The sequence below is a fragment of the Pelophylax lessonae genome, assembly GCF_965119305.1.
Source record: "Pelophylax lessonae genome assembly, chromosome: 1".
Lineage (NCBI taxonomy): Eukaryota > Metazoa > Chordata > Amphibia > Anura > Ranidae > Pelophylax > Pelophylax lessonae.
This window is the reverse complement of record NC_138768.1, coordinates 467,555,369-467,799,161: the sequence shown is the minus strand read 5'-3', so window position 1 is coordinate 467,799,161 and position 243,793 is coordinate 467,555,369. Positions and strand designations below refer to the sequence as shown.

The window sequence follows — 243,793 nt, the reverse complement described above, 5'->3', positions numbered from 1 at the left end:
GTGGGGAAAAATAAAGTTCAACTGTATATTGACCCGCTTGTCTTCAATTCAGGTATAACATTTAATTTCACTCCAAAATATAATGGAAATAAACAATAGCTTTTACCCTGAACTTGCTCCATTGTGTTTTCTTTTTTATTGCTCTTTCCTTTATTTTTTTACCTGGTGATCATGCCAGTTTCAGCCTGCCTAGGCAAGCAATTCCTAAGCAGCAGCAATGTGTTACCCAATAAATGCATTCACACTGCAGGGTTTTTGTAAGATGCCATGATGCACATTGGCATGTTTTGCTTGCAATTACAGAGAAGGTATGATGTGTATACCATCCCATCGCCAGTATTTGAAAAGTGGCTTGCTCCCCTGATAGGGTGTATATATGTACTGCCATCACTTGCTAGTGGTATAAGGAAGCCTGTGCCAGCTGCTTACATCAAAGCCTCAAGACTGCACAAGTGGCAAATGAAGCAGAGTGCTTTGAATTTCATCATATAAAAAGGATATCGGGAGGGTTCCAACATTTTTTTTTTTTTGTTTTCCAGTTAACTCTTTTTTTTATAGTAAATTGAGATGCAATTGTTATAATACACTGTAGGTGGCCATTCTGTCTCACCATGTGCAGTTTAGTAATCTATGCATCAACCTCCTGCAGAATTAAATTTTTCTCAAACCTGTCCTTTGAGTAACCTTCATCTGGCCTCCTTTTTAGCAATGCTGCGCATAGAGGTGTGAGAGCTATACACTACAAAAGCAATAAAGATATCCCACCCATGTCCCTCTAAAGATATTAACCTGGTTAACCAGTCAAAACAACACACAATTTAGAAGTATCTGTTTATTGCACACACAAAGAAGCTGGAATCATTTGCTTAGTAAAGTGCAGCTTCTGCAGAGACACAAGACCCTGCACTTTCTGGCCCCCCTTGGCTCCGAAATACATTCATCAGTGACACTGCCAGCCACAGATGGAGCAGAGGGGGCAATATCTATTCTGAAGAATAGAAACTTTGTCTTCTTAGGTCTGGGGTACACCCCCCAATGGATTGGTAAAAACTGTATCATATTTATAATCCTGAAGGGGCAGTCCCATTTAAAACCCACAACATATAATAACTCATTTGCTTTTTTTTTTTTTTCACAAGAATGACATGCTTTTGAAAATAATGCATAATTTAGAGACAAAATGGAATGTTGTAGTACTTTTTTTTCTTCCAATGTTGACACCAACTGCCACAATGGTAATTGCTGTATTCCATCACAATTAAAGCCACAATCCAGAGGACATCAGGATGGGTACTTATTGCCTATAAAGCTTAATTCCTGTAGGAGAAATTAGTCTAGATGGGACTGCCCCTTTCTAGGCATTTCATCAAAGAAGCACTCCAGTGCTCTATGGGCTTGTTCCCCGTGCACAGTTTACCAGTGGTGTAGCTCCATTAAGAGCATTTAAAAACTGCAGGGTGAATAGGCTTTTTATGACCATGTTTCATAATCCACACTGCCATGCCTATTTAATACACCAGTTGGAACAATAAGGCTAGTTATGTTTATTTACCTAGCTATGGCCACACCACAGATAAATCAGCAGAGGGGAATAAACCCAAAATCAAAATGTGCTTTGCCGCAGCATTCCTCCATTGCTGTAAGTGAAAATTCCTGACTTGTGGCTTTTAAGAATCTGCATCTACCTTGGATAAACACTCAAAACCCCACTCCTGCTATACAGGATGTATAGTGTACAGATTATACAGGCTTATATATATATGTATATACATATATCAATATACAGCTGTGATATACACAATATGGCTTTCTAAAATACAATCCATGGAATGGACAACAGCAGTGAGTCACTGAAAAAAAAAAATACATGGTTCATAAATAAAACACACAGAGAGGTCCTTTGGTGCGAGAGATCAAGCAGATCCATGGCCACTGGAGTGCCCAGGAGAGCTGGAAGGCTACTTGGCACCACCGTTTAACCAGTAAGTGATTTGTAGCAGCTGCAATTACATGCTTGAAATTATTGGCTAGCAGTGCTTTTTTTTTTTGGCCATCTAAAATGTCTCTTGCAGTCTGATTACTTTTATTAAGTGTCAATGGTTGCAGCCACATTTATTGTACCAGTTAACCCTTTGAACAGTTAACCATTGGCATTCAACTCTTGAAAGTGGCTGCATTATTGCTGTAAGGATACACTTATTTTCTCAACAGCCACTTGCAGTGTTACTGCTGTCAGTACCATTAACGGTATGCATTTTATCACTGGGACTTGCAGTGCCTAATCCTAATTGCTATATTCAGTTAGTTATTTGCACACTGAAAGGAAAAGGGGCACGCATGGTGATATCACACAAAAATGTGCCTCCTAAATAAAATATGATTACAAACTAAACTAAATGTATGCATGGTTATATAAATATAGGTGCTTATCATGACATCCACAGGTGACACTGTCACTGGGTCGTTGAAGTCCTGGAAAAGACCAGTAGCTGGGACAAACTGCCTGCAGTTTGCATAAGGAAATTGGCTTAATATGTTGGGCATAAGTAACAATCTTGTAGCTTTTTCAATTTGTCATTTCAGAGTGAGGATCTCTACCAGCTAAGAATTTTTGATATGTTTACATATCATTTAAATAACTCAGTAAATAACAGCAGTCTCTTTCTTGCTGACAACAGACCAGCTGCCTTAGACCAACACAAGATTTGCACTTCATTTTAATGCAGAGCTCTAGATTGACCTCTAGCAATGAACAATACCACATTTTCCTATGCTCGTAAACAATGGAGGAGTCATGTGGCAGAGTGCTTTCTGAAGTGATATTTACTGATCTAACTACTAGTTTCTTGCAACTTCCACATATTAATACCTCCACTCCCAAACATAGTTCGGGCTACGGTTCTTAAAACAAGTAGAGTTCTTATTAAAGTGGCACAGGGATGGCTAGGAGGGCACATTAAATTTTCTCTCTTATTAGCAACTGTGCACCATCCATTACCTACCCATTTGGGTGAGGGCATGTGTACACCCATCAGTCACAAATTTGCAGACAACCGTCCCCTGACAGGATCAGGATCTGGGGCACTAACAACAGAATCCTTCCTGCCTCCTAATGATGTTGCAGAGTCTGAGACACCACCAACTGTACCAGAAGAGGACAACTGATGGGAGAGGGCAAGTCTGGCAGGTACTCTTGGACCAGCCTGTGGTCCCAAACCTCCTTTGGCCACCGGAGAGGTTAAGCTGCCAGTCGTAGCAGGAGGAGCTGGTGGACTGCGGAGCTGTGATGCCCCTTGAGGCAGTGAGGGCTGTGAGGCGGAAAGGGGACGAGACTCACGCGTAAGCGTACCAGAGTGCAAAGAATGAGTGCTCTTGTGAACAGACAGCCGCTGTGGGGAACCAGAACCCCCAGATTGGGTAAGAGAAAGTTGTGAGCCTGCCTGATGCCTGGTCGGGTAGGCAAAGTTCTGAGACACTCGTGGTGATTGGTTAGGGGGACTAGGCACAGCAGTCGATGGCCGACGTGGGCCCTGCTGGGGGGGTGGGTGATGCTGCAAGAGCTGTAGGGATGGCTGGAAAAGAGCTGGGGGCATAGAAAAAGCTCCAGGCCCTCCCTGGGCATATTGGAGTCGCCTCATAATACGTGGGGAACCCACTAATGGGCTGGCCATCGGGGGACAAAAGCTCATGGCCACAGCTTGCTGTAAAGTTGCTATGGCAGATGTAACTTGTGGTTGAGGTGAGGGAGGATTGCATGTCGCATACATCCCACCGCTTAGTTGGTGTTGATGAAGCTCAGCTTGCTGCACCATCTCCCGATCATACTTGACAATCTCTTGTATTATTTCATTCTCCTGGTTGTTGAAGACACCTGAGTTCAAGTCATGCTGAACCTTGTGCATGAGGATAGAATTCTTCTTCCCTGCAAGATAAAGTTAACAAAGTAATGTTACAGGAGGAGCATTGTTAAAAGGTCAACTTAAGGATATTAAAGTCTTTGTTCCAAAAATATGTACAGCTATTGGAATTAGTTATGAATATAGTATTAGAATTCTAGAACTAAGGGTTTTCTTTAAAATGTATGTGATAATGCAATCATTAAAAGTAGAACTATAGGCAATTTTTTTTTTTTTTCATTTTGGATAGAATAAAAGGGAAGGTTATAATCCCTGTCAGATTCGTTTTTTTTTTTTGCCATTGGTGTCCTACTGGGGAGATTTACCTTCACCTTCTGTCCCATAGCCAAAACAGGAGGCGAGGAAATCCCTGCACAATATAGGAATTCTTTGGGACCCCCAGGTCACCACAATTAGTGCCATTGGAAGATGTCCTCTCAATTGCTGTTCTGAGGACAACCCAAAATTTGAGATTTTCTTTTACTTTCACTGATGATGTGCACAGGACAAATAGAGAGGGCAAACAGACAGCAAAAAAAAAACCTAATAGGTGCTCTAATCCATCTCCACGGTGTCCAAAATGAAAAAAGTTTTGGCTTAACTTATACTTTAACCACTTGCCGTCTGCTTACGCCAATAGTACTGCGGCAAAGTGGCTCGCTCCCGCTGTATTCAGTCACAGCGGGAGTCGGGCCAGGGGAGGAGCAGCGGCGATCGCCGCTGCTCTTCCCTGATCGTTGGGGATCTTGTGTGGAGATCCTCCTGCTTGTGTAAACACAAGCGGGCGGATCTCCTAAGTGACAGGCAGGGTCAGATTGCAAGGTTCAGCATAGCTGAACCCTGGATCTGTCCTTGTGTCACACAGTCACCTCCCCCCACACATGTCAGTAAGCACCAGGCATACATTAACCCCTCCCTCGCCAATAAAATTAACCCCTTCCCTGCCAGTTTCATTTTTACAGTAACCGTGCATATATATATATAGCACTGATTACTGCAGTAATGTCACTGGTAACCCCAAAAGTGTCAAAAATGTCAGTCAAAGGTCCGATCTGTCCGCCGCAATGTTGCAGTCCCGCAAAAAAAAAAAAAAAAATCGCAGATCGCCGCCATTACTCGTTAAATAAAAAACCACCAAAAATGACAAATCTTTCCCTTAGTTAGTAAACGCAATAACTTTTGCGCAAACCAATCAAAATACGCTTATTGTGAATTTTTTTACCAAACATAGGTAGCAGAAAACAAATTGGTCAAAAATGTAAAAAAATTTTGATTTTTACATTTTTTTGGGGGGAATTTCATATAAAAAATGTGAAAAATATTGTTGCTTTTTCAAAATTTACGCTTTTTTTGTTTATAGCGCAAAAAGTAAAAATCGCACAGGTGATCAAATACCACCAAAAGAAAGCTCTGTTTGTGGGAAAAAAGGACGTAAATTTCGTTTACGACCGCGCAATTGTCAGTTAAAGTCGCACAGCGCCGAATCGCAAAAAGTGGCCCAGACGTAAGACAGCAAAATCCTCTAGTGGTAAAGTGGTTAATTTACACAAATCCTTTGAGGAGGGAGCAGAGACACAGCCCGGCTCGGGAATGAGCCTGACCGGGCACCCCCATAACAAGTAGCTTGTATGGTAACAAACACACAGAAGAGAAGGAGCTTAGAGCACCAGTGAGAGACCCCAGAAGAGGATGCTTGGGTCTGCTTTGTGCAATACCATTGCACAGAGCAGGTAAGTATACCATGTTTTTTATTTTTGGGAAAAATAACCTCTACAACCACATTAATCAGGTGTAATACAAGTTACAGAAAAAACAATGTTTCTACGAAACACAGTCTGGCAGACTTTAAATAGGACCAGAGGATCAGCAAGGCACAATTAGGAAGCAAAGCCTGCATACAGTCAGGTTTCTGTGATGTAAAAAAATGAGACAAAGATAACCAATTTCAGCACTTTTTCCACCTTGAATGTGACCTATAAACTGTACAACTCCGCTGAACAACAAAATTAAATCTTTTAGGTGGCGGGAAGTAAAAAAAAAAAAAAATATATATATATATATATATATATATATATATATATATATAGCTGAATAAGTGTGCACCCCCCTAAACTAATACTTTGTTGAAGCACCTTTTGATTTTATTACAGCACTGTCTTTTTGGGTATGAGTCTATCAGAATGTCACCCCACAGATTTTCAATTGATTAAAGTTTTGAAATGGCCCAGACCTGAATCCATCTTCTGGTGAAGCCATTCCTTTGTTGAATTGGATGTATGTTTGGGTTGTTGTCATGCTGAAAAGTGAATTCACTTTTCATGTTCAGCTTTCTAGCAGAAGCCTGAAGGTTTTGTGCCAATATTGACTGGTATATGGAACTGTTCATTATTTCCTCTACCTTGACTAAAGATATGGATACACACTATACAATTTTCTTTAGATTTTTTCCTTTAGACTTACCAAAACCATATAAAATGAGGTCAGACCTAAACACCTAAATTTGTATGCAATCAGTCAGGCCCCTGCACTACATAGTTGAAGGTGATGCCTCGTACACACGCAACGATGATCGGCCGTCTTTTGTCCAGTGTTGTTTGTTGGTTGATATGTGCTCTAGACTGCACATGAATTTTCTCGGCCAACAACAACCAACTTCAGAAGTGATGTCATGTGCTGGTTTACTTTCCGTGTGTTTTTTCTTCTCTGAGCATGCCCAGTCTTGCTCATCTGATTTTTGTCTGCCGAAATCTGTACTGACTGACGGAAAATCGGCCGTTCTGTTGACGGCCAACAAAAATTTTATAGCCTGCACACCAGATTTTGTTCAGCCGAAAAGTCGCAGTCAGTTGTCGGAATCATCATACTAACAAGCCGATAATCGGCCAATCGGACGTTGGCCAAAAATTCACGGCCAACAATCGTTGCGTGTGTACGAGGCATAAATCTAAAGGAAATCTACCAACAAAAGTTGTATAGTGTGTATCCAGCTTTAAGCTGGATACACACTATCCAACTTTTGTGGTTAGATTTCCTTCAGATTTACCTTTTCTATGTAAGAGGCAAGGGCCTGCCAGATTGCATACAAATTGAAAGTGTTTAGGTTTGACCTCATTATATGGTTTTGGCAAGTCTAAAGGAAAAAGTCTTTAGAAAATCTTATAGTGTGTATGGCCCATTAGGCTCCTGTTCCAGCTGAAGAAAAACAGGCCCAGAGCATGATGCTGCCACCACCATGCTTCTCTGTGGGTATGGTGTTCTTCTGGTGATGTGCAGTGTTGTTTTTGCACCAAACATATCTTTTGGAATTATGGCCTAAAAAGTTCAACTTTGGTTTCATCAGACCATAACACATATTCCCACATGCTTTTGGGAGACATCAGATGTGTTTTTGCAAAATTTAGCCGGGCTTGGATGTTTTTCTTCATAAGAAAAGGCTTCCGTCTTGCCACTCCACCCCATAAGCCCAGACATGAAGAATACGGGAGATTGTTGTCACACGTACCACACAGTCAGTACTTCCCAATATTCCTGCAGCTCCTTTAATGTTGCTGTAGGCCTCTTGGCAGCCTTCCTGACCAGTTTACTTCTCGTCTTTTCATAAATTTTGGAGGGATGTTCAGTTCTTGGTAAATGTCACTGTTCTGCCATATTTCTCTATCGTTCATCGCCAGACGCAGCTCCATATCTTCTTAGACCATTGGGTTATGCTCCTCCAATCAGGAATAGGCACTAGACAGGAAAACGCTTTACCATACCTATGGGGGCTGTCCCTGCAGGCATAACCCCACACGCTCTGCTACAGCAGCCAGTTTTGTTTACGCCTAGTTTAGGAATAGGACCTAGTTTCCTGCTGGGACTTCGGTCTTAGCTATAATAGGGAAATTTATTATTTTGTGATTTTTTATTTTCACTAGTTAAGAGTTCCTAGAGAACTACAAGCAACAGCTGGCTGTGGTTTCGGACTGGATATTCTAGATCCTTATGGTCTCCCATTGCGGCCGCTTTTTTCTCTGAGGGTGGCCTTGTCCTGGTGGGGTTCCTTTCTAGGACCCCTCTGATGACTTTTGTCTGGGAGCCCTTCGGGGGGTATGGGAGACCGCATGGCATGCCGTGGGGGCAGCCATTTTGCGGTAGATTCATGCTTTTTTAGTCTCCCATTGAATTGTATGGGCAGCCATTTTTTGTTAGTTCCCCATAGAAATGCGTGGGGCGGCCATTTTCTTGTAGTCCACAATGCTGGACAGGCAAACGGCATGCAACTTGGACAGGCTGGCTTGTCATTTCCTGTGAAGGAACACTTTACTTTCACAAGATCGTGCTGGCAGTCTCCTGAGCAGTCTGGTAACGTTTTCTAGGGGCCCCTGTAGGTTTTACTCACCCACTCTGCTATCGGCTTGTATTGGATTGGGTTCAGGTATACCGCTATTTTAGCGGTGGGATCGCGATTTAGCAACTTTTAAAGTAACAATGCATTTCTGCATTTTTTTTTATATCAGTGTAATATGAAGTCCCAGGGTACTATTTACCTACAGACCCCCTAGGAGTGGCTGCGGAACCTTCAGGGTCGCAGCCCATGTTCACGCTTACGGCAGTCTTGGAAAGCCTTGTGCCAAAGGAAGATTTTGTATGTAAAAGCGTTGCTAGCTGCAAACGCTCTTTGCCTTCGCCTCCCTCAGTACTTTCCTCAGATTCTGAGGCAGACTTAGCCACCACAGACGCACCCCACCCTGAGGGGTCAGTGTCGTCACATTCTGATGGTGAAGAGGACCTGTCCTCGTCCGCCGCTGCATGGGAACGCGCATTAGTGGAAGTACTTATAGTTTCAGTGCGGGAAACTTTAAAATTGGCTGATGAATCTAAAGCGTTGGGTTCGCAGTTGTCTTTTGGCTCCTGCAAATCCCGAAAATCAGGCAAGGTGTTCCCAACGTTTTAACGATATTGTCAATGAACAATGGTGGAGCATCAAGCATGTTAATGGTGCCTAAGCGCTTTAAACGCCGTTCTCCTTTTGCAGATGCAGTTTCCACTAGGTGGACCGTGCTACCCAAGGTGGATCACCCAGTTTCCAGGCTGAATAAGTCTACTGTGGTTCCGGTGGAAGGATCCCTGGCCTTTGCGGACCCTGTGGATATGCGAGTGGAGTCTCTATCCCGCCATCTGCACGTGCTTGCGGGTTCCATTTTAAAACCAATATTTGTGAATGTCATGATGTCACAGACGGTTACTGAATGGGTGAAGTTATTGAGAGGTAACTTGGAAGCTGAAAGGCTCCCCCCAGCAGTGCTGGAACTAATGGACCAGATGGTTCAAGCCCTTGTGTTTATGTGTGATGCGTCTCTGGATGCGGCTCCCCTAATGGCCAGATTGTCGGCAGTGGGGATTGCAATTAGACGCATGGTGTGGTTGAAAAGCTGGCCTGCGAATCAGGCTTCCAAAAAAGGCTTTGACAGATTTTCCCTATTTGGTGGAGAGGTTGTTTGGATCCTCTCTGGGTGAGTTGATAAAAGGCCTTACGGGGGGGAAGAGTACTCTTCTTCCTCCGTCCTCTAAGGGCAAGGCGCCACGTCATAGACGGGGGCCTTCCTTCACTGCTCATAAGCGGCTTTTTCGTACCTCCGGGTCTCAAGAAAAAGGGAAGCCGTTTAGGTCTTTTGGAAATACCAAGAAGCCATGGTCAGGTAAATCAAAGACCGGCCAGTCCGGATCCGCGGACAAATCCTTGTCTGCATTAAAGGGCGCCCTCACGCGCTTCTGGGGTGGGGGGACAGCTTCGCTTCTTTCCAGAACCTTGGACTTCCTTGATTCAGGAAAAATGGGTTCACAAACGGATCCGATCAGGGTACAAGATCTAATTTTGGTCTCGTCCGTCGGACAGATTCTTCCCGTCCAACCTGCGCCTCTCTCCAGACCGGTTAAAGGATCTATGGGAGGCAGTACAAGATCTGCTGTCGCAAGGGGTGATTGTACTAGTTCCCTGTGAGGAACGCTTTCAAGGGTTTTATTCAAACCTGTTTACTGTGCCCAGAAAGGAGGGCAAAGTGCGTCCAATTCTGGATCTCAAGGCTCTGAACCGACGAAGGTACAGAGGTTTCGCATGGAATCTATTCCAATGGTAGTGGCATAACTACACCAGGGAGACTTTTTGGCCTCCATAGAGATCAAGGACGCATATCTACACATCCCTATCTGCATTGGTCACCAGCGGTTTCTACGCTTTGCCGTAGCAGAACAACATTATCAATTTGTGGTATTACCCTTTGGTCTCGCCTCCGCTCACAGGGCGTTTACCAAAGTACTGGCCCCGGTTTTGGCATTGTTGCGTCAACAGGGAATTGTGGTACTGGGGTATCTGGACGATCTTCTATTGAAAGCAGACTCTCATTTAGCCATGATGGGTGACCTGATGATTACTGTCAGCTCCCTGCAGGAGTTTGGGTGGACCATCAATCTCAAGAAATCCACCTTGAGACACCTTCCTCGAGACTAGGTTATCTGGGCCTGACTCTGGATTCAGCCTTGGCGAGGGTCTTTCTTCCCCCGTACAAGCTGCAAAAGTTGCAGGGGGCGATCTGGTTGTTGTTGGCAAACAATCTGTCCTCTCTGCAAACTTGCATGCGGGCCTTGGGTCTGATGGTATCAACCTTCGAGGTGCTTCTGTTTGCTCAGTTCCATACCAGACCTTCACAAAGAGAGATTCTGGTCACATGGAACAAAGATCCAAAGTCTTTAGACAATTTGATTTGGTTGAGCCACAACACCAGATCTGCTCTGTTATGGTGGCTTCACTTTCCAGCACTATGCCAGGGCAAGTCTTTCCTCCCGTTGTTTAGGACGGTGGCAAGTAACCACGGACGCCAACCTGTCGGGCTGGGGCGGGGTGCAGGGAACCTAGACAGCCGAGGAGTCCAAACTACCGATAAATGTTTTGGCGCTCAGAGCAATAAAGCTTTCTCTGAGCAACTGGACGACTCGTCTGCAAGATTGTCCAGTTCCGATTCAATCGAAATTTTTGCCTGGGCGAAACAGTTTGTCCCAGCTCTCTCTGCTGTGCTCCCCGGTGTGGAGAACTGGCAAGCAGATTATCGGAGTCGTCAGGTGTTGGATCAAGGGGAGTGGTCCCTACACCTGGAGTTGTTTCATCTCGTGTGTGTCAGGTGGGGGACGCCCAAGGTCGATCTGTTTGCTTCTTGTCTCAATAAGAAGGTGCAGAGGTTCGTAGCCAGTTCTCGAGATTTCTAGCCGATGCCACAGACGCACTGGTGGCTCCTTGGGGTTGGTATCGGCTGATTTATGCCTTTCCTCCGCTGGAACTTCTGCAGAGGCTTCTACGCAGAATAGAGGTGGAAGGGATTCTGGTGGCTTCAGACTGGCCTCATCTTGGTACGCAGACCTAGTAAGGTTAGTTGCCGATGCTCCGTGCAGGGTTCCTCTCAGGGAAACTCTGATGTCTCAAGGTCCAATCTTCCATCCTGCTTTACATTCGCTGGCTTTAATGGCATGGTTGTTGAAAGCTAGGTGTTGAGGACTTTCTGACTCAGTGATTCCTAAGCTTTTGAAGGCTAGGAAGTCGACTTCCAGGAAGATATATCATCATACGTGAAAATCGTACATTTCATGGTGCGAATCACTGAAGGTGCACCCTCGCTTGTTTACAGTTGCTAGGGTTTTGGCATTTCTGCAGAAAGGGGTTGAACAGTGTTTGGCTTTGGGCACTATCAAAGGTCAAGTGTCGGCCTTGGCAATATATTTTCAACGCCCATTAGCTACGCCTGCCTTGATTCGTACCTTCATTCAGGGAGTGCGCCATATGGCTCCTCCAAGACGGTCCCTGCTACCTCTGTGGGATCTGAATCTGGCATTATCTGTTCTTCAAAAGCCTCCTTTTGAGAACATTCGGGAGATTCCTCTGCTTTCATTGTCTCAGAAGGTTGCCTTTTTGGTGGCCATCACTTCTGCCAACAGAGTATCTAAATTGGCGGCATGGTCTTGCCGCTCGCCTTTTTTGGTGGTCCACAGAGATAAAGTGGTACTCCGACCAAAATCAGTCTTTTTTTCCTAAGGTGGTTTCTGATTTCCATTTGAATGAAGACATTGTGCTGCCTTCACTCTGTCCCAAGCAACCTAAGGAAATTGCCTTGCATTCTTTGCATGTGGTTTGAGCAATCAGGGTTTACCTGGCGGTTACTGAGTCTTTCAGAAAGTCAGATGCTCTTTTTGTCCTTACTGAGGGACCTTGTAAGGGATCTTACAGGCGTCTGCTGCGACCATTTCCAGGTGGATCAGGCATATTCGCTGAAGGCTCTGGTTCCTCCTTTCCCAGTGAAGGCGCATTCTACTAGAGTGCTGAGTACTCGCCTCTTGGGCTTTTCGCCATAAGGTGTCAGTGATTCAAGTTTGCAAGGTGGCAACTTCGGATGCCTCTTTTGGCCGCAAGCTTTTGCAGGCTGCTGTTTAACCACATAATGATCGCCCACCGCAGTTTTACTGCGGCAGGCAGCCGCTCCTGGGCAAAGCGACATAATACTACGTCGCTCACTCGGGAGACGCTAGGGGTCGCGCCCAAGCTCGTTAGCTGGGGAGCCAGTGCGTATGACCGGCGGCTCGCGATCTCCCACAGCTGAGAGAGGAGGACAGACGGCTGATCTTAATACAGCCGTCTGTCATTCTCCCTGAAGTGATCACAGAGGCTATATGCTATATATATATAGGATCGCATGTCTCTGATTACTTCACAAGTCACGCCCCCTGACAGTTCGAATCACGCCCCTAGGGACACATTTAACCCCTTGATCACACATACTGTTAACCACTTGCTGACCGCCGGAAGTACATATACTGCGGCGGTCAGCCCCCTGGGCAAAGTGACGTATGGCTACGTCACTAGCCCGCAAACCAATAAGGCGCGCTCCCGCTCGTTCACTGTCATCCCAGCGCGAGTCACCGGCGGCTCTGATGTCCGCCAGTCACCCGCGATCTCCCGCTGTAGAGGGAGAAAGGCAGGCGGCTAATGTAAACAAAGCCACCTGTCATTCTCCCCGATCTTACTGCAGAGATCATACGATCCTGCTATGTAGGATGGTATCTCTCTGTGGTTACATCAAAAGCCACGCCCCTTTACAGTTAGAAGCACGCCCCTAGGGACACACTTAACCCCTGGATGTCTAAAAGTTAACCCCTTCCCCCGCCAGTGTCATTTTTACAGTAACAGTGCATAGGTCTAGCACTGATTACTGTAGTAATGTCACTGGTACCCCCAAAAGTGTCAAAAATGTCAGTCAAGGGTCTGATCTGTCCGCCGCAATGTCGCAGTACCGCAAAAAAAAAAAAATCGCAGATCGCCGCCATTACGCTTTAAAAAAAAAAAAAAATGACAAAAATCTTTCCCTTTGTTAGTAAACGCGATAACTTTTGCGCAAACCAATCAAAATACGCTTTTTGCGATTTTTTTTTTTACCAAACATATGTAGCATAAAACAAATTGGCCGAAAATGTTAAAAAAAAATCGGATTTTTACATTTTTTTGGGGAATTTCATATAAAAAAATGTGAAAAATATTGTTATTTTTGCAAAATTGACGTTCTTTTTTTTTGTTTATAGCGCATGATCAAAAAATCGCACAGGTGATCAAATACCACCAAAAGAAAGCTCTGTTTGTGGGAAAAAAAGGACGTCAAATTAGTTTAGGTACAGCGTCGCACGACCGCGCAATTGTCCGTTAAAGTCACGCAGTGCCGAATTGCAAAATACCCCCTGGTCAGGAAGGGGGTAAAATCTTCCGGGGCTTAAGTGGTTAAAGAGAATCTTTTTTGTTCTCTTTGAGGGTGTATGTTTTTGCTAGGTGAGCTCCAGTTGATCCTGATTGAGCTCCATATTATCTGGTTGGCTAAGTTTAGCCTTTGAGGAGTTACATTCTTCTTTGCATTGTCTTCCCACCCCTCATACAAATACTGCTTTGGGACATCCCAATGGTCTAAGAAGATATGGAGCTGCGTCTGTCGATGAACGATAGAGAAAACTGGATTTTTGTTACTTACCGTAAAATCCTTTTCTCTGAAGTTCATTGACAGATGCAGCACCCGCCCCTGTGCTTCTGAGTGAATGGGGTTTTTTGCCTTCTAAACACTGCTTGCAACAAAACTGGCTGCTGTAGCAGAGTGTGTGGGGTTAGGCTTGCAGGGACAGCCCCCATAGGCATAGTAAAGCTTTTTCCTGCCTAGTACCTTATTGGAGGAGCATAACCCAATGGTCTAAGAAGATATGGAGCTGCGTCCTCCATTTTTGACACTTTTGGGGGTACTAGTGACATTACTACATTAATCAGTGCTATAAATATGCACTGTTACTGTAATAATGACACTAGCAGGGAAGGGGTTAACACTGTTGGTGATATAGGGGTTAAATGTATGCCTCATGCTTACTGACGTGTGTGGGGGGAGGGGGTTGTGTGACACAGACACAGGTTCAGCTATGCTGAATCTTGTAATCTGTCACTGTCTGTCACATAGGAGATCTGCCCGCTTTGTTTACGTAAGGGGGTGGATTTCCTCGGTCTGTCACCTCCCCTGGCCCGACTCCCGCTGTGTCCGAATATAGCGGGAGCGAGCCTCCGGCGACGAGGGGGCGGGATCCAGCGACGGGAGTCTACGTCGCTGGACCCAAGAGAGCCACTTTGCAGCAGTACACTCCATGTGAGCGGTCAGCAAGTGGTTAAATGATGGCAGGTATGTACGGACTCGTATTTAACATGAGTTTGAATGTGATTGCTTAATTCTTAGCACAGCTAAAGGGGTGTGCACACTTATGCAACCACATTATCTTAGTTTAATTTTACTTCCCCGCCTAAAAGATTTAAATTCTTTTCCAAACTGAGTTGTACAGTTTATATACATTAAAAGGTGGAAAAAGTTCAGAAATTATTTATCTTTGTCTCGTTTTTTTTACACCGCAGAAACCTGACATTTTAACAGGGGTGTGTCGACTTTTTATATCCACAGCAAGGCACGATTAGGAAGCAAAGCCTGCATAAGTAATAAGCAAATACTGCGCTCCTACATATAAATAGAAGTGCAACTATATTGCTGGTCTCTATGCTAGATGACACAGAGAGATTACAGCTCTCAACCACACTCCCTAAGGCCCCATTTACACTTGTGCGACTTCAAAGGCGCACGATTTTACAGCGATTTTCAAATCATGCCAAAAGTAGTGCAGGGACTACTTTGAAGCCGGTGCGACTTCAAGTCGCACAAGTGTGAAAAGGGCCTTAGAGGTGTTGCATTGCTACCGCCTTCACATCAACCAGTTCATCACTTCTTGGGTAAAAGAGGTTTAAGCACCTGGGTGTGTCTCATGTCCTGCATGGCAGGAAAAGACCATTGCTGAAGCACCCTGTGCCTCCCTGGACTGTCTGCTGCAGGTACTCCATACATGGAGTAGAGTACATACAGATGCCTTCGTGGGACCTGATCTCTTGGAGTTATGTCTTTATATGGCTGACCTGCAGCCTCCTGAAGTTTTTCTACATTCTGCTCAGAGTATGCAACATTTAAGGCAGGGCTCTGGTAATATATCACAGTTGCCATTGTGCTTAGTCAGCTTGAAATTGATCTCGAAAGCCCTAAAATTGCTGGTGTCATAGCTGGTCATGTGTGCCGCACCATTGCAACTGCAGATCTACACTGAAGCTAAGAAGGCACCATCTTCAATGAATAGGCTGATTTAGTTAAACTTTAATCTCTCAGTAATTGAATTGCTGATATAGCACCAGGCTAAACTGACTGCTTAATATAGGTAACAGCCTAGCCCTAACAAGTGGAATATCCATTTAAACCATGCCCAGAAATATTGGAAAGAAGTGGTCTTTTAAACTATTCAGCTATGACATACTAGAGGAGTGCCTATGTGCAGGAGCAAAATTCTGCACTTGGCTTCTGGCAGCTACAGAATGGGGGAAATGTTAATAAAAATCTCATCACAAAATAAGGTTTAGTTTTTTTTCTGAAGTTAATATACAAATATTGTAAGGGAATTTTACAAAAAAACACAGACATACATTGGATATAGAGAGAAGGGGGGAGTTTGGGACTTTAAATGAGACCCTAGGTGGGATATGCCGTGCGTCTCTATCCCTGTTCAATAGAATAAAAGAGAAAGATCGGGATTTTAAATGAAAGACATGACTAGGCTATCAGGGTCAAAACGGGAGCTGAGGGCAGAGACAAAGACACCACGCACCGAAGAGTGTGGGCTGAACTGAATGGAGTAAGAATAGTGCATATAAGCAGCAAAAGGAAATGTCCATAAATAATGTAAAAATGTGTGAATAGGGTGGGGATATATTATATTGCTGCTTGCTACATGCAGATATACGAAAGAGGGTGGTAGTATCAATGGAGGGGTGAGACCAAAAGAGGATATGAACCAGACATCTACTCCTGATGAAGTGGTGCAATCGGTCCACGAAACGCGTCAAGTTTATTGATGTTATGATGATAATATACTATTCTACTATTTTTGCAACTTTGAGTCCATTACTGTTGTGATTTTATCCAACTATTTACTACTCTTGCCTAATACCCATTGGCTTTATGAATACTGGATCTGAGGACCATTTACCAGTTTCTGCAAGACCTTGAAGCTAATTTGTTTTATTACTCTGTATATTTTTTTGTGACAATGTTTATTATCTGTTGTCCTCATTAAATGTATTTTTTTTACCCTGATAGCCTGGTCATGTCTTTCATTTAAAGTACCGACCTTCCTCTTTTATACATTAAAAATTGGCAACAGTAAGCAACAATTGTTTTTAAATTTCAGAAATAGGCAGTTTAACCACTTAAGCCCCGGAGGATTTGGCTGCTCAAAGACCAGGCCCTATTTTGCGATTCGGCACTGTGTGACTGTAACTGACAATTGTGAGGTCGCGCGACGCTATACCCAAATGAAATTGATGTCCTTTTTTTGCCACAAATAGAGCTTTCTTTTGGTGGTATTTAATCACCTGTGCGATTTTTACTTTTTGCGCTATAAACAAAGAGCGACAATTTTGAAAAAATAATATTTTTCACATTTTTTTATATGAAATTCTCAAAAAAAATGTAAAATCAAATTTTTTTAACATTTTAGGCCAATTTGTCTTCTGCTACATATTTTTGGTAAAAAAAAAAAAAAAAAATCGCAATAAACGTATTTTGATTGGTTTGCGCAAAAGTTATTGCGTTTACTAACTACGGGAAAGATTTATGTCATTTTTATTGTTTTTTTTTTTTTTAACTAGTAATGGCAGTGATCTGCGACTTTTTTTGTGGGACTGCAATGTTGTGGCGGACAGATGGGACCCCTGACTGACATTTTTGACACTTTTGGGGGTACCAGTGACATTACTACAGTAATCAGTGCTATAAATATGCACTGTTACTGTAAAAATGACACTGGCAGGGAAGGGGTTAACTTTATTGGTGATTGGTGATCAAGGGGTTAAATGTGTCCCTAGGGGCGTGATTCTAACTGTCAAGGGGCATGGCTTGTTAGATCATAACAGAGACATATGATCCTACATAGCAGGATTGCATAGCCTCTGTCATGATCTAAGGGAGAATGACAGACGGCTGTGTTTACATCAGCCGTCTGCCTTTCTCCCTCTCCTGAGCGAGATTGCGAGTGGCCGGCGGACATCAGAGCCGCCAGTCACACACGAAGGGATGTTCGTGAACGAGCGCCCCCTACAGGCTCCTAGGCGAGTGACATACCGGTACGTCACTTTGCCCAGGAGGGGCTGACTGCCGCAGTATATAGTCGTGCGGCGGTCGGCAAGTGGTTAATATTAAACCACAATTGCCTTCAGAATAATTCCGTCAAAGTTCCTTAACCTCCTGCCATCCGCGCTATAGCCGATAGACGGCTACAGCGCGGACTCACATTTCCGGGAGGCCGTCTTTATACGGCCTCCCAGAGACAGTCTCCCCGCGCGCTCCCGCGAGCGCGCATCGGGGAAAATCTGTGTTGGCCGTGTGTTGTCACAGATCGTGGTAAATGGCCAATCACAGCGGCCATTTACCACGTGATCGGCCCATGAAATGAGAGATGATCTCATATGTAAACATATGAGATCATCTCTCATCGCCAGCGCTCCTTCCTCACACGGAGACTGCAGTGTGAGAAAGGAGGAGAACCGATCAGCCTTCGGGGACACAGAGGAATGTAATCAGGCACCGATCACCAGTGCCCTGATTACTAAAGAGGTAAAAAAAAAAACAATGTGCCCACCATCAGTGCACCCCAATCAGTGCCTACAATCAGTGCCCATAGTGCTGCCAGTCAGTGCCTGCTCATCTAGGCACTGATGAGCACTGACTGGCAGCTCTATGGGCACTGAGTGTGGGCACTGATGGTGTTGCCCATCAGTGCTCATCAGTGCCACCCGTCAGTGTCCATCAGTGCCGCCCGTCAGTGTCCATCAGTGCCGCCCGCCAGTGCCCATCAGTGCCACCCGCCAGTGCCCATCAGTGCCGCCTGTCAGTGCCACCGTCAGTGCCTCTGTGCCCAGCAGTGCCACCTCTCAGTGCCCATCAGTGCCGCCTATCAGTGCGGCATATTAGTACCTCCTCATCAGTGCCCATAAGTGCCACCTCATCAGTGCCCATAAGTGCCACCTCATCAGTGCAGCCTATCAGTGCCCATCAGTACCGCCTCATCAGCGCACATCAGTGAAGGAGAAAAATGTATTTATTTTCAAAACTTACTCGCAGAAAATAAGAAAAACTTTTTTTTTTTTCAAAATTTTCTTTTTTCTTTTTTTTGTAAAAAATAAAAAACCCAGAGGTGATTAAATACCACCAAAAGAAATCTCTATTTGTGTGAAAAAAAATGATAAAAATTTCATATGGGTACAGTGTAGCATGACCGCGCAATTGTCATTCAAAGTGTGAGAGCACTGAAAGCTTAAAATTGGCCTGGATGGGAAGGGGGTGAAAGTGCCCGGTAGGCAAGTGGTTAATAAATTAGGAAATACATCAGATGTGAGTTGCTGTATTTATTGGATTCAAACACACTACATTTTAACTGGGTGTAAAGAATTTGCATAGCTACATTTGGTAACACCAATGTATGTACAAAGGATTGGAGTATCCATCTTGCACTGTAAATAGCTGTCGCTAAAGTCTGCATTAATACTTTGGTACTTACTTGAATAATGCTGACAGCTTGGCAGCTTTTATACTGAGATTTACAAGTGTAAATCCAATAGCTCTACCAACTGTCCCATAATACGAGTGTAGCTTTAATGCAAGCTTTTGAGAAACAAAGCCAACACTTTTGACACCTTTGCCTCTTTCCTGGTTCCATGCTGAACATGTGGTTAATTGAAATTTCGTGTGGATCCAATCGTTAAAGGGTAGCCCCAAAACAGCAAAATCCAACCATTGCCATAATACAGCTACAGTGATCACTGAACCACAACAGCAAAAAGTCCTGTCTGCCTTCAATGTCTAGAACACACAATGATATGGAGTGTGGTGTAACTGATATTAAAAAAAACAATACCTACTACAAGATGAAAAATCAAAAACACATCTATTGGTTAGTCGTATAAAGAGTACTGTGTGTATGCCTCAAAGAGACAGCCACTATAACATGCATATTAATATAAACATCTCAAGGTAATGTACTCGCAAAAGCATTCGATTGCATTTGTTTGCACCTCTGGCAGTGTCAGGAAACGCATCAGCTCAGCATTCAAGACAGACGGCTGCTCCCCTTCAGTGGCTCTGATATCAGCCAAGGTACTGGCAGGGGCCAGGGAAGCCTCACACAATCTGCAGACACGGTCAATGTATATTGTGTCAGGCTTTGTGGACCTTAATAGGCATGGTGTTATGACAGTGTCTTTTTACCAAACGTCTCTGTTGGTAATTGGCTTCTTACCTATTCTATCAAGTCTGTCTATGGCAACAGTCTCAAATGCACGCCGCATCATTGGGTATTCCTCCAACACCTCATTGAAATTATCCACAGAAAGGGAGTAGAGACGACAGTATGTGTCAGAGCGGACACTGGCAGTCCGTCGTCCCCGTGTCAGCAGGCAGATCTCTGTATGAAAAAAAAAAATAATAATTTAGGTTACTATAAGTGGTTGGTGAATATATAATCATTTATTCCACAAACAGGACACATCTTAATTCTATCTTACGGTGCCTTTCAATAATATAACGGTAACCAAAGTGTTTCTGCTCTGGAACATTTTAAATTCAAAGTATGCTTATGCTTTAACCAGGAGACTGGACAAATTCTATAGGTTTCATGAACATCCAGGAGAAGGCAATGTGCCTTCAGTACCTAAAGGGGTGATTTACTAAAAGGCAAATAGGCTATGCGCTTTGCAAAGAGCAGTTTCATTCTGCAAGTGCAGCTGCTTAAAAGCTTAGTACATGAGGTAAACTTTACTTTGCAAATATTACCCAATTATGTGCAAGGAAAATTAAAAAAAAGGCATTTTTGCTTGCATATGGTTGGATGATGCAAGTCATCAGAGCTTCTGCTCATTTACCAAGCTGTGGAGCAACTGTAATTTGCAAAGTGTATTTGCCATTAGTAAATCAACCCCTAAATCTCCATTAGTACAAAGAGTTGTGATTGGACTGAATGGGCAGGGGGAGCCTTTACACAAAAAGGAGTATTCTGCTGGGCATGGTCCCGGATTGGGAACATGCAGTAGGAACAGAAAGTATAGCCACATAGCATAGGTGGGTGATCCATATGATAAACTGCAAAATAAAGTAGAGCTTCAACTACAAAAGTTAGGTTATGAGAACATTGAAAAATGTAATTTTAAAATCAGCATAGAATTACAATTTGGCTAAACTACATTCGAGTGAGAATACGCCCAGCTATTCCTTGAGCTAACCCATTTAGCGCTCTTGGCTGCTTCATTTACTTCATTACACATTACCTCTCCAAGGGATGACAAATATGCACTGTAAACTGTATAGCACTAAAAATATGCAGCCTTTCTACAGTGATCCACATTCTAGCTGGGTTCCTATATTTCTACAGTTAGTTACTGAGGCACACACTAAAGTGTAGATCACTTCCAGGAATTACATTTTGGAATACATACCGTGAACATGAATGTGATCAACTTCATTTTAGCATGGACACCTATTTTTTCAAACCCTTGCTTCTGCTTATAGCCGTTATTTATGTACATTGAAAAGCTTTATTTTTTTCATTCATTGAAGGACACAGGAATTCAGATACGGTCAGGTTATACAGCCACCTGAAGGAGGATTGGACACTAGCGAACAAGAAAATTGTAGACCATCCCAAGATAACCTCTCCTCCATCCATCCATCATGCCCCAATTTTTTTTTTTTTTTCTTGCTCAGATCCTAGAAGGATGGATGGTTCTCTCCAGTTCTGCTGAGAACAGTATAACCAATGTTTGCCTTTTTTCCTCAATTTTATGTTTAAAATCTACCCTGCAGAGTCAATCATCTCTGATCTGCCCAAAGCCTTAAAACAGGCCAGGCCATAGATCACAGTGGCCATCTTCGACCCAGAGTCTGCACAGTCTATTCTCTGAGACTGTTTATGCGGTACCACAATTTCTAGCAGTCACCTCAGAATTACAAAAGGCTAAATTGACCCTTGTTGATTTCAGAGCTCCTACAGTTGTATAGCACTTCCACTACACCCACTATTTGAAGTATTTTTCTATACCAGGGGACTGGAAGCCCTCTGAAGTGTCCTGGCCCCACCAGATTCTTCCTCAATGCTCCATCCACACTTGTGTGACTAGTCATGCAACTTTGGACATCAGCGTTGCACGACATGTCGTTCCCAGTGTTTTCCAATGATACCCGTTCATATATGAGCAACCTAAAGTTGCAGCAACTTCAAAGTGGTTCATGAACTACTTTGGTCTGACTTTCATGCAACTTGAGGGCCATAGACTTCAATGTTAACCCTCAAAAGTTGCAGGAATGTCATACCTGAATGTACAATGCAACTTGTGTGCAACAGATGTACATTAAAACTGGTCAAAGCCAAAGTTGTATCCAAGTTCCACCCATCCAAAGATGGTGCGGTGGTCTGCCTGGAGTGGTGTCCGCCGGGTCCAAAAGGTAAGATGAGTAGTGTCCATCCTCCCTGCTGGTGGTTTTTCTGGATGGACGTGGGCCCCTCCCTGGGATTGTCAAACAGCGACTGCCCTTCCTTCACCCACTATTGGGGTCCCTCTGCAGACCACCCTCCATTTACCCACTCCTAGCTTTTCCCCGGGGCAACCATGCCTGTTCTGTTTTTTTTTTTTTTTGTTTTGGGGTCCCGAGCGGGTGCTGAGGGGGCGCAAAGCGTGTTTTTTTGCAGGGGGGGGTGGTCCTGGTGGGGGTCCCTAGACTTACTGTCCAAGTGTACCTGGGGGTCCTGGGAGCCTTGTGGGCGCTGCGTGTAGCCGCCATTTTGCGGTGGATGACTGCTGAATAATCGGTAGCCAGGTTTGTGTAGTCCATTTTCTTGTGGTTTCCCATTGCTATTACACGGCGGTCGTGTTTTTTAAGCCTATGGAGCAGTGAATCGGCGATGGGCCTCTAGTGGCAGTTCCTGATTTTCCTCTCTTTGATAGCCGCACCAGGCTCTCTGGCTCTGCATCTGAGGTAGTGAGTCCTTGTTGGTGCTAAATGGCTCCCCCTTTCTACTATAGCGGTAAGGCTGGGACTTGTGGTGAAGCTGGTGCAGCGGGGGGGGGGGGACTTTTAACAGCAATTTTTACACTTCTTGCTGGCACTCCGCAGGTTAACCCATGGAGTCCCTGGAGCACGTGTCACCACCTGATCCCCTCTCAAAGGCTGTGGGGACGACGGGGTCCCAGTCCGCCTTGTCTGCTATGACGGCAGTGCTGCAGTCACTGGTGTCCAAAGTAGATATGGCCCTCCAAAATAGGACGAGCAAAGAGTGTGCTCCGCATTCACCTGCATCCTCTGTCTGAATCTGAGGTTGATTTGGCCGCATCGGATGACAGTTTTCCTACTGGGTCTGCATCCACGCACCAAGTGCTCCGATTCCTCTTCCACTACAGCCGCGCATGAAAAAGCACTGATTGTATCAGTGTGGGAAACTTTGAAATTCGAGGACGCAGCTACCGCTGCGTCGGCTGCGCAGGTGCAATTTGGTATCCACAGAGCTTTCAAAGTGGCAAAGGTGTTTCCCTTTTACGCCTATTTTGACAACATTGTCGTGAGTCAGTGGAGTTCCCCAAATGCACTGTTGGGGTCCCCAAGTGCTTCGCTAGAAGGTATCATTTTGAAGAGTCCCTGTTAAAAAACCTGACAGTACCACCTGTGGTGGACTCGCAGGTTTCCAGGTTGAACAAAGCCACCCTTCTCTGGGTGGAGGACTCTCCGTTCTTTAAGAACCCTTTTGACAAGAGAGTTAAATCTCTGCTCTGATACATTTTTACCATGGCTGGTTCCATTCTGTGGCCGGTTTTTGCCAAACCCTTGGTTTCCCAGACCTCAACAGAATGGGCCAAGCTCCTGCGCCAGGATTTGGAAGGGAGATTGTCCCCTCCTGAGCTGGTGGATCAGTTGGGCCAGGGGTTGCAGTATATCGGTGATGCCTCTCTGGATGCGGCCCCCTTAGCCTCCAGGGTGTCCGTGACAGCAGTGACTCTTCACCACAAGATATGGCTAAAATACTGGTCTGCGGATCAGGCTTCCAAGAAAGTATTGACTGATCTCCCTTTTGTAGGAGACTGCTTGTTTGGAGCTTCCATGGAAGAGATCATTAAGAGTCTTACTGAAGGTAGGAATACTCTGCTTCCACAGACTACCAGGAGTAAAGAGTCTCGTCACAAAGGTGGCCCTTTATTCTCAGCCCATAAGCTGTCCCTCAGGATCTAATGACCAGGGATCAAAATCTGCCCGTAACCCCGCAGGGGGTTCCAAGAGGCCCTGGCCTGGTAAGTCAAGATCGGATTCTTCCGGGACTGCAAAAAAGCCCACTTCTGTCTGAAGGGGTACCCTCACCCGTATCTGGGGAGGGGGGGAGGGAACGTCTTTGCTTCTTTCCGGATCCGTGGACCTCATTGATTCCAGACAAATGGGTCCACGAGTTAATTCGGTCTGATTACAAGATCGAGTTCTGGCCCTTGCCTCCGGCAACCTTCTTCCCTTCCAACCTGCGTTTGGCCCCAGATCGCCTAAGAGATCTTCTTGGGGCGGTACAGGATCTGCGTTCCAGAATCTGAACGCTTTCAGGGGTTTTATTCAAACCTATTTACTGTTCCCAGGAAGGAAGGCAAGGTTCGTCCTATTCTGGACCTCAAGGCCTTGAATCGCTTTGTGTGGGTTAAGACATTTCGAATGGAGTCCATTCACATGGTAGTGGCATTCCTTCATCAATGGGGGTTTCCTGGCCTCTATTGATATCAAGGACGCTTACCTTCATATGCCAACATACGTCGGGCATCAGCGTTTCCTTCGCTTTGCCGTGGGCAAGGAGCACAATCAATTAGTGGCGTTACCTATTGGTCTCGTCTCAGCTCCTCGGTGTTCACTAAAGTTTTGGCCCCGGTGTTAGCATTGCTAAGGCAGAAGGGGATTGTGGCACTGGGACAACCTCCTTCTACGAGCAGTCTCTGAATGCCTTAAAAGACCGTCTGTACATTTCAGTGCGAACTCTGCAAGAGTTTAGCTGGAAACTGAATTTCCAAAAATCGGTTCTGGTCCCGTCCACCAAGCTGGACTATCTGGGCCTAACCCTGGACACAGCCTTAGCCCGAGTGTTTCTTTCGGAGGTGAAACTCCAGAAGTTGCAGGATACGATACGGCTCCTGTTGTCCAGCCAGCGGTCATCTCTCAGAACTTGTATGCAAGTGCTGGGCTTAATGGTTTCCACCTTCGAGGCAGTTCAGTTTGCTCAATTCCATACCAGATCTCCACAAAGGGAGATTCTTGCCAAATGGAACAAGAATCCACAGTCTCTAGACAATCTGCTCCTGTTGAGCCAGGGAACGAGGGGATCATTGATCTGGTGGCTCCGCTCTCCGGTGCTTCGACAAGGAAAATCCTTTCTTCCCCTGTACTGGACGGTGGTCGTCACAGATGCAGTCTTGGGCACGGATTGTGCTCAGGGGGTTTGGACTCTTTAGAAGTCCATCCTGCTGATCAATATCGTGAAAATTTGGGCAATCAGGCCCAATGGAAGGTTCGTCTGTGGGGGCGCCCAATAGATATTCAATTAGACAATGCCATGGCCGTGGCATATTTCAATCAAGGGGGCACCAAAGGTGTCCTAGCAGCCTGAGAAGTAGCCGGGATTCTAAGGTGGGCAAAACGGTTTGTTCCAGCCATCTCTGCAGGGCATATTCCAGGGGTAGAAGATTGACAGGTGGACTACCTCAGTCGGCAGACGTTGGATCAAGGAGAAATGGTCTCTCCACCTGGAGGCGTTTCATCGACTGGGTCTCCAGTGGGGAACTCCCGATTGTCTCTCCTCTCAACAGGAAGGTGCAGAGGTTCGTAGCAAGGTCTCGGGATCCTCTGGTCGATGCCACAGACGCTCTGATGGCTCCTTGGCGTAGTATTGTCTGATGTACGCATTCCCCTGATAACTCTTCTGCCAAGACTCCTGCGAAGAATCGAGGCAGAAGAGATTCCGGTCATCTGGTGTGTCTGAATTGGTGATTCCTATGCTGTTAAAAGCCAGAAAATGTACTTCTAGGAACATTTCTTTGAGTCTGGAGGGCGTACAATGCTTGGTGTGAGTCTCGGGGGGGGGGGGGGGGGTGTGGGGGTTCCCGAGTGTCTCGTGTTTTGGACTTTCTCCAAAGAGGTGTAGATCAGGGTTTGGCCTTGGGTACCTTCAAAGGCCAGATTTCGGCCCTGTCGGTTCCTCAGTAACCACCTTTTGAAAATATTTGTGCGGTTTCTCTGCTTACTCTGTCACAGATGGTAGCCTTCTTGGTGGCTATTACTTCTGCGTACAGGGTGTCGGAGTTGGCTGTATTGTCGTTCACCCTATCTGGTGGTTCACAGAGACAAGGTGGTGCTTCATCCCTGCCAGTCCTTCCTTCCTAAAGCCGTCTCTGATTTCCATTTATATGAAAACATTGTGTTGCCTTCCTTGTGTCCTAAGCCTAAGCATCCTAAAGAAATTGCCTTACATTCTTTGGATGTTGTTTGGGCAATCAGGACGTATCTGGCAGCGACTCAGTCGTTCCGAAAATCAGATTTTTTATCTATCCTTCCAGATGGACCCCGTAAGGGCTGGCTATGTCTGCTGCAACCATTTCTGGATGGATGAGGCAGACAGTGTTGCAGGCCCTTTTCCATTAACCACTTAAGCCCCGGAGGATTTGGCTGCTCAAAGACCAGGGCCTATTTTGTGATTCGGCACTGCGTGATTTTAACGGACAAGTGCGACGCTGTACCCAATATTAATTGACGTCCTTTTTTTCCCACAAACAGAGCTTTCTTTTGGTGGTATTTGATCACCTGTGCGATTTTTACTTTTTGCGTTATAAACAAAAAAAGAGCGTCAATTTTGAAAAAATAACAATATTTTTCACATTTTTTTTATATGAAATTCCCCCCCCAAAAAAAATGTAAAAATCAAAATCTTTTAACATTCTAGGCCAATTTGTTTTCTGCTACATATTTTTGGTAAAAAAAAAAAAAATCGCAATGGGCATATTTTGATTGGTTTGCGCAAAAGTTATTGAGTTTACTAACTAAGGGAAAGATTTGTAATTTTTATTGTTTTTTTTTTAAAACTAGTAATGGCGGCGATCTGCGATTTTTTTTGCGGGACTGCGACATTGCGGCGCACAGATCGGACCCCTGACTAACATTTTTGACACTTTTGGGAGTACCAGTGACATTACTACAGTAATCAGTGCTATACATATGCACGGTTACTGTAAAAATGACACTGGCAGGGAAGGGGTTAACTTTATTAGAGATCAAGGGGTTAAGTGTGTCCCTAGGGGTGTGCTTCTAACTGTAGAGGGGCGTGGCTTTTGATGTAACCACAGAGACATACGATCCTACATAGCAGGATTGTGTGATCTCTGCTGTTACACCAGGGAGAATGACAGGCGGCTTTGTTTACATTAGCCGCCTGCCTTTCAACCTCTCCGGTGGGAGATCGCGAGTGACCGGCGGGAGATCGCGCGGGGACCTCAGTGAACGAGTGGGGGCGGAAACGCGCCTCCGGTAGCGCGTGCTCACCCCCTACAGGCCCCTGGGCGAGCGACGTAGTACTACGTCACTTTGCCCAGGAGGGGCTGACCGCCACAGTAAATGTACTTGCGGCGGTCGGCAAGTGGTTAAGGGTCAGGAACCTCCTTTCCCTGTTAAGGCGCATTCTACGAGGGCACTCTGCCTCTTGGGCCTACCATCATCAGGCGTCGGTAGTGCAAGTTTGCAAAGCGGGCACTTGGTCGTCCGTGCACATTTTCACAACATTTTATAAGGTGGATGTGTTAGCATCTGCGGATGCTTCTTTTGGGCCCAAGGTTTTGCAGGCCCGCTTTCGGAGAGGATTAGTTCTCTTTGAGGGTGTTTTTTTGTTTTTGTCAGGTGAGCTCCACTTGTTCCTGGTTGAGCTTATATTTTACTTTGTTGGCTATGTTTAGCCTTTGGGAAGTGTGTTTCTTGCGGTGTTCTTCCCACCCCTCATATTGACACTGCTTTGGGACGTCCCAAGGGTCAAGAAAATCTGGAGCTGTGTCCGTCAATGAACAAAAGAGAAAACTGGATTTTTGTCTTACCGTAAAATCCTTTTCTCTGATGTTCATTGACAGACAGACACAGCACACGCCACCTATTGAGTTGGGTTTTATGTTCTTCTGACACTGCTTGTTACAAAACTGAAGACCTATAGCAGGAAGTGGGAGAGTATACCCCCTGGGACTTCCCTAAAGGCGTAGTCAAACTATTTTCTGCCTAGTGTCCTACTCCTGTAGGGGGCAGCATAAACCCACGAGTTAAGAAGATCTGGATCTGTGTCCGTCAATGAACATCAGAGAAAAGGATTTTACGGTAAGACAAAAATCCAGTTTTTTTTAACTCGCCATAAAATCTTTTTTTTTTTCTCATTATACATTGCCATTAAGCTGCACATCTAAGATTGTGTCTAGGTTTTCCTACAGTGCAAGCCTATGGCCATCCTGCTTATCAGTTTCAACAAGAATGTGCCAATTACCAAAACTATTTCAAGTTCAGAGCATACATACTCTATATGAAAAAAAAGAAAGAAAAAAAACAATACAGTGTGAGTGTATAGGCTGGATGGCTTATTTAGGAGAACTTAAGAGTAGGAAGGAGGGGGTGGAGGTTTCACTTAAAGGTCAACATCACTAAAAGTGACATTGTCCTTTAAGTGTATTTATTTTTAGTTTAGTTTTTATTTTTGTAAACCTGTTTTATTCATATGAACTAAAAGTTTACCACAACATGTATGAAATGTGGGGTATAACGCAGATGCTTAAACACATGAATGAACATCATAAAAATATAGAAGTGTTTTGCAGAAGATTTAACTGACAATAGACTATCGACCCACAGAAAAAGGGGATTGGCAGCCTAAAACATTCATCTTCAACATTTTTTCGACTTCGGGGGCGACCTGTGAAGTCGCATGCACCGCGACTTCGGCGCGACTTGCACTGACTTCACATAACTGAAGTCAATGCAAGTTGCTCCGATGTTGCCCCGAAGTAGTACAGGAACATTCAATACCTAGCATTTTAGAATATATTTATGCTCTATATACTTCAATTTGAAGGTTCAGGTTAATTAAACTGATCAGAACTTGTGTATGTACAATGATGACTATACTTTGATTAGTTTATTAATTAAAAAAAAAAAAACTAAATCACCTGCGCTTATTGACAAATAGACACATACTAATTTCACAAATAATTGTCAAAAGCTGCTAGCACAATTCTCCTGGTCAAGAACATAGAAAATAATAACACATAAATGCATTGCTTAAGACAAAGTCCAAACTGTATTGAGAAACATCTTTAAGGGAAGGAAGTCCAAAAAAGTGCCCCTTTCTCTACATCACTTCTTTACCTATACCCCACGCTACTAGAGCGCTACTCGCTCAGGTGCTACACAGGCGGCTGTTGTAAAAGATGTCCTTAGCAGGCCAGGGGCAGAGGGTGAGAGACTATGATTTGTGAACTCTGGGAGTAAATACATCTTTGCTCTGTCACTACTGTTATGGCATATGCTGTGAGCGTCTATATATGGTGGATCGTGTTGGCATATTAGAGACCATTTACGTCATATGAGTAGAGAGCTGGAGAGTGACATTTCTAAGTTTAACTGACTACTTATGACCGAGTAGTCCATCCCTTGGGGTAAGGGTCAGTGTGAACTTTTCCTTCGGTGGTGGATCCTTCCCAACACTTTTCAAATGTCTATCATGTTGGTCATTCTCCAGAACATTATGATGGAGTAATTTTAATATGTATTTGTGTGTGTCTGTGTATTCATATTTCCTTTCATATTTTTAACCAACTGAATAAAACTTTTTGAATTTTGTTTATTTGTAAACATTAAGTTATTGGCACCCTAAAAATCCCAGCTCCTGATGTGAGCAATTTTCTTGTGTCCTAAAAAGCAGGGAAAGAGAGAGAGAGAGAGAACAAAAAGGGAAGGAAGGGTACCCACTCCCCTCCTCACTCCTCATATGCATCCCAGTAAGGGACGTGACATGCTAAAATGGTCCCAGATCAATGGCTTTGCATTGTATGGCAGTTAAAATACTGTCTTGACAATAAAACGCTAAAATTAAGGATCAAATCTCTTGTTTGTAGTTTGATGGGCAAGAGTTTAGTTTAAGTGAATCTGTTAGGATACAAATATAGCTGCTGGATCCTTTTCTGGAAACAGATTAGTCAGATCATAAGGAATCGGTCACTGATTTCCAACACTCTCCATCTGAAACTGGACAGCAAGATAAATTACAGGCTACCTAAATCACTTCTACAATGATCCAATAGTCTTCTTTAGAAAACGTAAAAATATGAAAAGGTTTTCTGAGCCCCAGGATTGCATGTAATATATTTCCTTGACATTCAAATACATGCTGGCATCCTAGGCCCGATCTCCATCTAAAAAACCACGGTTATAGTGATTTTTTATTAACACTAAAATTAAGTTGGGATATGGAAAGGGCAATTTCTTGACATTACTGCCAGTTGTGAGAAGATAGTGAGTGTAAATGTACTCCTCTTAGTGTGACTCCAGCCAAAACACTTTTTTTTTTAAATTTTGTGTAGAGTGGGGAAGAGGAATGGAAATCTCCACAAAATGAGGAAATATCCCAATTCTGACAGCTGTCACAGAAACAACTGTCCACTCTCCAATATCTCCTACTTCTGTTCCAGTGACAGCTGTGACATTTGTATTCCTAATTTTTCTCCTAGTGACAGTAATGTATAAGACAAATAGTGAGGTAAGATGTTCTTAACAGGTACACTGATGGCAATATTTCTTAACCTATTCTCACTCTCCCTTAACCCCCTGGAGCCTATGCCTTTTTCTGACATAGTTAAAAAAATCTGTATTTTTTTGATAGAAAATGACTTGGAAACCCTATATATATTTCTCCTTCGTTCACTGACGGACACAGCTCCTGATTCTTCTTAACCACTTTACCACCGGAGGATTTTCCTGCTAAAAGACCAGGGGGTTTTTTGCGATTTTTTTACTGCGTGACTTTAACGGACAATTGCGCGGTCGTGCGACGCTGTACCTAAACGAATATCACGTCCTTTTTTTCCCACAAACAGAGCTTTCTTTTGGTGGTATTTGATCACCTGTGCGATTTTTTGATCACGCGCTATAAACAAAAAAAGAGCGTAATTTTTGCAAAAACAAAAATATTTTTCACTTTTTTTTTATATGAAATTCCCCCCAAAAAAAATGTAAAAATCAAAATTTTTTAACATTTTCGGCCAATTTGTTTTACGCTACCTATGTTTGGTAAAAAAAAAAAATCGCAAAAAGCGTATTTTGATTGGTTTGCGCAAAAGTTATCGCGTTTACTAACAAAGGGAAAGATTTTTGTCATTTTTGGTGTTTTTTTTTTTTTAACGAGTAATGGCGGCGATCTGCGATTTTTTTTGCGGTACTGCGACATTGCGGCGGACAGATCGGACCCTTGACTGACATTTTTTACACTTTTGGGGGTACCAGTGACATTACTGCAGTAATCAGTGCTATATATATGCACTGTTACTGCAAAAATGACACTGGCAGGGAAGGGGTTAACAGTATTGGACAGGGAGGGGTTAAGTGTGTCCTAGGGGTGTGATTCTAACTGTGCAGGGACAGGTCTACTAGTGTAAAAACAAAGATCAACAGTTCTACATAGTAGAACTGTCTGATCTTCACTTTTACACAGGGAGAACTGACAGGCGGCTTGTTTACATAAGCCACTGTCTTTCTCCCGCTGTACCGGCGATCGTAGTGTGACCGGCGGACATCGGGTCCGCTAGTCACACTCCCGCACTCCTCCGTGAACGAGCCGAGGCGGGCGCGTGCCTCAGCGGGCGCGCGCCCGCCCGCTATTGGCTCTAGAAGGAGTGACAGGCGAGCGACGTAGACCTACGTCACTCTGCCTGGCCGGGGCCGACTGCCGCAGTAAATATACTGTGCGCAGTCGGCAACCGGTTAACCACTGAGTAATACTGCCCCCTACAGGAGTAGGACACTAGGCAGGAAAAAGCTTGACTACGCCTATGGGGGTATACACCCACTCTCAGCTATAGGCGCTCAGTTTTTTTCTGTCTAGCCAGGAGTAGGGACCTAGTTCCTTGCTGGGATCTCTGGTCCTAGTAATTTTTAAATTTTTAATCGATTTTTTTCCCCTTTTTATTATTTTGTCCATGTGAGAACTACAAATCAAGTGCCAGACTGGGTGACAAACTGGATAATATAGATCCTTAGGGTCCCCCAGTCCATCCAGCGAGCTTGCGCAGTCCGCAGCTCCATGTTAGGTCAGCTGCGACATAGCCCCACTGGACGGGGGCTGGCCTGCTAGATAAACATCTCGCAAGGATGCATACGAACTGGCTTTGGCCTTAGTCGCAGCGTTTCCTCCTGGCCGACATCACCCACATTAAGATGGAGCAGTGCCCACCCTGTTCCTGATTTGGTAGGTAGCTGTCCCCCCACTACTCCTGGAGGGTTTTGGGATGGTCGGACCCCTGGGTTCTCCTCCCTTCCCCCAGCCCCTCTAAAATTTCGGTCACTGTGGGTCTTTCGGCCATCATCCCCCCCGGGTGAGGTGATGGATGAGCTGGCTTTGCCACATGCTTTTAAGTTGTAGTTGCTGCTGACTGTTTTTTCCCAGGTGCCCCGGGGGGGTTGAGCAGGGTTCCCTGCCACCTGGGGGTCGGTGACTAGGTCAGGGATGTTATCTGGGCTCCCTGCGGCGGTTGTTGGGCTCTGGGAGCAGATGTTGCTATCACCCACAGGTAGGTGCCTCACGCAACTGGATCAGGCCAAAAGTGTAGGCCGTGGCTTTGCGGCCTACTCATCAGAACCTATGTGAGGTGGCCCCTGTGAGGATGCCTGCAGCCACTGCCTCCCGTTGGGCATCCGCCTTCCCCTCCGCTGCCCCTTGATGGTCGGCTCTGCTGGGGCTCGCATCCTGGTAGCCAGGCACCCTCAAAAATTCAGGCTGCGGCTTGCATTCTGCGGCCTACTAGGCCATGGGTCGGCCCCAGTGCGTGTAGCTGAAGCCCCAACACTTCCTTTGGGCATCTGCCGGGCTGAGGATCCGTGCAATTACGGCTGGGCCTCCACAAAAATTTAGGCCGTGACTTGCGGCCTGCTGAACCATATGGTCAGTTTTGCACCTCCATTGCACCAGATGGTATTCATTTTTAATGATAGTCTTGCCGTCATTATTGTGTGGGGCACCTGCCTTGTTTTAGGGAGGGTACCCTGCCTGCGCATCCGCGTCACGGCGGGCGGCCACCCTTTAGGGGGGCTATGTCCTATTATTTCTTTATGGAGGCCTCAGAGGGCAACCCCCTTGTTTTTCGAGGGGGTGGGGGTTTTGATCTTAAAAATGGTGTGAAGGTAAGTTTTGCCTCCGTCCCTATGTCTGAAAAAGCAAGGGGGTTTTTTGGTGTCTCACGCCAAGTTGCCCATTGGCGTGAGACACCAAAAAACCCCCTTACCCCCTTGTTTTTTGCGGCATCTAATAGGTGGTACATTTGTGGACCCTTGGACAGCGTCCCCTTTGCGGCACTACTTTGCGACACTACTGGGTCTGCGTCCATGCACCCTGAGTGCTCAGATAGTGAGAATGATTCCTATGCTCCTCTAGCCAGGCCTAAATAGGCACTGGTGGATGAACTGTGGTTGGTAGGTTTTTTTTTTTGTTTTTTTTTTTGCGTGCAGTATCCTTATGAGGATTTACTGCATAAAAGGTGGACGGTCCCACCTGTAGTTGACTCGCCGGTTTCCAGGTCAAATTGAGTTACCTTCATCCTGGTTGAGGAGTCCCCCAACCTTTACAGGTCCAGCTAATAAGAGGGCGGATGCTCTGGCCCGCCATATGTGCGCTGTGGCTGGTTCGGCAATTAGTCCGGTATTTACTATTGCCCTGGAGTCGCAAACTCTGACCGAGTGGGCTAAGCTTTTACGCTGGGACCTGGAGGGAGAATAGCTTCATCCTGTCTTTGCAGAGCTGGCGGACCGTTTGGTCCAGGGGCTACAGTTTGTCTGTGATGCCTCTTTGGATGCGGCTCCTTTGATTTCTAATCTGTCTGTATCAGCAGTGGTCCTTCAGCGTATTGTCTGGCTGAAATGCCTGAAATTGTCTGGTGTTTAGACTTCTAAGGCCTTATCTGATCTCCCTTTTGTAAGGAATCATCTTTTTGGGGCTTCCTTAGAAGACATTGTTAAGGGTCTCACGGGGGGGGGGGTCTCTCAAGGAGCCCTGTTGTAGACGTGGGCCATTCTCTTTGGCTCCTAAGCGGCCTCTTCGTCTCTCAGGATTCTCAAGACAAGGGATCAAAAAGTCAGGGCCTCCACCAGAGGTTCCAAGAGGACCTGGTCTGGCAAGCCTTGAGTGGGTTCTTCCAGACCTGCGGACAAGGCTGCCTCGGCATGAAGGGGCACCCTTACCTGTATCTGGGGTGGGGGGGGGCGTCTTTTCTGGTTTCCGGATCCATGGACCTAACTGGTACAGGACAAGTGGGTCCACAAAGTTATTCGGTCAGGCTACAAGATCGCGTTTGGTCTTGTCCTCCGGAAAAAAAATTTCCCTTCCAGCCTGCACTTGTCCCCAGATCACTTACGCAAGACTTGTTATTTCGAGGGGTGATTATTCTGGTTCCAATATCGGAACATTTTCAAGGTTTTTTTTTAACTCAAACCTCTTTACAGTTCCTAGGAAGGAAGGCAAGCTGATGATATATTTTCATTATATCTTCACATGTTCAATTCTGGACCTCGAGGCGCTAAGCTGCTTTGTGCGAGTACAGAAGTTCCGCATGGTAGTGGCGTCCCTACATCAGGGGGATTTCTTCTCGCATCTATCAACATCAAGGACGCATACCTGCAAATTCTAATATGTGCAGGTCGCCAGCGCTTCCTCCATTTTGCCATGGACGAGGAGCATTATCAGTTTTTGGCACTGACCTTGGTCTCACCTCTGCACCTTGGGACTTCACAGTGTTGGCCCTGGTGCTTGCTTTGTTTGAGTCAGTATCCAGGTACTGGGGTACCTGGATGATCTTCTGCAAGCAGAGTCTCCAACTGCTAAGAAGGACTACTGGAGATTGCTCTGCGAACTCTGAGGGAGTTCAGTGGGATCCTGAATATTCAGGAGTCTGCTTTTGTTCTGTTCACAAAAAATGGCCTATCTGGTTCCCATTCTGGACACGGCCTCAGACAGAGTGTTTCTTCCTCTGGAAAAACTCCAGACATTGCAGGGGGCAATTCAGCGTCTATTGTTCAGCAGACGGTCATCCATCTGAGCTTGCATGAGTGTGCTGGGCCTGCTGGTGTCCACCCTTGCTGGTGTCCACCCTTGTTTGCACAGTTCCATACCAGATCTCTGCTAAAAAGATTCTGGTGAAATGGGTCAAGGAGCCACAATCTCTAGAGGTGGCTTCGCTCTCTGGCACTTTGACAAGGAGAATCCTTCTCTTCCTGTATTGGACGGTTGTCTCCGGGGATGCCAGCCTGTCCGGGTAGGGAGGCATCCTCAGGGGATCTGGACTCTGGCAGAGTCCAGACTGCCGATTAATGTACTGGAACTCCGAGCGATCAGACTTTGTCTGGCTCATTGGACAACCCTTTTCAGGGGTGCCTGGTACAAATGAATTCGAACAATGCCACAGCTGTGGTCTTATGTCAATCACCAAGGGGTCACATGAAGTGTCCTGGCGGCTCGATAAGTAGCCGGCGTTCTAAAGTGGGCTGGCTGATTCGTTCCAGCCCTCTTAAACTTCTGCCACGACTCCTGTGCAGGATTCTGGTCATTCTAGTGGCTCCAGACTGGCCTCGTCAGTCTTGGTATGCCGATCTGGTACGGCTGGTCGCCGAGGCTCCTTGGGGACTTCCTTTCAGGGAGGATCTGCTGTCCCAAGGACCAATCTTCCATTGTTTTTTACAGTCGCTTGCTTTAACGGCTTGGCTGTTTAACGCCAGGTACTGAAGGTTGAAGGTTTGTTGAATCAGTGATTCTTGCGCTGTTAAAAGCTAGGAAATCTGCCTCTAGGAAGATCTACCATTGTACGTGGAAGACGTACATTCCGTGGTGTGAGTCTCTTGGGGTTCATCCTCGCTCCTTCTTGGTGGACCGGATCGGAACCTTCCTTCAATGGGAGGTTGAATAAAATTGGCCTTGAGTACCATCATGGGCCAGGTATCTGGTTTTGGCAGTCTTTTTCCAAGGACTTTTGGTCACACACTGCCTGGTGTGTACTTTTTCTTCAGGGTGTCCAACATTTGGTTCCGTTATTGCTGGCTCCGTTGCCATCCTGGAATCTTAATGTGGTGCTTTCAGCGCTACTGAATCTTCTCTGTGAAATTATTCAGGAGGTTTCCCTGCTTATGCTGCCCCAGAAGGTGGCCTTCTTTGGTGGCTATCCCCTCTGCATGCAGGGTGTCGGAACTGACGCCGTTATCCTGTCATTCACTTTATGGTACTTCACAAGGATAAGGTGGTGCTTTGCCTCTTTCCGTCATTCCTTCCTAAGGTGGTCTATGACAGTCATTTGAATGAAGACATTGTGTTGCCTTCCCTGTGTCCCAGGCCTAAACATCTGAAGGAAATTGCCTTGCATGTCTTGGATGTGGCCCGGAATCTTTTAGGAAGTCAGATTTTCTATTTGCGCTCACGGAAGGCCCTTACATAGGGTTGTCCGCTTCTTCTGCGACCATTTCCAGGTGGATCAGACGGTGGGGTGGTTCCAGCCTATTGCATCAGGGGTCAGAGACCCCCCACACAGAGCCCCCTTTACATCAGAGACCCCCCACACAAAGCCCCCCTTTCCCTGTTTAGGTGCACTCTACTAGGGCCCTTAGTGGTTGTGTTGGCCTCTGCGGATGCTTCTTCTGGCCGCAAGGTTTTGCTGGCTGCTGTTTAGTGGACCTGGTCCTCTCTGAGGGTGTATTGTTTTTCAGGTGAGCTCCAGTTGTTTATGGTTGAGCTCTATGTTACCTGGTTGGCTGTGATTAGCCTTGCAAATTTTTCTTCTGATGTTTTCCCATCCCTCATGTTTAACACTGCTTTGGGACGTTCCAATGGTTAAGAATCAGGAGCTGTGTCCGTCAATGAACGAAAGAGAAAAATTGGATTTTTGACTTACCATAAAATCCTTTTCTCTGAAGTCCATTGATGGACACAGCACCCACCCCCCTGTGGAGTTGTCTTTCTTCTGACACTGTTTGTAACAAAACTCAGTGCCTATAGCTGAGATTGGGTGTATACCCCCTGGGACTGCCCATAGGCGTTGTCAAGTTTTTCCCTGCCTAATGTTCTACTCCTGTAGGGGGCAGTATAACCTAATGGTTAAGAAGAATCAGGAGCTGTGTCCGTCAATGAACATCAGAGAATTGGATTTAACAGTAAGTCAAAAATCCCATTTTTTTTTTTAGCAGAGACCCTAGAGAATAAAATGCCGATCGTTGCAATATTTTATTTCACACGGGATTTGGGCAGCGATCTTTCAAATGTAATTTTTTGGAAAGATATACACCTTCAAAAATGAAAAAAAAAAAAAACAGTAAAGTTAGTCCAATTTTTTTGTATAATGTAAAAGGTGATATTGCGCCAAGTAAATAGATACCCAACATGTCATGCTTTAAAATTGCACATACTCCTGGAATGGCAACAAACTACAGTACTTAAAAATCTCCACAGGCGATGCTTTAAAAAAAAAAAAATTGGACTTTTGTCTTACTGTAAAATCCTTTTCTCTGAAGTTCATTGACGGATGCAGTCTCTGTTCTTATCAGTAGGGTTATACTGTCCCCTACAGAAGTAGGACACTAGGCAGAAAAAAAGTTCGGGCTACACCTATGGGCAGTCCCAGGAAGTATACTCACTCTCTGCTATAGGATGTCAGTTTTGTAACAAAGCAGTGTCATAAAAAGCAATACCAACCCAACTCAAATTAGATGGATGGGTACTGCGTCTGTCAATGAACTTCAGAGAAAAGGATTTTATGGCAAGACAAAAATCCAATTTTCTCTATCGTTCATTGACGGACGCAGTCTTTGTTCTTCCTAACAGAAGGGACGCCACAAAGCAGTGCCATAAAACTTGAGGGGTGGGAACAGCAGAAAACAATTCAACAAGGCTGAACCATAGCCAACCAGGCAACATAGAGCTCATCAGAACAACAAGATGAGACCAACCTGAAAAACATTAAACACCCTCAAGGGAGACTAAAAATACAGTTAAACAGCAGCCTGCAAAACTTAACGCCAAAGGAGGCATCTGCAGACGACCAGGTAGCTGCCTGACAAACCTGAACCACAGATGCCTGATGGCGAAAGGCCCAGGAAGCACTAAGCGCCTGAGTAGAATGCGCCTTAACAGGGAAAAATTGAACCTGACCCTTAATTGAATAAGCCTGCACAACTGTCTGTCTGATCCATCTGGAAATAGTCGCAGCAAATGCAGGCAGCCCTTTCTTTGATCCTTTTGGGAGTACAAAGAGCGAATTTGATCTCCGAAAAGACTCAGTAGTCGCCAAGGTCACCCTGATTGCCCAAACAACATCCAAAGTACGCAGTGCAAATTCCTTAGGATATGTAGGCTTAGGACACAAGGAGGGTAGTACAACGTCTTCAATTAAGTGGAAACTGGAAACCACCTTTGGAAGGAAGGATGGATCTGGACAAAGCACCACATTATCCCTGTTACATAGTTACATAGTAGGTGAGGTTGAATAAAGACAATAGTCCATCCAGTTCAACCTGTGTAGGTGTGTGTGGCTGTAATCATCTCACATACCCCTGAATGTTCTGATCCTTGAGATGTAAGTCTAAGAGTCTTTTGAAAGCCACCATACTACCCGCAGAAACCACCTCTTGTGGTAGAGAATTCCACAATCTTGTAGCCCTAACAGTAAAGAACCCCCCACGTTGCCTGAGGTTAAAACGCTTCTCCTCTAATCGCATTGTATGCCCTCGAGTCCTCATGCAATCCCTTCGAATGAACAGCTTTTTTTCTAAGCTGGGATCCCCATTAAGATATTTATAAATTGCTATCATGTCCCCCCTCAGACGTCTCTTCTCCAGGGAGAATAAATCGAGCGATTGTAGACGCTCTTCATAGTCAAGGTCCTCCAATCCCCTAATTAGTTTAGTTGCCCTTCTCTGGACTCTCTCCAGCTCCAACACATCCCTCCTGAGGACTGGCGACCAGAACTGGACAGAGTACTCCAGATGCGGTCGGACCAGAGTTTTATAAAGTGGAAGGATTATAGTCTTATCTCTGGAATACATCCCTTTCTTTATGCATGCTAATATTCTGCTGGCTTTGGCAGCTGCCGCTTGTTGCCTAATCTATCATCAACCAAGACTCCCAGATCCTTCTCCATTTTTGATTCCCCCAGGGGTTCCCCTCCTAAAGTGTATTGTGCTTTTATGTTTTTAGTCCCCAAGTGCAAAACCTTACACTTCTCCACGTTAAACCTCATTTGCCATGTCGTTGCCCACTCTGTAATTTTGTCCAGGTCATTCTGTAGGATATCTGCTTCATGCTGTGCAGTTATTGTCCTGGCCAATTTTGTGTCATCTGCAAAAACTGATAACGCACTACTGATCCTGTCCTCAATGCGGTTTATGAATAAATTGAACAAGGTTGGTCCCAGGACTGAGCCCTGGGGCACCCCACTTACAACCTCAGACCAGTCTGAGTATGCGCTGTTTATTACCACCCTTTGGACACGCCCTTTAAGCCAATTCCGTATCCAAGAGCAAACTCTGCGGTCGATGCCTGCAGACCTTATTTTATAAATTAAGCGCTTGTGGGGAACTGTATCAAACGCCTTAGCGAAATCCAAGTACACCACATCCACTGGTCTCCCCCTATCTAGCTCACAGCTTACCTCCTCGTAGAATGCTAAGAGATTGGTTTGACAAGAACGCCCATTTGTAAACCCGTGCTGATTACTGCTGATGATGTTGTTGTCTTTAGCAAACTCTACGATATAGTCCCTTATCATCCCCTCCAGAAGTTTACATACTATTGATGTCAAACTGACAGGCCTATAATTTCCCGGGATATGCCTCTGGCCCTTTTTGAATATCGGAATCACGTTAGCTTTCTTCCAATCCCCTGGTACATCTCCTGTCCTAATACTGTCAGCAAAGATCAGGAACAGTGGTCTGGATATAACCTTACTGAGTTCCTTGAGTACTCTCGGATGTACGCCATCCGGGCCTGGTGATTTGTTTGTGTTAAGTTTATCCAGCCTTTCCCTGATTTCACCCTCTGTTAGCCATAGTGGCAAGTCCTGTGTATTACTACTAACCATACAGTCATGGTCAGTGTACCCCTCAGTTTCCTGTGTAAAGACTGACGAGAAAAAAGCATTCAGCACGGTTGCTTTTTCAGTGTCCTCTGTAACCATCCCCCCATCATCGCTAATTATGTGTGCAATATGCTCTGCCCTAGTTTTTTTGCTGTTGATATATTTAAAGAATTTCTTTGGGTTTTTTTACTATCCTCCGCTATTTGTCTCTCAAAGTTGATTTTAGCCATCTTGATTTCGTGTTTACTTTTCTTATTTGCCTCCTTGTATTGCTCGAAAGCTGATACTGTGCCCTCTGATTTATATTTCCTGAAGGCCAATTTTTTTCCCCTAATAAGTTTTTTAACGCTACGGTTTAGCCAGCCAGGTTTGGCTTTGTCTCTTCTAAATTTATTTCCCATAGGAATGCACTGCAAGATGCATTTGCCTAATATGTTCCTAAAGCATTCCCATTTTTCCTCTGTGGTCAGTGATCCCAGGGTTTGGTCCCAGTTTACCCTTTCCATCAAGGAGTATAATTTTGGAAAGTTAGCCCTTCTGAAGTTTAGGGTTCTTATGTTCCCCACTTGCCTTGTTATATTGTTATTTACACTAAATGTGATCATCCTGTGATCGCTAGAGCCCAGGTTGTCCTGGACTACTACCTCCGAGATTAGGTCTGGGTCATTAGTGATCAATAGATCCAGGACTGCATTTTCTCTAGTCGGAGAGTCCACCAACTGTGACATGTAATTATCCAGTAAGGTTTCTGTGAATAGGCGGGCCTTCTGTGAGTGTGTAGTTCCCTCATCCCAGTCAATGTCGGGATAATTGAAGTCCCCTAATATGATGACTGATCCCAATTTTGCCACTTTACTCATTAGTGCTAAGAATTCCAGCTCTACCTCCTCCCCTTGGTTAGGTGGCCTATAGCAAACCCCCACAATTACTTTCCCCTTTTCTCCTTCCCTATGGAGTTCAACCCACACAGATTCTAACTCCATACTCATCCCTTCCGTAATGTCACTCCTTTCTATCACCTTTATATTGTTCTTGACATAGAGACATACCCCTCCCCCTCTTTTTCCTACCCTGTCCTTCCGGTACACCGAATACCCTTGGATATTGGCCAGCCAGTCATGTGAGGGGTCGAACCAAGTCTCTGTTATTCCCACAAGGTCTATGTCCTCCTCATGTACTAATATTTCCAACTCATCCATTTTATTAGCTAGGCTTCTGGCATTAGTATATACCCCTCTTAGTTTCACGGAAGTTGAGCGCAATTGGTGGTTATATTTATTCCTGTTTGGTCTGAGGTTTTCCCGCACAGACCTACCGATTGATGTTGTGGACCCCAAAAGAGCTGTACCGTCCCCATTAAGGTGCAGCCCATCCTTACTAAAGAGCCGGTAGCCGACTGAGAAGTCAGCCCAGTTCTCCAGGAACCCAAACCCCTCCTTCCTACACCAATTCCTCAGCCACTTGTTAAGTTCCCTAATCTCCTTCTGCCTCTCCTGTGTGGCTCGAGGTACAGGCAGTATTTCAGAGAAAACCACCTTGGAGGTCCTTTTCCTCAATCTATTACCTAAGTCCCTGAAATCGTTCTTAAGGATCCTCCACCTACCTTTTACTTTGTCATTAGTGCCCACATGCACCATGACCGCTGGGCATCCCCAGCCCCACACAACAATCTGTCTGCCAGATCTGCGATATGCCGAACGCGGGCGCCCGGTAAACAACATACTGTTCGGTTCACGAGATCTTTTTTACAGATTGCCCTCTCTGTCCTCTTGATAATTGAGTCCCCAACTACCACAACCTTTCTAACCTTTCCTGAGTTACGGCCCCCCTTCTTCCTGGAGCCGTCCCTCCCCTGGCAGCTGGGGGAGGGTGCATGCTCCAGCTCTGCCACCCCTAAGCTGATATCCCCCTCAACCTGCAACTCGGCAAATTTGTTAGGGTGTACCAACTCAGGATTGGCCTCCCTGGCACTCATCCCTCTACCCTTCCTAACAGTCACCCAGCTGCGTACCTCTGCTGCTTGCGTCCCCTCTATTCCTCCCTCCTCTATGCTGGCCCCTGCCAGCGCCTGATAGGTAATGTCCAAGCTCCTTTCCAGGTTGTTAATGCCACGCAGTGTTGCCACTGTGTTCTGTAGGTCCAGGATCTGGTCTACCAGAGCAACAAGTCGCTCACATCTTGCACAGCAGTATTCGCCCTCGATTGGTTCATCAAGGAACGCATACATGCAGCAAGAAGTGCACTGAGTGGCATCCGCAATCCTGTCGGACATTATTACCCACTACTATATGGGGATAATATTAACGACCTGCTCTTCCTTACCTACACTACCTCTGTCTCCCCTGGTACTAAACCTGGGGTACTCACCAGTTGCAAAGATCCAACAGACGCTAAGATACTCACCAGTCGCAAAGATCCAACAGACGCAAAGATACTCACCAGTCGCAAGGATACTCACCAGTCGCAAGGATACTCACCAGTCGCAAGGATACTCACCAGTCGCAAGGATACTCACCAGTCGCAAGGATACTCACCAGTCGCAAGGATACTCACCAGTCGCAAGGATACTCACCAGTCGCAAAGATACTCACCAGTCGCAAAGATACTCACCAGTCGCAAAGATACTCACCAGTCGCAAAGATACTCACCAGTCGCAAAGATTCTCACCAGTCGCAAAGATTCTCACCAGTCGCAAAGATTCTCACCAGTCGCAAAGATTCTCACCAGTAGCAAAGATACTTACCAGTCGCAAAGATGCTCACCAGTCGCAAAGATACTTACCAGTCGCAAAGATGCTCACCAGTCGCAAAGATACTTACCAGTCGCAAAGATGCTCACCAGTCGCAAAGATGCTCACCCACCAGTCGCAAGATACTTACCAGTCACAAAGATCCACACCAGTCGCAAGATACTCACCAGTCGCAAGTCGCAGAGCACCTCTCAGTCTATAGTAACCCCTTAGTAACCTGTATTGCTTGTAGTGTTTGTACTTGTATGTAGTTTGTACTTGTAGTCCCCCCCACCAGCCCACCCCCCTACCAGGAGATCAGATCAGATTGTTTCCAACTTACGTCCCTCGGTCTCAGTCTGGTCCCGGTCCTCGTCTCCCCCGCACTGGTTCCCTGGTCCGAGGCTCCAAGCTCCTGTCTCCTGCTTCCTAGTGCGGCTTCCCCCGCTCTCCTCCGCACGTGCGGCTCCTGCCCCCGGCTGTCCCCCGCACTGCTTCTGCTTCCTAGTGCGGCTTCCCCCGCACTGGTTCCCTGGTCCGAGGCTCCGAGCTCCTGCCCCCGGCTTCCTAGTGCGGCTTCCCCCGCTCTCCTCCGCACGTGCGGCTCCTCCTCCTCCTCTACACACACACAGCTCTCAGCTCTCCTCGTTTCCGGTTTGCAGTTTCCGGTTTGCCTGTGAACTACCAGATAGGGAGAACGACAGGACAACGCCGCCAATTCGGACACCCTGCACACATAAGTAATAGCCACAAAAAAGGCCATCTTCTGGGATAAGGTAAGCAGGGGAATCTGCCGGATATTTTCAAAGGGAAGTTTCTGGAGAACCGACAGCACCAAGTTAAGGTCCCAAGGTGGCAACAGAGGTGCCAAGTATCGCACCCCCTGGATAAAGTTACGCACCAGGGTAATTTAAACATCCCTTGTGACAGTAGTAATAGGCAGTGACAGGTACTCTTTATGGAGGGATCTGGGGTCTAAAAGACCCCAAACCCCTCCTCTACACTTAAAAGCATTTAAAAACACCAAAGTTGGCTGTTTTGAATACTGTCATTTTTTTTTTTTTTAATCTGGCACCTTTAAGGCTCAAATACCCCTACCTGATGTCATAACATTGCTTCTGGGGTTTTACATCGGAGACCCGATCTGAGCCGACTCTGGCTTTGTTTGGGTCTTCGGCCAGCCAGCAGATGTGCCGGTGGGATGGGAGACCAGGGCGAGCCGCAAAAGGCAGGGAACGTCCCCTCCTACTCCTTGTAAAGAGAATACAGCGGCTGCTCAGCCACATCAGTTGTCATTACAAGAAAGCCGACCCTCTGCTCTAAACAGCGGTATTAGGGTGGGGTGATGCCTCTAGCTATAGGCATCACTCCGGTACAACCCCCTGAAGCTGAGGCCGCGTATTTGAGTTCTGTCGGCGTGAAGGGGTCAGACTAGAAGATTCGTTTTGGCTGGAGCTATACTCTTAGCATAGCAGTTTTGTGTGAATTACTATGCAGTAATAAAATAAAAACTATGAACATGTTTGTGTCATATATATATATATATATATATATATACATACATACACACACACATACATACATACAATACATACACACACACACACACACACACACACAGGGTTAGGTCCATATATATTTGGACATAGGGGCACAATTTTAGTTTTTCAGGTGTTTACCAAAACATATTCAAGCTATAGTTATATAATGGATGTGGGCTGAGGGTGTGCACTCTCAGGTTTCATTTGAGGTTATATACATCCAAATCCATGGATGGGTTCAGGAATTATAGTTAAGAATAGCAATCCCCCCTTTTTCAAGGGACCAAAAGTAATTGGACAATTGAATCAAAAGTTGTTTCATCGCCAGGTGTGGGCTACTCCTTCATTTTTTTTCTTAATTAGGCAGGTAAAAGGTCTGGAGTTGATTCTAATGCCGGATACACACTATACAATTATCATTCGATTTTTTTCCTTACAATTTACCAAAACCATATAATATGAGATCAAACCTAAACACTTTCAATTTATATGCAATCAGGCAGGCCCTTGCATTACATAGTTGATGGTAAATCAAAAGGAAATCAAACAACCAAAGTTGTATAGTGTGCATCCAGCCTTAGTGTGGTATTTGCATTTGGAAACTACTGCTATGAATCTACATCGTGCGTTTAAAGGAGCTGTCCATACAAGTAAAATTGGCGATTGTAAGGCTTCAAAATCAAAACGAGAGCAAATATAGAGGATTCACCACAAGGTGCAAACCATTCATAAGCCTGAAGAATAGAAAAGCCAGATTAGACTTTTCCAAAAAAACATCTAAAAATGCCAGACCAGTTCTGGAAAGGCATTGTTTGGATGGATGAAACTAAGATTATTCTCTGCCAGAATGACAGGAAGAGGAGGCTTGGAATAGCTTATGATCCAAAGCACACAGCGCCATTTGTAAAACATGGTGGAGGCAGTGTGATGGCATTGACATGCATGGCTTCCAGTGGCACTGGGTGTTTATTGATGATGTGACAGAAGCAGCCGGATGAATTCTGCAGTGTTTAGGGATATAATGTACGCCCAGATTCAGCCAAATGCAGTTGATTGGACGACGCTTCACAGTACTCCAAATATTCCAAGACAATATTCCAAAACACTGCAAAAGCAACCCAGGATCTTTTGGAAGAAAAAAAGTGAAATATTCTGCCATGGCCGAGTCAATCACCTGATCTCAACCCAATGAAGCATGCATTTCTCTTGCGGAAGGCAAAACTAAAGGCGGAAAGACCCACAGACAAAGAACAACTGAAGACAGCTGCAGTTAGAGCCTAGCAAAGCATCATTGCCAGTAAAGGATTATCAACAAAATATTAAAAATAAACATTTTATTTAGGACTATATTCATTTGTCCAATTACATTGGAGCCCCTGAAAACGGGCTGACTGTGTTTTTTAAAATGGTTGCAGTTCCTAAAATTTGTACTTGATACTTCTGTTCAACCCCTTGAATTAAAGCTGAAAGTCTGCACTTTAAAATTAAAATGAAACAATCCAAATTAATTTGTTCTGGTAGCATGCAGAGCCAAAAGTATGAACATTGTGCCTGTGTCCAAATATATATGGATCTAACTGTATATAACTGTATATATTATTATTATTTTTTATTATACAGGATTTATATAGCGCACACAGTTTATGCAGCGCTTTACAACAAAAAGGGGGACAGCACAATTTACAATACCATTCAATACAAAAGGAATAGGAGGGCCCTGGAGCTTACAATCTAAAGGGAGGGGAAGGTGGTACAAAAAGTAGCACACATAAATAAGCTTCCAGTTGTAAAGCAGGATTTAAGCGATTACATTTGTAAGCATTTTGCTCACTGCTGAGCGTAGAGAATGAATTTCAGAGTAGTATAATGAAAAGCCTTAAGGTACAAAAAAAAAAACATAAAATGAAAAAGTTTAACTTACACTATGTTAATAAGCTACTAATGTGGCTCAAAATACGGAATAGTAAAGTTCTCATAGGTGTAAAAAAAAATAAGACTGTAATAAACATACAGTTTTTTGCTAGCTGTCATCCTTGACAAAAGGTTAAATGAAAGTTGGCAGTGTACTACTATGAGATGCCTGGATAGGAGGCCATATGTGTGCTTGAAAATACTGCTTACCACTATACCACCTTAATTTTCCATATCTTCTGTTCTCATAATCTTCTAAGACTATTAGATATTAATGCCTTTAATGTAATACTCCTACTTAAACCAACTTATGAAGAAGACGTCATTAACATTTAGTTACCTTTCAAGCCAAAGGCAGTAGTTTTAGCAGATACACTAATCAGAATTCTTTTCCTAGTGCTGTCATGGAGTTTTACTACATATGCTTACTAATAGATAGAACACCACCACAGCACTACTATGGTTAAAAAAATACTGTAAACTAACCTCCAAAGTAAGAGCCATCTGAGAGTTTCACCTCCTTGTTGCCCTTGGTAAGTACGCTAACCACACCATGCTGGATAAAGTACATCTTCTTGCCGATGGTTCCCTCCCGAATGATATAATCCGTAGGCTGGAACACCTCAAATTTTAGTTTGGTCAGCATTGCCGTAACGAAGCAGGGATCAGCATTGGCAAAGAGTGGCATTGATGCTACCAGCTTGCGGCAGTTGAAGTTCACTATTTCCTAAGCACAAACATGGGTATAACACAGGGAAAAGTAAAACAAATCCTTTGTATTGAGATCAATTTATATAAAATTTAACTGAAAAGGACATTACAGTTGACATAATGAATTTCCTTGACACAATGGGGAATATTCATAACGGGTATTGTAGACATCCCTTAGATATCAGTTACGTCACTGCACCAACTTTGTTGGTGCCTATGTCTGATGCATGCATCTGTCAGAGGTACATGAGTCTGTCAGAGCCTGGCACTGAGGTCTAAGCGTCCATACTGAGCACTCCTTTCTCAGTGCACTCCCTGCCCTCCCACTACATCCATCACACTGACAGGCGCAAAGCTGAGGAGTTTTGAAGTGTGGTTGCCAAAGCCTGATAGGGAACAGACAGACTAGATACTCATCAGGTCTGCCTTGTTGTTGATTGAGAGTGCATGGCAGTGGATGGATCCACAGCTGCTATTTAGTCCAAAAGTGGATTTTTTTAAATTAATTAATTCAGAAAAGTAGCTTGTATTTCCCTTTAGTTTTCTGAGAACTACCCGAAATTGTTGTCTTTAAGGAATGTTACCGAAAAGGATGCAAATGTTTGCTGGAATTAGGTGCAGGTAATTCTAAAAGGGACCTAAAACCAGAAAACTGTCATTAAGCCTTTCTTAAATTCCCCAGAATCTGTGGAAATGGGCAAAGTGACAGTAAAGGTTGGCGTAGAGTGTAGTTTAAAGCCAAGAGTGTATGGAGTCGGAGTTAGAATTCTTCTCCCGTTTTTACTGTTTTTTCCTGTCCTGCTGGTGTGGAAGAGAAAGTCTACAACAAAGAAATGGACAGAAAAAAAAAAAAATCTAACAGGTTCTATCTTTCTCCTACTCTACTAAAGAAAATATTATATTTCTTTTCGTACATCACGAGACACAGAGCCGTAATCATAACATATGGTTTATATAGGCTACTTACAGGTGAAGGACACTGGCAACCAATCAGAATTGATGACCCCCTATATAGCCCCTACCACACAGGAAGTACCTCAGTTTTTTCGCCAGTGTCTAAAGGGTGAAGGTCGCTGTGGAGAGGAGCTCCACATGTTTGTTATGTTTCAAAGAAGAAAGAAAGAAGATTATGCTATAATACCCCAATCAAAGATCACTGAATCTAAGGGGTTAGCTATCGGATCCATAGAATAACAGTCAATGGACTAAAAAGATGGTACCCGAGCCTCGGGAAGCAGATACGAGGTTTTGCCTGTAATGCTGTCCTTTTTAGGCGCTGGACCCTGGGATCCGGAGCCTTGGAACACCAACCCCAAAGGCGCTCTGTGCAGGGTGCTCTACAGGTCCAAGGTTGTGGCCCCTAAAATATAGGGGACCCTGTTTTTGAAGGTCTTTAAGGCTGTGCTCACCGTGAGTAGTGAAGATTAGAAACTTGTTTTAACAGTTTCCTGCAGCGAGGACTGGTGAGTCCATTTTAAATATTTACACAGCAAACAAAGAACCAATAATGGTTAAAGATTGCAAAAATGTAAATATTTTATGCACTGTTACCCTTATTAAGATTACAGAGACTTAGCAGATTTATGCAGAAGCTGTTTAAGTATGTTAAACCATATTATTACTCTATGTGTTGCTTTGTGCTGATCATCTGAAAAACTGCTAGACATTGTAGCAGATTTTTACAGGGTAGGCTTGAAACTATGTTTAAAGCATAGTGTTACTCTATGTTCTTACCCTGTGCTTTCAGCTGTGGCAAACTGAATCAGCCTAAACGGCTCTCTTTCCCCATTCATTTGGGTCAGTCCTGGCGTATATGCGTTCGCATGGTAGCCTCAGCTGTATTGCATGCCGCGTGTCCATGGCGTTAGCGCGCAAAAAACCCGCATTTAAATATAAACATTTGCCACGTGATAGGCGTGGTCTGATTGCGGTTTGGCGTGCACGCGAACGCCACGCATGCATAAAAGTGCATGTTTTGCAAAGAACGGTTTCCAACACATTAGCCTTATGCAGGCTACCTCCAGAGGCCCCATGACACTTTTTGTGTCCCCCTGATTGACATAAGCCATGGCGGTGGCATTGTCAGATTGAATGCACACTGGAGATCCCTGAAGATGATCCGTCCAATGGTCCAGACACAGTCTGATTGCTCAGAGTTCCAAGACATTGATCCAGTAGTCTGGACTCCTCCAGTGTCCAGTGCCCCTGAGCAAAATTTTTGCTGAGGACGCCTCCCTATCCGCACAGGCTTGCATCCGTGCTGACCACTGTCCAATACAAGGGGAGGAAGAATTTTCCCAGCTGAAGTGTCAGAGAACAAAGCCACCATATCAGGGTCTCCTTCGTTCTCTGGCTCAGCCGGATCTGATTTTCCAGAGACTGCAGAGTCTTGTCCCATTTGGCCAGAATCCCCTTTGCAGGGACCTCATATGAAACTGTGCAAACGGAACCACCTTGAAGGTAGACACCATCAGGCCCAGCACCCGCAGGCAAGTCAGGGGGGATGACAATTGGCTGGACAGCAGGAGACAAATTGCAGCCTGCAATTTCTGGAGTTTGATCAGAGGAAGGAGCACTCTGGCTAAGGCCGAGTTCAGAGTCAGACCCAGATAGTCCAGCTTTGTGGATGGAAACAGAGCAGACTTCTGAAGATACAGACTCCTGGGAAACTCCCTCAGAGTTAGTATGGTGATTTCCAGGTTTTCCACTAGAGCAGTAGGAGACTCTGCTCGCAGAAGGTCATCCAAGTAGCCCAGTGCTGCGATCCCCCGTTGGCGCAACAATGCTAGCACCAGAGCTAACACTTTTGTGAAGACCCAAGGAGCAGAGGCGAGACCAGAGGGTAACACCACAAACTGATAATGCTCCTCTCCCATGGCAAAGCAAAGGAAGCGCTGGTGACCGGCACATATTGGAATACGAAGGTAAGCATCCTTGATGTTGATAGAGGCAAGAAAATCCCCCTGATGCAGGGATGCCACCACCGTGGGAATGGACTCCATTCTGAACTTCTGCACCCACACAAAGCAGTTCAGTGCCTTGAAGTCCAGGATTGGATACACCTTGCCTTCCTTCCTGGGAACTGTAAACCGGTTTGAGTAAAAACCCTGAAAATTTTCCTAAGTTGGAACCGGGACAATCACCCCTTGAAGTAACAGGTCTTGTACTGTCCCAAACAGACTCGGGGGCAGGCACAAGTTGGAAGGAAAGAATCTTACCGGGGGACAAGAGCGAAACTCGATCTTGTAGCCATACCAAATGACTTTCTCGACCCACTTGTCTTGTACCAGGGAAGTCCATGGATCCAGAAACCAGCAAAGATGTCCCCCCACCCCCGATACAGGTGAGGGCGCACCTTCATGCTGAAGGAGCCTTGTCCACGGGTCTGGAGAAGACCGCTCTCGGCTTACCAGACCATGTTCGTTTGGATCCTCCAGAGGAGGCCCTGAAAGGCTTTGAGACCTTGTCAGTCGACCCCGAGGGAAAAAAAACTTCTTATGAGCTGAGAAGGAGGGCCCTGGTCTATGACGAGGGTCCTTGCCCTTAGTAGCCTGCGGAAGAAAAGTACTCTTTTCCCCTCAGACCTTTAATGATGTCATCCAGGATAGCTCCAAATAGGCGATCTCCTTGAAAGGGGAGATCAGTCAAGGCCTTTTTAGAAGTCCGGTCCGCAGACCAGCATTTGAGCCAAAAGACACACCGAAGGACCACTGCTGAAACAGAGAGCCGAGCAACTAGGAAAGCCGCATCCAAAGAGGCATCACAGATAGAGGCATCACAGATAAACGCCAGAGTGTACGGCCTTTGGATCCGGCTGACATACGATATGTACACTCTGGCTGGTTCGGTACTGAAGCCCGTATTCACCTTCACCTGCTCAGCAAAGACAGGGGTGAGATGTTCTCCCTCCAGGTCAGGGCATAAAAGCTTAGCCCACGCAGTCAGTCTGTGGCACCAGGCATTGGTGAATACGGGCCTCAGTGCCGAACCAGCCAGAGTGTACATATCGTATGTCAGCCGGATCCAAAGGCCGGGGACTCTTCACCTGCAATCATGGTTGCCTTGTTCGATCTGGAAACCGGAGGGTCCACTAACGGTGGAAAAGTCCACTTCTTTAAAGGGACTCTTCATAGGGGTATCGCCTAGCAAATCGCTTAGGAACCCCAAGGGGACCCTTTGATCGTTCCCACTATTTAGCGACAATTCTGTCAAAATAGGCGGGGAAAGGAAATATCTTTGCCATTCTGGATGGCTTGTGAGCCTGCCCCTCCATCGCAGCTGCATCCTCCATCTTTAAGGTCTCACGCACATATACAATCAGTGCTTCCACCAGCGCCTTTTTGTGCACAGTTGCAGATGTGGAGGAATCATCCTCACTATCTGAGGATTGCAGTCGTGCGGTCTCAGACCCAGCAGGGAGACCCACGTCCAAGGCAGCCAAATCAGATTTAGGATCTGATGAGGCAGGGGAAGGCAGGGGGCGCTTTTTGCTAGCCCGTCATCTGAAAGCCACCTCCACCAGGGACACAAAGGACTACAGGACCGCCGTCAGTGCATCGATGAATGGTTGGGACCCGGAGGGCCCCTCAGCCTCAGAGAGGGGATCAGGTGGAGAGATGTGCTCCAAAGATTTCATGAGAAATCATTAGGGACCCATAATTCAGAGAGACCTTTGTGTGGGAAAAGAACCTCCAAATCCTACTTACAGTCCTGATTTTTTTTTCCCCGTCTGCATCAGAGCCCAAGAGGAGGAAACAGCCAACAGAGTGAGCTTTGTGGCTAAAACACAGCTGCTAAACTGCGGAGAGAAGGCTCGTCCTGCAGATCTGGCCAGTCACCCTATAGAACAGTCTCTAAGAGTGAGTGTACTTCAAAGGTCATAGCAGGTTTGGGTCGTTGTAGGGAGACCTTGAAGGTGAACAACTCTGGCTGCTCTAACTCTAAGCAGGAGCGTGCAGCATTGATAAGTGTAGCAATTGTGTTCTTAAAGTTGAATAAACCTCCATAAAGATTTTTGGCAATTGGGCCCCAGGAAATGTTACCCATAATGTGCAGGTCTCCTACAGTTCTGCGCTGTCAGCCCTCCCATCAATTTTAATGCACACAAACCCAATATAATACCTAGTTTTTTTTGTAAAATATAATGGATAATGTAAAGCAGAGTAAATAGATATACACAGCTGCTTGGATCATTTCTAATGACTGAAGGTGCTTGCTTGTGGCCCCTGCGGTCTATGGCCTCAATAAGACCTGAAATTCAGTCAATGACATCAGACATGTGGCAAAAAATTCCTTTCTAGATAAATATGAGAAAGGTAGTGCAACTAAAGGGCCAGCAGAAGTGTCAAACTGGTGGAAACTATCCAAAACAGAGAGTACTAGGCCCCTATAGAGTTAGATTATCACACCTCATGCAATCATGTGTTTAGTCTGAACCAGTGAGGCTATCTGACCCCTTTTTCCCTTGTAATCTGCCATGTGCCATGTGCAGTGCACAAGGTGTCCGCAGAGGTGTAATCACAATCTCTGCTGCTGTGGAGAGGGACAGGAAGACTTCTGTGCCAGGCACTGTTGGCTACTTGGAACCCAGGTGGGCAAAGTACATTTTCCAAGAATGTGGGGAGATCTGTCAGATGCCCGCTCTCCACTATGGGAGATCAGATGAAAACGGGCCGCCTGACAGGATCGGATAGGATAGCAGCGGGTGTCAGCGGACATGTCACCGCTGACATCCGCTGCTCCATAGGGGTGCATGGAGTGTCTGATCAAGTCCGACTGAAAAACTGACAGGCAGACCTGATCGGAAAGCCTGTGTGAAAGGAAGTAATGTGATATTTACCAAAAAAAAAAAAGTTAAACAGTTGAGTGATAAAAGGACCAAGCCTATCAAGACAAATAGCAGCTATCAGAATTTCACAAATCATAAAAGATTTATATGGTTTGTGTTCATTAATGGTTAAAGAATGCATCCATATACATTGGATGACCCTTCTAAAACAAATGATTAACTTATACAATTTCCCATACGTTCTACATGAAGTTCATGATACCCAAAACTAGCAGGATTATGCACACAGGGCAGTGCTACCCTAAACTTCATTTTATACCCCTCCTGGACTCCAGCGCCATACCTCTCGCAAAGGCTCATTTAGTTCTTCCAGAATACTGTCTTCATCAAACATCTTCCCCTGGTAGCGATGCTCATAATAGTCATGAATCCTTTGACGAAAATCAGCAGGCAGCTTGTGGAAGGACATGTACTGCTCAACTTGCTTGTACTGTAAAAAAGACAATCGTCAAATACACGTAGGAAACATATGCAGCATTAAATCTCATCATGACATTGTAATCAGTTATTGATCATTAAAATAGGATGCTATATTTTATACCAATTGTAGTATCAAAGTTTCTTTTGTGTTCCAGGCAAACAAAGTTTGGGATTGTGTCAGTAACAGCAGCAGCAGATAAATAATCATTAAATCTGGTAGGTAGAGTTATCCTAGTAGTGCATTTTTATCAATCCTCTTGCATATCAAATTATAAAGCACTTCCCCTCACTCAGTTGGTATCAAAAGCTTGGATGATTTCCTGTCAGATCTGCCACAGGCAATCATCTGCTGTGACGCTTGTAAGAAAAATAAGAGGCAGTCAGCTGTTTCCTATTTCAGAGAAATTAGTGGTAGGCACAGCAGCCAATAATGTGTCAAGGGAAGTAAAACATGAAAAATTGTACTTGGTTTACATAAAAGATGGATTGAACACCTAATGCAAAACTTGTACTTGTAATGCAATACAATACCCCCAAGGTTACTCATAATAGGTGCATTGGACATGAGGTCATTGATAAAAGCAAACTCACCTTTTCTTGGTACTGTCTGCGGGATGAATCCAGTGACTGGATGAGAGCTGTTGCATGTCCAATGAACATGGCGTAGCATGTAGCTCCCACTATCATGCTCAGCATTGTAAGCCAAATATCAGTCATGCTTTCTGGAGCCTGGCGCCCATAACCAATGCACAGCATGTGGCTCATGGCCTTGAACAGGGCGAAGGAGTACAGCTCACTCCATGAGTCATTCTGTGTGGCGGCAAAAAAAACAGTAAATTTTATTTTCTTGTCACTTCAGCATCACCCATCTAACTAGGAAAATTGGCATTTGTACAAGAGTTCACCTAATCGCCATAGGAAAAGTGCATATTTCAAGTTCTCCGTGCCCGTGCTGACATGTGGCATGGATGAAGCATGCCACAGATGTGTACATGTATGTAGTGTAAAAGAACATGGGTCTTATGTATTCAAGTATTCATGTAAAGAGGCATGCTGCAACCTTGTAGGAGCGAGCATCAAAGTGCACCCAAACACATGTGCAAACACTGTGTCCCATATACATGCATTACTGACTTGCGTCTCTCAGCTGTGTCCCCCATATAATCCTCTATATACATACAAAGCAAGAAAACAAGCTACAGAAACTGCCGCGGGCACACATTACCCCAAGTAGCCGAACGGAGGGACATCATTGGGGCTGAAAGAAGAGAAAGAGCAAGAGAAAGCAGGGAGAATGATGCAAACAGACTCTGCAAGAGGGGAATCAAATGGACTTGACAAGACAATGGTTCCACCCATGTAGATAGAAATAACGAGCAAGACAGAGGGAGCAACTCAACACTGATGGAGGAAACACTGAGAAATTACTGGACTTGTAGATCAAGAAATGACTACAAAAGGCACAGTGAAAACAAAGGGTTAGTATGGGCATGAAGAAAAAGTTCCAAACAGAAGCATGTAAAGACATCAGAAGGTGCAACAAAGAGATGAAGCGAAGAGAGGTAGAGAAGAAGAGAGAAAAATCTATTATTATTCCTGTGCTGAGCCATGCGATTTCAGCTGAGACACACACACACTAAGTCACTGATCCCTCTATTCTACCCCTCCGTGGGTTCTCATGTGCCAGTTTGCGGCTGACTGGCACCGGACTTCTGTGCCAGGCTTAGTTACAATGGCAGCTTCAAGGTCTTAACCCCTACAATACACACCACCTTTTAAAATATCACCAAGGTATACAGCTTTGTTAACATACCCAGCAGAACCCAGCTAACCAGGGATCATTTATTAAATGGAAATGGCATCAGTTAGGTAAACTGCAAAAACGAGAACTAGAAAAATAAACTCATGAATAGGAAGTTCTCATGTGAGAGTATATGTACACAAATGTTTTCATACCAATATTACCATGCAGGAATAAAGCCCGGAATGATCAATTTCATCTTTTAACCCATCTTTAAAGAGACACTGTGTCCATCTCTAAAAAAAAAGCATCCCTGTATACTTACCTGTGCTTTCTTACATCTCTTTGTTCCTCTGCATGCGGCATCAAGATCAGCAACTCAGGGAAGAAGTAATGTTACCTCCCTGGTCATGTAACATTGCTAAAGGCTAGCAATGGGCTTTTAAAAATGCGCAGTATCATATGGAGGCAGGTCACATCCTCCATATTCAAGTCCCATGTTGTGTTGCTGACTGCAGGGGACCAAGGAGCTGCAAAGAAACACGGGAAAGGTAAATATATGGGGCTTAGGGGGATAACCTTTCTAGAGACCGTGTCACTTTTTTCTGTATGGTTAACCACTTGCTGACCGCCGCCCGACTATATACGGCAGCGGTCAGCCCCTCCCAGGCACAGTGACGTACCGGTACGTCACTAGCCTGGGAGCCAATAGGGGGCGAGCGCGCGCCACCGGAGGCGCGCTCCCGCCCCCGCTTGTACCCGAAGAAGCCGGCCGGTCACTCGCGATCGTCGGGTGGAGAGGGAGAAAGGCAGGCGGCTAATGTAAACAAAGCCGCCTGTCACACTCCCCTGTGTAAAAGCACTGATCACTCGGTCCTGCTATGTAGGACCGTTGATCTGTGCTGTTACACACAAAGCCACATCCAATCCCAGTAAGAAACACGCCCCTAGGGACACACTTAACCCCTCTCTCTCCAATAAAGTTAACCCTTTCCATCCCAGTGTAATTTTTACAGTAACAGTGCATATGTATAGCACTGATTACTGTAGTAATGTCACTGGTACCCCCAAAAGTGTCAAAAATGTCAGTCAAGGGTCCGATCTGTCCGCCGCAATGTCGCAGTACCGCAAAAAAAAAAAAAATCGCAGATCGCCGCCATTACTCGTTAAAAAAAAAAAAACAATAAAAATGATAAAAATCTTTCCCTTAGTTAGTAAACGCAATAACTTTTGCGCAAACCAATCAAAATACGCTTTTTTTTCTACCAAACATATGTAGCAGAAAACAAATTGGCCTAAAATTTTAAAAAATTTGGATTTTTACATTTTTTGGGGGGGGGGAATTTCATATAAAAAATTGTGAAAAATATTGTTATTTTTGCAAAATTGTCGCTCTTTTTTTGTTTATAGCGCATGATCAAAAAAAAAAAAAAAAAAAAATCGCACAGGTGATCAAATACCACCAAAAGAAAGCTACGTTTGTGGGAAAATAAAGACGTCAATTTAATTTGGGTACAGCGTCGCACGACCGCTCAATTGTCCGTTAAAGTCACGCAGTGCCAAATCGCAAAATAGGCCCTGGTCAGGAAGGGGGTAAAATCTTCCAGGGCTTAAGTGGTTAAGGTGAGCGTCTCTTTAGTACTTCTTTTAAATAGTGCTGGTGACTCCATTCAGTTTTCAATCCTTTTTACCCTCTTTTTTTTTTTTTTTTTTTTTAATGGTCACTATGCAAAACAAAGACAACTTCGAAACCAAATGAAGACTTAACAATAATGCAATAAATTTAGCCCATACACTTTGTATGTTTTCCATATACAAAAATCTAAAAAAGATGGCCCAAACAGATGAAATGGAAACACGTATTTTGACAGTGGTAGGTAAAACATGATGGAAATAAAATGCTATAAAAGCACTAAAAGTGAAACTCTAGTTTTGGTTAGAATGGGGAAGGGGTTTTACTGTGGTTTGTATCTCCTCAATCACATGGACAGCAAGCATGAGGGAATTTTCCCAATAGATTCAAAAATAGTAATAAAGGAAAAAAAACAACAAAAAACAGACATTGTAATACTTCTTACCTTTGCCAAACATGTTTTAGTCCTTTTTGTGTTGCTGTGGCAGAACATAACCTCACTTGTTCTAGAACAGTGATGGTGAACCTTGGCCCCCCAGATGTTTTGGAACTACATTTCCCATTATGTTCATGCACTCTGCAGTGTAGCTGAGCATCATATGAAATGTAGTTCCAAAACATCTGGGGTGCCAATGTTCCCCATCACTGTTCTAGTGGGTTAAAAGGCACAAACAGCAATAGAAACCTGACACTAAAAACCCCTTCCCTCATCTTACAAAATGTAAAGTTTTGGCTGGTGTTTCACTCTAAAATGGACCAAAGACTAATGTAACAAAGGCAAGTTGCATAAATATATGTTCTAATCAGAAAGCAGAATATTTTCTGTAAGACTGTTCACATTGGTTTGTGCATTTCCCACATCACGTTAAAAATGCATTGCAGTTGCGATCTGCAGCAGGTGTCAATGTTAAGCTAATGACACATCAAATACAGGTCATAAAGCAGTGCGTTTGACTGCATCAGATAAGTCATGCATCATCATGCACAAAAGTACCATGCAATCCGATTGCAGTGCGTTTCCAAATGCAGTGGGATTTGAGCCCATTCAAAATGAATGGGCTCGCATCGGGCCACACTGAATCACATGTAAATTGCACAGTAATGAGCAGCATGTTCCTGTGCGATTCATAGTGTGAACTGGGGCTAACAGTCATCTTTCTTTGCTCAGTCTTTGTTCCTGCTTTTAAACAATGCATTTAGCTTTATGCAGTCTTCATTCTGCCTTTAATCCTTTAATCTCCAGTTGCTCTCACCGGTAATTCTACAAAGCCAAAAATAATGTACTGAAATCAGATTGAATCAAAAGTGACCCTGTCTTTTTTACCTGCTTCCCCTTGATTGCAGTTTAACAAAGTATAAACCAGGATAATACAAATAGTGAACTGTATTTTTAAAACAGGAGAAAAAAAAATAAAATAAAGCTCATGTTTATGAGGCCAAAAATGCAAATAAGGACCTGCATTTTGCTGCAGATACTTTATGCTTATAGAAAGATTATAGGGATCACAGACATAAATGTGCACACATGTAAGGCTGCACACAGATATGCACGGCTCTCATAGAAGTTTCTGTGAGCAACACAAAAAACTTCCAAAGTCTGCAGGTGCTTGTTACTGATTTCTATACTACCCACTTACTACATATAATGTCACCAATCCAAACAACCCCTTCAGGTTCCGGTGGACCCAACAGGGCCATAAAATTAGAGATCTATCACCATGACACCTTAAAGTGAATCTGTCCAATGCCAAGGGCTCATTTACACATTCTATGTGTGGCTCTGCATGAGCGTTTACATGCCTTTGTAACAGTGCTTATGTGAACTTTGTTTTAATTTTTTTTTTTTTACCAAGTTGCATTTACAATGCATTTTGGTGTGAAAAAAAATGCAGCATACTGCACTTTAATTTAAATGCAAATGAAAGTACTGCAATGGTGTAAATTTGCATTTGCACTGCATTTTAAAAACGCGTTACTTTGTCTAACTTGTTGTTTTCATCAGTACTTAGTGCGTTGAAAAACATATGCCTCGACCGTTTTCAACTTTAACCTATTTTACATAGGAAATTAAGTGAAATACTGGTCTGATAAAAGTTGCCATTGGATCACCTACACTCACTCACTAGTTCCATGGCAAGCAATTATTTTACAAGGAAAATGAAAAGAAATTTCAATGCCCTGGAACTAGCATATATCCAGTGAGTTGATCTATGGCAGCCTCCTTCAGAAAGGTATTTAGCTTGACGACTAATTACTTTTTTCATTATACCACAGATAACCACTTGACAGGCACGCTATAGCCAAATGACAGCAACAGCACAGCTGGCCAGTTCTGGGAGGCTGTCATATGACGTCCTCCCGTGATCTCCCCCTCCCCCCGTGCTGCAGCTGACATTGGTCCGTTTCCTCAGTCTGTGATCAGCAATCAGCAGCTCCTTACCACATGATCAGCTGTGCCCAATTACATGGCAACATTTTGAAGAATGACTACATAGTATGTATTTGCACTCTTGGGGAAGCAGTGCCTAAATCAATATATAGTATAACCATTAACACTGCTATGTGCAGTCAAGAGCAGACAAACTGGTTCAAAACTGTGATGACTACGTACCACCATCTTGTTGATTGAGACCCAACAATTACTTGGGAAATCTTGGAGCATTGGAACCAGGAACTGAAGGCATCCATCCCAGTGACAAAGCAATAGCATCATAGCAATCAGGTTAATAATTCTCATCACTGCACTGGCCAGGTCGTAGGTCATATGGAATATCTGCAGAAAGAAAACAGAACACAAAATAAAAATAAAAAAATGAATAAAAGAAAAAAACTAGTGAGAAACTGCCAATAAATGTTGAACATATGGATTTATGAACTTTTCAAAATTTGTAAGGCCCCTTTCACACATAAGGACCATTCATTTCATCAGTTCAGTCACGTTCTTTTGTCCATCAGTTTTTTTCAGTCAACATCCTTTGTCATCCATTTTTCGTCCGATCCGTTTTTTTTTTTAAACGGATGAAAACAAGGGCATTCATCTATTAAAAAAATAAAAAATAAATGGATGTTGAAGGAAGCGGATCAAAACTGATGTAAATGAATGATCATCCGTTTTTCCATAGGAATGCATTGATGGCTGTTTTTCATCCGTCAACGGATGGATGAAAAATGGACAAAACGGTCCGTATGTGTGAAAGGGGCCTAAGACTAGTAAAAAGCCAAAAAAATGTCCACTTTTTCCCCAAATTGCGCCTCTAAGATCTGGTGCGGATATAATTATCAGGATGACTGGGACAACTGTGAAAATGTAGACATTAGTGTAATGTATGGTCACTGTAAAACAATATAACTGCTGTCACTGGTCTACAAAAGCAAGCAAATCACGTAATGCCCTGTAGTTTTGCTTACAGGTGAGAAAATAACTGGATTTTTGTCTTACCGTAAAATCCTTTTCGCTGATGTTCATTAACGGACACAGCTTCATATCTTCATTGACAGTTGGGTTATGCTGCTCTTTATAGGAGTAGGACACTAACGGAAAAGAGTTAACAAAGCTCGGCTACGCCCCTAGGGAGTCCCAGGGGGTATACTCTCACTTCCTGCTATAGAATCTGAGCTTAGTAACAAGTAGTGTAAGAAGAATACATAACCCAACTCCACAGAGGGGTGGATGCTGTGTCCGTCAATGAACTCTAGAGAAAAGGATTTTACGGTAAGACAAAAATCCAGTTTTCTTTTTCGTTCATTCACGAACACAGCTTCATATCTTCATTGACAGTTGTGACGTCCCAAAGCAGTGTCATCATGAGGTGGTGGGGAAACAGCAAAAAAACCGAAATCTCCGAAAGAGCAAAACATAGCCAACCAGGTAACCTTAGAGCCCAACCTGGAAACAACTGGGACTCACCTACCAGGAAAAAAAATACACCCTCAAAAGGCCGCAACAGCGGCCTACAAAGGTTTGCGATCAAAAGCAGCATCCGCAGATGCCAGGACATTCACCTTGTAAAACTTGGTGAATGTATGTAAAGATGACCAGGTGGCCACCATGCAAACTTGGACCACAGGCGCCTGATGACAGAAGGTCCAGGAGGCACTAGGCGCCCTCGTAGAATGCGCCTTAACAGGGAAAGGAGGAACCTGACCCTTAATGGAATAGGCCTGCACCACCGTCTGCCTGATCCATCTGGAAATGGTCGCAGCAGATGCGGCGTGCCCCTTACGAGAACCATCCGTAAAAGGACAAATAAGGAATCTTTTTTTCGAATCGACTCAGTCGCCACCAGGTACACCCTGATGGCTCGAACCACATCCAGGGAATGTAAGGCAATCTCTTTTGTATGTTTTGGCTTAGGACAAAGCGAAGGCAACACAATGTCCTCATTCAAATGGAAGCCCGAGATGACCTTAGGAAGGAACGACTGACAGGGACGGAGAACCACCTTGTCCCTGTGAACCACCAGGTAAGGAGACCGACAGGACAACGCAGTCAGTTCCAAAACCTTGTGTGCAGAAGTAATAGCCACCAAGAAGGCTATCTTCTGTGACAGAGTCAGTAGAGGAATCTCATGAATATTTTCAAATGGCAGTTTTTGAAGAAACAACAGCACCAGATTAAGATGCCACACAGGCACCAGGGACCTTACTGGAGGAGCCAAATGGTGAACCCCCTGTATGAAGGTGTGCACCAAAGAATTTGTGGCCAACGGGCGTAGGAAAAAATTTGCCAAGGCAGAAATCTGGCCTTTGATGGTGCCCAGGGCCAAACGCTTATCTACGCTACCTTGTAGAAACTCCAGCAGACGTGATACCGAAAAGGAACAGGGGGAAACCCTCTGAGACTCACACCAAGTAATGTAGGCCTTCCAAACCCAATGAAATCTTCCGGGAAATAGATTTCCTAGCTCCTAACAGAGTAGGAATCACCAAATCCGTCAGGTCGTTAAAGCCAGTGACAAAAGATCTTCTATGAGAGGGAGCCGCCAAAGAGCATTTTGCCAAACCCACGTATCAGGACCGACAAGGCCAGTCTGGGGGCCACCAGAATGACTGGAACCCCTTCTGCCTCGATTCTGCTTAGATGTCTCGGCAGAAGCTGTAACAGAGGAAAGGCATATATTAGATGATACTGGCCCCAAGGATCCGCCAGAGTGTCTGACAAAGGATCTGGAGACCTTGCCACAAACCTCTGAACCTTCTGGTTGAGGCGAGAAGCAAGTAGGTCCACATCAGGAGTCCCCCACCAGAGACACAGTTGTTGAAACACCTCCGGGTGAAGAGACCAATCGTCCGGGCTTAGGGCCTGCCGACTGAGGTAGTCTGCCTGCCAATTTTCCAACCCTGCAATGTGCACAGCAGAGAGGGCTGGAACATATCGTTCTGCCTACCTTAGAATGCCAGCCACTTCTTTGGCCACAAGAGCCCTCTCTGTTCCCCCTTGATGGTTGACATATGCCACAGCAGTGGCGTTGTCTGATTGAATCCTTAACAGACACCTGTGTTGACGATCCGTCCACTGCAAAACAGGCAAAGCCTGATCGCCCAAATTTCCAGGATGTTGATCGGCAGACTGGACTCCTCCCGAGTCCAAACACCCTGGGTCAATGTCATGCCCAAGGTACCTCCCCACCCAGACAAGCTTGTGTCCATGGAGATCACCGTCCAGTACAGGGGAAGACCGCCAAAATTGCCGCCCACAGGGCTCCACTGTCATGGCCGCCACTATTTTCAGAAAAAAACTGAGTACCTATTGCAGAGAGAGGGAGTATACCCCCCTGGGACTGCCAATAGGCATCAACAGATTATTTTTCTGCCTAGTGTCTTACTCCTGTAGGAGGGCAGTATAACTCAAAGGTTATGAAGATCAGGAGCAGTGTCCGTCAATGAACGAAAGAGAAAAATCATTTTCAACAGAAGGGGTCTTTTACCTAACACACTAGCAAAAAACTGGAGCCTCACAGAGTGGGGTTATATGGATACACTGAGGGGCATTCCCAGCGCAGCTTTTGCCAGTATCCAATCACCTGAAGGTAGCAGCATATATAACCCATGGTCTAAGAATCAATTCTTGTGTCCTGAACAATTAAGATAACCCACTTCATGATTATTCAGGCATCCAAAAGCAATTCCACGAGGGGTGAGCAAAACCAAACAATGGCTAACAAGCCCCTAACAACAAAGCCTCTTAACAAAGAGAAGAGAACCAACTTAGAAGGCCACATGAGGGCACCTTGAGGACTTATTTACCTAGGAGAGAGTCTGCCGAAGCCTAAACTTCTAGCTGGCAAAACTGATCCACCTACCAAGTGTGGAGCAGGAGGCAGCCTGGGACATGGCTAAAGGGCATTCTAGGAGCCTTTAGGCAACACAAACAGCATTAGATTGTTGAATTGAGGAAACAAGTGGAGGGTAATCTCCTTAGGATGTTTTGGAGCTGCCCAAATAGCAAGACAACACCATGTCCTGGTTCAAATAGAACTCTGAGACCACCTTAGAAAGGAAGGAATTTGAAGGCCCCAGCAGAACCTTGCTTAATCTTTGCCATAACCATGTCAGGCTACCCTACAGGGTCTTCCAAGTCTTGGTTCTACTAAAACAGCAGACCATTTCTCTGGACCTGTAGAACACCCCCCCCCCCCCGTTGCAACTGCCTGCCAAGGTGAACACTGCAAAAAGGATCATATGCCAATGCACCTTAAAGACCGCCCTTGTCCTTCATCTTGGGGTCCGAGGACTGTCCCTTCTGAATATAATCAACCAGGGACCAATCCTGGAAAAACTGCCATTGCCATAGAGCACCAAGGCTCAACAAAATATGGCAGTTCAGAAGTATTTAGTGTGGATCAGGAAACCCCACTAGACAGGGAGAACAGGTCCACCACCTACAGATACTAGTTAAAAAAAAAATTGAGGCATTGCTGGGAGTGGGCAAGGTTATGCATGGCTAAGACAAAGATTTGCTATTTCGCCAGTGTCCAAAGAAGTGAAGATGGGAGATAACTGAGTAGTCTGAGAAATAACCCACCTTAACTCACCACTTACAACAAAAATGTTGTAAGTTGGTATGTATTGGCGTCATAGTAAAACACATACAGTCTGTCACCATTGCAAAAAAAATGTGCTTGCAAGAGACCCTGACTTCTGGTCATATTATACCAACAATGGTGTTTGTGGGTATGAAAAACACCACATCCCCAAAAACATCTAGAAAGCCAAACAATAGAAACAGTATGTGACTTTAAATGTGCTTAAACTTACAGGAAGGGGAAAGACAATTTTATGTAGATAAAATCACATTGGTTTATTGTACATTACTTGCTAAAAGCACTCAAGAACCAAGTGCGTAAAATAGCCACATGAAGCATTAATTAATAGCCTCATCCACCCTATGTGTGCTTATCACATTATAACAAAGATGATCAGCAACAGAACATACGATACTGTGATTGAAAAATATATATTCTCAAAATATTTCATAGCATGTTATATTGACGAAGAGTGGAGGCATGTCTAAACATGTTTCGCGGAAAAGGCTTTTTAGAGAGGCACCAAGGTGGCAATGACCATGAAAAAAAGTATATTTAGATGGTGTAAAGCAGTGTTTCTCAAACTGTGTGCAGCGGGAGAATTACAGGTGTGCCGTGTGAATTCAGTGGCATCAGAAGGAGGGGGGGGGGCTGGCCCGGGCTATGGCCCCGAGTGGGCCCCCAAAAAGCCCCAGGGTCTCGTAGTTCTAGTCTTACAGTATTAGTCCGAGTCCAGGGCTGAAGCCTGATCCTCCACTGGCTTCTAGTGCGACGGCTGCACTGGTTGGTAGGATCGCCTGGCATTTACCTACCAGTGACGTCACGACATTTCAATGAGAGAGCTAGGTGAGGCCCCAGCATTCCGAGCAGAGGAGGATTTAAATTCCTCCTCCACCGCTCTGCGCCTAGTTGCTCAATTTTAGCTACAGCTCCAACCACCTCCCTGCATCTTCTCCAGCACTGCACGGCTCAGAGCCTGAAGCAATGGAGCACAAGCACTGCACGTCAGAGAGGAGCCTGTCCAGTGTTCCCCTGCACCTGCCTGAGCCTAAGATGAGTCGGCCTCGCTGGGCTGTGTGCTGCTGGGGAGGGAGGAGTTAACAACGCTTGTCTCAATTCTGCCCCTGCTGCCTACTACTATGGGGGGGGGGGGGTCAAGTCCAGTCTTTGGGATAGGCTGCACAATCTATAGATGTGTGAGATAAGATTTCAGAAAGTGCTAAAGGAATAGAATGAAATATATTTTTAGGATATAACTGGCTGTGATTTGATTTTCAGATTATCTGTATGTATATAAACTGATCCAGGTGTCAGGGGCATTCTATGGAAGAAGAGGGGGAGGGGCCAAGGTGTGAGCATACCCCATCAGTAAACATTAAGTAAAAATAAATCAGTTCTTCACCAAAAAAAAACTGTTAAATCTTTTCAGGTATTCCGCGAAAAGCTTTGGATCTTTTTGGTGCGCCGCAAGACAAAAAAAAAGTTTTTGAGAAAACTGGTGTAAAGTAATCTGGCCATGTCTGAAGTATAATATTAGACAAAAAAAAACATAAAAACAAGATATTACTCACAAATAAAATTTTAAGACTATCACGTTGGATTCAAAATTGCATTGTACAGCACATAATCAGGTGCACAGTGATGACGGAACCTGGTGTATGGAGACATTGTGAGGGGGGAACCTGGTGTACAGTATACAGCCACTGTGAGAGGGACACCTAATGCAGGCTGGTTGGGGCCCCATTGCATTACTTTGCCCAGGATTCCATGATGCTTTAAAGAGGGCAGTGATATACAGCACTGGCTGTATTACAGAAAACATTTCCTAAATCATTCTCATATTATGTGCAGGACACAAGAGACTTGTTAATTATTGAAGACATATAAAACCATTGTGAACTGTGGTTGGTGACTCTTGATATAGAAACCCTTCACAGCTAAATTCTGCGTCATCGCGTTATTGTGGCGATTGGGGAATTTCTAAAAGAGGAGAAGCAATCTGTATGGCCCTATAACCAGTTTATTTTAGAATTGCTAGAGCACAGAATGTGTCTATTTTTGACTACTCTTCCTCCAGATGCAGTGGATGGCGACGGGGACATGATGTGCCCCATGGTATGCCAACCTGTAGCTTGGGGGGGGGGGTGGTAGAGACAGCTGTTTTATGAACAGAATTTGTCGCTGTACATGGCACAGGTACATCAATGATATGTTTATGATCTGCACAGGCTCCTGTTTGGAACTTGATGAATTTATGTCGTGGAATGGGTGCAATGATTTCAATCCCAATTCTCCATGACCTGTGACCAAATTAAGGTGCAAGAAGATGGTTATTTGATTTCAGATTTATATAAAACAAACCTAATTGGCCAATATGATTTTACACATCCCAGGTCTCTTAGTAATAGCATTCCCTATGGACAATATCAGAGGTTGAAGATCAACTGCACAAGGGAGGAGGACTTTTTAGTTCAATGAAGACAGCTACGAAACCGATTAGTGAAAAGAGGCTATAACAACAAATGCCTTAAAGGATAAGTATAGCCAAAGCTTTTCTGGCTATACTTCAATAGATCACAGGAGGGCAGTTCGTTCTCCACTCCTGTGACCGGCTAAAGCCTGCTTTCGGCTGATGTCAGTCAGCCAGTCCAGGCTCGGTATAGATCCCATGCCGCTAAGAGCCTGAGCAAGGCCCTCTCCCACCCCATCCACAGTGAGCGCTGGAAGGGCAGAGCCGGGAGCCAGCGAGAGAGTCACCGTACTCTGCTCATAGCAGAGGGGGAGAACTGAGCGATCAGCGGTGATTGACCGTTCAGTTCTCAGGGCAGAGCTGTGTCGTGACAACTGCAGCTAGGATCAGAGCTGCAATCATCTAGGCGAGTATAATTTTTTTATTTTTCTGTATTCCTGAACTTCTTCTTGAAAAAAACAAAAATTAGGACTAGGGAATCTGATTCTTAAACAGAAAGGTAAACCAGTCTCCACTAAAACACTGAATATTACCCATTTCTCAACAACATCCCCAGATTTACAATATTCTCAACAGACACTGGCATCTACTTACGGAGAATCCATTGGTGGCCAAATATATAGTTAGTAATCACTTTCAGACTCACTAAATCCTTACCCCAACTATCTGACTCGTAGCCATCTTACAAGCATACCTGCACAAGTGTCTCAATGTGACAGTAGGCGGGGAAACTTCAGATACCGGACATGCAACTTTTGTGACTGGATCCTTGAAGGTGGATGGGTTACACTATCTAATAGGGACCACTGGAAGCCACATTTCAACAATTGCCTGACAGTTGGGGTAGTGTATGTTATGCAGTGTTTCTGCAATGGCTTTTATGTAGGCAAGATGAAAAGACATTTCTGGAAAATAATATGTCATCATAGATATCTTATTCAGGACAGAAAGATGCATCTGTCATTTACATGTCCGCCTGTATTACAGATTTGACGCCACAGTGATAAAGCTTTTTTTGCATTAGAACATGTCATAAGCTCGTGAAGGAATATTGACAAACATCTTCGTCAGTTCAAAACCAAATGGATTTTTAAGTTAGAAGCCACCAAGGGTTCAGGTGAAAATATCAGTTTCAAACTGTTTCTGTAAGAACACCAATTAGTCATACTACCATTCATTGATTCTTATTGGTGCCTTCAATTTGTTGCACAAGAGCTCACCAACAACACTACATTGGGTTTGTGTATTTGTTTACTATAATCCTGGTTGCTTACCATACATTTTTAAGATGTGATGGTGTTGCCTGGGGAAGATGAATTTGGGAGGTCTGTCCCCAGATGGTTACAGCGTGGTTCGGTGTGTAGTCCTATTAATGCTTGGCTTTCTTTTTTGTTTGTTTTTTGCGTTGCTTTGTGCTGTCTTTTGTCCTTTGTGTTATTGTGGTCTTGTTGTGATACAATTTGGTGTGTGTATTTTGTATTGTGTCTTGGATGGTGTATTGTACATGTTGGTCATTGTCAGGTTTTTCGTGTTGGTATTGGGTCTTGCTCTATTTTGTTTTGTTTTTTCTTTTCAAATGTTTTTTTTGGTCATTTGTGTTGTATTTATGGTATCCCTGTTTATTAGGGATTCCTTTCTATGTGTGGGCCATGGCCTCATCCTCTTTCTCCTTCCCATTGTTCAGCATTCTGGTCACTAGGGTGATGGACGAGGCGGCACCCACGCATAGCTACGCATTGGGTTACCCCGTTGGTTTCCTGGACCTGTGAGTGGCGGGTGGGGCTATTGTGTGGTGAACTGGTGCTTCTGATCTCCCTGGGTATGTGAGGCACAAGCTTTGCATCATTCAAGCCCACAGATATACCTACTCATGCCTGGGATCGCTGATGAGTTTCCAGCGGTGGGTGTGGAGGAGCCACACACATATATAGAGTTAGCGTGGAACCCAAGTTGTTGGTTCTATTCTACATGGGGGACGCATGCTCACTCTTGTTTGAGAGCAATTAAACACTTTTGTGATCACTTGATGTTAGAGCTCCTTTATTATTATTTTTTCTTTGATATATGTAAAAAAAGTCCTGTTGAATCTTGGATCCTATCCTTTAATATAGAGCTCTTGCTTCATTATATGAACATATGGGATCTTCCGATTAGTGGTATGCTTTAAAATACTGCACCTGTGTGTGTGTGTATTTTAATTTGCTTTTGGCTCCAGTGACTCATTGTTTTATATTGGTTATATACACAAAACATGAAGATTTGGTATCACTTTGACCTACCTCCTCTGCGCCCACCTGCCTCCTTTGGGAAGGTGCCATCCAGGTGCCCTCCTTTCTTAGTCTGATTATGTACTGTACAACTTCATTTTACATCTGATTTTATTGTTTCAGTTGTTAACAACTTGGCGTCTCCTGAAGAAGCCTTTTCTGGGAAACACACTGATCCCCCAAGCCCTGTTAATACAACATGCTATGAAATATTCTGAGAATATATCTTTTCCACCATAAGTAAAATTTGAATATCATGTTGCTGATCATCTTAGTTATAATGTGATAAGCATACATAGGGAGAGTGAGGCTATATACAGGGTGTTTTGTTACATATTACATGCTATTGATGCTTCATGTGGCTATTGCAGACTATACACAGTGTTGACAGGGGAATTCCTCCTGCCGAACCATTGTATTCTCCCAGCAGTAGGGGAAGGGGTGCCGGGGAAGCCACATCCTCTGGGACAAGCTATACCAGCCGCTAGCAATAATCGCATGCAAAATACAGCAGGCTGGTTGTACCCAAGTTTAATCGAACAACTTGGTACATTTAGCCTGCCCATACATGGTTTGAATCCCGTCCAGTTCCTGCTGAAATGGCAGAGATTCAAACCATCTATGGCCGGCCAATGTTATGCACTTGATTTTTGATTGCTTTTAACAAATAATGTAGATAAAATCACATTGGTTTATTGTACAAGTTTAAGCACCTTTAAAGCTCAATAATTTATTTGGATTTCGACACTTCTTGTCAGAACGCTCTCTTCTGCAGATGTTGGGTTGACCTCAGAACAGGAATAGGAACAGGAAAAGGGGAGGGAAAATATTCCAATCCGCAGAGAGCTTCCAAAGCATCAGAGGGATCTCATTGGTAAAAGGTATCAGTCAGGAGAAGGGCACAAAGGGCTTTCCAAGGCATTAGATATACAATGGAACACAGTGAAGACAGTCATCATTAAGTGGAGAAAATTTGGAACAACAGTGACATTATCAAGAACTGGACGTCACCCCAAAATTGATGAAAAGACAAGAAAACTGGTCAGGGAGGCTGCCAAGAGGCCTACAGCAATAATAAAGAAGCTGCAGTAATATCTGGCAAGTACTGGCTGTGCAGTACATGTGAAAACAATCTCCCGTATTCTTCATATGTCTGGGCTATGGGGTAGAGTGGCAAGACGGAAGACTTTTCTTCCCAGTAAAAACATCCAAGCCCAGAAAAGTTTTTGCAAAAACAGATCTGAAGTCTCCCAAAAGCATGTGGGAATATGTGTTATGGTCTGATGAACCCAAACTTTTTAGCCATAATTCCAAAAGGTAGGTTTGGCACAAAAACAACACTGCACATCACCAAAAGAACACCATACCCACAGTGAAGCATGGTGGGGGTGGCAGAAACCTGACATTTTAACAGGGGCGTGTAGACTATTTATATCCACGCTACACACACACACACACACACACACACACACACACACACACACATATATATATATATATATATATATATATATATATATATATATATATATATATATATATGAAGCCGAGTAAAAAAAAATTATGTTACCTATATTTTTTAAATAAAGCCTCTGAACTCTGTTCAAAATTCAAATTTTTACCCAGCTGTGAAACAGGTCAAAGTGACAGCCAGGATTTCCAGGCATTAGCAGCCAGGAGTGTTGGCATCGGGAGAGGAACAGAGCATAGGAACAGAGCATATGACCAAAGTAATTGGCTTTTGTTTTTTATAACACGTGCCAACTGCCCAAAGTGGCATTTGGCACTGACAGAGCATCTTTCAAGTCTTACAGGAGGTTATGGAACAAAACCCAAATAAGATGTGCAGGCATCTCTAGGTATATGCATTTAACTCCTGCTGTCAGTTTGCTCTGCTTAATTTATTAAAGTTCACCTTAGGCTCCATGTACACGGGACGCTGGAAATGGCCGTTTAGGAGCAGTTGGGCGTTTTTTTCAGAAGCCCCTGAACCCATCTACATTTTATCTTATCTGTCCATGTACACCAGGTCGTTTACAGTCATTTGCAGGCAGTTGCGTTCAGGGACTGTTTTTAGAACGCAATTATTTGCGTTCGAACGTGTGTTTCCCGGCGTTTCAAACGCACAAACGCGTCCGAACGCGTCTAAACGCGTCCGAACGCGTCTGAACGCGATGACCCGCGTTTAGCGTTCGCGTTTTTCCATTTTAAAGGGGAATAATTTTTTTGACCTCTAGGAACGCTTCTAAACGCAAACGCTGCTAAACGCCCGCTAAACGCCGGTACAAACGCGACTGAACGGACGTTTCAAACGTCCTAAAAATTCCAGCATTCAAAGGGACTTTTAACAACGTCCCGTGTACATGGAGCCTAAATCGTCAAATACAATAATTTGGTCTCTGCTGCACCCCAGGTGGCACTGCCTAAAACCAGACCTACTTACCCTAAGGTAGGAATGGCCTGAAGCTACTGTGCAGCAAATAGGTCTCGGGAGAAACGCCGTTATATAGCTGTGTATGGAAACCCCTTAGAAGCCAGCTTAGCAGTAATTATGTCAGTTGAACAAGACCTGCCTTTAGGCTTTTGGGGAAACACCATAAATGTAACACCTGGTGGCTGTGAGGCCTCTTTATATACTAATGTCTGAAACATTCTGGGAAGCCTGTGAGAGTGGTATTATAGAGAAGTATGTTTGCTGGAAAACTACAAGGCGTGTTACCAATTTTAGACATTACTTTCCAGACAATTCCAAGTACTAAAAGTTATTGTATACAATTTCCTTGGAAATGTTTGAACTATCTTTAGGACTTAAGCTTTGACGATGGAGACTTTCAAAATGCAAGGAACCCTGCTAGTATGTTGCATTTTGGATCATCAAAGTACTGTGAATAAAAAAAAAAAAAAAACTAAATCTCAGCAACAATAATATCCATTTGAAAATTAAATCTACCTATACACGTTACATTTCTAAAATATTTTAAATTAAAGGTCATTTTAAGGTTTAGGATGTTTTTGTAAAAAGGTGAACTTACACTTTTAAGCAAAACCCCAGATTTTTATTTACAGATTATTTACAGGCACCAAATTACAGATGAGACATTCTTATATTATGTCAAAAAAGTTAGATTTTATTTCCATCATTGACACTTTTAAAATTACAGAAAACAAAAAAAAAAAAAATGGTGTCTGCAAAAGTTTGGGCACCCTGCAGAATTTATAGAATGCACTGCCCCCTTTGCAAGGCTGAGACCTGCCAGTGTCATGGATTGTTCTCAATCATCATCTGGGAAGACCAGATGATGTCAATCTCAAAGGTTTTAAATGCCCAGACTCATCTGACCTTGCCCCAACAATCAGCACCATGGGATCTTCTAAGCAGTTGTCTAGAAAACTGAAAGTGAAAATAGTTGAAGCTCACAAAGCTGGAGAAGGCTATAAGAAGATAGCAAAGCGTTTTCAGATGTCAATATCCTCTGTTCAGAATGTAATTAAAGAATGGCAGTAATCAGGAACAGTGGAAGTTAAAGCAAGATCTGGAAGACCAAGAAAAATATCAGACAGAACAGCTCGCAGGATTGTGAGAAAAACAATTCAAAACCCACGTTTGACTGCACGATCCCTCCAGAAAGATCTGACAGACACTGGAGTTGTGGTACACTATTCCACTATAAAGAGATACTTGTACAAATATGGTCTTCATGGAAGAGTCATCAGAAGAAAACCTCTTCTACATCCTCACCACAAAAATCAGCGTTTGAACTTTGCAAATGAACATATAGACAAGCCTGATGCATTTTGGAAACAAGTTCTGTGGACCGATGAGGTTAAAATTTAACTTTTTGTCCGGAATGAGCAAAGGTACGTTTGGAGAAGAAGGGGCACAGAATTTAATGAAAAGAACCTCTGTCCAACTGTAAAGCATGGGGGTGGATCAATCATGCTTTGGGGTTGTATTGCAGCCAGTGGCACGGGGAACATCTCATGAGCAGAAGGAAAAATTTATTAAATAAAATTTCAGCAAATTTTGGATGGTAACTTGATGCCATCTGTGAAAAAGCTGAAGTTAAAGAGAGGATGGCTTCTACAAATGGATAATGATCCTAAACACACCTCGAAATCCACGGCGGATTACATCAAGATGCGGTGGATTACATCAAGATGCGTAAACTGAAGGTTTTGCCATGGCCTTCACAATCTCCTGACCTCAACATAATTGAAAATCTATGGATAGACCTTAAAAGAGCAGTGCGTGACAGACAGCCTAGAAATCTCAAAGAACTGGAAGACTTTTGTAAGGAAGAATGGGCAAAGATACCTCAAACAAGAATTGAAAGACTCTTGGCTGGCTACAAAAAGCGTTTACAAGCTGTGATACTTGCCAAAGGGAGCAGTACAAGATATTAACTCAGCAGGGTGCCCAAACTTTTGCAGACGCCATTTTTTGTTTTCTGTTATTTTGAAAGTGTAAATGATGGAAATAAAATCTAACTTTTGTTGGAAATAAAATCCAACTTTTTTCGACATATTATAAGAATGTCTAATCTGTAATTTGATGCCCTTTGGAGATTTTTCCATCTTTCCTTGGCTTCTTTATGCACGTTAATACAAATTTTTACCTGGGGTGCCCAAACTTTCGATCCCAACTGTATATATATATATATATATATATATATATATATATATATATATATATATATGTGTGTGTGTGTGTGTGTGTGTGTGTGTGTGTGTGTGTGTGATTTTGCATGTCCCGCCCTCCTGGCTACGGCACATGACGATCACCAGTTTACTTTGCATATGTAAATAACAATAGGCTCTCTGACAGTGTCGATGTGCCGGGTTTGGTTTCCCTGCAAAGCAAAGAATAAAAACTGGCACATCCCTTAGTAAAAGCACCTCACAGTAAACACTTTAAACATAGTTGAGCACACATTTAACCCTTTGACTGCAACAGATGTTAACCCCTTCCCAGCAAGTGTCATTAGTACAGTGTCAGTGTATATTATTAGCACTGACCACTGTACTAGTGTCCGCGGCAGTTAGTTCTCCCCAGCATCAGTTAAAGTGTTACTAAACCCACAACAGTAAAATCTGTCTGTAGATGCAGAATAGCATGCTTGTTATACTCTCTGTGTAACCTAAGTGATTAATCCTCTGCATTGCGTAAAAAAGGCTCTTTGATCCTGTATGCACAGATCCTCCCCCTCCTGCAATGTCACTCTGGACAAGTCCAGATAAGACACAGTGAGTGTAGTCTGGCTGCCCATGCTCAGTTTGGTCTCTTGCTGGAGAGAACATTTCCTGTTTAAGCTGAGCTAGTCAGGTCACATGGTATTGACATCACACATGTGGGGGGCGTATACAGATCCCAAATGACAGCCCAATCCCTCCCTCCTCCTCCATGCCCAATAACTAAAAGGAACACAGTGGGTGGGATTTCACATCTTGATTCATGGATGATCTGCCTCTCATAAAAGCATGAGGACACAGGCTGTACTGGATTTCAGGAGGCAGCCATTCCACAAACAGGATAACACCACTGTACATGTTTTTGCAGTGTTATTTTTAGACATCTCAAAGGCATCAGTAACAGCCTGCAGACGTGCATTTTAAGGTAATAGATATTTCTAAACTTTAAAAAAAAATTATTTCCCAATTTCTAAATTCATAAATAATACAGATCATGCCAAAAATGTGTTGTTTTCTTTTTTCATACTTGTGATCCTTCTTTCTTTCTGTGCATTTCCTCTTTTTCACTCTCTCCCCCTGTCATCCTCATTCCACCAGGCACCCCACTGCCACCTTGCTAATACACTACCCCGTTATCCTCTTCCCACCTGGCACCCACTGCAACCTCCCTAACACTACCCCCCTGTCATCCTCATCTTCATCACACTTGGCACCCCACTGCCACCTTGCTAACACACACCCCATCATCCTCATCCCCCTCCCAACTGGCTTCTCACTGCAACCTTCCAAACACACTACTCCCCGTCATGTTCATCCTACCTGAAACCCAACTGCTACCTTGCTACCACACTACCCCCTGTCAACCTCATTCTCCCCCCACCTGGCACCCCACTGCAACCTTACTAACACACTATCTCCTGTCACTATCTTCATCACACCCGGCACCCCACTGCTGCCTTGCTAACACACTACCCCCTCTCATCCTCATCCCACCTGGCACCCCACTGCCACCTTGCTAACACACTACCCCGTCATCTTCATCCTCCTCAAACCTGGCACCCCACTGCAACCTTGTTAACACCCCATCCCTGACATCATCTTCATCGTACCTGGCACCCCATTGAAACCTTGCTAACACCTTACCCCCGGTCATCCTCATCCTCATGTTCATCACACCTGGAACCCCACTGCAACCTTGCTAACAAGAGATTAAGAGGGGATATGATCAACATGTATAAATATATAAGGTGAAGTGAGCTTGGTGTTGGGTTATTCACTTTAAGGTCATCACAGAGAACAAGGGGCACTCTTTACATCTAGAGGGACCACCATAAGAGCTGTAAAAATGTGGAATAGGCTACCTCCAGAGGTGGTTTTGGCCAGCTCAGTAGATTGCTTTAAAAAAAGGCATGGATTCTTTCCTAGGATTACATAATATAACTATGTACTTAAAATGTATAGGTAAATTTGATCCAGGGAATATCCGATTGTCTCTCGGGGATCAGGAAGGAATTTTTTACCCTGATGTAGCAAATTGGATCATGCTTTCCTGGGGTTTTTTGCCTTCCATTGGTTCAACTCTGGGTATAGGACTGTGTATATGGGATTGTATGGTTGTGTTTACTTTTTTGTTTTTTTATTCATTGAGCTAGATGGACTTGTGTCTTTTTATTTAACCCGACTATGTAACTATGATATGTTTTATAGCAAAAAGTAAAAAAATATTGGGGGTTTTTCAAAATTTTCTGCAAAATATAAACGAAAAGTTTATATTTCACAAAAAAAATAAAAAAACCCAGTGGTGATCAAATACCACCAAAAGAAAACTCTATTTGTGTGGAAAAAAAGGATAACAAATTAGTTTGGGTACAGCGTTGCATGAACGCCCAACCACCAGTTAAATTAGGGGAGTGCCGATTGGCAAAAAATGCCCTTGCCATAAATGGGGTAAAATCTTCCGGAGCTGAAGTGGTTAAAGCTCTACAGAGACTGATGACTGGTAACTGCACGGCTACCATGTGGCTCAGAAGTCAGTCATTAATAGTAACACAAGTAGACATAGCAACAGTGATCCCCTTCACATCCACCTCTGAAGGCGTCTGATACAATCAACTGACTTTTAGCTGCATTTCAGAACACTGCTATCAAGTCCATTTAGTGGACACCAGACCCTCTAAACCCTATAAACCCAATACATTTTTCAGTCTAACTTTTAACAGCCACCATAAAAGCATAACACGTTTTAATTTTGTCATGCTTGGAGCCTCAGGGTGGAACTTTACCCATATCAACCTAAATAAAAACTTAATATTCTTTAGCAAGGAACATACATGTCAGATTAAGTTATGCTACCAAAAGCAGTGTGAGCTGTTTGTCTCCAGCATTGCTCCCGTTTCTTCTTGCTGAAAGCTTCCATTTTCCTAAAGCCTTAACAGCAGTCTACGTCAGGAGATCGGTTTCTACAAATTTGGCATAGTGCCTAAAAAAGAGAGAGCAACTGAGCATGTGCAGAACAGGGTGAGCGTGTATTACTGAATTTTTAACACTACAGACAGTTATTTTTAATGTTTTACCTGCAAAAGGGGCCAGCCTAAAGAGATCTAACAGGACAGGGTTTACAGGACAGCGGTTTAACAGGACAGGTTCCACTAAGAACAGACCTCGCCATGGTCGACCAAAGAAGTTGAGTGCGTGTTCTCAGCGTCATATTCAGAGGTTGTTTTTGGGAAATAGACGTATGAGTGCTGCCAGCATTGCTGCAGAGGTTGAAGGGGTGGGGTTCAGCCTGTCACTGCTCAGACCACACGCCGCACACTGCATCAAATTGCTCTGCATGGCTGTCGTCCCAGAAGGAAGCCTCTTCTAAAGATGATGCACAAGAAAGCCCGCAAACAGTTTACTGAAGACCAACAGACTAAGGACATAGATTACTGGAACCATGTCCTTTGGACTGAGACCAAGATAAACTTATTTGGTTCAGATGGTCAAGCATGTGTGGCGGCAACCAGGTGAGGCATAAAAAGACAAGTGTGTCTTGCCTACAGTCAAGCATGGTGGTGGAAGGGTCATCGTCTGGGATTGCATGAGTGCTGCCAGCACTGGGGAGCTACAGTTCATTGAGGGAACTAGGAATGCCAACATGTACTGTGACATATTGAAGCAGAGCATGATCACCTCCCTTTGGAGACTGGGCCGCAGGGCAGTATTCCAACATGATAACCCCAAACACACCTCCAAGAAGACCACTGCCTTGCTAAAAAAGATGAGAGTAAAGGTAATTGACTGGCCAAGCATGTCTCCAGACCTAAACCCTATTGAGCATCTGTGGGGTATCCTCAAAACGGAAGGTGGAGGAGTGCAAGCTCCCTAACATCCACCAGCTCTGTGATGTCATCATGGAGGAGTGGAAGAGGACTCCAGTGCCAACCTGTGAAGCTCTGGTGAACTCCTTGCCCAAGAGGCTTAAGGCAGTGCTGGAAAATAATGGTGGCCACACAAAATATTGACACTTTGGGCCCAATTTGGACATTGTCACTTAGGGGTGTACTCACTTTTGTTGCCAGCAGTTTAGACATATATGGCTGTGTGATGAGTAAATGAGGGGACAGCAAATTTACATGGTTATACAAACTGTACACTTTTTACTTTACACTCTTTACTTTACAATGTAGCAAAGTGTCATTTCTTCAGTGTTGTCACATGAAAAGATATAATAAAATATTTACAAAAATGTGACGGGTGTACTCACTTTTGTGAGATACTGTAACTAAGTTATATACAGAAGGTGAGATAGCTGTCTCCCACCTCCTGGTTGACAGATCTATCCGAGAGATATCATGTTCGTATCTCTTGAATAGAAATTCCATGCTGGACAATAATATACCAATTCCAAAAATTCAAGGTGTACATATTCGAAAATATTCATATCTGTATAAAACTGTATTTTAGGGAGTGACCATAGGATGGTCATAAACTTGTGACATCCCATTGAACACTTCCTAGCCTCCTAATCGGCCAGATAATTTCCGGCAACACCCTCCCTCAAGGAACAGTAAAGGAGGGCTGTTTTAGCAGTCTGCAGGTCTTGTTTAACATCAAACCAAGGAACATCTGCAAATACTCAAGAGCCGCATCCATTCTGTTCATTGATTGGACTTTGCTGAACCAGAGCTTGATAAGTACTTATTCTCCAACCATTTTGTTTTCGGTTGCATTATCTTCTCTTTGTTTCCTTGTAATAACCTTTTTCCATAAATACTTTACCTCCACCATTTTACCTTTTTCCCTTTTTAAACAATCTTTTAAAAAGTGTTAAAATTGTTTCTTATGCGCTAACGCAGAACTTAAATAATCCCTGTCCTTTGAAGTGTGCTACTATGGTGTAACTCTCTGGATATACCGGTCTATGGTAAGAGTGTGTGTTACAGATGTTTATTCTAAAGTCATAATTGCTATTGCTAATATTTTGAATGCTTGATATTTTATGATAGGAAATATCTGGTAGCAGCGTAAAGAATGAATTACTAAGTTAACCAAGCCCAGTGACAATCGCTCTCAGTCTGTTGGCACTTTGTTGTCCTGCAAGCTAAAAAATCTTTCTGCAGCGTAAGGCGAGGTGTGTCATTGCGTATCAGTGACAGCACGGCGTGAGTTTGAATAGCCATTTGTCACAAGCTGGGGAAGAGGGTAGTGGTCGGATGCCGTGTTTGTCACAGAGACCTAAAAAAAAAAAAAAAAATGAACCCCTAGACATTTATTGACCCTCCGCCATTTTACTAACCCCTAGAATTGTTTGGTGGACCTTTTGGGAAACCCAGCAGTCCAAGGTTTGAAACAGATGAACAAAGCCAAAATTGCACAAGGGAGGCCCCTGTCTGTTCTCCTCTTGGAGAGACTGGCAGTAAAGATAAAGCCAATGTTGCCTCTTTAGTAAACACATGGTACTCTGGGAATCCTTTGTCCTGCATTAAATCTTTATTTACAAAATCAAAGACATAGCTATAAAACAGTTTACGAATAGAACACATAACTAAAAAAAAAAAAAATCACAGAGCATTGTTTGAAGCTCCACTGAGGTGACCTAGTGATTTCAACCCTACAATGAAGCTGATGAGCAGGTGAAGTATGCTAGCAGCTAGCATGGAGTGGCTTGGGAAGAGGCAAAGCGGAATCCTGTCACATATGAAACTTTCTAGGGTGTGTTTCCATCTTTCCTTTCTTCATAGTTAGAAAAAAGAAGATAAAACTGACCCAAAGCGATTATAGGTCCTTTCAACTGCATTTATTTGCAATGAGCAAACAACATGCAGTCCAGGACCTGACAAACTAAAAAGTGTTGGGTTCCCCCCACCCCCCAAAGATCCAATATAATCATCATGACCAAGAGCCCAATTTACACACACAAGGAAACTTCTGTTGGGTCATTGAAGTTTAGCACTTTTATCTGTTTCTTAATTGATTAGCTACAACATGCTGTGCAAGTAGCCCCACACAGCAGCCAAGATGCATGTTAAAAGCAAATGGACGTTGTAAAAATAAATGTTTTTCGCAAAAAAAAAAACAGTGTTCTCTAAAATATGTACAAAATAATGTAGCCCCTCTTAGATGCATAATACTTGTGTTTTTCTTCTTCTAGATTTACATGGCAAATGTTAGGAATGCTGTAAGAACTTGCCACTATTTATATTGTGAGATAGCAGCTGTATCACTAGGTGGCACTGTTTGTTAATAAACTTTACAGCATCCAGCAAGGTGCGAAATGTCCGATCTCTACAAATACGTACAGCATTGTATTAGCAGTATAAAGTCATCTTTACAGGTTTTGGGCTTAGAACTTTAAGAAATATATCGAAAAAAAGAATGATTGAAATAGGGAAATCAGAATAGCCAGTGAAAACAAAAGATGAATAAACTGTAGCTGTTAAGAGATCACAACTTTTAGGCCCCTTTCACACAAGGAGTCCATCTGAGTCAATTTTTCTCAGCAGGGGATTGATCCGCCGATCCCCCGCTGAACAGGCGGATGGCAGCTGTGTCTCTGCGCTGTGTGCGGAGACAGAGCTGTCAGGTCCCGCTGTTCTCTATAGGGGAATCGGATGGGAACGGACCGTCTGTCCGTTCTCATCCGATCCGCTGAACGGATGGAAACTAGGGTTTCCATCCGTGCAGATATGATGGATCTGATAGAGATACATGGAGCATCCGTTCGGTCCGCCTGTGTGAAAGGGGCCTAAATATGACAAAGAGAATTTAGAAATTAAATAAATTGTCAGCTAACTACAAAATGTACATTAAAAGCATTCAAGAGGATAACCCAACAATACAGAATAACTGATGGATAAAAATCAAAAAGCATACAGTGCTATCTCCTTGTTATAGACAAGCCAGCTAGAGTAAGCAAACACACAGTTATACATCACTGAATGCCATGTACTCCAAATTAGAGGAGACCAATACATACCAAAATGCTTCTAAAGATCAGTAAGGCTACACGGAGTGAATTTCTTTCCTACAACCAAGGGTAATAAAAAAGAAAACAGACAGTGTTGATGCGGGAATCCCTCATGCCAGGCCATTTTATTCTCCCAGTGGGGGGGGGGCAGGAGTAGGCGGTGGAGGCCATTACCGCTGGAAGAGGACAGTGATTATCGCTAACAGCTATCGCAAGCAAATCTGGCAGACAGGCTGGCTGTACACAAGTTGATAGGTCAACTTGGTACATCCAGCCTGCCCACTAATGGTTCGAATCTCGGCCGGTTCCTGCTGAGGTGTTATATATACACACACTGAAAAAAAATGACAACTACATTTGAGACACAAATACTGTACACTCTATACCCCACCACCAAACACTACTGCGCTCAAGTGTTTCCAGAGATTCAGCATAGCCTTCTTCATGCTGACATTTAGCAAAAAAGAAAAATTGGGGGGGGGGGGGGTATACCTTACCTGTAAAGAAGTGTTCCCAAAGTCCTGTAGAAATCCTCACTTCACTGATGCCAGTTCTCTCTTTACAGTGGTGAAATTCAGTCGGTGCATGAGCTTGGCTGCCTGTGTGTGAAGATCCTGTCCAGACTCTGCAGCTTTACCCTCCTCGTCTGTCCCCTCTCCTCCACTAACAGAATTTCTTGCATTCTTTTCAAAGAATGCAAACCTTTATGTGAGTGGAAGAGGAGGTTTCTGCCTCTCCTCCTCTCACAGAATGGTTGAGCTTACAAAATACAGCTGTTTAATGTTTCTTAGCCCTCAAGTCAAGATATGGCTTTACTGGCTCTATAGTGTAGGGCTTATGAATCCAGGGGAAGCGTTTCTAGTAAAGTGTACAGGTAATACTACAAAGCTTTCAAAGATATTATATAGTCTATTGTGTGCTTCCAGCCTTGGGACAGCTGATCCAGAATTTTGGGTTGTCTACAGAAAAGGAATGGTGGGGATATTATCCAACTGGGTCACTAGTTCGGGTGATCCTGCTGACATCAGGGACTCCCTCACTTTCAAGGGATTTTCTCTAACTTCCTGTTTTGGCTATGGGACAGGAAGTGAAGGAAAATCTGGCTAATGGCACACAGATGGCAAAAATAAAGCTTGCAAAGGTTATAAACCCCCCTTACATTATCTAAAATGAAAAAAAAATGCCTTTAGTTCTACTTTAATTGGAACACTGATTGCAGGTCAGGTCTTCTTTGACCAACATCAGTACCTGGCTTCACAATGTTCTTTTGGCTGAATAGGCAAAAATTCCTATAGACACATTCCAAAATCTTGTGGAAAGCCTTCCCGGAAGACCTGCAAATAGGGGGGGGGGCAATCCATTTTAATGCTCAAAGTTTGGGAAATAAGACACCATACAAAAAAACTGGAAATTGAGGGGTTTAAGAGAGGTGAATGGAAACCGGCCAGTCCTCAGTCTGATGTACTCACCCACCAGTCTGCCAACCAACCAAGTAGACCTGTCTCACGATGTAGGTAAAAAACAGGGGTTTCGTTGACACGCATTTGCAAACGCATGTGTAAGGTACAAGGCCCCTTCACGGCACCCTGTGTTACTTGCAGTCCTAACACTAACAAATTGGAGTGTCTCCACAATGGAAGTACATGGTTGCTAATGGATGGATGGAAGACAGGTAGGATGGAGGTGGCCCAATGCTCCCCCAACCTGCTCCCATCAATGACTGGTCAAAATATATCATAGCTCTAATTAGCTGTGTTGTAGCAATGGTACAAACTGAAATGGACTAGCTGAGAAGCATACACCTCCATCCCTTTGGTAGATACGACACAGCTAATTAGAGCTATGATATATTTAGATCAGTCATTGATGGGAGCACGTTGGGGGGGGTGGGGGGATTGGGCCACCTCCATCCCACCTGTCTCCCATCCATCCATTATTATTCATTTAAAGTCCCAAACAGCTTTTATTGTTCAAGTAATTAGGGATGGAGGCGCTTTGCCTTACAGGCTGCTGCCTCATTTAAAGTCCCACCGTGCGATTTTCTTGCATTTATGGTGGATGCCGTTTATTTTAACCTCAGTTTTTTCATATACAGGGATGGAGACCAAAAGCATGACCTGCTTGTGTCTCATTTAAAGTCCTGAGATGATTTAACTAGGCATTGATTGTGACCTTGACATAAGTAGATCTAATAGAACATGTAGAGTTGTATCCACAAGATGTTTATTATAAAAATACATTTTTGCTGGGTGAACTATACAAGCTGCCAATGTTGACCTCCTTTAAAATTCCTAGCTGGCTTGTCATTTCTGACTTTAATTCAGTTTAAACCACTGACCTGGAAAAAATACAGAACAAATGAATTCAAAACTTGTTACTTGTATACTTGGCTCAGGTCAGGGGCTTATCATGATAGCTGGACAAATAGCATTCTCAGAGGAAAAGGTCAGCACTGGCAGCCTATAGTTTTCACTTATGGGTAATATTCCGGACTTAGACTTGACTTGTCTAGATTTGAAATTTCACCAGTGACACTATCTGCAAAAAGTAGGTATGTATGACTGTTCAAAATAAAAGCAACACGTATTTTAATATTCTAATAAATAGAAAATGTACAAAAAGTAAGCTATTGTACAGCCCTCTGGACATGTGAAGCCCCTTTTATTTAGGCCGGCCATAAACTGTTCGAATCTTGGCCGGTTCAGGGAACAGGGAAATTGACCCTCATAATTCAACAATCCTTCACTGACAAAGGGGAAGTCCAGAACCGATCCAAGCTTAAATCTGCTCCCACACCCTTTCTAAATCCAGTTTAACTTGGTGGGCCCATTATTAGATAAAATGATTACGCCTAATGCATTGCACATTTACAGGCATGAATTAATGTACCACAATAGCCTAAGTCAAGTAAAAATTCACACTGCAAAGTGAATTTGTCAAGAGTACTAAAGTCACAATCTTTCCATTAAGTATTAATAGAAAGCATTAATCATGGACTTAAAATGCTGTATTAGTATTGTTAAAATATTTTTTTTACTTGTATGAATGTCCTCAGTCCATGTCTCTAGCTGCAGCTACTGTTTTATTAGTATTTCCGGCTCTTCATAAAAGCCAACGGGGCGACTGATACATTGGCTTACTGCTGACTGCAAAACTATATCTCCCACAGTTCCAAGCAGTGCCCCATTACTGCACTGCTGCTCCACCTGAGCCTGTGAGTGAAAGAACACATCCCTGGACACCCTTTATTAGTGTGGATGAGAATTAGGATAAAAAATAAATAAAAAATTAGAAATAAAACTTGGCATACATATTTTTTTTTTTTTAACTTTAGCCCCACTGCTGCCAAAGTACACTAAAACAACCCCTTTACCTCTTATAACCCCATATAGTTGTATTTTCTGCAGATTACCGTATTTTCCAGCGTATAAGACGACCCTACTACTTTTCAAGTTAAAACATAGGTTTTGGGCTATACTCGCTGTATAAGACTACCACCCTTCTGAAGCAAAGCAAGGCAACATCATATACCATATACGCAGAATATAAAAATCCCAAAGGTAATTAAGTGTAATCTATGAAAGTGCTAAACCAATCACGGTGAGCGATGTATTCTATTATTGAAGGCAAAGCCTGCTCGGATTGGCGGAGTCAGAGAGGCGGGATGATGTTACTCTCTCTGACTCCGTCAATCCGAGCAGGCTTTGCCTTCAATAATAGAATACAATCGCTCACTGTGATTGGCTCAGCGCGGTATACTAAGTAACCGAAGCTACGGTACAGTATACCGGTAAAGGATCCCCGCACAGCCAGCGCCTTGAGATATTATACATCTACCGGTAATACTTACTTACAATACCTTGGAGATTTATAGGAGAATACATTTACAGTACCTTGCTGATGAATAGGACACAGACAGCCAGGGCTTTAATTACCTTTGGGATTTTTATACTCGGCATATAAATCGACCCCCCCCCCCCCCATTGTTGGGGGATTTTTTGAGGTTCAAAGTCATCTTATATGCCGGAAAGTACAGTACATCATTCTCCCTTCCCGGTTACACTATATACACATGCTTTATTTTAATTTTTATACTCCACTCCACTATATATTCTGTAGTTCTAGAAATAACCTGGCTCCACTGTACAGCCTTCGCTGGCCATTATGTAATTCACTTTGCTTCATTAAATGTGCTATACATTATATAATCAGCACTGCCCTTATACGGTTATATACACATTATTATGTGCTTTGGGCTCCACGCACACTGGGCTTCAAAAAACATCTGTTCCATTGCCAGATAAAAAAAAGCTCATAAAGACAGTTTCTGTACACAGTTTAGACGAGTTTAGGAGAGTTTTGCATTATTTCTGCTGGAAAGTTTAATCAAAAACGCAAACAAGAGAGAGTTTTTTTTTTCCTGCCTCTAAGCCCCGGTTCACACTTATGCGATGCGGGAAGGCTGCGAATCCGCAGCCTGTTCCCGCATCGCAAACGCACCCCCGGCAGTTCACACTGCGATATGCGATACGCTGGGGGTGTCAATGTTATCTTAACGACACCCCCAGTTTGATCGCATATCGCAGTGCGATCTTGCAGTTTGCACAGGATCGGATCGCACAAGTGTGAACCGTTGTGCGATCCGATCCTGATGCGGCTGCCAAAAAGGGTCCTGTGCGTCTTTGCTGCGGGTGCAGTGCGAATTTAGCCATACAAAGTGTATGGCTAAACTCGCACCGCACAGCCGATCACATGTAATGAAGGAGCAGTGCACTCCGACATTACATGCGAACGCCGCAGCCGCACAAATGTGAACCGGCTCTAAACGTTGAGCTTAAAATGCCTGTAATCATCCTAATGTGCATGGACACATAGGATAACATTGAGCTACTTCTACAGGCAAAACAGAAAACTCCTGTAGAAGCAGCGATTTTTAAAGCGACTGTAAAGTCTCGATTTCTTTTTTTTCAATAAAAATAACAAACATGTTATACTTACCTGCTCTGTTGCAGTGGATTATCACAGAGCAACCCAGATCATCCTCTTCTTAGGTCCCTCTCCTGGCCCCCTCCCTCCTGTTGAGCGCCCCCACAGCAAGCAGCTTTACAGCTCCCTGTGTCCATTCAGACACAGCTGCAGCCCTGCATTCTCTCACCTGATTGGCTGACTGACTTTGATTGACAGCAGCGGAAGCAAATGTCTCAATCAGGAGGCAGAGTCTCCAACAGCCGAGACACTAGTGGACATCTCTGGATAGAGATGGGGCTCAGGAAAGTATTTGGGGGGCTGCTGCACACAGAAGGCTTTTTATTTTAATGCATAGAATGTATTAAAATAGAAAAAACTTCTGACTTTACAACTCCTTTAAGCCAGTGTGCATGTAGCCTTAAAGGATTCCACCATGCTCTGACCTAGTAAGAGTCGATTCACACTAGCGCGATTTGTCAGGCGACTTGTCAGCCTGACAAGTCGCGCTCCCTCGCGGTCCATTGACTGCTACAGGACCCGTTCTAATAGGAGCGACACAAGTCGCTCCGACTTAGAAAACGGGTCCTGTACTACTTCGGGGCGACCTCGGAGCGATTTGCATAGACTTCCATTATGTGAAGTCCATGCAAGTCGCTCCGAAGTCGTGGTGCATGGGAATACACAAGTCGCTCCCGAAGTAGTACAGAGTCGTGCCGCCCCAGTGTGAACCGAGTCTAATGCTCTAGGATTGTAAAGATAATGTAGCAATAAACAAAGCCTCTTCTGCCTCGTCTCCATCTTTTTTGAAAAAAAGCAAATACATTTACCATCTGGGGGCCACTTAATTCAGGATTCCTCTATAAAAAAAAAGTGAACAGGGAGGCTTGTATATCTCTACTAAAAGCAGAACATAATGCATGTTTATCCTAATTCAAAGATAATCCCACAACTGCATTTAGAAACAAACAGACTGATCTCCAACATAATCTTAACTTAGGCTTTGTTGACAGAGCTATAAAACAGGTCAGGCAGCCAAACAAATACTACATAAGTGTACCATGCCTAAACAAATTCAGGGAAATTTAGGCATTTTACATATTGAAAAAAATATATATTAATGCATCCCAGAAGACAATAAATTGCTTTGCTACATATACTCACAACATGCTACTTAAAGTAACCCTTGAAACATCTGCCTGCTCAGTTAAAGCAGAAGGACAGCAAAATACCCTAAATTCTCCCCTGCGATCATAAATGTAAACTAAGCCTTATGTGTCAAAATGAAAAAAATCCCAGTTTTTCTACCTTTTTTTTGCAGTTTTTAGTGCTGTCACATGACTTAAATTCCTCTTCCTGCTGAGTCCAAGAGCAGCAAGTGGGTGTGGTTACTGAAAACTAGTGACATCACTTCCAGGGAGGGATACTGTTCATGTGTAGCCAGTGGGTGTATACAGAATGGGAGGAGCTGATCATAGGTTCCCGTCCCCACCCCCCATTGTTTTGCACCAAAAAAAAGGATGCATAATACATCCTAATTCATGAGAAAATAAAGAAACAGCCAACCAGACAGGACGGGGGGATGGGGGGGGGGTCAGCGCATAGACAGTATAGCTGTGCTGGGATTTGAATAAAGACTATCATAAAAGAAGAAAGTTGGACACAGGGAGAGGGGGGGGGGGATAACTGTCAGTGTAGCTTGAAGTGCTCGGGGGTCTCAGCTCACAGTCTACAATGATCACAGTACAGGCAACCACATTAAGTCTACATTTCCACTAATATGTGACTAATCAATGCCACCCCTTCCCATCTATGCAACTCTGAAAATTAGCAACTTTTAAAAGTTAACGGCACTACTTTGATGACACTTTGATCCAGAGTGTGTAAAGTTGGATCAAAGTCACATCAAAGTCGCACTCTAAATCGCACACTAAATCACAATAGTGAAAATGTAGACTAAAGCTCCGTTTCCAGTAGTGTAACTTGTCATGCGACTTTGGACACAGTCACATGACAAGTCACAGCCCAATGATTTCAATGGCAACCATTCCCATCTATGCGACTTTGAAAAGGTACCTCCACTACTTTGATGCAACGTTTGGTGCGACTTTGATCCAGAGAGTGTAAAGTTGGATCAAAGCTGCACTCAGTCACACTCCAGGCTCGCACTCTAGCCTAGTGGCTACGTTCTCACTAGTGCAACTCTTAAGTTGTGCAATTTAGAGTGCAACTTTAAGTGCAGCTTTGATCCAACTTTACACACTCTGGATCAAAGTCACATCAACGAAGTGCAGGCACATTTCCAAAGTCGCTCAATGGGCTGAGTTGTCATGCGACTTTATGTGTCCAAAATCGCGTGACAAGTCGCACTAGTGGAAACAGAGCCTAAAACTCATTGCACACAGGGTTCATACACATTTTCACCAATAAAATTCCATAACTTCACGTAAATATTCATGACCCAATGTTTCATGAAATGTCTATGTATACATGTTAAATAAGAAGAAAATCTATGTCACACCCAGCATATTTTTACTAAAATAAATGAATCTTTGTAGTGTACAGTACCTCTGCAGTTAGGGTTTTGTTTCTGGATACAGCGTGACTCAAAATGGTCCCTTGTTTTACAGTGGATGAGATGGAAGCACCGCTGCCGCAGCTGGGAGCCGGTGTCACTTCAGGCGCATGGGTGAAAAAGCCAGCGATCGGATTGGAAGCTGTCAAGCACGCAGCTGCAGACTGGTGCTTTGCACCTTTAGTGTGGCTAGACAGCGCTGCCTCTCCCATGTTCGAAATGTCAAACGTTTTACGACACACACACTACATTTAGCGGACATGATACAGGAGAAGGTCAGAGGCTGCGGACATGATAGAGGAGGTGGTCAGAGACTGCAGACATGATAGAGGAGGTGGTCAGAGACTGCAGACATGATACAGGAGGTGGTCAGAGGCTGCGGACATGATACAGGAGGTGGTCAGAGGCTGCGGACATCACAGGTAGGTGTCCTTCCGGGTCCGCAGTTTTCCCTACAGTCACAGTCACTGGCCAGCAGCAGCCGAGGAGATGATCGTGAACCAATCACTGGCAGCGGGGAGAGCCGGCCGCGGTTTGCCTGGAGACAGTGTGACTGGCCAGCAGCAGCAATAACAGCTGGGAGATAACAAACCAATCACAGGCAGCGGAAGCGTCACTGGAGGAAGGGCCGGCCGCATGAAACAGTTACCGCCCCCTTCCGCGTCATCATCACCTTCATGCGGCCGGCCCACCCTCCAGTGACGCTTCCGCTGCCTGTGATTGGTTTGTTATCTCCCGGCTGTTATTGCTGCTGCTGGCCAGTCACAGTGTCTCCAGGCAAACTGCGGCCGGCCCTCCCCGCTGCCATTGATTGGTTCACGATCATCTCCTCGTCTGCTGCTGGCCAGTGACAGCACACGGGCATACCGTGGACCCGGAAGGCAAAGTAAATAGTATGTGGCACTGGCAATAAAACATAACGGAATAAAATAATAAATTAAACTAATTAAGCATCCGCTCCCCGCTCCTCCCCAGTATATATTTCCATGACTTTTCCAAAACCTTAGTGGAATCCTAAGTTTCCATGACCTTTCCAGGCCTGGAAAGTGTCATCTTCAAATTCCAAAACTTTTCCAGGTTTTCAAGGACCGTACGAACCCTGTCACATGTAATGAGCAATAAAAAAATTTGTTTGTATCCTTCTAAACTTTCAAAAACGTTTTGTACCTTATATTTTTCCATTTACTGCACTGGTGTTCTGACGAAAACTCCAACAACGTTACTTTCGATGACAGTGTGCAGCAGGAATAATTGGAGATTTCGACCACTTGGACACCAGCAGCCTTTACACTCCGATATATGTGAAGTGCAGAAAAAGGTTGTAAACGGCGCTACCTTGTGCAAATAAATAATTAAATAGTAATAAAGTGCAATCTCTTATAATCAATAATAAATGAGAGGGTGTGTCCCATAAAACCAAAAGGGTTAAGAAATTTTTTATATATACTGTGTATCAAGTGGGTACAAGTAAAAAGGTAAAATATCCTGGTGTGTGATAGATAAAACCCAGAAAGTGCTGAAGTGCAATAAATAAATAAATAACATAGACAGTGTTTTTATTGTGATATACAAGTAATTAAATCAATCCACTGTGGAAATAAAATAATCAAATATTGGTGAATATTACTGGCACTGTTACTATCACTATCAAAATTGCAACATGCCAGTAGAAACCATATAAGTGAAGTAGAGTGAAATCAGGGAATAATCCCGTGTAAATGAATAGACCAAAATAAAATGAGAAATCAGCTGCAATCACCTGTGTGACCACTAGGTGTCGCGCTGTATATACAACCTGCCCTAAACGAAAGTTAGGCAAGATGGATCTTCAAAGGTCCCCCTCCACAATCAACCAAGCACCGATTGGCGAGTTTCCATATGGGGAGAAAGAAAGGGGGAACCTCGTGAAGTATCAATCATAAACTGAAGAAAAAGAACGTAGCATCCACTCACTATGAGAAGCCGTGGTAGCTGCCTCGCATCAGTTGCAATCGACGGGAAGCTTCCGCGTTCCACGGCGGTGGAGTCTCAAACCGGAAGTGACGCTGTGACGCAATGGACCAATAAGGGGCAGGTTCATTGCGTCACAGCTGTTAGTCCTTCACGCCTCACCGCACACTCCATAGCGCTGGTCAAATTCTGCTTTTACATTTACACTCCGATGCATGCTATAATAAGTGGGGATTGTTAGTCCGCCCGCTAGTTGACACCGCCTTGGAGGATGGCATGCATTTGGTTACTAGCGGGTGGACAATCTCCACTCATTACAGCCTGTACAGGAGTGTATACACTACCCACTGTTCTGTGAAAACACCAAGTTGTCAAAATCTACAATTATTCATGATGTGCAGTCACCCAAAGTGACGTGATTTGAGTACTCAGCATGTTGAAGTTTTTGGCAGAACACCAGTCACGTGACCCCCCCACCTCTCTCTCTCAGGAGCCGCTACTAGCCTAAATGAAGCTATGAAGATAGGATAGGATCATGTTGTGTGAAGGACAGGAGGGATGGGGGTGGGGCTGGGCAGGTCTAGGCATGCCTGTCTAAGAAAGGCCGACAACCTTTTCAGGAAGTGAAAGACAGCTTAGCAAATTCAGATAAGGGAGATAGGGTTGTCGGTGAAGAACAGAAATAAGCGGTTTGTCTAGTTTAGATAAGACTTTCTACGCTACACAAGCAGCTAGTCAGAAAATGAATAATATCAAAAGATAAAGCTATTTAACATACTATTAATAGGAAAATTTTCATTTTTGTCTGAAGTTTCCCTTTAATTCTCTAAGCATCTTTCCCATCCCACAGAAAACCTATGATTACAAATGATGGAGATGTGAAAGGTGTTGCTTTTGTTTACTTTCTTAGGGCTCAATCATGGAGATGTATTAAAATGCAGCATTCAGAAAAGTATTTTGTGTGCATCTATAGGCACCCTATGACCCCAGACTAAAGGCTAGTACACACTATAAGTAAAATCGACAGCCGAATTTTCAAACGAAAATGCTCAAATGGACAAACTCTAAAATGTTTCTTGGATGGGAAAAAACAAACGATTTTCGTATAATGTGTACCATTTTCATACAAGAAAAATCAGAAAAGACTGTGCATGATCAGAAACCAAAAAAAAAAAAAAAGTCTTTGGCATAAGAGAATTTTCATACGAATTTTCGTTCATTGGTTTCGATTTACTGTGAAACCACGAGGAAAATCAGACGATCGTTCACCCGATTTTCTTATAGTGTGTACCCCACTTAAGACTATGGGCCCATGCAGACAGCAGTGTAATGTACACTCTACCGTACAGCAATGTAGAAAAAAAAAAAAACTGAGATACAGCAAATTTTGGGCTGCATTTTATGGTGTACACATGTAACTTGTTTGTGCTGTTTACATGAATACAGAGCAACTGTACTCTATTGGCTACTGCTGCCCAAGGCCCATATTTTAATTTTAACTCTTCTTATACATGTTGACCCTCAATAGATCATTTGTGCAGTGGCCACATGCAAATAATGACCTTGGCCAGTCATTCATGAATGATCGAAGGCCATTCATTCATGAATGATCGAAGGCCAGTCATTCATGAATGATCGAAGGCCAGTCATTCATGAATGATCGAAGGCCAGTCATTCATGAATGATCGAAGGCCAGTCATTCTGCGCCACCACATGAATTACTAATTTAAGGAAAACATGTAAATATTAATAGTCTGTAATCAATCAGTGATGTCACACTGTTGCTATGGACCCAGAACAGCAGCCAATAGGGTACATTTTCACTGAACACAGATGTAAACATTGCACAAATGTTACATGCATACAGTGTACAGACAAGATTTAATTTAGCATCTACTGTAGCTGCCAGCAAGATCCTGAGCAAATACATACGTCTGTGTGAACGAGCCATTAGGCAACTTCCGCTTCTATCATGGTAAGACTTCCCAAGTATTTTTAAAGCTGAACTCCAGGATATAATAAAAAAAATTGCTTCAGATTGAAGTGCGGCCCAATAAGAACATTAGAAAGAACAGTAAATCCAGTAAACCTGCCCCATTTAGTAGAAATGTACCTTTAGGGCTCCATTTACACCCGAGCGCAGGGCTTGACAAATTTTCCTGAAATCTAGGAGCCAGCTAAAAAAGTTAGGAGACAGTTTTTTTTTTTTTTTAAACAAACAACCAAGCTTTATTTCCAAAAAAATAACATTAAATTTACACATAAAGACGACTAGAACCCCACTCTCCTCTATAGCACAGTCGGATGGAAACAGACTGTCTGTCTCTTTCCATCCGCTGCCATCTGATCCGATCCACGGGATGGATAGAAAATAGAACCACCATCCGTCTGTTTTTTGCAGACAGGATCAGATGGCGGCAGATTACTGCTCCATAGAGGAGACTGAAGGGTCAGATGAAGTCTGCCTGAAAAACTGACAGGCGGACCTGATCAGACAGCCCGTGTGAAAGGGGCCTTCGGCTGTGGCATGGCAATGAGGAAAAAAAAAAATTATATATTATTATAATATAATTTTTTTTAATAATAATTGAAAAAAAAAATAGAAAAATAAAATTTTAATAATTAAAAAAATATATATATTTTTTTAATAATTTAAAAAATAAATTAATAATAATTATTATTATGATTATTATTATTATTAACAGCCACACTCCCTGTCCACTTACCTTTTAAGCAAAGGTAAGTGGACAGGGAGATGAAGCCTGCAAAAACTTCCCTCTCCTCTCCTCTTGGGGAAGGAGATGGACAGGCAGGGGAAACAGCCATTAGTTACTGCTTGTCAAGCTCCCGGCCACCACAAGAGGGTACCAGTTCCCCGTTCTCTCACTGAAGAAGGCCAAAAAGCCGCGGCCTCAATTTTCGGACGTCGCGGTAGTCCGTGCACTTGGTGAGTGGTTGGGGGGGCACAAAAGGGACAGGACACCTCTTGCAGTGCACCCCAGGCGCCAGGTCGCTAGTGCGACCTGGCGCCCGGGGGTTTGTCGAGCCCTGCCCGATCGTATTGATTTACTGGCATTTTTCAGGGGTTTATTTACAGCTTTTTAAAAGCATTTTAGAAGTGTATTACAAGCGTTTTACAGCTCCAGGGCATTTTTGTTAAGCCAATAGAAAGCACTAGGGGGAAGAGAGGGAGAGGAAATTATTGGTGGAGAGCTCCTATTTGAGCATTTTACAAGCGCTCTTCTGCTCAAATCCGGCATTTCAATTGAAGCCTATAGGGCCAAAAACGCTTCTAATCTGCCAAAAAGAAGCTCATGTACTTTTTTGAGCTTCAGGCGACAGAACGCTCATAAGTGAACAGGGGCCGTTGAAATGAAAGCAACTTTGCTTGTTGGGTGTTTTGCAGCTTCAGAGCTGAGCATTTTGCAAGTTGAAAATTGCTCAAGTGTGTACAGGGCGTAAAAACTCTGCATCATCACTCCTAAAGGAGCTCTTGCTGGATACCCAGAGGAGGTAACAAAGCCGAGACATCACATTCGCTCTATGGCTTCGCTCACGCCTGAACGTATCGTTTTCAGGCTTTTTTTGGGCATTCTTTGCAGGTATTGACATCTAACAAAAACACTGTGATCTGCCAAAAAAGAAGCTCATGTACTTTTTTGAGCTTCAGGTGACAAAACGCTCATATGTGAACAGGGGCCATTGAAATTAATGGGGTTTTGCTTGTTGGGCGTTTTGAGACTTCAGAGATGTACGTTTTTGGAGCTGAAAAATGCTCAGGTATGAACAGGGCCTCAGTGCAGCACCACTATTACAAGCTACCATTCTTACCCATTCAAAGCTGTAATTACTTTGCAAGGTAAGATGTGGGTGGGAATGGAGGAGAGGTATGTTCCGATAAAAACATTAAATGGGAGTGGGCAGGGCAGACAGAGTATTGGACAGCCAGGTTCGCCCACTACAGAGAGATATAATTATGTTGCTGCTCACTGAAGGAGAAAGGAAAAAAAAAAGGGGAGACATTAACAGAGCATAAGGGCACAGCAGGGATAAAGGTAATAAAGGTAATTTGTATGTATCTTCTGTTTTGTTTGTTTTCGGATACCATACTTTGAACTTTTTAGACACACCTCGTACATCCAATGTGTAATGTGCCTTTTTCTAATTAAATGGACTTTCCTGTTTGGCCATCATATGTATCATTTTCGTTCTTTTTCTTCTATATCAAATATTAGTTCAAAAACATGGTGTCACTGGTGGCACTGAAATTAGTTCTTTTCTGTCCTGGTTCTCTCTACAACTGCCTATGCTTGTCTGTTTTCTTCAACATGATAGGCATTTAAGCCTGTAACCATAGCAACAGTCTGCAACTGACAGCTCCTTTTATCTGACCATACATATACTACATGAATTGAAGTACAAGGACGTGAAATTATTATACTTGTATACACAGATTGGGTTTATAATGCATGATATGTAATGCCATTTTTCCCTACAGCATCTAAATTTGATACCCAATAGTAGAAATGAAGGACAGTAAAGTTCGTAAGAATCACTTATTAGTTCTATTTCAGTTTTAGTGTGCAGGCTTTTGCACACGTCTGCAGTAGCTACAGCTCCCTGCAGTTTTCCAGATTAGCAAATAAAATGCTTCTATAGAAACAATAATCCACTGCCACCTGTATAACTAAAGATCATTGTAGATAGAGAAAACAGAACATTCCCCAGGGGGATTTTTCTACCTGTAAAACTTTAGTAAATAGCGTATTTATCAGCTTATAACACACACTTTTTTTCCCTGAAAAAATAGTGCAAACAATGGGTGGGTGTTATACACTGATATTTTTTTTTACCAATGTGGGGGGGGGGGGCAGAGATCGGTGGTCCTGGGGAGGGGTGTAAGGCTGACCGCCCCGCCTCTTCTGGGACAGAAGTAAAAATCACAGCTAGATCCTTCCTACATTAATCCTGCCCGTCTCAGTGCAAATTAATATCAGCTGGTTCAGCCTCAACTGATAGCTTATAAAAAGGTGTCTCATTACCAAGGTGTCACACAAGAAACATCTCATGATGGGTAAAAGCATAGAGCTCTCTCAAGACCTTCGCAACCTTTTTGTTGCAAAATATACTGATGGCATTGGTTACAGAAGGATTTCCAAACTTCTGAATGTTCCAGTGAACACTGTTGGGGCCATAATCCGGAAGTGGAAAGATCATCATTTCACCATAAACGGGCCACGACCAGGTGTTCCTCGCAAGATTTCTGACAGAGGAGTGAAAAGAATTATCAGAAGAGTTGTCCAAGACCCAAGGACCACTTGTGGAGAACTTCAGAAAGACCTAGAATTATAGCAGGTACAATTGTTTCAAAGAAAACAATAAGTAATGCACTCAATCACCATGGCCTGTATGCACCCTCACCACGCATGACTCCATTGCTAAAGAAAAAGCATGTTGAAGCTTGTGAAAAGTTCGTTGCACAACATTTAGACAAACCTGTGAAATACTGGGAGAATATAGTCTGGTCAGATGAGACAGAAATTTAACTCTTTGGATGCCATAATACAAACCATATTTGGAGGTCAAATGGCACTGCACATCACCTCAAAAACACCATGCCAACAGTGATGTTTGGAGGTGGGAACACGTGGGGGTGTTTTTAGCATACGGTACTGGTAAACTTTAGGTCATTGAAGGAAGGCTGAATGGAAAAATGTACCAAGACATTCTTGATAAAAAACTGCTGCCATCTACCAGGTTGAAGATGAAACGAGGGTGGACATTTCGGCAAGACAATGATCCCACAAAGTCAAGGAAACTCTTAATTGGTTTCAAAGAAAGAAACGAAAGCGGCTAGAATGGTTGAGCCAATCACCTTATTACAAAGGATTTTGTAATAAGTTTTCACTGTGTCGTTCCGTTTTATTACACATAACCTAATTTTTTAACTTGTTTTGGCTTCTTTGTATGTATGGATTGCATGGGTTGTTGCCGACACGTGGTGAAAATTTCATGTCAACAGCACCTTTTTACAATTAGATTTACCTAGAAAATGGTGACGTGTAACGTGTTCAATTATTATTTTAACCACTGTGGGTGCTGCTAAAAACTGGTAACATAAATAAGGCGCGATTGTGAAAAGTGGGACATTTTTCATTGGGAAGATAACACTTATAAAAGTCCAGTAAAGAGACACTGTCAAAATTTTTCTTTGGCTAGGTGTTCCCTAAGCATAAACACATCATTTTTACAAAAAATTCCACCCCCACCAAAAGAAAAAAAAAAAAAAAAATCTAAATTTTTTTAAGTTTACGATCTCATGTTGGGCTGCAGGTTGGACACCCCTGTTGTACACGAAAGTATTTTGCATAACAATGCAAGACTGTCTCACAAAAAAAAAAAAAAAAACAGTGGTTGTAAAGGTCAGAAGATTTTTTTATTTATATGCACTCTATGCATTAAGGTAAAAAACCTTCTATGTGCAGCAGCCCCCCTCAGCCTCCTTAATAATACTTACCTGAGCCCCCTCTGATCCAGTGATGTTGCAGGAGAGACTCTCCCTCCTGATTGGCCAAGACAGCAGCGTGATGCCATTGGCTCCTGCTGCTGTCAAAGTCAGTAAGCCAATGAGGAGAGAGAGTGGGAGAAGCTGAACCACAGCTCCATGTCTGAATGGACACACAGAGCAGCGACTCAGCTGCCCTCATAGCAAGCTGCTTGCTGGTGGGGCACTCAGCAGGAGGGAGGGGCCAGGCGTTCCAGTGAGGGATCCGAGAAGTGGAGGATCTGGGCTGATCTGTGCATTAATTTTGTAAGCACACATTTTAGTAAGTCCCGGTTCACATTTGTGCGATGCGGGAACGCTGCGAATATACAGCATGTTCCCGCATCGCATCCGCACCCCTGGCTGTTCACACTGCCATATGTGATACGCAGGGGGTGTCAATTAAATGTTAACGACACCCCCAGTTGAGATCGCATATCGCAGTGTGATCTGCAAGTTCGCACAGAATCGGATCGCACTAGTGTGAACCACAATGCGATCCGATTCTGCTGCGGATAAAAAAAAAGGGTCATGTGCATGTTTAGTGCGATTGCGGTGCGAATTCAGCCATAAAAAAACTGTATGGCTGAAATTTGCACCGCACAGAGATCGCATGTAATTTAGGAGCAGTGCGCTCCGAATTACATGCGATCTCTGTGATCGCACTAATGTGAACCGGACCTTAGGCCTTTATTCAAACTGTGTACTAAATGTGTCCCTAAACATTAATGTAATATTGAATAAAGACCCCCTCAAGTTCCATAAACTAGTAATATCAATGGACAATGAGGGGTAGATAAATTAAAACTGGAGTGCTCAGAATTTGGCGCAGCTGTGCATGGTAGCCACTCGGCTACTAACTTCAGCTTGTTCAAATGAACTTTGACAATAAGACCTGGAAGCAGATTGGTTTCTATGCAAAGCTGTACCAAATTGTGCACTCTCCAGTTTTAGTAAATAACCCCCTTAGGCCCCTTTCACATTATCCGTCCGTCGGACGGATTCCGTTTTTTTTCAGCGGGGGATCGAGCCGCGGATCCCCCGCTGAGCAGAAGGATGACAGCTGTTCTCCGCGCTGTGTGCGGAGACACAGCTGTCAGTTCCACATGCATCTCTATGGGGAAAATCAGATGGGAACGGACCGTCGGTCCATTCTCATCCGATCCGCTGGACGGATGGAAAATAGGGTTTCCATCCGTCCAGATTTGATGGATCGGATGTCGGCGGACATGTCTCCGCTGACATCCGATGCCCCATAGAGATGCATGGGGGGACCGTTCAGATCCGCCAAAAAAATGGACAGGCAGATCTGAACGGTCCACCTGTGTGAAAGGGGTCTAATTGTTATTTTCTAAATTATCTTGGCTATTGCTGCAGGTGTGTCAGAGGCATTTTTACCTCAACAAAGGGGTCCCTCAAGGTTCAAGCAACAAGGCTAAATAATTCACTATCTGGAAGGCAGTCATTCCTGAATGATGCACGTTCATTTAACTTTGCCTTGACTGCCCTTTATTGTGCTCCCTTCACAAGGATATAGTTATAGTCCCCATTACAGGCCTCAGATCAGACGACCAGTCTGTTTCAGGCTTGTAAGCAGGGTTCTCTATTATACACCATAGACAAAAAAAAAAAAAAAAAATCCGTGCACAAGCATTACTGCATGGCAAGGCTCCAGGGAAAGTGAAATGCCAGCTGGGGCCATGGTGTAACTCACAGCTTTGGGAACAGCATGATTGTTTGATCTAAGCCCTGTAACGGGAAATATCCTTGTAATGGGAGGATGACAAAACGCAGTCAAATAAATGTCATCGGAATGTATGGTTTCTCATGAAGGAAACAGAACATAAGGCCACATTAATTAAAATCTAAACTGGTTTGGAAAAGTTAGGAGCCCATTATTATGGTGTATGGGCTGTGGTTGTTGGAACATGTTAGAACATGCTGGAACAAAACAAAATCAGCAGGTGACCAGCTTGCTGGCATGCTACAAGATCTGACATTTTTTGTGAATACTCAAAAGGAATACTCAGCGCTAGGGAGAAAGAGAATATTTATGCAGCTAGCAAGTAAGGCAAGTAAACAAACCCCCAAATAAAATGTGAAAACCAAAGTGCACTGCCTAAGTGATCAAGAATGAATAAAATAATCTTATAATAAATTAAAAAAAAAAAGCAAAGTGCAAATGATATACTTATGACAAAAATAACCAACAAAAACAGGACTTTAAAAAGTGTATAAGGCTCGGTTCACACTACGTCGCTCTGACTTAGGGGGCGACCTGTGAAGTCGCGTGCAGCGCGACCTGTGAAGTCGCGTGCAGCGCGACTTTGGCGCGACTTTCACGGACGTCATAAAATGAATGTCTATGCAAGTCGCCTCCAGGTCGCCCCGAAGTAGTACAGGACCCTTTTTCTAAGTCAGAGCGACTTGTGTCACTCCTATTAGAACGGGTCCTGGAGCAGTCAATGGACCGCGACTTGTCAGGCTGACAAGTCGCGGCAGTGTGAATGGAGCCTAAAAAGTGTATAAAAGTCCCACAAACATGTCACACTTCTTAGTGGTAAATAATAGCTCCAATAGTGGTTTGTGTGTAATATTCACCCAAAAGCCCAAATATATCACCAGTGTTGCTCCAAACCACCAACATTGCACACCCACCAGTTATTAAGCTGCATCAGAAAGGCAGTAGACTGAGTTTTTAGCACAGACAGGGCATCACCGTATGGGAATCCATCTGCATTGTAATTCCTCCACTCACACAGGGGGCTGCCAGCACCACCGATATATCAAGCCTGGGAAGATAGCTCACCACACCGGTGCCACAGGGAAAGGTATATAATGTAGTAATTAATGTACTCCTAAAATCAACTTTCAACTTAAATCTATGCACCCAAATTTACATGTATAGTGGAGTATAAATCTACCATGTGAGGAAAAGAGTGAAAGACGTCAGCACGTAGCGCCTCCTAACACATTTCCTGCGCATGCACATCTTATCTAGTATTACCTGAACATATACACTGCTCAAAACAATTAAGGGTACACTTTGAAAATACATCAGATCTCAATGGGGAAAAATATCATGCCGGATAAAATGCCCAGAAGCTGTGCAGGGATGACGCGCCTGCACCGGAAGTGACGAGCAGGGCCGGTGCAAGGCATTCTGGGGCTCCAACCTTACAGAAGAGGACGCTCTGGCTTCAGCTGCCCACACCTGAGATGGCAGCGCTGGACAAGACATTTTCAAGGTAAGTATTTCTTCTAAAAGGTAAGTAAAACAGGGGACAGTTCAGAGGCTATCATTGCTGAAATGCACTAGCCTTGACTGTCCCGGGGGTATTTTTATCGAAAAAAAATTTTTGAGGCTAGAACTCCGCTTTAAATTTTTTTGAGCAATGTATTTGGACTGTTGGATGAATATTACACACGGACAACTGTTGGAGGTATTATATACAACTAAGGCCTCATGCACACTGGACGTTATAAAAACATCAGGAGCATTAGCTGTAGAATGATTTTTGTTGCGTTTTTTAGCTTTTATTTTTTTTTTTTTTTTAGCAAGTCTATACTCCCACAAAAGCCCATGGCTCAGAAATCCCCATAAATGCCGAATAGCTGCGTAATTGGAGCATTTTTCAAAACTCCTCTCAAAACCCACTAGTTCTGGGGTTTTTTTCCAGCCAGAAAACTCCCTACCAAAAACTGTTGATAACAGCCTATGTGTGTATGGACACATAGGATAACATGCTGGGGAGTTTACTGGCTGCAGAAAAAAACACCTGAAGCCAAAAACAGCAGCTGTAAAAATGTCTATTGTGCATGAGCCCTAAGTGTCACGTTTGTGGGATTTTTTATGTACTTTTAGACTCGATTCACACTAGCACGACTTGTCAGGCGACTTGTCAGCCTGACAAGTTGCGCTCCCTCGCGGTCCATTGACTGCTACAGGACCCGTTCTAATAGGAGCGACACAAGTCGCTCCGACTTAGAAAAAGGGTCCTGTACTACTTCGGGGCAACCTCTTGCATAGACTTCCATTATGTGAAGTCCATGCAAGTCGCTCCGAAGTCATGGTGCATGGGAATGCACAAGTCACCCCCGATGTAGTAAGGAGTCGTGTCGCCTCAGTGTGAACCGACTCTGAGGCCCCGTTCACACTGGGGCAATCCGACTTCCAGGGGCAACCTCCGAGGTCGCGGTGCGAGCAGCGCGCCACGACCTCGGAACAGCCGGCACGGACTTCATAACATTGAAGTCTATGACGGTCGCTCCGGGTCGCCCCAAAGAAGCTCCGGACCCTTTTTCTAAGTCGAAGCGACTTGTGTCGCTCCTATTAGAATGGGTCCGCAGCTTCCCTATGGAAGGCGACCTACGGCGACCTGTGAGGCGACCAGGTCGCCTCACAGGTCGCCCCAGTGTGAACGGGAACTTTAAAGTGACGTTTTTGTTGGGTATTTTTGTCATAAATATATTATACACTTTTGTTTTTGATTATATGATTGTTCTATTCAGTCTTGAGGCGCAGTACTTTTATTTTCACATTTTTTGTGAATACACTTCGATAGCTGTATAAATAACTGTAGTACTGTATGGGCTCAGTGCCCAGATTTATTGAGCCCTAATTAAAATCCTCTGGGTTTAGTCAATGCATTTTAGGGAAGAATTGGATTACATGTCGGCTGACTTTAACCAGAAAGGTAGAAGGCCATTCAGGATCAGGCTATTTTCTACCTTGCAGCAGGTCATATAAGAGGGTCATTTCAACTGAAGTTGCTATTAATAGTTTACACAGAATAGCCTGCCTTTCAATAATTCATTAGTTACACTGTCTAATGTAGGGTAGTTAGTATGTAGATTAATTAATTTGGCTGCTGCGGGCTTCTGACTTCTCAAACTAGAAAAATTTCACATTAAATTGTGATAACTACAGGCTTGTTGATAGCCATTTCATTTTCATTCATTGCTTTAAGGACTTCTAAAAGTGTGCTTGTTCTAGAACCATGCCAGAGGGTATCAGAGTGGACAGTAAGTGCAGGAGAGGAGTGTGAAGGGTATAAACAGCAGGCAGTGTATCCTCCAGACTGCCTCATTCCTTTAAGTAATGACAGTCCATCGGGGCAGCAAAACTGTGCCACGAAATGACCCAGGGTAGCATTGAAGCAGCCAGACCCACAGAATGATGTCGAACTATATGCTCAGCAGCTCTGATCAGCTAGCTGGAGCCAGAATCATTGCACATCATCTTCTATTCTTTTGGTCCTGATAACTACCACAGCTCTGCTCTTTTGGTCTGCAGCTGTCATTTCTCCTTGCAGTTGGAAGCCACCAGCAGACAAGAGGAAGATGGCAAAATAGTAAGAAAGATGACAGGTTGGACAAAAGTGGCCACAGGTTACAGATATGGAGTAGCTGAGAGGACTGTATGCTATAGAAGAGTAGACAGTTAAAGTGGTTGTAAAGACTGAAGGTTTTAAAAAAAACCTGTGTGCTGCTCCCTCACAGCCCCCCCTCACACTCACCCGAGCCCTCTCTCAATCCAGAAATGAGCACAGGAGCCAAAGCTGTCCCGGGTCTCTCTCTCCTCATTGGCTGAGACAGAAGTGAGAGACATAGGCTCTCACTGCTGTCAATCACAGAGAGAGAGCAAGGGGCGGGGCCGAGCCGAGGCACTATGCGTCTCACGGACACATAGAGCAGGGCTTGGGAGTAAGCATGCACCAGTGCCCCATAGCAAGCGGCTTGCTGTTGGGGCACTGGTCAAGGGGGAGGAGCCAGGAGCAACAGCGGGGGAAGAGAAGAGGGTCAGGGCTAATCTGTGCAAAACCATTACACAGAGTAAATAAGTATAACAGGTTTGTCTACATATATATATATACAGTAAAACCTTGGTTTGAGAGTAACTTGGTTTGAGAGCGCTTTGCAAGACAAGCACATTTTAAAAAAAAATTTTGACTTGATATACAAGCGATGTCTTGATATACAAGTAGCGTTATGTCACAACTGGGTATAAAAGAGATGAGAGGAGCCTCGAAGTGTAGCAATATGGTTACATTTAATGAAGGTTCAATATTTAGCAGCTCACATGGTTGAGGATTAAAACAGGCACATCTAAGTATGCAGGCATCCGGGGTAAAGCTGTCCATATAGACCATCCTCTGCACTGCCATCTCCATCACACCCTTCCAGGCTGCGCTCCTAAGTCTCACTTTCAGATCACTCTACTGCAGGGTAGTCTTCCCAATCACGATTGCAGACTGACATGTATGAGAGCCAGTGGTTCAGAAGATGGTCTATGTGGACAGCTTAACCCCGGATGCCGGCATACTTAGATGTGCCTGTTTAATCATCATTCATCAACCATGTGAGTTGCTAAATGTTGTACCTTCATTAAATGTCCCCATATTGGTACACTCAGAGATGTATAGTAACGAAGTAGAACTACTTAAGTACTGTACTTAAGTACCGAAATGCGGTATCTGTACTTTCCTAGAGTAGAATTTTTTTCTCCTACTTCTACTTTTACTTCACTACATTTTTTCGATGATTTTGATACTTCTACTCAAGTATTTTTTTTTTGTGCTGCATAGTTACTCGTTACTTTTAAAAAAATTACCACTGCCAGAACAGTAGATGGCAGGTTGCATAAAGCTCAAAAAAATGTGTATAATGTCATTTGTAAATCAGCGCATACGAAAATAAAGGCTGTGTATAATAAAAGCTGCTATACAAAATCTTTCCAATAAAAAGAAAATATGAAACAAACAAATAAATGGTGCTACAGCGCTTAAAGTGCATCAAGAAACTACTAACAAACACAGGTTAATCATTTGAATAAATCATTTGAAATAATAAAAACAATATGATGTTCATACTTTTGACTTCTTTCTTTAATAACTACATAACACAGTACTTGTACTTCTACTTTCAGTACTTGAGTAGAAATTTTTTTTCAAAACTACTGGTACTTTTTACTTTTAGTACTTAAGTAGCAAATTTTTTGAAAAAACTACTTGCAATACTTAAGTAAAAAAAATGTTGAATACTTTAGTACTTCTACTTAAGTAACTTTTTCTGCGAGCACTTCCACTTCTACTCAAGTAATTTTTTGATCGAGCACTTGTACTTTTACTCAAGTAGAAATTTCGAGTACTTTATACAAGTCTGGGTACACTTAGAGGCTCTCTTCTCTTTTATACTCTGTACCTCCTGCTGGATTTTGCTTCTAATCCCCTTGTGGAGGCGCCATTTGTGGATGGACATTTTATGATGACACAACCAATCACATTGCTAGAATCTTTGTTTATAGACTATAAACTGAAGGACTTATGAATAAATGGTTGTGGAACGAATCATCTGAGTTTCCATTATTTCTTATGGGAAAATTCGCTTTGATATAAGAGTGCTTTGGATTACAAGCATGTTTCCGGAACGAATTATGCTCGCAATCCAAGGTTTTACTGTATATATAATACACACACACAGTGTTTTCAAAGCAAGCAACTTGTTATGGATGCACATGAAGAGGAGGAGCAGCCAAGATCGCCGGCCGAGGACCCGAGAAGAGGAAGATCAGGGCCACTCTGTACAATGCTATGGTACAGAGTAGGTGAGTAAAACATTTTTTTTTTTTAAATTTAAATAAACAACTACTCTTTAGTAACACTTTACTAAGACAATATATGGTTACACCAGCCTTTCTCAACCTTTTCAACACAGAGGAACCCTTGAAATAAAATTTCTGGTCTCGGGAAACCCCTGATAAAAATTAAAAATCTACAACTCATGACACATCATTGGGAAGAATTACCCCCTTACAGATAGCTAAAAGGAACAATGGTGTCATTGGGAACTTATCTGAGAGGCAGAAATTGCCAATTTCTCAAGGAACGCCTAGCAACCTCACGAGGAACCCTGGTTGAGGAACCCTGGTCTACATAGTGTCAAAAGAAGAAAGTCACAACTTTAGAAACAACCATAACTGCTGTAATACTGTAATCAATATTGCTACGCTCAAGCTGGAAAGGAAGGGGCAGCACTTGGAAGCCATTATTGTCTAGCACTGTGGAAATGTGCTGAAAAGGACCATAATGATGGGAGAAAATTAACTGAGGACATAAGGGGGAATTTATCAAAACTGGAGTAGACCGAATCTTCAGCAGTTGTGCATGGCAGAAAACCAGCTGCTATATTCAGTTTCTTTGGGTAAAGTGATTGTAAAGTCTTTTTTTTTTTTTTTAAATAAACTTGTTACCTGCCCTGTGCAGTTGGTTTTGTAGAGTGGCCTGGATCCTCCTCTTCTCGGGTCCCTCTTCGCTGCTCCTAGCCCCTCTCTCCTGTCGAGTGCCCCCACAGCAAGTATCTTGCTATGGGGGGTAACCGAGCCGAGCTGCAGCTCCATGTGTCCATTCAGACACGGAGTTGCCATTCAGTCCCACCTTTTCTCTTTCCTGATTGCCTAACATATTTTGATTGACAGCCGCGGGAGCCAACGGCGCCGCTGCTGTGTATCAGCCAATCAGGAGGGAGATTCTCGGACGGCCAAGGGACTGGTGCACATCGCTGGAGAACGATCCTGCTCAGGAAAAAATTAGGGGGTACTTGTGCAGCTGCTACACAAAGAAGGCTTTTTATCCTAATGCATAGAATGCATTAAGATAAAAAAACCTTCTGACTTAATAAAGGTTGAAATAACGATACCAAGCCAGCATGGACAGATGGCAGCGGGGCCAATGTCTGCTTAGTTTGGTAGATTGGATGGAAAGGACCACTGGAGTGTGGTAGCCAGGTGCTGTATTAAGCCAAGGGTGTTTGGGAGCCGGAACCCGTCGGCGCTCCTACGTGACGTCACCGTGACTCTGGAACAGAAGTTCCAAAACTGGAACGGGAAGCCGATCCAATCAGCCTGGAAAGCAAGGGGGAGCGTTGCCGTGACAATGTGTTTCGCGCGCATGCGCTTTTCTCTTTAAAATGGGGTGCTGCAGGAAAGAAGAGAGATGTGCTTTTCACATGGTTTAGCACAATGCTAAAGGATGCAAGTACGCATATTTCACTGTGCATACAGTACTTAAGTAGAGACATTTTCATCACATGCATACAGGCTCCAAGTGCATTTGGGAGACTAAATATCCCCATAAACCTCACCTTCCCATCCAAAGCTAGTTCACCGGCTAAGAAAATGACAGCTGTGAATTAAAAAAAAAAACGAATTTTTGCATAGCAGGAGGGGCAGTCAAAATGTAGCCACTGCTGTGTAAAATAGCACTTGCAGATACCCAGAGACATCAGGTAATATATATATTTTTTAAAATAAAATGTATACCTATTTTAAACCTTTTTGACCTCTAGCCAACAATAATCACCCCTAATTAAACCCGTCTTTCACTTCTCCCGTAAGCTATTTCTACTGCTACTTTTTTCATTTTCATTTTTTTTTTTACAGTTACTACACATTTTTTCTGTTTCTAAATAAATTGTGTTTTCTTTTTTTAAGTGTCCCATTAGAGCTGCACGATTAATCTTTTGAGAATCGCAATCTCGATTCACACCCCCCCCCCCCCCATGCGATCTCAAACCTGAATTTTCGCGATTCTGAGTGGCGGTAGGGGAAGCCGTCGGCCGCAGCGGAGCCAGTCTGGAACGCAAATGGCGCCGCTGCCGACACAGGAACTGACGTCAGCAGTGAGAGACAACGTGATGCCGCCGCATCCACTGATGGGCGGTACCGCGTATCTTCAGAGGCCCCAGGGACACTGCACTCCATCCCTCTCTTCATTCATCATGCCATGCAACATGTGAGCTATCTTTCCATCGCCTGAGGGGGCAATCTATGATAGTGGAGCGGAGGAGGAGGGGGGTAATCCTTGAATATATACACATACATACATCATTATATATATATTAATAAATATATAGATCCTTTAGGCAGTGTTGGCAGGTGGCAAGTCCTGATGGAAAATGAAATCAGCATTTCCAAACAGCTGGTTAGCAGAAATATATATATTATAATTTTTTTTTTTAAGTTTACATTTTCTGACTGCACATAACACTACCTTTTTCATTACATTTCTTTTTATTTGTTTGAAGCAAAGAGTGTAATGGCTTATTTTATTGACATCTTGATTGATAACCTAATGTTCAGAGGCTGTAAATCTTTAAAATAAAAAAGATTGAGAATCGTGATCATTCTAAACCAAAAAATTGTGATTCTCATTTTTGCCAGAATCGTGCAGCTCTATGTTCCATGAAAAGAAAATGCTTTGTATCAGGAACATTTTAGTGTCATTTTAAAAAGGGACATATGCTATAAATGTACTTTTTATGTACAGTAAAACTATTTTTTTTTAAAACAAAAAGGCTCGTACACACTTGACAAAAATCAGACGAAATATCCTCCGATTTTTCTCTCTCTTGCTCAACGTTCATAACCGTTTTTAGTTGACAATGCATAATGTTCACGAAATTTCTCATCTGATTTTTTATTTTTTTTTGGGACGTTTGTACCTAGACTTCCGGGTCGTCAGCAACTTCAGATCATGCGCGGGCTTTCTTATACGATTTTTCGCGGACATCCTGCATACACATTAAAAGAAAATTGGTCGTGCTGGGGACGGACGATAAAAATTTTGGGGTTTGTCCTTCCGTTTTTTTTTTTTTTTTTTTTTTTTAAATGTCGGCATCGGCTCCTGAAAGTTGTGCACACACCAGCCGAAAATCATACGATTTTACCTCGGGCGAGACGTTTCGGCAGATTTTCTATTAGTGTGTACCCCACTTAAAACTGGTCGAATAGATTGCATACAAAAAAACGCCAAACAACACTGCCAAAAGAGAGCCAAGATCAGGGGTGTTAAATCTGCAGCCCAAATCAAAATAATAAAAATTACCTTTCCTTTTCAATCTGCAGCCGCTGTAATTTTCTAAAAATGCATTATGGCCACCTGGAGCTTTTCTGTACACAGAATGTATACTGACCACACCCCAGAAACATATTGTCCTGCTTGTGTGATTGGCTCACCAATTTTCCCAGAAGTCTGCCTAAGATCAAAGTCAGATTTCTGGCATCCCCTGCAACAAAAATAAAATTTTTAATGAGATACTCCCAATAGAAACACGTCTAAAGGGATTCAGGCCCAGCAGCTTTCCTCATTAGAGCCCTGCAGCTGCCACAGCTGACAGATAATTATGAAACCACTCCCATTTGACCCACTCAGCACAGAGGAACAAACAATGACTTCTTCAGAACGACAAAAAAGGTAGGAATCTGAAACAAAGTTTGTTAAAAATCCCTGCAATGTACATAGATCACCCAGAGGGGAATGTTTTTTTTCTCTACAAAAGTGGAGTTATGCTTTAAACCATGTAAAAACTGTGTATATCACATGTATGAGAACCACTGTGGACAGCACATGGTGTGTCCAGGTCTGAGACTTAACAAAAGGGGCCCCAAACTGCAAAAGCATGCCCATTTCCATCACATGACATAATCACAGCCATCTTATGTGCCTACAACACTGTCCACAGTGGTTCTCATCCATGTAATATACAGGTGCATCTCATAAAATTAGAATATCATAAAAAAAAAAAAAAGGTAATTTCAGTAATTCAATTCAAAAAGTGAAACACTAGATTTTATATAAATGCAATAAACACATTCAAGCATTTTATGCTTTTAATTTTGACAATTATGGCTTACAGCTAGTGAAAACCCAAAATGCAGTATCTTTTGGTCAACTATAGAAAATTAGAATATCACATAAGACAAATAAAAAAGGACTTTTAAGGCCCCTTTCATACAGGGAGTCCGTTCAGATCCGCCTGTCAGTTTTTTTGATGGATTTGAACGGACGCTCTATGCATCTCTATGGGGCATCGGATGTCAGCGGAGACATGTCCGCTGACATTCGATCCGTCAAAACCGGACAGATGGAAACCCTATTTTCCATCCGTCTGGCGGACCAGATGAGAACGGACAGACAGTCTGTTCCCATCCGATTCCCCCATAGAGAAGAATGGGGACCTGACAGCTGTGTCTCCGCACGCAGCGCGGAGACACAGCTATCATCCGCCTGCTCAGCGGGGGAATCGGCAGATCGATCCCCCGCTGAGAAAAACAGAGTCTGCCTGACGGACTCCATGTGTGAAAGGGGTCTTGTACAGAAATGTTGGCTTACTGAAAAATATGTGCAGGTACAGTATAGTATGCACTCAATACTTGGTCGGGACTCCTTTTGCATGAATTACTGCATCATGTGGCGTGGGAAGGAGGCAATCAGCCTGTAGCACTGCTGAGGTGTTATGGAAGGACAGGTTTCTTTGGTAGCGGCCTTCAGCTCGTCTGCATTGTTGGGTCTGGTGTCTCTCATCTTCCTCTTGACAATAAGTCACAGATTCTCTATGGGGTTTAGTTCAGTCGAGTTTGCTGGCCAATCAAGCACAGTGATACCATGATCATTAAACCAGGTATTGGTACTTTTGGCAGGGTGGGCAGATGCAAAGTCCTGCTGGAAAATTAAATCAGCATCTTCATAAAGCTGGTCAGCTGCTTCCCTGCATGAAGTGCTCCAGAATTTCCTGGTAGAGGGCTGCACTGGCTTTGGACTTGATAAAAACACAGTGGACCAACACTATCAGATGACACGGCTCACCAAATCACCACTGACTGTCCAACTGGACCTCATGCAACTTGGATTCTGTGCCTCTCCACTATTCCCTTAGACTCTGGGACCTTTATTTCCCAATACAATGCAACATTTTCTACAGTCCATGAAGATTTGGGGAGCTATGTCATCTGCTGGTGTTGGTCCACTGTAGAGCTGCACGATTTTAGCAAAATGAGAATCACTATTTTTTGGTTTAGAATGAAGATCACTATTCTCTCACAACTCTCAAAATCTTTATTTTAAAGATTTACAACCTCTGAACATTAGGTTATCAAACAAGATGGCAATAAAATAAGCCATAACACTCTTTGCTTCAAACAAATGTAAAGAAATGTAATGAATAAGGTAGTGTTATGTGCAGTCAGAAAATGTAAACTTAAAAAAAAAAAAAAAAATTAGATTTAATATATATATATATATATATATATATATATATATATATATATATATATATATATATATATATTTTTTTTTTTTTTTTTTCCAAGGATTACCTACCTTTACCAAGGAATGGAGTGCAGTTTCCCTGGGGTCGCTGAAGCTACGCTGTACCGCCCATCAGTGGATGCAGTGGCATCCCGTTGTCTCTCACTGCTGACATCAGCTCCTGTATCCTCCTGTATCTGAGGAAGAGGAGAGAAACCAGACCAACAATGCAGACGAGCTGAAGGCCACCATCAAAGAAACCTGTGCTTCCATAACACCTCAAGCAGTGCCGCCACAGGCTGATCGCCTCCATGCCACGCCGCATTGATGCAGTAATTCATGCAAAGGGAGCCCCAGTCAAGTATTGAGTCCATACTATACTGTACATGGACATACTTTTCAGTAAGCCAACATTTCTGTATTAAAAATCTTTTTTTTTTTTTTATTGGTCTTATGTAATTTTCTGAGATACTGAATTTTGGGTTTTCACTAGCTGTAAGCCATAATCAGCAACATTAAAGGAAAAAAAATGCTTGAAATACAGGTCCCTCGCAAAAAATTAGCATATTGTGATAAAGTTAATTATTTTCTGTAATGTACTGATAAACATTAGACTTTCATATATTTTAGATTCATTACACACAACTGAAGTAGTGCAAGCCTTTTATTGTTTTAATATTGATGATTTTGGCATACAGCTCATGAAAACCCAAAATTCCTATCTCAAAAAATTAGCATATTTCATCCGATCAATAAAAGAAAAGTGTTTTTAATACAAAAAAAAGTCAACCTTCAAATAATTATGTTCAGTTATGCACTCAATACTTGGTCAGTAATCCTTTTGCAGAAATGACTGCTTCAATGCGGCGTGGCATGGAGGCAATCAGCCTGTGGCACTGCTGAGGTGTTATGGAGGCCCAGGATGCTTCGATAGCGGCCTTGAGCTCATCCAGAGTGTTGGGTCTTGCGTCTCTCAACTTTCTCTTCACAACATCCCACAGATTCTCTATGGGGTTCAGGTCAGGAGAGTTGGCAGGCCAATTGAGCACAGTAATACCATGGTCAGTAAACCATTTACCAGTGGTTTTGGCACTGTGAGCAGGTGCCAAGTCGTGCTGAAAAATGAAATCTTCATCTCCATAAAGCTTTTCAGCAGATGGAAGCATGAAGTGCTCCAAAATCTCCCGATAGCTAGCTGCATTGACCCTGCCCTTGATAAAACACAGTGGACCAACACCAGCAGCTGACATGGCACCCCAGACCATCACTGACTGTGGGTACTTGACACTGGACTTCAGGCATTTTGGCATTTCCCTCTCCCCAGTCTTCCTCAGGGTCCGGTCACCTCTTCTCGTTGTGCAGCGTTTTCTGCCACACTTTTTCCTTCCCACACAGACTTCCCACTGAGGTGCCTTGATACAGCACTCTGGGAACAGCCTATTCGTTCAGAAATTACTTTCTGTGTCTTACCCTCTTGCTTGAGGGTGTCAATGATGGCCTTCTGGACAGCAGTCAGGTCGGCAGTCTTACCCATGAGTAATGAACCAGGCTGGGAGTTTTTAAAAGCCTCAGGAATCTTTTGCAGGTGTTTAGAGTTAATTAGTTGATTCAGATGATTAGGTTAACAGCTCGTTTAGAGAACCTTTTCATGATATGCTAATTTTTTGAGATAGGAATTTGGGGTTTTCATGAGCTGTATGCCAAAATCATCAATATTAAAACAATAAAAGGCTTGCACTACTTCACTTGTGTGTAATGAATCTAAAATATATGAAAGTCTAATGTTTATCAGTACATTACAGAAAATAATGAACTTTATCACAATATGCTAATTTTTTGAGAGGGGCCTGTATATCACTCAGTGTGTAATTAATCTATATAAAACATGAGTTTAACTTTTGAATTACTGAAATTAAATAACTTTTTGATTATATTCTAATTTTATTAGATGCGCCTGTACAGACAGTCTGATGCTCCTGCTGGCTCTTCCTGGTGTTTCCCAGGTTTACTTCCTGGTTCCAAGAACCTTACTTCACATTCACTTTGGAGGTGCTTGCGCACCATTGACCACCTGAAAGGTTGCCACCTGCTGTAGACTTAGCGATATGCTTTTTAATACCTTGCTCTCGCTCTATTGTTCTCTCCATTTTACATGGTTTGCTGGTGGGAGCCTCCCCAGATCCTGCTTGGAACAGAGTCTGCTGGGTGCTGCCATAGCGTGAATTTCATGCCACAGTGTTTTTATATGGACTTTTTTCAGGGCTCGTTCACACCATACGTGCATAAAAACGGAGATGGGAAAACAGTGCAGATTTCACATGCAGAGAAATCAGTTTCACATCAGTTTTTATGTGCATCAGTTAATTTTCCCAATTCACACCAATGTTGATTTTTGATTGAACAGTTTTTTCCAGTGCAGAAAACTGAATACACCTTGCAGATTCCTGCGCAGAAAAAAATCAGCACGGTGTGGTATTAACAGGACACGCAGAAAACAACTGTTTTTTTTTTATGCCCTTGCAGAACACGTGCAGAAAACCTGACGTCTCTGCACCATGGTGTGAACGAGGCCTCAAGGAATAAAAGACTCTTTTTCTATTGTTTATCATTCCATGCCCATTGTAAATTTTGGCAGTTGCATTAGTGCCCCCTTTCTTGAACCTGGGTACGTTTAGAAGTTTTAATGCCCTTTATAAATCCTTTTTAGTAAACTTACTAAATAATATAGATTTTTTGGAATTTTTTATAACAATGCGTTTACAGTTAGTGAACACATGCGGCCAAAGAAACATTTGACAGTGTCTCTGGACATTTATCAGTTTTATCTTTCCAAAGAAAAAAAATCCACTATTCACAATCACGCCTTACTCATGTCATCAGCTTTCAGCAGCACCTATTTGTGAGCAACTATTTTCAAGGATGAAGCAAAGGGCAAAATTAGAAACAAAATATCTGATGACTACCTTGGGAATTCATTAGGAGTTGCTACTACATCCATTGGACCAGATATTGATTCCTTCATCAAAAACGGTGTCAAATATTGCACTAGTTTTAAGTTGCGCTCTTATTTTCATAATAAAAAACATTTTACATAAAAAATTAAGTTTTATTACTTAGATAGGTACAATATCTATATCAGTGATCGTTAACTTTTGATCTGCCAGACTTTTTTTGCTCATCAGCTATCCATATTGTTAATGTATTTTATGCGTGGCCCAAGACAATTCCTCTTCTTCCAATGTGGCTCAGGAAGGTCAAAGGTTGGTCACCCCTGGCCTAGATGTTTCTCTCCCCCCAAAAAAATTTAAATTTTCTTCTTCTTAACCTCTTCACACCGGCGCCTACAGGGTCTTTAAGAGGTTTAGGATGCTGGGAGGCAAGAAGGGGTTTAAGTTCACGTGACCACTGTTATTGGCTGTCACTAGATCCGAAAACTCATGATCGCAAGCAGAGAATGGGAGCTTTCAGGTTGGGGTACGGCACACTCTCGGCACAGCGGTATTGACTGCAATTCATACAAATAAACGGCTTCTCGGGACCAAGGCCCAGGTGCTGAGAGGCTGCATATTTGCATATGGCCCGCGCCAAGGGGTTAGAGTAGCTGTAAAGCTTATGCCAACAAACAAGTCCTTATCAGCTAATACTTTTTCTATGCAGGCTGCACTTATTAAAATAATAGAATTCACTTTAATTTACCTTTTTTTCCTTTTTTACATAGTCATGTGCCCACAATTCCCTTGCAGATAGAAATACTGGCCACTGGTGGGTGTGTAAAAAAGCTGCCATTCCATCACAGCCAGAAGTGATGTTGCTCACTTCCAAGGCAACTGAACCTTACAGTTCTGACAATACGGGGGGTATCAGCCATTTGCAAAGCAGCCTAAGAACCTTGTCCAAACATCGTTAGAAAGAAGGTTATATGCACGAAAACTGCAGGATCTCCAGGTACTTTCCTTATATAACTTAAGGCTATGAAAAATGACCATCCTGTCCAATGTTTATAAATAATGGGAACCTTGCAAAGGACAGTTCACCTCTTTTTGCCCGGAGTGATACTTAAGGCTCTGGTCACATCTACGCATCTCCAATTTCTGCCCGAGATCCCGAATTGCGCTTGCTATCCCCTTTACTTCCAATGGCGACCCGATCGCGGCGCAACTTTGCCACGATTGCTGCCCGCCGAATCGGGGTAAAATCACACAAACAGAATTGCGGGATGCCTTTTGTCCAACAAAAGTTCTAGAACTTCTTTTGTGCGAAAGGCGTCCAGTGATTCTGTTTGCGCAATTTTGTCGTGATTTGTCGGACGACAATCGCAGCAAAATCGCTCTGCGATCAGGATGCCGTTGGAAGTAAAGGGGATCGCAAATGTGTCCTGAGATTTGCGGCGATTCGGAATCACGGGCAATATTGTGCTGATTCCTCCTGCGATCCAAGACGCCTAGATGTGAATGGAGCCTAAATGTAAAAGTTGCTGTGGTCAAATGGAATACACTTATGAGGACAAATACGAGAGCCGAAGTGGTAAGATTTTTTTGTTAGTGTTTCCATGAAACAACAAAAAGGGGTTCCCGCCTTCCAGTGCTGCCCCATACAGCTAGGCACCCCATTGTCAGAGTAAAAGCAGCAGATACTGATGTAGGCAAATTGTAACTGCATCTCCCAGGTGTCCACAAACAGAAGGGATTTTCAGCTGTCTTAAAAATCTTTGAGAAGGTTCATGTAAATACCAAAAATCATCAATTCTTATTGGCTCCTGTTTTGTTTGTTAAATGAGAAGTATAGCCCAAGCTTTTTTGGCTGCACTTCTATGGATCCCAGAAGTGCTGTTGGTTTTTAGCGGACAATGTGCTAAAGCCAATTGTCGGGCGATGTCACAGAGCCAGTCCAGGCTCTTAAAAGATACTGACCATATGGTCAGGATCCATCCAGATACCTGGGCCAGCATCTGGCTCAGCCTCTCAGCAAGCTGCTGAGAGCCTAAGCCAGCCGCTCCCACCCCCTCCACAGCCCGCTGCTCCAGTTAACCGCTGACAGTTACCAGCTTTCTGCAGCCAGAAGACCAACAGCTAAACGATGAGTGGTGCTTGGTCGCTCAGTTCACTCCCTTTTTTTTTTTTTTTTTTTTTTACTGAAACCTGAATTTCTCTTTTATATATACCATTGAAAGTGTTTTCTCCTATCTGCATCTCTGATATCTCCAGTGAAACAAATCTTTTGAACCTATGCCGAGTTATCAGTCAGCACTGTTCCCATTTCCCACTGTTGTCTACAGTTCACCTCTCCCGTTATGAAGAGGAGGAGAAGGGTAGCAAGAAAACAAATTCAGCCACCACAATATAAACATAAAAGAGTGACAGCAGAAAAAGACCATGTATCTATCAAATATGCCCCATTTTTTGTTGTTTTTGAGTATAGACCTATGTTTGTCCCAAGCATGTTTAAATGGCTGGTTGCCGCAATATATGACATTCTTTTTAAGGAGATTAAAAATACTTTAAAGGCAACCCTACACTAAAACTGGCTAATGGAATCTGCGATTTACCTCTCTTGTAAAAGATCTTAGCGATATCTAGTGAACCATACTAACCTCTTCCCATTGATGAATGTACCGAATAAGTCTGGAAAGTCGAAGTAACCTCAGAAGGCTGAGGATCTTGGTGAACCTCACAATTCTTAAAGCACGGGCCGTCTTGTAGACTTCAGAGTCAATGCCTTTTTCTACAATAAGAAATATATAATCCACAGGGATGGAGGATACAAAGTCCACCACAAACCATGTGCGCAGATATTTGCGCTTGATTTTTTGAGGATCCAAGATAATCTCAGTGTTGTCCTCAATAACAATACCAGTTCGGAAGTTCAGAACCAAATCCATGAGAAAGAAGGTGTCTGAGACCACATTAAATATGATCCATGGAGTGGTAGTTTCATCCTTGAAGAAAGTGATTCCCACAGGAATGATAATTAGGTTCCCCACCATAAAGAGCAGCATTGTGAAGTCCCAGTAAAACCTATGGAAGAAAAAAAAAAAAAAGAAAAAAACAGTGAGCAAATGGAAAAGGCCCCTTTATTTCTGGTTTACATGTATTAACTTGCAAGATCAATAAATTCAAAACACAGAATGGCAATATTGGTATTACACCAAGAATCAGCATACAGACAGGGTTGCATACAACTTTTTAATACAGAAGAAGCAGCATAGGATAGTGAAAATAGTAGCAGACTTTTTTCCTGCCACCTATTCCATAGAAACTGTCTTCTCCCTGAGCATATGCAGCTGCTTAAAGGAAATCTGTACTGAATTAGGCCTCATGCACATGGGCATACAAAAAGCTTCTTTTAAAAAGCAGGTTGAAGCGGTAGGCGCTTTAATGTGTGTTAAAGTTGAAGCCAGTGTAAATAAGCCCTTACAGGTGTACAGCATATTTTTTAAAGGCGAACTATAGGCAAAGCTGCATTTGGAGAGCAGCGTTTGAGCATAATTTACATGCATATAAATGAAAATGTATTACAGTTGCCAGAACAGATTAATATTTTCGCTAGTATAATGAGTTTACGCTCAACTTATACGCCTGTAAAAGCATGCATAAACGACTGTAATTAGGCACCAAAACAAGCTAATTTTTTTCCTTGATTTTTCTGCTATTTCCTGGCAGAAAGATCCATCATTGATAGGAGAATTTTAATACACCCATGTGCATAAGGCATTAAATTGTACATCAGGGTAAAATAAAACAAATATGCACAAATCCACACATTTTCCCATGTTTTATCCCTTGAAATACCCTACAATTTCTTCTATGGACTGACAGCTAACAGCAATTTTGTGGACTCGGCCCTGTGTTTTTTTAACTACCTGACTGAATTCCTCCTCCCCTTCTTATCTCTATTACACATGGACTAATTTGCTTCTGTAGTCCAAAAGAAGGGCTAGGAGGGCTAATTCGATGGAAAATGTGCACAGGACCTGTTTGAATTTCTGGTATGTTTTTGCAGTTCTTGAACAGATATAACAAAGCACTTTATTGGTTATTTTATTGGTTAATTTAGCAAACAAAAAAAGTTTATAATTTTTTATAATAATGTTCATATTTGCATAGAGGAGCACTTATTCTATCCGTCCGGTAAGGAGGAATTCACACTGGTGGAGGGAATCACTGTTACCTTTGATTTGTCACCATCTGTGTACATCAGTCACTGAATATCCATTTGGATTATCAACAAGAAAACTTTGGGACTTTGATTTCATTATATGTGCCATATATGTTTGTATATTGATTTGCACATTCATTTTCATGCACAGTTAATGCATTCACATTTATTGATATAGTGCACCACCCATTTTTGACATTTCACATTATTTTTCTGGTAGCAGCTTATCACAGACCTAGCGCACTTTCTTTTTTCACAAAAAAAGTTTATTGTTCGGGTTTACATATGCTTTAAATATGGAAGATACCACTATATAGCACATGGGTGTCCAACCTCTTGGCTTCTCTGGGCCACATTGAGTGTAGAGAAATTTTCTCGGGCCACATATAAAATATATACTATAGTTAGGGTATATACAGTAAGTAATAAAATGCTGCCGCACCCTTCAGGCACCGCCGCACCCCCCGTACTAATTTAACACAACTAGAGGATGATCAAATTAAATGGAATCAGTATACAGAGGTTTACTTCTTCTGAGAGATATTAAAGGAACACTCTAACCACCATGACCACTTCAGTGATTTGATGTGGTCATGGTGGTAGGAGTCAGAAACACTGCACATGCTCGCCTCCCCCCCCCCCCCCCCTCCCCTTCGAGGCAGCCTCTGCCTACCATTAGTTGGAAGCCGCTGTGGCCATGCCCCCGACCCGACTACCTTCCTCCCTAGCAAAAAAAAAATTGTCAGGGGGGAGTGGGCCGCATTGCCTGGGGTTCCGGGCCGCACGTGGCCCCCGGGCTGCAGGTTGGACATGCGCGATATAGCATCTTCGCAATCTGAATAATTGAACCCAGAAAGTCAGAATTCTTAGTACGCATATTTATTCCAAGGTCAGTCACTCAAAGTGTTGAACGGCATGACAACTAGGCAAAATTGGATTTCTGACTTAAAGTAAAATCCATTTCTCTGATGTTTGACGGACACAGCTCCTGATCTTCTTAACAATTGGGTTATACTGCCTCTCTCTGCTTATAGGTACTCAGTTTTGTTACAAGCAGTGTCAGAGAAAATACAACTTCAGAGGGGTGGGTGCTATGTCCATAAATAAACTTCAGAGAAATGGATTTTACGGTAAGTCAAAAATCCCATTTTCTCTTTCGTTCTTTGACGGACACAGCTCTTGATAGCTCTTGATAGCTTCGAGTTTGCCCAATCCCGCCAGGAAGCCGACACTGCACTCCGCTAATCACAGGCAGTGAGACATTTCCCGATCAGCAGCTGCAAAGATCGGGAAATGTCCCACTGTCTGTGATTAGCGGATTGCAGTGTCAGCTTCCTGGCGGGATCGGGCAATCTCGAACATGTCTGAGCCCATCTCTATTCTTAACCATTGGAAAGTCCCAAAGCCGTGTTAAACATGAGGGGTGGGAACAGCAAAAAATTCCCAAGGCTAGAACAGTAGCCAACCAGGCAACAGGGGCTCAACCAAAACAACTGGAGCCCACCTGAAAAAAAAAAAAAAAAAAATACACCCTCAAAGAGGACCAAGTCCTCTAAACCGCAACAGCAAAACCTTGTGTCCAAAAGAGGCATCCGCAAATGCCAACACATCCACTTTATAGAACTTTGTGAAAGTGTGCACCAACAACCAAGTGGCCGCCTTGCAAACCTGCGTCACTGACACCTGATGACAGAAAGCCCACGAGGCCCTGAGCGCCCAAGTGGAGTGCACCTTGATAGGGAAAGAAGGAACCTGACCCCTGATGAAATAGGCCTGAATCACCATCTGTCTGATCCATCTGAGAATGGTCGCAGAGGAAGTGGACAACTCTGTCTGAGACCCATCCATAAGCACAAATAGTGAGTCTGACTTCCTAAAAGACACCATAGCTGCCAGGTACACCCCTAATTACCCAAACCACATCCAAGGCATGCAAGGCAATTTCCTTAGGATGTTTTTGCCTGGACACAGGGAAGGCAACACAATGTCTTCATTCAAATGGAAATCAGAGACAACCTTTGGAAGGAATGACGAACAGAAGGGAAGAACCACCTTATCTCTGTGAACCAAAAAGTAAGGAGAAGAACAGGATAACGGCGCCAGTCAACACAATGTCTTCATTCCCAACCTTCTGAGACAAACAAGGGAATGTCCCAAAGATTCTCAAAGCTAAAACGTCTGGAGGACTGAAAACACCAAATTGAGGTACCAAGGCGGCAACAGAGAAAATGCACTGGAGGAACCAAATGGTGAACACACTGAAAAAAGGTACTTACCAGGGAGTGTGTGTTCAACGGTCCTTTAAAGAAAACCGCCAAAGTCAACACCTGGCCTTTGCCGGTACTCAAGGCCAGTTTCTGTTCAAACCCCCGTGAAGGAAGTTCAAGATCCGAGCCAATGAAAAAAAGAGCAAGAATAAACCCAAAGAAACACACCCCCGCAATGTACGTCTTCTACGTACGATGGTAGATCTTCCTAGAAGTACATTTCCCAGCCTTTAAGAGCGTTGGAATCACCAATTCAGACCAACCCCTATCCTTCAGTACCTGGCTTTTAACAGCCAAGCCATCAAAGCCAGCCACTGTAAAGCAGGGTGGAAGATTGGCCCTTGGGATAGCAGATCCTTCCTGAGAGGAAGTTTCCAAGGAGTGTCAGCGACCAGCCGCACCAGATCAGCGTACCAAGCCCAGCGAGGCCAGTCCAGGCCAATAAGATGACCGGAATCCCTTCTGCCTCGATCCTGCATAGCAGTCTTGGCAGAAGCTTGAGTGGAGGGAAGGCATAAGTCAAACAATACTGGCCCCATGGGGCCACCAGAGCCTCTGTGGCATCCACCAGAGGATCACGTGACTGAGCCACAAACCTCTGCACCTTTTCTGTTGAGCCGAAACGCCAACAGATCCACTTCAGGAATACCCCACCGAAAACAAAGCTGACGAAACACCTCCGGATGAAGGGACTACTTGCCTTGGTCCAACGTCCCTATCTGCAAGTTTTCCACCCCGGGAATGTGTATGGCAGAGATGGCTGGAACTAACCATTCTGCCCACCTTAGAATGCCGGCTACCTCCAGAGCCACCAGAACACTTTTTACGCCCCCCTGGTGATATAAGCCACGGCCGTAACATTGTCCGAATAAATGCGCACTGGACATCCCTGAAGACGATCTGTCCAATGTTCCAGGCACAGTCTGTTCGCTCGGCGTACCAAAACATTGATCGGTAGTCTGGACTCTTCAAGTGTCCAGACCCCCTGAGCAGAATGCTTGCTGAGGACGTCTCCCCAGCCGGACAGGTCGGCATCCGTGGTGACCACTGTCCAATACAAGGGGGAGGAAGGATTTGCCCAGCTGAAGCGCCAAACAACGAAGCCACCATATCAGGGACTCTTTCGTTCCTGGGCTCAGCCAGATCCGATTGTTCAGAGACTGCGGATTCTTGTCCCACTTGGCAAGAATCTCCCTTGCCGGGACCTCATATGGAATTGTGCAAACAGAACTGCCTCGTAGGTATACATCATCAGGCCCAGCACCTGCATGCAAGTCCTGAGGGATTACCATCTGCTGAACAGCAGGAGACGAAATTACAGCCTGCAATTTCTGGAGTTTGTCCAGAGGAACGAGCACTCTGGCTAAGGCTGAGTCCAGAGTAAGACCCAGATAGTTCAGCTTTGTGGATGGAACCAGAGCAGACTTCTGAAATCTAACCAAACACCCTCAAGCTCGTATGGTGATTTCCAGATTTTCCTCCAGAACAGTAGGAGACTCCGCTCGCAGAAGGAGGTCATCCAAGTAGCCCAGTACCGCAATCCCCCATTGGCGTAACAATGCTAGCACTGGGGCCAACACTTTCATGAAGACCCGAGGAGCAGAGGCAGGACCAAAGGGTAACGCCACAAACTGATAATGCTCCTCTCCCACGGCAAAGCGGAGGAATCGCTGCAGACCGACACATATTGGAATGTAAAGGTAAGCATCCTTGATGTCGATGGAGGCAATAAAATTCCCCCTGATGCAGGGAAGCCACCACCGTTCGAACGGACTCCATTCTTACATAGTAGGTGAGGTTGAATAAAGACAATAGTCCATCCAGTTCAACCTGTGTAGGTGTGTGTGGCCGTAATCATATCACATACCCCTGAATCTTCTGATTCTTGAGATGTACGTCTAAGAGTCTTTTGCAAGCCACCATACTTCCCGCAGAAACCACCTCTTGTGGTAGAGAATTCCACAATCTTGTAGCTCTAACAGTAAAGAACCCCCCCTCGTTGCCTGAGGTTAAAACGCTTCTCCTCCAGACGCATTGTATGCCTTCTAGTCCTAATGCAATCCTTCCGACTGAATAGCTTTTTTTCTATGCTGAGATCACCATTGAGATATTTATAAATTGCTATCATGTCCCCTCTCAGGCGTCTTCTCCAGGGAGAATAAATCAAGCGACTGCAGACGCTCTTCATAATTTAGGTCCTCCAATCCGCTAATTAGTTTAGTTGCCCTCCTCTGGACCTTCTCCAGCTCCAACACATCCCTCCTGAGGACCAGCGACCAGAACTGGACAGAATACTCCAGATGTGGTTTGACCAGAGTTTTATAAAGTGGTAGGATTATAGTTTTATCTCTGGAATACATCACTTTCTTTATGCATGCTAATATTCTGCTGGCTTTGGCAGCTGCCTCTTGACATTGCATGCTATTGCTTAGTCTATCCTCTACCAGGACTCCAAGATCCTTCTCCATTTTTGATTCCCCCAAAGTTTCCCCCCCTAAAGTGTATTGTGCTTTTATGCTTTTAGTCCCCAAGTGCAAAACCTTACACTTCCCCACATTAAACCCCATTTGCCATGTCGTTGCCCACTCCGTTATTTTGTCCGGGTCATTCTGTAGGATATCTGCTTCATGCTGTGCAGTTATTGCCCTGCCCAATTTTGTGTCGTCTGCAAAAACGGATATCGAGCTACTGATCCCGTCTTCAATGCTATTTATGAATAAATTGAACAGGGTTGGTCCCAGGACTGAGCCTTGGGGGACCCCACTTACGACCTCAGACCAGTCTGAGTATGGGCGATTACCACCCTTTGGACACGCCCTTTTAGCCAGTTCCGTATCCCAAGAGCAAACCTTGCAGTCGATGCCTGTAGATCTTATTAATTAAGCGCTTGTGGGGAACTGTATCAAACGCCTTAGCGAAATCCAGGTACACCACATCCACTGGTCTGCCCCTATCTAGCTCACAGCTCACCTCCTCGTAGAATGTTAAGAGATTGGTTTGACAAGAACGCCCATTTGTAAACCCGTGCTGGTTACTGCTGATGATGTTGTTGTCTTTAGCAAACTCTACGATATAGTCCCTTATCATCCCCTCCAGAAGTTTACATACTATCGATGTCAAACTGACAGGTCTATAATTTCCCGGGACACGCCTCTGCCCTTTTTTGAATATCGGTATCACGTTAGCTTTCCTCCAATCCCCTGGTACATTTCCTGTCATAACACTGTCAGCAAAGATCAGTAACAGTGGTCTAGATCTAGTCTTACTAAGTTCTTTGAGTACTCTCGGATGTACGCCATCCGGGCCTGGTGATTTATTTGTGTTAATTTTATCCAGCCTTTCCCTAATTTCACATTCTGTTAGCCATAGCGGCAAGTCCTGTGTATTACTTCTAACCATACAGTCATGGTCAGTGTACCCCTCCTTTTCCGGAGTAAAAACTGACGAGAAAAAGGCGCTCAGCACGGTTGCCTTTTCAGTGTCCTCTGTAACCATCCTCCCATCATCGTTAATTATGTGTGCAATATGCCCTAGTTTTTTTGCTATTGATATATTTAAAGAATTTCTTTGGGTTCTTTTTACTATCCTCCGCTATTTGTCTCTCAAAGCTGATTTTAGCTATTTTGATTTCGTATTTACATTTCTTATTTGCCTCCTTGTATTGCTTGAAAGCCGATACTGTGCCCTTTGATTTATAATTCTTGAAGGCCAATTTTTTTCCCTTAATACGTTTTTTAACATTACGGTTTAGCCAGCCAGGTTTTGCTTTGTCTCTTCTAAATGTATTTCTCATAGGAATGCACTGCGAGATGCATTTGTTTAATATATTCCTAAAGCAATCCCATTTTTCCTCCGTGGTCAGTGTTCCTAGGGTTTGGTCCCAGTTTACCCTTTTCATCATGCAGCACAATTTGGGAAAGTTTGCCCTTCTGAAGTTTAGGGTTCTTAAGTTCCCCACTTGCCTTGTTATATTGTTATTTACACTAAATGTGATCATCCTGTGATCGCTAGAGCCCAGGTTGTCCGTGACTCCAACCTCCGAGATTAGGTCTGGGTCATTAGTGATCAATAGATCCAGGACTGCATTTTCTCTAGTAGGAGAATCCACCAACAGACATGTAAGTTATCCTGTAAGGTTTCCATGAATAGACTGGCCTTCTGTGAGTGTGTAGTCCCTTCTTCCCAGTCAATGTCGGGATAATTGAAGTCCCCCAATATGATTACTGATCCCAGTTTTGCCACTTTTCCCAATAGTGATATAAATTCCAGCTCTACATCCTCCCTTTGGTTAGGTGGCCTATAGCGAACCCCCACAATTACTTTTCTCTTTTCTTCTTCCCTGTGGAGTTCTACCCATACGGATTCTAACTCCATACTCATCCCTTCCGTAATATCACTCCTCTCTATCACCCTTACATTGTTCTTGACATAGAGACATATCCCTCCCCCTCTTTTTCCTGCCCTGTCCTTCTGGTACACCGAATACCCTTGGATATTGGCCAGCCAGTCATGTGAGGGGTCGAACCAAGTTTCCGTTATTCCCACAAGGTCTATACCCTCATGTACTAAAATTTCCAACTCATCCATTTTATTAGCTAGGCTCCTTGCATTAGCATATACCCCTCTCAGTTTTGCGTAAGTTGATAGTGAACGGTGATTATTTTTATTCCTGTTCGGTCTGAGGCTTTCCTGCAGAGACCCCCCCATTGACGTTATGGAACTACTGTCGCTGTTGACTCCAATACTGCCTGCTGTCCTTTGCTCCCTCTTGACTGACTACTTCTGAGCCCTCCCCCCCCCCGTCTCCTAATTTAAAAGCCCCTCCAACTGGTGGCCATCTTTCTCCCCAAAAGAGCTGTACCATCCCCATTAAGGTGCAGCCCATCCTTACTTAAGAGCCGGCCCAGTTCTCCATGAACCCAAACCCCTCCTTCCTACACCAATTCCTCAGCCACTTGTTAAGTTCCCTAATCTCCTTCTGCCTCTCCTGTGTGGCTCGAGGTACCGGCAGTATTTCAGAGAAAACCACCTTGGAGGTCCTATTCCTCAATCTATTCCCTAAGTCCCTGAAATCGTTCTTTAGGATCCTCCACTTTCCTCTTACTTGGTCATTAGTGCCCACATGCACCATGACCGCTGGGTCATCCCCAGCCCCACCCAATAATCTGTCTACCCGATCCGCGATGTGCCGAACTCGAGCGCCCGGTAAACAACATACTGTCCGGCTACCGTGATCGTTTCGACAGATTGCCCTTTCTGTCCTCTTGATGATCGAGTCCCCCACTACCACAACCTGTCTGACCTTTCGTGAATCTCGGCCCCCCTTCTTCCTGGAGCTGCCACTCCCCTGGCAGCTGGGGGAGGGTGCCTGCTTCAGCACTGCCACCCCTGAGCTGATATCCCCCTCAACCTGAAACTTGGCAAATTTGTTAGGGTGCACCAACTCAGGACTGGCCTCCCTGGCACTCATCCCTTTACCCTTCCTAAAAGTCTCCCAACTGCCTACCTCTGATGCCTGCGTCTCCTCTACTCCTCCCTCCTCTATGCCAGCGCCTGATGGGTAATGTCCAACCTCATTTCCAGGTCGTCGATGCTACGCAGTGTTGCCACTATGTTTTCTAGATCCAGGATCTGGGTTTCCAGAGAAACAAGTCGCACACATCTTGCACAGCAGTATTTGCCCTTGATTGGTTCATCAAGGAACGCATACATGCAGCAAGAAGTGCACTGAGTGGCATCGCCAATCCTGTTGGACATTATTACCCTCTACTCTATGGGGATAATTAGGAACAACCTACAATTCCTTACCTACTCTACTCCTATCTGGTACTAAACCTGGGGTACTCACCAGTCACTAAGATGCTCACCAGTCGCTAAGATCCTCACCAGTCCTCCTGGGTTCTCAGTCGCAGAGCACAGTCAGTCAGTCGCAGAGCACAGTCAGTCGCAGAGCACAGTCAGTCGCAGAGCACAGTCAGTCGCAGAGCACAGTCAGTCGCAGAGCACAGTCAGTCGCAGAGCACAGTCAGTCGCAGAGCAGTTTTAGAGTGAGCAGAGCAGATAGATCAGCTCAGTGCAGATCGATCCACAGCTACCCCTCTTAAGTCTATAGTAGCCCCTTAGTAACCTGTATTGCTTGTAGTTTTGTACTTGTAGTCCCCCACCAGCCCTCCCCCTACCAGCTGATCAGCTGTTTCCTACTTACATCCCCTGTCTCGGTCAGGTCCTGTCAGGTCCTTGTCTCCACCGCCACTGCTTTGTCCCCGCTCTGTCTCCCCGGTCACTCCCCGGTCACCCTCCGAGGCTCCTGCACCCGGCCCCCAGCTTCCTAGTGCGGCTCGCGGCTCCTCCTCTGCTCCTCCTCCACACACATACACACAGCTCCCCTCGCTGTGCTGTGCTCGGATCACTCGCAGCTTCCGGCACTCGCAGCTTCCGGTCAGGAGCCGCTGATCCAGTGGCTTCTGAACATCTGCACCCGTACAAATCAGTTTAGCACCTTGGAGGTCAAGAATTGGACGCACCTTGCCTTCCTTCTTGGGGACTGTAAAGAGCTTTGAGTAAAAACCCCTAAAAATGTTCCTTAGTTGGAACCGGGACCATCACCCTTTAAAGTAAAAGATTTTGCACCGCCCCAAAAAGAGACTGTAAGCGGACCGAGGGCAGTCGCACATTCGAAGGAAGGACCTTACCGGAGGGTAAGAACAAAACTTGATCTTGTAGCCAGATCGAATGACCTCGTGGACCTACCTGACTTGTACCAGGGGAGTCCACGGGTCCGGGAACCAATGAAGACGTTCCCCCCCCCCACCACATACGGGTGAGGGTGCACCTTCATGCTGAAGGGGCCTTGTCCGTGGGTCTGGAGAAGCCTGCTCTTGACTTGCTAGACCAAGTTTGCTTGGATCCTCCAGAGGAGGCACCGAAGGGCTCCGATCCCTTGTCAGTCGACCCTGAGGGACAAAAAGAAAATGAGCCCAGAAGGAGGACTAATGTCTACGACAAGGGTCCTTTGCCCTTTGTAGCCTGCAGAAGAAAAGTAATATATCCCCCTGTGAGACCTTTATTGATGTCATCCAGGGTAGCGCCAAACAGGCGATCTCCTTGAAAGGGAAGATCAGTCAAGGCCTTTTTAGAAGTCTGGTCCACAGACCAGCATTTGAGCCAAAAGACACGCTGAAGGACCACTGCCGAAAAAGAGAGCCGAGCCACTAGGGGAGCCGCATCCAAAGAGACATCACAGATAAACTGCAGCCCCTGGACCAGCTGGTCCGCCAGCTCAACAAAGGCAGGGGGGAGCTACTCCCCCCTCCAGGTCATGGCGCAAAAGCCTAGCCCATTCGGTCAGAGTCTGTGACACCAGGGCAATGGTAAAGATCGGCCTCAGTGCCGAACCAGCCGACATGTAGTGGGCTGCAGCCTCTGCCTTCCTGTCAGTCAGGTCCTTAAAGGCCGGGGACTCTTCAACCGGAATCATGGTTGTCTTGTTTAATCTGGAAACTGGAGCGTCCACCGCCGGTGGAACAGTCCACTTCTTAAGATGGGACTCCTCATAGGGGTATCGCCTAACAAAATCGCTTGCGGGACCCAAAGGGGACGCTTTGGTCGTTCCCATTATTTAGTGACAATTCTGTCAAAATAGGAGGGGAAAGGGAACACCTTTTCCGCTCTGGATGGCTTGTGAGGATTCTGGGCGCGTGGTCACAGACCCAGCATGGTGACCCACGTCTACGGCAGCCGAATCAGATTCAGGATCTGATGAGACAGATGAGGCAGGGGAAGGCGGGGGGGGTGCCTTTTGTGAGAGGGGATCAGATGGGGAGATGTGCTCCAAAGACTCCATGAGTCACCAGGGGGAACCAACAAAAAAGTGTAAATCACTGTAAAAAGGTACAACCTCCACTGCTCTGGCAACCCACCTGGTTGCCAGCCACAGAACACCAATCGATCCTCAGTAGAGGGAGAGGACCCCACCAGACTCACTACCCTACAGAAACCAGGCACCGCAGCTACCAGGAAAATCTGCACTGCACGAACGGCGGTCAGGAAAAGAAAAGATCTAGAAGTCAGCACCAGGGGATGGGGTCGGGCTCCCACCGCCGAAATCGCCGCCTAGAGGGCTCCACTGTCATGGCTGCTGCTACTTTCAATGAAAAACCCCCAGAAAAATGTCCACCAGACTACACAAACATGGCTGTCGTGCATTAAGCACACAGGCTACAAGAAAATGGTGGCACCATGAGGCTCCCAGGGACCCAGGAGGGTACCCTAGGCCTCAGAAAATGGGATAGGCAGGAACGGGGCCCTGGCAGGAGCCCCCACAAGGAACAGCCCCCCCCCCACAGCCGATCACTTGGTCGCCAGCATGCACCTCCCTGCCCCCATAGCCAGCACAGCACCCTGCCCCCACCCTAGGCGGTGGACCATGCCATCCCACAGCCCAAGCATCAGTGAAGGAGAGGGGGTAGATGGTGTGCGAGATGGTGCACAGGGACCACCAGACCCATGAGGGGGGTGCCTAACGGGAAGGAGGGGAACCCAGGGGTCCAACCCTCCCATGGAGAGGCCCACGTCCACCCCAAAAAGGCTCCTGGCCAGACTGGGGCGACCACTGGATCTAAATTATCAAGCCCGTCGCCCAATCCAGCAGTTGATTGTACATCACAGAGGCAAAAAAAAAAAAAAAACCAGGAGAATAAAAAAATCTTAAAAGAAAAAATTGCCAGGACCAGAGATCCCAGCAAGTACCTAGGTCCTTATTCCTGACTCGACAGCAAAAAATCGAGTACCCATAGCAGAGAGAGGGGGTATAGCCCCCTGGGACAGTCCATAGGTCTAGCCAGACTTTTTCTGCCTAGTGTCCTACTCCTGTAGGGAGTAGTATAACCCCCTACAGGACTAAGAAGATTAAGAAGATCAGAAACTGTGTCCGTCAATGAACGAAAGAGAAATAGCATTTTAGGAGGCGAGTCTGCAAGAGTAGCTTCAATATTTTTCTCAGCATAAGTTTTTTTGAAAGAGACTGACATGCTATGCTGCCTTATCTTCCCAACAATTGCATTGCTATTCTGGGGCCATTGCCAAATAACTGCTACTTCCAGATCTAGGGAGCAAGTTACTTGCTCTCATGATGCAGTGCTCTTAAACACTCATGTGAGCAAAAGTACATTTTGTCAACCCTGTGAAAGCTCTGAACCATATGACATGAAGCTTAAACAAGGATTTAGGGCACCTTGCTTTAGGAAAGATAGTATGGTATAATCTAAAAAACATATTGAACTTTTCTTTGCAACCTTCGCTATGAAAAAACAAAGCAGTTCAAAAAGTGTAGCCACCATAAACTAACATGGAAAAAAATGTAAGCAATAGTAAAAAGGAAAATTCATGTGTTTAAAAAAATTAACATTTCATACTTACCTGCTCTGTGCAATGGTTTTGCACAGAGCAGTCCTGATCCTCCTCTTCTGGGGTTTCCACTGGCACTCAAGGCCCCTTCCCCGCTTCCAAGTGGCCTAATGTGGTGACATCATCTAGTTATGACTGCATGCTAGATCCTGTCCGGGATTGTTTTTTCTGAAAGGCACTATTGATTCTTTTAACATTTGAGTGTAATGAGATTAAGAATTAGTATTCATGATTTTACACTATTGCAAGTCTATTTTGACTTTTATGTGCCCTACTGGAGCAGGAGTGTTTTGTTGTCAGGGCTTGGATTTGAACCCGGAGCCTCTGTCAGGCAATGTCTCTTCTTGCTAAGCCACCTGGAATGCTCCCATGTTCCCTGAACAATACACCTAAAATGTTCCTGTGTTCCGTGAAAAAACCATACCCATAAAAATTCCATACCCTCGTCACTTCCTGTCAGGGTACGTCATTCAACAGCTGAGACACTTCCAGCCGCTTCCCAGTGCGCATGCGGCTGCATAAACTTATCTCGGACACTGCCTGCGGGTCCAGGGAACTGTTAAAGCGGCGATCAAGGTACAACAATAAATCCATGCGGCGATCTCGAAGCGGCGGGTCCAACAATAAATCCATTCACAATGCCTATAAATCCCTTTATCTCCATGCGGCGATCTCGAAGCGGCGGGTCCAACAATAAATCCATTTACAATTACTATAAATCCCTTTATCTACATGTATTAATTAAAAGAAAATAATGCAAGCGCAATGCCATGATTAATATCGCTGCTTTAATCCCTGGAGCCGAGATAGGGCATGCGCAGTGAGACGTGTGGGACGTGCTCCACCAGCTGATGAATGACGAGGGCACAGCTGTGAGCATGCGCAGTTGGAAGCGGCTCAGCTGTTCCATGACAGGAAGTGACGTGGGTATGGAATTTTAACGAGGTATGGTTTTCTAACGTTACAGGCCTGAACCCTTTGCTCCTCCCATGAAAGCCATGTCCTTGCACTTCCTGTTTGCCAGATTATTGTGCTTTCTTCAGCCAGTGTCTCTCTTTGGTCTTGCCGGCTGCCGTCTGGATCTATTCTACCACTCGTTACTGATCCATGGCTTGTTCCTCGACTACACTTCAACTTGATCCTTACCCATTTTATCCGCTACTGGACTCCTGCTTGCGCACCTCCTGGTGGGGTGATCCTTAGGACCATGACCTGGTGATAACATGCAGCTAAACCCATCTCCACTATCAGGAGCTCTTATGAACACTGGTTAGTACTTAGACTCCGCACCTCAGATGGGCCTGCATTATTTGCCAGGGTGACCTGCTTGTATACCAACCCTGCTGGTCGGTGGGAGACCCTCTACTGTTATAGCTACTGGTCTCCGTGCCTGACCCCTGACATTCGTACTTAGAACCACGAATTAACAACAGTGAAGTTTTTAAGTGTATTTACAGGATGAACATGACCATTGTTATTGGGGGGCGGGAGGTAATGGCATTTTGGTGAGCTCCTAATCTTACGTGAACACAGTGAAGAGCCGATGGCTTTCCCGAGTGTGCATGAGGGGGTTCCTGCCAACATTGCACATTTTCTATATATTATTGGGCATGTTATGGACTTTTGTTTGCACTTAAAGCGGCGTTCCACCCATTTTTTGAAGGTCCAATCACTCTCATGCCCACCCTGAATGCTGTAATAAACGGCAATTATTTTTTTATTTTACATACCTTTTAAACCTTTTCTTCTGCAGCACTTCCTGGTGCCGCTGCCTAAGCGATTACATCACTAGGCGATTTGCAGTGGCTCTTGGGATAGCGGCATCATGTATCCCATAAGTCCTTGCAAATCGCCTAGTGATGAAATCTCGTGTTATTTCAGGACCGGAAATGACACAAACGGGAGGATCGGGATGTTGTGATTGACAGGTTGCTATAGCAATGGGGAGGGAACTTCTGCCAATGCCGCCATTGTTCTGGCAACCTGTCAGGAAGACAGAGCCACTCAGTGCGCAGGTGCGAGGATCAGGAGGTGCATGCTGGGTAGCCAGCTGCACCGAATCCTGGAAATCAAGAAAAGAGGGCTTCAGATGCCCACAGATGACATGGAACCTGCCTGCTTCCGAGATCTGGTTAGTCTTCAAATATTTTAACACAAAGTACAGGGATTATGTTGCTAGATATGTATAAAAAAAGTACAGGGGGACTAACTCTGCTTTAATATTTATATTATTGAATCATTATAAGAGTGAATTTAAAGAAACATGCACTTTATATATTTTAAGAAAGGGAGTTTTGCACCATCGCTGCAGAATATTGGTTTTGTACGATTTATGTTTCGATTTTGAGCTACATGTATTTGTGTTATATTGAAACTCCTACATAAGCACTTAAACAGCAAATAGCATGCATTTATTTATTACACATTAAATGAAAGTCATACAGTACCAATTACAGCAACTGTTCTAAGTGAATCTGTTATTACTTACACATACAAAAACCAAAACAAAAACATACTTATCCATGCATATTTCCCATATTTATATACAAAAAGTAAGTATTTTGTTCTGGCAAATGGATTTGATTTCCAAGAACCAGTAAGCATAGTTATTTGCGCAGTCATTCACATCTAGTGAATGGTGCACACCACTGAGTATGAGACAATGGTCCCATTCATGCAATAAGACTTATCGCATAACATGACTTATGTATACACAAAGCTCCCAGCGTTTTCAACTAGCAAACTCAAAACGCCTACGTCTACTGACAATGTGATGGCCTATAATAAGCTACATTTTGGGGGGAGTATTTTAAACTACCTATAGGACTCTATTTCTATTGACTGGTTAATAAGAGTGTAAATGTGTGGAAATGAGACACAATGTTACAGATTTGGAGCAAGTAAACTGGAGACTGTGTGCAGTGTTGCTGCTTCAAGTCTGAGGTGTGTAGTTATGTTGACAATTTGGTTGAGTAGGCTGACAGCGGATTTTTTTCTTTATTTTTACAACTTCCAATGGGTACACATGTGCCTTGTCTACTTAAAAGTGCGCCTGCTGCTTCCTGAACTGGACTGACAGGCCATGAAAAGCTACATTGCAGTCTATCTATTCATAGTTACATAGTTTGTGAGGTTGAAAAAAGACATCAGTGCATCCAGTTCAACCTATGATGTGTGTGTGTGTTTGCTGTTAACCGTACATTGTATACCCCTGTATGTTGTGGTCTCTAAGGTGGCCCATCTAGCAGTTTTTTGAAACTATCAATGCTCCCTGCTGATATGACTATAGTTACATAGTTTGTGAGGTTGAAAAAAAGACATCAGTCCATCCAGTTAAACCTATGACCAAGCTATACACATGAGGGCTTCAGAATATTTATTCGGGAAGAATCAAATCTTAAAAAAACTGCTTTAGCCTTTCCTATACCTGTCTCAAAACTAGCAACTCAAACAATAGGATTTTTAAAAATGCATAAGCAAAGCTATCCTTCAATAAAAGCTATATGTTATAGCAAATAATAAAGTCAGAGCTAGAAAAAGCAGGACAAACTAATGCTGACCTTTTCTTTTAAAATTTAACCTTGCCCCCGATTTTTTTTTGCGGTACTGCGACATTGCGGCGGACAGATCGGGACCCTTGACTGACATTTTTGCCACTTTTGGGGTTACCAGTGACATTTCTACAGTAATCAGTGCTATACATATGCACTGTTACTGTAAAAATACACTGGCAGTGAAGGGGTTAACTTTTTTTTAAAGGGAGGGGCTATGTGTGTCCCTAGGGGCGTGCTTTCTACTGTGATTGGCTGTGGCTTCAGATGTATGAAGAGTGATCAACGGTTCTACATAGTAGAACCGTATGATCATCCTTCATTCATTCACAGGGGAGAATGACAGGCAGCTTGTTTACACAAGCCGCCTGACTTTCTCCCTCTCCCCCGCCGATCGCAGAGTGACCGGCGGACATCGGGTCCGCCGGTCACGCGCGGGGGGGGGTCCGTGACCACGCGGGAGCGCGCCTCCGGCGGCGCGCGCTCGCTCCCTAGACCCTCACAAGCTAGTGACGTAGCCCTACGTCACTTTGCCTGTGAGGGGCTGACCGCCGACGTAGATAGTCGTGCGGCGGTCGGCAAGTGGTTAAGGGGTGCCTTGGCAAAATGCCTAAAAAAAGTCCCAAAATTGTATACAAAACCAATGGGTGGATGAAACCTGCCTTTTATTTACACAAAGCCACAGATTTTCATTGTATACCATTACAACCTTCTAGCTGCCAACCTCCAAACGACCAATGACATCAGTTTATAAGGAGGATGTCAGTTACCTGAATAACATCCTGGTCTGACCCTCCCTTGCCTCTGTCCCTTAGCTTCATTAGCTAAGTGATGGAGAAAAACTGAGGGGGGAGAGAAACATTGGAATACTAGTCAGTACCAGTTTGCAAAGGTGTATTTGCTGTGGCAGAATAAATCCCCTCTAATGTTGGGTGTCCTACGTGTATTGATGTTCCTGCATTATGTAAAACTGTGCGTAATTTTGGAGGGTGCCTCGAGGTTGTCTATAATTTTAAAGGGTGCCTTAACTGAAAGAAAAGGTTGAGAAACACTGTTCTATTGGATAAAGAAAAAAAAAAAAAAAAGTACTGGCTGTAGCACCCTCCTAGATAGGTGCTAGGAAGGAGAATAGTTTGCTTAGCAGGGGAGCAGCAGTTAAATCATAGTCTGCTCCATCTGTTTATCAGGGGAGCCTGATCAGTAGTTCTGCCTGTTGCATGTGTCCATGTGTGCTTCACCTGGTCTGAGGGAGTGTCCCCCCTGTATCCAATAGGGGAGCCTGTTGGACAGTGGAGGAAACCCAGCCAGTGATACACAGGCTTTGTAACTATCCCAGCGGGTTGGCACAAACAGTGGTGCATCCTGGGATATGTTATAAAAGCCAAGGGCACACGTGACAGGGTGTCTTTGGGTGGGAAACCACATCCCAGGAGGAGGGTGACAGCTGTCTCTCCTCCTCTCCTGTCTGTTGTGGAAGGTGGTCACAGGCGGTTGGCCTAGTGAGCCAAGGGTGTGGTGCTGAGCCAGGAGGTCCAGGAAGCTGACAAGTGGAATTGGAGGCAGAGCAACCTTGGGAAAAAACAGTGCCCGTGAGTACCAGGAAGCTTGCCAGGGGTCTGCCCAGGAAAGGGGACCGCTCCAGTGGACAGGTGTCAGTGCACACAGTAAGTGAGAAAGGGGGTGCCAAGTTAGAACCCTGAAGAATAACTCAAAAAGGATCACATTATCTATCTTCACTTCTGTGGCAAGGTGAAACAGCGGCCTTACCGCACACTACAGCTAGTTGTCCTCAAGATTGTGCATAGCTCATAGTTGGAGTATCCCACTCATCCCTTCTCCTATCCCAGTTCTAAAAAACACAAAAACCAACATCCCCTGGATTATCGACTGAGCCAAGGACTTCTAGTGCTATTTGTCTGCTATCAGTTGCTAAGGGTAACACAGGGGAATCCAGAAAGTGCAATTCTCAGGAGTCCTCTAGGGGGCAGTGCTACATGTGCAAAACGAATGCACTTTAGATGGTTCCCAGAAGTATTTGCCTTAGATGGCTATTTTACACTTCTGTATCATTAGTTTGTCATTGGAAAAGAGTTTGTTTCAAATCATTTTTTTTTTTGCAAAAAAGTGGAGCAATACAACCTTATTTTTTAATATCCTCAAAGAGAAACTAACATTAAAAAGCACAAGTATTTTGTAGGCATATAGCCTAGTGCTTCATTATGCAAACATAGGCATCAATGACATAATGTGTAGGTTGATTCAATGTCAATAATGCATTGACAGGCTGACCCCCCACCCCTTAACCTCTGCAGCATTGCTGGCAGGACTCATATGTCTATTTCCCAAAGACAACCTCTGGATAGGACGCTGGGCACATGCACTCAACTCCTTTGGTCGACCATGGCAAGACCTGTTCTGAGTGGAACCTGTCCTGTTAAACCACTGTATGGTGTTGGCCAACATGCTGCAGCTCAGTTTCAGGGTCTTGGCAATCTTCTTATAGTTTCTAGGCCATCTTTATGTAGAGCAACAATTCTTTTTTTCAGATCCTCAGAGAGTTCTTTGCCATGAGGTGCCATGTTTAACTTCCAGTAACTAGTATGAGTGAGTGAGAGCGATAACACCAAATTTACCACACCTGCTCCCCCATTCACACCTGAGACCTTGTAATACTAAACGAGTCACATGACACCGGGGAGGGAAAATGGCTAATTGGGTCAAATTTGGACATTTTCACTTAGGGGTGTACTCACTTTTGTTGCCAGCGGTTTAGACATTAATGGCTGTGTATTGAGTTATTTTGAGGGGACAGCAAATTTAGGCATCTTTCACACGGATCGCACCGTATTGCGATCCGCTCTGGCACTTTTTTTTTTTTTTTTTACGGACACGGATGACACTTGTATCATCGCATCCATTTGCGGATGATATACGGACATAATGTATGTCTATGGGATTGCAGATGTCAGCGGATGACATGGCTGACATCCGATTTTGCGTCCTTTCCGTTTTTTTAAACGGAAGAAAAATAGGGTTCTGTTCCGTTCCAAAAAATGGAACAGAACTGAAAGGACAAAAATCGGATGGTCATCCGCTGACATCCGCAATCCCATTGACATGCATTATGTCCGTATATCACCGGGCAAACAGATGGGGTGATATACGGACATACGGAACGCCTGTGTGAAAGAGGCCTTACACTGTTATACAAGCTGTACACGCACTATTTTACATTGTAGCAAAGTGTAATTTCTTCAGTGTTGTCACATTAAAAAGATAATAAAATATTTACAAAAAATGTGGGGTGTACTCATTTTTGTGAGATAATGTAGTTATATGTCAAATGGAGGTCTATTAATTACCAATCAGTACCTAATCAAAAAGGTCCACTCCAGTTCTAATATTACAAGCATGAAGGCCTCTAAACGGAGCCCTTTAAAGAGGAAGTAAACCCTCCTCTGACACTTGTACCTATAGGTAAGCCTATGATGAGGCTTACCTATAGGTACTGTAAATATCTCCTAAACATGTACAGTTTAGGAGATATTTACCTTACATGCAGCCAGTGACGTCACTTGCGCATGCGCTCTGAAGGAACGGCCGCTCGTGTCGTTCCTTCAGAGCTCCATGCCGTGACCGTCGGCGTGCGCGGGAGTGACGTCACAGCGGCTCCGGCCAATCAGATGGCCGGATGCCGCGATCCCGGAAGACGGGCGACTGGACATGTCGCCCGTCATGCAGGTAAGCGGACTGCACGGCGGGGGCTCGTTCTAAGGTAAGTATTGCATAATGAGCTAGTATGCGATGTGTTTCTCTAGCAGGTTGCAAAAAGAAAAAAACATTTTTTGGGGGATTTACAACCTCTTTAAGCATCCTTTACCCATAGAGAGTTTTGAATATTTATACATAAAGGAAAAAGAAATACACACTGCATAAGGAGGATATCAATTTTCATGGACATTATTTTCCTCTAACTGGATTTTACAATCATTTGCTTGGATTAGCCTCCTATTAATTAGATATCGGAGTTAATTGGAAACATCTCCCCATGAGATTCAGAAGGAATGTAAGAAAAGATGCCGAATTTCAGAGAAAAACACAGTCATAATAAAATATTGCTGATGTTATATTGCAATGGCATATAATGTCACCGTAACTCACCCCTGATATATTTATGAATTATACACCTACATCTCACATTCTTGCCTAAACCTGTTGCACGGCTTTGTACTCAGAACCATGGTTCTAGTAAGCTGCAAAAGCCCCGTTAAGTTGCACAAGCCTAATTCGGTGTATTTAGGAGCCATGTAAAAACTCTCTAATCCTGTACTCACGTATTATACTTGACCCACTGCCCTACAATCTTATAGCTGTAGCAAGGTATCAAGCATGACCAATACAATGATAATCTGCTTTGCATGCACACAGTACACATGACCTTACTGCTTTGTATTCATACTCCAACTCATTCACTATTCTGCATTGGGACATGACAACTGGTGCACGCATGGTACTGCATTCAGACACCAAGCACTGCCCATTGTTCTAAATTCAAATGTACTCATTTTTATTGAACAGCAGAGTGCAAGTCAAATAAATTGGCACAACCTGCAGTAACCAAACAGTACCTTTTGCAGTTTTTTTTTTTTAAACAGCACAAGGTCTATTCCTTACATTTAGGCTACATTCACATTTGGCGTTGTAGGATCTCTGGCAAAAAAAACAGCGATTTTGTCCACAATCTCAAATCGCACTGCAACTACGAAACACATGGAGCAAATCATTTTCAATGGCACCTAAACACTGCCGTTTTGCCACAATGACCACATAAATTGCACACAATCACAACAAATCACAATGCACAAAGCTTGTCACCCAAAAAGTTCCAGCTTCTTTTTGGACGGCAAGCTTCCAGCGATAATCTGCATCAAAGAAACATGCAGTGTTTTCTAATGGCTCTAGCTTATACTAAGGCAGTGCATTCAAGTGCAGTCAACAAAAGTGGAACATACTGCATCCATATCCCTGTATATTGTGTTTGATAAGATGCTTGCTTATGTAAAAGTTTTTCTCTTTTTTTTTTAATTATCCACACTAATTTTGGAAGGGAGTTTCACATCCTAACAGTAAAAAAAAAAAAAAAAAAAAAGTTTATGGTTAAAATGCTGCTTGTCCAACTTCATTGAATGGCTTTGTGTCTTCTTAAATGACCCAATACTGAATAGTTTTTCCCTAAGTTAGCATCACCATCCTGTCCCATCTTAAGCAACTCTTTCTCCAGTGAAAATAAGTTTAAAAGATTTCAGACGTTCCTCATAATTGAGATTCTCCAGTCCCTTATTAGTTTTGTTGCCCTTCTCTGGACTCTCTCCAGTTCCAGCATATCCTTTCTGAGGGCTGGTGACCAGAACAGGACAGCATACCCAAGATGTGGATAAACTACAGTTTTGTAAAGTGGTAGAGTTATACCCTTTTTAATGCATGCGAACAGTCCACTGGCCTTGTTTGCTGCAGCTTGACATTGCATGATCTTGCTGAGCCTGTCATGTACTAGGAACCCCAAGTCCTTTTCCATTCTCGATATCGCCAAAGGTTCCTCCCCTAGTGCAGTGATGGTGAACCTGGACTGGAGTGCCAAGATTCGCCATCACTGCCCTAGTGTGTAACTTGTATTTATGTTTTTAGCTCCTAAATGCATTACTTTACACGTTTTCACATTGAACCTCATTTGCATATACAGTGGTAATCAAAAGTTTGGGCACCCCAGGTAAAATTTTGTATTAATGTGCATAAAGAAGCCAAGGAAAGATTGAAAAAATCTCCAAAAGGCATCAAATTACAGGATTAGACATTCATATATGTCAACAAAAGTTAGATTTTTTTTTCCATCATTGACACTTTCAAAATTACAGAAAACAAAAAAATGGCGCCTGCAAAAGTTTGGGCACCCTGCAGAATTTATAGCATGCACTGCCCCCTTTGCAAGGCTGAGACCTGCCAGTGTCATGGATTGTTCTCAATCATCGTCTGGGAAGACCAGGTGATGTCACTCTCAAAGGTTTTAAATGCCCAGACTCATCTGACCTTGCCCCAACAATCAGCACCATGGGATCTTCTAAGCAGTTGTCTAGAAAACTGAAACTGAAAATAGTTGATGCTCACAAAGCTGGAGAAGGCTATAAGAAGATAGCAAAGCATTTTCAGATGTCAAGATCCTCTGTTCGGAATGTAATTAAGAATCAGCAGTCATCAGGAACAGTGGAAGTTAAAGCAAGATCTGGAAGACCAAGAAAAATATCAGACAGAACAGCTCGCAGGATTGTGAGAAAAACAATTCAAAACCCACGTTTGACTGCACGATCCCTCCAGAAAGATCTGGCAGACACTGGAGTTGTGGTACACTATTACACTATAAAGAGATACTTGTACAAATATGGTCTTCATGGAAGAGTCATCAGAAGAAAACCTCTTCTACGTCCTCACCACAAAAATCAGCGTTTGAACTTTGCAAATGAACATATAGACAAGCCTGATGCATTTTGGAAACAAGTTCTGTGGACCGATGAGGTTAAAATTGAACTTTTTGGCCGGAATGAGCAAAGGTACGTTTGGAGAAGAAGGGGCACAGAATTTAATGAAAAGAACCTCTGTCCAACTGTTAAGCATGGGGGTGGATCAATCATGCTTTGGGGTTGTATTGCAGCCAGTGGCACAGCGAACATCTCACGAGTAGAAGGGAAAATGGATTCAATAAAATTTCAGCAAATTTTGGATGGTAACTTGATGCCATCTGTGAAAAAGCTGAAGTTAAAGAGAGGATGACTTCTACAAATGGATAATGATCCTAAACACACCTCGAAATCCACGGGGGAATTACATCCAGAGGCGCAAACTGAAGGTTATGCCATGGCCTTCACAATCTCCTGACCTCAACATAATTGAAAATCTATGGATAGACCTTAAAAGAGCAGTGCGTGACAGACAGCCCAGAAATCTCAAAGAACTGGAAGACTTTTGTAAGGAAGAATGGGCAAAGATACCTCAACAAGAATTGAAAGACTCTTGGCTGGCTACAAAAAGCGTTTACAAGCGGTGATACTTGCCAATAGGGCAGTACAAGATATTAACTCTGCAGGGTGCCCAAACTTTTGCAGACGCCATTTCTTTGTTTTCTGTAATTTTTAAAGTGTCAATGATGGAAATAAAATCTAACTTTTGTTGACATATTATAAGAATGTCTAATCTGTAATTTGATGCCTTGTGGAGATTTTTTCATCTTTCCTTGGCTACTTTATGCACATTAAAACAAACTTTTACCTGGGGTGCCCAAACATTCGATCACCACTGTAGTTGCTCACCTCTCGAACACATCCTAAATGCAGAAATTGTGCTGTGAACCGATCCTCAATGTGAATTGTCCTGTGTGCTGGCTGTCATAGTGGAAATGTTCTTTGCCTCCTCCCATACCATGCAAATCTTTTGATGATGCGGGGATAAATACCAGCCTTGTACCTGTAACTGCCACTCATTAAGGGTGCCCACTAAGCCCCTTCTACCCCCTCCCCACTCGATTCATAGAAGCGGTACTATACATTCCATTAAAGGAGTATGGGTTTGTTCTTTTATTCATACTTATCTAGCATCTGTCCCCCGCCAGTTCTCAGGGCTCCCTGAGCAGAGAGCTGGTGGCTGTCACGTCAACAGCTCTCTGCTCTGCCCCCCGAGCTCACTGGAGCGCTGGGCTGTGGAGGGGGCTAGAGCAGCCGGCTGATCCTTTCTGAGCCTGGACTGGCTCTGTGACTTTAGCCTGCTGTCTGCTGAAAACAGGGCACAGGAGTGCAAAACGAACTGCACTCCTGTGATCCACAGGAGAGGTGCAGCCAAATGAGCTCTGACTGTACTTCTCCTTTAACGAAAAACAAACTGTCAATGGAGCAGGTGGACCTTGCATTCATCTGCCTGTCCTCCAGTCCAGTGGTCCTCAACTCCAGTCCTCAGGGTCCACCAACAGGCCAGATTTTAAGTATTACCTTGGGGAGATGCAGACTAGAGTACTGCAATCACTGAGCAGCAAATTATATCACCTGGGATGTATTTCAGTTTTCTTGCAAACCTGGCCTGTTAGTAGGCCCTGAGGACCAGGGTTGAGGACCACTGCTCCAGTTCATAGAGCAGTTTTCATTCTTGGAAACTATAGTACAGCTTCTATGAATGAAGGAGGGAGGCGAAAAAGGGCAGCACTCCTAATAAGTGCCTGGCACGGGTCCAATACTGCTATTAACCCCAGCATTACCAGAAGATTGCAGGGTATGAGAGGGGCGCAGAAAACTGAAGATTCCCACTATAATAACCAGCACCTGCACAAGGGACACTTTGCATTAAAGGGTCACTAAACCCAGAACATAAAAAAAAGAAAATCAATAAATGGTGTATTACATGCTGTTCATACGCAGTCAGTCACTGTGGGATTCGTTTTCTGCTGTTGCTCTCCATCTCCACCTTCTGTTCATGTCCCCAGTTCAGCTAGGGATTGTGCAGCTGTGGTGGCAACTCTGCACATGCTCAGTTTTCAGGGAGTTTCTATGCTGAGCATTTCCTCCCTATTACATCTGAGCAACCCATGTGCCTATAGAGTCCCACATGTGGGAGTATACACAGTGGTAAATGACAGCCCACTCCCTCCCCCCCCCGCCATGCCCACTAGATAGCTAAATACAATGAGGGTGGGATATTACATGTAGATTATTGGAGGTTTCATTTCCCTCTTATTCTAAGACTCAAGCTGGAGGCGCGTGATACAGCCTGCCACTGGCTGAAATCCAGCCACACCATGTTATTGCCAAAAATAATAATGATTTGATTTCAAATATATATTTGTATGACAATTTACAACAGTTTATTGATATTAATTATTTTTACCAGAAGCTCCTCCTGTTTATATTTCCCTGCACACAGACTGAGAAAGATCAGTCACAGAAATAGAAGGGACAATGTAAATTAAACAGTGTGTTTTTAGCATTACTTTAAAATGTAAGTAACGTCCCTTGTTACTTTTTTTGGGGGGTTTTTTTTTCACTAAACCTAGACTTTAACCTATTTAAAAAAAGGAACTAAACTCTCTCAATCAACATTAACTATTTCAAGCTTTATGCTGCTAGAATTCGTAAATAGATAGGATGGTAAATTATGCTTACTTGTCTTTAACCTTTCTTCAGTTGTTTCTTGATTCCTGCCCTAGACCAAAATGTCATACATCCCATGAGTCCTCATGGGCATTTTTTTTCCTTTTTATCTGGGAGGAGGAACAGAGGACCTTTGTCTGCTAAGCACCCCCTGTTGCCTGCATGCCTGAGATGTCAAATGGATTCCAGGAAGTAAATGCTGGATGAATAATATGCCTTTACTCAAGATGGCCGCAGCTAGAAAAAAGGTAGGTGGGTGTTTTTCAAAGTGATCAACAAAAAGCATGGGCACATGGATGAATATTAAAGAATTAAAGTGGAAAAATCTAATGCACAAGGCTGTATATTAACAAAGGATATGAAAGGCACCTTCATCCAAATTGAATTCAAAATATTCCACGAACATATGGTGAGGCAGACATGAGAGGGCCAATGGGTCAAGGGTGAAAGACGCCAAAATAACACCCCGGCCAGTTAGGCCATCATGAATGCATCACCAGATTACATGGAGAGAAAAGGAAGAGGGGGCAAAGGATTTTAATGGTGCCATAAAAATGAAATTACAGCAAAGACATATGACAATTGATTAAAATATAATACATTTTATTCAATATAATATAAAATATATTAAAATGAATGATTAAAATGTATTATATTTTAATCTATTGTCATATGTATTTGCTTTTGTTTAATTTTTATGGCACCATTAAAATCCGCCCCCTCTTCCTTGTCTCTCCATGTAATCTGATGATGTATTCATGATGGCCTAACTGGTCGGGGTGTTATTTTGGCATCTTTCACCCTTGACCCATTGGCCCGCTCATGTCTGCCCCACCATATGTTCATGGAATATTTTAAAAGAATTAAAGTGGTATTAAACTCCAATTTTAAACCTTGCCCTCTAGAAAGCTTATAACAAGTCTTACCTGTAGGTACCATGGAAAAAGCCAAAACGTGTGGCATTTATTAGGTATTCATATCTCCAGCAGGTACATGCACAGTAAGCTCTACAGTTAGGGAACACTGAAGTGTGCCTGGATAGCAGAGAGTAAAGTACTGTGATGGGGACTCCTGTGTGCATGCAGAATAATGATGTCATCGTGGCTCAGCGAGCGTGAACCCTGAAGGAAAACCAATTGGGAGCAGTGATAGCTCAGTGCTGGAGGGCTCCCATTTCAAAAGGTAGGTGTATCATAATGTGCTAAGATGCAGTACATACTAACATTATTTTAGAGTACAAACCTGCAGAGAACCTGTTTATGAAAAAATATAGCATTTAATACCACTTTAAAAAGTATTTTTAGTTTGTGGTGCTTAGTTACAGTTAAAGCGGAGCTCCACCCAAATGGGGAAGTTCTGCTTTAAGGACTTGTTCCCCGCTCCTCTTGAACAATTGGCACTTTTGAGGAGCGGGGGGGAGCAGGTACCCAATTTTGACCAGTACCCGCTTCCCACTTCTATTCCGAGCGCAGAAACTGAAGTTCTTCTCCCTCCCACTCCTATGGGCCATGTTCTTCTCCCTCCCACTCCTATGGGCCATGTTCTTCTCCCTCCCACTCCTATGGGCCATGTTCTTCTCCCTCCCACTCCTATGGGCCATGTTCTTCTCCCTCCCACTCCTATGGGCCATGTTCTTCTCCCTCCCACTCCTATGGGCCATGTTCTTCTCCCTCCCGATCCTATGGGCCATGTTCTTCTCCCTCCCGATCCTATGGGCCATGTTCTTCTCCCTCCCGATCCTATGGGGCATGTTCTTCTCCCTCCCGATCCTATGGGGCATGTTCTTCTCCCTCCCGATCCTATGGGGCATGTTCTTCTCCCTCCCGATCCTATGGGGCATGTTCTTCTCCCTCCCGATCCTATGGGGCATGTTCTTCTCCCTCCCGATCCTATGGGGCATGTTCTTCTCCCTCCCGATCCTATGGGGCATGTTCTTCTCCCTCCCGATCCTATGGGGCATGTTCTTCTCCCTCCCGATCCTATGGGGCATGTTCTTCTCCCTCCCGATCCTATGGGGCATGTTCTTCTCCCTCCCGATCCTATGGGGCATGTTCTTCTCCCTCCCGATCCTATGGGGCATGTTCTTCTCCCTCCCGATCCTATGGGGCATGTTCTTCTCCCTCCCGATCCTATGGGGCATGTTCTTCTCCCTCCCGATCCTATGGGGCATGTTCTTCTCCCTCCCGATCCTATGGGGCATGTTCTTCTCCCTCCCGATCCTATGGGGCATGTTCTTCTCCCTCCCGATCCTATGGGGCATGTTCTTCTCCCTCCCGATCCTATGGGGCATGTTCTTCTCCCTCCCGATCCTATGGGGCATGTTCTTCTCCCTCCCGATCCTATGGGGCATGTTCTTCTCCCTCCCGATCCTATGGGGCATGTTCTTCTCCCTCCCGATCCTATGGGGCATGTTCTTCTCCCTCCCGATCCTATGGGGCATGTTCTTCTCCCTCCCAATCCTATGGGGCATGTTCTTCTCCCTCCCAATCCTATGGGGCATGTTCTTCTCCCTCCCAATCCTATGGGGCATGTTCTTCTCCCTCCCAATCCTATGGGGCATGTTCTTCTCCCTCCCAATCCTATGGGGCATGTTCTTCTCCCTCCCAATCCTATGGGGCATGTTCTTCTCCCTCCCAATCCTATGGGGCATGTTCTTCTCCCTCCCAATCCTATGGGGCATGTTCTTCTCCCTCCCAATCCTATGGGGCATGTTCTTCTCCCTCCCAATCCTATGGGGCATGTTCTTCTCCCTCCCAATCCTATGGGGCATGTTCTTCTCCCTCCCAATCCTATGGGGCATGTTCTTCTCCCTCCCAATCCTATGGGGCATGTTCTTCTCCCTCCCAATCCTATGGGGCATGTTCTTCTCCCTCCCAATCCTATGGGGCATGTTCTTCTCCCTCCCAATCCTATGGGGCATGTTCTTCTCCCTCCCAATCCTATGGGGCATGTTCTTCTCCCTCCCAATCCTATGGGGCATGTTCTTCTCCCTCCCAATCCTATGGGGCATGTTCTTCTCCCTCCCAATCCTATGGGGCATGTTCTTCTCCCTCCCAATCCTATGGGGCATGTTCTTCTCCCTCCCAATCCTATGGGGCATGTTCTTCTCCCTCCCAATCCTATGGGGCATGTTCTTCTCCCTCCCAATCCTATGGGGCATGTTCTTCTCCCTCCCAATCCTATGGGGCATGTTCTTCTCCCTCCCAATCCTATGGGGCATGTTCTTCTCCCTCCCAATCCTATGGGGCATGTTCTTCTCCCTCCCAATCCTATGGGGCATGTTCTTCTCCCTCCCAATCCTATGGGGCATGTTCTTCTCCCTCCCAATCCTATGGGGCATGTTCTTCTCCCTCCCAATCCTATGGGGCATGTTCTTCTCCCTCCCAATCCTATGGGGCATGTTCTTCTCCCTCCCAATCCTATGGGGCATGTTCTTCTCCCTCCCAATCCTATGGGGCATGTTCTTCTCCCTCCCAATCCTATGGGGCATGTTCTTCTCCCTCCCAATCCTATGGGGCATGTTCTTCTCCCTCCCAATCCTATGGGGCATGTTCTTCTCCCTCCCAATCCTATGGGGCATGTTCTTCTCCCTCCCAATCCTATGGGGCATGTTCTTCTCCCTCCCAATCCTATGGGGCATGTTCTTCTCCCTCCCAATCCTATGGGGCATGTTCTTCTCCCTCCCAATCCTATGGGGCATGTTCTTCTCCCTCCCAATCCTATGGGGCATGTTCTTCTCCCTCCCAATCCTATGGGGCATGTTCTTCACCCTCCCAATCCTATGGGGCATGTTCTTCTCCCTCCCAATCCTATGGGGCATGTTCTTCACCCTCCCAATCCTATGGGGCATGTTCTTCTCCCTCCCAATCCTATGGGGCATGTTCTTCTCCCTCCCAATCCTATGGGGCATGTTCTTCTCCCTCCCAATCCTATGGGGCATGTTCTTCTCCCTCCCAATCCTATGGGGCATGTTCTTCTCCCTCCCAATCCTATGGGGCATGTTCTTCTCCCTCCCAATCCTATGGGCATGTTCTTCTCCCTCCCAATCCTATGGGCCAGGATCTCTGAACGTTTTCTTGATCCATGCCTACTCATGGACCTGGAACCAGAATGCAGTCAGTAAGGTCAGTAAAGTCTGCATTCTTGCTCAATGACAATGACTCCCTCAGTAGTGAAACCAAAGTTAGCCTTGGAGCCTGCACCTTTGAAAACTAACACAGCCACTGCAGCTCCCATATATGTTAGCTTCATTATTTCTATTTGTTAAACACTTGGCCTGTAGTAAGTTATACAATGCATAGTTCTAAAGGGAAAAAAAAAAACACACACACACACACACACACACACACACACACACAAAAAACAAGCCCTGTCCTTTGAGAAGTAGTCATGATAGCACATGTACAGGAACATAAATGTCACATCTTCTGCATGCATACAAACTAAAAAGGACTTGTGAAAAGGAAACACAAAACAACTAAGTCAATACAGCTGAGCCTATAACCCGACAGGCAAAACTAGCAGAGATTTTAGACAGACAAGACAGGCAGACGATGACGCTCCCAACAAAGAAAACTGTGACAGATATATAATGACACAGAATAATCATGATCGCAAAAGCAGATGGCTGGATACAGCTATAAACCATTACACACACACACAGGACAAAAATAGTAAGAATCACATACCACGACGTAAGCAAACTGCTAATTGGATGAACACACCCACACACGTAGATGGAAAATATTCTTTACACACTATCATAGAGCCAACTATACCAAATTTCTTACAAAAAGCGAGAACAGTAGCATTCAGCACACCCTCCCAACTCATGCTTTTCATAGGGATTGTACATAGTAGCTACATACATGAGCTACACATAAATATTAGGCCTATTAAAAACAATTACATCCGGGATCACATCCACAATTATTCTACCATGTATCTGAAAAAACAATGAAATGTCAACTACATTGCAATACACACTAACACATTCTTCTACTTTCCAATATTTTACAAATAATGCTATAGTAATATAAACCTTTATTGCTTTGGCTAAGAGCAACAACTGCCTTCAGTAGACTTTCAAAGCTGCATTCAGTGAAGGCAAAAGAAAAAAAAAAGTACAGAACACACAATCCTTTCTACTGGGGGAAACATACCTTTTTAGTATCTCCATTTTTCTGTTGGTAAATATAGTTACATTTGAATTAAAATTTCTTTCCTACATTATCCCAATCTCAACTGCATAATCAAATAGTGTGTTATGTTAGAACTTGTCTGATCATTATAAGAGCACAAATGTTCACCTAGAGTGGACCTAAACCTAAAAACGCAAATCACAGTAAAATCACACGTGCAAAAACACAAAAGGCATTGCAAACTGCATACATGTAAACGAGCCTAAGGCAATTTGATGTTTTTGAGAGGAGATTTAAAGTGGTTGTAAAGGGAAAAGTTTTTTTTATCCTGATGCATCCTAGTTAGGATAAAAAGTCTTCTGTGTGAAGAAGAGCCCCTAATATTCACCTGAGCCCCCTCTTGATCCAGCGATGTCCAAGAATGCCTTGGTCATCCAGAACTCTCCCTCCTGATTGGCTGAGACACAGCAGTGGCGCCATTGGCTCCTGCTGCTGTCAAATAGCCAATGAGAGAGAGGGGGTGGGGCCGAATTGCGGCTCTATATCTGAATGGATACACAGAGCTACGGCTCGGGTGCCCACATAGTAAGCTGCTAGCTGTGGAGGCACTCATCAGGAGGGAAGGGCTGGTAGCTCCAGCCAGGGACATGAGAAGAGGAAGATTTGGGCTGCTCTGTGCAAAACCATTACACAGAGCAGGCAAGTATGACATGTTTGTTATTTTAATAGAAAATTAAAAAAAAAAAACGATCCTTTACAATCACTTTAAAGTGAGATTTTGTGATGTCATTACTGAGCTGCTCAGCGTTCTCCTTGCTTGAAGCTCTGGCATGAGGAAGCATTGCCCTGCCTCTACCAAGATGTCCGTCTCCACCCAGAGACGCAGCACAGAACAAGGTCAGTCAGAAAAAGTTCAGCTGCAGGGAGACCAATGGCAATACTGGTGACTAGTCCTTTGCCTACCTTTTGGACACAGCTTTCAAAATTTTGTAGTAATATAATTAAAAAAACAAAACAAAAAACAACTATGCCATAATGTGCTAGTGTGCCCTGCGTACTGGGTTGGAGAAGTAAAAACTGGACATTACAACCAGGTGACGTTGCCAGGTGGCCCCGCCCCTTACCAATTTAAGAAATGTAACATGGCAGAGCAGCCAAACAGCGATACCCTTCGCCAAGTACCCCATACTCATTCCCATAGAGGGGGGATATGGGGGCCCCTTTGTTAAAGGGGGCTTCCAGATTCTGATAAGCCCCCTGCCTGCAGACCCCCAAAACCACTGCCCAGGGTTGTGGGAAGAGGCCCTTTTCCCCATGAACATGGAGACAAAGGTGCTTTGGGGTTGGGGGGCAGAGTCCCCTATCGTCCCTCCCCTTTCGTGCCCTGCCAGGCTGCATGCTTTGATAAGGGTCTGGTATGGATTGGGAGGGAGGGGAACCCCACGCCATTTTTTTTTTTCACATTTTTGTATTGCCTGCCTTTTTTTTTTTTTACATTCAGTTTTTAACAGGGAAGCCCACTGACAGCTGATGACTCATCCGTTGTTAAGGATGCGGCAGTCCTCCATTACACCTGTACCAGTGCACAAAACATCTGCAATAGAGCACCATTGTGACAGTGTCCGCTGGTAGCCGATCAAGATCTGTCAGTGTACCAGTGTCCCACCAATATATAAATAAAAACATTTAAAGTGCCCCTATGCTCGCGTGTAAAGGCGAATGCACACATTGGTCCCGTACACATACGTCAACAGCAATAGCACCACACGTGAGGTATTGCCGCGAACGGTAAAGTGAGAGCAATATTTCTAGCACCAGACCACCTGTGAAACTCTAAACTGGTAACCAATAAAGACTTATAAACCTTTGCCTATGGAGATTTTCAAATACAAAAGTTTGGCGCCATTTCACAAGCGTGTGCAATTTTAAAGCGTAATATGTTTGGTATCTATTTACCCAGCGCAACACCATATTTAATATTTTACTGCAAATGTGGGTATTATATTGTCTCTGTGTTCATTAAAAAGTATTAAAATGTATTTATGCATTAGTGTGTAACATTGCTGCGCAAATACCGTGTGAAATAAAAATTTACAAAACCCACCATTTTATTCTCCAGAGCCTCTGCTACAAAAATATAATGTTTAGGGGATTCAAAGTCATTTTCTAGCAAAAATACAGATTTTTACTTGTAAACAAAAAGGGTCAGAAGAAGGCCTGGTCTTAAACTGGAGGTGCTATTTGGATGTTGCTGATCTATGTGGCCAGGCTGTGAAAAAGTCTCACACATGTGGTATTGCCATATGCAGGAGGAGCAGCAGAATGTGTTTTGGGGTGTAGTTGCAAGTATGGCAATTCCGTGTGTGAGAAAACTTGTTGATATGACATTTTTGTGAGAAAAAATAAATAAATTTCTTAATTTTCCAAAGAATTGTGGGGAAAAAATTACAATTTCAAAAAACTGGCCATGCCACTTACTATATACCCTGGATGGTCTACTTTCAAAAAAGGGTAATTTAGGGGTATCTGTACTGTCTTGACATGTTAGGGCTTCACGACATAAGATAGGCCGTCAGTACATCAGGTGTGATCAATTTTCAGTAATTGGTACCATGTAGCAGTATAAATTGCGGTCAAAATTTACGAAAAAAAGGTACCCATTTGCAAAGTTCTATGAAGCAAAGAAAACACTTTTTTTCAAAATTTTTAGTCTTTTTTTAATATGTAGTGCAAAAAATAAAAACCCCAGTGGTGAATAAATACCATCAAATAAAAAGCTCTATTATAAAAAAATGATAAAAAGTTAATTTGGGTATAGTGTTGCATGACCGCATAATTGTCATTCAAATTGTAAGAGCGCTGAAAGCTGAAAATTAGCCTGGGAATGAAGGGGGTCAAAGTGCCCAGTATTGAGGTGGTTAACCAGCTATTCACTGGTTAAGGGCACCAACAGCCATGGTCCTTAACGCTGCAGTTACTAAACGTAGCTTACACACTAGGCTAAACACTGCTAAATGCCACGAAAAAAAATGCTTAAACAGTGTTTTTTGTCTGGCGTTATAGCAGTTTTTAGCTTTCTAGTGTGCATGAGGGCTTATGGGGGGGGGGGGGGTTCTTCATGCCCTTTTACAGCAGTTTTTAGCTTTCTAGTGTGCATGAGGGCTTATGGGGGGGGTACTTCATGCCCTTTTACAGCAGTTTTTAGCTTTCTAGTGTGCATGAGGGCTTATGGGGGGGTTCTTCATGCCCTTTTAGAATCCATTTATACCACAATGTGTGTACACATAAACGCATTGACTTTGCATGCTGTACTGCAATACTTTTTTTTTTTTTAATTTTCTAAACTTCAACCGTTTGTGTGTGTTGTGGTGCATTTTAATATATATATATATATATATATATATATATATATATAAATAATTTTATTATAATTTATATTATTTGAAAAAAAAAAAAAAGGGGGGGGGTTTCGTACTTCAGTACAGGGCAGAAAACATCATTGCAATGCTTTGGTGTGAACTGGACCCTTTACAATGTTTATGCACTGGCATATGTTAATCAATGCATGCCATGAACGGCCCCTAAATTTTAATAATGTACTGTGCAGAGTGACTATTTTATTGAAGATTACCTAAAAGCCTGGGTCGTATTTAAAAGGAAGGGTATCCTTATAAATAGTGACAAGAACAGAGTTGCTCTAGGTTTAAAGAATTTATTAAGTGTTGTCTCAATTAAGCTGTCACTTCAGCACCACGGATAGCTCTAATTGGAGACAACACAGCACTATCAGCTGTTTACATGTTGAGTATTACTTCTGTCAGCACCACAGACAGCTCCCTTACCTGTATATTTGTTTAGGTTATCACTACTGCAATTGAAAGACTAACCTGTAGCACATGGAGTTCTATCTTCCAAATACCAATGATTCCCAACAATGAAAACTGGTATAGTGGTATAATGGCCCAAAAATTGATTTTTAATAACCATAATAAAAATATGAATTATTAGGAGGACTGCTTTAATGGACTATCCTAGAGCCAAGCCACATAACATGAAAAGCATTTAGATATTTTTGGTCTTCAAATATTTGTTCTGTTTTTCCACACCTGAACCAATACACCTCACATTCATACAAAAAAATAATAATTTCCTTCCTACTCAAAGGACTGTTGATATTTTAACAAAAGGATATCTACATCATCTATGCAAAAGGATCTCTGCATGTCAAGCTTAAAATACAATATGCCAAGTGTAGAAAAACTAGCAGAGGACACAGAAGTGTAAACCTGTCAGGATGCTAACCCGTTTACTGCACATATACTCTTTAACTTTATCCGGTGAAACAGTGCAGGATACCGGATGGTTTTAATAAGGATTACAGATAATTAGCCCACAAAAAGTCCATCCACTTACAGAGCATGATGCGTCTGGCTGATTATCTGCAAACATACCTTGAGAAGGATTTGTGAATTAAAGACTCTGCTAATCTCAACTGTAATGTCACTTTTGTGCACTGCAAAGCCGAGGGGGTACATATTTAATAACAATACATGGATCCTGAATAGACCAAGTCAGAAACCCAGGTGATACATGGCTGAAGCCTATACTAACATCAAGAACATTGCAACCTTGAACAGCAGCAGGAGAGGGGAGGAGAGAACTGCTAACCCGTTCCATGCTGGAGGAGGCCTTATCTGCAGTAGAGGACCTAGTAAAAGGCACACACCTCCAAATGTGCTCTTTTGTTGTGACTCATACGGCTAAAACTGTACGCCAAACTCAAGGATCTGCTTTCACCTCTGACGCTTGCATCTCATTTGGATGCTGCTGGGAATGACTTTGCTGGAAGATGTCAAGGTGTACCCTGCATGGCTCAAGCAGTGTCTGACCGCTGATGGTGTAACCGCACAAGGACAGCAGTGACAATGAAGTTGTATGTAATGTCACGCACCATTCTCAGAGATGAGGTCTCTTTTGGGGCTCATTTACATTTGAGACTGCCTGTGGATCACTTTTCCAACAGTGGTTGACGGGAAATATGTTGCCTGTTGTCACCCTGAATTGCATGCGGTTGACAGATGGTGAGGAGGTGATATGACCCCTCCACGCTGCTGGTTTTAACCCTGTAAATACTGCACCAACTAGCCACAACTGCTTGTGGCTGGGGGGCATATGTGACATGGCAACTTTTGCTTGAGTTGGCAATGAACGCAACAGAGGGTATACTTTCTGCATGGGTACAACCCCCTCTGGCCGCTGCACTAGGCTAAAACTGCCCCTAAACTCATTTTACTGTGAAGAAATGTCATCAGCACACCTTGAATGCGTCCAAAGCCACTGCTTGTGGCTGGGGGGCATTTGTGACATGGCAATGTTCGCTTGGGTTAGCAGTGAACGCAACAGAGGGTATACTTTCTGCATGGGTACAACCCCCTCCGGCCGCTGCACTAGGCTAAAACTTCTCCTCAACTAATTTTACTGTGAAGAAATGTCATCAGCACACCTTGAATGCGTCCAGAGCCATTGCTTGTGACTGGGGGGCATTTGTGACATAACGTTTGCTTGAGTTGGCAGCGAACGCAACAGAGGGTATACTTTCTGCATGGGTACAACCCCCTCCTGGCCGCTGCACTAGGCTAAAACTGCACCTCAACTAATTTTACTGTGAAGAAATGTCCTCAGCACACCTTGAATGCATCCAAAACTTTATTTTCGTGATCACATGGTAAACATACAGCAACGTTTCATAGCCATGCAGGGCTCCTCCATCGGGCAAGTGAGGCTGCCTGATGAAGGGGCCCGGCGTGGCTCCAAAACTTTGCCATTAGAGATGAGGCCCAGCTCCTGTGATTAGTGGTGTCGTGATCGGGCAGGTGGGTTGGCACCAGGATCCCAAACACATCTGAGATCATCTCTAGTTGCCGTATGTTTACCACAAAAATAAAGTTTTGGACTTCGAGGAATACTTGTTGTGATGACGACATTTCTTCACTTTGATCATCCACAGTTTCCAGCCTATGGCATTACAGCACCCAGCATTACTGAATGTGGAATATTTAACTCAACTAACTTTACCACTCCCCCGACTATAATAGCGAACGACTTCTTAGGCCTCATTGGAACCAGCGTGCCCCCCACACACACACAGCATGATTTCGCCCATTGGCTTGAACTGGTTGACCTACACCCTGGAGGCGGTGAGCTTTGCACGTTTCCTATGCCATTAATTAGTAGCGTGGCGTGTTTGGCGTGAATGTGGCCTTAAAGTGCACCGTGGCTCGTTACGGAGGGGACCACCATACAGATGCCCAGCCCAATGACCTTCTAGTGTCCCTTAAAAAGCAAGCTAGCAGCAGAAGGCATGGGCAGCACATCCATGCTCAGGTAGTCAGATTCAGGAAGATGGGATGGTGGTCACCTGAAGAGGAGCTGTCATGATGTGTGACGATCGAGGTGACCTCTATGTCTCTCTCATACGCACTGCACCTATCCCTCCTCCTCCGTACTACACAATGCAACAAGCAGAGGGGATCTCCGAGTATGCTAGTAACAAGTCATGTTGGTATGTGTGCCCCCAGTGCCCACACCTTACCTGAAGTCACTGTACGGGTGTATGATCCAGGCCCCCGCGGATTTCACCCTCTCCTGTTCTCTCTCCACCGCTTTCTGGCTGCCAAACATCCGGAGGGAGAACTTGTTGACCCCGGGCTGAAGCATGGCAGACAGCTGGCGCTGCATGAAGCCAGACCGGAGCTCCCCTTCCCCAGCCTCGCCATCCTCCGTGTCTTTCCCCGGGGAGGACCCCCGCGGAGGTTCGGTGGAGAAGGACACCTTGTGCTCCCGGGGCGGCGCCTCACAAAGCTCCCGCCTGCACTCTCCGTTCGGGCTACCTTTGCCGGTGCCCGGAGTTCCCGCTGAGCTGCATGGGCTGCGGGTGCCCCTCCTCCCCGCCGCCCGGGGCTGCTGTTGCTGCTCCTCGGGCGTCGCGGCTGCCTCCACTCCTCTCATCCCCGCAGCGATGGAGCCGCCGCTGCCGCCTCCCCGCCCGTCCATGGCAGCGGGGACCTGCGGAGTGAGCAGTGGGAGCGACCGCGGGGCGGGGGCACTCCAGCGGGAGGGTGCTAGAGACACAGAGGTCCAATGGTGGACGCGGTGGGCGGAGGATGGTGTGCGCGTCCAATCGAGGCAAGGAGGAGGCGTTCAAGGAGAAGAGCATTGGCAAGATGCTCCCTCCGACTGAAGGCTGGGCGCAGAGACATGAGGGTGGGGCAAAGCACAAAGAAGCCAATCAAGGAGAATTTAGCACGACTGTCATATTACACAGATGTTATGTGAGGCGGAGTAACAATGCTGCGAGCGAATGAAGAGCGCCGTAAGGGAGTCCTGCTGTTCGGAATTGGAAGAAAGCAAAATGGGCGTAACGCTGATGGAAAGGAATACAAGAGGCGGGGAAGAGGAGGGGCTCGACAGCGAGAATTACACAGGCGGAACCAGAGATTATTGGGCGTGGTGGAAGTGAGGGCGGGGCCTTAAAGGGGCGGTCTGGAAAGCTAGCGGTCACAGTGCAATCTGGATACGGAGGGCCGAGATGGGGGCGATCAGTGGCAGCAGTGATTTCTGCCTGGCCTAGATTTTATGTTGAGACTAATCCCCAGGCCGTGGGTGCATCAGTAATGTTATTTCCTAGGCCTGATCACACCTGAGCGATTTTCAGCTCATGTCTCAAAACGGCCAACAAGAAACATTCTATTAATTTCAATGGCCCCTGTTCACATATGAGCGCTTTGTCGCCTGAAGCTCAAAAAAGTACATGAGCTTATTTTTTGGCAGATTACAGGCATTTTTCTTAGATGTCAATGCCTGCCTCCAAACACCTGCAAAAAAATGCATGTAAAACGCCTGCAAAACTATACGCTCAGGTGTGATTGGAGCCTTTTTGGCACATATTAAGAACTTCTCTAATAGATTCCAGTCTGTGAAATCTTACATCTACATCACTTACTAAAGTTAGGCAACTTTAAACATTTCTCACAATTATTTACAGGATTATGGCTGGTCGCACGCATTACAATCTGATTGTACAATCTCTTTTATGGTGGCCACACACGTCAATAAATATGATAAAAAAGTAGGGTAAATTGGCGCTGCCAAAGATAATTTATCAATCAATAGGTTGGATGTGTTACTATCAATTAGAAACCACATAAATATGGGTAATTGCACTGGACCGATAAATAAGTAATACAATATAAAACCACACAATAATATAAATATCAATAAATATATACTAAAAATCAAAAAGTTACAAGTGATATGGTGCAGTTCAAAGTGACTGTGTGCTAATTAGAAATAGATTTAAATATAGATTGGAGAAGAAATGGTGCATAAATAAGATAAGTTGATAAAATACCCTAAATTATCAGGTGAAATAAATAATAAAAATAAGTTAATAGATATGTCCAATGTGATGCTCAAAAATTATTATTTAGGACACATCTATTAACTTATTTTTATTATTATTATTTGATTGATACATTATCTTTGGCAGCGCCAATTTACCCTACTTTTTTATCATAATTCTTGAATATAGCTTATACACTATATTTTGGGGTAGGCTGCAGCCAACTTTTTATTTATTCTTATCCATTAGCGCGGATTTTTTACATAACATGTCAATAAATGATCAATTTCTTTTCCAATGATAGGAATATTAGTTTTAAAAAATGCACTTACATTTATTAGGTAAAAAACAAGCATATAGTAAAATCAAGCTTCTCACGTGATCCAGTGAAAACTCCCGCTGCCAGGCTCAACCTCTACGCGTTACGCCAACAACGCACGGGGCTTCATCTGGAGGGAAGCCGAGTGGCAGTGGTGGGGTATATTTACATGAAAACGCAATAGTAATGGCTGTGTATCCACTTCCAATTCACGCATGCGCATTGTACGCAGAAATTCGTGATTGCGCTCAGAAATTTGCGAACGTGCATTGCGCGCAACAATTCTCGCATGTGCAATATAAAAACAGAGGCAACCTATAAAACAATGTGCTGCAATAAAAATGTACTGCAATACAAATGGTGCTCAAGTACTGTGCACACGCAATGCGCTCCTGAGTTGGCACATGTGGGATTGTTAAAAAAAATAGATTTTTTAATAAAGACTTACCTGTAAAATCCATTTCTTGAAGTACATCACGGGACACAAAGCCATAAATCATAACATATGGGTTATATAGCCACCTTTAGGTGAAGGACACTGGCAACCAATCAGAAAGGATGCCCCCTATATAACCCCCTCCCACACAGGAAGTACCTCAGTTTTGTAGCAAGCAATAAAGACCGCATAGAAGAGGGGAGGGACCTCTGTGTCCCGTGATGTACTTCAAGAAATGGATTTTACAGGTATGTATTCAAAAATAAATTTTTCTTTTCGTACATCCTGGGACACAGAGCCATAAATCATAACATATGGGATGTCCCAAAGCAATGCATCTGAGGAAAGGGGGACACCAAAAAATACCGCCATCCGACCAGGAAAAGGATTACACCGCTGCCTGCAGAACACTGCAGCCAAATGCAGATTCCTCCTGGGTCCCAACATCCACTCGATAGAAACAAGTGAACATATGCACCGAAGACCAGGTTGCACCCTTGCGAATCTGAGCCATAGAGGCTTAAAGGTGATGTGTCCAAGAGGCACCTACTCCTCTGGTAAAATGTGCCTTTACAGGAAAAGGTGGAACCTTCCATGGGCGTCCGCAGAACTTTTTTTCGGGGGGGGGGCAAAATTTTAAGGTCACCCATGCTCCGCCCCTTTTCAACAATGTCAGGGGCTTAGTCATTATACTTATTTTGAGTATATTCCCTTAAAGCATGTTATACAGCACAGTGCTTTGCTGTGTAATTTGGCCCCTTCTATCACCTAAAATACCTGGCTGATCCTGCCTGGCTATGTCCTCCCCTCCGTAAACTGACCACGGTATACCATGGCTGCTGTGCCCGGACACCGTGGTCAGGTTATGTGCCTCCATCATCCGCAGCCCTCCTGTCCTCCTCTGTCCTCACTCCCCCCCCCCTCCCTCCCTCCCTGCCTGTCTGCTCCTGTGTCAGTGCCCACCCCCCCTCCTCTCCTGTTGCTGTAATTTCATTTAAAGATTCATATCCTGTCTACAGTTTGTTTAATAATCCTGTGTGCCCCTGTGTCTGTTTTTTATAAAAATAAGCCATTCTTTACAAGTATAGAGTGCCACTCGCCGCTCACGTGACCAGCCACCTCTCTCCTCCTCTCCTCTTCCCCTCCTCCTCCCCTCCCAACTGACATCAGTGAGGAATCCTTGGCCCGCCTGCTGCAGGCACCTGTCAGCTGGAGAGAGGAAAGAGCCGACGGGTCACGTGAGCGGCGCTCGGCCCTCTGAAAACTGGTAAAGAACAGCTTATTTTTTTAAAACACAGACACACAGGCACACATGATTATTAAACAGAACAGACAGGATGGTATAAAGTGGCTTAACAACCACTTAAAAGGGGAAGTTGAGATTCCAAGGGGGGGCATTTGCCCCCCCCCTGCCCCTACCTGGGGATGCCCATGCTCCAAATCTGTCCAGGGCCAGAGCAAAAATTAAAAAGGACTGCATCTTTTTCTGTTTTTCCAGACCTAAATGTGAAGGATACAATACAGGTGTGCTATCTGCAAAAAAAAATTTAAAAAAATTGACATTCATCCCATTCTGCTCTGATTCAGCAGGAGATCTGTTCACTGTTCTGCTGAATTGAGCAGAGCTCGCCTCAAGGTGGCCAACAACCCACCCATCCTGTTGGAAGGTGCTACCCGGGAGAAGATACAGATAGATGACCAGGTAGTGGAGCTAGTAGGTGTCATGGTAACTCACAGCTCGGTGCACTCAGCAGTATCTATTGTCCTGGGCATAAATGTCTTGAAAGACTAAAACTGAGTTCACACTGCTGTACGGAGCGGCTCCCATCAGGGGTCCGTTGCGTCCCTGTTCTCCGTTTCAGGGATGAATCAGGCCCGAATTTTTGGCTGAATTCAGACCTGAAACAGACCAGAATACACACAGGACTCTTCTGCAAAATGCTCCGCAGCCGTCCCAGAGCTGTGTGAACCGACTCTATTGAGAGCCGAGCACACTCTCCTGACATACGAATTAGATGCGGGGATACACCCCCTCAAACAAGATTGGAACCCCCTCCAAGAGATAGTTTGGTCTCTGCCCTTCAGTAATGGTGGAGCCCCGCAAAGACCTAACAACATTGAGGGAGTGGCTGGTTGCCCGCACCTTATCCAAGGAAAGGTGTTGGTTCAGCTTATCAATCTGGGGACCTGCTCCCTAAATGTAGCCAACCCCTATGTGGTGCTCGCCACTGCATTTTGGAGGCCCATCTTGGAAGCCGTCTGCGCCCTATTACAGTAAAGTTCATATTCCCATCGCCCTATTACAGACAGCCATGACCTCCTTGAACGAGTCGCAATACAAATCAAGGCTGGAACAGCTGGCCATTCCTTTCCAGGATGTTCCTCTACCCCAAGAGCAGCTACTTTATCAACTACTGGAGAAGCACTACTAGTATATGCCATTAACCCTGAGAACTACAGCTGCACAGAGGCCATTGACCACCCTATTCATATAGGGAATACTCCACCCATCTAGGAGCGCTATCGTTATATTCCCTCATCCCTGTGCCAGGAGGTCAAGGACTTAATCAGCAACATGCTACTGGGGAGGGGGGTAATTCAAGAGAGCCATAGTCTGTGGGCCTCTCCCATTGTCCTGGTGAAAAAAAAAAGATGGGTGTTTGTGATTCTGTATGGATTACCACCAGCGAAATACCGGCACCCACTGGGATGCTTAGCCATTGTCCAGGATGGAGGAGTCGCTTATGGCGCTGGGCCAAGCCAAGTTTTTCTCTACCCTCAATCTGAAAAGCGGTTACTGGAAAGTCCCAGTGAGGGACCAAGCCCCTGAAAGGACTGCCTTTATCACACCCCTGGGACTATACAAATCTAATTGCATGCCCTTCAGACTGAGCAATGACTCCAGTACATTCCAGAGCTTGATCGAGAGGTGCTTGGGAGATTTCGGACTGTGCTAGTCCACCTTAGCAATATCATAATTTTCTCAAAAACATTTGAGGACCATGTCCAAAACCTGGACCAGGTAAAACTCAAGCCCAGTAGATGCTGCTTAGTGCGTCAGAAAATCAAGTATCAAGAGCATATAGTGGAAGCAGGGGGGGTGGTCCCCACAGACCAGGCCAAAGGCCAAGCAGTGCGAGACTGGCACCCCCAAAGACTATTAATGAGCTGCACTTTTTCCTGTGGGATACTATTGGCGATTCACTCCAAAGTTTGCGCAAATCACTTCTCCTCTCGACCAGTTTCTTAGCAGCCATTCAACCTCAATCTAGTTTCAATTGCAAGAACCTCAGCAGCAAACCTTTAAGGCTCTCAAACAAAAGCTGATATTGGCACCCCTACTGCTGTGTGCGGATTACTTGAAACCCTTCTGAGTGTATACGAATGGACGCTTACAGAGTCTGTCCTGGCCCAAGAGCATGATGATGTGAAGGCACGATCACCTACGTGAGCTGAAGTCTGCGGCCCACAGAGAGGAATCCACATAACTATGGTTCCTTCAAACTGGAGTAGCTGGCCCTGAAGTACGCCATCACTAAGAAGTTTGCAAAGTACCGCAAAGTACCCCCCCTTGCCTACCTCGAGACAGCCAGACTTGGGGATTTGGCAGCAGAGGTGGGTCATCCAACTGGCGCAGTTCAGCTACAAGATCCGCTACAAGCCAGGGAAACTTAACAGACTTGCAGATACTCTTTCCTGCTATCCTGTAGAATGTTCAGAAGAGGATATAGATATTAAACAACACAACATGAAGGTAAGCCCCGTCTTACCTCCATCAGCCTCCTCCTGTTCCCTTAAAGAGCAGACAGCAGTAGTTTTCCTAAATAGAAAGACCCTGATCTCATACGGGTGCAACGCTTCCTGTTGCATCGGCACTAGCCGTCTTTTTGTAATTGCCAGAGACTGTCCAACACAGCGAGGGGGATCCTGAGACAATGGGATTGGCTCAAGATGCAGAGCAATGTGCTTTATCATCAGGCACACATTCCTACCGAACAGCGAGGCATACTGTAAATTGTGGTCCCCCAGTCGCACATTCTTCAGATCTGTCAAGTACTGCAGGCCGTAAGTGGACACTTCGGACTCAACCACACTGAGGCCCTGGTCAGGAAGTACTACTTTTGTCCACAAGAAAGGGCTTGCCGGCAATGTTCTTCGTGTTCCTTGCATAAAGCCCCTCCCGAGAAGGCTACAATGGACTTCCTGACGGTCTCCAGCTCCCTTTCAGGGTATAAATATGCCCTGGTCTTTGTTGACCACTTTACCAAGTTCACTGTGGTAGTCCCCACCAAGGACCAGATGGCCCAGACCATGGCTAAATTGTTTTGGTAAGACATGATCCAACCTTATGGCTGTATCAAACATATATTCTCAGACCAAGGCCCAAACTTTGAGTTGCTAATCATATCTGAGCTGTGCCCCCTCAATGATATCCGGAAATCACATTCCACTCCTTACCAAGCACAGGGCAATGGAGCTTCTGAACGATTCAATCGTACCCTGTGGAGCATGTTATGGACTCTTGAGCAAGGTCATTGAAATCATTGGCACCAGCACATGGGGGCTGTGGTGTGGATCTGCAATAACACGGTACACCAAGCCACCGGCCAGATTCTATTCTTTCTGATGTGTGGATGCTACAGCCACCTACTGGTAGACTTACTGGACTCTCCAGAGCATTCTCCATCCTGCACACCTAGCACTTGGGTGTAGGAACACGGGGACCAGCTACAGAGAACCAAGCAGGTGGTACTGAACAGACATAGGGACTTGGCTGAGGATTCCACCCCAGTGGAGCTGCTGTTACGACCAGGGGAACAGGTGGTGGTGAAGAACATCACAAGCGAAAGAGGCAGTAGGTTAGATCTCAAGTAGGAGCGCACCCCCCATCGGGTAAAGCAGCAGCCCTTTCCTACAACTCCAATATACAGTGTCTCAGAGGGACCCAAACCCATTAAGAGATGACTCCACCGCAACCTGCTGTGACCTGTGTGCTAAGTTTCCAAGCCCATTAAAGATAGAAAAAGAACAAGACACTATGGATACTTCCCCAGTTCATTAAGCCCCCGCTTAATGGTACCTACCTTCTGCAGGTCTCGTAAAAGAAGGCCCAGTACAGTGCAGGTGGACCTGATAACTTTCCTCTTCTGAATCAGCCGAAAGCCCTGGTGAAGGGCATCTGTGGGGCCTGGCTGATCCCCAACTACCCGGGGCTCCGGAATCATAAACAGAAGAGGACCACTTAAAACGCGACCCCCGCAGAAGACCATGAGGTTTGCCATCCAATGCAGTTTAACCGTGGACAACTGCTTGGAAAGTACTCTGGTTATGTTGTTTGAGTTGTTGTTACACATGTCTTAAGTTTGTTTATTGTAGTTTTTCATGTTCTTTACTGTGTTTTGATGATGAGGACAGCATCTGTCAAAGGGGGGGGGTATAGGCAGGTGCTCTCTATTTTCTCCAATGTAAGTGGCACTCATCCGCAGGAGCAGAGCAGATGGGGAGGAAGTTGAAAAAAACTCAGGGGAACTCTATAGTTTCCTCAGTCACAGGGAGACACCTATCCTATTAGATGCTGGCACCCCATGTGCCTTTGGCAGCCATCTTGGGTCAGGCAGAGTCTATTTAAGCTTTTAGCTCCTGGGTATGGCGCATTTTTGGTGAGTGGTCAGAGTAGAGACAGGTCACCCGCCTGTCAGGGACAGTATTCAGCATCAAGGAAATGTTCCAGAAGAGTAGGAAAAGTGCGGGTACACGCCATCCTTCCTGGAAGCCTCCCTTATTTGGGTACAGACTGGCCAGGATACATTCCACTTTGCATGTGTTACTTTCGGTTAGGGAGTCTTCAAACAAGACTGTGACGAGCGCCCATTTGCTGGGACGTTCGTCATGGGTTACTGGAGGAGTGTGGAGGCCAGCCTCCTGCATACGGACTACGTCCCTGGCTTGTAGGGGAGCGCGGCTCTGTTTGGGGGTGTATGCTGGGGGACCCTTGGAGTACTGTTACTTTGAATTCAAGTCCCTGTCCCCCCAAGCGACACAGACTTTGGGCCTAAGCTGCATATTACAACAAAGGACTTCACACCATGAGAGACTAAACAGATGCTAATGACATAAGACTCAGCTATGGTATAGTGGGGGGATGTGAATTGACACTTAAGTTATAATAAGGTGTGTTGAAAATGGAGACGGGCAGACAGAGCCTATGTCTTCTGCTTTCATCTGTTTAGAGGTGGAGTGTGTTCACACTTCTAGGAATGCGTATTCGGCTATGTTTTGGGCTTGTTGTTTGTGAGTTAATTATGATAATGTTGCAGTCTCATTCACCTATTGTCTCTTTCCAGATGACCAAGGTATGTTGACTATGTTCTGTACGCAATTGCATTTGCATATGATAATGAAATCAAACACATGAGACTGTATATATTGGAAGTGAGTTGTTGAATAAAGTGTCTTTTGTTTTACCCTTCATCGAGCTTAGGCTTGTGTTTGGGGGGGAATTGAGGGGCCAGGTCACTGCATCACGTGAGATTCTGGAGACCTAAGACAGAAATACTTGGTCCAAGTACTGGTGATCTGTTACAAAGACCTTTAAGATGAGACAGTGAATCAAAATCGATGAAAGAAAAGGTGCATTCATTTACTGCAGTGGAAGGATACAGTTTTACAGAAGCTCAGTTTGTGGGAACTGGGCAAAAGCAGAATTATATCATCTAGATAACAAGCATTAGGCTAACTAATTTATAGTAATGAATATGCATAAGGCGTGTTATAGGTTGTAATCTAGGTGTGATCGTATAATCAATCCACTCAGTGTCCATATCTTCTGAATAGCAAGCTAATAGTTAAAAGGGCGTTAACATCATGTGACTGACACAAAAAGGGAACTAGCAGCAGTCCGCCATGACAGTTGTTGGTTCAAACTGATTCTTACCACAAATGGCTATTCTTTGATCAAACAGGAAGGTAGGTGGTAGGTTTTCATCAGGCGGTGAGTGTCATCACAGGCTCAAACTTTGTTTCCTACAGTTAACAGAAAAGTGTACATTAGCTCTTAAAATAAAATAACAGTGAAAAAGCAGAAGTAACAGTATATATATATATATGCATATATAGAGAACACATTTATCAGACGCCCATGTATTTACTCAATTCCCTCCTCTTGACCCCTATAGTAGGGTCACTACCTTTTTTTCACTACCTAATACAACACCAAGGGTCCACAGTACTACTTCACTGCTAAGTGGAGTAAAGTTCTTCTTAGGGTGTATGTGGATAGTTACTAGACTTTACTAATTTGCATCACCCATCTTGTTATCATAAGTATCTGCTAGATTGACTATCTGGTAACATTCTATCTCTTCCTTGGGGTTCTATTCCTCAGTCCTAACTGCCATGGTAGTATTTTTTTGTATTCCACATTTAGCACACCTGAAAAACAAATAAGCAAGCAATCCTATGACAATAATTGCTACAAGGACAAAAATCATTTTTGAATCCATGAGCCCATCCACCCACCAATGTTCCAACCAGCAAATGGATTCCAATTATTATCCTCTTCAGGGGTGGTGAGATCAATGGCCTGTTTCCACAGTTTTACCATCTTCTGGAGATGGACTTCTATTATGTCTTGTGTCTCAGGGCTTTCAAACCAGGTGCAGCAGGCAGTATCATTTGCAAGCACACATAGCCCTCCCTCTTTGGCTAATAGGTAGTCTAAGGTCAATTTATTTCCATGGTATGCTTGTGTAGTAATCTTAGGTCTGCAGCTATTTCCTTGATTGCACTATCAGTTTCATTAAACATCTGGTCGACCAATGAACTATAATTATAAAGAGCTTTTTCCATTTTATCTACTATATGCCTCCCCCTAATACCAGTAATAAATACAGTAATAAAGTAATAAAGTACAGTAATAAATACAGCTCTGCTCTTTCGTAAGGGTTGATGGCGGTCCTCTAGATGACTCATTGGTACCTTATATACCCTGATGTCATTTTCCTCAACCACAAAGTGGGATGGCACTAATGTCCCAACATAGCAGGAACCATAACTATGGGGAGGTATCCACTTATAAACCTTTTGACCACAGATAAGGTAGTAAGGATCTATTAGTACATATGGTGTAAAAAGTCTGTGACCAGGGCAACGTGTATACTCCCTGGTCTGATGATTGTAACATCTGGCTGCAGAAACGTTTCCCATCCTGGGATATTGACACATTCCAGCATTAGAGAATTAGAGAATACAGATTCTGATCAACCAGTGGGAAATTATCCACTTCAGCTTGAGTATAGCCCCCATGAGGGCAAAATAGGATTTATAGATAAATGGATAATCTTGGCCGCATAGTTTCTGGGTATATGTGTTCTTGTGCAGTCCTTGGGGGCTAGAAACCATTCTGCTGACTTAATGTATTTACCACCTCTATACAAATAGTAATCTGGGTTTGACATATTTTCAATTTTAATACCACTTTGTATACCTTTTGTCTGTGCCAAGCAAAGGGATGTTCCCAAACGTCTTTTGTTATATTTAGCATAAGGTGTATGTTCAAAACAGAAAAACATTTGTGGCATTTCTAGACACACTGGTATTTGGGTAGCCTTATATTCTTAAAATCAGAGTGAAGGTAAATTGGTTTAACATCTGGGGCCCTATCAAGGCCAATTTTTGGTCTGGACTATAGAGATACAGTTTTCCAGATGGTTAAATTAATGGGAATGAGTATCAGGTGTGTATAACTTTTGAACTGTCTGGTTTACGTGAACATATCCAGCAATTGCTCAAGTTACCCCTTATGCCCGCCAACATGTGCAATTTGTACAGGTGGTTTTCTTCTATAGCCTTGACTGCTAAGATCAAGCAAAGACATAACAGCAATTTACTCATCTTTTTAAGGGTGGCTGTACTTTCTTGCAATGGCTGAGATGTATCCACGTCTGTTTTCCTTCCAACTTTACAGTTGTGGCAGTTGTCAGGAGCACTTGGCAGGGCACCTTAAATTTTGCTCCCAAGGGTACTTTCACGGGTTCTTTCACTAGGACTCAATCACCTGGATGTACTGTAAGTCATGTGTTCCAGTTACTTGATTTGGATCTGGAATAGAATCAAAAACACGCTTGTGCATCGTAGTTAGTTGCTTGTGCAAGGCAATTACATAAGCAGCCAGATCATTATACATTACAGCAGTCTGATGTGGAAAATACAATCCTGTCTTAGGTGGGCCCCCAAACAAAATCTCATAAGGGCTCAAATTCTCTGTATATAGGTAGGGGTAGTCCTGATGCTGTAAAGAACCAGAGGCAATAGTTCTGGCCACTGTTTCTTCACTGACCCTTACTCTCTTTCCTGCATTAGTTTAGGTAGCCTGTTCCTAATAATCCCATTGTATTTTTCTACTTTTCCTGAACTCTGAGGATGATAAGGGGTATGAAAGGCCTGCTCAATTCCCAAGTCTTTGCATATATTTTGCATGATCTGTTCAGTGAAATGTGTTCCACGTTCGCTCTCTGTGGTTTCAGGGACTTCAAAATGGCATATTACTTCAGAAAGGAGCTTCTTTGCTGTCGTCTTGGCATTTGCTTTAGTTACTGGCCAGGCTTCCACCCATCCTGAAAACATGTCCACATACACCAAAACATATTGGTATTGGCCTGATTTAGGTAATTAGATGTAGTCAATCTGAAGTCTTTGATAAGGGAATAGTTGCTTGACCAAATGTCTTTGTGTCACTCTAGTTGGCTTTCCTGGGTTATTTTTAGCACAAATTATGCATCCCAAACAAAACAAAGTCTTGACATGCATTCCTAGAGTATTGAATAAACTATCCAGCCTTCTTAGTATTTCTCTCCATGGCTTTAGGGCCTACATGACCTGGGCCATAGGCTAATTGCATGATCATTTTCTCCGTTTGGGGTGGGACACATATTACCATTTTCCTTGCACAAGAGTTGATCTTAGTCTTTCCTTGCTCCATCCCTTTCCATGATTTCATACCAGTTATCGGGTGCAGATTGTTGCAATTTCCTGATCAGTCCTTTTGCCTTCTGTATTCGTTCTCTACTTTCCTTCAATCTGTTACGAGCTTCTTATTCTTCTTTTGAATAATCAGTGACTAGGGTAATAATTTTCTCCATTTGTGTTTCAGCGGTCTACCTGGCAGTTTAATCAACCAACTGGTTTCCTTTTTCTTCCATGGTTTGACCCTCAGGATAGCAACTTCCTTTGGGAAGATGACTGCTTCAAAAAGCTCTTGAACATATTTCCAGTTTTGAATTGGTTCTCCTCCAGCAGTTGTGAATCCTCTGTTTTTCCATATGGGTCCATAGTCGATAACTACACCTAGAGCATACCTGCATATAGATGTTAGATGATTCATCCTTTGCAGTCTCACAATCAATCAATTACTAATGCCTGCAGACTAGGTTTACACAAATGGGTACATTTAACTTATCTCACCTATTAGTCAAAAACAAAACCCCATATCTTATAAGTATATATATATATATATATATATATATATATATATATATATATATACACACATATCTATTTAAAGTTGCTAATGGAGATTATACATAAACTCCTCATAAGGCAACAGACGTTCCCTTGTGGCCTGCAAAGCAAGGGCCAAACCTAAAATAATGGTTTATGTGTAATTAATTTCTGGAAAAAAAAACATTTGGGAAAACCCCTTTACATTCTCCATCTCTACAGACCACATTTCTGGATCCCAGCATCGGCAGTTCATAACTTGTTCTGGATGTAATAACTCCGTTAAAATAATAAGAGACAAAACGACCAAAAAAAAAATGGGGAATTTAATGGTCAAAAGTCCAATAATAACAGTACAAAAGTCTATAATGCAAATCTGGTCATGTTGCTCTTGCTTCTGGGACAAACTTCCATGGGGATTCCAACTGGATACAGCATATTCCGCAACAGACTTTGGACCAGCTTCCCTGGCTTTCTCTGATTATAATTTATTATTGTGGACAAAGGTAGGGGAAGAAAAACGTATACTTCTAAGCAGTGTTGGAAGTAACTGCGTTTAAGTAAACGGCGTTACTTAACGCAGTTACTTTTCAGGGTAACGAGTAATCTATCAGATTGCTCGTCCTGTCCCTGTAACGCCGTTGCCGTTACTTTCGGCTGCGTTACTGCAATTACATCTACCGCCACTAGATGGCAGTAGATGTAATTGTATTTCCTGTCTCCTCTATGACCTCTTGAGAGAGAAGAGGAGGAGACTGTTGAGTGAGTCACACGTCTCGGACAGCAAGCAACAGCACAGTGCGCCATAGGGCAGGCCATAGAGTCCGGTGGATCGGCGACCCGACCCAGGCAAGCGGCTATTGCATTGCCAGCAATAACTTTTGCCAGCCTGGGCTGTATTATATATAATTTAACAACATAGTCCAGGACCAGGACTCCACCCACCCACAGGGCAGCAAGAAGTCCACCACCACCGACTCCACCAAGAGGAGAGGAGAGAGGCACAGACAGGCAGGCCTGAGGCCTGGAGGAGGATGGAGCCAGAGGGACCCGGACCACAGTGTGCCAGTGCCTGCCAGGCCACACCACCACCAGCAAGCACAGAAGGTACCAAAAAAAAAAAAAAAAACCTCACAGACCCAGTCAGTCACAGACAGTCAGGACCCCCACCAGCCACCACCCATCACCAGTGTGCCACGTCACCACCATTGTGCCACGTCACCACCATTGTGCCACGCCACCACCAGTGTGCCACATCACCACCAGTGTGCCAAGCGCCCACACCACCACCAGTGTGCCACATCACCACCATTGTGCCACGTCACCACCATTGTGCCACATCACCACCATTGTGCCACGCCACCACCAGTGTGCCACATCACCACCAGTGTGCCAAGCGCCCACACCACCACCAGTGTGCCACGTCACCACCATTGTGCCACGCCACCACCAGTGTGCCACGCCACCACCAGTGTGCCACATCACCACCAGTGTGCCAAGCGCCCACACCACCACCAGTGTGCCACGCCACCACCATCCAGGCAGCCACCCACCACCAGCAGCAGCCAGCCAGTCCAGGCAGCAGCAGGTACCAAAAAACAAAAAAGGTTACTTAAGTCAGGAGGACTCAGACCCCCACCACCAGTGTGCCACATCACCACCAGTGTGCCAAGCGCCCACACCACCACCAGTGTGCCAAACATAATTGCATTATAGAATATTAAAAAAAAGTCACAGTTACTTTGCTGAGTAACTAATTACTTTTTCTATGTGGTAACTGAGTCAGTAACTCAATTACTTTTAGGGAGAAGAAATTTGTAACTGTAACTAATTACTTTTTTAAACTAAGATGAGCAACACTGCTTCTAAGACATATGCATTAAAGTGAATGCTTATCTTGTAATTCTGAGTAGTAGGAACCTTCGTTTAGCATTGCTATAGATTTACTGCAACATAATATTGAGACCCTCTCCCATTGAAACGTTTAATAATTTGATCGGCTACCCCCTTCAGCTAGGTGCTTCCAGATTTTCATCACCCCTCTTTATTCATCCATTGTCATATGCCTGCAGATAACTCTGCCCTGCCTTATGCTGGTTACCACTGTGTTGTGTGTGACCCTTCAAGTCTCCAGGGGGGATTTTATTGTCATCCCAACTCACCACTGACTCCTTTTACTGAAACTGTGTTCAGTTATTCAAATCCTGATGGGATAAAACCTTGGCTGGTGCCACACATTTGTGCACGTAGTTTCGTCTTTTTCTACCGTGTGTAGCTACTGTAGAAGTCATGCCTTTAGCAGGCTGAGAAAGAGGTCATACTTTTAGTAGGCCCAGAACAGAGTGGGCAGTGTCAACCAAGCAGACAAATAACTTGATTTCAGAATGTGGATAAGTGTGATGTCATCAGTTACTTGTGGCTTCAGGAGTAACCAAACTAAATTACTCTTAAGTACAATTGTACTATACCATGCCTGCTATTTGCCAATCACTATGAGTCTCACAAGTCCCAGTATATCTATATGATATTCAAGCAATGTTTTTTGTACCTAATCTTGGCACAACAAAATTGACCAATGACCACATCAGATGACTGCCACATATCTGGACCATAGAGAGGACTATATGTAACATGTACAAGAAAAAAAAAAAGTGGTGTTACTGTTACTATTGTCCTAGTTGGTAATAGCTAAATGACATAAAGGAGCTTCAATAAATGTATATAAAAACAATTATTCAATGTTGGAAGGGACACGAAAACTGTTGGAAATTGGCCCAAACACAAAATGCTCTATGGAAGCTTTAATATTTTATACCAACATTTTAAATGTTCTCAATATAATGTTCCCCATACTCCCCTCTTTTTTTTCATAGCAAAACCAAACTTGAGAAACACCCCCAAAATTAAGGTGATAAAGGAAAGAAAGATTACTAGTAAAAAAAAAAAAAATTAAAAAGTGAAAAAAAAAAACAAGTACAGATTCAATACTGCCTTAATATGACATTTGCCCTACGTCTTTCTCTTTACATTGTTAAAGAGCATTGAAGCTGTATTTAGTTTAAAAATACGCAATTCAAACTGCTTCCAAACCTTGCAGCTATACAAAAGACAGTCCCTCTATGGCAGGGATTAACATATTAATTGGTTCTCTTTTAACACGAATGTGTAAGTCAGGCAGGCAACAAAAAAATTAATGTACAGAGAAAGTAATATAAACTCTTGTTAATGAAAGAGACAAAAAAATATTGTATTTAAGAATTTAGATAGGCCTGACTGCAATTACTCCATTCAGAGGCTTCTCCTTAAAGTAAACATAAATAAAAACTATGCTTTAAGGTCCTCTGTGTTTTTTTTTTCCTAACGTATATTGCCAAGTCTGGATCATATCTGCCTTATACACTGATGTTTGTTTGTGTATTGTTCCTAAAATCCAAAACTAAGAAATCAATAATAACACCTCACTCTACCTCTCTGAGAGGTTCCTAATGTACTAAAATAGTAGTGGATGCTTGGAACAGACTTCCAGCAGAGGTAACGAGTCAGTCAACAGTAAGTTTATTTAAAAATGTAAAGACACACCCACATACCTATACTCTGGAAAAAAAAAGTTATAGAAAAACTTGGTGGGTTTCTAAGTACTTGGAGTCTGGAACATTCACGTGTAAACATATAAATTTCACACCCATTAAAAGAACATGAGGCAATTTGGAAGGAAAATAAAAACAAAACACAAAACATACTGAATCCATACGGTGCAAGATAATGTATTATGTGCTTCCTGAGTGTCAGAGTAAATGAAAACTTTACTCTGAGCCCCAGGGAAAGAAAAAAAAAAGATTTATACAGTTTCTGCGCGTTATAATGATTAAGATCTCATATCTGTGCACAGGTTATTGAAACAAGGTACCAGTACTGAGCTCATTACTGTCATGTACCTGGGTGTCCTTGAACCGGAAGGTTCCTTGTTTCGTAGCTTGCAACCTTACCTGTTCCTTGTTTCGTAGCTTGCAGCCTTACCTGTTGTGCCACAGAGAAGCTCTGGAGTTTTAGCAGTGATTTTTCCAGCCTGATGTTTGCCTTGGACTCACTAGCCTCCTCTGCTGCGAACAATGTACAATTTAACCAGCTGTGAACAATGTACAATTTACCCAGTCTTTAAATAGCAGCACTTCCCGTTACTGAGTGCCCGTTTGTTTTGGAATATATTCCTGGGTGTGCTGCTTGCTCTTTGATAGACTTTCGTGTATGAACTTTTGCCTGTATTCGTGACCCCTCTTCAGCCTGCCGAGTCTGTACTTCCCCGCCTGCTTGTGTATGACTTCTGCCTGCCTGACCATTCTTTGGATTTCGCTTGGATACCGCTTTTCCTGATCTATTGCCAGCCTGATCTCTCTGACTTTGTTTTCGCCTGAATCCTCAGCACTCAAGCTCCACTTCGGACTTTACCTCACATGTACCTAACAATTACAAACGGAATTATAAGTAAAGGTATGCGTGTTATCGTGATCACAATTCTTATTGATGCCGTTAACCAATGGTATGTTCACACCCCTGGAAAAAAAGTGTTTGTTTATCCATAGACAGTTTATACATATCCATTACATTACACAGACACACCCATTCATTGAGATTGAATCAATTTTGTTATGAATTGGGAAAGCTTATGTAATTATTAACGGATTACTATGGGTTTCCTGCAAATAGGAGACTAAGAAAGTAGAGAAAAGAACAATACATTTTACCAGATTCAACTTTTCTGAAAGAAAGAGAAACAAAAACAAAACAGTCCATAAAACATACAATGAAAGCAAACCATACAACATTCTAGACCACTGAAATACACCTTATATCTTGTATTTCATCCTCTGTTTCCCTATTCCTGTTTGGGAGCTTCCGTTCCCACTGGGCAAGTTCATCCCTCCTTATCTTTCCAATTTAAGGATTCAATAAAAGTTCTTATAAACGTTTGGAATTCTTTGACAAATTCATCTCGTTCCACTTTTAGTTGGTGAATTTTAAGTCATAAAGACTCATTCTCGGCTTTAATAGTTGATGAAGGGATGCCCGATCTAGTCTTTTCATATTTAGTACTCCTAGGCCAGGTTCCCCAGAATGGTAAGTACACTTCAACGTCACGCCTCTTGGTTCTAAATTGATTTTTTTCACTATCTTTTCACCAGAAGACAAACAACATTGGGTAATGTGGCCAAATAATCCACTTGTGTAACATTTTATCTTTTGTAAAGTATTAAAGCGTCTCTTAACCACTGTTGTGGTTGAAGACTGTGAATATTCAATGTCTAAAACCGGATTAGCAACTCTTTCTGGCAGTGTACCAGATAGTGGGGCACTTTCACAAGAGCCCCCCCCCTTTTAATGAGTTGCTCAAACTAGCACATACTCCAGATGATGATAATTTCATGTTGCCTCTAGGAATACCCAACCCAGTTGCATTGCAATCCATGGTATGTGGAAATTGTACCAGCTGCTCCTGACTGGAAGGTGCAGACAACCATTTACATTTATTCTCTGCCTCTGTCTGACTATTTGCCAGCTGGTCAACCTCTCCTGGGCCTTTTTTGTTGTCTATTGTTGTTTGCTGGTGGCTATCATTAGAATTTGTTATAGCAACTTTTAAACCATTAATGGTATTTTTGGCTAATTCCAGATCCTCCTTTAGGGACGTATTTTGCAATATTAAATGTGTGTAATTCTTAGCCAACCAGCAGGCAGCAGAAATTAATGCAGTCTTAAGGGCCATACACATTATACAATTGTCTTTAGACTTTTTCCTTTAGATTTACCAAAACCATATAATATGAGGTCAAATCTAAACACTTTCAATTTTTATGCAATCAGGCAGGCCATTGCACTACATAGTCGAAGGTAAATCTAAAGGAAATCTAACAACAAAAGTTGTATTGTGTGTATCCAGCTTTACCCTCACGTTTGCTGTATTTTTTCTCTGTTAGCTTTACATGTACATACTCTTGTGCCTGGTGCCATGGGCTTTTAGATTCCTCCATTACTCTTATGATTGCCTCACTATCTTTAGTTTTAGCAATCTTGGCCATCAATTTCTCCATGACGCACAAATAGTTCAGTAACACCACAGAAGTTTAACACTAGAATATGTAATGGAGCGGAGACACAAAAATTAAGATAACAATAATATCTTCTCTGATTAGTCTGAGTCTACTCCCAAAACACAATAGACCAAGGAGACAATACAAACAATAGTGCTGAGAAAGAGTGTGCACAGTAAGTACATCATGAACAATAGGGTGGATAACCCTCTAGGTAGACAATAGAAGGGTAAACAATGTGGTGTTTAGACCAATACTGACTACACCCAATTTAGTTTATACCAAAAAAAACTACAACAAATTTGGCTTCTAAACTTAGCAGTATGTATAGCCTTATAAAAAATAGTCTAAACCTAATAAGAAGTAGAGTATACTCAGTGTGGCTGATTTAGAAAATATTAACTCAATTATAAAGTTCAAATAATCTTTATCTGATTCACTAACCAGACCTCCACAGTTACATACCTTAGAACATTTGATCCTTTAACTGAAAGAACAGAACCTATCTTCTTGCAAGTTACTGCTATAAATTGTCGCTTTGCCCAAAAAGGGAATATTACAACTTGTACATTCCTTGAAACTCTCTGTGACTCTTAGTTTCACGTTCCTACACAAATATAATGCCTTTAGTGGACACAGAATCTAACTACCAACCAAAACTTGTTGAACCTTTTCAACATAAAAAAAAAAAAAACACAAGAGAAAACAAGCATATCAAGTTTTTTTGTGTCTTTAAAAACAAAAGAGAAAAAAACAGTGTAAGATTTTTCAACCCAACAACAAAGACCACACTCTTTCAGTTTCTTTCACATAAAACACATATGTACTCACCCTAAAGCAACCTAAAGAAATTAAGCTTGGTAAGCACAACAGAAACAAACGAAGCAAAACGAAAAACTTTCTTGCTCAGTATATCCTCTTAAATACATTGACCGGTTTGTAGTGGTTCATCTATTATACTTTTCAACTATAGTAACGGGGTATATAAAAAAAACAAAATCTGTGGTGTATCCTAGCTCTCCTTTTTTTAGAGTTCTTCTAATACCCACCAATAAAACAAAATGTACCTATTTTTTCCTAGATAGAATTGCTGTGACCTCCAAACTACTGGTAAACTGAAGCAATTTAAACCCAACCCATTAACCTTAATTTGTATTTCACAAGAATCTTGGTATTGCTGTATTAAATACTCTCAGTCCTGGTCTAACAATTCATGGTTGCCAATTATGTTACCCGTAAGCTATATTTTACCACCCAATATAGATCCTGAGTTTCTTTTAATTTGTTAATTTCCTGCATAAAGACAGCTTTGTGTTTTGGGGGATGTGGGATATCCTTTGTAGGTGCGTGCATTCCCCCTGGGGAAAAGGGCTGGTAACTGGTACTTGTTGTAACCATCGGTTGACTATCATCTAGTCCTTGCCTTGTATTGGTAATTACACGAACAGGATATGCATTATATCTTAAGCCAAGTACAGCTTCATTTTCTTCCTTGGCAGCTATACTCTCTAAGTCTCGTATGGCTTTCCTGTATGGAGGCTCTTGTCTCACAACATTAGGCTCAGAGTGTGCCTGATAACTTGGAGGAGGAGGATGTGGACCTGGGTGAAAGGGTGCTGTAGGAGACATGGATACTGAGGAGTGGACTTGGGATGACCTTTTAGATGAAAGAGGGGTCTTTATTTCATTTTGGCTATCATCACTATCCTCATCCTCGCTAGCCCCATTCTCTGCTTTGACTGTCTCATTCTCTGCTTTTTTCTTTTTCTTTTTGCTCCTTTTACTCTGCCTATAACTTACATTGTTCCAGGATAATTGTACCTTATCAACCATCTCTGACAGGTTTTGTTCACATATCTTTCCATTTCTTAAACATTTAGATAACACTTGCATTGCCTTGTCTAAATCTTTCTTACTGGGCCCATCAGTAATACGTATGTGTTAGAAAACTCTTAGCAGTTTCATAACTAGTCAAAATTCCATCACGTTGCATAGTTTCAAAAATCCAAAATTCTACACATTTAATTCCCTTGTCCAATGCTGTCAGTCTGCCATGATAATTAACATACACAGAGATCCAAGTTGCTACATCATAAACTCCTTCTTTTAGGATTGGATCTGGTCTGTTTTTAGTCAAACCTATAATAGTCTTGGTGTCATTCCTTAACCACGGTCCGTATCTATCTGTCATTTCTACCAAAGGACTCAATTTACTCGTGACATTTTTACCTCTCTCTGCATTGAGAGGCCCATGGGTTTGCCACTGTCCCATTTCTAGAGTCCTCCCTGAGTCTCTACTACAATTTGGGTCGTCACCTAAATTGTTTCTCCAGGCCACACACAGTAGCCGTCAAATGGCACTTTATCACACTTGCCACACAGGCTCTTTATACCACTACAGTTCACTGGTCAAACCTTTTCACAAGTATCATAAATCCTTTGACTCCCCAAGCATAAAAACAGAACAATAACAATGCGCTGAAAATATTAATATTAGGTTCTATTATTTCTGTAACAAGTAAAGTAGAGGAGTTATTTGGGGCCGACTGCGTAACATTACCAATATTCTGGCTTACATTCATTATATCTCACCATCTCATCAACAGCATAGGACTCCTCCAGCCAGCAGAGCTCAGACACCAACTGCTACTTGCCACGGAGGGCAGAATAAGTAAGAACAAAAGGTCTTACTGTGGCCACTTGTCTGCCCCGTGTGGATTTCACGTCTCTCCGGTCGGGGGTCCACTTGACTGGATCTGAGTCACATGGCACCAGCTGTTACTTCCGGTTAGGAAGTCTTCAAAAAAGTGATGAAAAGTCATGCTCCAGTCCCAGTAGACGACCCCTTGTGTGGAAACGCGTCAGCAGGAGCTGGTCGCGCTGTCATTTTGTCACGATACCGTTCTGCAGACGGCCGTGACGTTCTTCAGCTTGTTGCATCTTTTTAACTTGGATTGCTGTGAGTGTATTTGCCTTTATTAAATTTGGTTTTAAAGGATAATGCACTATTAGCCCCTTTCTTTCTTTTGGGAATGCATCTTTGGGCCATTTCATCTTGAGCCGCACCAAGTTTTTTTCTGGATGCTGTGGGTGGATGTGATCTGGAGGATCCTCAAGGAGAGTGCTCCACCTCTTCAGTCCTTCTAACACGGGATCATCTACCTACTTTGCTTGAAGTTTTTACCTCCATTATCTCTGGTAAGAGTCCATCTTTATCACTGGGCATTATTTTATTATTTTATTATCACATTGTCAAGTTTATTTGGAGGCTGTAACGCTCCTGCGTTTTACGTATGATGTGGATTTTCAGCTGCAGAAATATTCCACTTCAGTAGTCATGTAGAGAAACGCTGAGACACCAATCCCAACTCTCAATGACTCATCATGTGTGGATGATCTCAATTCAGCAAGTAAATACACACACTCAATAAGATGTTTCCTAGAGTGACTTATGTATATAGTAACACAGTGATGATAGGCTGAAGAGACAGGTTGGGTAGAGATGGTAGATGACAGACACTTGAAAGGAAATGTTCTTGAAAGTAAGATAGTAGCAGATGGGATGCAGATAGGTTTAGCAATCATGTATGGTAGTAGATGATAGAGTAGCAGGTGGACATACAAGAGAGATCAACCCAGTGCAAGAACAGGTGGTAGTAGGCTCAAGAGCTAGCAATCTTAGATAATGCAGATGTAGTAATAGTCCTTAGTATGCAGAGCTAGATAGTGTAAGCTTTAGTATAAAGGTTATAGAGGTTTCCCCTGTGGGGTACTTATCACTAATAGCAATGTAGCAGAGGAGAGGTTCAGCAAGAGCGGATGATCCGGTAGCGGGATACAGGGATCAGCGCAGCGTGGTTCCGACAGCGAGGTATGCTTGCAAGCATGAGAGCTTCAAGACAGGTTAGCATCAAGGCACAAAGCAGTTTGAACGAACACATGTGAGTGAGAGACGGCGATCTAAATAGCCATCCAGTCCGGTGCTCAGTGATGACAGCATCAGTCTTAAAGGTGTATGCACACCTTACCAAAAGAGAATGGTGGGGCGCATACACTTATGAAAGAGTAATTAGGGTACCCAAAGGTACTGGAACATTACAGTACCCCCCCTTAAGGCCGGCTCCTGAAGGCCTCTGGAGCTGGTTTGTCTGGGTACTTCGCATGAAAATTGCGAATTAATCTAGAGGCATGTATGTCAGAGGTGTTTAGCCAGGTGTCGTCTTGGGGCCCATAGTTCTTCCATCGAACCAAGTACTGAAGTCTTCCTCTGTGGATACGAGAATCCAGAATCTCTTTTATCTCATATTCTTCTCCACCTTCAACTTGTACAGGAGGAGGAGGTGGGATAGTAGGCCTTATTCCTTGGTCAGGAACATGGGGCTTCAGTAGTGACACATGGCAAATGGGATGTATTTTGAGGTCTATTGGCAATGTAAGCTGTACTGCAGCTTTTCCAATAAGTTTCTTGATTGGGAAAGGTCCCAAGAACAGAGGTCCAAGCTTTTTGCTAGGGATTTTCAGTCTTAAATTTTTTGTTGAGAGCCAAACGAGGTCCCCGATAGCGTACTGAGGAGAAGGTCTTCTGCGAAGATCATAGTACTTCTTTTGTTGACTATGAGCATGTGCAATGGTAGTATTAAGCAAACCCAGAGAGTCCTTTATTTGGGTAAGATAGTCTGAAGCTACTGGGTTATTTGAAGGAAGGATGCGTGGTGGAAGAATAGAGGGATGAAACCCATAGTTCAAGTAGAACGGACTCTGCTTGGTCGTACTGTGGGTTGCGTTGTTGTAGGCAAATTCTGCCAGAGGGAGAAGATCCACCCAATCATCCTGTTGGTAAGAAGTGTAACAACGTAAATATTGCTCGATGCATTGGTTGACTCTTTCAGTCTGTCCGTTGGTCTGCGGATGGTAAGGAGAAGTGAGCTTCCGCTCGATCCGTAGTATGTGACATAGTTCTTGCCAGAACTTGGAAATAAATTGTGATCCACGGTCAGACAGAAGAGTTTTTGGGATACCATGTAACTTAAAGACATGTTTCATCAGGAGTTCTGCCGTTTGTTTAGACGAAGGTAGTCTGCGAATAGCAATGAAATGTGCCATTTTTGTCAGATGGTCCACTGACACTAAGATGGTATTAAATCCTTTGAAAGGAGGCAATTCCACTATAAAGTCCAAGGACACAACTTCCCATGGAGTTTGGGGTATTGGTAGACTGCATAGTAGACCGGATGGTCTCGTAGTGTCAATTTTGGACCTGGCACAGACATTGCATGAAGAGACGAATTTTTGTATAGATGTTTTCATGTCAGGCCACCAGAATTGCCTGGTAATCAGATTAAGAGTCTTTGTCATACCCATATGTCCTGCCATAGGCACATCATGCGATAATTCCAAGATCTTGGTGCGTATGGTAGGTGGTATGTAAAGTTTGTCGTTGTTGTAGAGGAAGCCTTCTGCATCAGTATTTAGTTGTGGTGGGGGTGAATCCAAACTTATACCATGCAAAACCTCTTCCTTCAAGGAACGGACAACTCCAATAATGCGTTTGTGAGGTATTATAGGAACGGAAGGGATTTCGAAGTAGTTTTCTTCAGTTAGTCGTGATAGTGCATCCGCCTTTTTGTTCTTATCTGCAGGTGTGTAGGTCACTAGGAAGTTAAACCTTAGAAAGAATAGTGACCATCGTATCTGTCGGTGTGAGAGAGTTTTGTTAGTCTGAAGATATTGGAGATTTTTATGGTCCGTGTATATAAGTATTGGTAATTGGGTGCCTTCGAGTAGATGTCGCCAATTCTCCAGAGCCAATTTTATAGCAAGCAGTTCCTTTTCACCCACGGGGTAATTTATCTCTGGACTGCTTAGGGATTTAGAAAAAAAGGCGACTGGATGAAGTGGTGAAGTGTGAGTTGGTCGTTGGGAGAGTATTGCTCCTACTGCCATGTTTGACGCATCTACTTCCAGAATGTATTGGAGGGATGGGTCTGGATGGCGTAGTATGGGAGCAGAAGTAAACCTTGTCTTTAACAGGTGAAAAGCTTTATTTGCTTCATCTGACCATTTGAATGGTTTTTTAATGCTAGTGAGCTGTGTGAAGGGTCTCACAATGGCAGAGAAGTTTCTAATGAACTTCCTGTAGAAATTCGAAAATCCAAGGAATCGCTGTAGCGCCTTGCGTGTGGTTGGTGTAGGCCAATCCTGAATGCAGGATATCTTACTCATGTCCATCTCGATTCCTGTTTTGGATATGATGTAGCCTAGAAACAGTACCTCTTCTTTATGAAACAAGCATTTTTTCAGTTTCACATAAAGGTTGTGTGCAAGCAATCTCGATAATACTAGTCTTACATGTCTTATGTGTTCAGACAGGGATCGTGAATATATAAGTATATCGTCCAGATATACCACAACACAGACATCTAGTAAGTCTCTGAAAATATCGTTTATAAATCGTTGAAAAACTGCAGGGGCGTTGCATAGCCCGAATGGCATTACAAGATATTCAAACAATCCGTATCTGGTTCTGAATGCAGTCTTCCACTCGTGTCCATCACGGATTCGAATGAGATTGTATGCTCCTTTCAGGTCCAATTTTGAAAAATAGGTAGCTCCACGCACCTGCTCAATGAGCTCAGGGATAAGCGGTAGAGGATAGCGATCTTTTATTGTAATAGCATTCAATTGCCTATAGTCGATGATAGGCCTGAGACTTGAGTCCTTATTGCGGACAAAAAAGAGTCCTGCTGCTGTGGAAGAAGTGGAAGGTCTAATAAAACCTTTTTCCAAATTCTCATCCAAATAGTCTTTGAGATGGGAAAGTTCATCCTGTGAAAGAGGATAAACATGACCGAATGGCAATTTGCTATTTGGGAGTAGATCAATGCTACAATCATAGTCTCGATGGGGAGGTAGTGCTTGAGCATTTTTCTCAAGAAAAACCTCAGAGAGATCCTGATAACATAGTGGTGCAATCTCATCTGTCACCACAGACAGGATCTTCCCGAAAGACGGGAGGTTACACGTACCCTCGCAATAGCAAGAGAGGAAGGTCAGGGTCCGTTCCTTCCAATCTATGGTTGGTTGATGTGTGTGCAACCAGGGAAGTCCCAAAACAATGGGAAAGTGGGGTGAAGGTATTAGATCGAAGGTAGTGGTCTCCATATGAGACCCGTTAGTAGTGACTAGGAGTGCCTGTGTCTGATCAGTGATCGGACCAGAGGATAAAGGAACACCGTTAATAAGACTCACTGAGACAGGTTTAAGTTTAGAAATAATAGGAACTTTATTTAAAGCAGCAAAACGTATGTCAATATAATTTCCACAAGATCCTGTGTCAATCATGGCCTTAGTAGTAATCCTGTTCTGGTCCCACTGTAATGTTAAGCAAACAGAAAGATAAGGGTTAGTGATTGAAGTTGTCAATCCCCCTAGGAGGACATGTGAACACTCACCCTTCTTTTTGTAGACTAGGGGACAGACGTTTATCTTGTGATCCGGGGATGCACAGTACAAGCAGAGATTACCAGATCGTCTTCTGGCTCTTTCCATAATTGATAGAGGTGGGCGTATGGTTCCTACCTCCATAGGAACGGGGTCAACGGCCGAAATCCGAGAAGAACTGGATAATGGCATTCCCATTTTCTCAGCCTTTCTTTCTTGTAGTCTTCTATCTATGGTGATACTGAGTTGTATCAATGCATCCAGGGTTTTTGGCAGATCCGCTCGGGCGAGCTCGTCTTTAACGGCCTCTGATAGGCCAAGCCTAAATTGGGTTTTCAGAGATGCATCATTCCATTCTGAATCAAGGGTCCATCTCTTGAATTCTGCGACAAAGTCTTCTACAGGTCTCCCACCTTGTTTCAAGGATCTTAATTGAAGATCGGCAGTACTCTGCCTATTGGGATCATCATATAGGCTAGTGAGTTCTGCTAGGAACAAGGCATAGGAGGTGAGAAGCTGATCGCTTTTCTCAAAAAGAGAGTCTGCCCAGGCCCGAGGATCGCCTGTTAGGTAAGAAATAATAGTACAAACCTTAATGTGATCAGTAAGGTAGGTACGGGGTTTTAGCAAGAAAAGTAACTCACATGCGTTTTTAAATTCGCGAAATTTTTTGCGATCGCCTGTAAATACCAAAGGAGGATTTATTTTGGGTTCAGGGGACTGAGCAGTGGTAAGTTGTGTCAGTCTAATTACCTGCAGCGACAGAGCCTGATTGTCTTCTTTTAATTCAGCAAGTGCGTGTATTAACGCAGTTACTTGCTGTTTTAATTGTGTCATCTGAGTAGTTATTTCTGCTGAATCCATTTGTGGTTCGTTCAATCTGTAACGCTCCTGCGTTTTACGTATGATGTGGATTTTCAGCTGCAGAAATATTCCACTTCAGTAGTCATGTAGAGAAACGCTGAGACACCAATCCCAACTCTCAATGACTCATCATGTGTGGATGATCTCAATTCAGCAAGTAAATACACACACTCAATAAGATGTTTCCTAGAGTGACTTATGTATATAGTAACACAGTGATGATAGGCTGAAGAGACAGGTTGGGTAGAGACGGTAGATGACAGACACTTGAAAGGAAATGTTCTTGAAAGTAAGATAGTAGCAGATGGAATGCAGATAGGTTTAGCAATCATGTATGGTAGTAGATGATAGAGTAGCAGGTGGACATACAAGAGAGATCAACCCAGTGCAAGAACAGGTGGTAGTAGGCTCAAGAGCTAGCAATCTTAGATAATGCAGATGTAGTAATAGTCCTTAGTATGCAGAGCTAGATAGTGTAAGCTTTAGTATAAAGGTTATAGAGGTTTCCCCTGTGGGGTACTTATCACTAATAGCAATGTAGCAGAGGAGAGGTTCGGCAAGAGCGGATGATCCGGTAGCGGGATACAGGGATCAGCGCAGCGTGGTTCCGACAGCGAGGTATGCTTGCAAGCATGAGAGCTTCAAGACAGGTTAGCATCAAGGCACAAAGCAGTTTGAACGAACACATGTGAGTGAGAGCCGGCGATCTAAATAGCCATCCAGTCCGGCGCTCAGTGATGACAGCATCAGTCTTAAAGGTGTATGCGCACCTTACCAAAAGAGAATGGTGGGGCGCATACACTTATGAAAGAGTAATTAGGGTACCCAAAGGTACCGGAACATTACAGAGGCTCTCTTTTGTCTAAAGGGCCGTACACACTTGACGAAAATCGGACGAAATATCCTCAGATTTTCTTCTCAGCGTTCATTACCGTTTTTAGACGACAGTGCATAAATGTTCACAAAATTTCTCGTCCGATTTTTCTTTTTTTTTTGGCACATTTGTTCCTAGACTTCCGGGTTGTCAGCAACTTCAGATCATGCGCGGTCTTTGGTATCCGATTTTTCACGGACGTACTGCATACACATTAAACGAAAATCGGTCGTCTTGGGACGGACGAAAAAAATTTTGGTGTTTGTCCCTCCGTTTTTTTTTTGTTGAAAATGTCAGCATCGGCTGCTGAAAGTTGTGTACACACTAGGCGAAAATCGGACGATTTCACATCGGGCGGGAATTTTCGGCAGATTTTCTACTAGTGTTTGCCCTGCTTTACACATGGTAAGAGGCCATTCACTACGTTGGAATTTGAACACAGTCACCATTTAAATGTGGACTCACCACTGAACATTATTTTCACATTTTTGATTATTGACTTTAATTGATGAACTGTATTTTGTTTACACATGATTTTGAAGTCCTCCAATTTTGTGCACTATTTTTGCACCTACAAGATTTGATTGTTTTACACCTTAATATTGTTGATTTACTATTGAAGCGCATTACTATCCACTTTCACTTAGTCTTCAAACAAGACCTTTAAGATGAGATATTGAGTCCAAATTGATGAAAGAAAAGGTGCATTTATTCACTGCAGTGGGAGGATACAGCTTTACAGAAGCTCAGTTTGTGTGAACTGGGCAAAAGCAGAAGTATATTGTCTAGCTAAGAAGCATTAGGCTAACTAATTTATAGTAATAAATATGCATAAGGCATAGGTGTGTTCTATAATGCAAAAAGTGGTCACCGCCTCCACCTATAACTGGTCTTAGTGGTAAGGAGCACTGAAAGGGCGGACGCAGATCAAAAAAACAAAGAGATTTCCAGTCACAACTTACCAACCAGCCAGCGACCAACCGAATTGACTTGTCTAACAGTATGCGTTAAAAACAGGGGTTTGGTTGCACACATTTGCAAACACATGCGTAAGCTGCAGGCACCCTGTGATCTGCAGTCCCTAACTCTACAATTTAAAGAGTCTCTACAATGAGAGCACATGCATTTAATGGGATAGATGGAGGACAGGTGACTAGAGGGAGCCCACCCCCTCCTTAAAGGCACAGGGTCGCTGGCTGGTTGGTAAGTTGTGACTGAAAATCTCTTCGTTTTTTTGATAGGTGTATTCTAGATTGTACTAGATCTAGGTGTGATTGTATAATCAATCCAATCAGTGTCCATATCTTCTGAATAGCAAGATAATAGTTAAATGGGTGTTAACATCATGTGACTGATACAAAAAGGGAACTAGCAGCAGTCCGCCATGACAGTTGTTGGTTCAAACTGGTTCTGACCGCAAATGTCTATTTAAACAGGAAGGTAGGTGGTAGGTGTTCATCAGGCAGTGAGTGTCATCACAGGCTCAAACTTTGTCTCCTACAGTTAACAGAAAAGTGTACATTAGTTCTTAAAATAAAAAAAACTGTGAAAAAGCAGAAGTAACAGTATATATATATCTATCTATATATATATCTATATATATATATATATATATATATATATATATATATATATATATATATATATATATATATAGATAGATAGATAGATATATACTGTTGGGATACCGAATGTCCCTTTTCCAACAAATGTCTTGCTAATGGCAGTTGTACTAATTTGTCCCTAATTGAGTATTTATGGCGAGCAATACGATCTTTAACTTTTTGAGTTGTTTCCCCAACATAATACAAGCCACATGGGCACTTGATAATATACACAACATATGAAGATTGGCATGTATAATGATTATTAATTTTTATATCGTATCCCCTATGTGGATGTGAAAAATTCTTTCCTTTGATCATTGAGTTGCATTGAATGCAACTCAAACATGGGTATGAACCTGTATTTCTTGTTCCTAAAAATGTCACAATAGGGCTGGGTTCAACATACTGTTCAGTCTTAACTAACCTATCATGTAGGGTTCTATCTTTTCTATATGATGGTAGTGGGGGTGCACGGAATTCGGGAATATTGGGATAATTTTCTCCCAATATAGGCCAGTGTTTCTTAACTATTTTTTGTATATTAGCCGAAAATGGGTGAAACTGTGACACAAATGGGATCCTTTTCTGTGTATTACATAAATCTCTAGCTATCATCATTTGTTTCTGTTCTTTATTTAGTACTTCTAGAGCAGTGGTGTCCAAACTTTTTTCAAAGAGGGCCAGACTTGATGAAGTGAACATGCGTGAGGGCCGACCATTTTGCCTGACATTTAAAATTAAATACAATCATCAGCGCAGTGCCCACGAATGCAGCCTCACCAGCGCAGTGTCCTTAAATGCAGGCTCCCCAGCGCAGTGCCCATATATGCAGCCTCACCAGAGCAGTGCCCATATATGCAGCCTCGCCAGCACAGTGCCCATACATGCAGCCTTGACTGCGCAGTGCCCATACATGCAGCCTTGACAGCGCAGTGCCCATACATGCAGCCTCGCCAGCGCAGTGCCCATAATTGCAGCCTCGCCAGCGCAGTGTCCATACATGCAGCCTCGCCAGTGCAGTGCCCATAATTGCAGCCTCACCAGCGCAGTGCCCATAACTGCAGCCTTACCAGCGCAGTGCCCATAATTGCAGCCTCGCCAGCGCCATTGATATTATCCGAATCATTTTTAAAAAAGTCCAGGAAGCAGCGCCGAGAGGTAGAAGGGGGCGGGCGGGGTAGAGGAGAAGGAAGGACGCGCTGTCATCGGAAAGTCCCGGCGCCTATGATAGACGTCGGCATAGGAGGTGGGACTTCCGATGACAGCACGTCCTTCCTTCTCGACGCCGCCCGCCCCCTTCTACCTCTCGCAGCTGCTTCCTGGGCTTTTTTTACATCGGCATATAACACGCACTGTTGCTTTTTCCTCCATTTTTAGGAGGAAAAAGTATGTGTTATACGCCGATAAATATGGTATATATATATATATATATATATGCACTCCCCCGATTCTGTGCGAACTTGCAGATCGCACTGCGATATGCGATCGCAACTAGGGGTGTCATTAACTTTTAATTGACACCCCCTGTGTATCGCATACGACAGTGTGAGCTGCCAGAGGTGTGGATGCGATGCGGGATCACGCTGCATATTCGCAGCGTTCCCGCATAGCAGAAGTGTGAACCGGCACTTACAGTGCTTCATAAACTGTATGTTATTATAAATAAAAGATGTTTCCACTGTATCCATAAATATGTTTGCGCAACAATGATAACAGTAATTAAAATATGATTAGCGCTTGTGCTTTGGTAGCTAATGAGTGTATATCGTGGCTACCATCATGATAAATGTTTTCTTTTTGTCAATAGGATGAAATAGACTGGAAATTACTAGTTGGTTTGGGGAAAATATTCAACACTTGTAACCTTATCTCAGTCTTCTTAGTGACTGATAGGAGACACCTATTTGAATGAATTAATGATTGATGACTTGGTGGATTCCTGATTGATGTTAAGAATATATAAGTCTTTGTATGTGTTAGATGCTTTAGATGTGTTTCTGTCTGAGGAAGGGTGTTATCCTACTAGCCCAATACTGTTAGGATGAAATGCACTGCAATTGTATTAGTATGCACTTTTTGGATGTTTTTCCAATAAAAGAAAATTCTTTTATTGGAAAAAGCAATTACTTTCTTCTATATACTGTATATATATATATATATATATATATATATATATATGTATACATATATATATAACCGGTGGGATGGCTCGAATGCTTTGCACATGAACCAATGGAACCAATGGTGTACTGCTGCTCACCGCATTTGTGATATATATATATATATACGTATATAGAGAACACATTTATCAGACCACCATATATTTACTCACAAGACAGACACTGTCAGCACCTATGAATCTCCACTCTGTAGTCCACTCTCCCAGTCTGGTTGCCTTCCTGCCTGGTCTGCTTTGTATTGCTGGACATGTCTGTTACAATATAATCTTGTTGCTGCACTTGGACTCCATGTGTTTTTTACCCCCCGCATCACACTGCACCTGCCCACATGCATGCAAACTGGGGCGGATGCAGACGCTAAAACAAACATTAGCCTGCATGTAGAACGGGTGCAGACGTCCATCTAAGCGAAGCTTTACTGACAGAAATCCACACCCTGTGCAGCTGCTTTTGCAATGATATCACTGACAGAACTCTGCAGATACTGTCAGACAGGAGATCACTTCAGCTGGCAGTGCTAGCACAGATCTGGGGCTCTGGGGCATGTCTTGAATTAGCAAAACTCTGAGTGTTAGTTCAAAGCCAGGGCTGTCCCACAGGATCGGTGACCATTGGAGTGGGAGGGGTCTAAGGAGGGTATCTAAGAGCAAAATGAGTTATAGGCAATTTGGAAGCAATATGTAATAATAATATTTAAGCAATATTGCAAAAAGCGCCTAGTGGGTTTTAAAGCACAGTGGCATCACCAGTTCAATTAAAGCCGCCTTTGCTCACTTCTTTTTAAAAGATTCAAGCTCCATGGGTGTCACCCTGAACATACTGTAGCCTACTACTTAGTGAGTCATTGACCTTGAACAAGCATGCAGGACAGAAATATACACTTCACTGATGTGGTGTAGTGACAAATATTTTTTCAGATCAGTTTATAAGAAATTCATGGAGCAAGTGTTTAGCTGCCTGCAGAGAGACATTATTAGCAGTAAGCAAAAATATTATATTAGGCTTCTGTAGTGACTCCTAAATTTCGATAATACATTGTACTGACAAACTGATGAGTTTCTGTAATAAGTACCATAAAACAGGACTAGGGGATTACAAATGGATCATGAAAGGTCATGCCAACATGATTTGACCGTAGAAACTCAGGGGCCTGCGGTGAAACCTGCTGTCTGCAACAGGTTCCTGCTGATGATTGGACTGGAATGATGCTGAGGCTGAAATTTCTGTGACTTCTGTGTTCTGTAGTGACGTGGGGATCAGTTGCAGAAATCACTGAGCACTATGGGGGACAAAGGAGATTAACGCTTCCCCATGTGTCGGTTTCCCAGAAGATGGGACAATTCCTCTTCAATAAAGCGGCGTTTGGTAGAGCAGGCAGCAGGATAGGTAAATATGACATTCTTTTCAGGTGATAGGTTTATTTGGCATTGTAGATTGTTGACTGGGCCGCTTTAAATTGCCACCTGCTTGGAACACAGGGATCATGGTGACAGCTCTTTAAAGTTTGAACCTTATACAAACAAGAAAGCAAAGGAAGCACCAATATCTCTATCCCCAGGTTTCCTTTTTAATGCACAACACTGGCTGTGGTCAGTTAGTGGTGATGGCTGACAGAAAGAATAAAAAGTGACAACTCTTGAAAGCCTCAGGTTTGAGGCAGTGAAAAGCATAGAATAACGTTGCCTATGCCTTCCATGTGTGACAAGTATGACTCCCTCGGAAGATACAGTGGACTAAGCATAGCCACCCAAACAGGAATCATGTTATTTTATTAGAAAAAACTGCAAATGACTCATCTACTGTAGACACTGGAAAAGCTGCAATATATTATGTTTTTTTTTTTAGGGTGTAGATATGCTTTAAATACCTTTTATTATGCACAATGCACAGCTAGGCATTCACACTTCAACACAGCAGATACGCAGAGCAGAGAATAAAGATTTATTTTTCCAGTTTGTTCATCTTAAAATTATTTACACCAAACTAAGTTTTTCATTTTGATGAAGTGGTTCCTAATTTTTCCTTCTGACATTTATATAAAATAATAAATCCTGGGCAGTGAATAAGCCATTCAGCTCTGGCACCAGCTGTGTTACAATGGCTGACTAATGCAAGAATGGCAGAAAATAGCAACTGCTGACAATATTGCCACTCTAAAGTGTAAGCAATTACTTGGATTTTTACTGCATTGTGTTTGAACCAAGTTAATGTCATTGCTTTTTAAATGGAGTTCAGCACTGGATGTAAGGTTCATTGTGCAATTCTAGATATACAGTATCTCACAAAAGTGAGTACACCCCTGAAATTTTGGAAAATATTTTATTATATTTTTTCATGTGACAACACTGAAGAAATGACACTTTGCTACAATGTAAAGTAGTGAGTGTACAGCTTGTATAACAGTGTCAATTTGCTGTCCCCTCAAAATAACTCAACACACAGCCATTATTGTCTAAACCGCTGGCAACAAAAGGGAGTACACCCCTAAGTTAAAATGTCCAAATTGGGCCCAAAGTGTCAATATTTTGTGTTGCCACCATTATTTTCCAGCAGTGCCTTAACCCTCTTAGGCACGGAGTTCAACAGAGCTTCATAGGTTGCCACTGGAGCCTTCTTCCACTCCTCCATGACGACATAACGGAGCTGGTGGATGCTAGATACCTTGCGCTCCTCCACCTTCCGCTTGAGGATGCCCCACAGATGCTCAATAGGGTTTAGGTCTGGAGAAATGCTTGGCCAGTCCATCACCTTTACCCTCAGCTTCTTTAGCAAGGCAGTGGTCATCTTGGAGGTGTGTTTGGGGTCGTTTTCATGTTGGAATGCTGCCCTGCAGCCCAGTCTTTGAGGGGAGGGGGATCATGCTCTGCTTCAGTATGTCACAGCACATGTTGGCATTCATGGTTCCCTCAATGAACTTTAGCTCCCCAGTGTCGTCAGCACTCATTAGTCCCTTTCTTTCTTTTGGGAATGCATCTTTGGGCCATTTCATCTTGAGCCGCACCAAGTGTTTTTTTGGATGCTGTGGGTGGATATGATCTGGAGGATCCTCAAGGAGAGTGCTCCACCTCTTCAGTCCTGCTGACACGGGATCATCTACCTACTTTGCTTGAAGTTTTTACCTCCATCATCTCTGGTAAGAGTCCATCTTTATCACTGGGCGTTATTTTATTATCACATTGTCAATTTTTTTTGGAGGCTCTGTTTTGTTTAACACATGGTAAGAGGCCATTCACTACTTTGGAATTTGAACACAGTCACAATTTAAGTGTGGACTCACCACTGAACATATTACTTGCACATGTTTGATTATGGACTTTATTGATGGACTGTATTTTGTTTACAGATTATTCTGAAGTCCTCCAATTTTGTGCACTATTTTTGCACCTACAAGATTTGATTGTTTTACACATCAATATTGTTGGTTTACTATTGAAGCGCATTATTATCCACTTTCACTCATGCACTTTCACTCATGCAGCCCCAGACCATGACACTCCCACCACCATGCTTGACTGTAGGCAAGACACACCTGTCTTTGTACTCCTCACTAGGGATGATCGAACGGTTCGGGTCGACCATCGGTTCGACCCGAACATTGGCTGATCAAGGTTCGGCCGAATTTAGAACTTTTTGCCCAAAAAGTTCGGAATTCGGCAACCAGAACCGACCAAAATGCAATGGGACAGGAAATGGGATTTAAAAGCTCATGATTGGACCAGAACCATTAGCAAAAGCCAATTGAGGGGGCAGGAGAATGCTAGGAATGTGATTGGAGTGACTAGGGGGTCCATAGACCAATCATTAGTGAATACGCCCCCCAGTATATAAGATAGCCCCCGCCAAATTCCTAGCATTCTTATATGGGACATGGGAGAGAGTGGAATGCTGTTCTGTGACTTCTGTTACAAAGTGTTATAAAGTGTCATTTAGCAATTTTTAGTGTGAGGAAAGGGATATCTAGTGTAGTTAGGGTGCTCTTTTACACTTTAGTTAGCTTTAATTTATTCAGTTTCTGTAGGGAAAGTGTTAAGTGTAATGGGACGGTAGTGTAGTGTAGGGTTAACTGACAGTGACTGCTATGGCAGGGTGACAAAACCCTTCCATATCAGGGTGACCGCTATAGAGAAAAGCTAGTTTCTCTTGTGTCACTTTCGCTGCAGTAATATGGCTTCGCCGCCGTCAGCATTCTTTTTGGCTGCAGGCGTCCATAGAGATCTTTTTAGCACATGTTTGGAGTCAGACATGACATCTGAACATGTGTATAGGGGGTATATATACACACCCATGTATGTATATATACACCTAGACATCTATAGGTGTGAAAGGAGCAGAAAAAACTACTTGCGCTAATGAAATAATTAACACCAATATAGTTACGCTCCTATCACACCTATATATGTCTAAGTGTAATATACATATAAGTATGTGTGTATATATACCACTATACACAAGTTCAGATGTTTTGCCTGCCTCCAAAGAACCCAAAAAATGCCTGCAACAACACACCTGGGCGTTTTTTTTTTTTTTTACGCTAGCGTTGTTTTGGGCATTTTTTTGGGTTCTTTGGAGGCAGGCAAAACATCTGAACTTGTGTATAGTGGTATATATACACACATACTTATATGTATATACACACCTAGACATATATAGGTGTGAAAGGAGCAGAAAAAACTACTTGCGCTAATGAAATAATTAACACCAATATAGTTACGCTCCTATCACACCTATATATGTCTAAGTGTGAAATACATATAAGTATGTGTGTATATATACCACTATACACAAGTTCAGGTGTTTTTCCTGCCTCCAAAGAACCCAAAAAATGCCCAAAAAAACGCTTGCTACTAAACCGGCAATGTGTGAAAAGCAAGAAGCCACTAACCTGTTCTATAAGTGACAAAATACAAACAATCTTTTTTTTATGGTTCTGGACATGCTACAGAGCTGAGACTTCACAGGTACACTTTTTAGACCCCCTAGATACTAAATCCAAAGACATTTTTTTTTTTTTTAATTTTTTTTTTTCAATAATTGGCTCTCTATCAAAAATGACAATTTTTAAGAACTTTTTTTGTGTGATTTTGTGTCTGGGGGGTCTAAAAGGTGTACCTGTGAAGTTTCAGCTCTGTAGCATGTCCAGAACCATAAAAAAAGGATTGTTTGTATTAGGTCAGTTATAGAACAGGTTAGTGGCTTCTCGCTTTTCACACCTTGCCGGTTTAGTAGCAGGCGTTTTTTTGGGCATTTTTTTGGGTTCTTTGGAGGCAGGCAAAACATCTGAACTTGTGTATAGTGGTAAATATACCCGTATGCACAAGTTCAGATGTTTTGCCTGCCTGAAAAGACCCCAAAAAATGCCCAAAAAAACGCTTGCTACTAAACCGGCAAGGTGTGAAAAGCGAGAAGCCACTAACCTGTTCTATAAGTGACAAAATACAAACGATCTTTTTTTTTTTATGGTTCTGGACATGCTACAGAGCTGAAACTTCACAGGTACACTTTTTAGACCCCCCAGATACTAAATCCAAAGACATTTTTTTTTTTTACATTTTTTTTTTTAAATGTTTTCAATAATTGGCTCTCTATCAAAAATTACACTTTTTAAGAACTTTTTTTTTGTGTGATTAATAGTCCCTGGGGTATGACCCAGAACCCTAGGCACTTTTTAGGGGCATTTATTGGGTTTTAGGGCTTCAAAATGGTGTTTTTTGATTACCGAAGTTCGGGTCCCATTGATTTCAATGGGGTTCTGAAATCCGGGCCGAACTTTCGGGAAGTTTCGGATGTTCTGGCCGAACCGAACTTTTGAAAAGTTCGATCATCCCTACTCCTCACCTGGCTGCTGCCACACACGCTTTACACATCTGAACCAAATACGTTTATCTTGGTCTCATCAGACCACAGGACATGGTTCTAGTAATCCTATGTCCTTACTCTGCTTGTCTTCAGCAAACTGTTTGAGGGCTTTCTTGTGCATCATCTTTAAAAGAGGCTTCCTACTGGAACAACAGGCATGCAGACCAATTTGATGCAGTGTGCGGCGTATGGTCTGAGCACTGACAGGCTGACCCCCCACCCCTTCAACCTCTGCAGCAATGCTGGCAGCACTCATACCTCTATTTCCCAAAGATAACCTCTGGATATGGCGCTGAGCATGTGCACTCAACTTCTTTGGTCGACCATGGCGAGGCCTGTTCTGAGTGGAACCTGTCCTGTTAAACTACTGTATGGTTTTGGCCACCATGCTGCAGCTCAATTTCAGAGTCTTGGCATTCTTCCCATAGCCTAGGCCATCTTTATGTAGGGCAGCAATTCTTTTTTTCAGATTCTTAGAGAGTTCTTTGCCAATAGGAGCCATGTTGAACTTCTAGTGACCAGTATAAGAGAGTGAGAGCGAACGCACCAAATTTAACACACCAAATTTAACACACCTGCTACCCATTCACACTTGAGACCTTTTAACATGAGTCAAATGATACCGGGGAGGGAAAATATCTAATTGGGTCCAATTAGGACATTTTTCACTTAGGGGTGTACTCACTCTTGTTGCCAGTGGTTTAGACATTAATGGCTGTGTGTTGAGTTATTTTGAGGGGACAGCAAATTTACACTGTTATATAAGCTGTACACTCACTATTTTACATTGTAGCAAACTGTAATTTCTTCAGTGTTGTCACATGACAAGATATAATAAAATATATACAAAAATGTGGGGGTGTACTCACTTTTGTAAGATACTGTATGTAAGGTTATATGTAGACATGACATATTTATTGAAAACTATGCTTACTGAACAATCTTTTGAGGAGCAGTTGTGGTATGATCATGCATAACTGTTTATGCCAGTCTCGGAACTACCAGGGTCGCAGCAGTCTCATTTGCAACCAGACCCTGGCGTTCCACCACTGTGGGGGTCCCAAGACCCGGCATCTCCCCCTGCAAGTTTGGCTGTCAGTTCGCTATGCAGTGGAGGGGCGGAAGGGGGCGATCGGCAGCCTTGTGGTGTCCGCGAGCCATGGGATCTCCCTTCGGTTAGTAGTTCACTTTCCTCTATACAGTGGAGAGGGGAGGGGCCTCAGTAGTTGCCAACTGTTCGAATCTGGGGAACAGCGGATCAGGCAGCACTTGGGTACACTCGTTCCTACTCCTTCAGAACTCCTGTTTCCAACAGCTGACCGTCCTTCTCTCTCAGCAACTGGGAGTGAAAGCGAGCCACAGGAGGCATGCGTTGAATCGCGCAGCCAAGGCAGCCTGCCGCAGTAAAACTGTGGTGGGTGGTTGGCAACTGGTTAAAATGGTCTATGTTGAGGTTGATGCAGTGATTATGTTTTTTTCTGTTCTGTCACATCCAGGAGGGGAGTGGGCACTGATAAAGTGTTTATAGTTGACAGAACTGCTTGCAGGGATGGCCATTAGTTATGTAAAATTGAATGACAGATGCCATCCTGTTTCTACCCCTATTTCCCTACCCTATGACATATTACAGAGCTTGAGACACCATAACTGCTACATCATTCTGGCCTTGCAAAATGATTGAGAAATTGTCCTGAAGGTAGAAGTGCCATATTCTTTTTGTTAGAGCATGCTGGGTTATGCATAATTGTTAGATTTCTTTATATATATTTTTTTCCTTTTAAGCAAATTGGCCTTTGTTATGTATCTCAGGTTAATCTACAGAATGGGCCATTGTGTCACTGAATTTTCTTTGTCTTCTGAAGCAGTTGAAACATGAACTGTTTACTTGAAAAGCCTGGTATCAGCTTCCCTAGTAGGTTAACTCACATGGAATGACAAAATAGCTCTGTTCTGCACTCAGTTGTTAAAAAAAGTATTTATGAAAATAAAAATAAAATGTTCATTAATCTATGAGGGCCCTAATTAGAGCTCTCTGGGACTTTAGCTGCAAAGATGTGTATAAACACCACCAGTGGTAAATACTAAATAGATGTTGTATTTCATATTCATTAGATAAAAAGAAATGCAATTAAATGCAAATGAAAACATTTTAGGTACAGAATAAGGCCATTCACGCTTCTTGTAGCGAGAACTCGTGTTCCTGCTCACAATTTTGTATGAGTGATTTTCACGCGATTCCACATGTCATGTATAGGGCAGCCTATTTACTTCCATGGGCTGCCCTCTGTGTGTTTTTCGCCTAAAAGAAGCTTCCAAATTGCAAAGTGTGAATAATGCCCAATAGAACACATTAAATCAGAATAGATTACCTTTTAAAGAAGAACTATGAGTGTAGCACCCTCCTAGGTAGGTGCTGGGGAAAAGCATATACGTGGCCCTGTCTGCTTATCAGGGGGGCCTGATCTTTTAGTTAGGCTGTCACGTGTTTCCAGGTGTGATCTGTTGAGTCTGGGGAGTCTGCCCACTGTCTTCAATGAGGGCTCTTATTGGACAGTAGAAGAAACCTAGGCTGAGCACACCAGGGTTTATGGCAGTCAGTGGGCGGAGTTTGCCACAGTGCACCCTGGGATGAGTTACAAGTCTGAGGGGAGCATGTGACAGGGCATCTTTGGCAGGAAGCAGAGTCCTAGAAGGAGGCTGACAGCTGTCTCTCCTCCTGTCAGAGCTAGAGAAGGTGTCCTGGGCAGTTGGCTTAGAGGATGAAGATTTAGCTGGGCTGCAGAGAGGGATCCAGAGTGTTGTGGACCGAGTGGAGCTGCTGGGCAGAAGTTTCGGGGAAAAGCAGTGTCGTGAGTACTTGAAACCGCCCAGGGGTCTGCCTAGGAGAGGGGACCACTCCAGAAGGTCAAAGGGATCCGGGAGCCAGCTAACCAGTAGAGAAGGCTTAGAGAAATGGGGTGCCAGTGTCCAAGCCCTGAAGATAAGGGAGAGAAAGGGGGCACCGGTGCTGGCCCTTAAGTGTTCAGCAGTGCAGCAGAGTATACATGTAGCTACCTCAGCAAGGAGTACTCAAGGGAGCTTAAAGAGGACTTCTTCATTCAGGAAAGCAGTCAGAAGTCAGTTCAGCGTTAACAGGCAGCAGGCCAGCGTTAACCAGCGTTAATAGGCGTTGACCGGCATCCAGCCAGCATCAAGTCAGCACCAACCGGCATTATTCAATCGTCCCTAGCAATTTGTGCATAGTTGAGCCACAGGAGTATGCCACTCCTCCCTTCTCCTATCCAAGTTACCAAATAAATACAAAAATAACAAAGATACTGGACTGGTCATTGTCTCAGTGCTCCCACTTGGGGAAACATGCTTAAATGTGCTGTTGTTGCTAGCGGTAACTCAGGGAGACCCATATCCAGCAAAATGGCTGGGAATTGTGCTACATTAGCAAAACTTTTTATTTTTTATTTTGGATAGAGTACGTTTTTGCCATCTGTGTCCCATTGGAGAGATTTACCTTCACTTCCTGTACCATAGCCAAAACAGAAAGTGAAAGAAAACCCCTGTAAATTATATGAAAACACAAAACAAAAACTTATAATACAATTTTAACACCTGCAACAAATTAAAGAGTTTCTATCCATTTCTATTCTGAGGGATTAGCTGTTTGCCTGACCACATCCTTTGGCTATGGGTTATAACCAGCTTATGCACTTTCAGTGTTCTGATGAGAAAAGTTGCAGCGTCTGCAGGAAAATGACATTTTTTATGACGTTCAGTACACCAGTGGTACACAGAATGCCTCCAAGCTGCCATATTGCATTGGATTTTACAGGAAATTACAGCAGCTACAGATTGAAATAGAAAGATCATTTTTAATATCACCAAATTACAATATGGCATATGTAGCAATTGTATATGCTAATTTTTTTTATTATTATTTGCATGAAAGTAAAGTTACCTTTTTTTTAATGTAATCTTTATTTGCAGAAATATAAAAGACACATTGGTAAACAATGCCCTACTTATGAGGGTTTTGGAAAACTATAACAGTGGTAAATGCATCAGCACAAATAACTATGAACACATGAGGTATAGAGTGCGAGGAAGGGAAGGGGAAGAGAGAGGAAAGGGAAAAGGTGAAGCATCGTAACTGATAGAGACACCCCTGGTTTGACCAAGGGGTCTCCATAGGCAAACATTTAGGCTGTACAAAACATGGGACCTATGTTGAAGGCCAACTTTAGCACTCCAGGGTGTCCTACCATTACCTGGCCCCGTGGCGACCCCACTGGTCTCTCCACCAGAGAAGGGGGGCTATAAGGCCTCAGGCAAACCACCATCCAGGTGCAAAACCAGGGCAAACACCCAACCAGTATAGGGGAACCATAGCTCAAAAAAATAAACCATTGTAATAGACTTAGCATAAAGGGAAAAGAAACATGAATGTAAACATGTAACAATTAACAAATAATATACAATACGATCGCCCACATAGATCGGACTGTTGGAAAATAATAAAAAAAACACACCTTTGAACAGGAGCAAGAAAGATGTGTTCAGGCAATGACAGCACAATTCAAGTAGGTACTTTCAATGAGGGTCTGCCAGCTCCAACAAAGTAACTTCCAGGCTAGACGGCACTGGGTCAGGATCAGCAGTGTGTTACGATCAAGGGGCCCAAATACTTGTAAAGTGCTCACGCTGTCCTTACACGTCGCCACCCACTGCTCTGCTTCCTTGATCTCAGCCACATTCCTATGCCACTCCTCTCTGTTGGGCACCTGTGGACGTTTCTAGTATATAGGAATAAGTCTTTTAGCCGCATTCAGGAGGTGCTGTAATAGGCTTTTTTTAAAAAGGCTAAACGAGAGGGTAGGAACGTGGAGGAGGAAATGAGCTGGGGACATTAGGATATCTACTCCAAGAACTTCTTTTATTTGAGTTTTAACATCTAACCAGAAAGGGTGAATCCCAGGACAGTCTCACCAAAGGTGTAGGAGTGTGCCCTTCAGTCCACATCCACACCAGCAACGGTCTGTGACCGAGAGGTAGATACGGGACAGAATCGCCGATACCAACGTGTCAAGAGCTTGTAATTGGTCTCTTGTGTCTTGGATTCTATTGAGCTAGAGTGTGTGAGTTTGCATATGAGTGATATTTATTCAATTGAGAATTCTGTCCCAAAGAGTACAGAAATCAAGTGAGGCTTGGGCTCCTTTTCAATGAACAACTGCTCATAGGGGGTAAGAGAAGAAAGCCCCCATGGGTTGCAAAAAAATGGTGCAATTGTTTATAGTGCCACCAGTCCATAGGGAAGCCCCCAAATCTATCTCTGAGGGTCTCCAGGGAATCAGCCTGCCATTCTTCAAGAACTTGCCACAACTAGGGTTACCATCATCAACCCAAGACCCAAAGAAGGTCATGCGTTCCCCAGGTGGGAACCACAGGAAGCCTCCTAATGGCATCAACAGGGATCCAGAGGAAACAACAGAATACATTGCGTTAATGCAGTCCTAGGCATTCAAAACATGGGTTGTCAGTGGAGAAGTCGTCGCTGATAGCCCTCTGTATTCCCGAGGCAGTTAAGGGGTATACGATAAATTGCGGCCCACCAGACTCTTCTCCAAAGAGACCCACACTTTGGTACAGGTATGAAAGTGCCAGTTTAGATTACGTTGGGGGACAAAAGCTTTGTAATAGCATTGTATGTCAGGGAGACCTAAACCCCCAATTTCTTTAGGATCTGTAAAGTAAGGTCATTGCCAACTGTGTTTTTTTTTTTTTTGTTATGCCATACGAACCCAACCAACAAGCTTGAAATTGGGAAAATTTGTTTTTGGGAAGAGGGACTGGCAACATTTGTATGAGGAAGAGCACCCCGGGTAGGATGTTCATTTTAATTATATTGACTCGACCTAGCCATGTGAAGGTCATCTTAGTCCAGTTTTGCAAGTCTCTATGCACCATGCTCAAGAGTGTAGGGTAATTGGCGGAGCACAGCGTCTCAAAATGGTCTGTGAGTTGAACCCCTAGATAGTTGATGGAGATTTTATCCCAGGCAAAAGGGAAGGCCCCCCGTAAGTTTGTAGCCAACTTTTCGGGTAGAGTAATAGATAACACCTTAGTTTGATAATCTCCCGAAGAGTTGAAGTTCCTGCATGAGATTTGGCAAATAGACAAAGGGGTCCATAAGATGAAAGAGGACATCATTGGCAAAAGTTGAGAGCTTGTGTTTGGTGGATCCTACTGTTATCCCCTTAATGTCAGGGCTTTCCTGCACAGTCTGGAGCAATGGCTCCAAAACCAGGGCAATTGGGACACCCCTGTTCTGTACCATTCCATATCGGGAACCCAGGGGAGAAGAGGCCATTTACCCGAACCTTTGCACTAGAAGTAGTATACAGAGACACATGTAGACCTAGGCCCAAGGCCTCTAAAACTGCTCTGAGGTACGACCAGTCGACACAGTCGAATGCCTTTTCGGAATTCATGAACAAGATGAGGTAGGGTGTGAAGTCTTGGTGAGAACATGCCCAGTGGATAAGCTGTGTGGCCCAGATGGAATTGTCTCTAGCTTCTTGTCTCGAAATAAAATCTGTCTGATCTGGGTTTACAATGGATGGTAAGAGGTCCTTTAGGCTGTTAGTCAGAATTTTCGCAAAGATCTTGATGTCCACATTAACCAGTGATATCGGGCAGTAGCTTTGGGGGAGGGTAGGATCTTTACCCTCCTTTCGGAGCATCATGATGTGAGCAAGCAAGGCTTCAGAAGGAATCGGGCTGTTGTTGGTAAACGAGTTGAAGTACCTACATAGAGGGCTTAGTAATAGAGGGAGGAACTAGACATAGTACGCTTTACTGTACCCGTCCGGACCAGGGCTTTTCCCACTCGGCAAAGATTTTACTGTAGCAGAGATCTCTAGAGGGGAGATAGAAGATTCCAGGTCTAATCGCTGTTCAGGTGTCAGGGAGGGAAGGCCTGTCAATGCGAGATATTCGCTAATAGTACGTAATTTGGAGGACTTCTTCGCCGGAGAGACATCTTTGTCAAGATTGTAAAGATCTGCATAGTGAACACTTCTGCCTGCTGTAGAGCAAACCGTACCTTTCCTTTTTGAGTTTAGTTCCCAATGAGACCAGTTCACCGCTTATCATAGCTTTATGGCCCTCCCATACAACTCCCTCGGATAAATCATCTCATGTGTTTTCTGCAAAGTAGTGTGAATGGCTTTGGTCACCTTGGATACCGCTGAGACATCGTCTAACAAATTTTCATTCAATCTATAGGATCAGGCCCTAGGAGATCCATCTGGGACCCGTAACGTAGCAGTGATAGGTGCCTGATCTGAGATAGTGATATTCCCTATCTCCTCTGATTTCAACAACTCCAGGGTGTCATGGTTCACATACAGAAGATCTATGCGCGTATAGACATCATACACGCTGAAATAGTAGCTGTAGTCCCTTTCCGAAGCATGTAGTGGTCTCCAGCTATCTATAAGGGAGGTTATTCTGCAATGCCTTGCGGAAATGTTTGAGAAAGGCATAGAAGTGTAGTGGGCGGCCATGAGACGTGTCTACAAGGGGATCAGGGCTAACGCTGAAGTCACCCCCGTGAATCAGGAGTCCTTCCTGAAAGTCCACTAGCTTTGTTAGAACCATATCTACAGTACAAAAGAGAGCTGTTGGGAATTCGGTGCGTTGAGAGTCGCAAAAGTAAATTTTTTGTTAGCTATTACCCCCTCACAAAAACATAGCGGCCTTGGGGGTCTATGCAGCTATCTGAAAGATGGAACGGGCACGATTTATGGATCACAATTGCTGTACCTCTGGATTTAGCAACGAGGGGGGGGGGGTGCTAAAGAACCACAGGTTAAAGAGGTGGATGGGCATCTTAGGGTGGGATTGCTACCTGAAGTGTGTTTCCTCAGGAACACAATCTGGGCACCTAAGCGTTTCAGTTCTAACCATACTTTGTTGTGTTTGCAAGGAGAGCAGACCCCGTACATTATACACCAGTACCTTAAGTGAAGTCATACCAGAAGCCAATGGTGAACTAGCAGTCTGTTCTTTCCAGCAAACCAAGTGTGGGTGAGGGGAACATGGGATCTGGCGCTCCGTCCAGACCAGTCCTTAAGGTGGAAAGATCAGGGGAGATCTCGACAAGTCCCAACCATAGGCATATGTCAGTAGGCATAGGGTGGTGGCACCCTCCTAGACCCAGGAGGTTAGAAGGAGATTGTCTAAGCATAGAGCTCTGAATAAAGTTGCAAGTTTCATCCCTTTCTGCATGTCAAATCGGTGGGTATGCTGGGGTAGCCACCAGGTCAGTCAATATGCCAGGGGTGTGTACTCTCAGAGAGTGAGAACCAGGGTCTCAAAAACTGCAGGTGAAGAAACAGCATACATCTTCACTCTCTGGGCATCGAAGAGCCAGGGGAAGATCCCGTAGCTTGTCGCTTCTGGCCCCAGGACTGTCACTTGTTGCGTGCAGGGAGCCATGGTTGAGGCAGCGGTGGTATCACAATCTTCGGAGCTCAACGCTAGTCAGGAAAGTCAACAGGCTCCCAACTTAAGAGTTTGCAGGAAGCGCGGAAGATCATCCTTGGTGTGTAGTATGACCCACCGGTCATTTTTAGCAACCTGCAGGCTGAATGGAAAGCCTCATCGGTAAGTAAGGCCTGCAAGCTGGATCACAGCCAGCGGGGGACGGAGGGCCCTGCGATGCATAAGTGTGCATCTGGAAAGGTCTTGGTAAAAGAACAGATCAGCCCCATCAAAATCAAAGATTGGCCGATTCCGCATTTTTTGCATGATGTGCTCCTTAAGTGTATAATTGTGAAGCTTGCAGATAATATCTCTGGGATTTGCAGGATCATCAGACAGAGGTCTAAGTGCCCTGTGGGCTCTGTCAATTTCAATGGGTGTCGAGGCTGGAAGGTCCAGAAGTTCACGAAACACCCTCGCAGCGTGGGAATTATATCCTCAGGAGTTGTGGCCTCAGGCAAGCCGCGAATATGAATATTCGCACGCCTGCTGCGATTTTCAAAGTCATCCAGCTGGCTAAGGAGGGCCTCTATTCTTTTATCCTGAGTGGAGCACTGATATTTAAGCATAGAGATAGCTGGTAAAGCATCATAAAAATTTTGTTCCAGAGTCTCAAACCTGTGACCCATCTCTGTGGTGTCCATTTTAAGTTGCTCAATGTCTTGTTTAAAGGCCCGCTCAATCCTGCTAAGTAAAATGCTCCAGGTCCTCTTTAGTGGGGAGAGACCATAAGTGCTGTCTGATATCCCTTATCTCCAAAAAGTTCAGCAATCTCAGAGCCCTGATCTTGAGATGTAATGGATCAGGGAGATGCAGGAGGGATGGAGTCACTTACCACCCTAGGAGAGGGGATAGGAGACATTGCAGGCTGAGCCTCGTGTTGCTGTGGGGCGACATTCTCCAGGGCCATCTTGGATTTTACACTCTGCTGCTGATGACTTTCTGGAAAGAAAGATTCCAGCGAGCCCCTACGAGAATGGCATGATCGTTGTGGCTGCTAGGATGCCTGCCGACGCTGTGACATAGCACGTGACAGAAGTGGGGGAGAATCACTCCTGTAGCTGGTTATTTAGCTGTGGACTGGACAGAGCTCGAGAGCAGCTTGTCCTCACTCCTCCATAGTCAGACCAGAACCTGTAAGGTTACCTTTTAAGCTAACCTTAAGCCCTTTAAATGCCACTATTGGTGACAGCAGGGGTTTTTACACAAACTAATACTGTATAAACACCACAAGCCAACTGTCAGTTTTCTAATGAAAGCATTTTGGCAGTTGTAAACATGCTAGATCACTCTCTCTGACCCCCAGAATGTGTCCCCCCCATATGCTTTCTGGGCTCTGCTGCTCCATTGTTCCACTTGCAGACCCAAATGGTGGATGTCAATGGGTTGAGGGGAGGGAGATTAGCGAACATCCATTTGCTGATTTTCCATAGCTAGAATGAACGCAGAAGCAATGTTTAAATAGTCCCTTCTGGTTTCTGGGGAACAGAACCTGTCTCAAAAATATTATATCACAAAGGGAACCGCTCGCTCGTTACCCCAGCGAGCGGGAGGGGACGCCCCCCCTCCCGCCGCCTTCCACGGCTCTGCCTGGGTCTCTCGTTCCACCAGGAGACCCGAGCAACCAGCCGGCATGTCCGCCGACTGGTTGGAGTCCCGAACAAAACCGGATTCAGCATCGATCGGGTCTCTGATGATGTAGCCTGGAAGCGGCGTTCATGACATCACGCCCGGGTTACTCGGCGGCTAAAGGCGCCAAATTTAAAAAAGTGACAGTATTCAAAAATGCTGTTTTTGGCATTTTGAATACATTGAAGTGCAGTGGAGGGGTCTGGAGTCTTTTAGACCCCCGATCCCTCTATTAAGAGTACCTGTCACTGCCTGTTGCTGTTACATTGCTTGTGACAGCAATAAAAGTGATCAGATTTTTTTTGTTTTTTTAATCTATGCTAAAGTTCAAAAATAAATAAAATAAAAAGTAAAAAAAAAATTTAAAGCGCCCCCGTCGCCGTGAGCTCGCACACGAAAGAAAACGTATACGGAAGTCGCGCCCGCAAATGAAAGCGCTGTTCAAACAACACATGTGAGGTATTGCCGCAATCGCCAGAGCGAGAGCAACAATTAAAAAAAAAAGAGCTACTCTAACTCTAAACTGGTAACCGTTAAAATTTTTCAAAACGTCGCCTATGGAGATTTTTATTGACCGTAGTTTGTCGCCATTCCACGGGTGTGCGCAGTTTTAAACCGTAACACATTAGGTATCTATTTACTCGGCGTGACATCATCTTTCACAATATACAAAAAAAATGGGCTAACTTAACTGTTTATTTTTTTTTAAATGCAGTGAAATGTATTTTTTCCCAAAAAAATGGTGTTTGAAAGACCACTGCGCAAATACCGCGTGACAAAAAAATAATGCAACGACCATCATTTTATTCTCCAGAGTCTTTGTTAAAAAAAATGATATATTATGTTTTTCTAGCACAAAAATACAGATTTTAACTTGTAAACAACATGTGTCAGAATTGGGCTCGGTCCAGAAGTGGTTAAAGTGATACTAAAGGATCATGTTTTTTGTTTTTAAAATGATAAACATGTTATACTTATCTGCTCTGTGCAGTGGTTTTGCACAGAACAGCCCGATCTTCTTCTCTGGTCTCCACGGCTCTCCTGGCTTCTCCCCCTTGCAGAGTGTAACCATAGCAAGCCAAACGATATAGGGGCACTCGTGTGTGCTTGCTCCTGAGCTGCCTCTGTATGTCCATAACAAAAATATAAAAGTGGTCTAGTGCCATAAGACACACAAAGCACGGCTTGACCTCCACCCCAGCCCCACAACCCCCCCGCTCCCTCGTTATCTCATCACTGGCGGTGATTGACAACGAAAGTCAATATCTCAACCAATGAGGGAGAGACCCAGATGAGCCACTGCTCTCATGCACATCGTGGGATCGAGATAGGGCTCAGGTAAGTATAAGGGGGTCTGGGGCAGATGCTGCACACATAAGGTTTTTTACCTTTATGCATAGAATACATGAAGGTAAAAAACCTTCAGCCTTTACAACCACATTAATGTATGTTTACTGAAACTTTGTGATTGAAAAACTTGCGCAAATTCTGTGCGACATAAAGAATTAGAACGACCGCTATTTTATTTATTGTCTATGATGTTTGCTGCGAATAAATATAATAGGTTTGGGGGTTTAAACAAATCTTCAGACCTGAAATGATTTTTCAAACATGTGTGCAGAAAAAGGTGGAAAACTGGCTTTGGCAGTGAAAGGGTTAAAATAAAAATTCCAAGCATGCATTCTATGTCTGAATTTATAGTTTTGCAGCAGGTTACAATGACCCATTTAAATAGACAAAGTGTGCAATTCATCCTGGATGATTCTGTCTGCTAAGTTATTGTGTGGCTGCCAAATTTTCATTTGCAGTCAAAAGCGGAATACAAACTGTTTTTGCTTTGAATTAGGACTTTCAATAGCACTAATGATAAGCGCTAATGATATTCAGTGCTCCAAGCAGCTGCTTGATGCTTGTCAAATCCTTATTGCACATAGTTTTGTGTAATAAATTCTATTTTTTTTTTTTTATCAACTCTTCAGATCAATCCATTTCTTTATTTGGTCTGCCTATTATGTATTGGATCACAGCAGCAGTAAGAAATACCCTATACGTTTATAAAGTACGTCTCAAACTATATTTGAGAAATAATGATGCCTTCCCCAATTAAATGAACAGTTAATAATTATCAGAAAATTGGCATTCTGCTACCCTCACAGTAATATAGTTCCGTGGCTAAATCACTGGCTGCTTTCCTAATTATTGTCTTGTAATCTTCTAATTATGTTGCCACACAGAGAACGCTACCCGGATGAGCTTGTAATTGGATTTCAAAGAGGAAGAAATTCAGTGATAGAATATCCTGCAGAAATGTTTAGGATGCTGTTACAAGTGTTAAGCCCACAGGTTTTATTTACTATAGTCTGCTCTCGGCTCTATTTATAGCCCAGATAAAATAACTGAGTGCAATCAGCACCGTATGCGGGAAAAAAAAAACATAAACCTGGCTGCTAAAAACTGCTAACGAGCTAATTAGAATGTAAATTGTTTACTATTTGTTCACCAAGTAGTGGGGAACCCTGGAACATACCAAACACATGCTATTTATGTATTTCCCTTAAATAGGAATTTGTTGATGATGTCAGTATCCTCACAATAAATGATTAAGCTATGTGCCATGACACTTGTTAGTGTATACTCATGGCAACATATTCATGGGTTGAGGTTTTGAGTCTTTAACCCAATGGGACCAGCTGCCCCACAAGAGACGCATTTTTTCTGTCTTCACATATAGATTGGTTGCTTTGTGCATTACTTTCATTTTTTTAAAATGTATTTCTGTCTTCATGTTGCTAAAGAGACTTTTTATGAAGAGCCCTGTTCTGGTAGTCGTAAGGGCAGTTTATATATATATATATATATATATATATATATATGTATATATATATATATATATATATATATATACACACACACAGTATCTCAAAAAAGTGAGTACACCCCTCACATTTTTGTGAATATTTTATTATAACTTTTCTTCATGTGACAACACTGCAGAAATTACACTTTGCTCACAATGTAAAGTAGTGAGTGCCGGTTCACATATGTGCGGCTGCGGTGATCGCATGTAATTCGGAGCGCACTGCTCCTTCATTACATGCGATCTCCCGTGCGGATGCAAATTCAGCCATACACTTTGTATGGCTGAAATTCGCACTGCACCCACAGCAAAGACACACAGGAGGCATTTTTTCAGCCGCATCAGGATCGGATCGCACAGTGGTTCACACTTGTGCGATCCGATCCTGTGCGAACTGTCAGATCGCACTGCGATATGCGATAAAACTGGGGGTGTCGTTAACATTTAATTGACACCCCCTGCGTATCGCATATGGCAGTGTGAACTGCCTCTCGTGTGGATGCGATGCGGGAACAGGCTGCGAATTCGCAGCGTTCCCGCATCGCACAAGTGTGAACCGGCACAGCTTGTATAACAGTGTAAATTTGCTGTCCCCTCAAAATAACTCAACACGCAGCCATTAATGTCTAAACTGCTGGCAACAAAAGCAGGGGGGGGCTGGCAGCCTTAGGCCTGGGGGGCAAGTCCAGTCAAGTGGCCCATTGAACCATGGAATCAGCTCACTATCCATGCCCACCTTGTTTTGGACTGACAGCTGTATACAGTGTCTGGCCCCTACATTAATCCAGCCCTGAGTGCAGCCTTTTTACCACTTTTCAGAGTGGCCCGGGGGGCAATTGCCACCCTGTCCCCCTTGTCAGTCCTCCCCTGAACAAAAGTGAGTACACCCCTAAGTGAAAATGTCCAAATTGGGCCCAATCAGCCATTTTCCCTCTTCATTGTCATGCGATTCATTAGTGTACTCAGGTGTGAATGGGGAGCAGGTGTGTTAAGTTTGGTGTTATCGCTCTCACTCTCTCATGCTGTTCACTGGATTATCAACATGGCACCTCATGGCAAATAACTCTCTGAGGATCTGAAAAAAAGAATTGTTGCTCTACATAAAGATGGCCTAGGCAATAAGAAGATTGCCAAGACCCTGAAAACTGAGCTGCAGCATGGTGACCAAGACCATACAGCAGTTTAACAGGACAGGTTCCACTCAGAACAGGCCTCCCCTTGGTCGACCAAAGAAGTTGAGTGCACATGCTCAGTGTCATATCAAGGGTTGTCTTTGGGAATTAGACATATGAGTTGAGAGGTTGAAGGGGTGGGGGGTCAGCCTGTCAGTGCTCAGACCATACACCACACATTGCTTTAAATTGGTCTGCATGGCTGTTGTCCCAGAAGGAGGTCTCTTCTAAAGATGATGCACAAGAAAGCCTGCAAACATTTTTCTGAAGACAAGCAGACTAAGGATATGGATTACTGGAACCATGTCCTGTGGTCTGATGAGACCAAGATAAATGTATTTGGTTCAGATGGTGTCAAGCATGTGTGGTGGCAACCAGGTGAGGAGTAGAAAGACAAGTGTGTCTTGCCTACAGTCAAGCATGGTAGGTCTGGGGCTGCATGAGTGCTGCCGGCTCTGGGGAGCTACAGTTCTTTGAGGGAACCATTAATGCCAACAAGTACTGTAACATACTGAAGCAGAATGATCCCCTCCCTTCGGAGACTGGGGTGCAGGGCAGTATTCCAATGTGATAATGACCCCAAACACACCTCCAAGACGACTACTGCCTTGCTAAAGAAGCTGAGGGTAAAGTGACGGACTTGCCAAGCATGTCTCCAGACCTAAACCCTATTGAGCATCTGTGGGGCATCCTCAAACGGAAGGTGGAGGAGCTCAAGGTCTCTAACATCCACTAGCTCTGTGATGTCATCATGGAGGAGTGGAAGAGGACTCCAGTGGCAACCTGTGAAGCTCTGGTGAACTCCATGCCCAAGAGGGTTAAGGCAGTGACACTTTGGGCCCGATTTGGACATTTGCACTTAGGGGTGTACTCACTTTTGTTGCCAGCGGTTTAGACATTAATGGCTGTGTGTTGAGTTATTTTGAGGGGACAGCAAATTTACAAGCTGTACACTCAATACTTTAAATGGTAGCTAAGTGTCATTTCTTTAGTGTGGTCACATAAAAAGATAAAATAAAATATTTACAAAAATGTGAGGGCTGTGCTCACTTTTGTGAGATACTGTATATACAGTACAGTATCTCATAAAAGTGAGTACACCTCTCACATTTCTGTAATTTTTTTATTATATCTTTTCATGTGACAACACTGAAGAAATGACACTTTGCTACAATGTAGAGTATTGACATCAGGGGACATGGCTCCCAAATCATCACGGACTGTGGAGAATTTTGCATTTCATTTGGAAGTCAGGGTCCCAGAGTCTGGAGGAAGAGTGAAGGGGCACAGAATCCAAGTTGCAAGGGGTCCAGTGTGAAGTTTCCACAGTCAGTGATGATTTGGGGAGCCATGTCATTGGTTGGCTGGTGTTGGTCCACTGTGTTTTTTTTTAAGTCCGAAGTCAGCGCAGCCCTCTACCGGGAAATTCTAGAGCACTTCATGCTTCCCTCTGCTGACCAGCTTTATGGAGATGCCGATTTCATTTTCCAGCAGGACTTGTCACCTGCCTACACTGTCAAAAGTACCAATACCTTGATTAATGATCATGGCATCACTGTGCTTGATTGGCTATCAAACTTGACGGACCTAAGCCACATAGAGAATCTGTGGGGTATTGTCAAGAGGAAGAGGAGAGACCCCAGACCCAACAATACAGATGAGCTAAAGGCTGCTATCAAAGTAACCTGGGCTTCCATAACACCTCAGTAGTGCCACAGGCTGATCACCCCATGCCATGCCGCATTGATGCAGTAATTCATGCAAAAGGAGCCCCGACCAAATATTGAGTGCATACTATACTATACATGGACATACTTTTCAGTCAGTCTAAATTTCTGAATAAAATTCCTTTTTTATTGGTCTTATATAATATTCTAATTTTCTGAGATACTGAATATTGGGTTTTCCCTAGCTGTAAGCCATAATCATTAAAATGAAAAGAAAGAAATGGTTGAAATATATCACTCTGTGTGTAACACATCTAAATACAAATTAACCTAAAAGGATGAAAAATTTAGATTTTTACATTTTTTTTTGGGAATGTTATATAGCACAATGTGAAAAATATTTTTGTTTTCAGAATTGTCGCTCTATTTTTGTTTATAGCGCAAAAAATAAAAAAATCGCAGAGGTGATCAAATACCACCAAAAGAAAGCTCTATTTGTGAGAAAAAAAGGACATACATTTTATTTCGATACAGTGTCGCACGACTGCACAATTTTCTGCTAAAGTAACGCAGTGCCGAATCGCAAAAAATGGCCTGGTCATTAAGGGGGCCAGTCCTTCCGTTCCAGAACTGGTTAATAAACATTTCAACTGCATTGGAAAACATTTCAACTGCATTGGAAAACATTTCAACCGCAATGGAAAACATTTCAACTGCATTGGAAAACATTTCAACCGCATTGGAAAACATTTCAACCGCATTAGAAGACATTTCAACCGCATTAGAAAACATTTCAACCGCATTAGAAAACATTTAAACACCATTAAAAAACATTTCAACTGCATTAGAAAACATTTCACCTGAATCTGTGTGTGACAGATGTTTTGGTGTGTGCGGATACACACAGACAGATGTTGATGGGACACTAGTCGTACAAATGTTTTTGCACACTAGAAAATGCCTGCTGTAACGGCTGCTTGGTTGCACTGGTAAGCTCTGATAGATGTTGATTGGGGAAACACACTAGTACTACTACAGATGTTTTTGGGCACAGGTACACTGACCGATGTTGATGGGGCAACCTGACCTAGAGACAACATTTTTAGAAAGGAAAAAAGATCATAATTTTTTTCACCAGCAGGAATATTATATACTCATTTTGATTTTGTTTTCATATTCAAATCGATTGGAATTAGTAATAATTGAAATTGTGGGGTGTTTGTGAATCACATAATATGTACAATTTTATATCTCAGGACTTTACATTTTTAGTATTCCTTTGTTGCTTTTGCTAGCATACATATATCACCTTTTTACTTAGATTTTGTATGTTATAAATAATTGAATACATTTACATTGAAACAAAAGCATTTGCCATATACTGTAAGTTATTAATCTTCTTTATTTTTTTTCAGGTTCCTTATATTGTGCTGTCAATTTACGCAGCGTTTTACATATATATTGTACATTCACATCATCAGTCCCTGCCCTCAAGGAGCTTTCAATCTAAGGTCCCGAATCAGGCCTTAATATTTACATGCCTTTATCTTGCAACCTTTATCCCAAGAGAAAAGTTAGTTTTGTTCTTGTAGTCTGCCCAAGCTTGCAGACAAATTAGTATATGGAACCTATTTCCCAGAAGTCACCTGAGACCAAGCTGCTGACAGTGCACATAAGGTAGCCCTCATTAAACAGATGTTTCAGGACTATGTCCAAGAACTGTCTGGATATCTTCCAGTCGAGAGATTCCTTAAACTGTCAATCTGATTTCTCCCTTGTTAAGTGATTCATTACATCTAAACTTCATTCTCTCAATCAGCATTGACTATTTTAACCACTTTACCACCGGAGGATTTTGCTGTCTTCCGTCCAGGCCACTTTTTGCGATTCGGCGCTGTGCGACTTCAACTGGCAATTGCGCGGTCGTGCGACGCCGTACCCAAACGAAATTTACGTCCTTTTTTTCCCACAAACAGAGCTTTCTTTTGGTGGTATTTGATCACCTGTGCGATTTTTACTTTTTGCGCTATAAACAAAAAAATAGCGTTTATTTTGAAAAAATAACAATATTTTTAAAATTTTTTTATATGAAATTCCCCCCAAAAAAGATGTAAAAACCAATTTTTTAAAAATTTTTTGGCCAATTTGTTTTCTGCTACCTATGTTTGGTAAAAAAAATCGCAATAAGCGTATTTTGATTGGTTTGCGCAAAAGTTATTGCGTTTACTAACAAAGGGAAAGATTTCTGTCATTTTTGGTGTTTTTTTTTTTTAACGCGTAATGGCGGCGATCTGCGATTTTTTTGTGGGACTGCGACATTGCGGCGGACAGATCGGACCCTTGACTGACATTTTTGACACTTTTGGGGGTACCAGTGACATTACTGCAGTAATCAGTGCTATATATATGCACTGTTACTGTAAAAATGACACTGGCAGGGAAGGGGTTAATTTTATTGGAGAGGGAGGGGTTAATGTATGCCTGGTGCTTACTGACGTGTGGGGGGGGGAGGGGACTGAGTGAGTCATGGACAGATCAGATGTCCAGCTATGCTGAACAGTCCGATCTGTCACTCCCTGTCACTATGGAGATCCGTCCGCTTATGTTTACACAGGCAGGCGGATCTCCACACTAGATCACCGGCGATCGGGGCAGAGCAGCGGCGATTGCCGCTGCTCCTCCCCTGGCCCGACTCTCGCTGTGAATGAAAACAGCGGGAGCGAGCCTCCGGCGGCGCGCAAGCGCCGCCCAGAAGGGGGAGTGTCTGACGACGTTAATACTACGTCGTCAGACGATAACGAACCACTCTGCCGCAGTAGTATTACCGCGAGCAGACGTAAAGTGGTTAAATGCTTATGCTGCTGTATGTTGCTTGAAATTCCCCCCTTTTGCTCCTACCATGGTATGTAGCATTGTATTTTTTACCTTTATGGTTGTTGTCTTGTTCTCTCTTTTCTTTATATTGCAATTTACTTAAATAAAGATTATATATAAAAAAATGCTTATGCTGCTAGCATCAGTACATAGATAGGAAAATATATCATATTTACTTGTCCTAAAACTTTTTTTTATACATTTCTTCAGTTACTTTCTGGTTCCCAAGCCTAGTCTCCAGTAGGGGAGGAGGGTCTTTCTCAGCTAAGCACACTTTCCTTGCATTCATGTCTGAGTTAAGGGCAGATAGATTCCAGGAAGTATCCATCTGTTAGCATTAGAAAAAGCATTCATAAATATATAGGAAAGTATATTATATTTACATATGTTAAACTTTTTTTATACATTTCTTCAGTTACTTTCTGGTTTCCAAGCCTAGGCGAATGATGTCATACATCCCAGGAGTCTTCAGTAGAGGAGGAATGGCTTTCTCAGCTAAGCACACCCTCCTCGCGTTAATGCCTGAGCTAAAGGCAGATGGATTCCAGGAAGTAAAACTACATGAATCATCTGCCGTTACTCAAAATGACCATGGCAAGAAATGCTTGTAAGTTTTTTTCAAAGTGATTTCTCAGCAAAAAAAAAACCAAGGAGATGTGGATGGATGGATGGGTGGGTTTGCTTTTAACATTAAAAGGGAATTAAATAGCGCTTTTGGTTTGTGGTTCTCAAATGCAGTGTAGTTCCACTGCAGTAAGTAGTAAGCCACCAAAGACACTACTGAAGTCTTAAAGAGGAGGTCCAGCCCCCCTACGAAAACATTAAAAGTCAGCAGCTACACCTACTGTAGCTGCTGACTTTTAATATTAGGACATTCACTTACCTGTCCTGGAATCCAGCAATGTCGTCACCCCAGCCGATGTTTCCATCGGCTCTCAGGTGCTGCCGCCACCATTGCCTGTAAGGGAAACCGGCAGCAAAGACTTTTCCACACAAAAGGGTAAGTTAATGTTAATAATGTGGATTTGTACAATTTACAGCTGCTATCTATCTATTGTTTGAAAGCTGTGACCAGTGTCGGAAGAAGGTTCTCCAGTCCCCCAAGGAGAAGATGCTAAACTGTGACTCTCCCATGCCCAATTTGCCACTTGTTGAGTGTCTACTTGAATGTCTATGGCAGAGTTTCTCAACTAGGGTTCCTCCTGAGGTTGCTAGGGGTTCCTTAAGCGATGGGCAATTTCTGCCTCTCAGATAAGTTCCTAATGACACCATTGTTCCTTTTAGCTATCTGTAAGGGGGTAATTCTTCCCAATGATGACAAAAGTAAGGCGCATTCTTCCCACTGACTGTCACACTAATGTGTCATAAGTTGTAGATTTAAAATTTTTAACAGGGGTTCCCCGAGACCAGAAATTTATTTCAAGGGTTCTTCTGTGTTCAAAAGGTTGAGAAAGGCTGGTCTATGGTCTGGCCACGTGCTTTGTAGACATAAGTAATAGGTTTCATGGTGAAAATCGGTCAGTGTTGTAGACAATTGGGGATCTTTTAGCAAAAAAGGATAGCATTGGTTCCGATTCCTAATCAGACCTAAGTTAAAATCGATCTTCAGGGGGGCGCATGCGCGGTGCGGAGCTGGACGGTTGCTAGAAGCGCAGCTCCGTCGGAGGGGAGAGAGATCGGCGTGATCCCCGGGGCCATTTCAACTTACATCAACCCGAAAACTACCAACACCCCCGGGGGAACTCTTTGTGCATGCCGTCAGCGAAGAAGAAGAACCGGGGAGGTCCGCCAAAACGATCCCTGACTACTTATTTGCTGCGCACTAAGGAGATCAGCAGAATGTCCCAAGATGGCGCCCAGGCTTCCCCTCCACCGCAGGCAGAGACCATGCAGCCACCTTCTACTCCCAACACACAGTCCGGGAACCGTGAGTACTCGAGCGGGGTCACTAAGGCAGATTTGGAACAGGGCTTGCAGCCATGTACGAAAAGTTGGCAGACAAATTCCAGTCTGAGATTCAATAATCCACAAATACTTTGACACAAGAAATAGCGGCTTTAGGTGGTCGCACAGACCTATTAGAAGCAAAGCACGATGAACTTTCTATTGCCCACAATGACCTTAGAAAGGACTTTGAGCTGCTTTCAGACAACTACAGTATGTTACAAACACAAGTGGAGGATTTGGACAATAGGAATCGCAGGAATAACCTGCGACTTAGAGGCATCCCAGAATCGGTCACTGATTTGCTTCCTGCAGTTTCTAAGCTTTTCATTGACCTGCTACCTGACAAGCAGGAGTCTGATTTTATCTGTGACAGGATTCATAGAGCCCTGCGGCCTAAACCACCCCCGGATAAGCCTCCAAGAGATGTGATCCTTTGCCTCAAGGACTTCCTGATCAAAGAGGATATTTTGAGGGCCTCCAGAAACACCCCTAATATTTTGATGGAGGGCACACACATTCAAATTTACCCTGACATATCTCAGGCTACACTTGAAAGGCGCCGTAAAATGAAGGAGGTCACCACAGTGCTCCAAGCTGCTAGGATTCGATATCGATGGGGCTTCCCCTTTAAATTATCGGTCCCGCATAATGGTACAGTGTATGTGGTCTATAACCTAATAGAAGGAAAGGAACTTCTATGTAAGCTGGGCCTCCTGGAAGCCGCCCCTGATGCCCGCCCGCAGAACATTCCCAGGCCTTCGCCTACCTGGTCCACTCCAGCCACCAGAAGGGACCAGCGCAGATGGCGTAATCCCTTCAGGGACGGAATCTTCTGAGGAAGCTCATTATGGACAGAAACTTTTTTGGACGCTTCATATAAGGTGGTGCACTGTTAACATGGGTTGCGTGGACGCAGGCAGACCCTTGCCCCTGGGTGGCCGCTCCTTTCCCGTGGGGCGGCTGTGCAGGGGTGAATGTGTCTGTTGATGCGAAAGCAGCGTCACTCAAATGGTTTTTTTCTTCTTTATATACATATTGGTACATATAAGGAATACTGATTACAATGCCGTTCTCTCTCCTCTCCCGTTGGTTTGTCCCCTATGTGCTGTTTTGCGAAGATTCGGGTTCCTGGTTTGTGTGAGCCCTCTCGGGGCCTCCCTCGCCTATGGGTCCCGGGTCTCCGCATTCGGCTGTTGGACGGTTATGTCCAATGGATATTGATTTTTTGGATGGGTTTTTGTTATATGCCCATCTCCAAAAAGTATGTTCATGTTCGTTATTTTTGGTTGATACTTTTTTAAAATTATCAGTTGTTATTTCAGAGAAAATTCGTATAAAAACAGAAAGTCATTTTTTCAGGTCTTTACACTTATAATGCAAGTATATTGGTCAATTTACATTCCTGGTATTCTTGAAGTAGGACCGGGCCCACGGTCAAAGGTAGATGGGTGTCCGACCTCATGTGGATCATGGCCTTATCATGGTATTTTTCAGGAAATTTACATGCTATTACAATCTGGACTGGTTCTGGTCGATTTGTCCTTCAGTTTCATTCTATATCCTCAGAAGCTCAAGTGCGATAGTTGTCCTTTTTATATAGATCATGGGGCTTAAAATCTTGTCACACAATGTCCAGGGATTTAACTCCCCCAATAAGTGGCATAAGGCCTTTAAACAGTACAAAAGATTAGGTGCGGATATACTCCTTTTGCAGGAAACACATTTTGCTGTAGACAGACAACCAACATTTTTTGATAAATCTTTCAGACAGTTTAAATGCTCTTCATTTCATAATAAGACCAGAGGGGTAGCTATTTTTATCAGAAATAATATAATATTTGATATCTCCTCCACGTATAGTGACCGAGAGAGCAGATTCCTGATTATAAAAGGTACGGTTGCAGGCAAATCGATTACTGTTGCATCTATTTATGCCCCCAATGAAGCACATGCCTCCTTTTTCAGGCATTTTTTTGAAGTGTTAGGTAGGTTCGAGTCCCCTCATATGGTGGTGGGGGGGGATTTCAATTTGGCTGCTCATCCATCATTAGACAGGCGTAGTGTTAGAACATCATCAAAAGCCTTTCCGAAAAGTTTGACCCGAGCACTTAGTGATATGCAGCTGATTGACGCCTGGCGCGCCCATAATGTTGGCGTAAAGGGTTACACCTTTTACTCTCACCCTCATGATAGTTCTGCTAGGCTAGACTATGTTTTTTGCACACCGGTGTGGTTGGCGAACTCTTCAGATGCGCGGATTCATGTCTGCCCATGGTCCGATCATCAGATAGTATTGTTTGAAGCCGGAGGAGTGGGACTGGGCAACACAACGTATAATTGGAGGTTAAATGATTCATTACTAAATGACCCTGCACTGGTGGCCCAGATTTCCTCTTCTCTGGTGGATTACTTTGAGATCAATGAAGATGGCGTTTCACCTGCACCTATAGTTTGGACAGCACACAAGGCGGTCATTAGGGGTAAATTGATTGCACTGGCCTCAGCTAGGAACAAGGCTAGACTGTCTGACATAAAATCACTCACAAAAGATTTAGATATATATAACCAACATAGTCTCTCTCCCTCTGCTGCACTCTTGGACCAAATTTACACTAAAAGGAAGGCCCTTGATGATATTCTATCTAACAATACTCAAAAGGCTCTTAGATGGTCCAAAGCCAAATTTATCCTTTATAGCAATTCTACATCCACCATGTTTGCTAAAAAATTAACTCAATCTACTAAGCCCACTCACGTTTACAAGCTCAAAGGGCCTAATGGAAAGGTTGTCTCACATCCTAAAGAAGTGTTAGACATTTTCGAAAATTTTTTACAAAGACCTTCTTTCAGTGTCTTCTTCGCTCCCATTGAATGAGTTCCACCCTTGGATAGATGGTCTGTCAATCCCGTCGCTTTCGGATAGTCAAAAAGAGTTGTTAGACGCACCCTGTACGGTTGATGAGGTTCTAGAAATAATCAAATCACTTAAATCATCTACAGCCCCCGGCCCAGATGGTTTTTCCTCTGCCTATTATAAATCATTTGCCTCAATTTTAGCCCCTAGGATAACTAAGCTATTTAATCATGTTCTTCGGGGGGGGGGGGGGGAGTTTTCCAGAGGAAATGCTCCTTGCGAACATGTCCCTGATACCAAAACCAGATAAAGACCACTCTCTACCACAAAATTTCAGACCCATTTCGGTCATGAACAATGACCTCAAACTCTTTGGCCGACTTCTAGCTAACAGATTATCCACTAACATCCACAAACTGATTCACCCTGATCCGACCGGATTTATTCCTGGGAGACAGTTATCGGATAACTTTAGGCTGGTTGCGAATATTGTCCATGATGCCAACGTTAGCAAATCCCCTACTTGCCTTGTGAGTTTAGATATTCACAAGGCTTTTGACTGTGTTAGCTGGCCTTATTTAGAACACCTTCTTCCCAAGTATGGTCTAGGTGAAAGGTTCATTCATGGCTTTAAAGCCCTGTACGAATCCCCACAAACAAGAGTCCGCCTCCCTGGATGTAACTCCAACTTTTTTCAAGAGGTACAAGACAGGGTTGCCCGCTCTCCCCCCTTCTGTTTGCTCTAGCGATTGAGCCTTTGGCCACGGCCATCAGGAAGAATATTCATATAGCTGGATACAATATAGGGGGGAGAGAATTCAAACTTAGTCTTTATGCGGACAATGTCTTATTGTTTTTGTCTAATCCACATATCTCTCTACATCATCTGCTAATTGAGTTGGAGAAATTTCGGTCAATGTCAGGTCTAGGGGTGAACCTCTCTAAATGTTCACTTATGCCAATAAATTTGCCAAACTGGATGCAGGTATCCATTAGGGAAAGTTTTTCGTTTACTTGGTGTACGAGATCATTTCGCTACTTAGGGGTTCAAATCACTCCTCATTACGACTCTCTTTTCATTTCAAACTTCCCTCCAGTGTTCAAGAAGCTGGGCCTCTTGTTAAAGGCATGGTCTTCGTATCATATTTCATTCCTGGGGAGAGTCATGGCTGTAAAAATGATTATCCTGCCAAAGATCTTGTTTTGTTTCAGGGCTCTCCCCATCAATGTGCCTAAATCACATGTCATCTCTTTCCAGCGTGAGATTTCCAAATTTATCTGGAATGGTAAAAGGTCCAGATACAATAGCCACATCCTTTATGCACCCCAGTCCCGCGGGGGTCTGGGTATCCCAGACTTATGGTCCTATTATATCTCAGCTAAACTCATACAAATTGCACAATGGCATGCTGAGTCTGACTGCATCCCCTGGCTCTCCTTTGAACAAGCCTCAGTCTCCCCGTGCCTCCTCTCGGCTGTTCTTTGGAGTGGTTCAAATCCGGTTAATTATGGCTCATTTGCCAACAAAATTGTCAATCATCTATACCGGCTATGATTGAAGTGGAAAACCCCCCTTAATTTAGTTTCCCGGATCACCCCCTTGACATCCTTTCTAGATCAGATTGGCACCCACTCACTTCAGCTGAACAGAGATGACTTATCTCCTTGGATAACCAGAGGCTTGGTGAATTTTAAGAAGCTCTCAGTTGGTAACATTTTTTGTACATTTGAACAACTGATGGACCTACATAAGTTCCCCAGCTCTGAAAGAAACCACTGATATTCTCAGGGAGTTTTTCCAAGCACAGGGCTCTTTATCACTGAACCCACCATTCACGGTTTTTGAGAACATATGTTCCTCCTCATCTAGGAATAGAGGGCTTATATCATTGTTATATTCACATCTAGTTACACTCACTCTTCCAGAAAAACACAAATATATGCTGAAATGGGAGCAAGACCTTAACTGTGTCTTTTCAGTCCCTGAATGGCATCGCATGCTGTCAAATATGCGTAAATGCTCGCGCTCTAGTGCTTGCAGAGAGTCCCCTCTTAAGCTTCTTACCAGATGGTATATGACCCCCTCCCTAATACACACCTTCTACGGCTCAGTTTCTGCTAACTGCTACAGGGGCTGTAGTGAAGAGGGTGACCTACTCCATATTTTTTGGAGCTGCAATCTATTGCGGCCAATCTTGAATCAAGCTCAACAGCTCATTTCTAAACTGGTGGGTTCGGTGATATCTCTTACACCAAAGATGTGTCTTCTGTTTGTTAAAGTTCCAGTAGTTCACAACTCCACCTCCAATCTGATACACACACTGATGTGCTCCATTCACTGGATGATTGCCCTTAATTGGCGCTCAGACACTCTACTGTGGTCTCAGGTTCTTTCCAGAATGGAATGCATCAAGCTAACAGAAAGAATCTTTCACTCCCTACATGGTTCAACGTTGACTTTCCATGCTAAGTGGGATCTTTGGGATAGATGTGTGTAGATTTCTTTATGCTTCAGGTGAGATGGGATATATTTGGAATGAAGGTTTTGACCCTATGCTAACAACGGTCTGTTTGATTAGCGATTAGCTTTTATATTTTGACCAGTAAATATTTAGTGATTTATGCAATTTTCATGTCTTTTCTCTATGCATTGTATAAGAGAGAAAAAATATTCTTTTTTTTGTAAGATGATACATGTTTGACCTGTATTGTTCTTTTTTTTATGACTTTCTAATAAAATCTTTTGTAAACAAAAAAATGTTTTAACTTTCAGTTAGCATGAAAGGTTTAGAATTTCTCTCAGGGTTTCAATTGCTGTCTGTGACTTCTTTTGAGAGAGTTCCCATCACAATTTATCCCTGTACCAGCAGAACCAGAAATTTGGAGATTAGGAGTCACCAGTACACAAAGCTGGAGACAGCAAAAAAAAAAAGACACACGGGTTCTAACCTTGACTTTCTCTAATAAAATATACTTTTCCTGCTGTCTCTGTCATCATTGGAGTGATTTTCACTCCTGTCCACTGGCCATTTGTAGTCCCACTGGAAGCATGTAGTGTGGCCAAGTAGGAGAACATTTGGGAGAAAGGGATAGAGTGTTGTCAGCCAGTAATAGGAAGTGCCTGAACAAGGACTTCTGTGTCAGGTATTATCAGATATTATCTTTAAACGCTCTGTATATTTAACGTGACATTCATAAAAATTAAGTTGTGACTAAAAGCTCTGCCTGTAGAATAGAATGTATGTACCTCTCCCAATACTCAGGCCACTGAACGTTTCTCAAATGTAAAGAACTCATCTTCTGAGGACTTCTGTGAGTGTCTGATTCTTGGTATCCCACTGCACTCAGTAGTTCTTCCCCAGGAGCCCTACTGCATTTACTATATCCTGTGGTGATGTGGGGGCTGGTGGGAAGAACCACTGGGCACAGCAGGGATCAAGAGATCGGCACATCCAGAAGAGTCCTTTTCTGAAGGGTTTTCAAGCAACAGGTTTTCTTTAATAGAGCGGTGGAGCGGTTTCCTTTACAGAGTGAGTTTTTTTTTTTCACAATTTGATTTTAGCAACAGAGGCAATTTATAAAGAATAGAAATTACTTGAAATATTATCACCATATTAAAGATTATACAACTTCTGCACTCTTTGTAAAGAACGTTATCCGTCACTGCTAGACAAGCTATGGCACTGCCCTCCGGTGTCGTCTTTTTGGGACAAAACGATACATAGCGAGAATGACTGGGGTATCATTACCCAAAGATGTTTATCCCCTAGTGTTCAACTACATGGACTGGGAGCACCTTCAGCAATCAAAGGACTCTAGGAAACCCCTTTCGTTGCACAAACCTTGGATTGTTACCTGCCTAATGTTGGCACGTAGGCTGATCCTACGCCACTGGATGTCAGACTCTGCCCCCACTATAGCGGAACTAACGTCAGACCTGAATGCACTGAAGTCTACTGAATCAGTGGGGCTATCACTTGACCCACGCCTGCCTAGGTCATTCAGGTCATGTAAATGGAACCTGCCCGCTCACGCCCTCTCAACTCCTGCGGGACTGCTACTACCTTCTAAGAACTGACCTGAGACTTCTACACTGCCTTGGTGGAAACTTGCACACCCCTGATATGGCGACACACCGCCCAATCTGCTCTCTTATGCTCATACAGGTGTGCTACATACCTTTGGTGCCTTTAAATGTCTAACATGGGTGCATGTATGTTGTTATGTTTGTTATCTCATTTCACATGGTTCAGCATATGTATCATCCGAAGCTAACTCATTACGTGGTGCTCGACCCCACCACTTCATTCCCCTCTGACCCCCCACCGCCCCTACTACGAGTCCTGTATTTGACAAGACTATGATGCCTTCAACCCCTAGGGGCTTTAGTACCCTTTTATTCTCCCTAATCCTCTGCCCTTTCCCTCCCCTATGCCTCTCCTCCCAATCCCCTTATCTGAAAATGGAAAACTTGGGAATAACCTGGTTTGATTGCACCAGTCGTATTAGCCTACGAAATTCCTCAACAATATGTTTTATGGTGGCAGAGCACTTCGTAAATGCAGAGTACGTTTTGCGTATGTTGTTTGATGATGTGTATCTTGTTAATGTTGCTCTATACTTATTTCTCTGTACTGAGTTGAATTTTAATAAAACGTTGTTAAAAAAAAAGATTATAAGAGATATTTTTGATTGAGTTTATATCTGCTTTAAACATTGTTTTTTCATATATTTATATTTGACCAAGAGTATTTTGGATTACATTGCTCTCATAAGCTAAAAAAACGATGCTACTGCTAGGCTTGCTTTCCCAGACTTGATCTTGCAAAGGAGAACAGCATGTGCAATAGAATTTACAAAGCATTTAAGAAATGTTCAACATCTTGCTATTTAAGGCTAAGTTCACTTTTTTTTCTAAATTCCAGCTTCCTTATGTACCAATAAATTATTACCGTACCTCTGTTGAAGAAAATAAAAAGCTTTCTTTATATTCTAGAATTGACCTTAGCCTCCAGGGTATCCTATAGAAAAGTCCCCCCTCCTCCATTACTTTCATTAGAAATAACAATTTCAGCAGCTGACCTCATTATCACACATCCTGCACATGCCCTCCCCCTCTCGGAGATTGCTTCCACCCACCTCTGCAGTTACATTCTTTTCAATGCAGTCATTATCAGTGAACACCATTCTCCCTCTATACACAGCTAGTGTCTTCCTCTGCTGATCAGTCATTTTGTTTGTTACCTTCATCTTGCATAGATCGTTCATTTGGCAGAGTGAGCAGGAGCTGAGCGATCACATAAATTATGTAGTGCAAGGGCCTAGCTGGTTGAATACAGAGTAATTGGATAGATAGGTATGTCCTCCTATTATATAGTTTTGTTAAATCTAATGGAGATTATACAAAGATTATGCAGAGATCAGATTGTACAGTGTGTTGTCAAAGGAAGAAGAAGGTAAGTGGGAGGAGATAAAAAAAGAGGTGGTATATTATTGATGGAGAACACCCTATTCTGTGATGCAGTAAAGCAGTGCGTGATGAGATATGATGTTTCTGGAAGGTCAAATGATGCCACAGGAAGTGATAGGCTCAGAAAGTATTTTTCAAAATTGTGAACTGAGCGGTGGAGATTCAAAGCTGCCATGGACTAGATAAGTGAGAGATAAGCACATTGGGACGACCTGGGCAGAAAATACATAAGAAAAGGCTTTGTTTATGTTTATTGTGAAAAGTGAAATTCTGCCTGAAAATGTGAACTTAGCTATTAAAGCACCCTTCAGCTTTGGTCTTGAGATGCTGAAAGCAAATTTTAATGGCGACACTGGCTGTTGCAAGACAAGTTTTCAGAACTGCCTGCTAAAAGCTTTTAAAAAATGTAGCCATCAGTCCCATTAAGCCCTGGTACATATTGGTGCAGCTTTAAACTCACGCTACTTCAGTGCGATTTCAAAGCCGCAGATCAGTGCGATTTGCGCCGCTTATTTCATTGTGGCTAGCAACTTCATTGTGAGTCGCAATGAAATCGTAAGAAAGCAGAGCAAGAACCTTTTTCATAATGGCTGCAACATGAGTCGCGACAATATGAACAGTTCCATTGCCGGCAATGGAGTGCGACTTGACATGCGTTTTGGAACTGTCAAATCCAAAGTGTGAACGAGGGCTAAGATTTCATCCAGTTTAAGCTTAGTTGTATTTTTTTTTTTCAAAAACAAATTGCTTGGTCACATGTATAGTGAAGATTTTAAAGCTGATCTCAGGCTCCTACACATAACAAACTGCCGGCATTACAAAAATGCAACCCCCCCCCCCCTAAAAAATGAATGTCACCTAAATGTACGGTCATGTAGTGCTTTAGTACAGAGTTTTCTCTCTTCTGTTGTCAGGAAACAAGGGTCCTTGTTTTATTATTGTCTGTCTGGTGGGGTTCCTTAAGAATCTCAGCAGTGGCATCATCAGGGTGGTCAGGACCAGCTGGTGCTGGCACATCTGCAATGTTGGATTATCATCCACCTGAAATTGACTAATCCTTGGTATACACATGTAGATTTTAAAAATTTTATTTTTCAAATTAAATGATTTTCTAATTATTACTGGGCTGAAATCAATATTCGTTTTCAACCACGGTGACGAGAAAATGCAAAGGAGGATGGAACAGTAAATGTGGTTTGGGTCAGCAAAGTCCATTCACTCCAAAATGGAATATTAAAAGCAAACAAAATGTTCAACTACTTTAAACAGCATTCATCAAGCTCTCGAATTTACTGAAAATTTGCATACAAATTTTGTTTGTTCAAAAAAGTTATTTTTATCTCAGTCCCATAAGATTTGAAAAACTATAGGCACATGGCTAAAAATAAAAGGTCATTATCCATGTGTAGAGCTTTGTGAGCTGAGCCTTTTGTCAGAATGAAAATATTCCTTCTAAGAGCTGTTTAGTGAAGGTTTATATTACTAGATGGAGACATAGATATAGTAATCAATTTTTCTGTCGATTTGGTAATGTAAGCCTGGGAATTTGCCACAACAGGGACAACACTGTAAACCTACTGTATATACTGTATTTCAAGTGAATTGCAAACTAAATTTTATAACTGTAAATGCTTATGATAATATTATGATGTATCTTTTTATCTATAGCCAAAAATCCTCCTCCATCCATACCTGAATATTATAATTAGGATTTTAAAGTGGACATGCTATTTCTCTTGCAATCCCATTCAACAGCATCTGTCCATAGAGGCTTTGATAAGCTTTTTATTTGTATGCAGATGAGATAATTCATTGTCCTTTAGCCTTGATTCACACCAGTGCTTATTTGTCGTGCGATTTGACAGTTGAACTTGTAGGACAAGTTGCACCCCATTGCCGCTTGGTAATGGAACCGTTGAAATCGTTGTGACTCAAGTCGCAGCAACTTTAACCACTTCCCAACCACCCGCTGCTTTTTTACTGTGCAGGGTGGCTCTCCTGCGCAAACCGACGTAGATCTACGTCGGTCATGTGCGGGAAGCTAGGGGGCGAGCGCAGCGGGGAAGCTGATGCACGGGTCAGGCGGCTCCGATTGCCGCCTAACACCCACGATCGCTGCCCGCTGAGAGAGAAGGACAGTCGGCTGTTGTAAACACAGCTGACCGTCCTTCTCCCTGGGATGAACACAGAGCTCATGTGATCCTGCTATATAGGATCACATGTCTCTATGGTCATCTCAGAAGCCACGCCCCCACAGTTAGAATCACTCCCCTAGGGTCACATTTAACCCCTTGATCACCTATACTGTTAACCCCTCCTCTGCCAGTGTCATTATTACAATAACAGTGCATATTTTTAGCACTGATTACTGTAGTAATGTCACTGGTACCCCAAAAGTGTCAAAAATGTCAGTTGGGGTCCGATCTGTCTGCCGCAATGTCACAATCCCGCAAAAATTTGCAGATCGCCGCCATTACTAGTAAAAAAAAAAACAATAAAAATGACATACAGTTAGCTCCATAAATATTGGAACATCGACACAATTCTAATCTTTTTGGCTCTATACACCACCACAATGGATTTGAAATGAAACAAGATGTGCTTTAACTGCAGACTTTCAGCTTTAATTTGAGGGTATTTACATCCAAATCAGGTGAAAGGTGTAGGAATTACAACAGTTTGTATATGTGCATCCCACTTTTTAAGGGACCAAAAGTAATGGGACAATTGGCTGCTCAGCTGTTCCATGGCCAGGTGTGTGTTATTCCCTCAATATCCCATTTACAAGGAGCAGATAAAAGGTCCAGAGTTAATTTCAAGTGTGCTATTTGCATTTGGAATCTGTTACTGTCAATTCTCAATATGAGATCCAAAGAGCTGTCACTATCAGTGAAGCAAGCCCTCATTAGGCTGAAAAAACAAAACAAACACATCAGAGAGATAGCAAAAACATTAGGTGTGGCCAATTCAACTGTTTGGAACATCCTTAAAAAGAAAGAACGCACCGGTGAGCTCAGCAACACCTAGAGACCCGGAAGACCATAGAAAACAACTGTGGTGGATGACCGAAGAATTCTTTCCCTGGTGAAGAAAACACCCTTCACAACAGCTGTCAAAGTCAACAATCAAGAGAAGACTTCACCAGAGTGAATACAGAGGGTTCACCACAAGATGTAAACCATTGGTGAGCCTCAAAAACAGGAAGGCCAGAATGGAGTTTGCCAAACAACATCTAAAAAAGCCTTCACAGTTCTGGAACAACATCCTATGGACAGATGAGACCAAGATAAACTTGTACCAGAGTGATGGGAAGAGAAGAGTATGGAGAAGGAAAGGAACTGCTTATGATGCAAAGCATACCACCTCATCAGTGAAGCATGGTGGTGGTAGTGTCATGGCGCGGGCATGTATGGCTGCCAATGGAACTGGTTCTCTTGTATTTACTGATGATGTGACTGCTGACAAATTCAACTTTTGTCAGCAGGATGAATTCTGAAGTGTTTCGGGCAATATTATCTGCTCATATTCAGCCAAATGCTTCAGAACTCATTGGACGGCGCTTGACAGTGCAGATGGACAATGACCCAAAGCATACTGCAAAAGCAACCAAAAAGTTTTTTAAGGGAAAGAAGTGGAATGTTATGCAATGGCCAAGTCAATCACCCGACCTGAATCCGTTTGAGCATGCATTTCACTTGTTGAAGACAAAACTGAAGGGAAAATGCCCCAAGAACAAGCTGGAACCAGGGGCGGACTGATCATTCGGGCACTCGGGCATTGCCCGAGGGCCCGGCGTCAGAGGGGGGCCCCATGAGAGGGTCAGTCCGTCCGTCCCTGGACGGGAAGTGGCCACTGCATACCTCCTGTCACAAGGGACAGCTGGCGAGAGAGCTGCAGAGTGCAGAAAAGTTTTTGCAGAGCCTCGTGTGCAGCAGGTCAGTCAGTGTGTGTGTACTATCACACACAGCGCTGCCAAAGGGAGGGGGAGGGGGCACACGGGACATCTGCAGCCCGGTGTCCCACTCGCAGCTATCATCCTCCTGTAAGACACCTCTCTCCCCACTGGCAGCCCGCACATCTTACTGAGCATCCCCCGCCCCCTTCGGATGTAAACAGACAGAAGGAACCCGGGAGGAGGAAGATTTCACTGCCAGAGCCGCGCTGAGGATCTGAGGTCTGTGTATAGTTATAGATACAGTGGAGGGGGGGTCACGGTAACCAGAAAGGGGGGAAGGGCAAGTAGCACACATGATGGAGTGATGGGGGGGGCTAGAGGATATGTATTGGGGGTGCTTTGGGAGGAGAGAGTACTTCTGCTAGTGGGGGGAGGGGTGTCATCTCTCCTTCCAAAGCACCCCCAATACATATCCTCTTACCCCCCTCTCCCCCAAATCAAAAGATGCTGCATCCCTCTGTGCCCTCCTCCCTCAGTGTCCCTCTGTGCCCTCCTCCCTCAGTGTCCCTCTGTGCCCTCCTCCCTCAGTGTCCCTCTGTGCCAGCGTCCCTCTGTGCCCTCCTCCCTCAGTGTCCCTCTGTGCCCTCCTCCCTCAGCGTCCCTCTGTGCCCTCCTCCCTCAGCGTCCCTCTGTGCCCTCCTCCCACAGCGTCCCTCTGTGCCCTCCTCCCTCAGCGTCCCTCTGTGCCCTCCTCCCACAGCGTCCCTCTGTGCCCTCCTCCCTCAGCGTCCCTCTGTGCCCTCCTCCCTCAGCGTCCCTCTGTGCCCTCCTCCCTCAGCGTCCCTCTGTGCCCTCCTCCCTCAGCGTCCCTCTGTGCCCTCCTCCCTCAGCGTCCCTCTGTGCCCTCCTCCCACAGCGTCCCTCTGTGCCCTCCTCCCACAGCGTCCCTCTGTGCCCTCCTCCCACAGCGTCCCTCTGTGCCCTCCTCCCTCAGCGTCCCTCTGTGCCCTCCTCCCTCAGCGTCCCTCTGTGCCCTCCTCCCATGGCGTCCCCCTCTGCGTCCCTCTGTGCCCTCCTCCCTCAGCGTCCCTCTGTGCCCTCCTCCCTCAGCGTCCCTCTGTGCCCTCCTCCCTCAGCGTCCCTCTGTGCCCTCCTCCCACAGCGTCCCTCTGTGCCCTCCTCCCTCAGCGTCCCTCTGTGCCCTCCTCCCTCAGCGTCCCTCTGTGCCCTCCTCCCTCAGCGTCCCTCTGTGCCCTCCTCCCACGGCGTCCCCCTCTGCGTCCCTCTGTGCCCTCCTCCCTCAGCGTCCCTCTGTGCCCTCCTCCCTCAGCGTCCCTCTATGCCCTCCTCCCACAGTGTCCCTCTGTGCCCTCCTCCCTCAGCGTCCCTCTGTGCCCTCCTCCCTCAGCGTCCCTCTGTGCCCTCCTCCCACAGCGTCCCTCTGTGCCCTCCTCCCACAGCGTCCCTCTGTGCCCTCCTCCCACGGCGTCCCCCCTCTGCGTCCCTCTGTGCCCTCCTCCCACAGCGTCCCTCTGTGCCCTCCTCCCACAGCGTCCCTCTGTGCCCTCCTCCCACGGCGTCCCCCCTCTGCGTCCCTCTGTGCCCTCCTCCCACAGCGTCCCTCTGTGCCCTCCTCCCACAGCGTCCCTCTGTGCCCTCCTCCCACGGCGTCCCTCTGTGCCCTCCTCCCACGGCGTCCCCCCTCTGCGTCCCTCTGTGCCCTCCTCCCACAGCGTCCCTCTGTGCCCTCCTCCCACAGCGTCCCTCTCTGCCCTCCTCCTACGGCGTTATGTGTACACTGCGGCTTTTCCCATAATACTGACATCTGTATACTTTGGTGGGGACAATGCTGCTTACATTGGTGGTCAGTGGGAAGAATGTCCCTTACATTGGTGGTCAGTGGGAAGAATGCTCCTTACATTGGTGGTCAGTGGGAAGAATGTCCCTTACATTGGTGGTCAGTGGGAAGAATGTCCCTTACATTGGTGGTCAGTGGGAAGAATGCTCCTTACATTGGTGGTCAGTGGAAAGAATGTCCCTTCCATTGGTGATCAGTGGGAAGAATGTCCCTTCCATTGGTGGTGAGTAGGAAAAATGCTCCCTACAGTGGTGGTCTTTTTTATTTAACCGTTCAGCTAAGAAGACATTTGTTGCTCTTGTTATATTGTGTTAATTTATGAAAACCTTAATTCTGGAAATGTACCTTTGTTGCACTTTATTTAATGTATGTGACTAACACGTAATATGGACAGTGCAAGATGTAGGCGGGCTTTGTGTAGGTGTGGCTTGAGTGTGGACGGGGACACAGGGGGCCCCATGATCTCTTATTGCCCGGGGGCCCCATGAGTTGTCAGTCCGCCCCTGGCTGGAACTGAAGACAGTTGCAGTAGAGGCCTGGCAGAGCATCACCAGGGATGAAATCCAGCATCTGGTGAAGTCTAAGTGTTCCAGACTTCAGGCTGTAATTGACTGCAAAGGATTTGCAACCAAGTATTAAAAAGTGATTTATGATTGTTAATCTGTCCCATTACTTTTGGTCCCTTAAAAAGTGGGAGGCACATATACAAACTGTTGTAATTCCTAGACCGTTCTCCTGATTTGGATATAAATACCCTCAAATTAAATCTGAAAGTCTGCAGTTAAAGCACATCTTGTTTGTTTCATTTCAAATCCATTGAGGTGGTGTATAGAGCCAAAAAGATAAGAATTGGGTTGATGTCCCAATATTTATGGACCTGACTGTAAATCTTTCTCGTAGTTAGTAGATGCGATAAATTTTGCGCAAACCAATAAAAATACGCTTATTGCGATTCTTTTTACCAAAAATATGTAGCAGAAAACAAATTGGCATAAAATGTTAAAAAAAATTTAGATTTTTTAATTTTTTTTTTGAATGTCATATAGCAGAATGTGAAATATATTGTTTTTTTTTCCAAAATTGTCGCTCTTTTTTTGTTTATAGCGCAAAAAATAAAAATCGCCCAGGTGATCAAATACCACCAAAAGAAAGCTCTGTTTGTGGGAAAAAAAGGACGTCAATTTTATTTGGGTACAGCGTTGCACGACCGCGCAATTGTCCATTAAATGAACGCAGTGCCGAATCGCAAAATAGGGCCTGGTCATTAAGGGAGCAAATCCTTCCAGTCTTAAAGTGGTTAAAAAAGGTTCCTGCTCTACTTTTTTGTGATTTCATTGCAACTTACTTTGGCTTCTGTTAAATTAGGTTGTAAGCCGCAATGAAATGGCACATCAAAATAGCAGCGATTTCTGAAGTAGCGCGATTTCAATGCTGCACCGGTAGGAACCAGGGCTTAAAGAGGGTTAATTTACTAAAGGCAAGTACAGTTGCTCCAGATCTTAGTAAATGATAGGGAGCTCTGCTGACTTCAATAATTTAATCAGATGCAAGCAAAAATGCATTTTTTTTTTTATTTTCCTTGTATGTGATTGGGTATTCTTTGTAAAGTGAAACTGTACATCATTTACTAAGCTTTGGAGCAACTGTACTTGCAAAGTGCACAGCCTGTTTACTTTTCTTTTTTTCAACTATTTTATTGGGTATTCAACAGAGAAATGGAATTACATCGGGAACAAAGTACACAAGATACACAAATCCAAGTTTTGTATATTAGAAGCATATAGCATTTCTCAAGTATCAGATTGAGTAACATAACGTCTAGGAAAGGTCTGCGCACCTGTTTCCGAGGTAATGTGGTGTTCGTAAATATTGCCATTCCCAAAACGGGTAAATATAAAATATGGATCAACCACCTTTCAAAACTAAGCATAGGTCTTGTACTAAAAGGAAAAGAAAGTACACACTTTGGTATAATAAAGGGAACATTACTGAAGTCAGAATAAAATCAGAAATGCTCTTTATGCAAAAAAACACAAAGGGCAATTTGGGAAATCCCTCCACTCTTTACCAACTGGAAAAGGAACACTGGAATCCAGTTCACCCCGTCTCAGTAGCATTGTGCGTTCAAATCTATCTATGGCACCTCTCTATGGGAACTGACCCAAAAAATCTCCCAACAGAGATACTTATCCCCACTATGGATCTCTGCATTTAACTCACACCTCTCACCATTCTGCTGGAGAGGATGCGGGGAAGAAGGGTCCCTCTTCCACATTCTATGGAGCTGCCCCATGCTAAGCAACTTCTGCAACGAGACGTTTAGTCTCATTTCAGAAGTAGCTCAATCCAAAGTTCCTTCAACCCCAGGTCTAGCTTTACTCAACCTTTGTATAGAGAATATTTCCCTACACTTGCGTACAGTAATAACCCACATCCTATTGGCCACAAGACTATCAATTACCAGACTATGGAAATTCACCCCTCCCCCATCAATAGAGAAGATGACCCAGTTGATTCAGACCCACTCTACTTATGAGGCGATGCTGGTTCCCACCAGGGCAGCATACATCCGTTTCCATAATGACCCCATGGATGACCTGGTATTCACATCACTTTCACTCTCATTAACTTACATATTTATTTAAACCCACTCAGTGCAATTCTTACCTCCCCTGTTTGACTCTACCCCTATTTCCCCTCCCTCTCTCTCAAAAATGTGTGATTCCGGATGTATGTTAGAGCAATTCTGAGGTTCTAGTATGTGAATTCCTTTTTGTATGCTGCTCATGTCATGTTGTTATAGGATATGTACCTTCTTGTTAAAGCTCAATATAAACTTACTGATATGAAAAACGCATAGGCCACTCACGCCTCCATTCATGTAATAAATGTAGGTATTAGAACTCAAGTGTTGCACAGGTATCAAAAAGCTCAATTCATGGTCCCCAGATTTTATCTAATTTATGAGGGCATCCCCTCGCCTCATATGTAAGTTTGCAAATGGGTAAGACCTGGTACAGTGGGGATCGAAAGTTTGGGCACCCCAGGTAAAAATTTGTATTAATGTGATGGAAAAACTTTTGCAGACACCATTTTTTTTGTTTTCTGTAATTTTCAAAGTTTCAGTGATGGAAATAAAATCTACCTTTTGTTGACATATTATAAGAATGTCTAATCTGTAATTTGATGCCTTTTGGAGATTTTTCCATCTTTCCTTTGCTTCTTTATGCACATTAATACAAATTTTTACCCGCCCAAACTTTCAATCCCCACTGCAAATCAAATTTTTCCATTTGTTAAGGGGCACGACTGTGTAATGTATAGTTACATAGTAGGTGAGGTTGAATAAAGACAATAGTCCATCTAGTTCAACCTGTGTAGATGTGTGTGGCTGTAATCATCTCACATACCCCTGAATGTTCTGATCCTTGAGATGTAAGTCTAAAAGTCTTTTGAAAGCCACCATACTACCCGCAGAAACCACCTCTTGTGGTAGAGAATTCCACAATCTTGTTGCCCTAACAGTAAAGAACCCCCCGCGTTGCCTGAGGTTAAAACGCTTCTCCTCTAATCGCATTGTATGCCCTCGAGTCCTCATGCAATCCCTTCGAATGAACAGCTTTTTTTCTAAGCTGGGATCCCCATTAAGATATTTATAAATTGCTATCATGTCCCCCCTCAGACGTCTCTTCTCCAGGGAGAATAAATCGAGCGATTGTAGACGCTCTTCATAGTCAAGGTCCTCCAATCCCCTAATTAGTTTAGTTGCCCTTCTCTGGACTCTCTCCAGCTCCAACACATCCCTCCTGAGGACTGGCGACCAGAACTGGATGGAATACTCCAGATGCGGTCGGACCAGAGTTTTATAAAGTGGAAGGATTATAGTCTTATCTCTGGAATGCATCCCTTTCTTTATGCATGCTAATGTTCTGCTGGCTTTGGCAGCTTGACATTGCATGCTGTTTCCTAATCTATCATCAACCAAGACTCCCAGATCCTTCTCCATTTTTGATTCCCCCAAGGGATCCCCTCCTAACGTGTATTGTGTTTTTATGTTTTTAGTCCCCAAGTGCAAAACCTTACACTTCTCCACGTTAAACCTCATTTGCCATGTCGTTGCCCACTCTGTAATTTTGTCCAGGTCATTCTGTAGGATATCTGCTTCATGTTGTGAAGTTATTGCCCTGGCCAATTTTGTGTCATCTGCAAAAACTGATATCGAACTACTGATCCCGACCTCAATGTTGTTTATGAATAAATTGAACAAGGTTGGTCCCAAGACTGAGCCTTGGGGGACCCCGCTTACCACCTTAGACCAGTCTGAGTATGCGCTGTTTATTACTACCCTTTGGACACGCCTTTTAAGCCAGTTCCGTATCCAAGAGCAAACCCTGCTATCGATACCTGCAGACCTTATTTTATAAATTAAACGCTTGTGGGGAACTGTATCAAACGCCTTAGCGAAATCCAAGTACACCACATCCACTGGTCTCCCCCTATCAAGCTCACAGCTCACCTCCTCGTAGAATGTTAAGAGATTGGTTTGACAAGAACGCCCATTTGTAAACCCGTGCTGATTACTGCTGATGATGTTGTTGTCTTTAGCAAACTCTACGATACAGTCCCTTATCATCCCCTCCAGAAGTTTACATACTACTGATGTCAAACTGACAGGCCTATAATTTCCCGGGATATGCCTCTGGCCCTTTTTGAATATTGGAATCACGTTAGCTTTCTTCCAATCCCCTGGTACATCTCCTGTCCTAATACTGTCAGCAAAGATCAGGAACAGTGGTCTCGATATAACTTTACTGAGTTCCTTGAGTACTCTCGGATGTACGCCATCCGGGCCTGGTGCTTTGTTTGTGTTAAGTTTATCCAGCCTTTCCCTGATTTCACCCTCTGTTAGCCATAGTGGCAAGTCCTGTGTATTACTACTAGCCATACAGTCATGGTCAGTGTACCCCTCCGTTTCCTGTGTAAAGACTGACGAGAAAAAAGCATTCAGCACAGTTGCTTTTTTAGTGTCCTCTGTAACCATCCTCCCATCATTGTTAATTATGTGTGCAATATGCTCTGCCTTAGTTTTTTTGCTGTTGATATATTTAAAGAATTTCTTTGGGTTTTTTTTACTATCCTCTGCTATTTGTCTCCCAAAGTTGATTTTAGCCATCTTGATTTCTTGTTTACTTTTCTTATTTGCCTCCTTGTATTGCTCGAAAGCCGATACTGTGCCCTCTGATTTATACTTCTTGAAGGCCAATTTTTTTCCCCTAATAAGTTTTTTGACGCTACGGTTTAGCCAGCCAGGTTTGGCTTTGTCTCTTCTAAATTTATTTCCCATAGGAATGCACTGCAAGATGCCTTTGCTTAATATGTTCCTAAAGCATTCCCATTTTTCCTCTATGGTCAGGGATCCCAGGGTTTGGTCCCAGTTTACCCTTTCCATCAATGAGTACAATTTTGGAAAGTTTGCCCTTCTGAAGTTTAGGGTTCTTATATTCCCCACTTGCCTTGTTATATTGTTATTTACACTAAATGTGATCATCCACTGCAAAATACAATCATTTAACTAGCATAAAACAAGAGAAACCATAAAAATGATAGGAGCCTAGGTCAATTTCCTCCAGAATCCCCAACAACACCATTTTGGATTATAGACATTAGGAAGGTTGAAATTCATGGCTGTAAACTGGGTTACACGGACCAGAATGGCCTTATTTTCCCACAGGTCCAGAGCAGGTGGAGCAGATCTCCTGAACATTTATGCCATTTGTGGTATACACGATTATCTCTCTTATGCACCTGTAATAATCAAAGTGGAGTACAATATATCCTGTGAAAGATACATAATTTAATCAATCTTTCTCTATCCAATATAGCAGTGTTAAAATAAGTATGAAGGAGTTCCTCCTGTTTTCATACGAAAGATCTGGGTTAACGAACGACCATTGAGCTTTCAAGACTTGTATGCGAGTAGATTTGTTTACTATTAGGGTAATATAAAAATAGGAGATCAGCCCCTTAAGCACAGACTGTAACAACTTTTTCTAGGGTAGAGTTCCTGAATTGTACTTCTCTAAAACCAAATTGTGCTGAAGCAGCATGTCTCAGCTGTACGTATCTAAAGTGTCAGGAGTTTTAAAAACCCTAAATTCTTCCCAGATTTGGATAAAGGATTTAAACTGACCTTGATCATATAACTAGTGTACATATTTTAGCTGTAAAAACAGGCATCTGGAAAATTAAAAAAAACTTGGGAGAGTGGGGTTGAACCAGATTGGATGGTTGGGGGAGGTGACCTGTGAGGAGTCAGAAACCAAAGATAGACAATTATCATACATTTTTAAGAAAACTTTCAAAATATCAGTGCCTTCTGAGACCAAGAGGGCTCTCCTATAAATTAAGTTCCATAGGAGGAAACTAGGGCAACCTCAGCCGCCATGACTGCATTATTTATTTGGGGAAAAAGCCACCAATGAATATAAACAAGTCTCAGATTCGGTATTGCTAAACCACCCTGAGAGGTAGGTAACTGCAGTGTCTCATAAGAGATTCTAGGAGTTTTGGGATACCATAAGTATGAGGAGATGAGTGAGTCCTGTCGAATATACACCAGACAATTCGACAGGATATACAAAAACTTGGGTAAGAAAACCATTTTAAAAAGATTACCTCTTCCTATCAGGGTTAAAGGTAATTTATTCCCAGCTAATTTATTCTTAAAGGAGATTATGCAGAGTAGGAGATTATTCTCTACATACAAAGATATTGGTAATTGCACTGTAACGCCTAAGTATTTAATCAAAGAAGTAATTTGCAGAGGGCAATCTGATAGGAGGATAAATGGAATGGTTGGGTCAACAGAGTACATACTCGACTTTCCAAAGTTAACCTTAAATCGGGGGAAAAAAAAAAAAAAACAGTGATTGCTTGCAGTACCCTATATATTGTATTACGAGGGTCAGATAAATGAAACAGCATGTCATCTGCGTAGAGCAACACTCATTTTTCGAAGGAACCAATCCACATACCATGTATATCAGGGGAAGTTCTAAGTACTTGTGCCAGAGGATCTATGGCAAGGGGAAATAATAATAGTGATAATGGGCAAACTGCCTTGTACCACGATGAATAGAAAAGGGTCTAGAATTTTTACTGTTAACCCTCACCCGAGCTTAAGGTTAGTCATAGAGTATATAAAACCATATAATAAACATATTCCCAAATCCAAATTCATCTAATATGTATAACAGATATGGCCATTCAAATGTGTTCTGTGTGTCAGTACTGCACGTGCTATTGAAGCGTAATTTGGTGTCTGTAAATTGATAAATAATCTATGTATATTTGGTGTGGGGTGCGCTAAACAACAAATAAATAATGAATATATAACATATATCTATGTGTGAACCAAATCAACAAAAGTAAATATATATAACATATATCAATCTGTGAAGCCAATTAATAATGCAAATCCATTGGTGCATAAACATAAAAGTTCATAAGTGTCCATAAATATTTTGCAGGTGAGTAGAATTGTATTCTATCCGAATAATACGTGTATCCACCACCGAGTGAAATTCATCCTTACCAAACGGAAATAAATAAGGTGCAACTATATTTTCTTGTGCTGAAAAAATATCCAATCTCCTTGTGAACAAACACCACGTGTAAATCACCAAGAATTAGCCTCTTACCAGATGGTAATAGGTATGCACTTGTTCAGTGAAACCACCGCCTTGCTTCCTCTTTAAAATCCTGAAGTGGGATGTAGAACCGCTCTACCTTTCTTTCTCCACTAGATGGCAACGAGTACCAGCAAGAAACACAGCCTCATCCTTCTTTACAAGCTCACAAAACCACCGTGTATTAAAGAAAAAAAGAGGGCTAATAGTGTATTACCCTTGAGATTTATTCAAAAAACAGTTGATAATGCACTTACAATTAGATGTCTTGTATTCAGCATAAACATAGGCATACGAATTCCTACTCCTGTCTCAGTAGAAGTCCTATGGGAAGAAACCGGTCAGATTAGGAGGCGCACACGTCACACACAACTTGCGGTCCGTGCTGCAGCCGGCCGCAAGCCTTTGCAGGAATTCGTATGCCTATGTTTATGCTGAATACAAGACATCTAATTGTAAGTGCATTATCAACTGTTTTTTGAATAAATCTCAAGGGTAATACACTATTAGCCCTCTTTTTTTCTTTAATACACGGTGGTTTTGTGAGCTTGTAAAGAAGGATGAGGCTGTGTTTCTTGCTGGTACTCGTTGCCATCTAGTGGAGAAAGAAAGGTAGAGCGGTTCTACATCCCACTTCAGGATTTTAAAGAGGAAGCAAGGCGGTGGTTTCACTGAACAAGTGCATACCTATTACCATCTGGTAAGAGGCTAATTCTTGGTGATTTACACGTGGTGTTTGTTCACAAGGAGATTGGATATTTTTTCAGCACAAGAAAATATAGTTGCACCTTATTTATTTCCGTTTGGTAAGGATGAATACAATTCTACTCACCTGCAAAATATTTATGGACACTTATGAACTTTTATGTTTATGCACCAATGGATTTGCATTATTAATTGGCTTCACAGATTGATATATGTTATATATATTTACTTTTGTTGATTTGGTTCACACATAGATATATGTTATATATTCATTATTTATTTGTTGTTTAGCGCACCCCACACCACATATACATTTATCTATATTCAAAAGCACTGAATACCGGGAGCAGCTTCAACGCACTATCAGCGCACCCATCCCCCCTTACAACAATCTATGTATATTACTATGTGTGGAAGGTCCAGGGATAAAGCCCATTTGATCCAAAATAATTATAGTGGTTATCACTGAATTCAGGCAAGTAGCTAGGGTTTTGGAAAGGACTTTGAGATCCATATTTATCAAGGAGATTGGTCCATATGAATCACAGTTTAGTGGATCCTTATTTGGCTTGGGAATCAATACTTTAAGGGCTTCACACATGGACAACGGAAGTTTATGTTGCCGAAAGATAGCTTTATAAAGATTATGTAACCAGGGGGGTTAAAAAGTTACAGTGAACTATATACCATTCAATGGAGAACCCATCAGGACCAGGGGTTTTTTGTTTAGCAAAAGTTTTTAGTGCTTGAGCGATCTCATCTATGGAGATGGGTGCGTCAAGGGATAGTCTCTGAGCCTGCGACAGAATGCAAAAAGGGATGGAGTCCACATATTTACAGAGTTCCGGCAGTGTATAAAGAGCTTGAGAGCTATAAAACTCAGAGAAAAATGGTAAAAAGGAATTTTCAAATCTCATCGTGACAGGAATGGAGTTTTGCAGACTTGTCATATATTCTAGTATCGGTTTGGCTAAGAAGGCAAGAAGATGGCCATTTTTATCAGCCGATTCAAATATCCTTTGATGTTGGTATGGTCGTTTTTGTTTTTTAGCCACCAAAGCCAGCTCATATGCGCTCTGTGTATCCCCCCATAATTGATAAATGAGGGGAGATGGGCTTAAAACATAGGGCTCCTCTACCTCCCGTAGCTTTTCTGCTAAAGTAGATAACTTTTCTATATTAGCTTTCTTAAGAGTTTTCAATCCCTGCATATAAGCACCTCGCATCACCCCCTAAATGCATCCCATGCAGTCAGGTCAGAGACACCCTGGGCCTTGTCCTTGTCCAACCAAAAGTTGGAAATAGCTTATGTTCAAGTATAGAGCACGGTTGGTTCCACCAACCAGTACGGGCTCATGTGCCAGGTTTGATCACCAGGGGATCTAGCAATTTGTAAGGTGAGTTCCAAGGGTGAATGGTCGGAAATCGCTCATGTTAAATAAGTCATGGTAGTGACTTTATGCAAGATGTCTCGGGATAAAAAAAACATATCAAGCCTAGAAAGAGGCTTATGAGATTCAGTATGACAAGAATAGTCCCTACGTTCAGGATGTTTCCATCGCCACATCTCTTCCAGGTTATAGGCCTTCGCCCATTCTTTCAGGAGATAGGACTGGAGTCTAGAACACCGAAGTCTATCCACCGTAGGATCCATGACTGCGTTGAAATCCCCTCCTACTACAAGAGTACCCCATATCATAGGGAGTGTCTTGGCCATACATTCAGAGAGCCTCTGTGGGGGGGGGGGATATATATAATGACTATAGTATAGTAGGCTTTTATGTATTTAAACACCCCAGCATCATCACATCCTTGCCGATCAGTCCTGACCTTCACAATTTGTATTGGAAGAGATACAGGAATTAAAATAGAGACTCCTCTGGAATACGTAGAATAGGTGTAGTGGAAGGCGTGAGCGATCTGGGGTCTTTTCAAAGCCAGCACCCTAGACCCCATCAGCTGAGTCTCCTGCAGCAATAGGATCTGAACTTTTGTACATTTGACGTATTCAAAAACCAGAGACCTTTTCATTTTGGAATTTAGGTCCTTGACATTCCAGGTAAGCAAAGTTAGAAATGAAGAGAAGAGCCGCTCAGGTGAGGCTGTTTATCCTGGTGTAGGTCAGATCCGCCATCCAAAATTGTTGAAACCAAGAAAGTGAGACCGCACTCGAAGATGAAAATGAAATCAACGGTATCCCTTATTCCTCATGAACAAATTCATACAGACAGTGCATCAAAAGACATGTCAGGTTGACGCGTTTCACGATACAGAGGATCGCTTACTCATAACCACACAATGGAATGTTGGTCAACTAGCATTTGTAGGTGGATAGTCAGCTGACGCTGTAACAGTGCAATTAAACACACCTTGGATCAATTACCGAAAAGTCCACAATTGCGAGTCGGCTCACCTTCAAACCATGTGTTAAGACAAATAATCACAGAAAACTCCTAAAAAGGGAACTGAATACAATCAAATAGCTCAGAGACATACTTGACAAGACATATCATGTAAAAAACATGTGCAAATATATCAAAAAGCTGATTTCATAAAACATTCAAAGAATTTTTATCATTATAATATCATATAAATAAAGTCAAGAATAATGAAAAAACTAATCGAAGGTGGATTGTTCATTAATGATAGTATAGATGAATAAAAGTGAAAAAAAAAATGATGAACCTTAAAACATACTCGCTTATTGGATGCAAGTATATCTAGTGTTCAGCAAAAATATGCACCCAAATAAATAAATCTTGATGACCTTAAACCACTATATTGAAAATGTGAAAATATATATGTCAAAAAACATGAATAAATGTATACATATATATGTACACATGAACTGTGAATGTGAATATGTGAATATAATAAACTATATATATAAAAAAAAAATTTAATGAAAAAATAAATGAAATTAAATGATGATGAAAAAAAAGACAAAAGGGAAATGGAGCAAAGGGGGGGAGGGGAGGAGGGGAAAGAGGGGAGAGGGAGGGAAGGGGAAGAAGGGGAATGGTAAAAAGGGAAAGGATAAAAAAGAATAAAAAAATTGGAAAACAGGTCATCAGTGAGGAACCTGTATAGTCGATCAAACTATATATATATAAATATATATAAAAACTTGCATGAGATACAAGAATATTACCGAACGACATAGGACCCACTAACATAATGAAGAAAAGAAGAAAATGTATCTATACTGGAGCAAATGAAAAAAGGCAAGAATATAGTTGTACTTACTATGTGTATGTAAATCTTTTTAATTTTATTTTTATTTTTCTATGCCTGTTTCATATAAAGTTACTTTTTATACATTTTGAATTACCATGAACTATTGCTAGTTGTTGATTATTTATATCAGCTTTAAGGCAAAAAACCTCATAAAAAAGCTGTACAAAGAATGTGAACATTACAAAATACAAAATACAAAGTGTATGTAGATAAAAAATGCTCCATAAAAGAACCCTCAGCAATCATGCTCGTTGTATGTATAAATACAACAGCATAAATGTTTTTTTGTTATACAAAGATATCAACAACCCAACATATATAATCTGAGAATCACAGGGACTAAAGATGGATACATAAATCAAAATTAAGATAAATCGAATATAATATGAACCATATAGTTCCCAAACTCTCATGATTAACATATACTCAAGGACGAGGGATCCAGATTATGATATCGAAATCCGATTATCAAGAAATGAAATTGAAAATGGGTCCCTAATCCATGAGATGGTATAAATGTCAACAACTATAGCAACAAAAAAGACATATGTCAAAAATCCAAAATATGTCAAAAAAATGTGTAAAAAAAACCTCTATACATGTCAAAAAGGGAAAGTACACATTAGTGAGTGTGATGTCACTCATGAAAGTGAGTGACATCCCACTCAAAATGTAAGCCCTGTGGCATGCGTGTACGAAGTCTAAAGACCCAAAAAACATATTTTTTACACAATAAACGGAACATGTCACCTCCTCTTGTTGGTTTTACAATTCTATCTATGACCTGAACTTGTACCAAGGAAGTATCACCTCCATGTTCATTATTAAAGTGACGGGCAACATTCGTTGATTTTAAAGTTCTTATGTCACTAAGATGTTCTCTGAATCGTTCTTTTTTTTTTTTAAATTTGACAATTTTTATTGGGTTTTATTTTTTACAGATACAGACCAATTAAACCATAAAAAAATAATACATACATCAGGATAAACAACAAGAAAAGAGAAAAAAAAAACCCAACATTATGCTCATTGTGAATCCAAACTCAGCATATCACACTTGTGGCAAATCCAAGCACACCCACAAAAAAAAAAAAACCCCACTAAAGAATAATCTAAACAATCGTGCACGTGTTCAAATAATCGCCCCATAAAAGGGGGTAATAAATAAATTGAGAAGACCCTTCCTTGGGATTTAGTGCAAAATGTGTCTTTCCCCCTAATGGGAATATCGTGTATTTAGAGGCATAGCCAGACCTTGTAAGACCCCCTAGGATCTTACATAAAGAGGAAAAAAAAAAAACCCCCCCTTGAAAAATTGACAACATAAAAGGGTAAGGGTCGGGAGGGGAGGAGGGCACATGCCCATGCAACGCAAAATCTACACCTCAATAGAATTGGAGTACACCTCTGACCCAGTGAAAGATACCCACAGCAGCCACTGAGCTCTAGTCACCTCTTCTGAATTTTTTAACACCGATGTCAGTTCCTCCATCTTATGAATCTCTTTAACTTTTTCGAACCACATTTTCAGAGAGGGAGTCTGAGTTTGTCTCCATAAAATAGGTATGCATGCCTTCGCAGCATTTAAGAGTCTAAGTGTCAGAGATTTTATATATTTTTTTGATGATCCCTTTGTAAGATGCAGAAGACATAGAGCGGGATCATCCTGTATCTCTACCTCTGTCAACTGTTTAATTATTACAGCGATTTTCATCCAAAATACCCTTATCAGGGGACATGACCAGAAGATATGGACCATAGTCCCTACTTCCGATCCACAACACCAACAACTGTCCGTGTATTTCTCATCCATTTTATGTAGCACCTCAGGGACTCTATACCACCTAGTAAGTATTTTGTAGCCCATCTCCTGGATCTTACAATTCATAGATGTTTTATGAACTGTAGACAAAATTTTGTTGACTTGCCCAGGGGTTAAGGATATCTCAAGCTCATGTTCCCACCTCTGTATAAACGAGAGGTGTTGATCTTCTTGCTCTTCTGACAACCATGTATAAAATAAAGATATCAAATGTTTGGGCGGGGGCCTTCGAGATACATATCTTTTCGAAGGGGGTTAATTTCCTAGGGACATACCCCCCTTTCTGATATGTCCTCAGGAAGTGTCTTAATTGAAAAATACTGAAATAATCCAGATCAACATCTGGCCATTCCGCAATCTCTTCCTGTGTAGGTATTTGCCCCTTCTTCCATATATCATATATACGAACTTTACTGACATGAGCCAAACTTCGTACCTTTGCGCTTACACATCCCGGAGGGAATTCAGGGTTCCCTAAGATCGGTATCAGTGGGGATGGGCTGGAGGATATCTTAGAGAAATGTTTAATACGTCTGGTTTCCCGTATTGTCATCCCTATAGTTGGATGTGCATACACCTCGTCCGCAGAAGAGTATATTGACCATGGTGCAGGAGGGGTCATTTGGCCCGCCTCGTTTACCTCAAGCCCAACCCATCGTTTAAGGGCCCCATTGCAATTCCAGTCCACTACCCGTGTCAAGTGAATAGCTCTATAATACCTACGAATATCCGGTAATCCTATCCCCCCCCCCGGTCTTTGGGGAGGTGCAGGGTCTGTAACTGGATCCGCTGGGATCTTTGAGCACAAATGAAAGAGCGGAACATCGTCTTAATCTGCTGAAAAAAAGTAGACGGAATTGCAATTGGTAGGGCCTGCATTATGTATGGAATCCTAGGAAAACCATTCATTTTTAGTGCATTACACCTACCAAACCAAGTTAAAAATAGCTGTTGCCAGCTTCTCAGGTCTCCCTTGATCTTCCTCAATAAAGGTAGAAAGTTTTTCCTATATAAATCTGAGGGGTCTGCTGTAATCTGGACCCCCAAATATTTTATCGAGCCCTCAGCCCAACAGAATGGGAATGATGTGCGAAATTGGAGTTCCTCCTGTATTGACATAGAAATGCTCAGTGCCGACGACTTAGTAAGATTAATTTTGTAGTTAGCTAAAGCTCCGTATTCTCTGAGTGCCTCCAGTATATTTGGGAGAGATACTATGGGATTAGTAACGAAAAATATGAGATCATCTGCAAAGGCAGCCACTTTGTGCTGCTCACCAGCAACCCACATCCCTGATATATTGGGAGATCTACGTATTGAACATAGAAAAGGTTCAAGTGTTAAAATGAAAATGAGAGGGGACAACGGGCAACCTTGCCTGGTCCCGTTCGATATTAAAAAAAAGTCCGATCTCCACTCATTCACCCGTACAGCTGCTGATGGATTAGCATATAATGACAGAATGAATGTTAACATCTGTGGATCCAATCCAATATATGACAGGGTGGCCTTGATGAAACTCCAGGCCACCCTGTCAAATGCTTTCTCAGCGTCAGTAGAGAGCATCACCATTTTGTTACAGGAAACATGAGCTGCATGGATAATATCTATGACCCCGGTGGTATTGTCCCTTGCTTCACGCAACGGAACAAAGCCCACCTGGTCATAGTGTATTATATGTGGAATATTAGGAATGAGGCGATTTGCAAGTATTTTTGCTAAAAGTTTTGTGTCGCAATTCAGGAGAGAAATTGGGCGATAACTGCCACAGAGATAAGCGTTATACACGCCCTCAGTGAATCTAAAGGCAATGCCAAGCCGTCCCAAAGAGAATTCATATGCCCCAAAAGGGGGTGTATCAGGTGAGACCTGAAGTGTTGATAATATAACATTGTGAGTCCATCTGGACCCGGAGCTTTATGTGTCTTAGCCTGGGATATTGCAACGGCCAGTTCTGTTTCTGTAATCTCTCCTTCCATTGCGAGTGCTTGTTCCGCAACTAACACCGGCATACCAGAGTTTTGAAGGTATGATTCAATCCGTTCTAACTGTTTATTTTGGTTTACTTTTCCATTCCCTTCACTCTGCAGATTATATAGGATTGATAGAATGTACGAAATTCACCTGCAATTGCCGATGATGTGGACACCTCTCTACCTCCCGCCCCCCTAATACGGGGGATGTGCGTTTGTTGCCTAGGTCCCCTCAGGGCCCTTGCCAACATCATTCCTGGTTTGTTTGCAAATTCAAAGGAGTATCTTTTAAGCCATATCAATCTCCTATTTATCTTTAAGAATAAGATACTATTTAATTCCTCTCTTGCCCGGGTAAGAGGGGCCAGATGTTCAATGGCCAGGGATCTTTTGTGGAGTCTACTTAATTCTTCAATTTGAGAAAGCAACTCGTTCACCTTTTTCTCCTGGATTTTTTTTTGGTGAGAAGCCAGCCGCATAATAACCCCTCGAACCACAACTTTATGGGCCTCCCAAATGATTGGAGGAGATAAAGAGTCATCTTTATTTTCTAGAAAATAATTTTTCAACGCTTCCTCAATTTTCCCCCCCGTCTCTGGATTTTGCAGGAGTGATTCATTCAAACGCCATGTAGTAGGTCTAGGTGGCATAGAATCCCATTCCATGCAGACATGAGTTGGGGCATGATCTGATATAGAAAAATTGTCGATGCTGGAGGAGAATACCAACGGAAGATCTGACTGAGAGACCAGGATGCGGTCTATTCTAGAGTAGGCGTTGTGGATCGGAGAATAATAGGTATAGTCCCTTACATTCGGGTGCATTAACTGCCAAGGGTCGACAAGATTTAAGATAGAAAGTTCACGCTGCAGACGTCGCAGACGCGAGTATGAAATACAGGAAGAAATGAAATATGTTTCCTGCAGGAATGCTATTTGTGTATGGCTACGTTTCAAATCCTGCAGTAGGCGTGCAAAGCTTCTGTGGGGTAGATAGCCCTCTAACATTGAGGGTTGTGACTTTACATCCGATTTCCCCTTGTTTATGGGTATTCGGTGTTGCATGCGGTGTCCTCCCCCCTCCCTCCCGCCTGCCCGCAACCAGGTATTCAGACATAGGGAGGAAAAAAAAAAAACAACCAAAAAAAAAAAAAACAACAAAAAAAACAAAACCCAACAAAAGAAAAAAAAAAAAAGGGAGGAAAGAACTCTACCTTCGCGCAACCAGGCGCGTAAGAAATTTACCTTCGCGCAATGTGGTAGACAAGCTCTGTGAGGTTCCCACAGATCAGATAATAAAAAATAACAAAAAATTAGAAAATTAATTGCCTAGAGCTCCGAGCGCCGCGGGCCCTCCTCTGATCTGAGAAGGAGGGGGGGGGGCGAGAGGACGGACGCAGCCCCCCCCCATAAAGGGAAAAACAAATTAGAGAGATCTAGATGGTTCAGGGGCGCAGAGGGCAGCCGGGGAGGAGACCCAACCCCTCCACCCCCCTCCTGCCCCCCCCCCCAGTCCTCCGATCCACCCCCACCCCACACCTTCAGCAAAGAATGTTTTAACCCTCCGTCACCCTCCATAAAAGAGGGAGAGGGAGAGATCCTTGATACCGGAATTAACCCTTTATAATACCATTATCATGTCAATAGGCCTTTAAAGCAAAGACCCATAGCAAAAAATATATATATAAAAAAAAAGGAAAAAAAGAGAAAAAAAAAAACGCATGCTATCGTCTTATAGTAGATAAATAGTCAGCTTTTGGAGCAATACAGAACCATTAGATAAACCTATAAATCTTCTTAGACGCATATCTTCACTGATCCAAAGAAAGAAGGAAAAACCCTCTCTCCCCTCTTTCCTCCTCAAAACATCATGCGCGAATAGGATCCTCTTCTGTCCCTATTTTCTGAGTGTCTACGTATTGTGGCCTGTGTGCTAGAGTCAAGCCTGTTCCATGTGAGGGCAAAGAATATTTTAACCCTCCGTCACCCTCCATACAAGAGGGAGAGGGAGGGATCCTTAATACCGGAATTAACCCTTTATGGTACCATTATCATGACAATAGGCCTTTAAGGCAAAGACCCATAACAAAAAATATATATAAAAAAAACAAAAAAAAAAAAAACGCATGCTATCATCTTATAATAGAGAAATAGTTATCATTGGGAGCAAAAAAGAACCCTTAGAGAAACCTATAAATCTTCTTAGACATGTGAGGACACAGAATATTTTAACCCTCCGTCACCCTCCATAAAAGAGGGAGAGGCAGAGATCCTTAATACCGGAATTAACCCTTTATAATACCATTATCATGACAATAGGCCTTTAAGGCAAAGACCCATAGCAAAAAATATATATATATAAAAAAAAAAAAGAGAAAAAGAGAAAAAAAGGAAAAGGAAAAAAAAAAAAAAAAAAACGCATGCTATCATCTTATAATAGAAAAATAGTCATCATTTGGAGCAATAAAGAACCCTCAGAAAAACTTATAAATCTTCTTAGACGCATATCTTCACTGATCTAAAGAAAGAAGGAAAAACCCTCTCTCCCCTCTTTTCCTCCTCATAGCATCATGCGCTAACAGGATCCTCTTCTGTCCCTATTTTCTGAGTGTCTACATATTGTGGCCTGTGTGTTAGAGTCAAGCCTGTTCCATGTGAGGGCACCAGGGCCCTCCCCTCCAAACACCCCCAGCCAGTCCAAAATGGGTATAGGGGGGATCCCAAGGAATGTAAACAGTTTTGGGAGCTGATCATGCCACTTAAGAGTAAACGACTTCTTGTCTCTTGTTACCACCAGCTGAAAAGGATGTTCCCAGTGATATGTTGCCTTCATCCTATGAATTTCCTCCAAGAGAGGCTTTAACGTGGCTCTCATTCGTAGAGTGTTATACGAGAGATCAGGTAGTAAGCGTATTTGCAAGCCCTCATAGTCCCATGAACCCTGTTTCCAGGCACACCTCATGATCTCCTCCTTGAAGGCAAAAAAATGTAACCTTATTAACACATCCCGTGGGTTTTCAGAGCCTTTTTTGTATGTGGTTCCAATCCTATGAATCCTATCAATTTCAAAAGGTTCAGTCAGTGAACGCTTCAATAGCCCATTAATGATTTTCATCGCACACTCCCTGAGATCAGGGCCCAATACAGACTCAGGTATCCCTTTAAGTCTAACATTGTTCCTGCGATTTCGATTTTCACTATCATCTTGCTTCAGATGCAGTGAAATAATCTGTTTCTGTAATAACAATTGTGATTTTTTTAAGTCATTGATTATAGAGTCTGTTAGGGATTGTACCTCCTCCACCTGGCCGACCCTGGCGTCTACCTGATCCACTTTTTGCTTGACTGAGTCTATTTCCCCTTTCAGG

The 243,793-nt window shown here is 43.4% G+C and overlaps 1 protein-coding gene across 1 annotated transcript; it reads right to left on the bottom strand.

Annotated features, from left to right (window-relative positions):
• Nucleotides 1-2,077: 2,077 nt before the first annotated feature.
• On the bottom strand, nucleotides 2,078-152,782 carry HCN2 (hyperpolarization activated cyclic nucleotide gated potassium and sodium channel 2). Its single transcript, XM_082261191.1, has 8 exons — nucleotides 152,270-152,782; nucleotides 114,567-114,990; nucleotides 59,066-59,227; nucleotides 53,672-53,890; nucleotides 52,944-53,090; nucleotides 46,588-46,828; nucleotides 19,818-19,982; nucleotides 2,078-3,922 (listed from the first exon to the last, which is right to left on the bottom strand). Exons 1-8 carry the CDS (start codon nucleotides 152,728-152,730, stop codon nucleotides 3,036-3,038), a joined length of 2,706 nt encoding a protein of 901 aa, XP_082117317.1. The 5' UTR covers nucleotides 152,731-152,782; the 3' UTR covers nucleotides 2,078-3,035.
• Nucleotides 152,783-243,793: the final 91,011 nt, after the last annotated feature.

Bases quoted from the DNA above. Each gene is read 5' to 3' on its own strand.
- HCN2 (XM_082261191.1), bottom strand. From the start codon at position 152,730: ATGGACGGGCGGGGAGGCGGCAGCGGCGGCTCCATCGCTGCGGGGATG. The intron at 114,991-152,269 runs GTAAGGTGTGGG...TTTCTTCCATAG, and splicing joins CACCCGTACAGTGACTTCAG to GTTTTACTGGGACTTCACAA. The intron at 59,228-114,566 runs GTTAGTATGGTT...TTCTTTCTGCAG, and splicing joins ACATTCATCAATGGGAAGAG to ATATTCCATATGACCTACGA.